The sequence below is a fragment of the Balaenoptera borealis genome, assembly GCF_965194805.1.
Source record: "Balaenoptera borealis genome assembly, chromosome: 1".
NCBI lineage: Eukaryota > Metazoa > Chordata > Mammalia > Artiodactyla > Balaenopteridae > Balaenoptera > Balaenoptera borealis.
In genome coordinates, this window is record NC_138860.1 from 128,454,841 (window position 1) to 128,683,107 (window position 228,267).

At 36.9% G+C, this 228,267-nt stretch overlaps 4 protein-coding genes and 2 long non-coding RNA genes across 11 annotated transcripts; 3 read left to right on the forward strand and 3 right to left on the reverse strand.

Annotated features, from left to right (window-relative positions):
* The first annotated feature begins 10,879 nt into the window (after positions 1–10,879).
* On the forward strand, positions 10,880–34,034 carry ASB17 (ankyrin repeat and SOCS box containing 17). Its single transcript, XM_082356081.1, has 3 exons — positions 10,880–13,748; positions 25,767–26,046; positions 29,989–34,034. Exons 1-3 carry the CDS (start codon positions 13,348–13,350, stop codon positions 30,193–30,195), a joined length of 888 nt encoding a protein of 295 aa, XP_082212207.1. The 5' UTR covers positions 10,880–13,347; the 3' UTR covers positions 30,196–34,034.
* On the reverse strand, positions 34,033–127,369 carry MSH4 (mutS homolog 4). Of its 2 annotated transcripts, XM_082355072.1 has the most exons (20): positions 127,075–127,369; positions 124,115–124,297; positions 118,263–118,423; positions 116,841–116,951; positions 113,640–113,755; positions 112,574–112,747; positions 107,539–107,711; positions 100,558–100,625; positions 83,180–83,254; positions 74,088–74,152; positions 72,791–72,960; positions 69,001–69,137; positions 67,891–67,994; positions 66,521–66,645; positions 65,077–65,277; positions 54,663–54,781; positions 53,249–53,377; positions 42,520–42,694; positions 41,074–41,162; positions 34,033–37,274 (listed from the first exon to the last, which is right to left on the reverse strand). In XM_082355072.1, exons 1-20 carry the CDS (start codon positions 127,331–127,333, stop codon positions 37,083–37,085), a joined length of 2,826 nt encoding a protein of 941 aa, XP_082211198.1. In that variant the 5' UTR covers positions 127,334–127,369; the 3' UTR covers positions 34,033–37,082. The 2 variants fall into 2 exon arrangements, with proteins under 2 accessions (XP_082211198.1, XP_082211197.1); XM_082355071.1 differs by lacking the exons at positions 53,249–53,377; positions 127,075–127,369 and having other exon boundaries at positions 124,115–126,963.
* Positions 127,370–128,519: 1,150 nt separating this feature from the next.
* On the reverse strand, positions 128,520–136,251 carry RABGGTB (Rab geranylgeranyltransferase subunit beta). Of its 4 annotated transcripts, none has more exons than XM_082344821.1 (8): positions 135,108–136,251; positions 134,267–134,464; positions 132,984–133,089; positions 132,089–132,141; positions 131,900–132,010; positions 131,209–131,334; positions 129,830–129,979; positions 128,520–129,420 (listed from the first exon to the last, which is right to left on the reverse strand). In XM_082344821.1, the coding sequence occupies exons 2-8, from the start codon at positions 134,453–134,455 to the stop codon at positions 129,310–129,312; spliced, it is 846 nt and encodes a 281-aa protein (XP_082200947.1). In that variant the 5' UTR covers positions 134,456–134,464; positions 135,108–136,251; the 3' UTR covers positions 128,520–129,309. The 4 variants fall into 4 exon arrangements, with proteins under 4 accessions (XP_082200947.1, XP_082200946.1, XP_082200945.1 ...); XM_082344820.1 differs by having other exon boundaries at positions 129,826–129,979; XM_082344819.1 differs by having other exon boundaries at positions 128,520–129,424; positions 135,108–136,249.
* Positions 136,252–149,899: 13,648 nt separating this feature from the next.
* ACADM (acyl-CoA dehydrogenase medium chain) lies at positions 149,900–201,299 on the reverse strand. The gene is made up of 12 exons (XM_082355723.1): positions 201,180–201,299; positions 191,641–191,728; positions 189,362–189,459; positions 189,176–189,245; positions 188,444–188,544; positions 187,379–187,459; positions 175,624–175,754; positions 173,384–173,492; positions 169,065–169,205; positions 168,415–168,510; positions 152,023–152,271; positions 149,900–150,719 (listed from the first exon to the last, which is right to left on the reverse strand). Exons 1-12 carry the CDS (start codon positions 201,207–201,209, stop codon positions 150,648–150,650), a joined length of 1,266 nt encoding a protein of 421 aa, XP_082211849.1. The 5' UTR covers positions 201,210–201,299; the 3' UTR covers positions 149,900–150,647.
* On the forward strand, positions 152,282–163,849 carry LOC309611568. The gene is made up of 2 exons (XR_014234595.1): positions 152,282–158,477; positions 158,802–163,849. It is a non-coding gene; the product is annotated as an uncharacterized lncRNA (long non-coding RNA).
* A 159-nt stretch (positions 201,300–201,458) lies between the features above and the next one.
* Positions 201,459–221,157, forward strand: LOC309611544. Of its 2 annotated transcripts, none has more exons than XR_014234584.1 (3): positions 201,459–201,963; positions 202,398–202,507; positions 219,131–221,157. It is a non-coding gene; the product is annotated as an uncharacterized lncRNA (long non-coding RNA). The 2 variants fall into 2 exon arrangements; XR_014234585.1 differs by having other exon boundaries at positions 220,892–221,157.
* Positions 221,158–228,267: the final 7,110 nt, after the last annotated feature.

The following is a 228,267-nucleotide window of genomic DNA, read 5'->3' on the forward strand; positions in this document are numbered from 1 at the left end:
CCAAGATGTGGAAACAATCTAATGGTCCATCTGCAGACACATGGATAAAGTGTGGTATGTACATACAATCGAATGTTATTCAGCCCTAAAAAGGAAAGAAATCCTGCCATGTGTGACAATATGGATGAACCTTGAGGACATTACGCTAAGAGAAATAAGCCAGTCCCAGAAGAAAAACACTGTATGATTCCACTTATATGAGATAGCTAAAGTAGTTAAACCCATAGAAGTGGAAAATAAAATGGTGGTTGTCAGGGTCAGTGAGAAGGGGGAAATGGGAGTTGGGGTGGTTGTCAGGGTCAGTGAGAAGGGGGAAATGGGAGTTGGTTGCTTCAATAGGCATAGAGTTTTAGTCATACAAGATGGAAAAGTTCTAGATATCTGTTGTACAACAATGTGCATATAATTAACAATACTGTACTGTATACTTAAAAGTTTGTTAAGAGGGCAAGTTTCATATTAAGTGTCTTTTTAATCACAATTTTAAAAAACAGAGCCCATAAATGAGACCTATCTTAGATGGGCAGTTACTCCAAGACAAAGGAGGCAAGAATATACAATGGGGAAAAAACAGCCCCTTCAATAAATTGTGTTGAGAAAATTAGACAGCTACATGCAAAAGAATCAAACTGGACTACTTTCTCACACCATGCACAAAAATAAATTCAGAATGGATTAAAGACTGAAATTTAAAACCTGAAACCATAAATTTCTAGAATAAGATATACGGAGTACACTCTTTGACATCGGTCTTAGTAATGTATTTTTGGTTATGTCTCCTCAGGCAAGGGAAATAAAAGCAAAAATAAACAAATGGGACTACATCAAACTAAAAAGCTTTTGAACAGCAAAGGAAACTATCAACAAAATGAAAAGGCTGCCTACTGGATGGGAGAAGATTTTGCAAGCAACATATCCAATAAGGGTTAATATCCAAAATGTGCAAAAATTCATATAACTCAACATCAATAAAACAAACAACCCGATTAAAAAATGGGCAGAGGATATGAATAGATATTTTTCCAAAGAAGATATACAGATGGCCAACAGGTACATGAAAAGATGCTCAATATCACAGAAATGCAAATCAAAACCACAATGAGATATCACCTCACACCTGTAAGAATGACTATTGTCAAAAAGACAACAAATAACAAGTGTTGGTAAGGATATGGAGAAAAGGGAAATCTTATACACTATTGGTAGGAATATAAATTGGTGCAGCTACTACAGAAAACAGTATGAAGCTTCCTCAAAAAACTAAAAATAAGACTACCATACAGTCTGGCAATTCCACTCCTGGTATTTGTCCAAAGAAAACAAATACACTAATTAGAAAAGATATATGTATCCCTATGTTCATTGCAGCATTATTTACAATAGCCAAGAAATGAAACGAATATAAGGGCTGATCAAAAGATGAATGAATAAGGAAGACGTGGTATATGTATATATTTATACACAATGGAATATTACTCAGCCATAAAGAAGAATGAAATCTTGCCATTTGCCACAGTGTGCATGAACCTAGAGGGAATTAAACTAAGTGAAATAAGTCAGACAGAGAAAGACAAATACTGTATGATTTCACTTACATGTGCAATCTAAAAAACAAATCAAATGATCAAACATAACAAAACAGAAAGAGTTATAGATACGGAACAAACAGGTGGTTACCAGAGGGGAGGGAGGTGGGGGAAAGAAAGAAATAGGAAAGGGAGATTAAGAGGTACAAAATTCCAGTTGCAAAATCAATGAGTCATGGGTACAAAATGTACAGCATGGGGAACATAGTCAATAACTATGTAACATCTTTCAATGGTGAGAGATCAAAACTAGACTTATTGTGGTGATCATTTTGAAATGTACTGAAATACTGAACCACTATGCTGTGTAACAGGAACTAGCATAGTGTTGTGGGTCAATTATACTTCAAAAACTAACTGACTCATAGAAAAAAAGATCAGATTTGTGGTTGCCAGAGGCAGCAGGTAAGAGAAGAAGGAATTGGAGGAAGGCAGTCAAAAAGTACAAACTTTCAGTTCTAAGATAAATATGTACTAGGAAAACAAACAAACAAACAGATAGAAAGACACAGAAGTGGCAGAGGCAACATTCCACTGCAGAAGGGGAAGTTAAGAACCTTACCTGCATTCTTAGGAATGAAAGGCCAGGTGACTGCCACACAGAAGAGTGAAGTCTGGATTTTAGGGTACTTTTGATTTTAATGTACTTCTGTTAGATATGTTCATCTGAAGGAGCCTTGCATAGCTGAACAGAAGAATGACAGATAAGAATCCCCTGGTAGCCCTCAGGTCCTAATAATTCCAGAACATCTATCACGGTGAAACTTTTAAGTATAAATTAGAGAGATTAGACATTAGACTTTGGTTTTTAAATGTCTAAAAATTTCATAGATGTGCTTACTATTCTTCTGTAAATAACTGTATTTCTAATATGCTTAATATAAATGACCTGTATGTTTATTTAAGATTTTTAATTGTAATACTAGATATTCTGTACTGCCTGCCTCGCCTATAGCCACACCTGACTAGCCTGAGTGGGAGACGTTGTCCCAGGACAACTCACATACAAACTGGCCAGGGATCTACAACTTAAAATAACTTAGTTTAAAACTGAGGTTAAAAATTGAGTTAAGGGACTTCCCTGGTGGCTCAGTGGTTAAGAATCTGCCTGCCAATGCAGGGGACACGGGTTCGAGCCCTGGTCTGGGAAGATCCCACATGCCCCGGAGCAACTAGGCCCGTGTGCCACAACTACTTAGACTGCGCTCTAGAGCCCGTGCTCCGCAGCAAGAGAAGCCACCGCAAGGAGAAGCCTGCGAACCACAGCAAAGAGTAGTCCCCGCTCACCACAACTAGCGAAAGCCTGCACGCAGCAACGAAGACCCAACACAGCCAAAAATAAATTAATTAATTAATTTTAAAAAACTGAGTCAAATTTTTGACTGGATGCCATGAGGTAGAGAGAAGTCTAACCAGCTGTAGCTCTGCGCAAGCCAAAGTTCTGAGGGAACCAGAATTATGAGTCTAAGTGTTTCTGGAGGGTTGCCTCAGTCATAAATAGAAGAATAAAAAATTCAGTTTGCCATATCTTTTAGGATATCCCCTAAAACTTACATAGAGCTATTGTATTCACACTTAAGGCATCATAAAATATATACACATACTTTTCATTCTGCTTTTGGAAATACATACAGTTCCTACCCATATTTAAAAGTCAGGAAAGCCCTCTTCTCTCAATTTTGCTTTTACTTTTAATTTTCTCTTAAATGTGTAAATCAGTATTAAAGATCAATGGTACTGAGAATGGTAAAGCCTGGCAAAAGGGCTACTATAAACTTTATAGAGTAGATAGAATTTTAACAAACAGTAATTTAACATAATTATGTAGAAACTGTACTTTTGAAACCATCAAAAAGGCCATTCTAATCTAATGACATCTGTTTGACTGTTTATTGAGATTATACAAACATGTCCCTCACCAGTGACTTACCTGTAGAATTTATCTCTGGTGAAACTGCTTATCAGGCCAAGTCTGTCCTTGGCACCTCCCCTTAGTCACCTCTCGGCCTGTCCAGTACTGCTGTGTTACATCCTTTGTACTTCCCCAATCCTTAAGCCATTGCTCTAGGATTTTTCTAGATAAGCTTCCTCCTTAACAAAATGTAGCTGCCCTGAGCCCAGCCAGATTACAGGTTTAGGCATCTAATAAAACTGAATTTACTTAAAAGATTTATGACTCATAATATCAGTAGTTTCAAGCGTAAGCCTTCCAGATAACACCTAGGCCTGAAATGCACAAACTTAAAGGAAAAACTGAGTGGGAATTTTAGGCAGCATTTGAGACCTATAAGCTTTTGGCCTACTCACAACACATAGAGGTCAACATGCAATCTATGTCTAGGGTACTATGAAGAGCAGTAAGATATTTATTTGAAACTCATACTTTTTCAATTAGTAGTGTATAATGTATAGAACATTTTTCTTTAAATTGGGACATTTATAAAAGCTGTTGAATATATTTTCAGTGCCATTAGACTTCAAATGATTTTACTGAGGGATTTTCCATGAACATGAGAATGTATAAGCTACACTCTGGCACAGATGTTATACTCAAGTCTGAAGGCAGCCGAGCACACAGACAAAGGATATGGACTGTGGACTCATCTTTGGTTCAAATCATTGCTACTCACTGACTATATGACCTCTGGCAAGTGGCTTAACCAATCTAAACCTCAGGTTCCTCAACCATAAAATAGAGATTAAATAATAGAGAATTTTGAGGATTAAATGATAAAATGCATGTAAAGCACTCATCTAGTATAGTCGAAATACATAAGAACTCAATATATATTAGTTATTATCATTAATCAGCAGATTGTGTACTGAATATGTTTTTGATGTTTACCATTCGTAGTGGCTATAATTTAAAAATATTTTTTTAAACTAATGCAGCACCAATTTTGACTTAATATATTCTGGTTATTATATTCAAAATGAAAATGACTTTACTAGTTTTTTCGATTAAAAAACACCTAATCAGACATTCGAATCACAAAGAAAATTATAAAGGAAAAAATCACTCAAATTTATACATGTAGAGATATACCTCGTTATTACTTTAATAATAACATTTTTTGCCAAAACAGGATTAATCTACCATCTGTTTCTGTTTTTGAGATATAATTGTAGAGCTCTTGTTTCTTGATTTCTCTTCATAAACTAGCCATGAAAACGGAAAGGTAGCCTCTCTTTTTGGAGAAGCAGGAGAGAGTAGAAGTGAAGCCTCTGGAACCATCCTGCCTGGGTTCAAATTCCAGCTTTACTACTTACTAGACATAGCATCGTGGTTAAGTCACTTAAGCATCTCAGCTTCCTTATCTGTGAAATGGAGTTATTGGAAGGATTAAAGGAGTTAATACAGAAAGTGCTTAAAATAGTGCCTGGTACATAGTAAGAAGTATGTAAGAGTTAACTATTATTATATATGGTCATACAAAGGTACCTATGATATATTGTTATACAAATAAAAATCAGCTCATAGAACAAGTTATATACAATATTTCCCATTTGTATAAAAAGAACAAAGTATATAATAATACATCTATTTATATACATAAGCATAAAAATATTTTAAAGTCTCTATATACAACTGCTAATGTGATTCTTTTTTTTTTTTTAGTTTTGTTTTATTTGACTATATCTTAAACTATTTCATTATATCTATTCAGGCACAATAATTATATAATTCTAAAACAAAAACAAAACAAGTACATTCTGAGAGATATAGTTTCCTCCTTTCTCCTCTATCCTCTTCCTTCTCCCCACCTCACAGTTGCCCACTTGTATAGTTTTAATTTTTCCATTATTAAGATATAAATGCATAAATATATAGAAGTGCATAAACTATATGAATTATATTCACTTTCTTGCCAAAATAAAGCTAACTGCACAAAGTATTCTGATAGTCACTGACAATTTAGGTGTGCATAGTTAAAAGAAGTTCCTCCTTATGTCACAGCTGCCCAGTGCTCTCTTAGGAGGGTGCACCTGATTTATTCAATCCATGTCCTATTGACTGATGTTTCAATCTTATCACCAAAAATGCTGCAAAAATAGGTTTGTGTTTATGAAAAAATCTGCGTTTAATCTTTATATAAAATTGGAATAATTGTTAGGAAAGCAAACAAATTTCCCAACCCTAATGACAGGTACTCAATATTTTATATTCTCCATAGTCCTCTGGTTGCAATAATATCAAACTCCAACATTCCCTCTAAATTTAAAAATAATGGTTTTTATTAATCAAAAATTTTTAAATAGATCTTTATTGGACTATAATTTCTTCACCATACTGTGCTAGTTTCTGTTGTACAACAAAGTGAATCAGCCATATGCATACATATATCCCCATATCCCCTCATTCCTGAGCCTCCCTCCCACCCTCCCTACCCCACATCTCTAGGTCATCGCAAAGCACCAAGCTGACCTCCCTGTGCTATGTTGCTGCTTCCCACTAGCTATTTTATATTTGTTAGTGTATATATGTCCATGCTACTCTCACTTCACCCCAGCTTCCCCCTCCACTCCCCGGATCCTCAAGTCCATTCTCCATGTCTACGTCTTTATTCCTGTCCTATCCCTAGGTTCTTCAGAACTTTTTTTTTTAGATTCCATATATATGCGTTAGCATACGGTATTTTTTTTCTCTTTCTGACTTACTTTGCTCTGTATGACAGATTCTAGGTCCAACCACCTCACTACAAATAACTCAATTTCATTTCTTTTTATGGCTGAGTAATGTTCCATTGTATATATGTGCCACATCTTCTTTATCCATTTATCTATTAATGGACACTTAGGTTGCTTCCATGTCTATGTCCTGGCTATTGTAAATAGTGCTGAAATGAACATTGTGGTACATGTCTCTTTTTGAATTATGGTTTTCTCAGGGTATATGCCCAGTAGTGGGATTGCTGGGTCATATGGTAGTTCTAATTTTAGTTTTTTAAGGAACCTCCATACTGTTCTCCATAGTGGTTGTACCAATTTACATTCCCACCAACAGTGCAGGAGGGTTCCCTTTTCACCACACCCTTTCCAGCATTTATTGTTTCCAGATTTTTTGATAATGGCCATTTTGACAAGTGTGAGGTGATATCTCATTGTAATTTTGATTTGCATTTCTCTAATAATTAGTGATGCTGAGCATCTTTTCATGTGCCTCTTGGCCAACTGTATGTCTTCTTTGGTGAAATGTCTGTTTAGGTCTCCTGCCCATTTTTTAATTGGATTGTTTGTTTTTTTGATATTGAGCTCCATGAGCTGTTTGCATATTTTAGATATTAATCCTTTGTCCCTTGTTTCATTTGCAAATATTTTTTCCCATTCTGAGGGTTGTCTTTTCGTCTTGTTTATGGTTTCCTTTGCTGTGCAAAAGCTTTTAAGTTTCATTAGGTCTCATTTGTTTATTTTTGCTTTTATTTTCATTACTCCAGGAGGTGGGTCAAAAAAGATCTTGCTGTGGTTTATGTCAGAGTGTTCTTCCTGTGTTTTCCTCTAAGAGTTTTATAGTGTCCAGTCTTACATTTAGGTCTTTAATCCATTTGGAGCTTATTTTTGTGTATGGTGTTAGGTAGTGTTCTAATTTCATTCTTTTACATGTAGCTGTCCAGTTTTCCCAGCACCACTTATTGAAGAGGCTGTCTTTCTCCATTGTATGTTCTCCCTCCTTTGTCATAAATTAGGTGACCATATATGCGTGGGTCTATCTCTGGACTTTCTATCCTGTACCATTGATCTATATTTCTGTTTTTGTGCCAGTACCATACTGTCTTGATTACTGTAGCTTTGTAGTATAGTTTGAAGTCTGAGAGCCTGTTCCTCCAGCTCCATTTTTCTTTCTCAAGATTACTTTGGCTATTCGGGGTCTTCTGTGTTTCCATATGAATTGTAAATTTCTTGTTCTAATTCTGTGAAGAATGCCATTGGTAGTTTGATAGGGATTGCACTGAGGCTGCAGATTGCTTTGGGTAGTATAGTCATTTTCACAATATTGATTCTTCCAAGAGCATGGTATATTTCCCCATCTGTTTATGCCTTCTTTGATTTCTTTCATCAGTGTTTTATAGTTTTCTGAGTACAAGTCTTTCACCTCCTTAGGTAGGTTTATTCCTAGGTATTTTATTCTTTTTGTTGCGATGGTAAATGGGATTGTTTCCTTAATTTCTCTTTCTGATTTTTTGTTCCTAGTGTATAGGAATGCCAGAGATTTCTGTGCATTGATTTTGTATCCTGCAACCTCACCAAATTCATTGATTAGTTCTAGTAGTTTTCTGGTGGCATCTTTAGGATTTTCTATGTATAGTATCATGTCATCTGCAAATAGTGACAGTTTTACTTCTTCTTTTCCAATTTGTATTCCTTTTCTTTCTTTTTCTTCTCTGATTGCCATGGCTAGGACTTCCAAAACTATGTTGAATAAGAGTGGCGAGAGTGGACATCCTTGTCTTTTTCCTGATCTTAGTGGAAATGCTTTCAGTTTTTCACCATTGAGTATGATGTTTGCTGTGGGTTTGTCATACATGGCCTTTATTATGTTGAGGTAGTTTCCCTCTATGCCCATTTTCTGGAGAGTTTTTATCATAAATCGGTGTTGAATTTTGTCAAAAGCTTTTTCTGCATCTATTGAGGTGATCATATGGGTTTTATTCCTTAATTTGTTGATATGGTGTATCACATTGACTGTGTACATTGAAGAATCCTTGCATCCCTGGAATAAATCCCACTTGATCATGGTGTATGATCCTTTTAATATGTTGTTGGATTCTGTTTGCTAGTATTTTGTTCAGGATTTTTGCACCTATGTTCATCAGTGATATTGGTCTATAATGTTCTTTTTTTGTGATACCTTTTTCTGGTTTTGGTATCAGGGTGACGGTGACTTCATATAAAGAATTTGGGAGTGTTCCTCCCTCTGCAATTTTTTTGAAGTTTGAGAAGGATCAGTGTTAGCTCTTCTCTAAATGTTTGATAGAATTCGCCTGTGAAGCCATCTGTTCCTGGACTTTTGTTTGTTGGAAGATTTTTAATTACAGTCTCAATTTCATTACTTGTGATAGGTCTGTTTATATTTTCTAATTCTTCCTGGTTCAGTCTTGGAAAATTGTAAACTTCCAAGAATTTGTCCATTTCTTCGTGGTTGCCCATTTTATTAGCATATAGTTGTTTTAGTAGTCTCTTATAATCCTTTGTATTTCTGTGGTGTTTTTTGTGATTTCTCCTTTTTCATTTCCAATTTTATTGATTTGCGTCCACTCCCTTCTTTTCTTGGTGAGTCTGGCTAAGGGTTTATCAATTTTATCTTCTCAAAGAACCAGTTTTAGTTTTATTGATCTTTGCTGTTGTTTTGTTTCTATTTCATTTATTTCTGTTCTGATCTTTATGATTACTTTCCTTCTACTGACTTTGGGTTTTCTTTGTTCTTTTTCTCTGGTTGCTTTAGGTGCAGGGTTAGATTGTTTATTTGAGATTTTCCTTGTTTCTTGAGGTGAGATTGAATTGCTATAAATTTCCCTCTTAGAACTGCTTTTGCTGCATCTCATAGGTTTTGGGGCATCATGTTTTCATTGTCATTTGTTTCTATGTTTTGTTATTTCTTCTTTGATTTCTTCAGTGATCGCTTGGTTACTTAGTAGAGCACCATTTAGCCTCCATGTACTTGTGTTTTTCTCAGTTTTTTTCCTGTAACTGATTTCCAATCTCATAGCGTTGTGGTCAGAAAAGATGCTTGATACGATTTCAATTTTCTTAAATTTCCTAGGCTTGATTTTGACCTAAGATGTGATCTATCCTGGAGAATATTCCATGTGCACTTGAGAAGAAAGTGTATTCTGCCACTTTCAGGTGGAATGTTCTATAAATATTAAATCTATCTGGCCTATGGTGTCATTTAAAGCTTGTGTTTCCTTATTTATTTTCTGTTTGGATGATCTGTCCATTGGTGTAAGTGGGGTGTTCAAGTCCCCTACTATTATTGTGTTACTGCCGATTTCCCCTTTCATGGTTGTTAATATTTGCCTTATGTATTGAGGTGCTCCTATGTTGGGTGGGTAAATATTTACAATTGTTATATCTTCTTCTTGGATTGATCCCTTGATCATTATGTTGTGTCCTTCCTTATCTCTTGTAACAGTCTTTATTTTAAAGTCTATTTTATCTGATACGAGTATTGCTACTCCAGCTTTCTTTTGATTTCCATTTGCATGGAATATCTTTTTCCACCCCTTCACTTTCAGTCTGTATGTGTCCCTAGGTCTGAAGTGGGTCTCTTGTAGACAGCATATATATGGGTCTTGTTTTTGTATCCAGTCAGCGAGGCTGTGTCTTTTGCTTGGGGGCATTTAATCCATTTATATTCAAGGTTATTATCGACATGTATGTTCCTATCACCACTTTCTTAATTGTTCTGGGTTTGTTTTTGTGGGTCTTTTTCGTCTCTTGTGTTTCCCACCTAGAATAAGTTTCTTTAGCATTTGTTGTAAAGCTGCTTTGGTGGTGCTGAATTCTCTTAGCTTTTGCTTGTCTGAAAAGCTTTTGATTTCTCAGATCAAATGAGATCCTTGCTGGGTACAGTAACCTTGGTTGTAGGTTTTTCTCTTTCATTACTTTAAGTATATCCTGCCACTCCCTTCTGGACTGCAGAGTTTCTGCTGAAAAATCAGCTGATAACATTATGGGGATTCCTTTGTATGTTATTTTTTGTTTTTCCCTTACTGCTTTTAATATTTTTTCTTTGAATTTAATTTTTGTTAGTTTGATTAATATGTGTCGTGGATGTTTCTCCTAGGGTTTATCCTGTATGGGACTCTTTGGGCTCCCTGGACTTGGGTGACTATTTCCTTTCCCATGTTGGGGAAGTTTTATACTATAGTCTCTTCAAATATTTTCTCAGACCATTTCTTTTTCTCTTCTTCTTCTGGGACCCTATACTTTGAATGTTGGTGTTTAATGTTGCCCAGAAGTCTCTGAGATTGCCTTCAATTCTTTTTTTTAATAAATTTATTTATTTATTTATTTATTTATTTTTGGTTGTGTTGGGTCTTCGTTTCTGTGCGAGGGCTTTCTCTAGTCGCAGCGAGCGGGGGCCACTCTTCATCGCGGTGCGCGGGCCTCTCACTATCGCAGCCTCTCCTGTTGCGGAGCACAGGCTCCAGACGCGCAGGCTCAGTAGTTGTGGCTCACGGGCCCAGTTGCTCTGTGGCATGTGGGATCTTCCCAGACCAGGGCTCGAACCCGTGTCCCCTGCATTGGCAGGCGGATTCTCAACCACTGCACCACCAGGGAAGCCCTGCCTTCAATTCTTTTCATTCTTTTTTCTTTATTCTGTTTCTTGGCAGTTATTTCCACCATTTCATCTTTTAGCTCACTTATTCATTCTTCTGCCTCAGTTATTCTCTTATTGATTCCTTCTAGTGTATTTTTCATTTCAGTTATTTTGTTCATCTCTGTTTGTTTGTTCTTTAGTTCTTCTAGATCTTTGTTAAACATTTCTTGTATTGTCTCAATCCGTGCCTCCATTCTATTTCTGAGACTTTGGATCATCTTTACTATCATCACTCTGAATTCTTTTTCATGTAGATTGCCTATTTCTTCTTCATTTATTTGGTCTTGTAGGATTTTACCTTGCTCCTTCATCTGTGACATATTTTTTTGTCACCCCCCCCCTTTTTTTTTATGAGTGGGACTGTGTTCCTCTCTTACTGGTTGTTTGGCCTGAGGCTTCCAACAGTGGAGCTTGTAGGCTATTGGGTAGAGCTGGGTCTTGGTGCTGAGATGAAGACCTCCAGGAGACTTCACTCCAATGAATATTCCCTGGGGTCTGAGGTTCTCTGTTAGTCCAGTGGTTTGGACTCGGAGCTCCCACCGCAGGAGCTTCGGCCGGACCCCCGGCCCGTGAATCTAGATTCTGCAAGCTGTGCAGGGCGGCAAAAAAAAAAAAAAAAAAAATAGGAGAATAACAAAGTAAAGAAATAAAATTAGACTAGGAAACTAACAGATATGTTAGAAAGAATGCACAAATAAAAATATAGATGAAACAACAACCAGAAGGTAAAACAGAACCACAGTAGTTAAACAGAGGAGGAGAAAAAAAAAAAAAAGGTGGAAAAGGCCTTGGCTGTGGAGGGCGGGGCCTAAGCAGGGGCGGGGTTTGGGAGGTGGGCACAGCCTATGCTTAGGACTAATGTGATTATCTTAATGAGGGATTTTCACTGGCTCTATTATGTTTCAGTTTTTTACAACCTTTATATTTGGTATTCTTAAGAAATCAACAAAAATAGTTCAATTAAAAATGTGTTTTTTGAATTAGGGAAAAGAAGAAAAAGAAAGTAGAGGAAAACAAAAGAATTCTTGGTTTTTAGAAAGATGACACTATTTATTAGGTCTTCATGCTAAAAGAGAGTTTGGATTTTATAAAATACAATATTAGTGGAAGTATATTACAGTAAACCTAAAGTTATAACTTCCCTTTACTAAAGAGACATCATTCATGTTATATAAAGAAAAAAATGCAAAAGGAAAAAGAAAATACTTAAATACCTTTAAAATTGCTAATAAATACATCCAAGATTGTTAAATTTAACAGAAAGTTGGCTGAAGCCTTAACTACAAAATAATGATAAAACAATCTTAACATATTGCTGCTTTATTTTACTGAGACAAGGATGCCATAATAAGCTTGAAGTACTTTTTAAAAAATTAATTAATTAATTAATTTTTGGCTACATTGGGTCTTCGTTGCTGTGTGCGGGTTTTCTCTAGCTGCAGTGAGCAGGGGCTACTCTTCGTTGCGGTGCATGGCCTTCTCATTGCGGTGGCTTCCCGTTGCAGAGCATGGGCTCTAGGCACGTGGGCTTCAGTAGTTGTGGCACACAGGCTCAGTAGTTGTGGCTTGCGGGCTCTAGAGAGCAGGCTCAGTAGTTGTGGTGCATGGGCTTAGTTGCTCCGTGGCATGTGGGATCTTCCCGGACCAGGGCTCAAACCCATGTCCCCTGCATTGGGAGGCAGATTCTTAACCACTGTGCCACCAGGGAAGCCCCAGCTTGAAGTACTTTTAATGTCCCCATTGTATATATTCTGCCTAATATATAGAGGAATAATCTCTACATAACTTACAATTCTAAAACAAAGTTTCCAAATTTCATTTAATATTGTATGACGTCTTTTCTCTCTCAGAATTAATACAGTGCCTATTAGCAGGTTTCTTAACCTATCTAAGCCTTAGTTTCCTCAACTACAACATAGGGAAAATATTCTATGAAGATTAAGTGAGAACGTGCAGTCCTCATGCAGAACATGAGAACAATAGTACGTGAACTTTTTCACTCTATCATTATCTCTTTGTTATATGATGGCCTAAAAAGAATAATCAGTCTGATTATTAATACTATTTTGTCTAATGTATAGACTGTGCTTTTAGCGCTTGATAAACATACATACTAGCTTGAGTTGAATTCTTAGAAAGTTAAAAATATTATATCTTAGCTCTCCCATGTGCCATTTCTGTCCAATATGTCTTTCTCAAAGGTCACCAGTTACATATAATATCCCAAGTTTCTGACCTATGCTGATGACAGATCTCCATCTATTGTGATGTCATCCAGTACTTGATGGTAATATTTCACATGATATTTTCTTCTGGCTACAGTTTAAAGAGCACTTCCTGTTTGTAGGGTCAAGCCTACCACATTATCAAAATATGTAACTCAAGGATTACAGTATGACTTCCTGTGATTTTATTTCTATATCGTTGCCTTAAGTAGCAATGAGTAAATCTTCTAAATTATGTCGAAAGACTTCTTGTCCACGAAGCAATATATTCTGCAATCTCATTGATAAAATTGTTAAAAGACCATCCTTGCAGTTTTTGGGTCAGTGGGGATATCACTGTTATGAACCCAGGATTTACAGAACACTGGCAACAATTCTGAGGTACAGCGACTTGGATGGGTTTGACATACTACTCACAGATTATATTGCATTTGTCGAAAAATCAGGATACTGTTTTGAACTAAATTTTAATCTTGAATTTAGTGAAATATGTGTGAATACAATTCTGTACTGGGTTTTTGCCAGAAAAGGTAATCCTGACTTTGTGGAATTGCTCCTCAAGAGGACAAAAGACTATATTCAAGACAGAAGTTGTAACCTGGCACTGATATGGAGGTAATAATCTCATATGTTTTCAACATAAAAGGAGAAAATTTCTCTTTAGGAGGTTATACTACTTCTTTTTTTCTAAAATGTATATGCATAGTGACTACATATGGATAAAGAATCCTGACTTGATTGCTCATTCATTTGTTCATTCCTTCATTATTTATTCAATAAAACTTTACCTTTATGTAAAGTATTATGTACCAATAAATTACTAGTGGTTTGCTCTATAAAGCTTATATGTAAGTGTTCAAGGTAATGCAATGTTACACAACCTAGATTTCTGTAACTAGTCAAAGACATTGTTTTTTTGTAATACTGTGATCTCTTCTTTTTGAGAATACTGAGAATGTTTACCTATAAACTGTCTAAATTGACTTTCAAAGTATAATTCAGGATATACACACATATTCACTTAATAATACTTGTTAAACATAATAATTCCCTATTTTTATGTTAAACATTATAAATTTGACTCCAAATTCTCCAGAATTGAACACAGCGAAAGCCAAATACCTGATTCAATCTGTTATAGAACCAAATTTTCACATTGTCTGAACATGTCAATCTAGCTAATGAATACTACTGAGGATCTTAGAATAAAATGTCCAATATGACCTCGTTGTAGTCTGTAATACAGATTTTAAAGTTACTTAGTTTGCACTAACTGCAATGTACTTTTTGGTTTTAGGTATTAGTTTGATTAGAACAGATGTGCATTTATTCATTCATTCAACAAAGTACTTATCACCTTACTATGCATGAGGCACTGTACTAGGCATGATGATAGAACCATGTATTCAGTGAAAAACGAGACAGATAAGATCAGTTTAAGATTAAACCAATTTAGATTCTGCCTGAAGCAGAGCTGTTTTCTTGATTGTGTATCACTGTGGTGAAGGAGAACCACTGGATTACTTTCCTTAATGATAACCCAAGTACAAAAACTGAGAGCTGAAGTCTTCAGTATCAAAAAATAAAACCCAAAATAGTACTTTTTGGTTGTTTTACGACCGTTATATTTGTAACTATAGCAGAGATCAGCAGCTTCTATCACTGAGTGTCACTAGCTGGGTTAAGTAGTGCCTATGTGTATCCCTGGCAGGCCCATGGGAAAGAAAAATGAAGTAAAACAAAGGAAGAGAGGATAAGTTAAAAAAAGATTAATGAGGGGCAAGAAGGGAAAACTGAAAGGAAAGAAAGGAAAATGAAAGAAAAACACACAGTGGGACATGATAGAGTGCCATTAACAACTGTCTTAATAAACTGTTATAAGATTAACAGATTTTGACTTAGATGCATCCACAAGGTAAAACACATTACAGGCCAATTCTACGTACCACAATATCTTTAGGATCTTTCAGATTCACAGAATTTTAGATTCAGATGGAACCTAAGAATTCATTAGCAAACCTCCCCTAACCCCTCTTCCTGGGTAGCAACTCCCAGAGTGCATCTCTGGTTGGTGCTCATCTGGTCTCTGCTTGAATAACTCTAGTAGTAGTGAGTTAACTATTTCCTGAGGTAAACCATTCCTTTGCCAGGGACCCTTCTCTTTCCTAGCCACTCATTTTCCCTCAAAGATTTTACCCAGTCCCATGACTTTAAATATTACGATATGCCAATGACTCCCAAATCTTTATCTCCAGCCATGACCTCTCCTCTGAGCTCCAGACTCCTCCTATATGAGGCTGTCTGCTCAACATCTCCACAGAGCATCTCAAATTTAACAGAATCAAAACAGAATACTGATCTTACTCACACTCTACCTGCCAACTTGCTCCTTCCCCTGAATTCTGCCCTTGATTAATGGCCTCTGTTGCTCAGGCCAAAAATCTAGGATTTATGCTTGCTTCTTCTCTTTCTTTCACAACACATCGGCAAATCTTTTTGATTTTATCTCTAAAATATGTAACAATTAGTTATACTTTTCATCTCCTCTGTTTCTAACCTAGGTGAAGCCACCATCACCTCTTGCTTAGACAACTCCAACAGACTCCTAAAAAGTCTTCCAGCTTCCACTCTTCCCTCTTACAATCCATTCTTGACTCAGAAGCCTGAGTGACCTTATAAAAATGTAAAATAGGTCATACCACCCATGCTTAAAATCAACCAAAGTTTTCCTACTACAGGTGAAATAAAATTCAAACCCAATACCCATTTTTTAAAACTCCCATATGATCTGTCCCCAAATCCAATCTCCTGAATTCTAATCTCATGTCATTCTCCCCCTTGAACACTATATTCCAACCACACATTGGTTGTCCACTGTCTACTCTTGCTAAAAGTGAGCTCCATGAAAGGAGGAACTTTGACTACTGCTTCAACATTGAATCCTCATGTCTAGAACTATGCAGATACATAGCAAGTGGTTAATGAAGATTGTGTTGGATGAAAAAGTGAATTTTTATACAGCTTTATTAGATTCTTCTTCCTCATAGTGCACTGAATTGTCTCCATTTCTCCAACTCTGCCCCCAGAGATATAGAGTACAAAGTCTACTCATTCTCTGTCCTGTATGAAAACCTCTCAAATATTTGAACATAGCTATTATGTTCCCATAATGAATACCTTACGTCTCCTATTATCTGTTGTTCTTTATTTCCATAGCAGCATCATTCTTTGGTCACCTCCCCCTGTATACACTCCAGTTTGATAATTTCCCTAATCCAATAATGAAGTGTCTAAATAGGTCCCTGGAGGAGAAGAAACAGAATTAATGAGAGAAAGGAACTTAAGTTTTTTCATTTTTGCAATAAACCTGCAAAAATAAATGCCACAGTATGGCAGACTGTAAGTGGATAAAGAGAGATGACATCATTCAGTTAAAATAACAATAATCATTTACTAAGCATTTTCTAAGTACCAGGCACTGTGTTATTTGCTGAGGATACAAAAACAAAGTAGACATATTTCCTGATTTTGGAGAGCTCACAGACTAGTACGTAAGCAATAAAAAATTATAATTATACTGTAAGTTCAAAAATAGAAGCATATAGAGGTAGAAAGTACGGAGGACATCTTCAACACTATTGGGGAGGAGCAGGTATCTGAGAAGGCACTTTAGAAGAGGTGATGTCTTAAATTTATTTTTAAAATGTAGAAAGGAGTTTTCCCTGTCCTTCCCTTGAAGAAATGTAATCTAGGCAGAGAGAGGCTGACTAAAGCCAAGAGAGATACAAACATGTTGTATCCAGTGACTACAGGCAATTCAGCAATTGCTAGAGAGTGAGATGGAAATCAGGTAATAGTGACAGATAAGGCCTAAAAGAGAACCCTTGAAGGACCTTTGTAGGCCATACTAAGGAATTTGAAATTTATACCACGGGTGATGCCCAATCAGTGAAGGTCTTTTCAGACTCGGAGTATGAAAATATTCATCAGCTCCCGTCTGAAGACTGGACTGTGGGAAGGGAGGGTGCAGCTAGAATTAGGGAGACTAGTTAGTAGACTGCTCAAACACTCCAGGTAAAATGGCAGCTCCAGAATTTCTGTAGAGGAAGGGTTGAGGGAAGCAATCTGATTGAAAAGAGGGAGGTGGTTAGAGGAGGTGCTTGAAACTGAATTTGCATAGCATGCCCAGTGTGCTAACTAAGATTACATGTGTACTTATAATAGTTTTGGGGGAAGAACTAATCTGCTCTACCACCATCTCCCCCAATCCCTAGGTAAATTATAATGAGGACTTAAACTAAAAACGATAGCAATAGGGAAAAGAAGAGATATTACTAAATAGAATAACCAGGCATTACAGTAGGTGATTAGAAGTAGAAAATGAAAGAGAAGAGTTAATCTTCAGATTTCTAAATTTTGAGACTTGTTGATGATTGTATTAGCTTCCTTTTGCTGCTGTAACAAAGCTGCCACAAACTTAGTGGCTTAAAATAATATAAATTTATTATTTTATAGTTCTGAAGGTCAGAAGTCCAAAATGAGGCTACAAGGGCTAAAATCAAGATGTCACAGGGTGGGTTCCTTCTGGAGGCTCTAAGGGAGAGCCTTAGAGGGCTCTAGCTAGATGCTCTAGCTGCCTTTGCCAGCTTCTAGAGCTGCCTACATTCCTTGGTTCATGGTCTCTTCCTCCATCTTCAAAGCCAACACTGTAGTCCTATCTCCTTCACTGGCTCTGCTTCTATCATTCTCTGACACCTCTTATAAGGACTCTTGTGATTATACTGGGCCCACCTGGATAATCTCGCACCTCAAGATCCTTATCCTAATTACATCTGCAAAATCCTTTTTGCCATATTGAGAGGCCATTTCAGTCTACCACAATGGTCATGCCACAAATCTATCAAAATTAATACAAGAGACTACAAAGTCAGTTTTGGACGCATGTGTTTGCATTGCCTAAGGGATATCCAGGTAAAGATGTGCAGTAGGTGGCTATTATGTAGTGTCATCCTTGATGTCTCTTTTATATTGCACATCTTAGTCTGTCAGGACATCTGTTGAGTCTACCTTTAAACAATATACAGAATTTGATCATCTCCACTGTTATCACCCAAGCTAAGTGATTTCTCTCCTTCTATCCCATAACAAATTCTCAATAAAGGTGAGATTGTGCTGCTATTTTTACTCAGAATCTCCAATGGTTCTTCCATTCCATTTAGGGTAAAAGATGAAGTTCTTAGAGTGATCTGCAAGGCTTTACACGATGTGACATCCCATTACCTCTGTCCTCATTTCCTACTATCCCTCACCCTTTTCACACTTTTAGCCACACAGGCTCCCTTACTCTTCCTTCACCACCCCAGGCACACTCTCCTGCCTTAGGGTTCTTAAATGTCCAAATGGCTAACTTCTTCATCTCCTTCTTCTTTATCCAATGTCACATTTCAGTAGAGCCCTCTCCTATCATCCTATTTAAAATTGGAAAATGCCAAAAGTTCAGGACCAGACACTTTCATGAATATCAAACATTCAAAGAAGCCTTAATCCTTCTCAAACCATCCAAAAAATTGAAAAGGAAGGAATGCTCCCAAACTCATTCTATGAGGCCAGCATTAGCCTGATACCAAAAGCAGATAAAGGCACTTTGAAAAAAATAATTAAATAAAATAAAATTACAGGCCAATATCCCTGATGAACATAGATGCAAACATCCTATACAAAAGAATAACAAACCGAATTCAACAATACATTAAAAGGATATACACCATGATCAAGTAGAATTTATTCCAGGGATGTAAGAATGGTTCGATATGTGTAAATCAATCAACCTGATACACCACATTAACAAAACAAAGAATAACACCATATAATCATCTCAATAGAGGCAGAAAAAACATTTGACAAAATTCAACATCCATTTATGATATAAACTCTCAACAAAGTGGGTATAGAGCGAACATACCTCAACATAATGAAAGCTATATATGATAAACTCATTGTTAACATATTATTCAATGGTGAAAACCTGAAAGCTTTTCCTCTAAGATCAGGAACAAGAAAAGGATGCCCACTATCACCATTTTTATTCAACATAGTATTGGAAGTCCTAGCTACAGCAAATCAAACAAGAAAAAGAGACAAAATTGGAAAAATTGGAAAGAAAAAGTAAAACCGTCACTACTTGCAGGTGACATGATACTATATAGAGAAAACCCTAAAGGGTCCACCAAAAATTTATTAGAACTAATAAACGAATTCAGTAAAGTTGCAGGATACAAAATCAATAAAGAAATCTATTGCATTTCTAAATGTTAGTAACTATCAGAAAGAGAAATTAAGAAAACAATCCCATTTATAATCGTATCAAAAGAATAAAACATCTCGCAATAAATTTAACCAAGGAGGTGAAAGACCTGTACTCTGAAAACTATAAGATATTGGGATTTCCCTGGTGGTGCAGTGGTTAAGAATCTGCCTGCCAATGCAGGGGACACGGGTTCGAGCCCTGGTTCGGGAAGATCCCACATGCTGCAGAGCAACTAAGCCTGTGCGCCACAACTACTGAGCCTGCGTTCTAGAGCCTGCAAGCCACAACTACTGAAGCCCGAGCACCTAGAGCCCATGCTCTGCAACAAGAGAAGCCACTGCAGTGAGAAGTCCACACACTGCAATGAAGAGTAGCCCCCTCTCGCTGCAACTAGAGAAAGCCTGTGTGCAGCAACAAAGACCAAATGCAGCCAAAATAAATAAATAAATAAATAAATAAATAAATAAATAAATAAATAAATAAATAAATAAATAAATAAACTTACCAAAAAAAAACCCTATAAGATATTGATGATAGAAATTGAAGATATTGATGAAAGAAATGGAAAGATATACCATGCTCATGGATTCAAAGAATTAACAGTTAAAATGTCCAAACTACCCAAAGCAATCTACAGATTCAATGCAATCCCTATCAGAATAACAATGGTATTTTTCATGAAACTGAAACCAATAATCCTAAAATTTGTATGGAATCTTGAAAGACCATGGACAGCCAAAGCAATCTTGATAAAGAAGAACAAAGCTGGAGGTATCATGCTCCCTGATTTCAAACTATACTACAAAGCTATAGCCATCAAAAATGTATAGTACTGGCATAAAAACAGGCACATAGATCAATGGAACAGAATAGAGAGTCCAAAAATAAACCCATGCTTATATGGTTAATCAATCTACAACAAAGGAGGCAAGAATATACAACGGGGAAAAGACAACGTCTTCAATAAATGGTGTTGGGAAAACTGGACAGCTACACACAAGAGAACCAACCTGGACCACTTTCTTACACCATATACAAAAATATACTCAAAATGGTTACAGACCTAAATATAAGACCTGAAACCATAAAACTTCTAGATGAAAACATAGGCAGTATGCAATTTTACATCAGTCAGTAATATTTTTTTGGGTATGTATCCTCAGGCAAGGGCAACAAAAGCAAAAATAAACGAATGGGACTACATCAAACTAAAAAGCTTTTGGATAGCAAAGGAAACCATCAACAAAATGAAAAGGCAACCTACTGAGTGGGGAGAGTTACGTGCAAACAATATATCCAACCAGTGGTTAATATCTAAAACATATAAAGAACTCATACAACTCAATATTATAAAAATCAAATTTAAAGAGGTTCAGGGGACCTGAATAGGTATTTTTTTCCCAAGGAAGACATACAGATGGGCTATAGATATGTGAAAAGATGCTCGACATCACTAATCATCAGAGAATTGCAAATTAAAACCATAATGAGGGCTTCCCTGGTGGCGCAGAGATTGAGAATCCGCCTGCCAATGCAAGGGACATGGGTTTGAGCCCTGGTCCAGGAAGATCCCACATGCCATGGAGCAACTAAGCCCCTGCGCCACAACTACTGAGCCTGCGCTCTAGAGTCCACAAGTCACAACTACTGAGCATGTGTGCCACAACTACTGAAGCCCACATGCCTAGAGCCTGCGCTCCACAACAAGAGAATCCACCGCAATGAGAAGCCTGCGCACCACAACCAAGAGCAGCCCCCGCTCACCACAACTAGAGAAAGCCCGTGTACAGCAACAAAGACCCAACTCAGCCATAAATAAATAGATAAATAAATAAATAAATAACTATATTTATAAAACCACAATGAGATATCACCTCCCCCCGTCAGAATGCCTATTACCAAAAAGACAACCAATAACTGTTAGTGAAGATGTAGAGAAAAGGGAACCCTTGTGCACTGTTGGTGGGAATGTAAATTGGTGCAGCCACTATGGAAAACAGTATGTAGTTTCCTCAAAAAAATTAAAAATAGAGTTACCATATGATCCAGCAATTCCACTTCTGGGTATTTATGTGAAGAAAATGAAAATACTAATTAAAAAAGATACATGCACCCCTACGTTCCTTGCAGCATTATTTACAATAGCCAAGATATGGAAGCAACCTAAGTGTCCATCAATAGATGAATGGATAAAGAAGTAGTGTCTGTGCATATATACATATATACATATATACATATATACAATGTATTATTACTCAGCCATACAAAAGAATAAAATCTTGCTATTTGTGACAACATGGACAGATTTAGAGGGCAGTATGCTAAGTGAAATAAGTCAGATAGAGAAAAACAAATACTGTATGATTTCACTTACATGTGGAATCTAAAAAACAAAACAAATGAACAAACAAAACAAAAAGGAAACCGACTCATAGATACAAACTGTTGGTTTCACGGCAGGGGTGGTATGGAATTGGGAAAAATAGGTGAAGGAGATTAAGAGGTACAAACTTCTAGTTATAAAATAAATAGGTAATGGGGATGTAATTTACAGCATAGGGAATATAGTCAATAATATTGTAATAACTTTGTACAGTGATAGATGATTAATTGTGGTGATCAATTCATATTGTGTATAAATATCAAACCACTATGTTATACACCTGAAACCAATATAATATTGCATGTCAACTGCATTTAAATTAAATAAATAAATAAAATAAAATTGAGAAATGCCCTCACTGCACCTTCCCAGAACTTCCACACTTCTTATCCTGCACTACTTTTTCTTTTTCCCATAATACTTATCAAACCTTCTAACATATTATAAAATTGGCTTGTTTGCTATGTTCATTCTGTTATGTATTGTCTGTTATCCCTCACTACTATATTAGCAAGAAAGTGGCATCTTTGTTTTGTTCACTCATATATCCCAAGTACCCAAAAGGGTGCCTGACATACAGTATGCATTCAGTAAGTATTTGTTGAATAAATTAATAGACAGTAGTTATCATGTTATGGTCATAGATGAAATTGCCTGAGAACAATTAATCAGATGAAAATTAGTCAAAAGGCCACATCTACTTTACTTAGATTTTGAGGGCAGAGGAAGAGGAATCAGTGAAAGAGGGTTGAGAATGAATAGTCAAAGAGGTAGATGCATAACTTGAAGAGAATGGTCCCACAGAGTCATGGGAAAACATCTCAAGAAAGTCAACTGTGTCAAATATCAAAGACAAAATGATTATGAAGAAAGGTCTATTAAATTGGCAGCTGGAAACCACAAGAGAAATGCTAGGAAAATTTTTAGAAATAATTATTATAGCTACAAAACGGAATCATTCCCTGCATGTCTATATGGAAATATTATGTCCCATTTCATAAGTGCATATATGACAGGTTTTCAGATACAGGGGGTTCAGTTCATTAACCTCACATTTAAAAATTGATTCTTGCTTTGCTTGCCTCATTCCATCCATATAAGTACTGTAATAATTAACTGTCAGGACAGATTAAGCAAATTTTGGTTTACAATAACATGGTCTTTAAACATGAGGATTAATTATATGTCATTTGGGTACAGACTAGACTTTTGAATCTCATTGTAAACCTATTTGAGTTTTAGTTATGTTTTCAACATTTTTGGTTCAAAATATCTTCTACAGTAATGTCAATCTTAATATCTTAAAATCAACTAATATCTCTACATCTTAACAAGGGCCACTTACAGTATTTTTTGTCCCCTAAGTCCCTTGAATTCCCATACTTATAAGTCTCTTAAGGTAAATATCTTCTTAAGAGTTAGCAAGATGAATAAATTAGATTGCTTTTGAAAATGTTAAATGATTGTGCTTCACTAAAATTCTGATTAGGCCCGAAAGCTACAGAGTAACTTTAAAATTAATAATATTTTTCAGGATAATGGTAAAAAAAAAAATCAATTAACATATATTTGAGTATGTACTATGGGCCAAGCATTGTTCTAGGCATTTAGGGATATAAAAGTGTATTAAACAGACAAAGAGTATTGCCCTGTAGAACTTAAAATTTTATAGTTTATCTTGCCCACCCATTGATTTTGAAGATAAGAAAATGAAAGATTAGAGACATTAAGCAAGTTGTCCAAAATGATAAGAGCTTAATGGAGCTAGGTACAAAGTGCCATAGAGTTTATTAGACAGGGTCTTATACGATGAGCAAGACTTGTTCCAGAATTGAAAATGGAAGGGAAGAACACACACAAATCAAAGAAATGTAAAAGAGTTGAATGCAGTGGTGGTTTGGGAAAGTGAATACCAACAATCAGGAGAGGGAATATAGAAGTAGTTTAGAAGTTCAATTTTGGATATGTGTTGGAAGTATTTGTGAAAAAGATGAGATGTTCAGGACAATATTGATCTGGAGATGACTCTAGGAGAGAGTGTATATATATTTTATACAGAATTAGAAGGATATATATAGTGCCACTGGTAGAGTGATGACAAAAATCCCACTTCTTAATTTCTAAAACACTATTCTGCACTGCACCACGCTATTTTTTTTTTTTTTAATCACAAAATCTTGGCATTTCAGAGCTCAGTGAAGCTTTGGAGATAAACTAGTTGGTCTAGTAATTTTCAAACTGTACTTTTTGGAGCTCCTGACAAGAGAATCACCATATGGGAGGTCTCTAGGACCCCAAATACACTTCAACCAGAGAACTTATCTAATACAAAAGATGTATTTTATATAGCTAGTTCTTGCATAACAATATTCCAGTGTTGGTTTATGTTTGTAAATGAAACATTCTTTCCAATCTTTTTATTGCCAAACACCTACTATGACCTTCAAGTCTTAGATCCAGAATAACCTACAGGCAATGACTAACCCAGGTAGAGTTAGGTGCCCCTCCTTGGTGCTTCTACAGTTCCCCAAGCATGTCTCTATTGTAGCAATTATCACCTTGTATTGTATTTATTGAATTACTTGTTTGTTTCCCTTACTAGACTATAATAAGCATCTTGAGATCAAGGACTACATCTTTCATCTTTGCATATCTAGTACTCAGTACACCCTGGACAAGCCAGTGTTAAATAAATTAGTTAATGAATGGATGAGCAAATGAATACATAAATGCATGAGGAAATGGAGACTCAAAGAAGCTGACTTACTAGTTAGGAGAACTAAAACCTAGAACCTAGAACCTTTAAATCTCTATTGTTTTTAGCACTATACCATGTTGCCTCCCATCTTATTTGAAATCTTAAAGTTCTTTTTGAATAATGCTTTTCTTGCTAGGCATAATTGTCCGAAACTAATATTTATAGTTTGTATGCTGTTCTGCAGAATATATTAGTATTTTATTAGACCAATCAAGAGAATTCCAGAGACAAGGACCATAAATAAAATTTCCCTTTCTTTAGTCCTAAAAGCCATGTCTACTTGGCCAAATCAAAGCTTGATAATTAACACAAAATTCCCTGTGGCTGATTCTACCATGTCCTATCTACATATAGTGATCAATTCAATAGCAAACTTAAATGTCTATTAAATGAAACAATTGCAAGAACTATACACAATTAGAAAAAAATAACATTTTCATTTCTGTCATAAGGGAGGAGAAATTTTCAAGTCCAGCCATCATATAGCACTCCAGGAAAAACAAGATTTCAGAGAACTCTCAAAACTCTACTGAAGAAGGCAAATTAAATTCTGTCCTTGAGGGACCTGATATGACCCTCATCATAATTTACATTTCTTCAACCTGAAAATATCAACTCTGATTTTATTAAAGTGAAAAAATAGAATTAAGGTAGTTGCACTTATTCCTTTTCAGTCTAATTTTCAAACTCAATTAAATCTCAAGCTTGATACATGATCAAGAACAACAAAAACAAAAGGGTCACAGAATTCTGTTCTATTAATAAAGCGAAATAAAAAAGTCTGTCCCTCTTTTCCATTTTAGATTTTCCAGAGCTATATCAGTTTTATAATATTAGTTCTAATCACTATGGATTTCTCAAATGAGAAACAGAATTGCTATTACTAAAACTAAACACTTTCCACACATTGTAAATCTTTTTGTTTGTTTGTTTTTACAAGTGTGAAGGGGATTTAAGTGTGTAGTACAGTTTTCTTATTTTTTGACCTTCAGGTTGGCCTAGATTCTGAGTGGAAAACTCTTTTTAAGACATACTATATATAAAGGAGAAGTTACATTAATGTTATTTAAGATATTTACTATTTAAGATAATACTATTATTTTCCCTTTACTGTTAAGACAAAGTTTTTACCACATTCCTTAATTCTATATTCAATGAGGTTTTTCTTGTTTGTCTGATTCACAGAACTTTCACACCAGTATACTGTCGAAGCCCATTAAGTGGCATCACACCTCTACTTTATGTAGCTCAGACGAGACAATCCAATATCTTAAAAATACTCCTGCAATATGGAATCGTAGAAAGAGAAAAAAACCCTATCAACATTGTGTTAACAATATTGCTCTACCCCTCAAGAGTGAGAATAATGGTTGATCATGAACTGGTAGACATCCAGGAAGATGCCAAAACATGTTTAGTGCTTTGTTCCAGAGTGTTTTCTGTCATTTCAACCAGGGAAATAGAGGTAAGCAAAATATTGTACTTTGGGTGTGGGTTCAAATGTTGATCAATTTTAAGATAAAATTGTGAGGCAAGAATAAAGTTAATTTTTAATCTATCAATCCAGTGAATCACTGAGTATATGCTTATAAATTAAAAATAGGCAAAATTCTAATTATCTTGAATATTAGCTCTTTTATTTCATAATTTTATGTCTTCTAAATAAGAAATAATTTTTTAAGTTAGTATAGCTTATTTTAGTAGTTATTAAGTAGATGTATATTATTATTACATTCTAATTACATAATAACCTGTTTATTAGGATTTCTATGTCTCTTAAAAACAGAACAGGGCTTCCCTGGTGGCTCAGTGGTTAAGAATCTGCCTGCCAATGCAGGGGACACAGGTTTGAGCCTGGGTCGGGGAAGATCCCATATGCCGCAGAGCAACTAAGCCTGTGCGCCACAACTACCGAGTCCGCGAGCCACAACTACTGAGCCCACAAGCCTAGAGCCTGTGCTCCACAACAAGAGAAGCCACCGCGATAAGAAGCCCATGCACTGCAACGAAGAGTAGCCCCCACTCACCACAACTAGAGAAAGCCCGCGCACAGCAACAAAGACCCAACGCAGCCAAAAATAAATAAATTTAAAAACAAAAAAAAACCCAGAACAAATTAAACTTTTAACAGACTTCTTTTCCAATAGAATATTGTAAAATGAAAGTTACATTTCTCCCCACTATAATCACATACCAAGAAACACATTTTCCTTTTCAAAATTCCTGAACAATTTTAAGCATGAAAATATAAAGGCTTTAAATATTTGCTCAATTGAAAATATCTATCCCTCAGAAATGTGAAGAGTTTCTCCTTGATAAGGTTTAAAAAAAAAATCAACCACATGAAGGGCATGTTTATCCTGTCAAAATGAACTGTAAGTTTCAGCATCAAATTGTATAGTGTCTATTAGTATCAAGAAATAAGTCTAAAATAGACAACTGATGGGAACATACTGTACAGCACAGGGAACTCTACTTTATACACTGTAGTGTCCTAAATGGAGGGGATATATGTATATGTATATGTATGACTGTTTCATTTTGCTGTGCAGTAGAAGCTAACACAACATTGTAAAGCAACTATACTCCAATAAAAATTAATTAAAAAAAAAGAAATAAGTCTGCATAATGTAAAGAAAGTTACCCCTATAAATTTAAACCAGTCAAAGTGCCAAGGAATCTAGCAGTTCCCCTTATCTTTAAAGGTGTGACTTCAGAAATAAACTCCTAAGAAATATAGTTCTGCTGGGTCTTCAATTTTTTTTTTTTTTTTTTTTTTTTTTTGGCTGTGTTGGGTCTTCGTTTCTGTGCGAGGGCTTTCTCTAGTTGCGGCAAGTGGGGGCCACTCTTCATCGCGGTGCGCGGGCCTCTCACTATCGCAGGCTCTCTTGTTGCGGAGCACAGGCTCCAGACACGCAGGCTCAGTAGTTGTGGCTCACGGGCCTAGTGGCTCCGCGGCATGTGGGATCTTCCCAGACCAGGGCTCGAACCCGTGTCCCCTGCATTGGCAGGCAGATTCTCAACCGCTGCGCCACCAGGGAAGCCCGGGTCTTCAATTTTTTAAGCCTTAACAATGCATATCAATCAACCATGCCTGGGCCAACTGTAAGGAGAGCAAATTCGTCAAATTATTTTGGCAACCAATTTTTTTATTTTTAAAGCATTTTTAAAAAAATTTTATTTTATTTATCTATTTTTGTCTGCATTGGGTCTTCGTTGCCGCGCATGGGCTTTCTCTAGTTATGGCGAGAGGGGGCTACTCTTGGTTGTGGTCCGTGGACTTCCCATTGCGGTGGCTTCTCTTGTTGCGGAGCATGGGCTCTAGGTGCTCGGGCTTCAGTAGTTGCGGCTCACAGGCTCAGTTGTTGTGACTCACAGGTTCTAGAGCGCAGGCTCAGTAGTTGTGGCACACGGGCTTAGTTGCTCTGCAGCAAGTGGGATCTTCCCGGACCAGGGCTCGAAACTGTGTCCCCTGCATTGGCAGGCAGATTCTTAACCACTGTGCCACAAGGGAAGCCCTGGCAACCAATTTTTGTTGCTGTTTTTTGTTGTTTTTGTTTTTATGGCTGCACCACACGGCATGTGGAATCTTAGTTTAGTTCGCTGACCAGGGATTGAACCCGCGCCACCTGTACTGGAAGTGTGGAGTCTTAACAACTGGACCGCCAGAGAAGTCCTTGGCAACTAATTTTTAAAACAAAAAAATAAAAAAAATTTTTTTGCTTCTCTATATATACAATGGAATACTACTCAGCCATAAAAAGAAAAGAAATTGAGTTATTTGTAGTGAGGTGGATGGACTTAGAGACTGTCATATAGAGTGAAGTAAGTCAGAAAGAGAAAAACAAATACCATATGTTAACACATATATATGGAATCTAAAAAAAAAAAAAAAAGGTTCTGAAGAACCTAGGGACAGGACAGGAATAAAGATGCAGACATAGAGAATGGACTTGAGGACACAAGGAGGGGGAAGGGTAAGCTGGGACGAAGTGAGAGAGTGGCATGGACATATATACACAACCAAATGTAAAATAGCTAGCTAGTGGGAAGCAGCTGCATAGCACAGGGAGATCAGCTTGGTGCTTTGTGTCCACCTAGAGGGGTGGGGATAGGGAGGGTGGGAGGGAGACACGAGAGGGAGGAGATAGGGGTATGTACGTATATGTATAGCTGATTCACTTTGTTATACAGCAGAAACAGACACACCATTGTAAAGCAATTATACTCCAATAAAAATGTTAAAATTTTTTTTGCTTCTTTAGTAATTTGCTTGTCCTTGTCCAGTGTTAGTCCTGCACAATTTTTATAGGACATATTGATTCTCAACCAGCTCCATGAATGCTATTGCTGAGGTACACTCATAATAGAAGAGTATTAGGACAGAATGAGTTGATCAAAATCACCTGAGTGGCAAAGAAGTTAAAGCTGGATTCCAATCAATTTCAGCTTAATAAGTGAAGTAGCATTGAGCAATAAGGTGAAAAATGGCATAAAAACCAGCTTAAAGAACTTTAAATAACCCTGCTTTTCATTTCCACATTTGCCAGTTTTATTGTAAATATACATTTAGATATCTTTACTTCTAGACCACAGTTCTGTGATTGCAGAGGCTATGTCTATTTTGCGTAGCCTAGCAATTATCCCAAGCACCAAGGTCAATGCTGAGTATATATGAGATATTCTTTAAATAATTGTTTACTGAACAATGAAAAATTATATATCATTTAAGTTAAAGTGTCATGTAGTCTGTAGAGGGTAGGTTCTTCTGGAGAAGTACCTCTATAATACAGCAATGTCTTTTACTTCTAAATCAGCCTAATAACATTTGGCTTCTAGAACCAAATCTTTAAAAGGGTAGCTTAACTAAAACATAAAAAGTTATCTTCATGTGTATGGGCCTCTTGTTAGGTCTTCTCATGATTCAGCAGTATATAGTTTTACTCTACAATGGTTGGAATCACCTGGTGGAACTTTCAGGATTTATGTTGTCTGTGCCCAACCCCCCATCAACTAAATCAGAAATTCTGGAGTAGAACCTCAGCATTAATATTTTCTAAAGTCTCCTAGATAATTCCAGTCAAACTGGTCAAATTGGCAACACTACTCTAGAAGAAGCTAATAAACCATAAGTGTATGATCTGTCTAAAATTAAAAACATACAGATTCACTGTTGTAAGAAATAATGTTTTGTGTCCTTAGACACATTAAACCTTATATATGATTGTGAGAATAAAATGGGAGTAAAAATTCTTGCCTCAAGTGAAAATGTTTTAGAAAAAACATTATAAGGGTTAAATAAATTTAAGATACATTTTGTGAATTCAAATAAAAAAATTAAAATGTTTATAATTTGAACTAATCCAATGATTAATATTACAAAATTAACTATTTCTCTTTTCTTTAGACGCAGCTAAGTTTAGGAAGACGTCCAATTATTTCAAATTGGCTGGACTACATTCCTTCAACAAGATACAAAGATCCATGTGAACTATTACATCTTTGCAGAATAACCATCAGGGCTCAACTATTGACCAACAATATGCTCCCAAATGGAATATTTTCACTTCTAATTCCTGTTCGTCTACAGAACTACCTGAATTTAGAAAGCTAATGCACGTCTTTCTGCATTCTTTAAGGACGCTCACTGTTGTATGGTTTAGAAGTTAATAAACTATTAACTTCACACAAATTTTTACTGCATTGAACATTACATTAGAAAATATATTTTCACATGACACCCTAAATGAATCACTTTTAAATTAACATGTGGCTCTACCCATTAACTTTCTATACAGTGTAACAAATTATATGCATTTTAAAAATATTTTAGATTTATGCTTTTATTCTGTTTTTAAAAGTTGTTTTTGGCCTTAGAGCATTCTTACTTGTGGAAAATCTGGTCATATTAATGTTCTGAACTCTGAAGCTCTTATTTTTAGTATGTCCTAAGTTAGGTAAATATTATTTTATATTTTATATCCATAATAACAAACGTTTACTGAGTTATTTTGAAAATAAAACACTGTGTTTGGTAGTAGGGAATAATTAATGAAATTAAGAGGTGATCCCTTCCTTGAGAGAAGAATTTATAATTCTGTAGCATCCATGGTCACAAATAATACAAGGTAAAGAATTAGTCAACTAAAGTGTTGGGAATAGGATGACAGAAATAGATTATATTTGGACATAATTAGCCTAAAGTTACAACTTGGAGCTTGGGTATTTTGGTATGTGATACCCCTAAATACTAGCCCAGCAGTATTTTTTTTTTCCAGCAGTATTTTTTTAATGAGATATAATTGTGTAAAACAAAATAAGTTTCAGGTATATAACAGAACGATTCAATAAATTTATATACTGTGAAATAATCACCACAATAAGTCTAGTTAACACCCATCATCACACATAGTTACAAGTTTTTTTTCTTGTGATGAGAACTCCAGATCTACTCTTACCGACTTTCAAATACATAATACAATTATTAACTATAGTCACCATGCTGTACATTACATGCTCAGGATTTATTTATAACTGAAAGTTTGTACCTTTTGATCACCTTCACCCATTTCATCTACCCCCAAATTATATGCATTTTAATACAAAAAAGAAACAATTTTGACCCAACATCACATCAAAATGAAACTATTATCAGTTAAATCTGCATATCCTTTGGTTACAAAGAAACTTGTTTTCTTAAAAAAATTAGAATGTATTCTACAACAATTTTTTAGCTCTTTGCTTTTTGAATATCTAGGGTATTAGACTGTTCTCTATATAACTATGTGGTCAAACTGTTGCAACACAAAGATGAGAACTGGAAGATAATTCTCCATGGGTTTCTCATGTTTCCACCTGTCTTATGAGCAGAGGAACTGTCTTACTCTTGACTATCTTTTTAAGGATGTTTGTATAGTGACCAGCCTTAGAAGACAGAGATAGTGACTCCCTCTGAGCAGAGGGCAGTTTTGCTCAATATCTAATATAATAAAGGCAATGTCTTCCTCTGGGGAAGTGTTCAAGGAGGTTTGCTTGAAGCTCATTTTAAAAGCCTGGAGTTTCCCAAGCTTGGGATTCTTCAGCTATAACACCAATCCACTGTGTGCACATCTACCTGGACAACTACACATCTTAGAGGATGGGGGTACGTGGAACCAACACAAACAAGAAGCTCATGCTGCATGCTGTGTCACTAGTAATAAAGTTCTTTGTTTCTGACCCAGTCTTTCGTCTTCTGACAGAAAACAGTATGGTAAGCTAAACTGCTAGTTTGCAAGTAAGGTAAAAATCTTAGACACTTCACAGTCCTTGACAATGAGAATCTGTTCCCCACCTCATCACTGCATTTAGATCCATTTCAGTAGATTATGGTAGACAGTATCCATCCTCACTATCTGCAATCTGGGGACTATCAAAATTTTGACAATTCATAAGAAAAGGGTATCTATAGTAAGACAAAACAATTGTGTGATTTAAGTTTCTAAAGAACAGAATGGAAATAGCCAAGTAACAATATAACTAGATCACTTGCTCTTCCTCTCCTTCCACGTTCGTTCCCTTAACTGCATTACAGGGTTGGATTATAGAAATGCTTCCTTATTACACTTAAACTACATTTAATTATGATTGAGCATATTTTAAGCCCATAACTAAGTATATAGGAAGTTCAAACAACACACAATGTATTAATATTTGAATATTTTACCAGTAGCATATGATAATTATTTTAGTTGGAAATATGTGTTAACATGAAGAAAGTTAAAAAAAAAACAAAAACCTTAATCTAGCTTATAAAGAAAAACTAGATTGCTGATCCAGATGAAGTGATTCTTCTGGGCAAATATTTTAGCAAATCTTTTTACATTTATTCCCTAATTTCCATCCACTCGAACAGAGCTGCATGAATTTTATCTAGTCATCACTTCTACTGAACATGGCTCATACCTATGCTAGAGAGTGGGCAACAAGCAGCACCTACATTTCTGGAACTTCTTTCTTCTTTTTTTTGGGGGGGGGGGGCGCCATGTCACACGGTTTGTGGGATTTTAGTTCCCGGACCAGGGATCAAACCCGGGAACCTGGCAGTGAGAATGCCGAGTCCTAACCACTGGACCGTCAGGGAATTCTTTGAAACTTCCTTCTACTGGAATTCTTATTATTTCCATATTTCTCAACATGGTTGATGGCATCACCACCTAGAGTCATATTTAACTCTTCCCTTCTGTATTAATTTGCTAGGGCTGCCATAACAAAGTACAAAAATTAGGTGGCTAAAACAACAGTAATTTATTGTCTCACAGTTCTGGATCCCAGAAGTCTAAAACTGAGGTGTTAGCAGAACCACACACCCTCTGAAAACTGTAGGGGAATCCTTCCTAATTTCTGGTGGTTTTCCAGCAATCTTTGGCATTCTTTGGCTTGTAGATGTATCACTCCAATCCTCTATCTTCACATGGCATTCTCCCTGAGTCTCTGTGTCTTCACATGGCAATCTTCTTATAAGGACACCAGTCATATTGGATCAGGGGCCCACCCTCCTCCAGTATGACCTCATCTTAACTAATTATCAATACATTTGAAATGATCCTATTTCCAAATAAGGTCACATACTGAAGTACAGGGGGTTAGGACTTAACGAATCTTTTTCAAGGTGACACAATTCAATCCATAACACCTTCCCCTCACTAAAAAATCGGATAAGTCATGAATCGCTAAATCTGGTTAATCAACACTAAATCTCCTTAATATCTTTCAAATCAATGTCTTCTCTCCTCCACCAGCCACTCCACCCTCTCCATTTTCCTCCTTTACACACACACACACAAACCTGTTCCATTCTCACTGTTTCTACCCTTAATCATCAATTCTCTTCTGCACTACCGAGTTTCTTAAACTATCTCATCTCCTTGGTTTCAACCACACATCCCAAAACCATTTATGCTACCACCCAGATGATCTTTCTAAAATGGAAATCTTATCATGCTATTCCTCTACTACCACCACCACCATCCTCTTCCACTCTCTAGCAACAGACCTTAAAACTCTACAGTCATCTAAAGGAGAAACTGATAATAAAGCACTTCATCTTTTTGCCACTCTCTCATATGCACTCTATCCCCCAGCTAAACCAAACTGCTTACTGTTTCACATCTCTTTGCTTTTACATATGCTGATCCTTATCTAAAATGTTCTTCCCTTCCTGAACACTTGACATATTTTACTACCTTTTAAACTCCCTTGACGCACAAAGAACTGTAAACAGTTTTTGTGCTACTACCCTTCTTATGTTCCTATATTATCGTACTTATCACATGGTGTTCCAACGCTACTACATGCGTTTTTTTCTTAACTACACCTGAAAAGTCTACCTCAAGGTCAGACATCTTTTGTGCGCCTAGCACCTAGTACGTTGTCTGTTCCATAATAAATATTATTGAATTATATTTTTGGTAGTTTTTTTACCAAACTCTGAAACTTTTGCTTGAAGGGAAAGATTTAAAAATGTGCTACCAGAGAGGTTAAACTAAAAAGCAGCTAAAAAATAATTTAGGAAAAAGAAAGATTTTTAAAAATCGCTGCTTGCTAAAGAATGATCAGAATAGCTTTAAAATATTTTAAATGCATTACTCACCACATATCTATTAGAATGGCTAAAAAAAAATTTTTTAACTGACAATACACCAAGTACTAAAGAACATGTGGGACAACTGGACCTCTCATACACGGCTGACAGGAATGTAAAATGGTATAAGCCCTCTGGAAAAGAGTCTGCAGGCTTCTCATGAAGTTAAATATACACTTACAATATGACAGGGCCATTCCACTCCTATTTAACCTAGATAAATTAAAACTTAACACTCACACAAAAATCTGTACACAAATGTTTGTAACAGCTTTATTCATAATCGCCAAAAACTAGAAACCTAAATGTCCTTCAGTGAGTGAATGGATAAACTGTGGTACATACAAACAATGGAATACCAGGCAGCAATAAAAAGGTACAACCAAATGGATAAATTCTAAAGTACATTATGCTCAGTAAAAGAAGCCAGTCTCAAAAGGTTACATGCTATATGACTGGTAAAAACAAAACTATAGGGAAGGAATGCTTAACCATACTCAGTGATTGCTGGGTTAAAGTTAGGAGTCAGGGAAGAATTTGTCTACAAAGGGACAGTACTAAGGGAATCATCTGGCGGTGACAGAACTGTTGTGCATCTTGAGTGTGGTAGTACCATGAATCCATAAATGTGCCAAAATTCATAAAATTGTAGACCAAAAAAGATTTAATTTTACTGTTATGCAAATTTAAAAATAAACAAATGTATTACTTCCTAGGCATGAGGATAAGCTGCTCTTTTCCTCTACTCCCCTATACCTTACCCTTAGACTTGAAGAAGATTACTTTACGTGAGGAGAAAGGTGGAACAGACTAAAAGAATGACTTTGAGGTGGAAATTCAAGGAGTTTCCTAAAACATTATGGACATTTATCTTAAAAGACTGAATTATAAGATAATGATCTATAATTTTAGAGAAAGGCAAAGGCGAAGAGGTACTGAAGAGTAGAGCAAATAGACCTGAAAATTAAAGAATGGATTGTCTTCCTAGCATTCACCTCCATCCTATAGTACCATGACTTTATAATTATATCTGCATTTGATTTGCTTTTTCATATGTTTCGGCAACACACAAAATGATTGAAGAAAAAGTATTTAATTTTAAGAAGATATAAACCCATTTTTATTTCAGTATTCCAAATCTAAAATAAAAGGATTAATCAGTTGGCTGCAGTTTTTGCATCAAAAGCTGCAGAATGATGATGAAGAATTTCTTAAAAGTCTGGTGGAATTTAATATTGGGGTTAAATGTAAAGGGAAATTAATACATTTGAGTAAATGATATTCAGCATATTTAATACTTCACCCCTGTCTCTGCTTGCCTGTTTTTCTTCCACAGCCTGCTCCCCTTCTCCCTGTTATTGCTTCCTCCCTTTTCTTCCCTGCCCTCCCAAACAATGTGCCATTCCCTTTTCCTCCTCAGTACCTTCTAGAAATTTGCCACAAACCTAAATTATCTGCTTTTAGGAATGACTGCATAAAATATAATTCATTTCAAAGGCTGTGAATTGAAATGTGACTAATGGTCAAATTCAAATACTGTGGTGCTCTATTTCTAAAACATGAGAATAGGAAATAGAAGTAGTCTAATAAGACATTTAGTATATATCTAACGTAATTAACACTAATTTACAATTATTTTTCAAAAAAATTATGTGTCATTCAAATTATAACTTTTTCAATATATCTGGCTACTAATGTGTACTTAGAATGCTGAATAAAGTCAAAAATATTAGTATTATATTTTATAAAATAAAATACGTATATATTAACAAAAAATAGGGCCCTAATCAGCCTGTGAACAATTTTTTGTAATAGTAATTCACAGTAATACAAGTAACTATGAATCTTGCAGCTTACTGAATGTATACCCTGAGTTCCAGATACTTAAGTTTCCAAGAGTAATTTCCCTGTCTTAGGCCTTTGGGCTGAGATTATGTGAATAAGTCTTCTACTGAGCTGGAACTATAGAAATAAGGTGTTTGAGAAGACAACAGCTCTTTGCAGTTACTGAACAACTGATGGTCTTCCATTTTCTTTTGTCCATTTATAAAACCAGAATAACCTTTGGGTTAACTCTAAAAGGTGGTGTGAGCCACATGCCTGTGGAAACACAATTTATAAAATGCTCCCTTGTGAACCAACAATTAAGGCAAACATATCAATATTACCTTTCTGCTGCCTTGTTTACTCACCTAAAAAAGATGGTCAAAAATGAAAATTTGGAAAAGGGAAAAGAGAAGAAGTTGGTGAGTAGAAAATGGAACACCTGGCTATTTGGTAACTACTCCTTGCAGAAACACTCTCTGCGTTACAAAATATCTATTTGCTGAATTTCACCCTTTAGAACTATACTGAATGCCAAAAAGAATACTTTAAAATTCTCAGTATCATTCTAACAAACTTCAGAAGCATCCAGTGTTGGAATTTGGGGGTATTAATTAAGAAATCATTGAGTCATAATAAGAATGTAAAAGAAATATTGCTTCTGAATAACAGTGTAAAAGAAAACCTCGCCTAAGTTTTCAGACCTGCAAAGAAAGATTTCTTTTAGCTAAACTATTTATGATAACATTTTAAACCATAACTTGTAAATATAAATAAACTTAACATGAAGTTTCATAAATGAGAAAAAAGTGTCACGTTAGACTTTTTTCTAACATAAAAATCAGTTCTTTAAATAGTTCTCATTTTTTAAGTTATATAACAAATATTTTCTTATATAGAACATATAGATGATAATTCTGAGGTTAATATAATGTAATTTTCAATTAAAATACAAAATTTAGCAAATATTACTTTCTTTTGCTCTTGGGAAAAATGAATTCTAGGTTCCTCATATTAAGACATATTATTTCATTAGTATAAGATGTGAGTTGTTATTATTCTTCACTGTTTCCTGAAACTTGTTCAGCCCTGGGAAAATCTGCTTCATACTTCTTTTTGAGATTACTTAAATATGTTCGTAAACTGTCTGGATCCAATTGAGAGTTTCGAGCAGTTTGAATGAGCCTAGTAGCTAGATGGTACACAGCTCTCTGTCTTTCCATCTCAGGGGTACTCCTTTGGCTTTGCTGTTATTGAAAAAATATAGATAAAAATTAAAATATGAATAGTATGATTTTTATTTTGGCAATATCCTATCTCCTTTCATAGAAATAAGAACTCAATGGTTAACCAATCCCTTCGGATAAGTCAGCCCCATCCAACTAGCAAATCATGTACCAGAAGAAATAAATATTATTTTGGAGAATAAAATTTCTCATGAGTATTTACTACTTTATGACAGATCCTTAATCCTTGAAAACCACTTCACAATGAAAAAAAAAAAATCTGCTAAACGGACAAATATCTCAACACAACACCAAAGAGTAATAGAAAATCCACAGAGTTATGTTCTACAAACACTTTCTCATCAAAAAGGTATGGGAAAATAGCACTCTGCTCATTGCTATGCAGTTTTCATAATTTTAAATGTCACTCAGAGTACTACTCTGTATCTCCTACTTTAATTCCCCAGCAGATAAACTAGTGGACAGAATGGGCCATCAGTAAACTGCTTGTCCCTCAGAACAGTTCATATACAGGATTGCTAGAGCCTAAAAGAAAATACTGCCTGAGGGGTAAATTCCATTTTTAAAATAAGCAACATTAATTGCTAGTTGAAATTATGTCTTAATTATACTTACAAACTATACTTAAGGATACCCAAGAAATAATGTTTAAAATGGGAATCTTCTAATACTTTGGAAGACCTTTAGATATTCAGTCCTTGAATACTTCCCTTCAGGGTTGGGAGTATAGCTAGAAAATTCTTCATTCATTTCTTTGCCTGAGCTAGATAGAGGAAGCAGCATTTTCAATCTTAACTATTTATGTAAAGACTTAGTTTCCATTCACTAAGGGAAATACAATCCCTTCAACTCCTCAATAGCCAAGAATTCCAGATATTTCTCTACTTTCACTATAGGAAAAATGAATACAACTCCGTGAGGTAGAATAAGATTATCATATATTGATCCATCCATCTATTTGATACACTGATTGATCAACTATCAGTTTATTATTTAAATGACAGTTATTGAATATCTATTATTATCTATATTCCAGACCCTATAACTTGCATTCATGACTACGGGGGCATACAAAAATGTCATCCTGACATGATAATGAAAGTCAAAAAGCTCAGTCTTACAGTGAAACAGACATGTTTACAAGCAACTGATTAATCATGAAAAGTCCCATAAGAGGGATATAAAATGTTCAGAGGACAGAAAGTTCACTTCCAGCTTGTGTCAAGAAAAGCTTAAATAGGATGGAGTATTTGAAATGAATCTTGATGGATAGAAGAGCCTAGAAGGGAGGGCATTCCAGATGGAAGAAACAGAGAGAGCAAACACATTAAAAAGTATGGTACACAATCAGGTCAAAATGATGAAATGACAAGTAATTCAATGTGGCAGAAATGTACGTTATAGTTAAATTGAGTAACGTTATATAACACTGAGGTAGTAAACAAAGGGAGATCATAAAGCAGTAGTTAACAAACTTTAGTTTGCTTAAAAATCATCTGAAGACTGGTTAAAAACGTAAATCCTTGAGCCACAGGAGACCCTTGAAAATCTGGGATGGTACCCAGTATCCCAGGTGATTCTAATGTAGGTAATCCTCAGATTACATTTTAAGAAATAATCATAGAAGACTTTCAACATTAGGCTAAGGAGTTCAACTTTTATTTGGTAAGAAACAACTGAAAATTTCTGAGCAGGAAACAACATAAGAACTATGCATTAGAAGAAAATCTGGTAGAAGTATGTAGGATGGGTTGGAAAAGAGAGAGAACCTACTGCTTAGTCCTAATGAGAGGTAATTAAGAAGAAGGATTCATAGCTCTGATGGGTCACTGGGAGATCTGAAAGTGAAGAGATGAGAAGATTTTTCAAAAGATGATAAATTTAATTTTGAACCTACTGAAGAGTGAAAGCATAAATTAAGATTTCAAGAAGAAATATGAATAAAAATATATAGATTCAGAGTCAAAAAGAAATGAAAATGGAGGCTGAGGAAAGGTGAGATCACCAAGAGTATAGAATTTTAAACAAAGAAACAATGGTAAAATCTTAGGAATACTTCTATTAGGTAGGTGGAATAATATAAAGCACTAGTGAAGAAAGGAAAGAAGTGATAATCAAAGAGGTAGGAGAATGAGAACATCCAGGAGAGGACAATTCCACAGTAGTCAAGACAGGGAAGAATTATGAAAAGGGAAAGAAGGGTAGTGCCAAACGCCATAGAGGGAACAGGGAAGATGAGAAGTGAAAAAAAGGCCATACGATTTTATGAATAGTTAGTATTTAAGAGGAAACTTTCTGTAGAGTGATGACAAGATCCAGTTTGCAAGTGGAAAATGGAAGAAGCAAGTATAGATTACTCTTGGGAAACTGGCAGTCAAAGGAAGAGAAATATAGTTTGAGAAGGTAAAAGAAAAAAAAGGATTTATTGCGAAAAACCTAACCATATTCATAGGAAAAAAAAAAAGCCACTGGAAAAAACACTAAGGATGCAAAGAGAAGAAAAGAAACTGATGAAGAAACTGATCTTAATCGAGATGGAAAGAAGGTAGAAAAGTTAACCTTAAAAAGGTTGAAAGGTAATCTCTTCCTCTGAGATAGGAAGGAAGAGAAATAGGTGAAAAACGAAATTCCAAAATAGAATTCTGAAGGAGGAAAAGGTTCAAGGACTCATCAGGATGACCTCAAGTCTCTCAAAAAGTATAGGAGGTAAATTTTTTTGTAGAGAGTAAGGTTATTGAGGGCTCAGGAAGAGTAGAAACATTTTGAAAGAGTTACTATAAGAAACCGCATAGATTAATGGGAGAGAAGAAAAAACTATTCAGTAAAATATTCAATCAAAGTTAGTATACACTAATTTGCAGTGGCTAAAATTAGCCTGAATATATTTTGAGCAGCATCAGGAAATCCAAAACCTAGAAGGCTACTGCAGAGGTTGCCCATAATTGGAATTTGGCAAGAGGAATTCTGAAGAACTAGGTAATGAGAGGTTCTTTAGAAGTGAAGCACTGCCAAAATTACTGGCGAAGGAATTCCAATGGAGTAGTTAGGCAAGTAAAGTCATAAAAGCAGTCTAGGAGGTCAAAAGACTGAGGAATGCAAAAGAAAAATTGAAGGCAGGTTAAGAAAGAGTGAAAGACACAGGAAACTGTTAATACTGAAGAAAATTTCATACTGCACATAGCTTAGTTTACTGAACACACTGGATTCTTAAAACAATATAAGGCAACCTGATGTAAAAAAATTAAAAAAGATTTCCAAATTTTCAGTTAACAGATGTGAATTCAGTGTTGGATCTACTGCTTCCTAGCAAATCACTTAAGCTCTATGAACCTCAGCTGTAAAAATGCACATAAAAATAATACCTTTATTATTTATCTTTTATTAGACCTAACTGCTTCATGAAGAGTTATGAGGCTTATATATGATAATGGATAGAAGAGCTCTGAAAACTATTTAAAAAGACATGAAAATGTTGTGCATAGTGATTTTTATTTTTAATGCTTACTTTATAGAGATTTCTTTTCTTATCATAAAGTCAGTGTAGCAACAAGTAGGAACTGAACTGTTTAACTTTTGTCTCCTATCTTATTAGTAGGTATGCTGCGAAAAGTTATAATAGATCAAACCAAAAAAGTTTTGAGAAGTAAAAAGGATTTTCTTTATCTAGGAATTAGGTTTTTGTTTTAAATATTTTAATTATTAATTATGTATATGTAGCCCCAAGGCCATAATAAAAATGTACACTAAAAGTATTTTCTTGAATTTGAAAAACAATTCTTATTGCTAAAGAGTTTCTTACCAAAATTTGTCTGGTTATTTGACTTGTGATTTCTTTGGCATCCAAGACAATTGATGATGGGAGTGATGACACCTCTGCAGCTTTTAATCCTAAAATTATCAAGAATGGGGCTTCAATATTATTATTGCTGGTTTTGTTAAGTTTGTTTTAATCAGTATTAATCTTTTCTTCACAGATTTAAATTTCTTTTCTTAGGTATTTATGAACTACTTAATTCTCAAAATTAAGTTTCCCTAAGTTCTGGATGACAACTTACCAATTATGAGATTTAATTACTTGCTAAGACATGTAAGACAAATTAGAATATCAATTACCTCTGAAGATACCTCTGAGATAGCAGAAAACATGATAGGGAAAGGAAAAGAGGTAATAAAAAAATCAAATAGTAGTAATAACATTGAAATTCCAACTACAAATTCAGTTGGTTTATAGGTCAAAGGACATACGGGTTTTTCAGTGTAGAAGAAAGTGTAGTCAGAGATAAGCTTACAGCTGAATATTCATCTATCTAGCAGATCAACAAGGGAGGAATTTCTCCGAAGACATAATGGTAGGTGACTACTCTTCATGCAAATTCAAATACCAACTAGTATTCTCATGTTCCCAGATTTTTATTGTGTAAATGCCTTATAGGCTTTCTACTATGTGCTAATAGTTTATTTATTGCTTTAGAGGCAACAGAAGCAACACTAACATTTATTTAGAAGTTACTAATTGCTAGGCACTATGCTAGGCAGTTTGTATTTGACAATTCATTTAATCTTCACAAATCCACATATATCACCATTTAATAGATGAAAATGAGGCTTATAAAGATTAAACATCTGATACAAATTAAGTTATCCATTTGATTTTCCCATTTCAAATAGCAAAACAAAGATGCTATTTTTACCCTCACAAAGGTCACATTCATAGCTAAAATAATTTTTGGAACTTTATATGTAAAATTCAACTGAAAATTCCCTCAATCTGTTCAACTTTACATGTCACAAAATGATTTAGATAGAAAATATCTAACCAAGTTTATGAACACACATAATTTAGTAATACATTCCATTTTAAGACTTAAGATTTAGTTATCAAGTTCCCTGAATCTGAAGAAAACAGAAGGATGATGCTACTGAAAGAGTGTCTAATAAATACATAATTTTCAATTCATTATATAACTTGCACATATAAACTAATTACATTTTTCTAAGGATAGAAACTACTTCTGGGACTTTCATGTATTGTAATTCTACATAGTTACTGTTAATATGTTTTAAAATAAGCTTAATATATATAAAATGTGAGTTTGACATAGAAAATACAGTCTTAGATCATATAAGCACTCAAAAGAATGAGAAGGAAAGTTGCTTAGACTGACAGTCAAGTAAAGAGAAGAAAGTTTGTCTTATGAGAATATGTAGTGTTTCAGTGTATATATATAATTTCTATATGCAATACCATAATTTTTTTCTTCTGTAAATCCCTTAGAAAGTTTGTAGGTATATAAGATTGCTTCTTTATTTCTTGAGGTGTTCTTTACATGTTGAACTTCAAAATGCACGTTTTCTACATTAGGATATAGAACATCTATATGGCATAGTTCCAGGAAATGTGTAGCAAACAGTGTAAATGCCTAGAATAAACAACAATGAATATCAGTATTTTTAAATGAACTAGAAAATTTTATTTTAACTATTTAAACATAAATTTTTAGTTTAACCTTCTAAGTAGCTTAGCAGAAATGCAGAAATGAAACTGATGAACTTTGAGGCTAACATGGTCAATTCATCTTAAAATATTTTGAAATTTTATATTCAATGAAGACAAAATATTTATTATGATTACACACACACGTATGTTACGTTATGGGAAAGAGAACAAATGCCAAAATCCTAAAAAAAAAAAAAACCCTGAAGATAGTGAAAGGATGAAGTTTACCAGAAATAAAGCTATTAACTGAGGTAATCACTTATTAGAGAAGTAATCCACAAATGATATCATAACATTTCCCTCAACTTTTAAAAACCTTTACTTTAAAACTAGCTTCCTTCCATATAAGTAGTTTTGGGAAAGTGAAATCAATGGATTGTCTTAGGTATTTGAAATTGCAAAGGTTTTTGCTTTTATATTTGCATTGTGTTTGGGATAGGTACTTAAGGGGAAAAAAGGTTGAGGACACCGCTTAGTACAATGATTCTTAAACTTTAGTAATCCCCTGGGGAGCTTGTTAAAGATGCAAATTCTTGGTGCTTATCCCCCTCACATTCTCACAATCAGCAGTGTAATTTAGGGCCCCAGGAAACTGCATTTTCCCTAAGTACTTTAGGTGATTTTGATGAAGGTGGTTCAAGTGACTTTTGACCAGCACAGTGGCTTCCTGCCCAGAGTTACTGAAGCAGAAGGAGATATGACTCTAACTCGTTATGTTTTAAGATACAAGTGAGAAACTAAATAGGTGATTAGTGGAACTTTTAAATATTAAGACATTAAAAAGAAAATATCTGACTGGCAAATGGCTATCAACTATGGAAAGGGGGTCAGAGGAAGGAATGGTTTTGTATATGACAGAAAAGTAATAAATCTCAAAAACTACTAAACAAATCAAAATGTGGTATAAAACAAACCAAATTTATAAAGCAACAGGAAAATAATTAGAAACCCAGTAAACTATCAGTATTTAGAAGCTAGAGACCATCCATGTTCATAATAACAATAATGTCCTCAAATTTTATATATCAAATCAATCTATTCTAGTAACTCTGTAAACTCTATTTCGGGTTAATTCGATTTAACAAATAATTATTCAGGACCTTTATATTGCAAGGATTGTGCTAGACACTAATGATACTAGGTTAGAAATTAGGCTCCTTAAAAGTAAGTAGCAATAATTATATTTTTACTATCAAGCCAGCTGCTTCAGGATGGTGGGGAACATGATAAGACAAGTGAATTCCATGAACAGGGGCCCACTGCTGCATTGCATTTGTTATGAAGTGAGTTCCTTAATCAGAAGCAATTCTGCAATTCTGTGTGGAATACTGTGATGGTGGATAAAGCATTCTGTTAAGTTCATGGGTGGTAGTTTTTGCAGAAGCCACATATGCAGGGAAGGCAACTCTGTATCCACAGTACGTATCTAGTCCAGTAAGAACAAGTTGCTGCCCTTTTCGTGATGGAAGTGGTCCAACATAATCAACCTGCCACCAGGCAGCTGGCTAATCATCTTGGGGAACGGTGCTGTATCAGAGGCTCAGTGTTGGTCACTGCTGCTGGCAGACTGGGCACTCAGGGATGGCTGTGGCCAGGTTGGCCATGGTGAGTGGAAATCTATGTTGCTGAGCCCATATATAACCTCCATCCATGCTACCATGGCCACTTTGTTCATGAGCCCCTTGGGTGACGGCAGGGGTGGCTGAGGAAAGAGGCCGACTGATATCCACAGAACAGGTCATCCTATCCACTTATTAAAATCCTCCTCTCCTGAGGCGACTCTTTGGTAAGTATTCACATGGGACACAAATATATTTACATTTTTTTTGCTTATTCAGAGAGATTTATCCACATCCCTCTTCCTCAAACATCCTTGTTACCAATTTTCCAAAAATGTTCCAAGTCTCAGCCAGACCACTGGCCACATCACACAACCGGCCATTTCTCCTCACAAGCAAAATAACAACCAGGTACAGTGCTTCAAGTTCTGCCCAATCAGACAATTTTCCTTCACCAATGTCCTTCAGGGACTAGAAAGGGACTACAGTGCTAGAGCTGTCCACTTTTGGGTGGCACCTGAATATCATACAAAACGATCTGTAAACAAGGTAAGTCTTCTCTTCCCGTCAACTCTCTACGAGGCCACAGGTACAAGGTGAAAGAAAGTAGTGTAGTAGGAGTGGGGACCATGAGTACTTGGGCCATGTCTTCATGTAACTTACTTGTGCCTTCAGGGACTTCTCAGGCCCAATCACGTATATACCCCTTCCATTTGATGATGGAGTGCTGCTGTGCGTGCCCAACGCTATGGCTGGTGGATCAGATAACACCCAGCTCATGATGGGCAGCTCAGGTAACATGGTAACTTGGTGGCCCATGGTTAATCATTGTGTCTCTACTAAGGCACAGTAGCAGGGTATGAGCTGTTTCTCAAAAGGACAGTAGTTATCTACAGAGGATGGCAGGGCTTTGGGCTTTGCTCCAAAATCCTAATGACCTGTGCTACAATTCACCTACAGAGGGCCTGCCAAAGGGGCCAAACAGCATCTCTTATCTGTCACTGATACTTCAAACTCTATTGGATCTGCTTGATCATATGGCTTAAGTAGCAGAGCAGCTTGCAAGGCTGAACCTGTTGCAGAGCCTTCTCCTGCTCTGAGCCCCATGCAAAACTAGCAGTATTCAGGTCACTTGGTAAATGGGCTGGAGTAACACATCCAAATGAGAAATAGGTTGCTTCTAAAATCCAAAGAGGCCAACAATGTATTTTGCCTCTTTTTAGCTGTAGGAGGGGCCAGGTGTAACAACTTATATTTCACCTTAGAAGGGATAACTCAACATGCCCCATGTCACTGGACTCCTGGAAATTTCACTGAGGTAGAAGGCCCCTATACTTTTTCCCTTTTTTACATTTTTAAAAAATTGAAGTTAGTTAATTTACAATAGTAAATAGTTAATTTACTATATTGTGTTAGTTTTAATTGTACAGCAAAGTGACTGAGTTATACACGTATGTATATTCTTTTCCAGATTGTTTTCTATTATAGGTTATTATAAGATATTGAGTATACTTCCCTGTGCTATGCAGGAGGTCCTTGTTGTTTACCTATTTTATATACAGTAGCATATATATGTTAATCCCAAACTCCTGATTTATGTCTCTCCCAACCCCTGCTATCCCTTTGGTAACCCTAAGTTTGTTTTCTGTCTGTGAGTCTATTTCTGTTTTGTAAATAAGTTCATTTGTATCATTTTTTTTTAGATTCCACATATAAGTGATATCATATGATACTTGTCTTTCTCTGACTTACTTCACTTAATATGATAATCTCTAGGTCCATCCATGTTGCTGCAAATGGCATTATTTCATTCTTTTTTATGGTTGAGTAGTCCACTGTGTGTGTATATATATATATACCACATCTTCTCTATCCATTCACCTGTCTATGGACATTTAGGTTACTGCCATGCCTTGGCTATTGTATATAGTGCTGCTATGAATACTGGGGTGCATGTATCTTTTCAAATTATAGTTTTCTCTGGATATATGCCCAGGAGTGGGATTTGGTGGATCATACAGTAGCTCTATTTTTAGTTTTTTAAGGAACCTCCATACTGTTCTCCAGAGTGGCCACACCAATTTATATTCCCACCAACAGTGTAGGAGAGTTCCTTTTTCTCCACACCCTCTCTAGCATTTATTATTTGTAGACTTTTTAATGATGGCCATTCTGACTAGTGAGAGGTAATATCTCATTGTAGTTTTGATTTGCATTTTTCTAATAATTGGCAATACTGAGCATCTTTTCATGTGCCTGTTGGCCATCTATACGTCTTCTTTGGGGAAGTGTCTATTTAGATCTTCTGCCCGTTTTTTGATTGCGTTGTTTGTTTTTTTGATATTAAGCTGTATGAGCTATTTGTATATTTTGGAAATTAAGCCCTTGTATGTAGCGTCATTTGCAAATATTTTCTCCCATTCTGCAGATTGTCTTTTTGTTTTGTTTATAGTTTCCTTTGCTGTGCAAAAGTTTTTAAATTTAATTAGGTCCCATTTGTTTATTTTTGGTTTTATTTCTATTACTCTAGGAGACAGATCCAAAAAGATATTGCTGCAATTTATGTCAGAGAGTATTCTGCCTATATTTTCCTCTAGGAGTTTTATAGCCTTACATTTATGTCTTTAACCCATTTTGAGTTTATTTTTGTGTATGATGTTAGAGAATGGTCCAATTTCATTCTTTTACATGTAGCTGTCCAATTTTCCCAGTACCACTTATTGAAGAGACTGTCTTTTCTCCATTATATATTCTTGTCTCCTTTGTCATAGATTACTTGACCATAGGTGCGTGGGTTTATTTCTGGGCTTTCTATCCTGTTCCACTGATTGGTTTTTGTGCCAGTACCATACTGTTTTAATTACTGTAGCTTTGTAGTATAGTCCAAAGTCAGGGAGGTTGATTCCTCCAGCTTCGTTCTCCTTTCTCAAGATTGCTTTGGCTATTTGGGATCTTTTGTGTTTCCATACAAATTAAAAAATTCTTTGTTCTAGTTATGTAAAAAATGCTATTGGTAATTTGATAGGGATTGCACTGAATCTGTAGATTGCCTTGGAGTACAGTCATTTTAACAATATTGATTCATCCAATCCAAGAACAGGGTATATCTTTCCATCTGTTTGTGTTGTCTTCAATTTCTTTCATCATCTTCTAACAGTTTTCAGAGTACAGGTATTTAGGCCCCTGTACTCTTGTTGGATTTATCTCCCCTTTCTGACACACAGATGTCTTACCAATAAGTCTAGAGTAGTTGCTACTTTGTTCTTACTAGGTCCAATCAGCATAATGTTATCAATGTAATGGACCAGTGTGATATCCTGTCAAAAGGAAAGTAATCAAGATCCTTACAAACTAGATTATGACGGAGTTGGAGAGCTGATATACCCCTGAAGTTGGACAGTGAAGGGGTACTGCTGACCTTGCCAGCTGAAAGCAAACTGCTTCTGGTGATCTTTATTGACAGGTATGGAGAAAAATGCATTGGCTAGATCAATTAGCCACATACCAGGTAACACGGGATATGTTAATATGCTCAAGCAATGAAACCTCATCTGGTACAAATAGCTGCAATTGCAGTCACCACCTGGTTAAGGTTACAATTATTCATTGTCATTCTCCAAGGTCCATCTGTCCTCTGCACAGGCAAAATAGATGAGTTAAATGGGAATGTGATGGGAATCACCACCCCTGCAACTTTCAAGTCCTTGATGGTGGCACTAATGTCTCCAATCTCTCTAGGAATGGGGTACTGCTTTGGGTTACTATTTTCCTACATAGAAACAGTTCTAGTGGCTTCCATTTGCTCTCTCCTACCATAATAGTCCTCACTCCACAGGTCAGGGAACCAATGTGGGGATTTTACCAGCTGCTGAATACACATATCCCAATTATACATTCCAGAACTGGGAAAATAATCACAAGATGGGTTGCATACCCATCGGGCTCACTGTAAGATAGATCTGAGCTATAACTCCATTAATCATCTGACTTCCATAAGCCCTACCCTGACTGGTAAACCACAGTGATGTTTTGGGTCTCTGTAATTAGAGTCAGTTCAGAGCCAGTGTCTAGTAGCCCTCAAAAAGCCTGATTATTTCCTCTTTCCCCAATGCACAGTTACACTGGTAAAAGGCTGTAGGTCCCTTTGGAGAAGGCTGGGAGAAAAATTAACAGAATACATTTTTGGAGTGTACCAGAGTCCCTCCTCCAGGGGACCTGGCTTCCCCTTCATTTAAGAACTTCTAGATCTGTAAACTGGCTCAGATCTAGAAATTGGCTGAGGGGCCCTGACTCTCTTTTTTATGGTTCAGGCTAGACTTTTGTTCACCTGACCTAAAACTTTTCCACTTATACAGATCACATAAGAATTTAATAAGCTTCCTTTCTATTTCACTTCTAGGGACACCACAATCAACTAGTCAATGCCATATGACTGCCCAAGTCAAGACTATTCTGATTGCTGCTTGGACTCTGCTGTCTGTTTTGGTAACCACGCCTGTCTTGCCTTTGGTAGTAGAGTACCATCCGTTGGTACATCCTGCCACGGCAAGATCCAATTACTCCCACTGTATTTAGGTTTCCCAATTCAGTGACTGCAGTTTCCACTGTAAGATCTGGCCTACAGAGAAGAGTGATCACAGAGCTCTTTAAGGATGTTGGGGCTCTCCTCACAAATTTACTTCTCACAACCACAGTGAAAGGTATGTCTTCTGGACCCTTGCAGGGTAGGTGAGTAGGTCTTAAATGACAAATCCATAAAATTCCAATCTCCCTAAGCCTCTGAATCTTTTCCTTTACATTAAACCAAGGCAGATACAGCATTTGCAAGTCGCTCACTATGGGCTACCTTTTGGTTCATGCTTCAACTAATGAACCAAACATCCTGAGCTGCAACATGAAATTCAAGACCTCTGCTTAATGAGTACATATCAATAAATTTGGCCTTATCCAACTTCATGTTCCTTCCATCATTATCCCACATCCTTAATATTCAGTTCCATACATGTTCCCCAGATTTCTATCTGTATTTATTAGAAAACTCAAGTAGTTCTTTTGAAGTGTAGTGTACCTCATCATGGGCCACACTTCATACCTCACCTTTACGGGCCTGCTGGGATCTGAATCTATTTATAGTTTAGAAGCAAAGAAGGATGGTAAGGGTGGATCCTGAGGAGAATTAGCATTGTCTTACATGGCAACTGCCTTAGGGGAAGTCATTACAGTTTCTTCAGACAAAGCAGACTTAACCCCCTCATATGGGCTGGAGATGCTACTCACACTGAGGGTAGAGAAGCCTCTTCCACTGGCAAAGAAGACGCATTAGAACTTAGAGGTTCAATGTCCCCAGCTTTATTAGAGTCTTCCCACATGTCTCCATTCCAACCTTCAGGATCCCATTCCTTCCCAATCAATGTTTTGACTTTAAAAATAGAATCGCTAGTAAGTGGCTGGGAGTTCAACTTGCATTGTAATTCAGCCAGTCAAAGAATGAGATTCTGGGTTTGATTCTCAGTAACCTCAGGCTATAGAAGATAAGAGTCTCCTTCAGGACACACATAGAAGCTTTCAGGTCATTTAGGCACGGATTTACTCAGGAATTTGAATTCCTGAACTCATCTTTTCTTTCCCCACTTTGTTCAGCAAATTAGAAGCAACCAGCCAATCTCATTATATTTGTTAGTTTGCCAAAAACGTTTGAAAGTATCATACACACGGTTACCCAGCTCCTTGCTTCTTATAAGTGGTTGATTAAAAATATCCAATGGTGTGCCTTTCCTGGTGACGCAGTAGTTAAGAATCCACCTGCCAATGCAGAGGACACGGGTTTGAGCCCTGGTCCAGGAAGATCCCACATGCCATGGAGCAACTAAGCCCGTGCACCACAACTACTGAGCTTGTGCTCTAGAGCCCGTGAGCCACAACTACCAAGCCTGTGTGCCACAACTACTGAAGCCCGCGCGCCTAGAGCCTGTGCTCCGCAACAAGAGAAGCCACCGCAATAAGAAGCCCGCACACCACAGTGAAGAGTAGCCCCCACTTGCCGCAACTAGAGAAAGCCTGTGTGCAGCAACAAAGACCCAACGCAGCCAAAAATAAATAAATTAATAAATTAATTACTAAAAAAATTTAAAAAGAAGAATATCCAATGGTGATATTTTGCATATTTCTATTGCTAGATCACACTATGGACTACCAGTGCTTTCTTTACGACTGGAAATAGAGTCATTAGTATCTTTAAATCTAATTAGCTTAGAAAATCGATTCCAGAACTAACTCAAAACATTCATCCTTAAAATTTTGTTCCCCTAGAACCACTCTTGATATTAAAATCTGTATTAGTCAGGGTTCTCCAGAGAAACCAAATTAACAGGATATATTTGTGTGTGTGTGTACGTGGGTGTGTGTCTGTGTCTCTGTCTGTCTGTAGAGAGAAAGAGAAAGATTTATTATAAGGAATTGGCTCACATGATTATGGAGACTGACAAGTCCCCAAATCTGCAATCATCAAGCTGCAGACCCAGGAAAGCTAATGATGTAGTTTCCACTCCAAGTCTAAAGGCCTGAGAACCAGGAGGGTCAACGGTGTAGTTCTAGTCTAAATGTTAGCATACTCAAGACCCAGAAAGAGCTGATGTTTCAGTTCCAGACTAAAGGCAGGAAAGAACCGATGTTCAAGACTGAAGGTAGTCAGGCAGGAGTTTCCTCCTACTCCAAGGGGTCAATCTTTTCGTTCTATTCAGGTCTTCAACTGGGCCCCACTCAAAAGTGACTGGCTAAGGCTCACCCACATTAGAAAGGGAAATCTGCTTTACTCATTCTACCAATTCAAATTCTAATCTCATTCAGAAACACCCTCACAGATACACCCAGAAAATGTTTGACCAAATGTCTGGGTACTCCATAGACTAGTCAAGCTGACATATAAAATTAAGCATCACTATTAATAATTAGCTTTTAATCCCATTAAGTAATATATGCATCTTATTTATATGAGAAATTCTTATCGACTGAAATAGATTCAGAATTACAAAGACTAATGTTACCTAGTAACATTAGTTCTGATTCATCACATACCCTTCTTTAAGTATAAAATAAGATTTTTCTTAAAAAAGAACAAAAAAAGAAAAAAACATGAAAAATAAAAATACAAAAAAAAAGAAAAAAGAAAAAAACAAAAAAAGATTTTTTCCCATTCTATATATAATAAATCACTATGGACTCTAAGGTATAGAACCTCATCTTAGGGATATTTTAAGGTACTTTAAATATAGAAAAATATTTTTATTTAAGTTTTTTCATACCAGTATATATTTTGAGTGATTATCTAAAAAGATATTTTACAAGTTACCTTAATAATAGAGCAAAAATCATAGTTTGTTTAACAGAGTTGATTTATGAAAAAACATTTCCTTTAAAGAAATGAAATCTCAGGTAAGCAAATTTTCCATAAAGTGATTTCAGATACATAGTTTACTTCATGTTGTGACATCACAGTCAATGTTATTACACATAGAGTCAATTATTGAAATGTTTTCATGTTTTGCTATTTAATTTGATTAAATTAAAGCCAAGTGACTAGTTTTGACATTATTTTTATTTCTTGATTTCCTCCTTTCCTTTTGTACATCATGACTATCATATTAACTGTTCTTGCTTCCATCAGAAATGAAGAAAATATAAATGCTATGGTATGTTTTTGTTAACTAAAATTGTTTAATGAGCTATTTTGTAGGTGCCTGTAAAATCCAATTGTGATGAATTTATAAAGGATACATCAAAAAAGGACTCAACACATTATTTACAATAGCCAAGGTATGGAAGCAACCTAAGTGTTCATCAACAGATATATGGAGGGCTTCCCTGGTGGCGCAGTGGTTAAGAATCCACCTGCCAATGCAGGAGACACGGGTTCAAGCCCTGGTCTGAGAAGATCCCACATGCCGTGGAGCAACTAAGCTCGTGCACCACAACTACTAAGCCTGCACGCTACAGCCTGGGGGCCACAACTACTGAAGCCCGTGCACCTAGGGCCTGTGCTCCCAACAAGAGAAGCCACCGCAATGAGAAGCCCATGCACCGCAACCAAGAGTAGCCCCCGCTCACTGCAAGCAGAGAAAAGCCCACGTGCAGCAACAAAGACCCAACGCAGCCAAAAACAAAATAAATAAATAAATTTATAAAAACAGATATATGGATAAAGAACATGTGGTATATATATATATATATACATATATATATATCACACACAGTGGAATACTACTCAGCCATTAATAAGAATGAAAATTTTTTTAATTGAAGTATAGTTGATTTACAATGTTTCAGATGTACAGCAAAAGAATATATATATATTCTTTTTCAGATTCTTTTCCATTATAGGTTATTGCAAGATATTAAATATAGTTCCCCACGCTACAGTAGGTCCTTGTTGTTTATCTATTTTGTATACAGTAGTATCTGTTAATCCCTAGTTTACCCCGCCCCACTTTTCCTTGGTAACCTTAAGTTTGTTTTCCATGTCTGAAAAAAGAATGAAATTTTGCTATGTGTAGCAACATGGATGGACTTGGAGGGCATTATGCTAAGTGAAATAAGTCAGACAGAGAAAGACAAATACTGTATGGTATCACTTATATGTAGAATCTAAAACTACAACACAAAGTGAATAAAACAAAAAGAAACAGACTCACAGATATAGAGACCAAACTAGTGGCTACCAGTGGGGAGAGGGAAGGAGGCAGAGGCAATATATGGGTAGGGGAAAAAAAAAAAAGGGTTATTATGGGATTATATGAAATTATCTGGGTGAAACTTTTGAAAATTGTAAGGTACTGTACAATTTTAAAAATCTTTCATTCAATAAAAGAAATTTTTAAAAAGAGCCCAAAATTAATGTACTTAAAATAAATAGAGAAGAATACCTTTAAGCTCAGCAGATATTCACAAACAGCGTAACAAATGCCAATACCTTCTTCTGTATTAGTACCTCTGCCAAGTTCATCAATTAATATGAGTGATTTGTCATTAGCATTATGTAGAATATATGCTATCTGAAAATATAATTTCAGTATTATTCATTGTGACCAAACAGCTGTCACTATTATAGGAAAAAATGAGGAAAAATCCAGTCTCATTATTAGTTCATTTGAAATACATTTTTACAGAGAAATCCTGCTGAGCAGAAACTAACACATTGCTTTTCTTTCTAAAAATCTCATTACTAGTAATTCCAATAGAATAAATGTATTAACGGAATACATTTTTGGAGTGTACGTAAACAGTCATATGCATATGTGTATGAGACAACAGGGTAAATAAACATTATCTAAAATATTGATGTTTCAGATACAGTGAAATAAACCAATGAATTAAATGTTTAAATAAAGCACAAAGATGGTCATTTTCTTCTCTACAAATGATTAATCAATTGTTGTCATAAAATGCTCGGAACTATCTCTCAAATTTATTTTAACATCTCTATAGCCAGTAAAAATGAAAAGAAAAATTTAGGGAAAAGCATCCAAGTCCATTGATTACCAATTAAAGAAACTTAAACCCATGCCCAATAAAGATGTATATCATGACACAATAGTAACCTTCATGGCCATTTTACCTTTCCATAGGACTAAGCTTCTTGAGAGCTAGGACCACTTAAAAATATACCTCAAGCACTTAGTCTATTGCTATATTCTCCCATAGATATTCAACACATACTAAATAATTAAATAAATGTCATATATTGTGGGCAAATAACTTTATTCTCCCACTATCTAAAGAAAAAAAGTTATCTGTATAGTGATCCAATAACTCCTACCTACTAAAGATAGCCCAAGAGCTATACTGAATTCTTTTAGCCCTTCAAGCTTACTTGACATTTGCTCAGATCAAAAATAGGTGATGATACGTACTTTGTTAGAGGAAGTGAAAATTCTACAAGAGCACAGAAGAGGATGATTTTTAAAAGCCTTTTAACACAGTGATCCTTTATTTTAAAATCAAGCCTATCAGGAACAATAGATACTATGCAAAATGTTCCTGAATAGGTCATTGTTTTCTGAAGTCTTTTATATATTCCACACAAAAACATGAATGTGCATTTTTATCATTCAATAATACTAGCTTTTTCTTTAAAGCTGTATTTTTCATTAAAACATTTGCTTCCATTTCCACATAAGACAGAAATTAGGAAGCTGTCTTTGACTGCCCTCTGGCTCTTGTAGAGGAGTATAAACACATCTGCATGCTTTAGTATAAGAATATTTTCTTATGTTATAATCGACCAGTAATAGGAGAATTCAATATGCTTTTAACAGAAGAAAAGTTGAGCTTGGGTACCTCTTTCATTTCCTTCATAAATGTTGATGAATTTGTTTCAATATCATCATCAGTACTTATTCTTGTAAAAATCTGTTCAGCAATTCTAAAGGAAGCATATTCTGCTGGAACATATGATCCTATAAAATATAAGGTCAAAGTAAACTGCGATGTTTTTATAAAACGTAAGTACTACTAATATTTTGCACTTTCCACCAACTCAGATTATTTACTAGCCTGTCTAAGAATTAATGTGGTGGAAAGATCACTTGGTATGGAACTAGAAGATGTGGCCCCAGCACTGTCATTTACTGTACAACCTTGGACAGCACTTAATTCTTCCAGCTTCATCTTCCTCACATAAAAAATGGAAATACTTACCCTACCTATTGTACAAAGTTATTTGGAAGTTGAAAATAGATAATATATATTCAAGTACATTAGAAAGATTTGTTATAAACTCGATAAAAATTTTAAATAATATATTTAGATGATAAAGAATACTCAAAATATGAAAATCTGAAGGAAATGGTTATGAAGCTCAAGTTGATAAAATTATAGAAAGATATATTAGGAAATATCTGTTATTAGAAGAGTACAGAAATACCCACAATTAGAATGAATGCAAAACATTTAATTTTTTTAATAAGGTAAATTTTCATCCACAAGACTGTTTCTGTCTGAGAAATTATCAGGCTAACTAATCTAAAATATTCATCTTTTGAAAACAAATCAATCTGATTAATGTACCTAACTCTATACAAAAGGCATTCTAAAACCATAGGAAGATAAAAATATACAAATAGTTGAATGGGAAAAGTATGAAGTATACAGAACTCTGTACAGACAAAATGGTGAAATAATGGGAGCGAAGAAACAAAGCCAGATTAGTCCAGGATTTAAAACAAAGGCAGGGCTTCCCTGGTGGCGCAGTGGTTGAGAATCTGCCTGCCAATGCAGGGGACGCGGGTTCGAGCCCTGGTCTGGGAAGATCCCACATGCCGCGGAGCAACTGGGCCCGTGAGCCACAATTACTGAGCCTGCGCGTCTGGAGCCTGTGCTCCGCAACAAGAGAAACTGCGATAATGAGAGGCCCGCGCACCGCGATGAAGAGTGGCCCCCACTTGCCACAACTAGAGAAAGCCCTCACACAGAAACGAGGACCCAACACAGCCAGAAATAAATAAATAAATAAATAATTTAAAAAATATTAAAACAAACAAACAAAAAAACAAAGGCAAAGGTGAAGAATAGGATCTACCTCTGAATAATAAGGACTAACAGGAAGAGAAAGCAAAAGTCAGGATAATACTAATAAAAATAAAAGTAATAATAATAACAGTAGCAATTATAATGATCGCACGTCAGAAAGCAGATATCTTAAATACAGCTTTCTCATAGGACTGCCAAAAGGATTAAATGGGAAAATAAATACGAAAGTACCAAGTATAGAATATAGCGTATATGGTATATGTTAATATTTTCCCTTCTCTCTTATCTCCACCAAAAAGGCTCTCAACTTATCATCATATCAAAGAAACCTACTGGCTGGTATTTTGCTTCTAATCTGGCTCTCCTCTAACCGTACATTAACCAGAGTGAGCTATCTAAAACTCAAATCCAATTATGCCATTCTCCTGCTTAAATTTCAATAGCTCCCTATAGATTTCTGGATAAAGTTCTATCTCCTCCATTAAGTACCTAAGGCCCTTCACAATCTGACTCCTGCCCATCTCTCCAGCTTTAAGCCTGCCATTTCTCACAGCCACTCTTTGTTCTACAAAGCAAAAGAACCACTAAGCCTCTGGATTCCTTGTGGTTCCTTGGGAACATCATACTGTTTTTTGCTTCTGTGCTTTGGAACATTCTCTTACCTCTATCTGGAAAGTCTCCTTCTTTCTCATACTCTCCCCTTAAGTCCATAACATCTTATATATATTATCTCGCTTAATCTTTACAACAGTTCTTAGACGTAGGTACTATTATAATTTTTATTTACAGATAGAAAAACTAAGGAGGTTAAATAATTTGCCTAAGATCATACAGCCAGTAACTAGACAAGCTAGGTCTAGCTCCAAAGCCTATATTCTTAACTTCGGTGCCTTTCAAGTCCTAGTGTTTCCTTTATGATCAGATCATATATTATATATACTTTTAGGTATTTCAGAGGCTGAAGATGGACAGTGACAAGAGAAGTAGAGTAATAGTAATTTTCTTCAAATATTTGAGAGGCTATTCTCAGGAGATACTAGATGATTCTGAAATGCACAGAAGATAAGAATTAGGACTAATGAGTAGAAGTTATAGGAAGTCAAATTTCAATTCAGTATAATGAATGTTTTAAAAATTACAGCTATCCAACAATTAGATAGCCTGTTTTTTTAAAGGACAGAACTCCTTATAACAATTCAAACAGAAGTAAGATTATCATGTAACATATGAATCAGTATTCTTATAAGGGGAGGAAAGTTATCTAAGATGGCCTTTTAAACTATAAACTCAATAAAATATTTACTCTTTATTCATTCATTCGTTCATCTCTAATTTTCTTTCCCAGTAGTAAGGGTAAATTTGCACTGTATGATCAATATTGCTATTGCTGTATTTCTCTTACAATCCATTACACTAGACCAAGGTTTTTCAACCACATCTTGGGCTGGATAAATCTTTCTTGTGTATGTGTGTGGACTGGGGTGGGGGTGTGGGGTGGATGAAATGGAGAAGGTGGCTGTCCTGTGAATTGCAGGATATTTAGCAGCATCTCTGGATTTTATACTCCCCTCAGTTGTTACAATTAAAAATGTCTCCAGACATTGCCAAATTCCAGGGGGTGAGGGGAACCAAAATCATCCCCGGTTGAGAACCACTTCATTAGGACCAATCATCTCATCTCTGATTCATATAGTCCTCAAGGAACCCAGTTTTCAGAGATAAGCGGTGAGTATGCCTCTATGACAAGAAATATGTAACAATGTTGGGCCAGTGACAGCCATTTACATGTGTGTGTATACACACATGTGTGTAATATATCAGTTGCTGTGGCCAAGTTATTGGTACCCCTTAAATTAAGTAAGGGAAATGTTTCTGTGCCTAATGTTATAATTTTGGGAAAATCTTACATGGGTTATTAGAAGCAGCAGTTTATTCTACTTATTTCACTTTTCCTCCCAACAAACTTTTTGAATCTCAGATAATTATATGATTCAGTTTAGCAGTAGTTGATACAACATTAATAGCTATTGTAAGGAAATTTTTCTTTTGTTATATCCCACAAAATTTTCAGTACAATGTAATCCAAATTAGATGGAGCTTAATAAATACCAAATAGTAAAACTTACGGTATATATATATATATATATATATATATATTAGACACTATTATACTTTTAGGTAAGAAAATCTACTCCAAACTATTCTTGGGTTAATCAAGCACCTAGATCTAAAATACTGGGCACAGGCGGAGTCAAGATGGTGGACTAGGAGGATGCAGAATTCGTGTCTCCGCACAACTAGGGCACCTACCAGGCACCAGTGGGGGACCACGGACACCTAACGGGATGGGAGGAACCCCCAGCGACCAGGTAGGACGTGGGGCGTGTAGGGAGTGAAGGGGGAGGAGAAGTGGAGGTGGGATGGGACTGGCGCCCCTGAGGGGCGGCTGGGGGAGGGGAAGGGATCCCACACCTGAAGCGGGAAATTGGGGGACCACTGGGAGGGCAGAGGATCAAAAGGGAGCGTGGCCAGGTTTCCCCTGCCCACTTGGGCCCCCAGGAACCTGCTGAGATCCAAGGCCTGATCCTCTGCCCACCTAGGCCCCCTCCAGCCTGGCGGGTCCTGAGGGAGTGGGAGGGAGGGAAGGGGGAGCAAAAGTAAAGGCCGGACCTCCAAGACTGGCACCCCTGAGGGGTGGCTGGGGGAGGAGAGGAATTCCTACACCCAGTGGGACCCACCCACGGTTAGGGGTCCAGCAGGGACAGGGGAAACTCTGGGGGAGATGGTGGGGGGGGCATGCAGTGGAGGAAGGGAAAGTGGCCAGTGCTTTCCCTGTCCACTTAGGCACCGGGGAGCCTGTTGGGCTCCCAGGCCTAATCCTCTGCCCTCGGAGGCTCCCTCCTGATGTGCAGAGCCCAAGCCCCGCCCCTACACTCCCACCCAGGGCCCTACCTCTACACTCGGAGACCCCCTCCAATGCACTGGGCCTAAACCCCACCCACACACCCTCACTCAAGGTCCTACCTCCAAAGGAACCCCACACTCCAGAGGCCTTCCCTTCCACCTGCTGCCTCTCCCCTTCTGCACAGGTCCTAAGCAGAGGCTCCGCCTCACGCTTGAATGTCACCCTACCTAGGCCCCACCGCCAAGGCCTTTTCTGGCTGCATGCGTCCTGAGCCTAGGCCCCGGCCCATGCTCAAACATCACCCTCCCACCCGCCTAGGTGCTGCCCTGCCCTAAACCCCGCCCCTTCCTAAGATCTACCCCCCCAAACTCCACCCACAAAGCCAAGACTTTTTTTTTTTCCCCTCTTTTAGACTGGGGTTCTGTTTTACCTTGTTGATTCATTGTTGTTGATTCATTTATATTTTTATTTTTCCTAATAAATATTTTATTTTTCTAATTTTCTTTTATTCTTTATACTTTGTTATTGTTCTTTCCTTTTGGCTTGTTCCCCACCGCGGCCCTCCGTTTTTTTTTTTTTTTTCTGCTGTCGTTTTATTTTACTTTGTTGCAGTTGTTTCAATTATATTTTTATTTTTCCTAATATATTTTTTATCTTTCTAACTTTATTTTGTTTATTATTCTTTGATATTGTACTGCTCCTTTTTTTTTTGTTTTTCTGCGCCATGCAGCTTGCGGAATCTTGGTTCCCAGGCTGGAGGTCAGGCCCGAGCTCCTGTGGTGGGAGCTCCAAGTCCAAATCACTGGACTAACAGAGAACCTCAGACCCCAGGGAATATCAATTGGAGTGAGGCCTCCTGTAGGTTCTCATCTCAGCACCAAGACCCAGCTCTATCCAACTGCCTGCAAAATCCAGTGCTGGATGCCTCAGGCCAAAAAACCAGTAAGACAGGAATACAGCACAACCCATCAAAAAAAAAAATAATGAAATGACAAAAAAGTGTGTTACAGACGAAGGAGCAAAGTAAAAACCTACAAGACCAAATAAATGAAGCCGAAATACGCAAACTACCTGAAAAAGAATCCAGAGTAATGATGGTAAAGATGATCCAAACTCTCGGAAACAGAATGGAGAAAATACAAGAACATTTAAAAAGGATCTGGAAGAACTAAAGAGCAAACAAACAGTGACGAAAAACACAATAACTGAAATTAAAAACACTCTAGAAGGAATCAATAGCAGAATAACTGAGGCAGAAGTACAGATAGGTGAGCTAGAAGATAAAACGGTGGAAATAATTGCCAGGGAGCAGAATAAAGAAAAAGAATGAGAAGAATTCAGGACAGGCTCAGAGGCCTCTGGGACAACATTAAACATGGGAACATTCAAATTACAGGGGTCCCAGAAGAAGAAGACAAAAAGAAAGGGTCTGAGAAAATATCTGAAGAGATTACAGTCGACAATTTCCTTAACATGGGAAAGGAAATAGTCAATCAAGTCCAGGAAGTGCAGAGAGTCCCATACAGGATAAACCCAAAGAGAAACACGCCAAGACACATATTAATCAAACTATCAAAAATTAAATATAAAGAAAAAAATATTAAAAGCAGCAAGGGAAAAGCAACAAATAATATACAAGGGATTCCCCATCAGGTTAACAGCTGATCTTTCAGCAGAAACTCTGCAAGCCAGAAGGGAATGGCAGGATGTATTTAAAGTGATGAAAGGGAAAAACCTACAACCAAGATTTCTCTACCCAGCAAGGATCTCATTCAGATTCAAAGGAGAAATTAAAACCTTTACAGACAAGGGATTTCCTTGGTGGTGCAGTGGCTAAGAATCCGCCTGCCAATGCAGGGGACATGGGTTTGAGCCCTGGTCTGGGAAGATCCCACATGTCGTGGATCAACTAAGCCAGTGTGCTACAACTACTGAGCCTGAACTCTAGAGCCCATGAGCCACAACCACTGAACCCACGTGCCACAACTACTGAAGCCCACGTGCCTAGAGCTTGTGCTTCAGAACAGGAGAAGCCGCCACAATAAGAAGCCACGCACCACAATGAAGAGTAGCCCCCGCTCACTATAACTAGAGAAAGCCTGCGTGCAGCAATGAAGATCCAACACAGCCAAAAAAAAAAAAAAATCTTTAAAAAAAAAACCTCTATAGACAAGCAAAAGATAAGAGAATTCAGCACCACCAAACCAGCTTTACAACAAATGCTAAAGGAACTTCTCTTGGCAGGAAACACAAGAGAAGGAAAAGACCTACAAAAACAAAGCCAAAACAATTAAGAAAATGGTAATAGGAACATACATATCAATAATTACCTTAAATGTAAATGGATTAAATGCTCCAACCAAAAGATACAGATTGGCTGAATGGATACAAAAACAAGACCTGTATATATGTTCTCTACAAGAGACCCACTTCAGATCTAGGGACACATACAGACTGAAAGTGAGGGGATGGGAAAAAGATATTCCATGCAAATGGAAAACAAAAGAAAGCTGGAGTAGCAATTCTCATATCAGAAAAATAGACTTTAAAATAAAGACTATTACAAGAGACAAAGAAAGACACTACATAACGATCAAGGGATCAATCCAAGAAGGATATATAACAACTGTAGATATTAACCCACCCAACATAGGAGCACCTCAATACATAAGGCAAATGCTAACAGCTATAAAAGGGGAAATCAACAGTAACACAATAATAGTAGGTGACTTTAACACCCCACTTACACCAATCAACAGATCATCCAAACAGAAAATAAATAAGGAAACACAAGCTTTAAATGACACATTAAACAAGATGGACTTAACTGATATTTATAGGACATTCCATCCGAAATCAATAGAATACACTTTCTTCTCAAGTGCTCATGGAACATTCTCCAGGATAGACCATATCTTGGGTCACAAATCAGCCTTGGTAAATTTAAGAAAATTGAAATCATATCAAGCATCTTTTCTGACCACAACACTATGAGACTAGATACCAATTATGGGGAAAAAATTTAAAAAAATACAAACACATGGAGGCTAAGCAATACGCTACTAAACAACCAAGAGATCACTGAAGAAATCAAAGAGGAAATCAAAAAATACCTGGAAACAAATGACAATGAAAACACAACGACCCAAAACCTATGGGATGCAGCAAAAGTGGTTCTAAGAGGGAAGTTTACAGCAATACAATCCTACCTCAAGAAACAAGAAAAATCTCAAATAAACAAGTTAAGCTTACACCTAAAGCAATTAGAGAAAGAAGAACAAAAAACCCCCAAAGTTAGCAGAAGGAAAGAAATCATAAAGATCAGATCAGAAATAAATGAAAAAGAAATGAAGGAAACAATAGCAAAGATCAATAAAACTAAAAGCTGGTTCTTTGAGAGGATAACAAAAATTGATAAAGCATTAGCCAGACTCATCAGGAAAAAAAGGGAGAAGGCAAATAAACAGAATTAGAAATGAAAAAGGAGAAGTAACAACTGAAACTGCAGAAATACAAAGGATCATGAGAGACTACTACAAGCAACTATATGTTAATAAATGGGACAACCTGGAAGAAATGGACAAATTCTTACAAAAGTACAACCTTTCAAGACTGAACCAGGAAGAAATAGAAAACATGAACAGACCAATCACAAGCACTGAAATTGAAACTGTGATTAAAAATCTTCCAACAAACAAAAGCCCAGGACCAGATGGCTTCACAGGAGAATTCTATCAAACATTTAGAGAAGAGCTAACACCTATCCTTCTCAAACTCTCCCAAAATATAGCAGAGGGAGGAACACTCCTAAACTCATTCTATGAGGCCACCATCACCCTGATGAAGATGTCACAAAGAGAGAAAACTACAGGCCAATATCACTGAGGAACACAGATGCAAAAATCCTCAACAAAATACTAGCAAACAGAATCCAACAGCACATTAAAAGGATCATACACCATGATCAAGTGGGGTTTATCCCAGGAATGCAAGGATTCTTCAATATATGCAAATCAATCAATGTGATACACCATATTAAGAAACTGAAGTATAAAAACCATATGATAATCTCAATAGATGCAGGAAAAGCTTTTGACAACATTCAGCACCCATTTACGATAAAAACTCTCCAGAAAGTGGGCATAGAGGGAACCTACCTCAACATAATAAAAGCCATATGACAAACCTACAGCCAACATCATTCTCAATGGTGAAAAACTGAAAGCATTTCCTCTAAGATCAGGAACAAGACAAGGTTGCCCACTCTCACCACTATTATTCAACATAGTTTTGGAAGTTTTAGCCATGGCAGTCAGAGAAGAAAAAAAAATGAAATGAATCCAAGTAGGAAAAGAAGAAGTAAAACTGTCACTGTTTACAGATGACATGATACTATACATAGAAAATCCTAAAGATGCCACAAGAAAACTACTAGAGCTAATCAATGAATTTGGGAAACTAGCAGGATACAAAATTAATGCACAGAAATCTCTTGCATTCCTATACACTAACAACAAAAAATCAGAAAGAGAAATCAAGGAAACACTCCCATTTACCATTGCAACAAAAACATAAAATACCTAGGAATAAACATACCTAAGGAGGCAAAAGACCTGTATGCAGAAAACTATAAGACACTGATGAAAGAAATCAAAGATGATACAAACAGATGGAAAGATATACCATGTTCTTGGATTGGAAGAATCAATATTGTGAAAGTGACTATATTACCCAAAGCAGCTACAGATTCAATGTAATCCCCATTAAATTACCAATGGTATTTTTCATAGAACTAGAACAAAAAATTTGACAATTTGTATGGAAACACAAAAGACCTCGAATAGCCAAAGCAATCTTGAGAAAGAAAAACGGAACTGGAGGAATCAGGCTCCCTGACTTCAGACTATACTACAAAGCTATAGTAATCAAGACAGTATGGTACTGGCACAAAAACAGAAATATAGATCAATGGAACAGGACAGAAAGCCCAGAGATAAACCCACGCACATATAGTCACCTTATCTTTGACAAAGGAGGCAAGAATATACAATGTAGAAAAGACAGCCTCTTCAATAAGTAGACCTGGGAAAAGTGGACAGCTACATGTAAAAGAATGAAATTAGAACACTCCTTAACACCATACACAAAAATAAACTTCAAATGGATTAAATATTTGCAAACGAAGCAACTGACAAAGGATTAATTTCCAGAATATACAAGCAGCTCATGCAGCTCAATATCAAAAAAATGAACAACCCAATCCAAAATGGGCAGAAGACCTAAACAGACATTTCTCCAAAGAAGATATACAGATTGCCAACAAACACATGAAAGGATGCTCAACATCACTAATCATTAGAGAAATGCAAATCAAAACTACAGTGAGGTATTACCTCACACCGGTCAGAATGGCCATCATCAAAAAATGTACAAACAATAAATGCTGGAGAGGGTGTGGAGAAAAGGGAACCCTCCTACACTGTTGGTGGGCATGTAAATTGATACAGCCACTATGGAGAACAGTAAGGAGCTTCCTTAAAAAACTTAAAATAGAACTACCAAATGACCCAGCAATCCCACTACTGGGCACATACCCTGAGAAAACCATAATTCAAAAAGAGTCATGTACCACAATGTTCATTGCAGCTCTATTTACAATAGCCAGGACATGGAAGCAACCTAAGTGTCCATCCACAGATGAATGGATAAAGAAGATGTGGCACATATATACAATGGAATATTACTCAGCCATAAAAAGAAACAAAATTGAGTTATTTGTAGTGAGGTGGATGGACCTAGAGTCTGTCATGCAGAGTGAAGTAATTCAGAAAGAGAAAAACAAATACCGTATGCTAACACACATATATGGAATCTAAAGAAAAAAAAATGGTTATGATGAACCTGGGGGCAGGACAGGAATAAAGATGCAGACGTAGAGAATGGACTTGAGGACACGGGGAGGGGGAAGGGTAAGCTGGGACAAAGTGAGAGAGTAGCACTGACATATACACACTAACAAATGTAAAATAGATTGCTAGTGGGAAGCAGCTGCATAGCACAGGGAGATCAGCTTGGTGCTTTGTGACCACCCAGAAGGGGGGATTGGGAGGGTGCGAGGGAGATGCAAGAGGGAGTGGATATGGAGATATACGTGTGCATATAGCTGATTCACTTTGTTATACAGCAGAAACTAACACAACATTGTAAAGCAATTATACTCCAATAAAGATGTTAAAAAAAATAAAAATAAAACACTGGGCAAGAAATGCTTTAAATGGGGAGCAGAATTGGTAACTATAAAGTAAATCCACAACTTACCAATCTGGGCCATAATCTGACAAAGAGCAATCTGTTTCAAATATGTGGATTTCCCACTCATATTTGGTCCAGTTATGATAAAAAAATTACTCCCTTCTGTAATATAGGTATTGTTGGCAACAGGTTTTTCCACAGATATTTTTTCAAGAATGGGGTGCCATCCATGTTTGATTGCTAAAGTATCAGTAAACTCTGGCCGAACTAAAGAGAAAAATGTTTTTGAAAGATTAATATATTTATACTTAAAGATTCTGTGGTATGTACATACTGTTTATATTTTAGTGATTTTACCTGGCTCAATTTGGAACAATATCATTAAGATATTATTTTATCTCTAATTCTTCTAAATTATAATTGACACAGTCTAATCACATCACAACTTTTATTCATTTCCAGAAAAATCTAAGACTTAGCTCCCTGTCATTGTGCTGGGCTCCAAAAGAGTTCATAACTTTTTCAGATTTGCATAATTAAAACGAATCAACCAGCCTCTGATAACACTTTTAAAATAACAATTAATTTACAAGTGCTCTAAAATTGCACATTTACTTAATCCTTGCCTTAAGCATTATTTCAAATTTGGTTTTACTCTATTTTCAGACCTCATTTGGAAAGCTAAGTATGTCAAATAAAAACATAATTCTATGTCCAAAGTTATAGAAATTTTGTCTAAAAAGAAATCTCAGAGGGTAGAGAAAACAGACACAAAAGATTTTGTTAATTTATAGCAAGAAACAATGATCAGGTCTGTATAGATAATTTCTGAGGTGGAGGGTGGGAGGACAAGTAAAAATTAAAATGCAACATGCTTCTAGATGAAACACATGGATAAACTTGAAAGCATTCATTATAAAAGTGAGGCTGATTAGAAAACAATTTTTTACTATTTTTAAATCATTTTTAACATCAAAAATTCACTATTTATAAGATTTGAGTTTCAGAATGGTCCCTCTCAAAATGGAGCAACATCAAATGTCTTAATAGTTAAGGAAACTATTAAAATAGCTGATCTCTAATGTAAGGTTTTAACCCCAAAAGAGACATAAAAGATTGAAAAGTTTTGGCCTATATAATACCAATTGAAAAATTTAACATTTCCATAAGAAATACAGAAATATCAAAGATGAAAAAAAAATCTTTGTAAAATACCTTTTCCCATCATACAGTCTTTCTTATTTGGGGAAACTTTAAAGTTTCTTGCAGTTTTTTTTTTTCTTTCTGATTTCTCAATTTCTCAGTAAATACTTTTCTGACTTTTAAACGAAAATTTAAGGATATTTTCACTTTCTCTATCTTGAGTCTTAGTCTAGGACCATAAGCAAGACACTGTATTTCAGGTAACAAAAAAAAAAAATGTAAACCATTCATAATTGTTATATAAAATTGCTTGAATGGAATACAAATTTCAGTACGCAACATATTTATCCCAAAGAAAATAACTTACCATAGTCAGAAAGAGTGCAGGCATGAGCAAATGACAGTAGCATATCCAGCATTGACACAGTGTCAGACAGTTTATGTAAGCAATGAATATGTTCATAAATCTCACTAAGCAGTTTGCACACTATCCTGAAAACACATGTTTGGTAAGACAAGTAGTGCCTTTTACAGAGGGACATACAATGCAATTGTAAAACAATATTAAATTCATTGTCTGAGGTAAAATAACATTCACATTTGAGTTGTACACTACAGGTAAAGTCTATTGTTCTATTGCCTCATTTTAGAGATGAGGAAATTGAAGCTTATACTCAAGGTCACAGTTACTGAGTAGCAAAGAATCCATCTTCTAGTGTGTTAACACCAAGTTTTTAAAATAACTGCTTTTATTAAATATTAATAAAATAAATTTTTATTAATAGAAATACTTTATATAGGTCAAAGCAAGCCCTCACTATACTTCAACAGATCCCATCTGCTAATAATTTTGTTCTTGCAATGTTAAATTCAACACAAAAGCTATTATGTATTTTCTCTCACCCATTCTCTCTCGCCCTCTCTCTCTCTTCTCACACACACACACACACACACACATCCTAACAACATAATTATTTAAGCTTTTATGTGGCAGTTATCATATTGTGACATAATATAAAAGTTTTTCCCTTACATGGAGAAATATGTTCCCCAGCTTACTATATCTTATAATCTTTTTGGTTTATGCTCTGAAATTGTTTTGAAAGCCCAACATTTATCTTTATCATCTCAGCTTACCAACATCCTAGTTCTTATTTCTAGACACATTGCTACCGTTTCATGAACAGCAAAAGACTGGCATTATTGTGATATTGTTATGTCAGTACTAAGGCATGAAAATTTGAGGGCTTACATACTAAAGAAAAAGAATAAACCTAATGAAACTTATCTGGGCCCAAGATAAGCCCAGATGTGCCAAGTTCTACATCATGGTGGAATATATACTACAAAAGTATCAGTGGTACTACAGGTATTTCAAGCTCATGTCATTATGACATTTCTTAAAACTTTATAAAAAGAATGAATGAAGTACTGCTGAAATGTAGAAATTTGGTTGGGTATCAAACTTTTTCTATAACACAGTATAATGCGTTTGTTTGGTCTGGTTTCGTTTGGTTTTGTAATTAAGATTTGCCCTGAATGTTCTGTGAGGCTCAGTGATCCCAGTCACAATGACAGACTTTAAAGTTTTAAATGGTTTTCCAGAAAATGGTCTTTCCTTGCTAACATTTGTAACTACAATTTTCCACAACCAGACAAAAAGTCAATTAATGAAACTTATAGTACCTCAAATTAAACCAATTTAATTCAGTATTCAAAAATTTCAAGTGCTCTTACATGTAAGTCATGTGATAGATTTCTCTCAAAGACTCCTGGCATCTTTCATTCATTTTAATTAAATCTGCTGATGTAAAGCTGTAAGAATTTTTCACTTTAGAAATCTGCTAGGAGATTAAAAAACAAAGGTCAAGATACATATATACTCTTATGAAATAAAACATACAGATTTAAAACAATATAAGTATAGGTACTTAGGTTAATCACTTTAATTTTTCAGGTAATAATCTCACAAAAAAAGTCCCAAATAATGTTTGTGAAAGAGAAAAGGAAAATCACTTCTAAAGTTAAAGCAGAATTTTTTAACCTGGTCCATCTGACATGACTATTTTTACAGGTCTTAAAGGAGCCATGTAGAAATGTTAAAACACTACATCTTATTACCAAGTAATAATATGCATGGTAGATAGTAATCCTCACTCCCTCTCTGATCCCTCCCTGTCTTAGCCCTTGACCCATATCCAAACCTCACTCAATCTCTAACCCATTACTAACTCTCAGCCCATTCTTTACTTCATCCATCCCTCATTACTTGGTAATACAATACGTATTTTAAAGACCCGAAAGTTGAATGGTTTGTTTTTGTCAAAAGGTACTCCCTGGGGGCAGAGAAAACAAAGATTAGAGTGGGTTAGACTTTCCCAAACTGGTATATTGTGGAGGAGTTAACATGTATATAGAAAAAAATATCACCCTGGCCCAAAGGTTTGGCAATACTGGATTTTAAAAAATCAAGCAAATTTCTCTACTTTAGGACTTTTATTAAACCTTTAATAGGCAGATGTGCATTGAGAAGAGATAGTACAGTACTTTCCAAACTTCTTTGATCAAAACTTCCTTTTGGACTTTCTTTCTTCATTTTCCTTTTTTTACCCATACCAAGCTCCCAGAACTGTGGGAAACACTGTGTTTGGTATTTCTCTAAAAAAAAATCTTCTCATTCGCTTTTCGATTAGTAAAGCTATTAGGTGGGTGGGTAGGAGTAAGAGAAGCAATACACAAAACATTCAGAAATTCGTCATGTAATACTCAAGAAGTGCCTGAAAATATGTAAATGCAATTCTGTAAAATCAGAAACAATAATTTCCTAACCAAAACTCTAGAATGAACCTTAATAAACTCTGAAGGAAGCTGATCATTGGGTAGGGTTGTACAATCTGTAGTCATCTGAATGAAAAATCCTCGAACGGAGCTAAAACTTGTCCTTAAAGGAAGACTATATTTTTCTGCAAGCTGCGATATCATTCCTAGTGACCAGAAACAAGAAAAACAAAAACAAAGAAATTTTAGTGAGAAAAATTACTCTTCGTGTTTAAAAAAATCATATAACTTTTTCTTGTTATTTTATATGTAAGTGGGAAGGTCTTGTTACCTTTTTTTTTTTTGAAGTATAGTTGTTTTACAACATTGCATTTGTTTCATGTGTGCAACATAGTGATCCAGTGGGATTTTTTTGCACATTATATTCCATTATAGGTTATTACAAGATATTGAATATAATTCCCTGTGTTATATAGTAAATCCTTATCACTTATCTATTTTATGTATAGTAGTTTGTATCTGTTAATTCCATACTCCTAATTTGTCCCTCCCTCCCTCTCCCCTGTGGTAACCATGAGTTTGTTTCCTATGTCAGTGAGTCTGTTCCCGTTTTGTATATAGATTCATTTGTATTATTTTTAATTTTTTTCAACTTTGAAGGCAGGAAAGATTTTTTTAATGACATTTAATACAAGAGACCCACTGTCTACTCCTGGATATCTCTGTGTCTCCTAAGAGAAGACACTTGTGAGTCCAATTAAAACTCAGCTTAAGCCACTAACTTGTGGTCACAACTGTGTCATTCATCTGTGTTTGCCCCACCACGGTGTCGAGCCCACTGCTCTGTTCAGTGCTGGTAGGTGTTCTATCAATGTTTGCCAATTTAATAAATGACTGAATAAATGAAAAAGTGAATGAGAAAAACTTAAGAGCCTTAGCCAGGTTCTCCTTCTGATCATTTAGATGGTGCTTACTTCCAAATTAACTGAGAAGGACCTGGTGCTAGAATAAAAATAAACAGCTTACTAAAAAGTAAAAAAGTTTAAACAAGTTAAAAAAGTAAGAAGTAAAAAAATAGTTTTTTTTTTTAAAAAGGCCAATAAAAACAAAACCAAAAAATCAAATAAATGATAGAAGGTTCCACTTTTAGCTAGGATATTAAAAAGTCACAAAAAACCATCAGTGCCACTGTAACCATGAGAAAACAATAAATTTAGAAATTTTCTGTCATAAAAGTTATTGAAAGAGATCTGGACACAAGTCTAAATGAACGGAATTCCAGAGAGAGACAAGCCCTAGATCACTGGGCATGAGTAAGTGGAAGGCAGCTGCTGTTGGTAAAGAAACTGCTGGGATGAGGAGGAATGAGCCACGCTTCAACCAGCCAGGCCTGGCTGCTTGGCAGATTGGAAAACAGAGAGAGAGCCAGCTCTCGCTGTAACCCATTCTCCCTCCCGATATTTTTTTAAATTAATTTTTATTGTAGTACAGTTGCTTTACAATGTTGTGTAAGTTTCTACCGTACAGCAAAATGAATCAGCTATACATATACATATATCCCCTTTTTTGGATTTCCTTCCCATTTAGGTCACCACAGTGCATTAAGTAGAGTTCCCTGTGCTACACAGTATGTTCTCATTAATTATCTATTTTACATATAGTATCAATAGTGTATATGTGTCAATCCCAATCTCCCAATCATCCCACCACCCCCACTTTCCCTCTTGGTATCCATACGTTTGTTCTCCACATCAGGGTCTCAATTTCTGCTTTGCAAATAAAATCATCTATACCATTTTTCTAGATTCTACGTATATGCGTTAATATACGATATTTGTTTCTCTCTTTCTGACTTACTCCACTCTAGGTCCATCCACGTCTCTACAAATGACCCAATTTTGTTCCTTTTTATGGTTGAGTAATATTCCATTGTATATATGTACCACACCTTCTTTATCCATTCCTCTGTTGATGGACATTTCTGTTGCTTCCATGTCCTTGCTATTGTAGTGCTGCAGTGAACACTGGGGTGCATGTGTCTTTTTGAATTATTGTTTTCTCTGGGTATATGCCCTGTAGTGGGATTGCTGGGTCATATGGTAGCTCTATTTTTAGTTTTTTAAGGAACAGCCATACTGTTTTCCATAGTGGCTGTATCAATTTACATTCCCACCAACAGTGCAAGAGGGTTCCCTTTTCTCCACATCCTCTCCAGCATTTATTGTATATAGATTTTTTTGGTGATGGCCATTCTGACCCATGTGAGGTGATCTCATTGTAGGTTTGATTCACATTTCTCTAATAATTAGTGACACTGAGCATCTTTTCATGTGCCTCTTGGCCATCTGTATGTCTTCCTGGAGAAATGTGTTTAGGTCTTCTGCCCATTTTTTGTTTGGGTTGTTTGTTTCTTTGATATTGAGCTGCATGAGCTGCTTGTATATTTTGGAGATTAATCCTTTGTCAGTTACTTCATTTGCAAATATTTTCTCCCATTCTGAGGGTTGTCTTTTCGTCTTGTTTATGGTTTCCTTTGCTATGCAAAGGCTTTTAAGTTTCATTAGGTCCCATTTGTTTATTTTTGTTTTTATTTTCATTACTCTAGGAAGTGAGTCAAAAAAGATCTTGCTGTGATTTACGTCAAAGAGTGTTCTGCCTATGTTTTCCTGTAAGAGTTTTATAGTGTCTGGACTTACATTTAGGTCTTTAATCCATTTTGAGTTCAATGATTAACTCTTATCAATTCTTCCTTCAACCTCTGCATCTCTCTCTTCTCATATACACCCTAAATAATGCTTTGTTAACTTGTAATAACTTATAATAGTTCCTCTTTCCATTGCTGCACTCAAATTCACTCAACATATCTCCTTGATCAATTTCATCCCATAGAGCAAAAACATCTCAGTGCCTCTTCATTCTCCTTGGGAAAAATCTCCAATCTGGCCTTCGAAAACTAAATTCTGATCCCCAGTCTACATTTCTGACCTTATCTCTTAGTAGTTCTGTAAGGAAATGCCCTATACCATCCTAACAAATTTCCTCACTCATCCCTTAAGGTTTCCTCAGGCCATTGTGCTTCAGTTTGTACCACTGCCAGAGGGCAGAATTCCTTTTTAGGCTATTCTACTAAAAATATTCCCATCCGTTATGCCTCCACACTCAGTCACACTCTGACCCCTCTAACCTACTATTTTTTTCTTCATGTATCTTAAATCCATGTGAAATTATGTACTATATATGATTGATATACTTTATATATCAATATGGATATATATATATATATATATACACACACACACGTATACACATACATATGTGTGTATGTTTCTTTATTATCTGTCTCTACTACTATTATAGCTCCATGAGGACAGGGACTTTGTTCTATTCACTATGTATTCCCAGTACCTAGGACAGTGTCTATATTAACTAGGAGATTAGTAAATTCACAAAATGAATTACTGTACTAGCTGAAATGCTACCTCTTCTAGACAAAAATGATATCTCTTCCTCCAATGAAACCCTTTAGCACTGATAGCCAGTATTTTTCATGCAATTTATACTCAACATTGTACAAAGGTAAACTACTCTCCTAGCCTTCATGTAACCCTATATTTAAATTTGAAGGAACTCTAAATTTAAGTTTGTAGAAAAGAAGGGACACATTATAACACTTTGAGATTTTTTTTTTAAAGGCTCCTTAAATGATAATATCTGTTAACATTATCTGTTATTTGTTTTAGTAACAAAAAATAAATTTAAAATATGCATCATTAATATAATCAGCAAAAAAGCACATGTCCTAAAAAAATTTGTTTTATTTCTAAAAAACAGAAAAAATATGTTCAAGTAATTAAATTACCTGCTATGTCATCTACAATCTCTGTATATGTTCTTCTGGCTATGTCAAGAAATTCATTTATGTTAGACCTCACTGCATAGCACTTCTGAGTCCTCATGTTCAGGCATCCTTTCATGTATCTTGCATCATCATTAATTACTGTTTTAATCTTGTCAAGTATGATTACAAACCTAAAAAAGAACATTATAGGCAATAAGTCAAACAGTTATGTTAATTGATAATTTGAATAACAGTTAATGATAGCAAATAACATATTTTCTTAAAATTACTGTTGAAAATTATTTTGCAAATAAATAAGCAATATATATAAAATTACATAAATTAGGACTGTGACTACATCAATTGTAAACTATTTCGTCAGTCATAACTACTCTCCTAAAATAACATGAGACCACCAAGAACAATTCTACAACTGCTAATAAACAGATCTCCCAAATTACACATACTAACTGTGTCTGTGAATATAAAATATATCCTTGAAGCACTTTATAAAAATTCTGGCTTCATGCTCACTGACTCAATAAACATTTACTTATACCATGTAGCAATCACTGTGTTAGGTGCAGGGATTCAAAGAAGGATTAACATATGGTCCTTGCCCTCAGCTGGTGCAAGGGAGATTAAGCATATTATGAGACAGTATAACAGGAACCTTTCAATTATCAGTGTCTAAGTGCAGTGATCATGCAGACCAGGAGTCTGGTAACACCTATTTTCCGAACCTTTTATTTTACAGTATTCTGTTCTGTATTTATCTGTAATAATTCGGTTTTATTAACCTCATTTTCTGACCTCACATAAGGTGTGAATCTTGAATCAATGAAATAACAGTTTTTAAGTATCACAAGTCTTTTTGTTCAAGAACCAAGGTGCCACTGCTAAAAGCAATACTAAAAGTAAACTGTAATTAGATCTTATTCAGTATTCATATAGACTATTTTTTGGTTACATTAAGTCCTTCATGATTTAACACAAAAGAATAATATATTTTTATATTTGCAAGTGTTTCCTTGGAGAATAGTTAAAAGAAAAAAAGAAATATTAAAATTTTGTATGATTTCAATTTTTAATGCTATTCTAATTGTCCATTAACACAAACCCTCAATGTGCTGTTACCCTATTTATTGGTATTTATAAAATGTAATATATAAATAAATTTTTAATGAACAGTTTAAAATTTCTGTTAACCAAAGCTCAAGTAATTGTTCTATAGAATACAATTAGAGTTCTTAAAATCAGTTATGATCAGGAAGAAAGAAATAATCTGCTGTTTTATTAACAGTTGAATGACAAAGACCTCTTATCTTTCAAGGAACCATAGTAAGCTCTTAATAAAGGTGTGTTACAGTTCTTCAGAGTAATCTATTAAAGAATAAAGAAAAAGATAGTTAAGGATAGTAAATTATGACATTATTCAAACAAAGCATTTTAGACTTGTTTAGTACTTTACATTTTACCAAGTATTTTCTTGCTTCATCTTCTCATTTATATACTCATAACAGAAATTTTAGGTATGTAGGTGAAGACAGGTTGTATCTGGCCCATTTTTCAGATAAAGAGCACATGGCTAAACAGTGGCATCCACTGCTTTACTATTATGACTTTTATTTTTCTTGCCGCCCAACTAATATTAACATTAAACTACTTATTAATGTAGTTTAACTAGTTTAATTAACTACTTATTAATGCAGTTAAACAGTTATCATTGTACATTCAGAGTACTCTACATATAACTCCAAAATTTGGTTTAAATGTATTAATACATTAAACTAAAAAAGTGTTTTGTATATTTGTAAATAGAGCAACTTCTCCATTCTTATATGGCAAAAGTAGGGATTTTATTTTGCTTAATGGAAACTATGAATGATCACTATTCGAATAAACAGAAAAGAGAGAAAACATAGGTAACCTGACTTTTACCTCCTATTTTAGTTTTGTTATGAGGCAATGGCAATAACTTTTTTGCTTATTAATAGAAAAATAATATTTACATGCCAATAAAAACTAGAAATGCATAAGAGCATAAAGAAAAACATTTAAATCACTCATTATTCTACCACCTTTCCAAAGATAAATATTATAAGTATTATGATATATTTCCTGTCCCTTTTTCAAATCAAAAAATTTATATCATTACATGCTCCTTTTCTCCCCCATCTATTTAAAAGTAGATAAGAAAAATCACCATTCTGTAACCATCAGAGTTACTTCAGGTAAGAGTCATTAATAAATAACAAAATCAATGGGTGAAAGTTTGACAAGAAACAGTATATTTACACAGTCTCACGGTATCTCTCCACAGATTACTTATAACTTTATAGTGAAGTAATTAATCAAAGTTATTATCACCAAGAAGGGAAAGAAAAATGACATCATGTGCCTCCTGATGTAATACACTGAGAAAGATACAACATTGCTCATAGAGTATTATTGCCAAATATGTGCAAGCAGTATTTAATCATGAGGAAACAATCACACAAACTGAGGAATATCTTATTAAACAACTGACCCGGTGCCTGTGGCCGCTGGTTTCCCTGCACATTTGGCACCGCCAGGGCTCTTGTGATCCAAGCAGTCATACCACCTCTGCACCTGGTCCTCACAGGGGAAGACCAAGAGCTCCAAGGCAGCCTCAGGACCAGACTCCTGTGGGTGGACCACATGCAGAGGTGGGGATAAAACCAAAGCTGAACCCCAGGGACAGGGTGACTAAGGAAGAAGATCGAAAATCTTTCCATCAGCTATACAAGCTGCAGATCAAATCCCCACTAGGAAGACCCTGTTTTTATAGAATATCTGAGTAGACAATGAGTGTTCCCACAAATGAAAACGGTCTAGCTCTGGCAGCTGTGGACTTTCGGGGCAAGCACATGCAGGAACTGGGCCAGATCAGAGTCTGAGTGGTCCCCACAGGGCACACAGCAGGTCCAGAGACCAGCCCAGAGGCAGAGGAGGGCCTCTTGGGGAGGCAGAGGTGAGCTGTGGCTCATGGCATGTAAGGACACTTACAGTGGAGACTCCAGGGAAACATAATTATTACTATTAATTTTATTACGTTTTGATTCATTCTGTTGTTGGCTCTAGCTTTATTTTCTTTCTGCTTGTTTGTTGTTTAGTTTTGTTTTTATTTAAATTCAGTCTTCTGGGATCTCCATGGTTTATAAAATATTTTTATTTTTATTTTTTTATAAATTTCTATTTTTACTTTGCTTTTATGTTGTTCTGTGTTCTTTTCCCTTATTTTTTTCCTTCCTCTTTTTCTTTAATATATTTTTCTCTTTTTCTTTTTTTTTATATTTCCATTTCTACTTTGCTTTTCTGTTGCCTGTGTTTTTTCCCTTTTTATTTTATTTTATTTTATTATTTTTAAATTATTTTTATCAGTTCTGTTTCCTTGCATTATTCGTTTGGCACACTGGTTTGGTTTGGTTTTTAGGTTATGTGTTTATGTTAGTTTTAATCCTAATTGTTTGATTTCATTTTTGAGTTCTTGTATTTCTCTGGTTGTTCTCTTGATTTTTGTTTTATTTGGCTCTGTTTTGCTTCTTACACGTGTCTGTGTGTTTCCTTGTTTCTGTTTTTGTTTTTACAATTTCTCCAGGGTTCTGTTTGCCTTCTTTTTCTTTCTTTAATATACTTTCTATTTTTAAAAATATATTTCTATTTCTACATTGTTTTTCTGTTGTTCTGTCTTTTTTCCCCTTTCTCTTTTTTTTTTTTATACCATTTTTGTCGGTTTGTTTTGTTTCTTTGCTTCATTCTTCAGTTAGAATTCTGTTTTGGTTTTGCTTTTTGGTTTTGGGTTTTTGTCAGCTTTCCTCTTAACTGATTTCATTCTTGGGTTCTTCTGTTTGTCTGGTTGTTCTCCTGCTATTTGATTTATTTGGTTCTGTTTTTGTTTCTTTTCTGTGTGTGTGGCATGTTTCCTTGCTTCTGTTTCCATTTGTTTGATTTTACTTTTTACCATTTGTCTGGGGTTTTGTTAGTCTTTTTTTTTTTTTAATCCCCTTTATTGCCAGGACAAGCGACTTGCGGGGTCTTGGTTCCTCGACCAGAAGATGGGCCTGAGGCTCTGGAATGGCAGCACCGAATCCAGGATGCTGGACTACCAGATAATTCCTGGTCCCAGGGAAGATTAACTGCCAAGAGCTCTCACTGAGGCCTCTATCTGAATCCAAGACCCAGGTCCACCCAACTGCCAGCAGCTCCCAGCACTGGACACGTCATACCAAACAACAAACAAGACAGGAACACAAACCCACCCATCAGCACACAGACTACCTAAAGTCATACTAAGCTAACAAACACCCCAAAACAAATCACCTGACACAGCCCTGCTCATCAGAGGGAAAAGACTCAGCTCCACCCACCAGAATGCAAGCACCAGTCCCTCCCATCAGGATACCTACACAAGACACTGGACCAACACCACCACCAGGGGCAGAGAACAGAAGTAAGAGGAACTGTGATCCTGCAGCCTAGGGAAAAGAGACCTCAAATACTGTATATTAGACAAAATAAGAAGACAGAGAAATATCTTACCGGCAAAGGAGCAAGATTAAAACACACAAGACCAAATAAATGAAGAGGAAATAGGCAAACTAACTGAAAAAGAATTCAGAGTAATGATAGTAAAGATGATCCAAAATCTTGGAAATACAACACAGAAAATACAAGAAACGTTTAACAAGGACCTGGAAGAACTAAAGAGCAAACAAACATTAATGAACAACACAATAACTGAAATAAAAAACACTCTAGAAGGAATCAATAGCAGAATAACTGAGGCAGAAGAACGGATTAGAGAGCTGGAAGATAAAATGGTGGAAGTAAATGTCGCAGAGCAGAGTAAAGAAAAAAGAATGAAAAGAATGGAGGACAGTCTCCGAAACCTCTGGGACAACATTAAGCACACCAACATTCAAATTATAGGCGTCCCAGAAGAAGAAGAAGAAGAAAAAAATGGAGCTGAAAATATTTGAAAAGATTATAGTTGAAAAATTCCCCAACATGGGAAAGGAAATAGCCACCCAAGTCCAGGAAGCACAGAGAGTCCCATACAGGATAAACCCAAGGAGAAACATGCCAAGACACATATTAATCGAGCTAACAAAAATTAAACACAAAGAAAAAATATTAAAAGCAACAAGGGAAAAGCAACAAAAAGCATACAAGGGAATACCCATAAGATTAACAGCTGATATTTCAGCAGAAACTGTACAGGCCAGAAGGGAGTGGGAAGATATATTTAAAGTGATGAAAGGGAAAAACCTACAACCAAGATTACTCTACCCAGCAAGGATCACATTCAGATTCGACAGAGAAATCAAAAGCTTTACAGACAAGCAAAAGCTAAGAGAATTCAGCACTACCCAACCAGCTTTACAACAAATGCTAAAGGAACTTCTCTAGGCAGGAAACACAAGAGGAGGAAACGACTTACAAAAACAAACCGAAAATAATTAAGATAATGTAATAGGAACATACATTTCAATAATTATCTTAAACGTAAATGGATTAAATGCCCAACCAAGGGACCCAGACTGGCTGAACGGATACAAAAACGAGACCCATATATATGCTGTCTACAAGAGACCACTTCAGAACAAGGGACACATACAGACTGAAAGTAAGGGGATGGAAAAAGATATTCCATGCAAATGGAAAACAAAAGAAAGCTGGAGTAGCAATAGTCATATCAGACAAAATAAAATTAAAATAAAGACTATTACAAGAGACAAGGAAGGACACTACATAATGATCAAGGGATCAATCCAAGAAGAAGATATAACAATTGTAAATATGTATGCACCCAACATAGGAGCACCTCGATACGTAAGGCAAACGCAAACAGCCATAAACGGGGAAATCAACAGTAACACAACAATAGTAGATGACTTTAACACCCCACTTACACCAAGCAACAGATCATCCAAACAGAAAATAAATAAGGAAACACAAGCTTTAATTGACACATTAAACAAGATGGACTTAATTGATATTTATAGGATATTCCATCCAAAAACAATAGAATACACTTTCTTCTCAAGTGCTCATGGAACATTCTCCAGGATAGACCATATCTTGGGTCACAAATCAAGCCTTGGTAAATTTAAGAAAACTGAAATCATATCAAGTATCTTTTCCAAGCACAACGCTATGAAACTAGATATCAATTACAGGAAAAAAAATCTGTAAAAAATATAAACACATGGAGGCTAAGCAATACGCTACTAAACAACCAAGAGATCACTGAAGAAATCAAAGAGGAAATAAAAAAATACCTGGAAACAAATGACAATGAAAACACCATGACCCAAAACCTATGGGATGCAGCAAAAGCTGTTCTAAGAGGGAATTTTATAGCAACACAATCCTACCTTAAGAAACAAGAAAAATCTCAAACAAACAACCTAACCTTACACCTAAAGCAATTAGAGAAAGAGGAACAAAACAACTCAAAGTTAGCAGATGGAAAGAAATCATAAAGACCAGATAAGATATAAATAAAAAGAAATGAAGGAAACAATAGCAAAGATCAATAAAAGTAAAAGCTGGTTCTTTGAGAAGATAAACAAAATTGATAAACCATTAGCCAGACTATCAGAAAAAAAAGGGAGAAGACTCAAATCAACAGAATTAGAAATGAAAAAGGACAAGCAACTACTGACACTGCAGAAATACAAAGGATCATGAGAGACTACTACAAGCAACTATATGCCAATAAAAGGGACAACCTGGAAGAAATGGACAAATTCTTACAAAAGTATGGTTATACTTTTTCAGGATTGAACCAGGAAGAAATAGAAAACATGAACAGACCAATCACAAGCACTGAAATTGAAACTGTGATTAACAATCTTCCAACAAGCAGAAGTCCAGGGCCAAATGGCTTCAAAGGTGAATTCTATCAAACATTTAGAGAAGAGATAACACCTATCCTTCTCAAACTCTCCCAAAATATAGCAGAGGGAGGAACACTCCTAAACTCATTCTATGAGGCCACCATCACCCTGATACGAAAACCAGACAAAGATATCACAAAGAGAGAAAACTACAGGCCAATATCACTGAGGAACACAGATGCAAAAATCCTCAACAAAATACTAGCAAACAGAATCCAACAGCACATTAAAAGGATCATACACCATGATCAAGTGGGGTTTATCCCAGGAATGCAAGGATTCTTCAATATATGCAAATCAATCAATGTGATACACCATATTAAGAAACTGAAGTATATAAACCATGATAATCTCAATAGATGCAGAAAAAGCTTCTGACAACATTCAACACCCATTTACAACAAAAACTCTCCAAAAAGTGGGCATAGAGGGAACCTACCTCAACATAATAAAAGCCATATGACAAACCTACAGCCAACATCATTCTCAATGGTGAAAAACTGAAAGCATTTCCTCTAAGATCAGGAACAAGACAAGGTTGCCCACTCTCACCACTATTATTCAACATAGTTTTGGAAGTTATAGCCACGGCAGTCAGAGAAGAAAAAGAAATGAAATGAATCCAAGTAGGAAAAGAAGAAGTGAAACTGTCACTGTTTACAGATGACATGATATACATAGAAAATCCTAAAGATGCCACCAGAAAACTACTAGAGCTAATCAATGAATTTGGGAAACTAGCAGGATACAAAATTAATGCACAGAAATCTCTTGCATTCCTATACACTAACAACAAAAAATCAGAAAGAGAAATCAAGGAAACACTCCCATTTACCATTGCAACAAAAACATAAAATACCGAGGAATAAACTTACCTAAGGAGGCCAAAGACTTGTATATAGAAAACTATAAGACACTGATGAAAGAAATCAAAGACAATACAGACAGATGGAAAGATATACCATGTTCTTGGATTGGAAGAATCAACATTGTGAAAGTGACTATATTACCCAAAGCATCTACAGATTCAGTGCAATCCTTATCAAATTACCAATGGTATTTTTCACAGAACTAGAACAAAAAATTTGACAATTTGTATGGAAACACAAAAGACCTCGAAAAGCAACCTTGAGAAATAAAAATGGAACTGGAGGAATCAGGCTCCCTGACTTCAGATATACTACAAAGCTATAGTAATCAAGATAGTATGGTACTGGCACAAAACAGAAATATAGATCAATGGAACAGGACAGAAAGCCCAGAGATAAACCCACGCACATATAGTCACCTTATCTTTGACAAAGGAGGCAAGAATATACAATGTAGAAAAGACAGCCTCTTCAATAAGTGGAGCTAGGAAAAGTGGACAGCTACATGTAAAAGAATGAAATTAGAACACTCCATAACACCATACACAAAAATAAACTCAAAATGGATTAAAGACCTAAATGTAAGGCCAGATACTATAAAACTCTGAGAGGAAAACATAGGCAGAACACTCTATGACATAAATCACAGCAAGATCTTTTTTGACCCACCTCCTGGAATAATGGAAATAAAATCAAAAGTAAACAAATGGGACCTAATTAAAGTTCAAGCTTTTGCACAGCAAAGGAAACCATAACAAGATAAAAAGACAACCATCAGAATGGGAGAAAATATTTGCAAATGAAGCAACTGACAAAGGATTAATCTCCAAAATACACAAGCAGCTCTGTAGCTCAATATCAAAAAAACAAACAACCTAATCCAAAAATGAGCAGAAGACTAAATAGAAATTTCTCCAAAGAAGACATACAGATTGCCAAGAAACACATGAAAAGATGCTCAACATCACTAATCATTAGAGAAATGCAAACAACCACAATGAGGTATCTCCTCACACTGGTCACAATGGTCATCATCAAAAAATGTACCAACAATAAATGCTGGAGAGGGTGTGGAGAAAAGGGTTTCCTCCTACACTGTTGGTGGGAATGTAAATTGATACATCCACTATGGAGGACAATATGGAGGTTCCTTAGAAAAGTAAAAATAGAATTACCATATGACCCAGCAATCTCACTACTGGGCATATACCCTGAGAAAACCATAATTCAAAAAGATACATGTACCACAATGTTCACTGCAGCATTGTTTACAATTGCCATGGAAATGGAAGCAAGCTAAATGTCCATCAACACATGAATGGATAAAGAAGATGTGGCACATACATACAACGGAGTATTACTCAGCCATAAAAAGGAGCGAAATTGAGTTATGTGTACTGAGGTGGATGGACCTAGAGTGTCATACAGAGTGAAGTAAGTTAGTAAGAAAAAAAGAAATATCGTATGCTAACACACATATATGGGATCTAAATAAACGGTACTGATGAAACTAGAGGCAGGGCAGGAATAAAGGTGCAGATGTAGAGAATGGACTTGAGGACAGAGAGGGGGAAGGGGAAGCTGGGACGAAGTGAGAGAGTAGCACTGACATATATTCATTACCAAATGTATAATGGATGGCTAGTGGGAAGCTGCTGCATAGCACAGGGAGATCAGCTTGATGCTTTGTGACCACCTCGAGGGGTGAGATAGGCAGGGTGGGAGGGAGGCGCAAGAGGGAGGGGATATGGGGAAATATGTATACTTGTAGCTGATACACTTTGTTGCACAACAGAAGCTAACACAACACTGGAAACCAATTATATTCCAATAAAGATATTAAAAAAAAAAACGGACCCTATACTCTTCAAGATGTCAGTATCACAAAAGGCAAAGAAAGGCTGAGAAACTTTTCACTTTAAAAAAGTGTAAAGAAACCATGACATTAAATACAATGCATGGTCCTTGACTGGATCATGTACCAGGAAAAAAAAAATACCATAAAAACAGTATTAGGACAACTGGAAAAATGTGAATATAGGCTATATATAATATACAGTTGATCCTTGAACAACACGGGTTTGAACTGTGAGGGTCCAGTTATGGGTGGATTTTTTTCAATAGTACAATAAATACCACAGTACTACATGATCTGCGGTTAGTTGAATCTGCAGATATGGAACTGCAGATACAGAGGAACTGCGGATGTGGAGGAACTGAATATTCAAAGGGCCAACAATAAGTTATATGCAGAATTTCCACTGCACGCAGGGTTGGTGTCCCTGACCCCCATGTTGTTCAAGGGTCAACTTAATAGTATTTTACCAATGTTAAATATCCTGAATTTTTAAATCATATTGTGGTTATGCAAGAGAACATCTTTGTTCTTAGGAGATATGCACTTTAGCATTTAGGTACTGCAACTTATTCTCAAATGGTTCAGTAAGGTAATAATAAGGACAATAATATGTGTGTGTGCTGTGTGTGGAAAGTGAGAGAATATGGGAATTCATTATACTATTCTCGCAACTTACCGTATGAAATTTTTTCAAAACAAAAAGTTTAAAAAAGCTGATGCTAAACATGTTTAAACAACATATACACATAAAAATTACCTTTAAAGGATCCACGAGTTCCAAGGTATGTTTTAGGTATATTAAATTTGTTATCTTTGATTCAGCTGCATTAACCTATTAAGATAAAAATCCAAATGTGGACACCATAAATATTTAACACATTAATGGGTTTTCCTCTTGAACATTCTACACTTACATTTCCCATACATTTTTATTTATCAACCTAGGCAGGATAACAGCCTAGACAATGGTTACAAATTACTGACCCATCATGATAAGCCTAATGCACTAGTCTCCTGTAAGTCTGACAGTGAGAAGAGTTCACCTCACTGTATCCAACTTTCATTTCTATATAAAACCCTTTGTGTCCAGCTTAACCTACAGTAGCAATAGGAGATACAATACTGACCAGCACTAAGAGACTAAGATTAATTTTAAATGGCAGAAAAGACACTGATAAATGGATGATACTTGAAAAACTGAATCCAAACCTCCCAGATAGTTATAGAACATGAATTTCCCTCATCGGTTCCTGTTTACGCAAGTAAAACAATTTTCATAATTCCAGCGGTCCAAATTATTTATAGTTTTTCAAAATAAAGCAACATCAACATTCTAAATTTTATAAATAAATTTTTAAAAAATCAAATCATACCATCTCCAAAGCCAAACAGTGGTACTAAACCTGGGGAAATGAGGAATGTTTGTGAATGGACTAATTTACCAATACTGACAAGGAGTTTTAGGATATTACAATTATGATATAATGTGCTTGATATAGAGCTGTTTTGTTATTTTTATTGAAATAGTTGATTTACAATGTTGTATTAGTGTCAAGTGTACAGCAAAGTGGTTCAGTTTTACATATATATAAATATATCAAGAATATATAAAGATTAAATAATATGTAATACATATTCTTTTTTTACATTCTCTTCCATTATAGGTTATTACAAGATATTGAGTACACTTCCGTGTGCTATATAGTAGGCCCTTGCTGGTTTTCTATTTTATATATAGTAATGTGTATATTTTAATCACAAACTCCTAATTTATCCCTCCCCCTCTCCCACTTAGTAACCACAAGTTTGTTTTCTATGTTTGTGAGTCCATTTCTGTTTTGTAAATAAGTTCGTTGTGTCATTCTTTGGATTCCACATAAGCGATATCATATGGTATTTTTCTTTCTCTGTCTCGCTTACTTCACTTATCTTGATAATCTCTAGGTCCATCCATGTTGTTGCAAACGGCGTAATTTCATTCTTTTTTATGGCTATTATTCCATTGTGTGTGTGTGTGTGTCTGTGTGGGTATACATGACATCTTCTTTATCCATTCATCTGTCAATGGACACTTAGGTTGCTTCCATGCCTTGGCTACTGTCTTTTTTTTTTCTTTAATAAATTTATTTATTTATTTTTGGCTGCACTGGGTCTTCGTTGCTGCACGTGGTCTCTCCCTAGCTGCAGCGAGTAGGGGTTACTCTTTGTTGCGGTGCATGGGCTTCTCATTGTGGTGGCTTATCTTGTTGCAAAGCACGGGCTCTAGGTGCGCGGGCTTCAGTAGTTGTGGCTTGCAGGCTCTAGAGCGCAGGCTCAGTAGTTGTGGTGCACGGGCTTAGTTGCTCTGTGGCATGTGGGATCTTCCCGGACCAGGGCTCAAACCCATGTCCTCTGCACTGGCAGGCGGATTCTTAACCACTGCACCACCAGGGAAGTCCCTTGGTGCATGTATCTTTTTGAATTGTTTTTCTCCAGATATATGCCTAGTAGTAGGATTGCAGGATCATATGGTAGCTCTATTTTTAGTTTTTTAAGGAACCACCATACTGTTCTCCATAGTGGCTGTACCAATTTACATTCCCACCAACTGTGTAGGAGGGTTCCCTTTCCTCCACACCCTCTCCAGCATTTATTATTTATAGACTTTTTAATCATGGCCATTCTGACTGGTGTGAGGTGATACCTCACTGAAGTTTTCATTTCCATTTCTCTAGTAATTAGCAATGTTCATGTGCTTTTTGGCCATCTGTATGTCTTCTTAGAGAAAATGCCTTTTTAGATCTTCTGCCCATTTTTTAAAAAAATATTTATTTAGCCTCTGTTGGGTGTTAGTTGCGGCATGCAGGATATTTCGTTGCAGCATGCAGGTTCTTCATCGCAGTGCGCAGGCTTCTCTCTAGTTGTGGCATGCGGGCTCCAGAGCATGTGGGCTCTGTAGTTGTGGCACATGGGCTCCAGAGAGCATGGGCTCTGTAGTTGCGGCACATGGGCTCTCTAGTTGTGGCGTGCAAGCTTAGTTGCCCTGCAGCATGTGGGACCTTAGTTCCCTGACCAGGGATCGAACAGGCATCCCCTGCATTGAAAGGTGAATTCTTAACCACTGGACCACCAGGGAAGTCTCATTCTGCCCATTTTTTGATTGGGCTGTTTGTTTTTTGATATTGAGCTGTATGAGCTGTTTGTATATTTTGGAGATTAATCCCTTGTCAGTCGCATCATTTGCAAATATTTTTCTCCCATTCTGTAAGTTGTCTTTTTTCTTTTTTTATGGTTCCCTTTACTGCACAAAAACTTTTAAATTTAATTAGGTCCCATTTATTTATTTTTGGTTTTACTTCCATTACTCTAGGAGATGGATCCAAAAAGATACTGCTGTGATTTATGTCAAAGTGTGTTCTGCCTATGTTTTCCTCTAAGAGTTTTATAGTACCTGGTCTTACATTTAGGTCTTTAATCCATTTTGAGTTTATTTTCTGTATGGTGTTAGAGAATGTTCTAATTTCATTCTTTTACATGTAGGTGTCCAGTTTTCCCAGCACCACTTATTGAAGAGACTGTCTTTTGTGCATTACATATTCCTGCCTCCTCTGTCATAGATTAATTGACCATAAGTGCGTGGGTTTATCTCTGGGCTTTCTGTCCTGTTCCATTGATCTATATATCTCTGTTTTTGTACCAGTACCACACTGTTTTGATTACTGTAGCTTTGTAGTACAGTCCGAAGTCAGGGGACCTGATTCCTCCACCTCCACTTTTCTTTCTCAAGATTGCTTTGGCTAGTCAGGGTCTTTTGTGTTTCCATACAAAATTTTAAAAATTTTGTTCTAGTTCTGTGAAAAATGCCATTGGTAATATGATAGGGATTGCACTGAATCTGTAGATTGCCTTGGGTAGTATAGTCATTTTGACAATACTGATTTTTCCAATCCAAGAACATGGATATCTTTCCATCTGTTTGTGTCATCTTCAGTTTCTTTCATCAGTGTCTCATAGTTTTTGGAGTATAGGTCCGTTGCCTCCTTAGAAAGGTTTATTCCTGGTATTTTATCCTTTCTGATGTGATGGTAAATAGGACTGTTTCCTTAATTTCTCTTTCTGAACTTTCATTGTTAGTGTATAGAAATGCAACAGATTTCTGTGTACTACTTCTGTGTCCTACAACTTTAACAAATTCATTGATGAGCTCTAGTATCTTCAGGATTTACTATGTCTGCTATCATGTCATCTGCAAACAGTGAGAGTTTTACTTCTTCTTTTCCAATTTGGATTCCTTTTTTTCTCTGATTGCCATGGATAGGACTTCCAAAATGATGTTGAATAGAAGTGGCGAGAGTTGACATCCTTGTCTTGTTCCTGATCTTAGAGGAAATGCTTTCAGCTTTTCACCAATGAGTATGATGTTAGCTGTGGATTTGTCATATATGGCCTTTATAATATGTTGAGGTAGGTTCTCTCTATGCCCACTTTCTGGAGAGTTTTTATCATAAATGGATGTTGAATTTTATCAAAAGCTTTTTCTGCATCTATTGAGATGATCACATGGTTTTTATTCTTCATTTTGTTAATGTGTGTCTCATACTGATTGATTTGTGGATATTGAAAAATCCTTGCATCCCTGGGATAAATCCCACTTGAATATGGTGTATGATCCTTTTAGTGTATTGTTGGATTTGGTTTGCTAGAAATTTGTTGAGGATTTTTGCATCTATGTTCATCAGTGATACTGGCCTGTAATTTTTTCTTTATGGTATCGTTGTCTGGTTTTGATATCAGGGTGATGGTGGCTTTATAGAATGAGTTTGGAAGTGTTCCTTCCTCTGAAATTTTTTGGAATAGTTTCAGAAGGACAGGTGTTAACTCTTCTCTAAATGTTTGACAGAATTCCCCTGTGAAGCCATCTGGTCCTGGACTTTTGTTTGAGGGGAGTTTTTTAACCTCAGATTCAATTTCAGTACTTGTAACTGGTTTGTTCATGTTTTCTACTTCTTGCTGGTACAGTCTTGGAAGATTGTATCTTTCTAAAAATGTGTCCATTTCTTCTAGGTTGTCCATTTTATTGGCATATAATTGCTTGTAGTAATCTCTTATGGCCCTTTTTATTTCTGTGGTGTCAGTTGTAACTTCTTTTTCATTTCTAATTTTATTGATTTGAGCCCTCTCGCTTTTTTTCTTGATGAGTCTGGCTAAAGATTTATCAATTTTGTTTATCTTTTCAAAGAACCGGCTTTTAGTTTTGTTGATCTTTTCTGTTTTTTTAGTCTCTATTTCATTTATTTCTGCTCTGATCTTTATGATTTCTTTCCTTCCATTAACTTTGGGTTTTGTTTGTTCTTCTTTCTCTAGTTGCTTTAGGTGTAACATTAGGTTGTTTATTTGAGATTTTTCTTGTTTCCTGAGGTAAGCTTGTATTGCTATGAGCAATTTCTCTTTGAAGCCTCCTAACCTATATCCCCATTGCACAATACCCGGACTTTTCCAAGACTATATGGATCAATTTAGAAGAAATACTCAAATGAATGTTGTTAGCCCCAAAACAAGTTATCTCATGCTCTCTTATAATGAATCACTGAAACTAAATGGAAGATTAAAAATAAATAAAATTCACCAAACATAAGACAATTATCATCACTATTACCAAAGAAGAACATCTTCCAAAAATAGCCAAGATACTCTTGAAGAAGAACAGCATGGAAAGACTAATGAATATCAACTTATAATAGAGTAATTAAGAAACTGTGGTATCAGCACAAGGGCAGACAGAGAGACCAATGGTATAGAATAGAGTCTAGAAAGAAAATCATATATGGGCACTTGATTTATGACAAAGGTTGACTGTGGAGCAGTAGGCAAAGGAAAGTCTTCTCCATAAATGGTACCAATACGATCATGAATCTGTACAACAAAAAATTAAATATGGCCCCTTCTTCACACCACATACAAATATCAATTCCAGGTGGACTGTAGATCTAAACATAAAACAATAAAGCATCTGGAATATAACAAAGAAGAATACTCTCATTACCTTGGATATTCTAACCAAACTTCTATAAGTTCCATAATTGATGATTTGGCACACATTAATCACAGGTTCAAACTAATGGCCAAGTTGTTTACATCTCCCCCATGGTCTGGTTTTTGTGGGCACACAAAAATCACATTACAAATACTCCAACCACAAATCCCACCATATGTGTTTTGCTTCTTACCAAATAGGGGACGTTTTCACCTAACAAGTTCCTACTACTGCAGTAATTTAGGGTTTTGCAATATTTTTCCCCCAGTCCTCCACCTCCTGAGTAATCCTGGTACCTCCCCATGTGATTCTGCATGACGTACTTCTTTCTCTCAGGAATTGCAAGTAATAAGAATATCCTTTGGACTTCCCTGGTGGTGCAGTGGTTAAGAACCCGCCTGCCAACACAGAGGACATGGGTTCAAGCCCTGGTCCAGGAAGATTCCACATGCCGCGGAGCAACTAAGTCCATGTGCCACAACTACTGAGCCTGTGCTCCACAACAAGAGAAGCCACCGCAATGAGAAGCCCACGCACCACAACAAAGAGTAGCCCCCGCTCACCGCAACTAGAGAAAGCCCGCGCACAGCAACAAAGAGGCAATGCAGCCAAAAATAAATAAATAAATAAATTTAGATTAAAAAAAAAATATATATATATAGCCTTTAAATGGCATTAGCTGGGCTTCCGTGGTGGCGCAGTGGTTGAGAATCTGCCTGCCAATGCAGGGGACACGGGTTCGAGCCCTGGTCTGGGAAGATCCCACATGCCGCGGAGCAACTAGGCCCGTGAGCCACAGCTACTGAGCCTGCGTGTCTGGAGCTTGTGCTCCGCAACAAGAGAGGCCACGATAGTGAGAGGCCCGTGCACCGCAATGAAGAGTGGCCTCCGCTTGCCGCGACTAGAGAAAGCCCTTGCACAGAAACAAAGACCCAACACAACCAAAAATAAATAAATAAATAAATAAATAATAAAAATAAAGGAATTCCTTTAAAAACAAAATGGCATTAGCCTCTCCATGTCATCACTCAGTGATCTCCATAAATTAAAATCCCATGGGTACAATCAAGACACTGGGGTAGGTAAAGACTTCTTAAGCAGGATACCACAAACACTAACTATAAAGGAAAGAAATAAACTAGACTACATTTAAATTAAAGACTTCTAATAAGTCAGACAGAGACAAATACCACATGATCTCACTTGTACATGGATCTAAAAACAAACAAAAACCAAACTCATAAATACAGGGAACAGATTGGTGGTTGCCAGAGTTAGGATGTGGGGGAGAGGCAAAATGGGAGAAGAAGGTCAAAAGGTACAAACTTCCAGCTATAAAATAAATAAGTCGTGGGGATGTAATATATGGCATGGTGACTATAGTTAATGACACTGTATTGCATATTTGAAAGTTACTAAGAGTGTAGGTCTTAAAGTCCTCATCATGAGAAAAAAATTTAGAACTATGCATGGGGATGGATGTTAACTAGACTTACTGTGGTGACTGTTTCATAATATATACAAAATAATGAATCATAAAAAAAGAATTTCTATTCATCAAAAGACACCACTGATGCAGGATAGGTTCTCCAAAAACCAATTTTTAGAAACCAAATAATTTATTTGAAAAGTAATTCCAGGAAGTATAGGCAAGAGAGTGGGGAAGTAAGAAGGCAAGGGAAGAACATCAATATAGGATGTAATGATGATCCGGTTACCAGTGTATGGTACCGTGGCTCAATCCTGCTGGAGACCTCTCAGAGATGGTGTAAAGTAAGCTTCAGAAACTACTTCCAGAGGTAAGGAAAATGGGGCATTTATTCACCAACTTCAGTTCAGTATTCGTCAAGACCTATCAGTGGGTCAGCAACTCCCTGATTACTCTCTAGTCTCTCCTGTGGCCAGAGAAAGTCCTCAGGCAGAAAGTTTCTGCTTGCTTGCAGTGAGAAGCCTTCCATACACGAAAGTGAATACCAAGGAGATGCGGGTGGCACACCAACAATGTCTACTCCACAATACTGAGCAAAAAAAGCCAATTACAAAGTGGGAGAAGATATTCGCAACACAGAAGCAATGAAGGGCTTATATAAACAGCTCTACAAATCAAAAAAGATGATAACTCAATAGAAAAATGGGCAAGACCTTCACAAAAGAAGATAGTCAAATGGTCAATATACATATGAAAGGGTGTTCAACCTCATTAACAGGAAAATGCAAATTAAAACCACAATGAAATACTACTATCTACCAACCACTATGGCTAGATTTTTAAACTGACAATATCAGGTTTTGGATAAGAGCAATGGGACTTCTCATACCCTCCTGATGGGACTGTAAATTAGTACAATCATTTTGAAAAACATTTTGGCAAACATCATGTTTGCCAAAAGTTCAACTAAAGTTGAAGATACACCTCAAGACTCAGAAGTTCTATTCCTATGTACCCAATAAAAATATGTTCAAAATTTTATTAAGAAGCAGGTATAAAATGATTAAGCAGTATTATTTCTAATTGCCAAAACCTGCCAACAACTCAGAAGTCCAACAACAGTGAACTGAATAATGGCATACTCATACAGTGGAATACTATATAGCAATGGAAATAAATAAGCTATAGCTACATGCAACATGACTAAATCTTACAAACACAATGTTGTATAGAAGAAGCCAGATATAAAAAATACATGCTGAATGATTCCTTATATTTAAAGTTTTTAAAAGAACAGGTAAAACTAAGTTATAAAGGAAAACAAAAAAGTAATTTATAATAAAAAGTGGTTTCTTTTTGGAGGGAGGTAGAGAATAATGAACAGGAAGGAACAGAAGGGGAGTTCTGAAGTACTGGCAATATCTGTTCCTTAACTGAGTGGTCATCACATGGGTGTTCACTGTTGTAATGCCTGAATACATTTCTGGCTGTAACAATTGGGTATAACAATTGGATTCTACTGGCATCTAGTGGGTAGAAGCTATGAATACTGCTAAACATTTTAGAACGCACAGAACAGTAAAAGAATTATCCATCCCAACATGTCAATAGTGCCAAGTTTGAGAAATCCTGCTGTGGAGGAGTTGTCTTACTATATTTACACAGGTACTCTCTTAACCTCTTATATCACTAGTGATTTCCTGTTTCTTCTTTCTCTGTCTCTCCTTCCAATCTCTTCCTACCTTAATGGCTTTGAAAAAGTAAACTGCAATGAATCTTACAGCTGCAAGGTACTAAGTGTTGCCCATACCACATGAGCAGAGAGGCAGACCCTTCCCTAGGTGAGTACTCCAGATGAGTATCCAGCCCTGAATGACACCTTAACTGCAGTTTGTAAGACCCTAAGCAGAGAACCAAGCTAAGATATGCATAGACTCCTAACTGACAGAAACTGTGAGATAATAAATATGTGTAGTTTTAAGCTGCTATAGTTGAGGTCATTTGTTATGCAGCAATAGAACACTAATACAGTCTCTTTACAGCTTGCTTCTTAAAGCCAAGAAGAGAAAGAGTTTCTTTGTGGAGAACTGGGAGACAATTCTCTACTGGCCTTTTGCATTTTTGCACATCTTATGAGCAAAGGCACTGACTGCCTTTGTTCTGGACAGACTTTTCCAGGATGTTTATATAGTGAATAGCCTTGAAAGATATAGTGTCTCCTTCTAGAGCAAAGGGCAGGTTTGCTTACAGTCTCAGAAGATAAAGATGGTGCCTCCCTGCATAATAGCAGGCAAATATGCTTACTGCCCATTATAAAAGATTCAGGTTCCCTAAGATCAGCAATTCTCTCTTGTAAAACTCTGTATGTGCAGGTATCACCTAGCCCTCTTCACATCGCCCTGTGGGAAATGGAGCTTAGGGAATCAGGGCAAGAAAATGTTGATACTCTGGATACTGCTATTGTGAGTATAAAGTCCTTTCTGATCTAGGAGTCTGTGTCTTCTGTCAGCATTTATGAAACTGTGGCAGGCTAACTTGTTAGCTTGCAAGTAGGGTAGAATATCAGATCCCTTACAGTTCCTGAAAATACTATGCTGTAATTGCTTTTTTTTAACCAAAATCTCAAAATGAATTATAAATTCCTTTGGATTAGAGATTTACTTCTTACTGTATCCCTAGCACTCATTACAATGCTTGGTAAAATAACTTGTTGAATTAATTAAAGAAGGAGCCATGTACTACATACTCTATATGGCAGTCTGAAATCAGTGGAAAAAAATTAAAAGTTATTCAAAACAAAGCAAAGAAACTTGGGTAAAAACTCGAAAAAAAATCTTTGATATCAAAGTTTTCAAATGTTGCAGGAAGTATTTTGGATGTTTATAATGGAAAATACAAACATTCTTAATGCAATACATTAAATTGTAAGGTTATAAATACTGCATAAAAAGAAAAGACATTTGGATTAATTAAAATAATAAATTTAAGTTTTATTCTCAATGAATACTTATGATCAGAAAATATGCATTTTCTAAAATCAATATTCTTAAAGAGAAAATATGAGAATTCATCTTAGGCAAACAATTCCATACTGGAAATTTTCAGAGAACGTTTAGTTCATTCAGAAGTTTAAGCCAATCATAAAATTCAGCCAAAAGAACATTTAGTTCATCCACAAGCTTAAGCAAATAATGCAATTTAACCAGCACAAGTCTGAACTAATTTAGTAAATATCATGTTTAATTAAGATATATATACATGCTTATATTAAACGAAGGAAAAGCCTCATTTAAAATATATCTCCAGATGGTTAAGGAAACAGCAACTGAGAAACAGTATAAGGAATACTGAAATTCATGAATTATGTATAAAGTCAATATATTGCTTAAGTTTCCTTAAAAGTTAGTATATCTCATCTGAAAAGTATTTTTTTTACTTTATTTTTTTCCTTTTTTTCCTTTTTTTAAAATGTTTTATTGGAGTATAGTTGATTTACAATGTTGTGTTAGTTTCAGGTGTGGAAAGTACTTTTTAAAAAGCCTCCACAAACGACAGATGTGCTGGTTAAGGAAAAAATGTACAACTATGACTGATTCCCCTAAAACTAAAAAGGGTGGGAAGTAACACTGGCCCATAAAAACCTTATGGAGCTAGTTACAGATTGCCTTTTCTAGACTGGAAAAAAGGATTCCAGATTCTCAGTTTACAGAATTACCTTACACTTAGCCCACTGGGCTTTTCTAAAATCTGACAGTCAAACTGATTACAGAAGCTGGTTATTTAATCACAGATATTTCCCAGAGAGTTAGTTGGCTAAATTGATATTCCTTTCTTAATATAACCAGAAACAGTCTAATGCAAAAACATGTACAGCTGACCCTTGAACAACACAGGTTTGAACTGCATGGGTCCACTTAAATGCAGATTTTTTTCAATAAATACACATATGTACTGGAGATGTATTTTCTCTTCCTTATGATTTTCTTAATAACGTTTTCTTTTCTCTAGCTTACTTTATTGTACGAATACAGTATAAAAACATATAACATACAAAATATGTATTAATCAGCTGTTTATGTTATCAGTAAGGACTCCAGTCAACAGTAGGCTATCAATAGTTAAGTTTGGGGGAGGCCAAAAATTATATGAGGATTTTCAATTTGCAGGGGGTCAGCACCCCTAAACCTCATGTTGTTCAAGGGTCAGTGGTATATTATTAATTCTTATAGCCAGCGAAACTAAACCATGAATATGTATGACTGTGTAATACTACACATTACACAAGGTGACAACAAAGAGACTGCTCTCGGGTATAATCTGATAATTAATTCTTTCCTATAATAAAATGTTACCTGAATCTAATGATGAGGAAACATCAGACAAACCCAAATTGAGAGAAAATACATACCCGTAATTTTCAAGTGTCAAGGTCATGATTGAAGACTAAATAGACACAAAAACTAAAGGCAATGCTTGATTCTTAACTGAATCCTTTTTCTACGAGGACATTATTGGCGAGACTTCCCTGGTGGTCTAGTGGTAAAGAATCCGCCTTACAATGCAGGGGACGCAGGTTCAATCCCTGGTCAGGGAACTAAGATCCCACATGCCGTGGGGCAACTAAGCCCGTGCGCGCCTCAACTAGAGAGCCTGCATGCTGCAAACTACAGAGCCCACACGCTCTGGAACCTGCGTGCCATAACTACAGAGCCCACGTGCCCTGGAGCCTGCACAACAAAACTAGAGAGAAGCCTGCATGCCGCAACAAAAGATCCCGCATGCCTCAACGAAGATCCCTCATGCCACAACTAAGACCCGATGCAGCCAAAAATAAATAAAATAAATACATCTTAAAAAAAAATAATAAAGGATATTATTGACAAAATTGGAAAAACCTGAATGGGGTGTGAGGATTTAATGTTATTAAATGGTATTATCATCGTTAATTTCCTTATTTTGAAGGTGTACTGTGGTTGAATAGGAGAATATCCTTGTTGTAAGAAATACTAACGTATTTGAGAGTGACAGAGCATCATGTCAGCAACTAACTCTTAAAATTTTCGGGAAAATAAGTTCTTTGTAATGTACTTGCAAATTTTCTGAAGATTTGAGATTTTATTTAATTTTTATTTTCACTTCCTAAAGATGCTGAAACCAAAAGGTCTTACATGCTTCCAGAGAATGGAGGGGGAACATATGTCAGTCATATCCAAAATTCAGGAGTCTCAATGGTTTCAACTTCTCAGTAGGAACATTATAAGCTACAAGACAGTGGGGAAATGCCTCCTAAATTCTGAAGGAAAATTACTTCCTGACGAATTCTATTTTCAGCAAAACTATCAATCAATCATGAGGAAATGATAAAACATTTCAGACATATAAAGTCTCACTCTTTCTCAAAAAGTTACTAAAAAATGTGCTCCATGAAAAGAAGAGAGTAAGTCAAAACAGAGGAAGACTTGGGATATAAATAACAAGAGATCCAGGACTTCCCTGATGGCCCAGTGGTTAAGAATCTGCCCTCCAATGCAGGGGACGTGAGTTGGATCCCTGGTCGGGGAACTAAGATCCCACATGCTGAGAGGCAACTAAGCCCACGCGCTGCAACTACTGACCATGTGGGCCACAACTAGAGAGAAGCCCATGTGCTGCAACAAGGAGCCTGCGCGCCACAGCGGAGGATCCTGCGTGCCACAACTAAGACCCAATGCAGCCAAAAATAAAATAAATAAACAAATATTAAAAAAAAAAGAGAGATCCAACACAGGAAAGACAAACAGTGATGTTGAAGAGAAATCTGGGGTCATAGCTGTATACTAGCGAAAGAGATGTAACCAATCCAGATTGGAAAAAGTTTGGAACCCGTGGGAGAGACATCTTCCAGAGGTTGAAACTGACTGAGTACCTGAAGTGAATGAATGAATACTGAGAGGATATTTAGAATACACTGAAAGGATATTTAGATAATTGGTGAAAACATCTATGCTTGAATTAGTGAAAGTACAAGGTAAACCACACAAAAAGTTATTAATTCTAGGGGAAAAATGTAAAAAGTTGTGCATGCTCAGTTCTGTGTAGCATGGATAGTCATAATCATTTTGATCTAACTAAAATTATGTTATAACCTTACTGGGTGAGGGGAAGTAGGGAAGTGTCCATGTTTATAGAAGGAAAAGGAAAGAAAGCTAAATAGTCTTCCTTCTGGAAGGGAATTAACATGTAATATCAAAGGATATATCAAGAAAATGAAAAGACAACCCAATAAATGGTAGAAAATATTTGTAAATCATATATACAATAAGGGACTTATATCCAGAATATATAAAGAACTCTTACAACTCAATAATAAAAATACAATCCAATCAAAAATTAGCAAAGGATATGAGTAAACATTTCTCCAAGGAAGATATACAAATGGCCAATAAGCACAAGAAAAGGTGCTCAACATCATTAGTCATATCAGCGAAATGCAAATAAAAACCACAAGAGACTACTTCATACCCACTAGGATGACTAGAATCAAAAAGTCAGATAATAACAAATGTTGACAAGGATGTGGAGAAATTGGGACCCTCATAGACTGCTGGTGGAAATGTAGAACGATAGTCACTTTGGAAAACAGTCTGGCAGTTCCTCAAACAATTAAACGTAGAGTTACCATATGACCCAGCAATTCCACTCTAGGTATAGATCCAAGATAAACAAAAACTTACATCCACACAAAAACTTGTATATAAATATTCATAGCAGCATTATTAATAATCAAAAGTGCAAACAACTCAAATGTTCATCAACTGATGAACAGATAAACAAAATGTGCTATATCTATACAATGGAATATTACTTATCAATAAAAAGAATCAAATATTGATGTATGCTACAATATGAATTAACCTGAAACATTATCCTAAGTGAAAAAAGCCAAACGTAAGAGACTACATATTGTGTGATTCTATTTATATGAAATGTCAAGAATAGGCAAATCTAAAGGAACAGATAGATTAGAAATGCCAAGAACTGGGGGGAAGAGGATTGGGAGGAATGGAAAGTGATTGCTAACGGGTACAGCGTTGCTTTTTGGGGTGATGAATACGTTCTAAAATTGACTGTAGTGTTTGTTGTACAACTATGAATATACAAAACATGGTTAAATTGTATACTTCAAATGGGTGAAGTGTATGCTTTGTGAATTCTACCTTGATAAAGCTGTTATGTTTTAAAAAATAAACTGTGATATATGTAGAAATAAAATATATGACAATAGCTCAGTGGGAGGAATGGGGGGAATGGCAGCATACTACCATAAGGTTTTCTTTTTCAGGTTTATTGAGGTATAACTGACATATAAAATTATAAGATATTTAAAGTGTACATTGTGTTGATTTGATGTACATATACATTGCAAAAGGATCCCCCCATCTAGTTAATTAACACATCCATCACCTCACATATTTATCTTTCTTTTTGTATGTGAGAACATTTAAGATTTACTCTCTTGGCAAATTTCAATTATACAATAGTGTTATCAACTATAGTCACCATGTTTTACATTTGATCTGCAGATCTTACTCATCTTATAGTTGAAAGTTTGTACCCTTTTACCCACCTCTTCCTATTTCCCTGATCTGCAAGCCCTGGCAACAACTTTTCTACTCTCTCTTTCTGTGAGTTTGCTTTTTTTTTTTTTTTTTTAGATTTCTCATACACGAAACCATGCAGTATTTATCTTTTTCTGTCTGGCTTATTTCACTTAGCATAATGCCCTCAATGCTACCCTTGTTGCCACAAACGGAAGTATTTCCTTCTTTCTCACGACTGCATAATATTCCAGTGTGTGTCTGTCTGTATCTTGGCTATTGTGAATAATGCTGCAATGAACATGGGAGTGCAGATATCTCTTCAGCATCCTGCTTCTATTTCATTTGGATATATACTTAGAAGTGGGATTGCTAGATCATATGGTAGTTCTATTTTTTTAATTTTTTGAGGAACTGCTATACTCTTTTCCATAAATTTAGCTGCACTAATTTACATTCCATCAATAATGCACAAGGGTTCCTTTTTCTCCACATCCTCACCAACACTTGCTATCTTATATCCTTTTGATGACAGGCATTCTAAAAAAGTGAGAGGTGATATCTCATTGTGGTTTTGATTTGCATTATCCTGATGATTAGTGATGCTGAACACCTTTTCACGCACCTGCTAGTCATTCATATGTCTTCTTTGGAAAAATATCTATTTGGTTCCTCTGACCATTTTTTAATCAGATTGTTTTTTTGCTAATGAGTTATATGAGTTCTTTATATATTTTGAATATTAACTCCTTATCAGATATATGATTTGCAAATATTTTCTCCAATTCTGGAGTTACATTTTCATTTTATTGGTTATTTCTTTTGCTGTGCAGAAGTTTTTTAGTTGGATGTACTCCCAACTTGTGTTATTTTTGCTTTTGTTGCCACTACTCTATGGTTCTTATACCATATGTGAAGTGATGTAATATTATTTGAAGGTAGACTGAATTCAGCTAAAGATGTATTCTATAAACCTGAAAGCAACCATTACAATAACAAAACAATGAGTTCTATCCAATAAATCAACAGAGGAGTAAAATGGGATCATAAAAAATATTCAGTTAATCCAAAGGAAGGGAGAAGAAAAGGAGAAGAAAGCAAATAGAAAAAAGGTACCATGATGGCAGATTTAAATCAAAACATATCAATAATCTCATTAAGTACAAATGAAATAAACACCCTAATTAAAAGTAAGGTATTCTGGGAATTCCCTGGTGGTTCAGTGGTTAGGCCTCTGCACTTTCACTGCTGAGGGTGTAGGTTCAAATCCCTGGTCAGGGAACTAAGATCCCACAAGCTGCGTGGTCAAAAAAAAAAAAAAAAAGAAGAAGAAGAAACAGGTAACCTGAATAGCATCATATCTATTAAATATTTAAGACGTTGAATTTAGAGTCAAAAACATTCCTACAAAGAAAATTCCAAGTTTTAATGGCTTCATTTGTGAATTCTACCAAACATTTAAGGAAGAAATAGTACCAGTTCTACACAAACACTATGAGAAAACTGAAGAGGAAGGAATGCTTCTAACCTCATTGTATGAAACCAACTAACTTTGTTCCAGACATCAGTTGGTCTAGGTTACCTCTCATTTGCATATATTGAATTTTAAGGTGTTTCAATTATTTAAGGAAACTTCCAATTATCTGCCTGCCCAACATCCAAAACTTTTCCATATAATGTTTTTATTGTAAATGAACCTTAAGAGTATTATCTCTACAATATGGAAAGGCTTCTTAAACATAGATAAGACTTCAATGGATTTGCAAAGTAATCAAATTTTAAATCAAATTTTACTGATGTACAAGACGTCTTTCCTTTTTAAGCACACGAGCAAAAATATACAGGTGACCCCTGAACAACATGGGTTTGAACGGTGCAGGTCCACTCATAGGTGGATTTTATTCAAAAAATACAGTATGACACAATCCAGTCACAGAACCCTTGTATGCAGAGGGCTGACTGTAAAGTTACACACCTGCGTGGGTTTTCAACTGTATGGGGGGCGGGGAGGGGGCACTTCAACCCCTGCATTGTTCAACAGTCAACTGTACATGTATTTCATTAAAGTAAATATTTTTCAATTCACCTTAAATGGAAGAATGAAAACCATCTATTACTTTCTTTATAGAATGTGCCTATAGGCACTAAGTATTTACTTATTAATTATTTTTTTAATAGATCTTTATTGGAATATAATTGCTTCACAATACTATTAGTTTCTGTTGTACAATAACGTGAATCAGCCATATACATACATATATCCCCATATCCCCTCCCTCTTGAGCCTCCCTCCCACCCTCCCTATCCCACCTCTCTAAGTCATGGCAAAGCACCAAGCTGATCTCCCTGTGCTATGCTGCTGCTTCCCACTAGCTAACTATTTTACATTTGGTAGTGTATATATGTCGATGCTTCTCTCACTTTGTCCCAGCTTACCCTTGCCCACCATGTTCTCAAGTCCATTCTCTATGTCTACATCTTAATTCCTACCCTGCCACTAGGTTCATCAGTACCACTTTTTTTTTTTAGATTCCACATATATGTGTTAGCATACAGTATTTGTTTCTCTCTTTCTGACTTACTTCACTCTGTATGACAGACTCCAGGTCCATCCACCTCACTACAAATAACTCAATTTTGTTTCTTTTTATGGCTGACTAATATTCCATTGTATATATGGCATTAAGTATTTAAATTTGTAAAATATCCAAAGACTTTGTTTCATTCTTAAAAGTTAAGCATATTTGAAAACTAATCAAACTTCACATAATGATCACCTTTTAAAGGACCTTTGGAACTAAAACAATTTTTCTCTAGTTTATTAAGCAAATTATTATAATCTAAGGTTTTTGAAAACTATATCCAAATTCTTTAAGTAAATATTTGATTAATGAAAATACACCAATTCCTCACCTAAGAAACTTTTAATTTTTAGTATATCATATATGATAATACATTGAGGAAAAAAGTTTCCTTTAAAAAGGCATAATACTCCAGATATTAATAATGAAGTACTTTTCCAAAAGATTTTCATATTTTCCAATTGTTACATCATATTAAGACAAGTTATATTACATAAGGTATAACAATATAACATAATTTATACATAAACATACCGTGTCTTGCTTTGGAATTTGGACTAAAACAGAAAGAAGCTGCTCTGTATCAAGAAATCTTGCTATAACTGAAACAAACAAACAGAAACTATGAGCAGTTAAACTTTATGTTACAGTTTTAAAATAGACACTATGTAAAATATTATCCTCAAGTAATAAAACAGAAGTTTTACCTGCAAATATTACTTGTTTGAATTATCTTCATCTATCTTACATTTACCAGGAGTAAAATAATAAATTCTAGTGGTCTTTTCCTAATTTTGATTACTCAGAACTTGTCTTCAAATTTTGCCATTGTTGATCACCCCTTCCTTCTTGAAACTCTACTTCTCTGACTTTTATATGTTGCTTATCATAATTTTCTTCCAACCTTTTTGACTTCTAAATTTTCTACATGATACTTAAAAGATCAGAGAAGATTAGTTTGAAAGCATAGTTCAACCACTAACCATATAACCTTTCAAAAGTTACATAACTTCTCTGAACTTTAGTTGTTCTCATATTTTAAATGTGGATAATAACATCTTCCTCCTAAGGTTGTAGTGAGGATTAAGTGCAATAATATGTGTAAAGTACCTTGCACATACCAGAGCTCAAAACTGTTATTTTATTCTTCTCAACTCATTTTCCAGCTTCAAGTACACTATAAAAGTATATGTATAGATAATTGGAATCTATCCCTTTTAAATGTCCCCAGGTGTTTTTTTCTTTACCTTAAACTATTGTAACTATTTCTTAATGACTCATGGTTATTATCATCATTGTTATGTGTGATCTCAAAAGTTTTTGTGTAAACTTATTGATACTTTCATGAAGTGGCCCCAAACTGTTATCCTTTAAAAAAAAGAACTAAATACAAAAATTTTATGTCACTTCTTTCTTGTTCAAACTTTTGATGTTCTTCAGTTTGCCTACCTCTAGAGCTGTGCTCCTTTCTAAATTACCACTTCTATGGTAATTATGTTAAAACTGTGGTTAAAAAATTAGAGTAAATAGGCTGAGTATACTATTATACTTGTTATACTATTATATTATACTACCGTGACATTTTACATGTGAGTCCACTAGTCAGACTCTCTTAAGCCCTCACATAGATGGGCCTTTCTCTTTTTCAGTCTCTTCTTTCTTCCTCTCCCCAAATCTACTGTAACAAACAAACAATGTTTCTAAAATAAGGATTTGACCATATATATTACTCTCTTGGTTTAGAATCATCACCGCCCTATTGATTTCAGGATAAAATCCAAATTTCTTAGCATTATATAAAGGCTCTTCATAAACCAGCCCCAATTCTCATTTCCTGCCATTCCCCAAGGCTTCAAGTCATAAATAACTACTGGCCATGCCTTAAATACAGCAAGTTCTTTTATAACAATGTAAGTATAACTGCAGAAGCTTATGTTAACTCTACCTTCCTCAACTTCCCAGAAAAACAAGTGTACCCTAGAAAGTAATGACTGCTCAAGATCACAGTCAGCAGCACCCATACCAGATCTTTATCCCAGCCACTGCATCCAAAAAACATTTTTGTTTACCGCTATGCACATCAACATACCTTGCCCAGGCATGTTCCCTTTGTCTTGAGTATCATTTCTAGAATTCTCCTGTTGTCAAAATCCTACTCATTCCCTTAAGACAGAGCTAAAATATTATCTCTGTGAATCCTGGATTCTATATTTATCCCAGCTCCTTCCTCTATGTTTCCACAAAATATTAAATTATTATTGTGTTTTTCACACTGTATCATATTTTTTTATTTAGAGTTCTGTGTCTCTAACATGAATGTAAGATCCCTGAGGATCTTATAACTTAATCTTCATGTTTTCATCCCTATTGTAGAATGCCTACAAGAAAGTACGTACTGTACTTTTTATGAGGTTCACATTCTCATATTTTAATAAACTATAAAAATTACCCTTGTTCTGTATTCCTGCTCCCCTACTTTATTACATGTTAAGATAAATTATAAACTGTCAAGATAAAGAAAACATAGAAATATTTAACATTTGTAGATGCCAATTTAAAACTTTCTGTAAAGTTTCAAATAAAATCCAAGTTTTTCATTAAAATCTCATCATATAGAACATTATAATCTTTGGAACAACAGAATACAATTTTCAACATGTTCAATAATAAATCAATAGCTTAACAAATATGAACACCCATTATGTCCTAGACTCATATGGGAATCATCCAACAAAACATTCACTTACAATACAGTAAGATAAGTGCCATAACAAGATACTATAGACAACATATAGAAAAGATACCTAATATAGACTTGGGGAGTCAGAGAGGCTTCTAGAAGAAGTGACATCTAAACTAGGATGGTAAATTATGAACTGAAGTTGGCTAAAGAGTAGTTTGGGAGAAGAGGTTGCAGAGAAGAAAGAGAAAAGATTCTAGACAAATATTACAGAGTGCAAAAGCCAGAACATGATATGCACAAAAAAAGACACACAGATCAATGGAACAGAAATAAACCCATGCACATATGATCAATTAATCTATGACAAAGGAGGCAAGAACACACAATGGGGATAAGACAGTCTCTTCAATAAATGGTGCTGGGAAAACTGGACAGCTACATGCAAAAGAATGAAATTAGAATATTTTCTCACACCATATACAAAAATAAACGCAAAATAGATTAAACACCTAAATGTAAGACCTGACACCATAGAACTCCTAGAATATAACACAGACAGAACACTCTTTGACATGAATGGTCAATATTTTTTTGGATCTGTTTCCTAAGGCAAAGGAAATAAAAACAAAAATAAACAAATAAGACCTAATGAAACTTAAAAGCTTTTGCACAGCAAAGGAAACCACTGACAAAATGAAAAGACAGTCTACTGAATGGGAGAAAATATTTGCAAATGATATACCCGATAAGGGGTTAATATCCAAAATATATAAACAGCTCAAATAACTCAATATCAAAAAAACAAATAATCCAATTAAAAAATAGGCAGAAGACCTGAATAGACATTTTTCCAAAGAAGACATACAGGTGGCCAACAGGCACACGAAAAGATGCTCAACACTGCTAATCATCAGAGAAACGCAAATCAAAACCATAATGAGATATCACATGACACCTGTCAGAATGGCTGTCATCCAAAAGACCACAAATAACAAATGTTGACAAGGTTGTCGAGAAGAGGGAACCTTCATACACTGATGGTGGGAATGTAAACTGGTGCAGTCACTGTGGAAAACAATATGGAGGTTTCTCAAAAAACTAAAAATAGAACTACCATATGACCCAGCAATTCTACTCCTTGGTACATATCTGAAAAAAACAAAAACACTAATTCGAAAAGATACATGCACCCCAATGTTCACAGCAGCATTACTGACAATTGCCAAGATATGGAAGCAACTTAAGTGTCCATCAACAGATGAGTAAATAAAGAAGATATGGTATATGTGTGTGTACATATATATGGAATACTACTCAGCCATAAAAAAAGGATGAAATTTTGCCATTTGCAAAAACATGGACGGGTCTTGGAGGGTATTATGCTTAGTGAAATAAGTCAGGCAGAGAAAGACAAACACTTATACATGGAATCTAAAAAATAAAACAAACAAAAGTATAGCAAAACAGAAACAGACTCACAGATACAGAGAACCAACTAGTGGTTAACAATGGGGAGAGGGTAGGGAGGAGGGGCAAGAGAGGGGTAGGGGATTAAGCGGTACAAATTACTATGTATAAAATAAGTAAGCTACAAGGATATATTATACAGCATAAGGAATATAGTCATTATTTTGTAATAACTTTAAATGGAGTATAATCTATACAAATTTTGAATCATTATGTTGTACAACTGACACTAATATTGTAAATCAACTATACACCAATGGAAATAAATTAAATTAAAAAAAATTTTAAAGCCAGAACATGAGACAGGATATGTTCAAGTAACTAAAAGAAGTTCAATTATACTAGAAGGCAGAATGAAAAGTGACGAGTAACAAGAGATGCTGTGGGAGTTGATAAAGAAATAGCCATCCAGAAGAGTTCGGATTTTATCCTAAAAGTAATGAGAAGAGAATGAAGGATTTTATGCAAGTGGATATGTGGTAGCCCCACAGAGATGTCCACATCTTAATCCCTGGAACCTTTGAACATGTTATCTGGTAAATGGGACTTTGAAGATGGGTTTAAGTTAAGCATCCTGAAATGGAGAGATTATTCTGGATTATTTGTTAGTCCCAAAGTAATCACAAGGGTCCTTATAAGAGGGAGGCAGGGGAATTCCCTGGCGGTCCAGTGGTTAGGGCTCTGTGCTCTCACAGTCTGGGGCCCAGGTTCTATCCCTGGTCAGGGAACTAAGATCCCACAGCCACGTGGCCAAAAAAGGAAAAAAAAAAAAAAAAAAGAGGGAGGTAGGAGGATCAGTCAAAGAGAGAAGATATAAGGACAAAAGCAGAGGTCAGAAAGTAGAGAAGAAACTATTCTGCTGGCTTTGAAGATGGAGGAAGGGCCATGAGCCAAGGAATGTAGATCGCCTCTAGAAACTGGAAAGGGCAAGGAAACAGTTTTGCCCCTAGAGCCTCCAGAAGAAACGGTGGACCTGCTAACACATTGATTTTAGCCCAGCAAAACTGATTTCTGACTTCCAGAACTGTAAGATAATAAATTCATGTTGGTTTAAGCCACTAAATTTGTGGTACTTTATTACATCAACAACAAGAAACTAATGAAGAGTAATATGCTCAGATTTATATTTTCAGAAGATCTCTCTGGCTCTCATATAGAGAAGAGACTGTAAAGAACAAGACTGGAGGAGGAAGCCAAACAGAAGGCTGCTGCAATAAATCAGACTATAGATAAATGGTACCCCAGGCTGGAGCGGCAGCACTGGGAATAGAAGCTAAACATGCAAGAGATACACAGAAAAGAGACTTTGCAGAATTTGATGATTAATTTCAAGGAAGGGAAGTGTCAAGAATGACTTCCAGGTATCTGGTTTGGTAAACAGCTTGGATGTAGAGCTATTCTCTGAAATCAGAAGGGATTGATTTAGAAGGGAAGATGGCACAGTTTGGACACATTAAATGTGAGGTGATTAAGGAACATCTAATAAGTGCTCAGTAGGCAATAAGATATATGGGGCTGAAGGTCTATAGAGATATCTGGGCATGAGATGTAAATTTGGAAGTTATGAATACGTGAATGATAATTATAAGACCAAGAAGGTGGGTAAATCATATAATAAGAATATACAGGGTAAAAAGACAACCTAGGACATACCTTTGAAGAGCCATAGCATTTAGGGAACGAGCAAAGGAAAACAAGCCTAAAAAGAAGACTCAGAAGTCATTCTCACTTCCATTTGAAAGAAAGGACTCTGGGGTTTTTACTCTGTTACCTGATCAATGACAGAGCTTTCTGAAGACATTCCAAGACAGTATACAGTCCTGTAGTCTATTTGGAAATAGTAAAGATAACAGTACAAGGGAGATACCACATTGGTTTTGACTGGATAGTCATAAACTCGTTAAAGAAATGAGTGACAGAGCTTAAAAAACAGGAAACTCCAAAGAAATAGGAAGAAAACAAGGAAACTGTACAATCACAGAAGCAAAGAAAGGCAGTAATTCAATAAGGAGAGATTTTTGGCAGCACCAAAGAAGTTGGATTTCAAATAGGAGAACTAGTATGTGTCCATTAAATTTAAAAACAATGAGACTATGGGTGAATGTTTTAGGCTGGGTGCTCCAGAAGCAGACGCTGAGATGAGGATTCATGTGCAAGTAATGTATTAAGAATTTGGTTCCACGAGAAACCAATAAAGAAGACAAGAAGGACAGGAAAGAGAAAAAAAGCCAAGCAAAAGTATAATTTCAGGCAAAGTCCTATGGAAGGTAACTTCAACCAATCCTGTAGAAGGCTTGTGGACTTTAAGTTACATTCATGGTTTTTGCCAAAACAGTGTGAGACAGCTGGGCTTTGATACTCCCACAACATTCAGTCATTTAAGGTCCGCAAGGCAGTTTTGGCACTCCGTGCCTGAGAGCAAAGCCCTCTAATAGCCTGAGGGCAGGCCTCTAAAGAGAGTCCAGGTACAGGCCATTAGAAGCAAAAGCACACACAGCAGGGAAAAGGGGCACACAGAAAGGTAAAAGAGACCCAAGAAGATCTGCACAGAGAACCAACAATATCTGCTATAGTGACCTTGACAAGAGCAGTCTCAGTGCAGGAGTGGGCACAGACACAAGACTGACTGATTAAGACGTAGTGATGAAGAGAAGACAGTGTGGGCAGAAAATTTGTTTTTCAACAAGATGTTTAATGGAAGAAGAGAGATAAGGTGTTGCTGTGAACAAGGCTGACCAGTTAAAAACTGGCCTTTTTGTACCTTTCCCAAAGCCTCACAAAATACACAGGAATATATAGAAAAAAATGAATATACAAAACAACATTGGAAATGCAGAGTCACAGTCAGTATAATGTCAGAATTTTGAAGAAATTATACTAATTAAAAGGTATTTAGAATTGGACTTAGGAAAACCTAAAGGCTGTAAATGCCTTCTAGATTTTCAGGTACCACTTCCGTTTAGACCTCCAGAGCAACAGGAGGGGAGGTTGGGGAAGTGAGGTTATGGAAGACAGATCAAGTTGCTAGAAACCAGGAATTGGACTCAGATCAGTGCATATAAACTGCCCCTCCACCTACAGATTTAAGAAGAAAATTGCACTGCCATGCTAGTGAACAGATGCCAAGGGCAATTCTCTTACCTCATGTTATGAGTTGGATTGTATCCCCCAAAAAGAAACCTTGAAATCCTAAACCCCAGTATCTGAATGTGATATTACTTGGAAATTGGATCTTTGCTGATGTCATCAAGTTAAGATAAGGTCATTAGGATGAGCCTTAATCCAACAGGACTGGTATTTTTTTAAGAAGACAATGTATTTTGTTAAAAAATTTGTATTTGTAAAAGTAGATGATATTCATTTACCTGACTGAAGTCCAAAAAAGAGCTCCTCATCTTGAAGCAGTTCTTGAACACAATCTAACCTCATGTTAATGGTTTCAACATCAATTAGAGGTTCTAATATATTAGAACGAAGTCTTCTACTTCCTCCAGGAGTCTTAGTGTAATTTAGAACACCAAAGAGTGTGTGATTGTTCCTTTAAAAACACAAGTTAGGAAAATTTCATCAAGTATACAAAGGAAAATCCAATAAAACTATAATTTAACTTTTAAAATAATCCTATAATCTACGGTAGTGATTCTCAAACTTTAATATGCATACAAATCACATGAGGATTCTGATTCAGTAGGTCTGGGATGACGCTTGAGAATCTACGTTTCAAATATACTCTCAGGTATGCTGTCAGTCAGTGAAGCACACTTTGATTAACAAGGATCGACAGAATCTTCTTGCATTTAGTTAATGGCTTTTTTCATAGATCAGTTACAATACTCAGACTAATATAAAATATTCTAGTCCATGGCATTCCATCAATAATAGCAAGATATCAACAACACATCCTTAAGGGGAGAGAGAACTTTTACACAGATAAAATGAGTATTTAATATAAGCACTCTGTTCTAACTTAAGAAGTTAGAGAATTATAAGTAAAAGAGAAAGAAAGAAAATAATAGCAGGTACAGAAACTGTTAAAAACAAACAAACAAACAAACAGGACTGTACAGAGAATGACCAGGAGGGTTGATTTAGTTAGGTTGGTTGAGAAAGACCTGTATGTATATTCGGCAGTTGAGTTAAGAAGGCATCCATGCCAAGATGATGATGAGATGGGAATAATGATGACAATTGATGGTGAGTATAGCTAACATATACTGAACACAAAGTATGTGCCAGGCCTTATTCTAAGCACTTTACATATATTAACTTATTTAATTCTAACAACCATGGTATGAGATAGATGCTATTATTAACATTTTATAAGGGAAGAAACTGAAACACAAAGAAATTAAGTAACTTGCCCAAGGTTTCCAAATAAGTGAACAAGAAAAGAGTTACCGTTTAAAAGGGCAAAACAGAACAGCAATTTAAGCCAAGGTAGTCTTTCTGGCTCCAGAACCAGAAAGAAGACCAAAGTTGGTGGACCACTGCAAGTGAGGGAGATGAATGAAGAAGTTGAAAGAGACCAGAACACAGAAGTCCTTGTAGGCCACGGTAAAGAGTCTGAATTATATTCTAAATATAATAGGAGCTCTGGAAGATTTTAAGCAGGAAAGTTCCAAGATCTAATTTCTGGTTTAAAAGGATCACACTCTGGCCATTAGGTTGAGAATAGACTAATTGTAGGAGGGGAAGAAAGCAGAAAGACAAGTTAGGGGCTATTACACTATACAGTAGTCCAGGCTAAAATGAGGGAGGTATGGGTTAGGGTTGTAGCACCGGAAATGCTAAGAAGTGATCCAGAATATGTATGTACTCTAAAGGTTGAGTCAGGAGGATTTACTGACATATTGAATCTGGGTTAAGAGAGGAAAGGAAATAAAAATGACTCAAGTCATCAGACTGCCAAATTTTTGGTATATCAATTTAAACAAATTTTTAGGGAACTATTCAAATCAAGTCCTGGCTGGGAGTGGGGGTCATCATAGGTAAGTCACAGGCACAATTCTGAGAATTTGTCTTCTGCAGGAACAAAGAAGTGGGGAGCATACCTAAATCTGCCATTTGCTATAGAAATCAATGGGTGAAACAGTATGCTGAACAAGTAACAAATCCATAGAAGCATTAGAGCTATTCAGACAGTTCAGTAGATAGCATGCCCATCTTTTAACCTAATATTCTTTGGTTCAAGTCTGTGAAAAGACCTCAATTTCTCCTTTCAACTATAATATGAACTCTTGGAGGTCAAATATCCTATCATTTAATATATAGCAGGAACTCAAGCAATGTTTGACAATGATAATGGTAAACAATGATTAACTATGAAATGTGACAAAGTAAAACTGAGTACGAAACCCTCTGTAATAATTACCAGCCTCGGTTATTGACTGTCTATGTTACCCCATGTCATTTTAATTTAGAAAGTCAATGACAGAGTACTTTATCCAGATATTATTTTATCCCTTTTTTCCTAGCAATAGAAAAAATATTATTTATTCACTAAGCTGAAAAGGAATAATTACAATTAATTATAAACTCCTTTAAAACGTTATAATTTTAGACCATCATTATTCAGTGGAACTACAAAGGTGTTGAGGTCACGACACTGACGATGACAAATAGTATACACAGTACTATTCTTACCTTTACTAAAAGTAGAACCAACAGTACCTAGATAGATCTAAACTGTTCTTGATGATTAAAGTAAATAATAAACAAGATTAGATATTATAGGTTTCTAAGTTTGTAACTGTAAATGATGTCTGGAGATTTCACATAATTAAAAGTGAAGCCAAGATAAGAGCACACAAAGTGACAGAAATACTTAAACACTATGGCTCTGAAATTGGCACTGAGCACCTTAAGGTTTCAATTGTATAAAGTACTCTTTATTCTATTCAGTACTCTTAATACTAAAATTTATGATTATTTTAAGTTTATCCCTTTCATTGATATCCGAAGTTACATTTAAGTACTGAAAGCTGAGATTTTACTCCAAGCTTACTTACTCCCAACTTGTACTTTACCAAAGTAAATAGCTTATGGTTTCTTTGCACATACCATATTGCTATATTGAAAATCATGCTTTCAAGACTTAGTTATTCACTGTCTTACTACCTTTTCTACTTCTTAATCTGGATAACTTCTTTTTAAAAAATTATTTATTTATTTATTTATTTATTTTTGGCTGCATTGGGTCTTCGTTGCTGCGCGTGGGCTTTTCTCTAGTTGCGGCGAGCGGGGGCTACTCTTCGTTGTGGTGCACGGGCTTCTCGTTGCAGTGGCTTCTCTTGTTGTGGAGCATGGGCTCTAGGAGCGTGGGCTTCAGTAGTTGTGGCTCATGGGCTCTAGAGCGCAGGCTCAGTAGTTGTGGCGCACGGGCTTAGTTGCTCCGCGGCACGTGGGATCTTCCCGGGCCAGCGCTCAAATCTGTGTCCCCTGCATTGGCAGGCAGATTCTTAACCACTGCGCCACCAGGGAAGCCCATGGATAATTTCTATTTATACTTCAAAATTCATATCAGGAAAAAAAAAAAACCCTCATGTCAGGTATTATCTTCTCTAGAAAGCCTTTTCTAATTACTCCCCTTTTACTCCTTAACTAAGCCCAGTTAACTTTCTTTCTCTGCTATGATCCCATCATTTTTTCATGCAAACTTTCATGTCACTATACAGTCGTCCCTCAGTACCTGTAGGGGATTGATTCTAAGACCTCTAGTGGATACCAAAATCCGAGGATGCTTAAGTCCCTTATATAAAGTGGCCTACTACAGTGGGCCCTCCATATCCACAGGTTCCATATCTGTGGATTCAACCAACTGTGGGTCCCTCGGCTACGGAGGGCCTGATGTACTTAGTACATGTTAATGATACTATGATACTATGCATCTCCTCCTTTAGACTGTAATTCCTCAAGGAGAAAAACCATTACTCACTAATTCTTTGTACCAAATTGAACCTATATTAAACTATATAGGTTTATGCCTACTATAAGCACCACCACAGGTTGATTACATTATCTTCTAATAACATTTTGATTCTAGTTTAGGTATCCCAACCACTATGAAATCTTATAAACACTGTGTGTTTGTGTGTGTGTGTGCACACACATGGGCAATCTCCCATTCTTGCTCTTATTCATGCTTACCATCAATATTCCTCTAACTAAAGCTAACAATAAACCAATAAAACCAGCAATCTAGTCATACACAAAGACCAAGTTGATTCAACTATTTTCACCTTCTCAAATGATTATGCAGCCCCTTGAATTTCCTGTATTTAATGCTTTTAAAACTTGTTATTTTAACTTTGTAGTATTCTGCACACAACTTTTTTTATTATGGTAAAACACAAAACACAAATTTTAGCATTTTAACCATATTAAGCACACAAGTCAATGTCATTAGGTACACTTGCAATATTGTGCAACTTACCATCATTCATTTCTCATCATCCCAAACAGAAACTCTGAATCCGTTAAACAATAACTCTACCATTCCCCACTTCCCCCAGCCCCTGGTAACCTGTCTACTTTCTGTCTCTATAAATTTGCCTATTCTAGGTACTTCATATAAATGTAACCATAAAATATTCTCCTTTTGTGTCTGGCATATTTCACTTAACATAATGTTTTCAAGGTTCATACAACTCGTGGCATGTATCAGAATTTCATTCCTTTTTAAGGCCGAATGATATTCCATTGTATGTATACACCTTATCTGTATACATCTTATTTTATCAGTCACTCATTGATGGACATCTGGTTTGTTTCCACATTTTGGCTACTGTGAATAATGCTGCTACGAATATTTGTGTGCAAGTATCTGTTTGAGTCCCCATTCTCAATTCTTTTAGGTATATACCAAGAAGTAGAATGTCTGGATCATATGGTAATGCTATGTTTAACTTTCTGAGGAACCACCATGTGGTTTTCCAAAGTGACTGCACCATTGTACATTCCCACCATAAATGGATTAGGATTCTAATTTCTCCATATCCTCACCAACAATTATTTTCCATTTACTTAATAATAACCATCCTAATGGGTGTGAAATGGTAATTCTGGTTTTGATTTGCATTTCCCTAATGACTAGTGACGTTGAGCAACTTAAGTGCTTATTGAACCTCTGTATATCTTCTTTGGAGAAATGTCTGTTCAAGTCTTCTACCTAGTTTTGAAATGGGTTGTTACTTTTTTTTTCTTGTTTAGTACAAATATATTTTTAAAACCTGATTTTGGTGAAACATCTGAGCAGTTCACCAACAATGGTATAAGGATTAAAAATATGTTTATTCAGTATTTCTCCATCGAACAATTTAAAGAAATGTAAAATAACTATTCATAGAAAAATATGACATAATATACTGATTCATTTTCTAAGAAAAAAATGGATGATCTTACCTAGAGTCTTGATTATTAATTAGTAATTCAAGGTTTTGGGTTGATGATGAATCTATCATAGCTGTCTGTTCACTACCCTGGAAACAAATCTTCAGTGATTTTGGTGCATAAACTGAATTTTGAATAAATTCAACATATTTTAATAAAGCTGCAACAGCTGCAAGGCAGTAATACCTGTAAAGTGACCAAAGATACATCACTATAAATCTCTGGAATAAAAAAAAGTATTGCTATAAAAGAAAACATTTATTTCACTTTAATATTAGCAAAATTACAAATATTTGCATAGCATTGTTTAAAATCAAAGGGAAAAAGCACACCAAGTGTTCCTGATTTTTGATAACTAGTTAAATTACCTCTAAAACATAAAAGTTGATAAAAAGAGACAATTTTCTAAAGTCTGAGACTTAAGGGATATTAGACTCCCAATAGGTCACATGTTAGAAGTCAACATTCAATGGTAATTTGTGTCAATTTTTGATGTACCATTCTAAGTACACATTCAAATAATGTTGAAAAAGTCTGAGAGTTGTAAAGGTACAGTCTGGAGGTCCCAATGTATAGGAAAGCATGTTTTGATCTCGGTGAGAGTAGTCGTCATGATTAACTGAGTGAACAAGTGGTCCAACCTGGCTCAAAGTAAGTATCTGTTCAGCATGTTATAAGAAATATCCATTCCAAAAAAATCATTCCCCATCTCATTCTGAAGGAGTAAAGGTATGAAGTAACAGGAACGCAGCTTTAACTGTGTTTCACTTCTGTACCGTCACATTTCTAGTTTGCTGTAGCTACTTGAGCTTTTCAATTCAAAGTAAAGTGAGCAGGAACCATTAAGGCAGTAGATTATGACTAATTTGGAGAAATTCCATAAAGTTTAGTTAGCAAGATATGCCTTGTATATAAATTTTAGTTAACTGTTTTACTATTTCCATAATTACTGAGTGTTTTATAAGCCAGGCACTTTTCTAGGTGGTAGGGAATATAGCAAAGAACAAAACACACAAAAGACCCTTCCGTCCTGGAATACACACCAGAGATTTACTACTTGCCCTAAATTTTAACTTACTTGGATTGAACCTCCATTAGGACAGTGTTGAATTCTGTTATGCATAATTGTTCAATGTACTCTAGTCCTTTTGTTTCATTGAAGTATTTCCTTTGGACAGTAGTGAAATTAACATTCTGAAAAGAATTTTTAATTTCAAAATAAATTTTAAGTTTCATGCACTTGCCCAAAACTGCTTTCTTAAATACATGCTCATACATGGGTAGATGACTTAAATATGGAATAAAGTTTATTTTTCATTATTTATTATTTTCTGGAGTTAAATAAGAAGTTTTCTTAGTTATTTACAAAAAGAATGATGGCCTGTCTTGCTAAGTGAATTATAGCAGTCTGTAGCTCTTATTAAGCCATATTTACATGAAATTTAAGTACAATAAAAAATAAACATGAGAGTCTCTGACTTCTACTAATTTTATTCTACAGCAACAACAGCAACAAAGGTTTTACATTCAGCCTCATATACACTATCGTAATTTAGAGAGGGTAAATCTTTGTAATACACTAGTTGAGGAAGCCAAAAATACCAGTTCCAGCTATCAAATCTATGAAATGCTATCTACATAAGGTGAATTTAATTTATAGAATAAAGAAAAGCAGATAATGGAACTTTTTTTAAAAGAGAAAAAAAAAAGCATGCAGCTGCAGAGTAAAAGGTCTGCCTGCTTTGAATAAAAGTAATAGGTAAGAAAGGTATTAATAATATAATAACAATGGATCGTGAAAGAGCTGCAAGGCTGAAAAAAAAAGTCATAAGCAGGTAGGGAATTTGTTATGTGCCAAGATTGTTTGAAGAGTTATCTCATTTAATCTTCCCAATAACCCTATGATGTAAGTCTTGTATCAATATTAAGTACAATTTTCCTCTAAGTCAAATTCTGAGAAGTCAAGTAACTTTTCTAATATACAATTGATATGTTCCAGAGCTGAGACTTGAATTTGGATTTCTTTGACTAAGAAGTCCATGTTCCTTACACTTCATATTGCTTCTTATTTAACTGAGGTCTTTTTATGGTAAGTGTGATGATAATGATAACAATAACATTGATTTTCCCCTCTGTTTATAATGCTTTTATACCAAATACTTCTATGGCTCTCTCTCTCACTCCTATCAGGACTTTGCCCAAATGTAACCTTATCAGTGAGACCATTTCTGATTACCTTATATAAAGTATCAATTCTCTAGGAGGTAGATACTATTATTGTCCCTATTTTACTGACGAATAAAAACTGAAGCTTAGAGAGGTTAACTTAACTTGCACACAGTCATTTAGAATCAGGATTTGAAACCACAACAGTCTAGCTCCTCTATTCTTTTTTTTTTTTTTTAATTTATTTATTTATGTATTTATTTATTTTGGGCTGCGTTGGGTCTTCGTTGCCGCCCATGGGCTTCCCCTAGTTGTGGCGAGCCGGGGCTACTCTTCGTTGTGGTGCGCCGGCTTCTCACTGCAGTGGCTTCTCTTATTGTGGAGCACGGGCAGTAGGCACGTGGGCTTCAGTAGTTGTGGCACGCGGGCTTCAGTAGTTGTGGCACGCGGGCTCAGCAGTTTCGGCGTGCAGGCTCTAGACCACAGGTTCAGTAGTTGTGGCGCACGGGCTTAGCTGCTCCATGGCATGTGGGATGTTCCCGGACCAGGGCTCGAACCTGTGTCTCCTGCATTGGCAGGCGGATTCTTAACCACTGCGCCACCAGGGAAGTCCCTGGCTCCTTTATTTTTAAGCACTATGCTATATTGCCTTACATCTCAAGCGTAGTAAATGTAGGTTGTTTTCGCCTTTGGAGGATTCATCTATCCCACATTCTATGTTGTTCTGTCCATGTGGGACTGTCAATTACAGTACTCTGTGCCCCACAGCAAAAAGCAAATGCCCTGGGATTAATCAATCATAGTGCTTTTACCCCCATAAACAGTGATTAATCTAACATGTGGGAACATGAACAAAGCAGGAACAGTCAGGGTCCTTCTCTCGAATTCATATGTGGACACTGGAAGAAAGAAGTTATTTTTTACTCTCAGTTGGCTAAGCTGAGTTGACATTAGCCTGGAGCCATGAGCAATCATTTTATTAAACCTCACAGAGAGATGGCAGTGGAGATGAGACTAAGGATAGGATCTATCCAACCATTTGGCTTCCCAGTTACATAAGCCAACAAATTTCCTTTTTCACTTAAGCTACTTTAAGTTGAATTTCTGTTATTCACAACCAAAGGACTTAGAATGCTTAATCAATACAAAATAATGAAGGTATATGGAAAGGTATACATAAACAAGGGTGATGAAAAGAAGTCTAAGTCATGAATGAAAGAGATAAAGAGTCCTGTCTAATAGAGACAATAGGTTTACAATAGGAACCATTTCTGGCAATGAGTCAAAGACAGCTGAGCTACATTGGATCTCTAAGAGCACAAGAAATGTTATATGACTGTAGATGCTGAATATATTAAGAACTATAAAGAACTCATTGGACCATAATCTCAACTTGGTTTCAAATGTGTTAAAGATAAGTCTACAGACACAACGAAATATAATATTCTGAATATAATTTGCACTCCTCAAGAACTATTCTAACTGCAATGCTCTCTACTTGGTTCAGAACCACAGCCTCCATTCCACAAAGCAGGGAGATGTGCTAAAGGGAAGAGATAAACCACATGGTAGAAAGGCCCTTACTGAGAGGGAGAGCATTGGCTGGATAAGGTTCCAGAGCACTTCCCTATCACAGTCCCACAGATGGTGAGACAGTACGTGTTGCTAGGGGAAGCTGTAACAATTCTATAGTATAAATCAAATTCTCCAAAAGAAAAAGTACTTGCTGATAGTTGCTATCCCCTAGAAGAATAAGAACTTCACTTTCAACTAGTCTGGCAGCGCAATAACTACTTTCCAGGAAGCTATACCTAAGGAAATCCATGCTTTCTCTAAGTGTCTGCTTCCTGTATACTCTGGGAAACATCCTTATTACCTAAAAGATTTTTCCTTTTTTTTCAAAGTATATCAAGGGTACCAAATCAAATAAGTGAATTCCTTGTCATTTTTATTGTATGTATTAATAGTCCCTAAGCTTAGGACTTGTACTTAGTGAGTACTTTAGGGTATATAAAGATACCCGAATTATTGTTCTTTAGGATGATATTATAAAATGGATTTTAAATAAGTAAGACAATCTTGAATGTTACTACTGAGAATAAAAATCACTTACCTTGAAATTTTCTGTGATGAGAGTAAACAACTTGGTTGAGTTCCCCACAACACAAGCAGTATTTGACATTATTATTTCCAAAGGTGATAAAATTTTGAGTTTAGTGATCACCTAAAATTGTTTGAATAAATAATTTCTTAAATGTAAGCTTGGGATTCTCTAAAACCAAAAAAGTTTCGTATTTTTCTGAGAGATAAAATTAAGTCAGAGACATACAAAGTCATAACTGTTCTAATTATATGTTTCAATTAAATATACTTCTAATGGTAATATGTCAAATATACATCCTATAAAATTATAAATACAAAATATTTTCATAAACATAGGCTATATTTTACTCACAATAGTTTGTATCAGCTCTAAGCCCCCAAATAATTTGAATGTATCAAATACGTATTCCTAAAAAAAATTTTTTTTTAATAAATTCATCTACTCGGTATTTTATTCATCTCCATGAAAAACATAAACATTCAATAGTGTAACTATGGTGATTCAATCAATATGGCCACACGGGTACAGCTTAGAAGTTGAAAAGTACAGAAACACAGATGAGAAACATCTGCTTTATGACTGATGCTTTTCACAGTCTAAGGTGCATTTCTTAGAACTATACTAGACACAGAAATACTTTATCAATATTCTGAACATTCCCGTTTTTTAAAAAAAACTTTTATCCTATTCTTTTTAAATTGCATTGAAATGTGAAATACCCAGATATGCAGTACTAATATCATTTAGGTTGTTAGGTATATTAAAAAATTACTTATTAGGTAGGGAAAGGAAGTCTACATACTGGGAACCATCAAGGGGAATTAGGGAAAGAAATTAAGAACAATAAAACATTAAAAATAACATAGTATTTAATATGTTTTAATAATAGTAATGGGGTCAAATAACTTTTTTGAATATAGATTAGGAGTAGACTACCTCTACCTGATAAGTCACACAAATTCCCATGACAACAGGCCAGTGGCCCAAGTTAATGATGAGTGATAGGAAGTGAAGGCAAGAAGTTGAGAGACTTAAATTATGACTGGTCTAAGACACCAGTTTCCCTTATCTCTGGAAAATAAAATTCAAATACAGTTCAGTGGAAACAACCCTTTGGAGATAGCATTATTACATATGCTATCTTTGGAATGAGTCCAAGATTTATTAATTTGAAGATATTAATTTCAGAAATTAATATTAATAGTAATTTGGAATATTTAAGTAACAGCAAAACATGTTATTTTAGAACAAAATAATATTAAAAAATTAAAATCAGATGTAAAACTTTATTTTAATTCAGAGTAACCTACATTGGTGCAATAATGAATAACCATTATTCTACCAAAAAGTAAGCCAATTAAGAAAGCACTGACTTGAAAATCTGCAAAGTGCCCTCTAGATGAACCATTTTCTAGGAGTATAAATATTTACCTTTGCATATGTTGTGTTGTCTGCAAACTGAGATAATATAATTTGTGGGCTTTTTAAATCAATACTTGCCATTCCTATTTCACCTCTGGCAAGTCCTCTCCCTTCTACAACAGCTACAATAACTGATGGAGAGTGTGCAGAAACTGCAGATGAGGATGTAGCTATTAAAAAAAAATTTTAAAGAAAATGTATAAACATTAACAATACTTTCTAGTTCTTTCTCATAAAATCTCAAAGCACCAAGTCTAGGACACAGCTATTACTATCCAAGAAAAAAAATCTCATTTTGCTCATCAAAATATATCTTTCCATATATCCAGACCAAATAAAAATGTTACTTCTCTATTTTGCCAAAACTTAACTTCACATTTAGAAATAATAAACTTATACATTGCCTTATTTTGCATTTTATTGGAATGAAGTCATAAAGAAACACTAAATTTGGGATCAGAAAACATATTATTTATCTTACCTTGTCATTTGAGAGCTATATGAAGTTGAGCAAATTATTTCATAATAAATAATCATATGTCACAAAATATAATGTTAATAGCTGCCCTACCTAACTCAAGAGGTAGCTGAAATGCTCAAATGGGATAATAATATATATCAATGTATTTTATAAAGTATAAAACATTATATGACTATAAACTCCACTTATGAGATATCTGTGTAATGTTGGATATTTTATTAATGTGCCAAGAATGTTCCAAGTTCTTTACTTGAATTAACTTTACTTCTCATGATTCTATCAACAGACATCATTATTTTCTCCATTTGCTTTTCAGGAGACTGAAGCATGAATGGAACTGGTAGAATTTGTATACCGGCAGCCTGGTTCCAGACCTGGTGCTCTTAACCACTACATATATTAGTGATTTTGAGATCTATGCCTGACAAACCATAAATATTCAGGTAAGTAGTTTAACCTTTCTAAATTTACCATTTCTTTATCTGTAAAGTGGAAATACCAAACCTTTTTAACAAAGTTGTTATATAAGAATTAAACATAATATAGAAGGGTTTTATAAAGTATATGAAATTATAAGGCATTATTCATGGATAAAAAAAGTCAGACTACTAAACATACCTAAAATTTTATTTTCAAAGTAAAATTGTCTTTTATCCCCTTTTCAACCTTTCAATATACCTTTTCTCCCCTCCTTACCCTCCCTAATCTAGAATCCTTTTTTCTTTTCTATTCTTCTGTTATAACACCTACAAAATTATTTTTACATTTATGCTTAGTCAGTAGTCAACTTAAGAGTTCATTTAAAAATCTATTGTGTCTAGATCTCAGAATCTTTTTCGCCATTAAAGCCTTGTTATACATGGTGATTGAGTTTATATTAGATCTATAGAAGTCAATTTAAGTTCTGCAATCGAATATGACCTTTCCATTCTTAACTGGAAACTTAATAACAAGTTTCAGTACCTGGAAATTCAGTACACACAGAAGACATCTCCCTTAAACTTTAAAAGAACATTTATGCTGTTATCTCTCTGTTATAATACTAAAATAAGCATCATAGTACATAAAGCTTTTTTCTGGGTCTCTTATTATTTCCCTAAATTGGCTCCTTATAAGTCAAATTACTGGAAGAAGGAAAACCATCACTTTTAAAGGATCTCACATATATTGCCACATTTCTTTTCAGGATTGTACCAACTTTTAATTCCATCAGCAGTATATGAGAAAAACCAATCTTACTGAATCCTTACCGTTACTAACTTCTGCAATGTATTATTATTGTTGTTGCTATTATTATTATTAGCTAGTTTAATGGACTGGTGCTTTAAATGTGTATTTTTAAAAATTACTATCAAAATTGAACATCACTTAATATATCCATTTGTTTTCTATATTTTGAGATGTTTACATCCTTTTTGCACAATTTTTACTAGGTCTTAATGTTTTTCAATCTGTTTTTATGAGAATTTTGTAAATCAATGACGACAACTTATAGTTGCTACCAATCTTGCTTTTTTTGATATCACAAAGATTTCTATTTTTGTATAGAAAGTCTTTTCCTTTATAATTTCTTCCATTACTTTTCTGCTACGGAACTCCTCCTTCACTGAGACATTTGATATTCATTACTATTTTCTTCTAACTTTTTGAGTTGTTTAGTTCATTTTGATCTCTCATTTGGGCAGAACTTTGAGCAGTACATTTGGTTCTCCACCTTGTCTGGCTTGTCTGGAATGAAAGATAACCAGAAGTACAGATTTAGACTCATTCATAAGCAGTTGCTAATGGTTTAGCTGGATGGTCAGGGACTGGGAAGGAACAGAACTGGAAGACAGTGACAAGGAAAGTTGGGGAAGAGGTATGTGGATGGATCTCTTAGAACGGGCATAGACTTTGAAAATATTTGTCTCATGTGAATGCTCACCAAAGGGCATCCACTGTAAAGGAGACTCTTGATAATAGTGGACAAAATGATACACCCTATGATGTCAATTAGCCTCTTTTCCCAGCCACCACAGTGTTTCCTTAATAGACCCATGAACAAGTCGGCCATGGTGGCAAGAATGGAAACTATGCATCGGCTCAACAATGTGAACTTCCTCTTACAAAGGCTGACTTGGTTAACCCTACTGCTGAGTGCCTAACTGGCCAACAGCAGAGATCAACATAAATGCCCCATACAGTACCATTCCCCAGAGGGACAACATACCACCTGATGGTAGGTTGATTACACTGGATTTCTTCCATCAAGGAGGGGGCAGATATTTGGCCCCACTGGAATAAACACATATTCTAGATACAGATTTGCCTTCCTTGCCCACAGTGCCTCTGCCAGCATCATGATCTATGAACTTACAGAGTGCCTTATCCACCATCATGGCATTTCACACAGTATTGCATCTGATCAAGGAACTCACTTCACAGCAAAAGAAAAAAATGCATCAATGGACTCTGGCCCATTGAAACAACTGGTTTTACCACATATCCCATCACACAGAAATGCCTGGCTTAGCTGAAAGGCAGAATGACTTACTGAAGACTTAATGCCAATTAGGAGACAATACCCTAAAAGAATGGGGTGCTGTCTTACAGGATGCAGTTTATACTTTGAATCATAGATGCTGTATTCCTCATAACCACAATACACAGGTCCAAGAATCAAGGGGAGGAAATAGGAGTGGCTACTCTCACTTCACTATTATCCCTATCAACCCACCCAAAGAATTTTTGCTTCCCATTCTGGCAACTTTGAGCTCTGCTGGTTTGGAGATCTTAGTCTCCACAAGGTTATTGGTTCCACCAAGTGACACAACAATGATTCCACTGAATTGGAAGATGAGATTGCCATCTGTCCATTTTAGGCTCCTTATTTATGCTACTGAACCAATAGGCAAAAAAAAGGGGGGGCTATCTATGGATGGGGTGGCTGCTCCTAACTGCCAAGGGGGTATCATGTCGCTATACACAATGGAGGCAAAGTGGACTATATATGGAGCCCAGGGTTTCTCTAAGGCAGCGGTCCCCAACCTCTTTTGGCACCAGGGACTGGTTTCGTGGAAGACAATTTTTCCATGGATGGGGGAGGGGGTAGGTTCAGGCAGTAATGCCAGCGATGGGGGGGACGGTTCAGGCGGTAGTGCAAGCAATGGGGAGTGATGCGGAGCGGCAGATGAAGCTTCGCTCGCTCACCTGCCGCTCACCTCCTGCTGTGCGGCCCGGTTCCTAACAGGGCATGGATGGGTACTGGTCCACGGCCCGGGAGATGGGAACCCCTGCTCTAAGGCACCCCTCAGTATTTCCAACAGTAAATGTTAATGGAAAACTACAGCAACCAAAAAGAGGCAATGACCAAGGACTCAGACCCTTCAGGAATGAAGGTCTGGGTCATTCCACCCTTATTGCTGCAGGTAAGGGAAATATGGAATGGGTAGTGGAAGAAGGAAGCCATAGATATCAACTATAACCTCATGACCAATTACAGAAATATAAACTGCAGTAGCTTTGGATATTTTCTCTATGCTTTGTTATATGCATGTTTATTTGTATAAACTAACCATTTTTCTCTCTCTTTTCACTTTTAAAAAATTTATGCACAAGTTATTGGAGGTTAACTTTACAACTTAGTCTTTAAGTAACACAATATTCAGTGGGACCACGACTGAATTTGAGATCATTAATATGCAATGACTGTTGGGACTATGAATCTTCTCATTTTGGGAAAGAGTGAGAATCCCCTCACTTGCAAGTACAGATGTATACATACTGTTAGGTAGAAACACAGAGTTGTTTTGTTGCTGTAAAGGAATCCAAAAGTGTGTAGAATGACATATATGGACATTGAATAGCCAAAGGAGTTATGCCAGTTATCAATTTAGTGTTACTCGGCTCCAAATTCACACTTCAATGTAAGCTCTGCGACAGTGGACAGAATTGCTGTATTTCTCCTTTAGTGTGCATAATGTATACTCCAATAAAGATGTTTAAAAAAAAAAAAGTGTGCATAATGTTAAGTTTTCTCAATTGAGGGCACTGGAGGGACCTTGCATGATGAAGGGCTCTCCTGCAGCTTCCACTGGGTCAGCAGTGTAGGTATGAGGACATCTGGTGGTGATGTGCCCAGCTACATACCCAGAATGTGCTGTCCTTTGGCAATCACACAGCCGCAACATGGCACGGTAACAATCATCTTACAGCCCTCTCAACAGAGATATCCTGCATTCCATGCCTCCTGCCCATACTAATTCCTTCGGCTCTTTCACTCTCTCCTCAGTCTGTCTCCCAAAGTCCTCTTGATGCCACCACCCTCCCAACAGGGAGACTGTGTGCTCCAGGCCTCCAACCCACACCAGAGCCCACTCCCATTGCACAGCCATGTTCTAGCCACCAGCTACAGTTCACCCACCCTGCCTGCTTCCTGTTTGCCTGGCCTGGCAAATCTGCAGTCACTACTGAAACTGCCATTCAGTATTCACCTTCTCCAAAGAGGTCAGTACCCCAGCGTTGGAAATGGGACCCAGAAGGGGGCCACTTCCAAGTAGGACCTCTTGGGAGTCCTATATCCTATAGTTACTCTTTTATGACAGTTTAATAATTCTTTATATTAAATCTTCCCTGTTTAAATTATTGTATGGTTCTACTTCAGATTGGATCTTCACTGCAACAGTCTCTCTCTTCATGGAGTTTATAGTCCAGCAAAGAAGATGGACAATTTAAAAAAGACAATCAACCTCATTTATAACCAGGAAAATGCAAATTCAGACTATAGTTAGGTAGTATTTTACAACTGCTAGACTGGTAAATATTAAGGAGTCTGACAGTACCAAATGCTGGATAGGATACAGATCAACAAGAACTGTCATATATTGCTAGTAAGAGTGTATGTTGGTAGAACCACTCAGAAAAACAATTTGTCATTATTTTGTAAATGTATACATTCATATATCTTTGAACCAAGAGATGCTTACACATGTAGACCTATTTCGCCCATTTTCCCCTCAAGAAAACCTACATTTAGATAAATTCTAAAATTTAAGTATTAAAAAATCATTCAACAGTATTGTCGGGATCAACTTTTAGATTTAAGCAAACGTACAGAAGGAAGGGCTTTCTCTTTCTTGTGCTTTTTTTGTCAAAATGATAAAATAATGTAGACCTGCATTTTTTAACAAACAATATCACAAACTATGTAGCCTTATTAACCCAGCCTCAAATTGTAGATATGGCTAAATTGATGTATTTATCGTTCAGTCTTCCATATTAGTTACAAATAACTTCATATTAACTTAACTACCCTAATATATAATTTAATATTAAGTTAATTTAAACTTTTAACTTTAAAAGTTTCTAAAGATCAATTCGACCAATATTCCACTCACTTTACCTGAATGTCCCATTTGCAGTGTCCAACTTTTATAACCTGGTCTCTGGGGATTTCCAGCAGATAATGGAGTTTTTAGTATTTGAGGATAATTACTATCTTGCGCAGAGGAAGAGCTTGTACCGGGAGTAAAATGTGATGCAAGTGTGTTTTCCGCATAAGATCTTTTGTTTGTAAAGTATGAACCTAAATTCAAAAAAAATTAAATATCAGTTCTTAAAGATTCCGAAATATGCAATGTTGTACTAATTCCTATAATCTCTATAAAACTTCATCTGATAATGATTTTTTAGTGTAACAAATTATGACAAGTTTAACAACATTACTGATAAATAATCTTGTACTAAAATATAATGAAAAGTGCTTGCTAATATGGCTTTTTCTTATACAAGTTGACTGAGACTTTTCTTGCTAAAATCACAAACTACCTTCTAATCTTCAAATACACCAGATATATTTACTTTGTATAGTAATTATAATACATCTTTTCCTTTGTTGACCTCTTCATTGAAACTCTCTCCTCCCAGGTAACTGGTGTAAAGAGAGTTTTAGGCTCACTTTGATTCAGTTCCTTGTTTAGTTAGTTACCTGTTGACATAAGACATTACCTATTTTATAGGGTTGTCATAAAATATGAAAGAATGTGCATAACAGCCTAGCATGTGTCTTGGCACATACGAGGTTTTTTTGTTTGTTTTTTAATTGAAGTATAGTTGATTTACAATGTTGCGGGCACATAGAAGTTCTTAAAAGTATATATTGGGTTTCTTTTCTCCTCTTCCCCTTGACTTCCATGACAACTCTCTATCTTGATTCTCCTTAAACCACTTCTTTTTAGTTTCCTTTGCCAGGTCCTTTTTCCCTCTGTCTGCCTCTTAACTGTTGGCTTCCCAAGGTTCCATATGTTTTCACTTTCTCTCACAAATCAAAATTATACATTTTCTCTGGGCATCTCATCTATTATTTTGGTTTCTATTAATATGTATTTCCGGGCAATTCTCAAACCTTCATATATAGCCCTAACTCTTCTCCAACACTATAAACCATGGGGTGGCAAACTCCCTGTGTAAAATTGGGACAAAAGAAAAATCTACCTTGCAGAATTATCGTTAGGATCAGAGATACAAAATGCCAAGTAAGAAGCTAGAACAGAGTAGTGCTCATTAATTAGTGGATATTATTACTGTTGAAAATAAATGGGTGAAAAAGCATCTCACGAAGGGGGGTTATATTGACAACGTAAACATGTATGTTGCCTTGGAGGAACTGCAAGTAGGTCAATTAGATTAGAAAGTAGGGTAATTATTAAGAAATGATAAGAGATAAGACTGCAAAGATTGAAAACAGATCCCAAATGGCCTTGGATGTCCTAATAAAGAGTATGATTTAAAAAAAAAAAAAAGAGTATGATTTTTTTAACTGCAAAAACAGAGTCACTGATTGAAGTGCCAAGGGACATAAGATTTTCATTTTCCGGGACCTCCCTGGTGGCTCAGTGGTTAAGGATCCGCCTGCCAAAGCAGGGGACACAGGTTCAAGCCCTGGTCTGGGAAGATCCCACATGCCACAGAGCAGTTAAGCCCGTGTGCCACAACTACTGAGCCTGCGCTCTAGAGCCCGTGAGCCGCAACTACTGAGCCCACATACTACAACTACTGAAGCTTGCGCGCCTAGAGCCCATGTTCCACAAGAGAAGCCACCGCAAGGAGAAGCCCGCACACCTCAACGAAGAGTAGCCCCTGCTCGCCACAACTAGAGAAAAGCCGGTGCGCAGCAACCAAGACCCAACGCAGCCAAAAATAAATAAATTAATTAATTAATTTTAAAAAAGAGAATTAAAAAAAGATTTTCATTTTCCATATAACTCTAGTGACACTGTAAGTAAGCTTGAAAGAAAGAATACTTAGGAGTATGAGGCAATAATTCAGACATAAAATCATAAAGGCCTGTAATGGCACAGAGATAGAAAAGGACAATTATTTAAAAGATAAAGTTAGATAGAATTGAACTATTTGGATGTTATGAGTGAGGGAATACTCGAATTATTGGTCTCCTAGGTTTAAGATTTAGAAAACCCAATGACTGCGATAAGAGAAACAGGTCGAGGAGCTGCAGAGAGATGAATTAAATTAATCATATAGTGAGTCTGAGGATTTCCACTGGTTCCTCACCAGAAGCTTCAGAAGACAGTCTGAAATAGGAATCTGGAGCATAGATGAGATCTGGGCTGTGGTGATAGTCACATCCAGACAGAAGTGGCCTAGGAAAAAACCTCTAAGGACAAACCAATAATTTGGGAACTAACAAAGGTAAGCACAGTTCTCTGGAAGGCAGGAGAAAAACAGGGGAGAGTGGAATCAACAAAAGCAAATTAAGACGGTTTCAGAGAAGACCGGTCAAGAGCATTAAACACAGTGGAAAGGTCACACAAGATGAACTGAAAAGTGACCACTGAATTTGGCATTTGTTACCTTATCATTGACTTGCAATGTTGTCTGGAAAAACGGTGATGGTTTTGCCATGGAGAGTGACTGAATATAGAATAAACGAGTTGAACTCTCCTTGAAAGACATTTTTCATACTAAACATATTATTCACCTCAATTAGATAAAATGTTAAATCTAGTCTGTTTTCACGGCATCCTAGAAGGACTTGGAGAGTTAAGTTCAGGAGCCAAGAGGTTCACCACTTCTATCACCAAACTCGTGCACAAATTCAGGCATCTGTCATCAGGGGCGGAGAGCTGGGACATCACACCGGATGTTAATGCAACCCGCCTCAGAACCGAGCCACCCGCCATCACAGCCTTGTAATAAAACCAATTTGAAGAAGAGTCCAGCCCTTTAGTCACTCAGAAACACTAAATTCCCGGAGCATCCCATTCTCATCTTCCAAACAAACCCCAACTGATACTTCTCTGTGGTAACCACCAACCACAGCTCCCTGAGCCTCCGGGAATTCACACAACCGCTCCTTGCCTTGAGCTGGCCGCGCGCTGGGCGGGTGCCGAGGGAGGCTGCTGCTGTCGCTCCGGTCGGCCGCCGCTCCAGACGTGCCTGGAGGGGAGGACGAAGAGGCGGCCTGGGCTGAAGGGCATCTCTGAGGAGTCTCCTGGAGTCCAAAATTGTAGCGGGGACCCTGGGACCGAGCCTCTACCGAGGAGGGGGAAACCGCAGGGACAGAAGTTGAGGCTGGTGGGATCTCAGGCCTCAGCATGCTCATAAACCCTCTCAGAACACCCCTCGGCAGGGCCCAAGGGCAGAAGCTACGCCGGGAAAAGTGCGAGCATGGTGCGCAGGCGCACGAAGCCGCATGGCGCGCAGGCGCACGAAGCCGCATGGCGCAGGCGCAGAGCCCCAGCGTGCCGCAACCGCCCACCTTCCCCCCCACCTCCACCCCATCCACACCGAGGGAATGTACTCCCAGGCTTTCCGGTCCCGTCACCTCCCACAGGTTTTGGTCGAGCTAAATGTAAGGTACAGACCTCCTCAGCTGAACGGAATTCAGGGCCCATCAATCCAACTTGGTAGACCCATTATTCGCACTGCACCCTATTTCCTTATCACAAGGTGTTCGGGGCTAAAATTCGCACATACCTCCAAATACACTGGTTTCTTTTTAATTACAGAAACTGTCTTATCACTGTGCACGCAGTGCCTGTGATAGTGGAAACAAATTTAATGCTCACACAGTAGTACAAACCATTTAACATTGGTTTCGTGGCTAAAGAGCCACTAACCCCTTACAGCTTAAATATTCACAGGGCTGTTATCACTGCAAGACTGCCCCTCACCCAGTAAGCATATGGCTGTGTGCACAGTATAGAAGGAACCAGGTTAAGAGGTATCTCTTGGACAGTTTCCTCTCTCAATTTCTAGTACTGGGTCTTCACACATAGGTATGAACTATTTAAAAGCAGACTACACAAACTCAAACTAGCTTTACAACAAATGACCTTTGGGAAATTTTGTGCCTGCTTACTTTTCTTGAATACACAGTAATAGCAACTTCGTAGAGATGCCAGGATTGAAAACAGAATACTCTGGATACTATTAGAAGAAATGCATTACTCAATTCATGCAATTGTTAAGTACATCAATAAATCAGGTATTCATAGAACAGTTCATCCACATGCAATGACTGCAGTCCTCAAAACTCCCAACTTCCAATGACAGCACTTAAATAAAATTATGTTCCATCCAATGACTTCCAAACCTTCAGAAACAAAATACTGGCAATGCAACTCAAACTCTTCAAATTAATAAACTGTCAAAAAACAATGCTAGATTTCAATCTCACATTGGTCAATGTGTTCAGAATCATCACTTTACACATGTAAGATGATTCTCTCTTACACAGGGTATTGCAAAGACGCTTGAGCAAATTTCAACTTCCATCAAGAAAAATGTTCATTAAAATACTTTATTTTCACCAAGAACATAAAACTCTTATAAGAGTTATAATCTCTTGTAAGAGATTAGCTGTGGTCTCATCTTTCTGAAAACACAGGTAACAAAAAAATACTGTGGCAACTATCAACTTGTGTTTCCTTACTCGGCAGGGAAAAAAGCCAACAATCCCCCTTGGCATTCCGACATAAAATATTAGAAAGTGAGAATATAGTCCAGATTGCAATCCTATTCCAAGGTGGTGAATTGTCATTTACTTAAATCACTTTGTAACCAGCTCAGTAACCACAAACATATGAAATATTCCCAAATTTCAGCCATTTATTTTTTTTCACCTTTTAATTCCTATGGGGTTCATCAATTCTTTATCAGTTAACATTCTCATTGACAAAGACCAATTTATATTAACTATAGTTATATATAACATATCAAGGGAGTACATGGGAAAATCATAACATAAGACTTCATCAGCTAAATAGAGTTCAACTCAGTTTGCTGTTATGGAGACAAACAAGATAAACACATTGAAGCATAAACAAAATATTACGCTCAGAATAACAGCATTCCAGAAGAAAACGGAAAGCTGAAGATACAATAAAGGTCTCTAATTTACAGTATGTATAATTATATAATTTATTAAAATCAACACAATTCATGTACAAAATATTAACATGGCAGCCATTACATTTGTTAAGCACTTCAAATACTGAAATGTTAAAACAGTAAAACTACACTAAGCAACTTCTGCATCAAGGGATCTAATCTAGCTCACTAGTTCAGGCTGAACATTCACTCTCCGAAGTATTTCTTCAGGCATGCAAAAAACAGGGCTAACAGGTTTAATCTGTTCTTCTCCCAAAAGTGACAATCCAGCAATTCCAAATAGAGTATGAAAAGGATCTACCTATTAAAAAAATAAGAATTTATAGAGTATTACAAAATGAAAACTTCTAAAACCCTGCTTCTGAACAATGATTATACTGGAGCCTATTGTATTCCCTTTATTTGAACATACGCTTAAAGTTTTCTGAAATAATGATGGTTTCAAATTGTATTTTTAAACACAGAACCTGGTCCACACACTCATTTCTTGGCAATAAGTGACCAGAAATTTCTGTAAACTTGTTTTAGATCTTTCATATATTCTTAAATGACAATTATTTAAAAAGCATCCCTTCAAAGCAACACTTGGAAATACCATCCTTTCCCCCCACCCCCCTATTCCTAATTCTGGAAACTTAGAACCCTTAGAACACAAAGCAACACTGAAAATTTTAACTGTTAAATAAACAGTCACAAATATACTTGCCATATCTCCTGGCCTGTCCGCAAATCCTCCCGTTTCTTCATCTTGACATGCTAAAATGAAACTGCGCAGTTTCTCTCTGTCAATCCAATGAAGCCTTCCAATTATCTTTAGGGAAGCCAACACCCACCAAGAATAGCACACATCTGGTAACTAGGAGGAAAAAGCCACAAGTTGCCTCAATTGTACTTTCTGGTCCAAATATTGGGGGTGGGAAGGGAATCAAGGGATATACGGACAATGCAGTGTTTGAAACACTGAAATCCATAAATACAATTGCTTAGAATTAAAGATAATCACTGGAAAAGAGAAGACCAAACACTCCATTCCATAGAAAACCATGCTGAATGTTTCAGCTTCAGTACTCAGTGATAACCATCCATCTACCTTATTTTCTATTTGCAGTGAATACCTAAATAAGCCCCTTAATCCAAGAATCTGGTGGTAAGGCTCCTGAGATCTATGGTACTGTATGTTCCACTGCCCTAGGTAGAGCACTTTCAGTAAGTGCTGTCCAAGCAGGTACACAACCTGCTTCCAAAAAAAAAAAAAAAAAAAAAAAATCACCCCGGCTCCTCAAATCATGGTAACTTAAGAAATGCAGAAGTTCCCACCTTAGACTGAATTTCAACAAGATCCCTAGGTGATTCACAGGCACATTAAAAGCTGTCCTACATTTTAAGTGCAATCCTCACCCCCAACGATCTTCTACTTATTGAAAAGCTGCCCAGGTTTTTCATTGGATCTTAACTAGAAACCACTTGTGGTTATTTCCCTACCTATTAACTTATTCAGAAATACTGAGCAAGCAAAATTAAACAAAAATACAATGACCCAGATAAAAGCATCACCATGCTCTATCATATTTTAGGTCAGGGGCTCAGCAGGCTACAGCCATTGAGTCAAATCTAGACCACAAGAATAGCTTTTAGTATGTGTAAATGATTTTTAAATATAATAGTTTTGCGACAGGAAAATTATGAAATTTGTATGTGTAACAAGACCATAGGTCAAAGCTAAAAATATTTACTACCTGGTCGTTACAGACCCAATTCAGAGTGTGTGAGAGCTAAACAAAATTGGCTTTTTCTTTAAAAATTAACAAAGATTTTAAATAAAAATGTTGTAATCCAATTTTTTAAAAAAATCTTTCATTTGGCAAATCCATTGTCCTTTCCCACCCATAAGTGGGCATGGAGATTTCTGTACAAGATGCATGTGTTAATAGAAGCCTTTGACTCCCAGATATACATAACGCAAAGTAGTTAAGGTGAAAAGCTCATTATCAATTTACAAGAGTAATACTGAGATATACAAGACAAAAAAAGTCCTCACTCAAGGTTATAAAACTTAAAAAGTTCATCTTATGAAACGACAGATACCTTCTCTGGCCTTCCATTGAGTCCACCTGATGGAAGCTGTCGTTCACAAAGCCACCAACCAAGTAAATCAGAATTTACTCGATGCAACTGACTAGTAATAGCCAGGAATCCTGTGCAACAATAGATCTAAAATTACAGACATAAAGTACATGTGTAGAATAGTTTTTCAACAATAACATGGTGATAAAAACTACTTAAATTATTAAAGCTCCATTTTCTATCTAAAAATTTGCTGACAGTAAGAATTTCAAACAAGAACACAATTATTTGAACAAAACCAACCACACTACTAGGATGCAACTGCAATGCAAGACTACTGTCACAATTTCTTCATGGCTAAAAGCAAGCTTTATTTGACAACCATTTACATATACAACATCCTCTGGCACAAGCAAACAGTTGTTGGGGATAGGTAGGGAATGTTTTCATCTGGTTAAAAACTAATTGAAAATCAAAATATATTTTTGGTAATTACAAAACTACTTATGTTTACCTGGGTCGGAGGATTTCACCAACAGGGGACTGTATACAAAGTAAACTACTGTAAAAATGCCTTCCTTAATCAGCAATTAATTCTTATGTAACATCCCACATTATATTACATTCAGTCAAATTAACTTGCTATTTTCCCAATTACACGGGTTATCCCTTCAAAACTGACCCTACGTTTTAATCTAGATTGATAAATTACCTGCCCAGCATGGGATTCAGAACCTGGCCTGCAACCAAATCCACCATCAAAGTTCATACATGATAAAACAAATTCGATTGCCTTTTCCACATTAATAGCATCCAGCTTCCCCTGTAAACAAAATATACGTATTAAATTCCAGAATAATCATGTAAGTTTAATCATTCCAATACAACATTTAAAACTTACCAATAGAGCCAAAGTTGCCACCGCACAAAAAGAGAATCTTGTATCGATTTCTCCTAAAAATAAAGGGATCAAACCAAAACATTACGTGTTATCAGAGGCTTCTGATCATATTATGTAGTAAAAGTTAATTAAAAACAACCTCTGCACAACTATCATGGTTAAATTTCCAAGAGTTCAGGCTTAACATGTACTTCTAGTCACCAGGAGGAAAGCTAAATCTTTAAAAAGTGATCCATAATCACTTACTTTATTTCGAAGGAAACTAAGAACTAGAAAACTGCTTTGTCAAAAATACAAGCAAATAAATTGCTTTCAAAGCCCCAGAAAGGTAACAGAAAGAAAAAGACTAGTCAATTTCTTAGAATGATAATAAACTTACCCTATTATATAAAAGTAGATTTTCACATCCCATGAAGCAGCTGGTCTCTCCTGCCTGCACTGTATTCAGCCCTAAAGCAGAGATTATCTACATTTATCAAGTCAAATACTACTCCCTCCCTCCACTCAAATATTCAGTAAGTTTGTAAAGTTTTTTGAATATTTTCCCCTTGCCAGAAAGTTCTAAAAAAACTTTACAAAGCCACCAAATATTGGGGAAAAAAGTTTCACCTACCTTATCTTTTAGACTGGCCCCCTCTGTTCCAGTACTCCTGTATGCTGATATAACTAGCACAGTGCATGCTGGAACTTCCAGCAGACCATTAACTCCAGTTAGACCAGCTGCTTAGTGGGACCTGAAAAGATGAAAAACTTAAAAATCTCCTGATAAGTTATTAGCAAAGCTCCCAATTCGTTGAACTTTAAAATTTGCAACGAAGCTTATTACTACAATAAACACCAAAGCAGAACATTTTTGGATTGGCATTTTGGGTGCCATGGATTAAAGGGACATTACCCCAAATATCTCCAGCAAAAGAACCATCTTCTTTCTGTAGACTCTGAACATATTCCACAACTTTATTTACATCAATAACATTAATACTATCATAGAGAGTAAGAATCTGTAACAAAAACAAACCATGGTAAGTAAATACCTCTTCAACACTGGTAAGTTTGTTCTAACAATGTTCTTCCTCAACTACCTTTTAAGTTGTCAAGCAAGCATGTCCTTTTCTTTATGTACATTGTGAACTTTTCTCAAATGTGCACTTCTACTATGCAGTCAAATTATAGATGTTACCAACAAACACAAACCTTTAACCACAAAGCATTATTTTTCCATTTATAAATTGTTAACTTAGCGCTCTAAGACTCACATATACTAACTTACATAGACTTTAAACCCTTATTTGTGGATCTTCACTAATATCAAAATCAAAGCTAACTCCAAGGAGGGAATTCCCTGACGGTCCAGTGGTTAGGACTTGGCGCTTTCACTGCCATGGGCCTGGGTTCAATCTCTGGTCAAGGAACTAGGATCCCGCAAGCCACAGTTCATCCAGAAATGTAAAAATAAGTAAAAATAAATAAATTTTAAACTCCACGGAAAACAGCAGAGTTGTGAAATGACAGAGTATAAACGGGGAACCACAGGCAGCTTGGTATTTCCAGATATTAGATGAACAGCAAGATGAGACTAGAAGGGAGGAAATGGCCAGGCCATGGAGAGAAGCAAATGCCATGCAGAAGTTTGATGAATACACGAAACAGATGAAGGAGGCTTCTACGCATGCGGTAAACAGGCTTCGAGCAGTTTACATAATCCATTATGCTATTTGTTGTTCTCTGAATAATGTTCCACGTGACAATCTTCAGAACATATTGTTTTCTATTATCAGACAAGACTTATGTAACGTAATCTATTGGGATAGGATAGGTCATGCTGTCTAATAAACAAAATAGATTTCAGTGGCTTAACTTCACAGGATTTTTCTTGCTCAAAACCAACCAACCAACCTAACTCCACTGAGTGATTTTCAAATATTTACATATACTTAAGATAAACATAATTACCATCCAAGGTCTCAGTGTAATTTTATAATTTACATCAACTTTGGATTCAGCTAATACATGCCACCACATCATTGACCTTGTAGAACATATACTTCATTTGAAAAGATGAGTAACTTTTTAACATAGATACTGATTTTGTCACGTTCCTGATACCTAGTTTCAATTTCCCCACTCTCACGGAAGAGAATACATCACCAAGACTGCTGAATTTTTATTAATATTTACCTGGACAGCACTAAGAGTGTACAAAAGATGAGGATCATGTCCAATACTAGCACTTATTCCACCACACTCGTGTTGACAAGACTTAATAAATGTCAGAATTTCTTCTCTATTCATGCGATGTAGCTGTCCCATGAGATCCATAACAGTCAGACCCCAATAGATGCCACTCATTCTCAAATATTCAGACATACAGTATTCCTAAAATACAGAATTACTTTAATGCGTCAGTTTGAATTGATGCCAGGTTAAAGATACTGAACACATGAAGCTAAATAGTCATGGTGTTACATGGCCCTAACTCCATAGCTACAAGGTTATGGGAATTCATCAATACTAGATTATTTCCCAACATGGTAAATTTCAGCTCTTTGTATCCCACAGGAGAAAATATTCACTTCCAATTAAGTTGTTCATTTAATTTTTTCTAAGATTTTCCCACAGAGGAAAACTGGGAACACCATTCTTCAAGGTTAAACTTATTCAAGGTCTCAGCGTAATTCTAGAGCTTAAGTGTTATCTCACATCACCGTAAACTCAGGTAATACATGCCAACACATCATTGACCTCGAAAGCATTACCTCAACTACAAAAGTAAATCTATTCCATGCCTCAAAATTCTTACAAATCGGGGCAGGAAGGGAAATCTACTTTGTCTGCCAAGGCCACTAAATAAGTGTTGGTAAGGACCGTGGTTAATTCCACTGCCCCTCAACCACAGATACCAGTGCTTGGCACACAGAAGTTGGATACGATTTTTAAGAAACATGGGCCATACTAACCTGCTTATTCAGAATGGCCAACACCTTTAAAAATAAACTTTTCAACATAAAAGTATACATACGTAATCATCTTTCTTTGAGCCATAGGATGCTATATAATCTGCATGCTTCTCCACTAATAGGGTGTCGGGTGCATCTGACTTGATAATAACATCCTTCTGCGGTGTGCCCTTTCACACAAAAAGTGATTTCATAACTTTTTATCTTTTCACGTTTGACCCCAGAGCATATATTCCATACACATTTGAATTCTGATTGCATCTTGCCATATAAAAACTTTCAATTTTAAAAGTATCTGACTAAAAAAGAACTAAACCCCTCATAAAGATGCAGGCATTTTTCAGGTCTCAGGGTAATTCTAGAGCTAAAGCAGAAATAATCAACTTTAGATTCAGAATACATGCCAGCTCATCATCGACCCAAAAAATTACCTCCATCTTCATCTCTCTTTGCTTATCTTTCACTTAAAGAGTTAAGTAAAATAAACATACACTATCAAACCTTACGAATTTAAGACAACATATGGCTTACATGTGGCAAAAAGTTGAAGCATTAAAATAAAAATCTTGCTAACCCATAATTTGCAGTTAAGTTCTTTAATGAGATTTTATTAATCCTAGAAACTCAGGTTTCAAAGCACCTTCCAGGTACCCCAAAAGTTATTTATCAAGCAAGCAGTCCCTTTAGCCTAATCTTCTCCAGCTTTAAGCCCCCAGGTGATGAGGATGCTGCTCTAGTTCTTATTTTTTAAGTAGGTCATGATCACTACCAATAAGAACAAAGCAATTAATTTCCTTCACATCCCATTCATATTTACTAGGTCAAGCCCATACTATTAATAATTATAAAGATTCTGAACCATATATTCGTGGCCAAATGGAAGGAAATATATATGTACATGTATATATATAGAAGGAAAAGAGAACTACCCGGCTTTTTTGAGAGATTAAGAAACCGGGTCGTTGACCCCTGAGGCCCGCCGGATAGGAGGAAGTCTGGCCGCATGTGCAGCCGCGAGATCTGCAGAAAACGCTAAGTAATACTTCACCCTGTCTCTGAGTCCTCAAAAAACCTTCCAAGGCCTATGTCTTAACTCAACCATTCTCTAATACTTAGAAAACAACCCACTGGGGCCTGAACTGCTTAAACATTAGCCTATCTAGTCTCCTCCCGACTCATCTACATAGCAACCCAATACACGTCCACACTCACCATGTCTGAGAGCGAAAAGAGAACTAGGCTCGTCGCTGGGCGGATTTAGGCAGCAAGCGCCTGCGCAGAGGCGTCCTTCAGGTCCCCCCCCACCCCACCCCGCGCCCGACATAGCTGTCCACACTCCCGCCTGAAGGAAGGAGCAGTTCTGTGGCTGCCCTAGGACCCCACCGACTGCTCATAGCTGTCCTCGCTGCCTGCGCCGAAAGTCTCTGGCGCCAATTTTCTCGTCTCGTAAGGTCCGCGGTTTTGTCTACAAGGGTTTTAAGTAATGTGTAAATACCTGAATAACTTTTAAGAAATCGTTTATTCTTGAGACTCTTTGATCTTTGAAGATCTGCAATGGCTGGTAATTAATAGAGTTGCACGTAGTTAAGTGTTCAATAAATGTTTTTGAGTGAATGTTAATGAAGTGTTCACATTCCCCTCCTGTTTGCCTTGGCCATTACGGCCGACTCCCTCACCTACTCCCCCCACTTCTTTAGGAAGTACTAATATCTGAAATATTTGGAACTGAATTTTCAACGAAGAAACATCCATGTGCCTTTTATGAGCTTTCCACAGAAATCGGATTTACTAGGTGTGTTAACACAGATGTTTTCAATTGTGCTTTCTTTAGGACTGTCATACTTCAGCATTTTTGAGCACCCATTAGAAAATAATGGCACCACACATCCTTGCATTCAGTAACGACTTGGAGAAGGGTTCCTGACACAGTGACATATGTGGGTTATCAGTAATTGAGAGAATGTTGGATCTACTGTGATGATAGATTTCATTATTTCGCCCTGTAGTTCTGTTGATATTCGTATTTCTAGCTTGAGGCCACTTTATTAAATGCATATAAGTTTAGACTTATCTATTTCTGCTGAGTTGAGCCTTTTATCATTACGTGATGATTATGTCTAGCCCTAATAATTTTTATTTTAAAAAGTCTGCCTTGTTAAATAGTGTCAAAGAAAAATTAATCCGTTGCTCCAAGAAAGAAATGGAAATTTTTTTCCGAGCCAAATTTGAGGATTATAACCTGGGAAGACCATCTCAGAAAGCTTCTGAGGACTGTGCCGCGGGTCACAAGTGAAGGTACAGTTAGTTATATGTTTTTTGAGGCAAAGGGCTGTACATCAAATGACATATTATTGACAGTTTACATAATCCAGATCTCAGTGTCATCGTGGTAGGTCGTATGACCCCTTACAAGATCAGGAAGGAATGTTATCTTTTAAGGAGCTGTCTTGTGGATGCTGGGAGAATGTTGCTCTTTATTGTTGAGCAGGTATTCCTGCTGATGGGGGAGGTTTGGTGATGCATAATGCAGATACACAGTGCACAGTGGAGGCAGAGCGGAGGCCAAAGGACAGAGAAGAATATCTTTATGTTTAAAATTTTCTTGTCTTGCCTTAAAATATGAATTTTATTTCGCAATAGTAATGTAATTTCCCCAGCTTTCTTTTGCCTCGAAATGAGATGGGAGAGGAGTGTTGTAGAGTGAGAAAAACCAAGGCAGAGAGGGAGAGGTCATGTCTCCTGGGAAAAGTAATACTCAAAATAAGAATAAGACAAGCATCCGATCCAAAATACAACATTCAGGTCGAGGCAATAACTGCTGAAGTAATGAAAAGTAAGCCTCTCTTCCTACTTTATGAATTCATTCATCAAATATGTATTGGATGCGTAGAATGTGCCAAATATTATTTCTTCTAGGTTTTGGGGGCACAATGGTGAGCAAAATGGAAATATGTATAGGGAGTATCTGTTCTAGCAATTCTTGGAATTACATTCAGCAATTCTATTTCTAGCTATTTATCCTACAAATATACTCCCTTGGCTATGAAGTGACATGTGCCAGAATATTCATAGCAGCAGTCTTTGTAATAGCAAAAAATAACAAATATTTTAACCATCAAAAGGTGAAATAAACTATGGTGTATTCATTAATGCAGCCATTAAAAAGAATGAGGAAACTCTGCAAACATTGTTGTGGAAAGATTTACAAAACATGTTAAGTGAAAACAAAAACAGAATGTACCAAACGATGTACTGATGTGCCATATGCTACTACTATCTGTGTGGGAAACAAAGGGAAAAAAATATACGGATATATTTGGGAATGCACAGAACCAAAGCAGTTACCTACTGGAGGAGAAATGGGTGGCTGTGGACAGGATTTAAGGAAAGCTTCTCACTGAGTACTCTGATACTTTTGAAACTTGGTATGTTTTACCTCTTCAAAAAATAAAAATATCTCCCCTCCAAAGAAAAGTAGCTACATATATATATATATATATATATATATATATATATATATATATAAAGACAAGTTCATCTCTGCCTCTAGACCTCCGCTGTCCAATATAGCCACATGGAGCACTTGAAATGTGACCACTCTGATTTGAGATGTGTTGTAAGTATAAAATACACACCCCATTTCAAAGACTTAGTAAGAAAAATAGAAATATCTCATTAATAATTTTAAAGTATTGATTGCCGAAATATTTTGGATATATTGGGTTAAATAAAGTATTTTCTTAAACTTAATTTCATCTGTTACTTTTTACTTTTTTAATGTGACTATTAGAAAATCTTAAATTACACGTGTAGGTCACCTTATGTTTCCATTGGACAATGCTGCTCTAGTCTATGAGCTTTATGAGAGCTGTAGTGTCTGTTTTGTTCACCATTTCATGTGTTACACATATCATTTTGTAAATAAAAGGATTCCTCTTTACCTACAATTTTGTTCAAAGACCATATTGTGACTGACTACAACTATGAACATAGTTTCATTAGCATTCAATATCTAAACTGTTTCTACTCTGGTTTAACATCTTTATGTCATGGAATAGCATTTCAAGGGGACAACAGTATCATATTTTACCTAAGATGCCACTGACTATAAGACACATCACAATTGCAAAGACATCAAAGGTAGAAAAAAATAGCCAATGGCTATTAACATAAAACTTACCCAGATTTCTGAGATGTTAAATAAGAAAAAATATGCATTTTGGAATCAATGAAGCATAGTAACTGAGGGATTTTTTTAAATGAAGTATATCTTATTTACAATGTTTCAAATGTACAGCAAAGTGTTTCAGTTTTATATATATATTATTTTTCAGATTCTTTTCAATTATAGGTGATTACAAGATACTGACTATAGTTCCCTATGCTATACAGTAGGTCCTTTTTGTTTACCTATTTCATATATAGTAGTGTGTATCTGTTAATGCTGAACTCCTAATTTATCTCCACCCGCCTCTGCCCGCTATCCCTTTGGTAACCATAAGTTTGTTTTCTATGTCTAGTTCTGTTTTATAAATAAGTTCATTTGTATCATCTTTTTAGATTCCACATATAAGTGATATCATATGATATTTGTCTTTGACTCACTTCACTCAATATGACAATCTCTAGGTCTGTCCATGTTGCTGCAAATGGCATTATTTCATTCTTTTTTATGGCTGAGTAATATTCCATTGTGTACACACACACACACACACACACACACACACACACACACACACATATACATTTTCTTGATCCATTCATCTGTCAATAGACATTTAGGTTGCTTCCATGTCTTCACTATGAGTCATTTATTTCTGAAATAGCAAATGTAGAAGCATAGTATTGCATGCTCCATGCTGCATATTACACTTGTAAAATTATATTACCTTCTATATATTTTATGGCATCCCTGATTTTTTTTTATTCCTCCATTTTTGGATTCACTTCAAGCAAATGAAATCTTGTCTAAAGTCTTAGAATTGCAGGCCTTCTTAACTAAGTAGTTCCAATAATAAAAGGAACTCTGATAAGAAAGATGCAGGTATATAAGGACTAGAATTCTGGAGCGATTTAAGAGAAACTTTTTAAACTAAGTTGTAGATGAAAAACATTTTAAAATGTAAAATCCTGTCCAAGGGACTTCTCTGGTGGTCCAGTGGCTAAAACTCCGTGCTCCCAGTGCAGGAGACCTGGGTTCGATCCCTGATCAGGGAACTAGATCCCGTATGCCACACCTAAAAGATCCCACATGCGGCAACAAAGATCCCGCGTGCCACGTCTAAGACCCCCTGCAGCCAAATAAATAAATAAAATGTAAAATCCTGTCCTTTAATTATGAACTATAAAAAAGAGCTTGATGCTTAAAAAAAGAAAAGATACATTGAGACATCTAGGTTTTAAGATTTAAATTGGTTGCTAGAAATTGGTTTTAATATATTATTGGTTCCCTCCTTTTTTAATGAGTTAAATAAAATTTTTGACATGTATTCACTTTATATTTATATGCGTCATGATTTTACCATTTTGAAAATTATACATTTCCTTAGATACACAAGTACGCTCAACAGATAGAGCTAAGTAATGGCACCTCAAGATCTACCCAAGCCAAGGCAGGTCTTTTCTTGCCTCTCACAGCCACTCCACAGCCTTAACTTTTTTGGCCTCTATTTATGTAGGTTTTGCCCTCCTTATTGATTTTTTTTTTCACACCTCCTTACCGATTTTATTTATTTATTTTTTTATTTATGGCTGTGTTGGGTCTTCGTTTCTGTGCGAGGGCTTTCTCTAGTTGCGGCAAGTGGGGGCCGCTCTTCGTCGCGGTGCGCGGGCCTCTCATTATCATGGCCTCTCATTGCGGAGCACGGGCTCCAGATGCGCAGGCTCAGCAATTGTGGTTCACGGGCCCAGTTGCTTCGCGGCATGTGGGATCTTCCCAGACCAGGGCTCGAACCCGTGTCCCCTGCATTGGCAGGCAGATTCTCAACCACTGCACCACCAGGGAAGCCCCCTCCTTACTGATTTTGTGTCTTGTTTTTGTTTCTGCTTCAGGCACAGTTCATAATTTAATCTCATTGGTGGCAATGATTGAGACTATGTTTTTATGACCCACTTGGTGATCTCTGTCTGCTATAGAAGTCTATTCTCTCATGGGTGAGAAATGACAGAGAATCTGGTTTATTCACTCTTGTCTATGTGTGAGAGCTCTAATCAGTTAAGAATTTAAAGCCCACTGGAAAGAAAAACAGCTTTGAGATCTGGACTGGTGAGTTTATTTTTGGCCTGTGACTGAAGTTGTTGTAGATCTGAAACTTTTAAGTTCTCAGTGTGTCTGTTTGTCTATAATTGAGGAAGGCTTTGACCTCTTATTGCACATCTATGAAACACTTTCCCACTTCTGAACAGTGTAAACTAATAAATCAGATTATGCCTCAGATTAAGGAACTCTGTTCTGATTAGTTTATAGAGATAAATAGGCACTTATATAAATGGGTTAGTCCCCAAATTAACAGAAAAATTGTAAAAATTAACTTCTAATACTTTGAATGAGCTAGACTTTAAAGGAAAACAATCATTCTGATAAAAACTACTAGCTCAAAAAACATTTTTAAAACTTCAAGTTCACATAGTAAGATGAATCTTTGGACAAATTAGAGAGGTTTGTAATTTGGGTTAAAGAAAAAAACAGCTATGTGTCTTTTTCTCTAATCAGTATAATATAAGTATAGTACTATATGTTTAAGTGCAGTTTATTTTTAAATGAAGAGACTAATTAGTCTGGATATCCTAAACTTTTTATAATGATTTATTGGTCAAATTAGCTAACTTAATACCTAAATGAAGTTTGAGATTTTTGAAAATGTAATTTTGGGTTCCACCATATTGAATCATAAGTCTAACAAAATTTGTTTATTCCAACAGTAATTATGTTTTGAATTATGTCAGATTATAGATAATTTCCATGATCTTTAGGAAATGTAAAACCTTCGACTGATATTGAATTAATTAATGAATAATCAAATATGCCTGGATTGTTTCTTGGATAGAATATTAAATCATTGATTATCGAACATAATTTTAAGCTTATATACTTTTGTTTCTTACTTTGATATGCTATGGAATAAGTTACATTTGGGTCAAGTTAATGAATATGTTTCTTTTTGCCACTTCAAGGTGTAAAGGGATATGCATAGCTGTATAAAGTTGTGTTAATGTTCATGAGGTTTGCTAAAATGTTCGTGTGTGAAAAACAGTTCTCAATGACCTGCTTCCCAGCTTTCTCTGAAGTAGAAGTTAGTTTCTACAATTAAGTCATAATAATAATGATTATTATATCACTAGAGTTGGACCAATAGTGATAGAGAAATACAACTATGTATGTGTTTTTATTTTTCAAGAGAAAATGAGTAGTTTCGTTCCAAGTATCAGCTTGTTCTAGAATATGAAAAAGCATTGTGAAGGACAAAACTTTAGGAAAGTGAATTTTATTTGCCTTGGTGTGTAATATCTGAATCTGAAAAAAACTGGAAGGTGCTAAAATTTTGGCAAAGTTCACTCAGTTTTATGGGGCTTGCTTACTTGGTTTACTGATTGACCCCTTCACCAAAGGTAAAAGGTTACTCTTTACTGTCTGCCTACATAGCAGAGATTTTGTCTTACAGAATAAATTTTCTGTGTTCTATGTGTTGAAATTTTAATACCCTTATTTTAAAAAAAAGGAACAAAGTTTCCTCATTTGAGAAACAAAGTTCCATATAATCATGTTATATTTTTCTGTTTATTTTTATTTATTGTCCCTTTAATTAAATAGGTAAACAAGTGTTCTTTCTCAGGTACCTATAATCCTATCTTAAGTGATCAGATCATCTCTGACATCTCTTGATTTTGCCTTCTCGAGGTTAAATCTTGAATTTAGAAAAATAAAAATTTCAGGATATATTTTACATCTAAATGTATCTTTGAAATTTCCTGGAGGAGAGGGATTGGGAGGCTGGAAAATAAAAAATCTATTCTTTCACCTCATAAAAAGAAAGATATTAGAAATAATTGTTTATTTCATGTGCCCCATATTTCTTATTTACCAACACTATACTATGGGAGCTTTATAGAAAAATTTGGTAAATATTTCAGATCGACAGCCTTCCATAGCTTAAATTTGTATAGGTAAAATGTTATTAATATAAATATGTCCAAAATTGTATACTTTATGAGAAGGCCCTGGAGATATGTCAATTCTCTTTGTTTCCCTCAGGGGAAATAATGGTTAAATTCTTATGAAATAATTATGCACTATGCTGTAATAGAGATTTGAACTCACTTCCATTCTGATATTATTGGGTATCTATACAACTTTCAGTCTTGGTCATTACAATGGACTGAATGTTTCTGTCCCAACACAAATTCATATGTTGAAATCCGAATCCCCAGTGTGATGGTATTAGTAAGTGGGGCCTTCAGGAGGTAATTAGGTCATAAGGGTACAGTCCTCATGAATGAGATTAGTGCCCTTATAAAAGGGACCCCAGAGAGCTCTCTCACCCTATTTCTGCCATGTTAGGATAAAAGAAGAAGTCTGCAACACAGAAGAGGGCAGGGATCTTGATCTTAGACTTCCTAGCCTCTAGAACCGTGAGAAATACATTGTTGTTTAAACCACTCAGTCTATGGTGTCAACTGAAAAAAAATGTACAACAGAAAAACTGCAAGTTGAGTTTATTCAGTATCTCACTGAGGACTATAGCCCAGGAGACAGACTCTCAAATAGCTCTGAGAAACTGTTCTGAAGAGGTGACGGTGGAGGTCAGTATACATGTGATTGTGGTGAAAGGGGTATGTGCAACCCAGCACACATCTCTGTAGAAGGTTACTGCTAGTCATGAAGAACAGATATCTTAGTTAATGGTTTTAGTGCTTTTCTAAGTATGGGAAGATGCAAGAATCCAGGTTCATAAAAAATTTCTCCTGAAAATACCTATTTTTCTGAAGGTCTGTTCTGTCAGTTTTCCCAGAGCATAGAATGCCTCATTCTGCCCTGAATTCCTTTCAGGCTGTGTTGAAGGTCAGTGACTGCAGGGGCTAATAGCTTAATTCTTAACAGAACTGGATGGCAAGTAACATTCTTTAGTTGGCAATGGTATTGTAGCAGCCTGAACTAAAACGGTTATCTACAGATAGTTTCTGTTTTACTCTGATGCTAGCTTGAGGGCTCTGCCTATAGGTCTACAGGCCAAAGTTTGTGCATTCAGGAAGGGACAGTCTCAGAGCCTCATGGGAAGAATCAGGTGCTTTGAACTGTCAATAGAGACATCAAAGAATGGTTTTGTGGGTACACATTTCCAAACTGACATAGCTTAGACAAATTTCACACCATACCAGTGGACTGAGTCAGGATTTCTAGAACTCTTTTGTCTAGAAGCAGACAGTTTTTTTTTTTTTTTTTTAATCAATTTTGGTTCATCTTTTTATTATTTTATTTATTTACTTTTAAAATTTATTTAAATTTATTTTCTTTTGGCTGCGTTGGGTCTTTGTTGCTGCGCGTGGGCTTTCTCTAGTTGCGGCCAGCGGGGGCTACTCTTCGTTGCAGTGCGCGGTCTTCTCACTGCGGTGGCTTCTCTTGTTGCGGAGCACAGGCTTTAGGCGCGCGGGCTTCAGTAGTTGTGGCACGTCGTTTCTAGAGCGCAGGCTCAGTAGTTGTGGTGCACAGGCTTAGTTGCTCCGTGGCATGTGGGATCTTCCCGGACCAGGGCTCGAACCTGTGTCCCCTGCATTGGCAGGCGGATTCTTAACCACTAGAAGCAGACAGCTTCTTGAAAGTAGTTTACTGATCCAAGATCTAACAGAGCAATTACAGAGAACTGAAAGGACCAATGAGGGAAATTTAATCATGGTTATGATTACTTTTTGGAATATTGTTTATGCAGTTGTTATGTTCTATTTTTATGGATATGTAAGGCAGCCCTTTTTAATTCTTAGGCTATCTCTAGTCTTCAATTTAGTAGATTCTGCTTTTGTAAACTGGAATTTTAAAATGGTATCTGATTCTCACTGTGTGCCCAGAATTTAGAAACATTTACTGTCTCCTTACATTTCATGGCAATATCAAAAGGAATCTTTACTCCTGTTTACCAGGATATAATTGAACAAATTGATTGTGTAACCAAAGCCATACCTGGAGTGTCATAATTGAGACCAATTCACATTTACTCATGTATGACAAACCCATTATTAAAAAACAAGTTGACTTTATATGTAGAGTCAATGTCTACAAAGCTGCCACAGTAAAACTGGAATGGTACCTGGCTTACGAGGTTCCAGTCTTACAGATGGTAAGGAAGGTCCCTTCTCTAGTAAATTTTAGCAATGCTGAGGAATTTACCTAAAGTGTTAGGTACTACTGGAGAAATCTGGTAGAGAGTTTCTTGAGCTTGGTTCCAGAGGCTTTTAGAAGTACAATTTCAGTGTCCTTATGAAAACTTTCATACAGAGGTTAATCCTGCAGCTTTAGTAATTGTTCAGTATTGTACATCTCTGGATTTGCAAAGTAAATCTGAGGAGGCCTACATAGTTAACAACCTTACTGTACAAAGGTAATCAGGCCAAACCTAATGAAACCTGTCTTTTTGTATCAAGAGTAATCTTGGCAGATTATTTATGCTCACATGAAAAGAGACTGTCAAAACACATTGTCAAAGACTTGGAAATGTATAAAAGAAATTATTGAGTGTCCTTTTAGTGGACTGCTAAGTATTATCTCATGGATCCTCTGAAGAGGTATATTACCTGTGATTGTCTATTGGCTGGCTAAACTGTTTTACAACTCTGTTAAAAGTTAAATTGTAGAAAATGGAGAGTAATGAAAATGAGCCATGAACTACAAGTGGTTTCTCCTGTATAGAAAAGATGACCCCCGGGACTTCCCAGGCTGTCCAGTGGTTAAGACTCTGTGCTCCCAATGCAGAGGGCACGGGTTCGGTCCCTGGTCAGGGAAATAAGATCCTGCATGCCACGCAGTGTGGCCTAAAAAAAAAAGAGAAGATGACCCCCTCTTTAGGTTTTTTGCCCTACCAGTTTTACACCTATTAGCAAATTCTTTTAAGCGTTTCTAACTGCCGATATGTCTGTTCTTCAAATTCTCCCTTCTACTAGTTTTAACATCTTGTTAGTTCTCTCATTCATTCATTAGTTAAATGAAACCTTTAAAAAAAAAAAACCTGTTGCCTATAGAGTTCAGTCTTTAATCTCCAAAGAACTTTTGTATTATCTGGTTACAGGGTATATATTCAAATCAATGGATGTCATTCTAGAAGCCAATGTAAACAGCCTTTTTTTTAATTCAGAGGAGTCTTGGAATAAACTCTTCTCCCTATATGCAAATTGATGACTCTGGTAGATTCCTTAAACATTCAATAAATTTGCCATAAACATACCAGATCTTTTATAAAATTATGTCTTTTCCAGGAACCATCAAGTCACAGATGTAGGCAACTAACAATCATGTTTGTAGTCTGACTCTACCTATCCTCCTGGCTGTAATGGCCCTTGCCAGTCAGCTTTTATAAGTGGCGGGAAATCTAATATATAAGTATTAGGTCTTATTCTATCGTGGGATCAAAGAAGCAGAGGAAGAAGCTAGGCTATAGAGCAAGAAAGAATGAAACATGACAGGGAAAGTAGAGTTGAGAGAGAAATGTACTATTTCATGGGTTCTTAAAGACTATTTGGGTTCTAGATCCTTCCTAAAACTGACTCCGTTCCAGCCTTCAGATCCATGAGGCACTTCAGTATACTTAAAATACATTTGTCCATATTTTGCTTAAGTAGCTTAAGTTCATTTGTGTTACTTGTGACTAAAAGCTCTTAATTAATAGTTATATAATTGCTTAATACTTATCAAGAGTACTTTAATATTCTCATTATGTGGCTTTGGAATACAGTTACATGTCTAGCAGCTTTATATTTACAATATGTAGGTGAATTTTTGAACTTGTGTAAATTCAAATTTGCACTTGGAATGTATATATTCCATTTAACTTGTAATTTCTATGTAATATCCAATTTATTTAGAAATCTCCTACCAATCTTGAGCTGTGCCATTAAAACACAGTTTCATAATTGAGCATGAAAAAGCCATTTAAACTTTCTTGGTAAAAGATTAGATTTTTATTTTCATAATTTAGTGAGGTGTAAGAGGAAATGGATTTGGTTTTTGTCCCCAGTCCCTGGGTGAGCCTGTAAGTGAAAGTGGGGTCTGGCTGCTCGCCGCTCAAAAGCTAATAAAGAGGCAAGGTTGGTGGAAAAGGAAGTTTGCTTTATTTTGGATGCTGGCAACGGGGGGCGGGGGCAGGGGAGGAAGGGCAGATGCCTGTCCAAAGGCTAACTCCCCCCAAGCCTGACAGTCAGGAGGCAAGACCTTTTATACAGAGGGAGGGGGCTACATGCAGAAATGGCATAGTCAGCTCTGACAGTCATCTTGAAATTGGTCATGTGGTGGTCTGACCAGTGTCATCTTGATTGTTTTAAGTACAGTTAATCTTCAGTTCCAGGGTCAGTTTGTTCCCATTTCCTTGAGGCCAGTTCTCAGAATTGTAGCAGCTTATGTCATGGCTATAGTTTGGTCATCATGTAGTTAACTTCTTCCACCTGGTGGGGTTCGCAGTCTCTATAAGACAGCTCACAGGATACGGCTCAGAATATTATCTGTAGCCCTTGAAGAGGAGCTAAAGGTCCTTGACTTTGCTTACTGACTAAACTATTATTTTGTCCTGTTTGACTTTTCTTTGCTTCTGTATTTTCTCACTTCTCTGATTAAACTTATTCTTTGGCTAAAGTTTTTCCACAGACAAAAGGCAGGTAAAGGACATGGGGTTGGGGGGCAAGGACCATAGATAGGGTCCTGCTCCGTTTCAAGCTCATCAAGTCCTTGGAATTTCCTGAGCAACAGGAGTATCTTTTATTATTTAAAAAAAAAAAATTTTAGGGACTTCCCTGGTGGCGCAGTGGTTAAGAATCCACCTGCCAATGCAGGGGACACAGGTTCAAGCCCTGGTCCGGGAAGATCCCACATGCCGTGGAGCAGCTAAGCCCGTGCGCCACAACTACTGAGCCTGCGCTCTAGAGCCTGCAAGCCACAACTACTGAGCCCACGTGCCACAACTGCTGAAGCCCACGCACCTAGAAGCCTGTGCTCCACAACAAGAGAAGACACTACAATAAGAAGCCGGAGCACCACAGCGAAGAGTAGCCCCCGCTTGCCACAACGAGAGAAAGCCCGCGTGCAGCAACAAAGACCCAATGCAGCCAAAAAATAAATGAATAAATAAATAATAAAATAAATTTTAAAAATTTTATTTACTTATTTGGCTGCACCAGGTCTTAGTTGCGGCACACAGGATCTTCATTGCAGCATGCGGGATCTTTAGTTGCAGCGTGTGGGATTTTTTTTTTGTGGCATGTGGGATCTAGTTCCTTGACCAGGAATCGAACCCAGGCCGGCACTGGGAGCGTGGAGTCTTAACTGCTGGACAACCAGGGAAGTCCCTCTTTTATTAATCATAATGAGCCCCTTTCAAAAGATCATAGTAGAGTTTGTGCTAATGAGGTGACTTAGGGTGGAGCCCCTAAAGAGGTTCAGGATGGGGCCAATCACCAGAAAGACCAACTAATTAGAGGGTAGTGTTGTGGTCTAAACTGCCCCCCCACCCCCGCCCCAAATTCATGTGTTGAAGCCCTAACCATTCCCATGTGACCATGTTTGAAGCTAGGGACTTAAGAGAAGTAACTGAATTAAATGATGTCATAAGGGTATGGCTCTAATCTAATAAAACTGGTGTCCTTGTAAGAAGAAGAGACACCAGAGCTCACTCTCTCCCTATGCATGTGCACAGACAAGAGGCCATGTGAGAACACAGTGAGAATGTAGCTGTCTACGAGCCAGGATGAGAGGCCTCACCAGAAACCAACCCAGATGGTACCTTGATCTTGGACTTCTAGCCTCCAGAACTATGAGAAAATAAGTTTCTGTTGTTTAAGCCACTCAGTTTGTGGCATTTTGTTATGGCAACCTTAGCTGACTAATGCAGGTGGGAACTTCAACCCCACCTTGACATCTGGGGAGGAGAGGGAGGCTGTAAATTCTCTACAGAAACTTGAACGATGAGATTCAGGAGTTTCCAAATTAGTGAACACACTGAGGTACTGGGAGGGTGGTACATTGGGAGAAGTTATGAAAGCTCAGTGTCTCTCCTTATACCTTGCCCTTTGCATCTCCTCCTTTGTAATAAACCGTAAATGTGTTTTACCTGAGTTCTGTGAGCCATTCTAGCAAATTATCAAACCCAAGGGCAAGGTCACGGGAATACCCGAATTTGTATCCAACGTGGTCAGAAGTGTGGGTAGCCTGGGGATCCAGGACTTATAGTGGTGTTTCTGAAGTGAGATACCACTTCAGACGGAGCGGGCGGAGCCCTTACACCTGTGGAGTGTGACGCTAACTATTCTGAGTTACTGTCAGAATAGAATTGAACTACGGATTCCCAATTGGTATCAGAAATGGAAAATCATAAGTGATGTCAGAAACACCATTTAGTATAATGTATTTTAGCAGTATTTGATGTTTAGAATTGCAAAGAAATAGTAAATTCACATTTGGTTCTTTCATTATTTCATACTGATATTTTCTGAAGTATCTAATAATGCAATCTAATGAACAAATGGACAGGTAACTATGCAGTTCTAAATCAATACATGAATATTTTTCCCATCACAGTAAATAAATCAAGTACACACTATTGCATGAAGTAGTAAGACGTCTTGAAAAGAATACAGATACACAAATTGAACAGATACACAACACTGAACAATTTTAGTTAAGTTTATTTTTAGAATGTATATGCACGGAATGAGACTGTACAGTAGACCAAAGGTTAACCAGAGACCAATAGAGTCATATAAAAATAATTTAAGGGAAATTTTATTGACTTATTTTAAATAAGGCAAGTGAAATGTGGGCTCGGAATTAAACAAGATTTTCAAGTAACTTCTGGTCATTGTATAAAGGGAGAATATGAACATCGAATTTTTGGTTATTACTGTACAAAATGGAAAACAAATGCTTTCCAAATTGCAGTAAAATTAACTCCTCTAATACAAATACCACTAAGTCTACAAAGTCACTGGCAAGTTATTTAAATCCTAGAATATTTTCTCAATGTAAATTTTGGAAAATTCTGAATACTTTTATAAACCCTCCTTCCTGTCATTGGAAAAACATTGAAATTCCAAGAAACTTCTGTTACTTTAATTACAAGAGGTCAAAACAACAAGCCAAATGTATCTTTCTAGGTTAATGTGATTCAGGTACAGTGGAACTAAAGGACAACACATAATTTTAATAAAACCAAATCTATTATAGAAAAGGCAAGTCATAAAGCTAAACAAAAATAGAAAACTACTATTAGAATCAGTTGCATAGGTTTAGTGTAAGAGTACTTATTTTAAAATTTTTACTGGAAAAAACCTTAAAGCCCGCCCCTTCTCTTTCCTGGAGTTTAAGTAGTAGATCATGTTCTAATTACTCAACAATTACTAACATGGTGATCTGGTTAATTTTTATACCTGCCAATGTGTTCACGGGCTATAATAATCCTTTGAATTTGTGCTGTACCTTCATAAATCTGCAAAAAAAAAAAAAAAAAATACATGTAGGTCAAATATCTTCCATATGTAAACACCCAGTATTTCGGACAGTACTCTAAGCTCCACTGCAATACCAAACTTAATCAAACCATATATAGGGTCTGTAGTCTACAGTGATTCTGAAACTTGATTTTCTGAAACCCATGAAAATACATAAATTATCTAAAGATTAGTTTAAATTATTATAAAAACTCATTTACCAAAATTTTGGAGGACAGTCTTAAAACATCAAAGAAAAGGATATTAACATTTCAAAAAGTGTTTGGGAAATCTAAAGTTTAATGTTGCTAAAATATTTAACCAACTCTTTTGAACTGTTTTTAGCCAGTTGTTGCCTTCAGTCATTTTCTGTTCTTACTCTTAAAACTGATTTTTATCTCTTGTTGCCTAAGGAACACAGTTGCTAAAGAAAAAGATGCTGGAAGGATTTGTTTTTGTTCATTTAGGTAGCCCTAGTAGCCAGCCCTCACTTCCAGTTTAAACTTCTAACCATTTATTAGTTCAGATGGCAAAGAACAGTTAAAACGTAATAATTACAAGCTCCAGGGAAGGAGAGTATTACCAGATAAACCCATAACTTTGGATAAGGCACAAATTCTGGTTCTCAGTTTTTTCAAGTCTAAATTGAGGGGCTGCACTGTCTAAATTTCTTTCTCTAACATTCTATGATTCTACCTCTGGATTTCAAATGACTGGATTTGTCAAATAATTTGCTGGGGGTTGAGGAAAGCAAGGGAAGAGATATTGAGAATCATGGCTTATAATTACTTAAACTACATGTGGACATGAGCATTTATATCTTATTCACTAAATTACTCCTGTCTCTAAGTTTTTCTAACCATCAATTTAATTTATAAGATGGAGTCATCTATATCACTTTCTCCTCATGTTGTTTTTTTATCTCCCAAATCTGACTTCAAGAGTTGTCAGGTAAGACTCAAAATAAAATAATTTAATTAATTTAAATGATACACATACTTTTAGGAGAGCAAAGAGTGGGTTACAATTAGCTACGATGTTAAGAATCAAAGAAGGCTGATCCAGACATCCTGTACATGTCTGCACCATTTACTTTGTTAGCCTGTTCTCTCTCAAGGAATACACTTCAATGTAACATTCTTCCTTGTGTTAATTAGTTCCAAAAATTTAGGCTCACAGCCATTTATTATAATGATTTATTATTACCTGTGACATAAAAATCTATGAACAATCAGAAATCTACTATGTCATTTATGAATATTATGTTCCTTAAAAATCAATAAAAATCATTTTAAATATTACCTGATAGATCTTGGCATCCCTCATTAGTTTTTCTACAGGATATTCTGTATTATATCCATTGCCTCCGAAAATCTGAACAGCATCAGTAGCTACCTGATTTGCAATATCTCCAGCCCATGCCTTTGCAATAGAGGCAAAATAGGTATTTCGGCGACCAGAATCAACCTCCCAAGCTGCTCTCTGGTAACTTAATCTAGCTAGTTCAACTTTCATTGCCATGTCAGCCAGCAAAAATGATATTCCTTGGTGCTAGAATTAAACAGAAAAAAGTTTAAGGATATTTATTGACTAAAAGTTTTTTCCCTGGAACTTTTTTTTTTAACTTTTAAAACTAATTTTAGACTTAAAAAGTTACACTCTGCTTCCTCCAGTGGTAACATATTACAAAACCATAGTATAATAAACATTGGTAAAATATTATCAGCTAAACTATATACTTTATTCAAATTTGGCCTAGTTTTCCTCCAATGTCTTTTTCTGTTGAAAGATTCCATCCAGGATTCCAACTGAATTAAATTGCTATTTCTTCCTAGTCTTTCCTTCTCTTTCATGACCATGGTGCACTTTTGAATAATACTGATTGGTTATTTTTTTGTAGAATGTCCCTCAATTTGGGTTTGCCTGATGTTTTCTCAGGAGTGGAATGAGGTTATAATTTTTGACAAAAATACCACAAAAATTATATGGATCCTTCAGAGTATCTCCTGGGACTTTTTAAAGAAAATTGCCATAGATAGTGAACAATAATGTAGCACTGTATCAGGTGCTGATGGGAAAGTGACAAAGACAAATAAAAGATGTTTGTTATACTCTATAGGTTCATAATTAAATAGGAGACTTAGACAAATACTTTCAAGAGGAGACAGTAAGTTTTCTATGAGTTATATGGCCAAGATATGTTATAAGACGGAAATATGTTCACCATACCTTGATATGTGAAAATTTCAAATATGTAGTATGCTTACAGCTTTGGAAAAATATATTCATGACCCCAAAAGAGCAGAACACACATTCTGTTAAAGAGCACATGGAACATTCTGCAGGATAGATAACATGTTAGGCCACAAAAAAAGTCTCATAAATGTAACAGGGTTGAAATCATGTCAAACATCTTTTTTGACCACAATGGTAGAGACTATAAATCAACTACAAAAACAAAAAAAATCCTGCAAAAAACACAAACATGTGGAATCTAAACAACATGCTACTAAAAAACCCAATGGTTCACTGAAGAAATCAAAGAGGAAATTAAAAAATACCTGGAGACAAATGAAAATGGAAACACAATGTTCTAAAATCTATGGGACATAACACAGGCAGTTCTAAGAAGTTTATAGCAATACAGGCCTTCCTCAAGAAACAAGAAAAATCTCAAATAGACAATTAACCTTACACATAAAGGAACTAGAAAAAGAAAAATAAGTCCAAAGTTAATAGAACAAAGGAAATAATACAGCTCAGAGTGGAAATAAATGAAATCAAGACAAAAAAATACAAAAGAGATCAACGAAACTAAGAGCTGATTCTTTGAAAAGAAACAAAATTGATAAATCTTTAGCCAGACTCATCAAAAACAGAGAGGACCCAAACAAATAAAATCAGAAACAAAAGAGGACAAGATGCATCCAACATCACAGACACACAAAATACCATGAGAGATTACTACAAAAATTACATGCCAACAAATTAGACAACCTAGAAGAAACGGGTAAATTCATTTAGACATATAACCTAAGAAGACTAAATAAGGAAGAAATAGAAATTTGAACAGACCAATTACTAGTAATGAAATTGAATCAGTAATGAAAAACTCCCAAGAAACGAAATTCCAGGACCAGACAGCTTCACAGGTGAATTCTACCAGACATTTAACAAAGACTTAACACCTATCCTTCTCAAAGTATTCCAAAAAATTGAGAAAGGAATGCTCCCAAACTCACTCTACAAAGACAGCATTACTCTGATACCAAAACCAAATCACTACCAAAAAAAAAAAAGTAAAAATTACAGGCCAATATCCCAGATGAATATAGATGCTAAAATCCTCAACAAATAATAGCAAACCAAATTCATTAATATCTTAAAAAGATCATACACCATGAGATCAAGAGGGATTTATCCCAGGGATGCAAGGATGGTTCAATATCCGCAACTCAGTCAACGTGATACACCACATTAACGAAATGAAGGATAAAAAAACTATAAACATTTCAATAGATGCAGAAAAAGCTTTTGACAAAATTCAACACCCATTTATGATAAAAACACTCAACCAAGTGTGTGTAGAGGGAACACACCTCAACATAATTAAGGACATAAATGACAAAAACCACAGCTAACATCATACTCAATGGCAAAAAGCTGAAAGTATTTCCTCTAAGATCAGGAACAAGACAAAGATGCCCATTCCCACCACTTTTATTCGACATAGAATTGGAAGTCCTAGCCACAACAATCAGACAAGAAAAACAGGTAAAAAGCATCCACACTAGAAAGGAAGAAGTAAAACTGTCACTGTTTGCAGATGATGATATAGAAAACCCTAAAGACTCCACAAAAAAACTATTAGAATGCTGTAGCATTTTTATTCACTAATAATGATCTGTCAGAAAGAGAAAAGAAAACGATTCCATTTACAATTGCATCAAAAAGAATACCTAGGAATAAAAGTAATCAAGGAGGTAAAAGACCTGTACTCTGAAAACTGTGAGACACTGATTAAAGAAATAGAAGATGATACAAATAGAGAGTCCATGCTAATGGATTGGAAGAATTAATATTGTTAAAATATCCATACTATCCAAAGCAATCTACAGATTCATAGCAATATGAATATCAAAATACCAACAGAATTTTTCACAGAACTAGAACAAATAATCCTATAATTTGTATGGAACCAAAAAGACCCTGAATAACCAAAGCAATCTTGAGAAAGAACAAAGCTGGAGTTATCATGCTTCCTGATTTCAAATTATACTACAAAGCTATAGAAATCAAAACAGGATGATACTGGCACAAAAACAGACACAGAGATCAATGGAACAGAATAGAAAGCCCAGAAATAAATGCACACTTACATGATCAATTAATCTTCAACAAAGAAGGTAAGAATATACAATGGGGAAAAGACAGCCAATTTAAAAAATGGTCAGCTACATGCAAAAACAAAACTGGACCATTTCTTTACACCATATACAAAAATAAACTCAAAACGGATTAAAGAATTAAAAGTAAGACCAGAAACCATAGAACTCCTAGAAGAAAACAGAGGCAGTATGCTTTTTTACATTGGTCTTATCAATATTTTTTGGATCTGTCTCCTCAGGCAAAGGCAACAAAAACAAAAATAAACAAATGGGAGTAGATAAAAGTAAAAACTAAAAAGCTTTTGCACAGTGAAGGAAATCATCAACAGAATGAAAAAGCAACCTACTGAATGGGAGAAGATATTTGCAAATGATATATTTGATAAGAGTTAATATCCAAATTACATTAAAAAATGCAACTTATCAAAAAAAGAAATCCAATAAAAAATGGGCAGAGGACCTGATTATTTTTCCAAAAACACAAAGATGGCCAATAAACACATGAAAAGATGCTCAAAGTCACTAATCATCAGGAAAATGCAAATCAAAACCACAATGAAATATTGCCTCACACCTGTCAGAAAGGCTGTTATCAAAAAGACAACCAATAACAAGTGTTGGTGACAATGTGGAGAAAATGAAACCCTCGTGTACTGCTGGTGGGAATGTAAATTGGTGCAGCCACTATGGAAAACAGTATATAGGTTCCTCAAAAAATTAAAAATAGTACTATCATATGATCCAGCAATTCCACTTCTGGGTTTACCTGAAGAAAACAAAAACACTAATTCAAAAAGATATATGCACTCCCATGTTATATAAATAAATAAGTCATAGGGATGTTATATACAGCATAAGGAATATAGTCAATACTACAGTAATTCAGTATGTTGAAAGATGGTTACTAGACTTATAGTGGTGATCATTTCTTAATGTGTTTGGCTGTCAAATCACTATGTTGTACACCTGAAACCAATATAATATTGTATGTCAACTATACATCAATTTAAAAAAAACACAAACACATGCACTATATATATATATATATATTTTTTTTTTTTTTTGGAAAAAGGGAATATAGAGCAAAATGAAAAAATTCACAGTAATTTTCTCTGGACAACGGGATTATGAATAAGTTTTTTTACTTATATTGTATCACATAAATTATTCTACAATGGACATGGAATGGAACATACACTTTAATATACATTAAAAGAAGTCCTAAAGGCATTCAGAAACAAGAATACTAAGATTATTAGAAAGGTGCTTCATGTAGTATGCAACACCAAAATGGGTTTTGAAGACCATTAGGTTATTAAAAAAAACCCCACACATTCTATGACTGTGTACAAACTAACAGGAACTAGAGGTCACAAAAAATAAAAAACTGAGGTGTTCAATTTCATATATTTACTCTATTTAGTACTTTAGAACGTGGCAAGTTGCTTGAGACAGGTGTGGTAATTAAGTCTTAGAGGAGGCAATATTAACCAATGTGAATAATTCCTATGTAGGATAAGGAAAGTAATATCTTCCCTTATTACTATCTTCCTGAATTGTGTCCATTCTTCTAAGTCAATGATTCTTTCAGTTTCTGTTTTTGGTTTCATTTTTGAATAGGTAATACAACCACCAGTTCAAAGTTCAAATTTTATTCTTACTTGTATCATCCCTGCCCTTCCCCACCCCATTTAATTCTCCCTCCTGGAGGTAATCAGGTTAAGTTTGTTTTTCATTCTCTCAGAGATATTATATACACATGTAAGCAAATACATCTATTGTCTATCCCTCATTTTTTTCCCAGCCCCCCCCATTGTCTCTCCCTTTTTTATACATATGGTAGCCTACCATGTTGATGGGTTTTCATTTTGCTTTTCTTACTTATCAATAAATCTAAGCACTCTATATATCAATACATAGAGAACTTCTTTATTCCTTTTTACAGCTGCAGGGTATTCCACTGTATGGATGATCAAAATTTTGGCTGTTTCTAGTATTACGCTGTTTCCACACAATGCTGAAATAAACAACCTATAAATATGTCATGTGGCACATAATGGGAGTATATCTGAAAGATAAATATTATATGAAATATAGCTGTAGGATAACCATTGCAATGTGGGCCCAAAGGTAGGTACTTTAGATATATATTGCCAAAATGTGGTTCATAAAAGTTACACCAATTTATATTCCCATTGGCATTATGCAGAATCACTCATTTCACTACAGCCTCGGCAACCTGGTATAACATGCCCATGCTTCTCTTGAAAGATTTTGATTTAAAAATCTAGTTAACCCAGTTAACTGGGTTCTAGTTAAACCCAGTTAATGTTTTTAATTAATACTCCCAGAGTCTCATTCAGTTGCATTTCAGCCCGTGCTTTCAGAAACTCTGTTCTAAATCCAGCTCAGATTCCCTGTAATGCATCTAGCCCAGACAGCCTCTCTCCTTTTGGTTCTGTAACCCTGTCTGTAGCATTCATTTTGGGACTTAATGTTATATTGCTCTATATTATTTCTTAATATTTGTTTTCTGATATGTATCTTATCTCCAAAGTCAAAGGCTCCTGAGAGCAGAGGCTATATCAAACTTCTTTTATATCTCTGGAAATAGCACATGTAGAGTGTGCAAAGAGGACAGACTCTTTAATAAGTGACTACTTGGGTTCAAACCTTTTTTTTCTTTTTTTCTTTTTTTCAACATCTTTACTGGAATATAATTGCCTCACAATGGTGTGTTAGTTTCTGCTTTATAAGAAAGAGAATTAGCTATACATATACATATGTCCCCATATCTCCTCATTCTTGTATCTCCCTCCTCCCTCACCACCCCTCTAGGTGGTCACAAAGCACCAAGCTGATCTCCCTGTGCTATGCAGCTGCTTCCCACGAGCTATCTATTTTACATTTGGTAGTATATATTAGTCCATGCCACTCTCTCACTTCCTCCCAGCTTACCCTTCCTCCCACCCCGTGTCCTCAAGTCCATTCTCTACACCTGCGTCTTTATTCCTGACCTGCCCCTAGGTTCTTCAGAACCTTTTTTTTTAAGATTCCATATATATGTGTTAGCATACAGTATTTGTTTTTCTCTTTCTGACTTACTTCACTCTGTATGACAGATTCTAGGTTCATCCACCTCACTACAAATAACTCAATTTCGTTTCTTTTTATGGCTGAGTAATATTCCATTGTATATATGTGCCACATCTTCTTTATCCATTCGTCTTGTCGATGGACACTTAGGTTGCTTCCATGTCCTGGCTATTGTACATAAAGCTGCAATGAACATTGTGGTACATGACTCTTTTTGAATTATGGTTTTCTCAGGGTATATGCCCAGTAGTGGCATTGCTGGGTTGTATGGTAGTTGTATTTTTAGTTTTTTTTTTTTTTAGTTTTTTTTTAAATTTATATATTTACTTATTTATTTTTGGCTGTGTTGGGTCTTCGTTTCTGTGTGAGGGCTATCTTTGGTTGTGGCGAGTGGGGGCCGCTCTTCATCGCGGTCACGGGCCTCTCACTGTCGCGGCCTCTCTTGTTGTGGAGCACAGGCTCCAGACGCGCAGGCTCAGTAGTTGTGGCTCACGGGCCCAGCTGCTCCGCGGCATGTGGGATCTTCCCAGACCAGGGCTCGAACCCGTGTCCCCTGCATGGGCAGGCAGATTCTCAACCACTGCGCCACCAGGGAAGCCCCTATTTTTAGTTTTTTAAGGAACCTCCATATTATTCTCCATAGTGGCTGTATCAATTTACATTCCCACCAACAGTGCAAGAGGGTTCCCTTTTCTCCAAACCCTCTCCAGCATTTATTGTTTGTAGATTTTTTGATGATGGCCATTCTGACCGGTGTGAGGTGATACCTCATTGTAGTTTTGATTTGCATTTCTCTAATGATTAGTGATGTTGAGCATCCTTTCATGTGTTTGTTGGCAATCTGTATATTTTCTTTGGAGAAATGTCTATTTAGGTCTTCTGCCCATTTATGGATTGGGTTGTTTACTTTTTTGATATTGAGCTGCATGAGCTGCTTGTATATTTTGGAGATTAATTCTTTGTCAGTTGCTTCATTTGCAAATATTTTCTCCCATTCTGAGGGTTGTCTTTTCATCTTGTTTATGGTTTCCTTTGCTGTGCAAACGCATTTAAGTTCCATTAGGTCCCATTTGTGTATTTTTGTTTTTATTTCCATTTCTCTAGGAGGTGGGTCTAAAAGGATCTTGCTGTGATTTATGTCACAGAGTGTTCTGCCTATGTTTTCCTCTAAGAGTTTTATAGTGTTTGGATTTACATTTAGATCTTTAATCCATTTTGAGTTTATTTTTGTGTATGGTGTTAGGGTGTGTTCTAATTTCATTCTTTTACATGTAGCTGTCCAGTTTTCGCAGCACCACGTATTGAAGAGGCTGTCTTTTCTCCATTGTATATTCTTGCCTCCTTGGTCAAAGATAATGTGACCATATGTGCGTGGGTTTATCTCTGGGCATTCTATCCTGTTCCACTGATCTATATTTCCATTTTTGTGCCAGTACCATAGTGTCTTGATTACTGTAGCTTTGTAGTAGAGTCTGAAGTCAGGGAGCCTGATTCGTCCAGCTTCGCTTTTCTTTCTCAAGATTGCGTTGGCTATTCGGGGTCTTTTGTGTTTCCATACAAATGGTGAAATTTTTTGTTCTAGTTCTGTGAAGAATGCCATTGGTAGTTTGATAGGGATTGCACTGAATCTGTAGATTGCTTTGGGTAGTAGAGTCATTTTCACAATGTTGATTCTTCCAATCCAAGAACATGGTATATCTCTCCATCTATTTGTATCATCTCAAATTTCTTTCATCAGTGTCTTATAGTTTTCTGTATACAGGTCTTTTGTCTCCTTAGGTAGGTTTATTCCTAGGTATGTTATTCTTTTTGTTGCAATGGTAAATGGGAGTGTTTCCTTAATTTCTCTTTCAGATTTTGCATCATTAGTGTATAGGAATTCAAGAGATTTCGTGCATTAATTTTGTATCCTGCTACTTTACCAAATTCATTGATTAGCTCTAGGAGTTTTCTGGTAGCATCTTCAGGATTCTCTATGTATAGTATCATGTCATCTGCAAACAGTGACAGCTTTACTTTTTCTTTTTGGATTTGGATTCCTTTCATTTCTTTTTCTTCTCTGATTGCTGTGGCTAAAACTTCCAAAACTATGTTGAATAATAGCAGTGAGAGTCGGCAACCTTGTCTTGTTCCTGATCTTAGTGGAAATGGTTTCAGTTTTTCACCATTGAGAACGATGTTGGCGGTGGGTTTGTCATATATAGCCTTTATTATGTTGAGGTAAGTTCCCTCTATGCCTACTTTCTGGAGGGTTTTTAACATAAATGGGTGTTGAATTTTGTCAAAAGCTTTTTCTGCATCTATTGAGAGGATCATATGGTTTTTATCCTTCAGTCAGTTAATATGGTATATCACATTGATTGATTTGCATATATTAAAGAATCCTTGCATTCCTGGGATAAACCACACTTGATCATGCTGTATGATCCTTTTAATTTGCTGTTGGATTCTGTTTGCTAGTATTTTGTTGAGGATTTTTGCACCTATGTTCATGGGTGATATTGGCCATTAGTTTTCTTTCTTTGTGACATCTTTGTCTGGTTTTGGTATCAGCGTGATGACGGCCTTGTAGAATGAGTTTGGGAGTGTTCCTCCCTCTGCTATATTTTGGAAGAGTTTGAGAAGGATAGGTGTTAGCTCTTCTCTAAATGTTTGACACAACTTGCCTGTGAATCCATCTGGCCCTGGGCTTTGGTTGTTGGAAGGTTTTTAATCACAGTTTCAATTTTAGTGCTTGTGACTGGTCTGTTTATATTTTCTATTTCTTCCTGGTTCAGTCTCGGAAGGTTGTGCTTTTCTAAGAATGTGTCCATTTCTTCCAGGTTGTCCATTTTATTGGCATACAGTTGCTTGTAGTAATCTCCCATGATCCTTTGTATTTCTGCAGTGTTGTTACTTCTCCTTTCTCATTTCTAATTCTACTGAGTCTTCCCCCTTATTTTCTTCATGAGTCTGGCTAATGGCTTATCAATTTTGTTTATCTTCTCCAAGAACCAGCTTTTAGTTTTATTGATCTTTGCTATTGTTTCCTTCATTTGTTTTTCATTTATTTCTGATCTGATCTTTATGATATCTTTCCTTCTGCTAACTTTGGGGGTTTTTTGTTCTTCTTTCTCTAATTGTTTTAGGTGTAAGGTTACGCTGTTTGAGATGTTTCTTGTTTCTTGAGGTAGGAGTGTATTGCTACAAAGTTCCCTCTTAGAACTGCTTTTGCTGCTTCCCATAGGTTTTGGTTCGTCATGTTTTCATTGTCATTTGTTTCTAGGTATTTTTTGATTTCCTCTTTGATTTCTTCAGTGATTTCTTGGTTATTAGGTAGTGTATTGTTTAGCCTCCATGTATTTGTATTTTTTACAATTTTCTCCCATGATTGATATCTAGTCTCATAGCGTTGTGGTAGGAAAAGATACCTGATATGATTTCAATTTTCTTAAATTTACCAAGGCTTGATTTGTCACCCAAGATATGATCTATCCTGGAGAATGTTCCATGAGCATGTGAGAAGAAAGTGTATACTGTTGTTTTTGGATGGAATGTCTTATAAATATCAATTAAGTCCATCTTGTTAAATGTATCATTTAAAGCTTGTGTTTTCTTATTTACTTTCATTTTGGATGATCTGTCCATTGGTGAAAGTGGCGTGTTCAAGTCCCCTACTATTACTGTGTTACTGTCAATTTCCCCTTTTATGGCTGTTAGCATTTGCCTTATGTACTGAGATGCTTCTATGTTGGGTGCATAAATATTTACAATTGTTATACCTTCTTCTTGGATTGATCCCTTGATCATTATGTAGTGTCTTTCTTTGTCTCTTGTAATAGTCTTCATTTTAAAGTCTATTTTGTCTGATATGAGAATTGCTACTCCAGCTTTCTTTTGATTTCCATTTGCATGGAATATCTTTTTCCATCCCCTCACTTTCAGTCCATATGTATCCCTAGGTCTGAAGTGGGTCTCTTGTAGACAGCATATATATGGGTCTTGTTTTTGTATCCATTCAGCCAGCCTGTGTCTTTTGGTGGGAGCATTTAATCCATTTACATTTAAGGTAATTATAGATATGTATGTTCCTTTTACCATATTCTTAATTGTGTTGGGTTTGTTATTGTAGGTCTTTTCCTTATATTGTGTCTCCTGCCTAGAGAAGTTCCTTTAGCATTTGTTGTAAAGCTGGTTTGGTGGTGCTGAATTTTCTTAGCTTTTGTTTGTGTATAAAGGTTTTAATTTCTTGTCAAATCTGAATGAGATCCTCGCTGGGTAGAGTAATCTTGGTTGTAGGGTTTTCCCTTTCATCACTTTAAATATGTCCTGCCACTCCCTTCTGGCTTGCAGAGTTTCTGCTGAAAGATCAGCTGTTAACCTTATGGGGATTCCCTTGTATTTTATTTGTTGCTTTTCCCTTGTTGCTTTTAATATTTTTTCTTTGTATTTGATTTTTTTTTTTTTGTATTTGATCGCTTGATTAATATGTGTCTTGGTGTGTTTCTCCTTGGATTTTCCTGTATGGGACTCTCTGCGCTTACTGGACTTGATTAACTATTTCCTTTCCCATATTAGGGAAGTTTTCAACTATAATCTCTTCAAATATTTTCTCAATCCCGTTCTTTTTCTCTTCTTCTTCTGGGACCCCTATAATTCGAATGCTGGTGCACTTAATGTTGTCCCAGAGGTCTCTGAGACTGTCCTCAATTCTTTTCATTCTTTTTTCTTTATTCTGCTCTGCAGTAGTTATTTCCACTATTTTATCTTCCAGGTCACTTATCTGTTCTTCTGCCTCAGTTATTGTGCTATTGATTCCTTCTAGAGAATTTTTAGTTTCATTTATTGTGTTGTTCATCATTTGTTTGCTCTTTAGTTCTTCTAGGTCCTTGTTAAACGTTTTATTTTCTCCATTCTATTTCCAAGATTTTGGATCATCTCTACTATCATTACTCTGAATTCTTTTGCAGGTAGACTGCCTATTTCCTCTTCATTTGTTTGGTCTGGTGGGTTTTTACCTTGCTCCTTCATCTGCTGTGTGTTTCTCTGTCTTCTCATTTTGCTTAATTTACTGTTTGGGGTCTCCTTTTCCCAGGCTGCAGGTTCATAGTTCCTGTTGTTTGTGGTGTCTGCCCCCAGTGGCTAAGTCTGGTTCAGTGGGTTGTGTAGGCTTCCTGGTGGAGGGGACTGGTGCCTGTGTTCTGGAAGATGAGGCTGGACCTTGTCTTTCTGGTGGGCAGGACCGCATCTGGTAGTGCGTTTTGGGGTGTCTGTGACCTTATGATTTTAGGCAGCCTCTTTGCTAATGGGTGGGGTTGTGTTCCTGTCTTGTTAGTTGTTTGGCATAGGGTGTCCAGCACTGCAGCTTGCTGGTCATTGAGTGGAGCTGGGTCTTAGCATTGAGACAGACATCTCTGTGAGAGCTTTCGCCATTTAATATTACATGGAGCTGAGAGGTCTCTGGTGGACCAATGTCCTGATCTCGGCTCTCCCACCTCAGAGGCACAGGCCTGACACCTGGCCAGAGCACCAAGACCCTGTCAGCCACATGGCTCAGAAGAAAAGGAGAAAAAAAGAAAGAAAGAAAAAATAAAATAAAATAAAACAAAATAAAGTTATTAAAATAAAAAACTAAAAAATTTATTAAAAATAAAATTAAAAAGTAATTTAAAAAAAAGAAAGAGAGCAACCAAACCAAAAAAACAAATCCACTAATGATAACAAGCGCTAAAAACTATACTTAAAAAAAAAAAAAAAAAATACGGAGCGACAGAACCCTAGGACAAATGGTAAAAGCAAAGCCATACAGACAAAATCACACACAGAAGCATACACATACACACTCACAAAAAGAGAAAAAGTAAAAAAATATATATCATTGCTCCCAAAGTCTACCGCCTCAATTTGGGATGATTCATTGTCTATTCAGGTATTCCACAGATGCAGGGTACATCAAGTTGATTGTTGAGGTTTAATCCGCTGCTCCAGAGGCTGCTGGGAGAGATTTCCCTTTCTCTTTTTTGTTCACACAGCTCCTGGGGTTCAGCTTTGGATTTGGCCCCGCCTCTGTGTGTAGGTCACCTGAGAGCATCTGTTCTTCGCTCAGACAGGAGGGGGTTAAAGTAGCAGCTGATTAGGGGGGCTCTGGCTCACTCAGGCTCGGGGGAGGGAGGGGTACGGAATGAGGGGCGAGCCTGCATCGGCAGAGGCCGGCATGACATTGCAACAGCATGAGGCGTGCCGTGTGTTCTCCCGGGGAAGTTGTCCCTGGATCACGAGACCCTGGCAGTGGCTGGCTGCACAGGCTCCCGGGAGGGGAGGTGTGGATAGTAACCTGTGCTTGCACACAGGGTTCTTGGTGGCTGCAGCAGCAGCCTTAGCGTTTCATGCCCATCTTGGTGTCTGCACTGATAGCCACGGCTCGCGCCCGTCTCTGGAGCTCGTTTAGGCAGTGCTCTGAATCCCCTTTCCTCGCGCACCCCGAAACAATGGTCTCTTGCCTCTTAGGCAGGTCCAGACTTTTTCCCAGACTCCCTCCCGGCTAGCTGTGGCGCACTAGCCCCCTTCAGGCTGTGTTCATGCTGCCAACCCCAGTCCTCTCCCTGGGATCTGACCTCCAAAGCCAGAGCCTCAGCTCCCAGCCCACACCCATCCCGGCGGGTGAGCAGACAAGCCTCTCAGGCTGGTGGGTGCTGGTTGGCACCGATCCTCTGTGTGGGAATCTCTCTGCTTTGTCCTCTGCACTCCTGTTGCTGTGCTCTCCTCCATGGCTCCAAAGCTTCCCCCACCACCACCCCCGTCTCCGCTAGTGATGGGGCTTCCTAGTGTATGGAAACCTTTCCTCCTTCACAGCTCCCTCCCAGAGGTGCAGGTCCCGTCCCTATTCTTTTGTCTCTGTTTTTTCTTTTTTCTTTTGCCCCACCCAGGTATGTGGGGGGTTTCTTGCCTTTTGGGAAGTCTGAGATCTTCTGCAAGCGTTCAGGAGGTGTTCTGTAGGAGTTGTTCCACATGTAGATGTATTTCTGATGTATTTGTGGGGAGGAAGGCAATCTCCACGTCTCACTCCTCCACCATCTTGAAGGTCCTCCCTGGATTCAAATCTTGATTTCATCATTTACTGATGTTCTTACATACAATAAATGAGACTACCGGTACTTACTCTATAGTATTGTGTGGATTAAATGAATTAATACATGTAGAGCACTTAGTATAGTGCCTAGAACAAAGAAAGCAGCTATTTATTAATATTTTAATATAGTAGTAGGTCAATTACTACTATTTGTTGAGAAGTTCACACTGCAAAACATATCATAAGTGCTAGAAGTATAAAGGTTTCCAAAACAGAAATTTACTACTTGTATGGATATTACATTCTAGTGAGGCAGTAAAGAAAGACAATAAACAAACACATACATGGTATAATGTTGGGCAGTGCTAAGAGCTACGAAGAAAAAAAGTGGGAATACTATATAGAATGTTGGAGGTGTTATTTTACACAGGGTAATCAAGGGTACATTCTTTAGTGAAATGAATGAGCAAGTGGATATCTAGGGGGAAGAGTAAAGTTAAAAACAACAACAAAAGGTCACTGTGGCTTACAGAAGACCATTTTAAGGACTCTGGATTTTAATCTGAGTGTGATGAGAAGATATGAAAGAATTTTGAGCATAAAATGGTTAAGTAACAGGGAGATATATTTCTTTCTGAGTATATCTTATTTCAGTCTTAAGTCCCAAATAACATTTCCCCTCAGCCATTTTCCCCTCAAGAAAAGTTATTGCTAACTAGCAATAATAATCAATAAAAATGGGAGTTATTCTCAACAGATTTTTTCATAGCATCCCAAACCACTCCAACTTCACCTGGATGGAGGGTTTTGACTAGACAAAGGAGGAGTAGGCAGTTATTGCCATTAAGAGATTCTACCATCCAGTAATTTGTTATCAATGTTCCTAGTTTTACTCATTAGTTTAAAAAAAGTACGATTATCTGTTTTTGGCAGCTTTCTTTAGCCACATCAAGTTAAGCACTGTGAGGATAAGTAGTGACATAGGGTTCTCTTAAAGAGAGAAGTGATAATAACAACAATAATAAACATGGTAATGAATAGGAGAGCTGTGATTAGAGTACTACACTCTATAATGTCTCTTAAAACAAAACCAAAAAAAATCTAGTGTTTCTTTTTGGAAATAACAGACCAAAGTTATATATAAATCAGCCCTTTAGTATTACCTTTGTTTAGCCTAGAAAAGTAGTAAGCAAAAACAAAGACTTTTCTACACTTAACAGTAAGAGCCATGAGGAAAAAATATCAACTTCAGAGTCTGTAAGAAGTGAAACATAAAAGATTCCATATTGAGTTGAAAATAGCCAGAAGAGTTATCATCAGATACTTGGTGGGGAGGACCTGGAAATTATGTTATCTGTTTACAATTAAACTAAACTAATATTTAGTAATAAATATACGTTCCACTAATCTGTATACATATAGTTCTGGCAACATAAATGAGCTAATGTAGAGTCTCTTTTTGGCCACAAACACAAAGAAATACTTGATTTAAAAACAGCTCTTAGAATGCTGAAACCTCTGGACTACCTGATAAAAGTACAAAAACCAATCCCCTGGATGCTTCCACAATTCACTGAAGGAAAATAATACCTGCTGCAGGTAAACTTACAAGCAAAATTTAAGAGAGGAAATAACTGGTCATGACAGAGAGAGCACATACAACAGACCAAAAAAACATCACCCTAATAACTTGAGATAACAGAAAAAAAATCAGAAAGTGACTATAACTTAAGTATTATATAATTAAGGAGATAAAAGGAGAATGAGAAACTATGTTAAAAAACCAGGCTACCATAAAAGGGTGGAGATGAAAAAGAACCAAACATAAATTCTAGAAATGAAAAAAGTCATTAAATGGATTAAGTAGCAGATTAGACAAAGGGTAAAAAAAACTGAAAAGCAAATCTGAGAAAATTATCTAGAATACAGCAAAGATAAATCACGAAATTGAGGTTAAGAGATACAGAGCAGTACTAATCCAAGTTTGATCTGTGGAGCACTGCCAGTCCACAGATTGTTACTGGACTAGTTTGTGATACAGAAAGTGAGAGTAAGCATTTGCAATAATTTGATATTACTGTGACATTCTTATATTTTACAAGAATAATGGTTCACAATTGATTGGAAATTAAAAACAATCTTTCAGCACAGATAGTTTGAGAACCACTGACAAACAGAGGTAGAAATAGGGAGTGTTCACTGTACAACCCATAGTTAACAGAAGGAGTTACAGGAGAGAATATAGACAATGGGGGAGCATCAACACTTGAAAAGATAACAGTAAAAATTTCCTGGGAATTCCCTGATGGTCCAGTGGTTAGGACTCTGAGCTTTCACTGCCCCAAGGGCCCAGGTTCAATCCCTGGTTGGGGAACTAAGATCCTGTAGGCCATGTGGTACAGCCAAAACAAAATAATAATAAAAAAATAATAAATAGTACTAAAATTATTTGATACTCAAGAAGACATGAGAAGTAATATGAATTAAGAGCATGAAATGGAATCCTGGACCTATGACTTCTAAATTGTGTGTCCATGGACAAATTATTTATTCTCTCTGAGTTGCAGTTTCCTGATCTTTAATGGAAATTATAGTACTACCAAAACAAGAGTGTAATGGGGGAAATACATAATATATTTAAAATGTGTAGCACAGTGTCAGGTACACCACAGGCACTCAAATATTAGCTGTTCTTTTTCTTCTTAATTAACAGAATCCCCAAAGTGGACAATAGCTAGTAGCAGAGTCTAAAGAAAATCTATTCTTAAAACCCACCCTGGGGACTTCCCTGGTAGCACAGTGGTTAAGACTCCACGCTCCCAATACAGGGGGCCTGGGTTGGATCCCTGGTCTGGGAACTAGATCCCACATGCATGCCACAACTAAGAGTCCGCATGCCACAACTAAGGAGCCCACCTGCTGCAACTAAGGAGCCCACCTGCCACAATGAAGACCCAGCACAACCAAATAAATAAATAAATAAATATTTTAAATAAATAAATAAATTAATTAATTAATTAAAACCCACCCTGACAGTTCACATTATCTTCTTGCTACCAAAGCAGAACTAAATTATTTTGTACTTAAAAGATAATTTTCAAATATTTAGATGAAAATGAATGTCTTTACATTTGAACAAAGCAAGTACAGTATTAAAATTACCTCTACAAGCAGCTTTCCAAAAGTTTTCCTCTCCAGGGCATACTTGGTAGCTTCATCCAAAGCTCTTTGTGCTAGTCCCACAGCACCAGCTGCTACCTAGTATTTTAACATTTTACAAAACAAAAGTGTCTTTAAAACACACGTATAATGGCTATTTGCCTAAAGTCTAAGTTAAGGATTATACAAAGAGAAGCTGACCTATACCTTAAGGCAATAAAGGGTGGGGGAGATAACAAGCATTTAAATTTATATTATTTATGAATTAAAGGTTAATGGAAGGCATTTGTAAGGCACAGGATCATAGCCTAGAGACAAGTCATTCTTTCTGTTTAACAAGGGAAAGCTTCTCAGGGGGAATACTCCTAATGAGTGAGGGAAGAGGAATAAGTACACATCAGCAGGAATGATTAAGTGTGAAATGCTTCTTTGTAAATCGAACAACTATACTAATTTTGTATTTACTAAAATAACTTCTGTAACAGCAAGAGTGTTGAAGAATTCTAAAACAAACAAAAAACAATATCCCTCCATCCTTATAAAAGAAGCAGATATTAAAAAAGAAATACAGACCAAGAATACAGTGTCAAAATAAAACTACTCAATGTAATAAATGAAAAATCCTATAAAGGTTATTAAGTCATATTACTTACTAGAGGTCTGGTTTTATCAAAAGCTCCCATTGCAATTTTGAAACCAGCTCCCTCACCAATTAAAACATTTTCCTTAGGTACTCTCACATCTTCAAAGACAATTCCTCTTGTATCTGAACATCGCTGGCCCATATTTAATTCCTAATAAGGAAAACAATACATATTAAGGAACATTTTTTGAGCTAGCATGTATTCTTGCCTTAACCACTGTTTTATGACTTTTCTGCAATTGTCTTAAACAGAGGTGGACAAACTATGGCCTGCAATGCCCGTTTTGTAAAGATAGCTTTATTGGACTACAGTTGTTACTGAGTCCAAGCTCGCTCTGCTCGCCGCATGACAGGCCAATGAATTGGAGACGAGGTGTTGGTGGGAATGTAAATTGGTGCAGCCACTACAGAAAACAGTATGGAGGTTCCTCAAAAAACAAAAAACAGGGTTACCATATGATCCAGCAATTCCACTCCTGGGCATATACCCAGACAAAACTATAATTCGAAAAGATACATGTACCCCTATGTAAATAGCAGCACTATTCACAATAGCCAAGACATGGAAACAACCTAAATGTCCATTGACAGATGAATGGATAAAGATGTGTGTGTGTGTGTGTGTGTGTATTTTATACACACACACACACACACGAATATTACTCAGCCATAAAAAAGAATGAAATAATGCCATTTTCAGTAACATGGATGGACCTAGAGATTATCATTCTAAGTGAAGTAAGTCAGAAACAGAAAGGCAAATACAATATGATATCACTTATATGTGGAATCTAAAATATATGACAAATGAACATATCTATGAAACAGAAACAGATTCACAGACATAGAGAACAAACTTGTGGTTGCCAAGGAGGGGGTGGAGGTGGGGGAGGGAAGGATTGGGAGTTTGGGATTACCAGATGCAAACTCATATATATGTATATGATGGATAAACAACAAGGTCCTACTGTATAGCACAGGGAACTATATTCAATATCCTGTGATAAAACATAATGGAAAAGAATATGAAAAAGAATATATATATGTATAACTGAATCACCTTTCTGTACAGCAGAAATTAACACATTATAAATCAACTACACTTCAATAAAATATATATATATGAAAAAAGAAATTGCCAAGGTAGCTATATCCCCTCAACATTTCATTTAAAAAATTTTCAAACCAACAGAAGAATTGCAAGAGTAGTAAAATGAATACCTCATCTTTACCTAGATTTGCCAATTTTGGCACATTTCCTTTATTTCTGTGTTTTGTGGGTGTGTATAACTATTAGCATTATTTGCTGAATTATTTGAGAGGAAGTTGCAGATATTGTGACCCATCTTAACAATTTAATCTCATTTTTAATAAGCAGTTTGAGAAGCAGGGGCAATGGGAACATAGAGCTGTAAACAAATTCTTTAATTTACTTGATTTAATATTAATAATCTGCTTCCAGGCTTGAAAAAATAGTGACAGTAATATATAGTTTGACTGAGAAAAAAACAACATCTCTTTGTCTTTATAAATTGATAAACTCTAATACGTTAGACCCTCACTCAGACATAATGAGAAAACACTGTTTACGAAAACAGTTTTACTGTATCCTGTTTCCCAGACTCATCCCAAACACCAGAACATTTAAAACCAAAACGCTTCCTGGACTCATCTCAAGCCATATAATTTCTAAAACACAAAACATTTTGAAAAACATCGGATTTCACAAATTTGTAAAATTCTGATAATTTCAAAAATGACTTAAGGAGATTTAAATATATACAATATAACTATCTATCTCTCTCACTAGAAAATTAGATCCTCAAGGGCAGGATCTAATTTTTTCTGTTTTGATCCATACAGCATCCTCAATACCTTGAATAATGCCTAGCATACAGTATGAACTCAATAATAAATATTTATTGAATTAGAGATTCGTTTGAAAGTGAGAAAATGGGAAAAAGGAAAGTGAGACTAGACATATCAAGATAAAATCAGAAGTCGGTTTACTATGTAATAAAATATAATCTGTCAGGACCTTTATGTTTTCTAGAGATGGCCATAAATTTGGCCCTGAGTTTTCTAGCAACCATCCCTAAAAAGGAAACATGAATAAAACATAAATAAAAACAAACCAATTGCTTGGAAGAAGCACAACCATTCTTAGTACTTCTATTTTGTTATACACAATAATCTCATTATAGTTTTATTTGTAAAGTGCAGTCTATCTTTAATATCTATCTTAAAAGAAAGTATAGAATAATACAGTGTAGGAAACTGCACTGGGCAAGTTTCTAGGACACGTTAGCACTGATCTCAACTCTGTCTCTTAAGTATGTAACCTTGAGTAAATCATTTCACTTGGATTTCAGATTCAGTGTTCAGCAAACAGACCATAAAAAATGTGCAGGGTATCTTCCACTTTTAACATTCTACAGCCTAAAAGGGAAAGTACTCCTCTTACATACATTAGCAACATGCTTCCATTTTAAAGAGGCTTTGGTTCAAAAGAGAGATTCTCATGGCTTTTAATAAAACATACAAATACATATGACTGGTTTAGAAGTTTGCATAACTTGGTCAACTCAAAGTAGCCTTTCCAGTTCAGGTTATGCCACCCTTAGTCTAATATCTGACAAGATAATCTGAATCTTTACCCATTTGGAAGAAAATTCATGTAACTCTTTTTTTTTTTTTTTTAATAAATTTATTTATTTTATTTATTTATTTTTGGCTGCGTTGGGTCTTTGTTGCTGTGCGCGGGCTTTCTCTAGTTGTGGCGAGCGGGGGCTACTCCGTTGCAGTGCGCGGGCTTCTCATTGCGGTGGCTTCTCTTGTTGCGGAGCACGGGCTCTAGGCACGTGTGCTTCAGTAGTTGTGGCACATGGGCTCAGTAGTTGTGGCTTACGGGCTCTAGAGCGCAGGCTCAGTAGTTGTGGCGCACGGGCTTAGTTGCTCCACGGCATGTGGGATCTTCCCGGACCAGGGCTCGAACCCGTGTCCCCTGCATTGGCAGGCAGATTCTTAACCACTGCGCCACCAGGGAAGCCCCATGTAACTCTTAATTAACTTCCATAATCCCTCCTTTGCCTTAGATATAGACATCATTTAGTCATTAATAGGTTTTCTTTTTTACAAATTCACTTTGAAAAAAAAGTTTTACATTTGTAAAACTGCATCTCCTCTTCCTTTTCTCAGAGTTATAATCTTAAATCATGCTTCCTAGCTCTCACTAGGACTACTTTAATGACTTCATTTCTTTCCTTCTTGATTTACTAAATTTTAAACTTTTCTCTTTAATCTACTTTAAATGCTACTGCTAAATTATATCCACGCATTCAGATTACCATGCTTTTGTTTCTTTTTTTTTTTAATATATTATTTTTTATTTTGGGCTGTGTTGGGTCTTCGTTGCTGCACGCAGACTTTCTCTAGTTGCAGCGAGCGGGGGCTACTCTTCATTGTGGTGCATAGGCTTCTCATTGCAGTGGCTTCTCTTGTTGCGCAGCATGGGCTCTAGGCGCACCGGCTTAAGTAGGTGCAGCACGTGGGCTCAGTAGTTGCGGCACGCGGGCCCTAGAGCACGTGGGCTCAGTAGTTCTGGCGCATGGGCTCTAGAGCGCAGGCTCAGTAGTTGTGGCACACGGGCTTAGTTGCTCCGCGGCACGTGGGATCTTCGTGGACCAGGGATTGAACCCATGTCTCCTGCATTGGCAGGTGGATTCTTAAGCACTGCATCACCAGGGAAGTCCCCCATATTACTATCGTTTTCAAATATGTTAAATTACCTTTTCCTGTTCAAATAAAATTTTTCTTGCCTTCCCACATTCAAGGCTCTTTGCCATTTCTACACTTTCTCAGGAACAGATTTTTCTCTTAGTGTTGTATGAACTTGGGTAATCAACTTATGTCACATTGTTTTAATCCATAAAATGGGCATAATGTCACTTATCCTACACGAAATGTTGCTGTGAGCAAAGAAAAAGAATGGGAAAGTGTTTTGAAATATCTAAAACTCTATTATTGGGCAGGCCATACAAATGATAGTTTGATTTCTGCTTCATTATCCCTCACAGCTGTTATTGGCATTCTCCATAGACTGGCACCAAGAATGGCTACTCTTTCAAATAATTACTTGACATGACTATTCTCAACTTAAAAATCTTTAGCAAGGACTATTTCATCCAATAATATCAAAAGCAGATTTACTTTTATTGCAACTTAATACAACCAAAATGTTTTCAATAAAGGAAACTGAAATTAGTAATTTTGAAATTTATAGTTAAAATAATATTGGAGGCCTTAATCACTGATAAATACACACTTTACCTTTCTTCCAACCTGTACTCCTGGGGTGTCTGCTTCCACAATAAATCCAGTAAAGGCTTTACTAGCAGGAGCCTTAGGATCCAGATCAGAACGAGCCAATAAAAAATACCTAATACACATACACATACATGATGATAGATAATGGTATCAGCAGATAACATATGGTGACTCCCATCTCAGTTAATCCTCCCCAAAATCCCAATTATTATTACCCCCATTTTATAGATGAAGAAATGAAGAATAAGAGAGGTTTAAAAGCTCACCCAGGTCACATACTTACAACATGGCAGAGCTAGTATTTCACCCCACATTTACTTCTTAACTAATATGGTATCTAACTTTTTATTTTGTAGTTTGATTGACAAGTAAAAATTCCTTGTATCAAGATAACGTAAAATAAAGTATGTGTGTGTTGGAACTGTCACTTTTCCTTTCCCAAAACTAGTTTAAGTATTTAAGGGACAAGTTATCTGGAAAAGATGGGTAAATGGGGCTGCCTGTGAAAAGAAATGAGATAGTGACCCCTATGTTCTGACTACTGTCCTCTTCATGCAGCAAAATCAGAGTTTCTGTTACAGCTGAATTATTATGAATATCTCCTGGGTTTTCTCTCCAGAAGAATTCTTCCCAGGAAGATTTAAAAATAAAACATGAGGAAAAAAGGCAAAACATCCAAATATCCATGTAACCTATGTTCTAAATAGCCTGGTAAAGGAGAATTTTTTTTTAATTTCTTAAACAACTATTTTATTTTCTATGCTTAAAACTAATAAACTATCATCTACTCTACAGTTTTACTTAATAGTTTAAAAAATAGTAAAAATTGTTTTCTAGTTTCATATATTACCTACTTTGTCTTACTACATGATGCGCTGTACTCTTAAAATTGTGAAAGCTTCTACTTGCATTGCTGGATTTCCCTCAACCTGTTACATTTTAACCATTTCTTCACTTTTTTATTACTTGCTGATATTATGATAACTTACTTAAAGATAATGATATAGCACTCCATAATACTGGACACTCATAAAGTGATTGATATATTTAAAATAAACAGTAAACTCACTCTCAGGAATAATGCTTTTCTTGCCAAAAAATAGCACCGAAGAGCACACATATATACTGAATCAGAATTTTTGCAGACAAGGAAAGATAGCCCATTTTTAGTTCATTATACCAATCACCAGAAGGTCCTTCTTCTGTAAGTTTCTATTTATATACTTGTAGTGATGAGTAAATACATTTTTCCCATGACCACTTAACACACACTAGATAGAACTGTTGTTGAAATTCTTGTCTTTATGTTGAGCTATACTCTACATTTTTCTCACTTTCACATTTATTCTAAACTGACTTTCTGAAGCAAACATACAAGCCTACTCTTCCATGTATGAGACATTATTTAAAAATTTTTTAAATTCTTCCTATACAACCAAATCTAATTCCTTTACTCTTCATAGGACATGTTTGCTGTGCTCACCCTAATGAAGGACATTTACTTGCTTCTGAATTTATTTCATTTTGTCAATGCATGTCTTAAAAAGTGTTGCCCAGAACTGTTACCATTTTTTTCCTGCTTGTTTGATGTTATACTTCTATTACTTCAGCAAGAAATTACATTCGCTTCTTAAAGGCAGATACATCACACTGTTGATTCCTATAGAACCTTTCTTCATCTTTTTTCCACGAATAATGCTATTAAATGTTTTCCTTCAACATTTTATAGTAATACAAGGGATTTTATGACCCTTTGTTGAACTTCATGTCATTACTTTTGGACCTATATATTTGGACCTGTTAGATTTTATTAAAGTAAAATTCTGTCCTCTCTAAACTTATTGCTCAGAAGCAGAGAAATGTGCTATACCAGTGGCTTTCCTTTTTCCTCAGAGTCTTAGGGGAATGGTTCCAAGGAGGTCCTGGTACGGGCTAGGGAGAGTGGGGATAGTAAGCCAAGTAGAGGGAACTCTAGCTTTCCTAATCAGATTCAACCAGAGCAGGTGTTATTGTTTTATTTTATTTTACAAATTAAACTTCTGATACAATTTGAAGAAATAGTTCAGGACTTAAGACTAGTTTGTGAAAATCACTGAACTATTTATAATCCTTTATGGACCCTCCAGTTCCATGAATAAAACTTGTCTTAATTGTGGTGGTTTAATAAAAAAGGAAGGAGAGAGGGGGAAATTCTGAATATAAAGCATTTAAGAATCAATATAGAGAGGTTTTAAATAACATACCAATTAGCTTTTCCTCCATTGGTTATCCACATCTTCTGACCATTAATAATATACTCATCTCCTTTTTTTTCTGCTTTGGTCTTTATAGCAGCTACATCAGAGCCTGCTCCAGGTTCTGTTACACAGTAGGCCTTGAATATACGGAAACAAGAGAAAATAATTACCTGTTAATTATTAAATTATGAACATTTAGAACCCGGAGGGTATTTTATTTTTTAAGTCAGTATATTAAATACTTTAAAATACTTAACAATAAAATGTTCTTACAGAATCAAACTGCTCAAATGTAAAAACATTTAATATGTAATTTAAAACTAGATGTAGGATACCAATAAACCATATCAAAAATTACAGTGTTAGGTATCTTCAACCAAGTTAAGTAAATTTCACACAAACTCATTCATCCAAACATTTATTTAGTAGTATCTACCATTTACCAGGTTATGAAGGAGGAGATGGAAAAGCCAGAGATGAAAGACATCCTATCTTCAAGATTTTTACAATGTAGCAGTGGAGATGAATATTATATTGTAATTATATATCTAAATATTAAAGTCACACACAATGGGCTTAAGATACTATCTTAGCTTTAGGGTGTCAGAAAGCTTCCCAGAGGTGATGCTTAAATTAAGTCTCAAAAAGGAAAAGGAATTCTTAGGGGGTAAGGAAAAGGGGGAATGTGTATTCCAGGAAGAAGTAATACATATGGAATGATACCAAGATAAGAAGCAGGGTTACCCAGTGTTTGTGATACAAAAGTACCGGATTCTGTAACATCTATACTCTGTGCATGTAAGGGAATGGTAGAAATTAGTCTGGAAAGAAAGGAAGGGAACAGATGACAAAGAACACTTTATATTACACTAAGAAGTTGAAATTTTATCTGGTGGAAAAAGGGGAGCCTCTTAAGGCTCTTCAACAGATGTGTGACAAGATGTAAGCAGAATGGATAAAGGGAGTGGTGGAAGGCAAGCAATGGGTAGCTGAAGTTCATTCAAGTTTACTGAGTGACAGGTACTGGGAATACAAGGCCTAGACACAAGTTCCTTACCCTTAAGGTACTTATAGTCCAAAGAGAGAAACCTTAACAGTTAATTTTAATTCCAAGTATTAAGGGTACATAGGGACATTAGAAATGACTACTTAGACCTGTAGGGGGTGGGAGGTGATGAGTGGTAAGGAAGATGAAGAATAATAAGTAATACTCGTTGAAGGAGGTAAGTCTTGAAGGACAAATAAGTGAAGCAAGCAGATCTAGGCATGGAAGAATGAAACAGCAGTTGTACAAGGCAAAGTACTAGCAGTTCAGTACTGGAATGTAAACTATGAAACTGAAAGCCATGAAAAGAGGCTAAAAAGGCAGGCAGGGACCTGGTCCTGGAGGCTGAGGTGTATGCCATGCTAAGGAGAGCAGACTTTCATGCATTCAACAAAAGTTTATCAAACACTTGCTATTGTGCCACAAAACCTGGGCTTCAGGGAAATCCAGAGCAGCCTAGTGTGCAAAAGTGAGGAATATATATGCATTTTTCTGAGGATGTCAGATTCTAAAACGGGTACACAAACTAAAAAAATATATATTAGATACCACTGCTATTGATGAAATGGAAACACAATGTTTTTGTAAATGCAGGAAAGTGATAGATTTACATTTTAGATAGTTTATTATTACAGAAGTATAAAGGACAGATTTAAGGGAAGATAATAACTTTTTACTATCTTCCAGGTGCTGTTCTAAGTACTTGACTCATTTAAACCTCACAATAATCCTTATGACACAGGTGCTAGGTATCTACATTTTATAAATAAGGAAACTGAGACAGTGAGGTTAAGTAATTTTCCCAAGTTCACAGATCTAGTAAGTGGCATAAATACCTACATAAGACTGGAGTTAGGGACACAAATTATGCAAGAAAGAAAGCTTAAACTAAGAAGCAAGATAAGGCAAGAAAATACGATGAAGTTTAGAATTGTGGTGTGAAATCCACAAGACACAATGACTAAACAGGATGTTGGGGAGCTAAAGAGGATGTTATGATGACTCAATTTTTTAGTTCAGGAAGCTTCCAATTAGGGATAATCTTGAAGAGAAGCAGTACTATAGAGTGGGAAGAAAATAATTTGGTTTGGGACACATTTTGCTTAAGATATTCGAGTCTAGCTAGGAAGAAATGTCTAATAGATAAGTTCATATAGGAGGGTAAAGGTCAGGGGAGAGATAAGGGCTGGAACTGGAGACTTAATAGACTACTCAGTGAATATACCAAAACTTAACACGAGATGGGGAGACTGATTTGACAATTTAAGTCAAGAGTAAGCTTTATGTAAATCAACAGTGCTAATGCTATAAGCTATATTTACAAAAGAATAGTATCTACCTCTTCCTATCTTTGTGTTCCTTACACAATTCTTGGATGACACCTTTGGTCCAGAAGACCTTAATTAAGAAGAAAATACAGATTTATGGGAAAGAGACCTGGAAAATCTCAAAGAGACGCATCTTTATTGCAACCCTCTGGATCTGTGAGAGAGAACAGGGCCCAGAAGGATCAGCTCTGGACTTGCTCCAACTCGAGGCTTTCAGCAACTCCCTTCTCTTCAAGCTCCCCACTGAGCCCAACATTTTAATCTTTCAGTCTTTCTCCCTCCTTCATCGTCCTCTGTTTATTCACCTTTTCCATTCCCTTGTCTCATTTTCTCATTCTTTCTGATTGCCCTGCTCTCTCACACTCACATCCCCTCGCAGATCACCTTTCTGTCGGAGACTATACCGATGGCCTATTTCCAAGAGCAGCAGGTTTGAATCAGCTCTAGTTTAAAATGAAGGTGGGGGGTGGGGGCAAGGCCAGGAGGGGATATTAAAAAAAAAAAAAGCATCTAAAATAAGAGTGATGGAACCATGCTCCTCTGTACTCATCAGACCATCCTAGAGTACTATATTTAGCTCTATAATAATATTTTTGAGTCAGTGATTACTAAGAAGGCGGTGGGACTTTACTGTGTTGTATGAAGAAAAGATGAAAAAATTGGGGCTAATTTGCTTAGAAAAGGTAAGATCCACATGACAGCCCTATTAAAATACCTGAAGGGCTATAGAGCCAAGGGAGAGAATTTGAATTGATAGGAGAAAACTAGTGTGAAATTATTCAAACTTATTGAACACCTATTATGGTATCAGGTGGTGAAATTATAAAAGGAAATGACACAATCCTTTCCCTCAGGAGCATGCAATCTAGAAGAGCTTTCTAACAGTCAGGGACACTCCCAAATGGAGCTGCTTCAGGAAGTTGAGACTCCTAGACATGAAAACATGAGCTAGATGGCCTTTTCACAGGTGTGCTATAGAGGAGATTCAGGTGTCATGTAGGTTAACTGCATTACTCTTCTACCTAGATGCTCAAAGATGTTTTCAGCATCACAACAAAAAAAGTATTATACAAATGAACTGTCCAGAAAAGATAACTCTTTACCAAAATTTTATTTTAAGTAACTTTGGGAATCCTTTTCCTCTGAAATATGCTATTAGACATTCCTCTGTTTTATAATAAGGCATAGTTTTTATTTTTTTAAACTTTTTCATAAATTTATTTTATTTTTACTTATTTTTGGCTGTGTTGGGTCTTTGTTGCTGCACGCGGGCTTTCTCTAGTTGCCGCGAGCGGGGGCTACTCTTCACTGCAGTGCGCGGGCTTCTCATTGCGGTGGCTTCTCTTGTTGCGGAGCACAGGCTCTAGGCACGAGGGCTTCAGTAGTTGTGGCTTGCAGGCTCAGTAGTTGTGGCACATGGGCTTAATTGTTCCACAGCATGTGGGATCTTCCCGGACCACGGCTCAAACTCCTGTCCCCTGCGTTGGCAGGTGGATTCTTAACCAATGTGCCACCAGTGAAGCCCAGGGCATAGTTTTTAGAACTTATGAAGTGTATGAGTTTGTGTGTTTCTATGCAAAATGGCTGGTTCTTCAGAGTTGTTCTTGTCTTATTTGTTTCCTAGTAAGTAAAATTAATTTTATAATGCTCTTTCAGCAGAAGCCACTTTTGTTTCCAGTGCAACTTGTTCTCTTAAGTCAAGCAAATTAGTAAAATTCTTTTATGCATAATTATTTATTTATGAAGAATTTATTATTTACTTAATTTGCAAAATTCTATGAATTCTATAATTCTATGAATAATACATTTTGGGTAAGGATCTAAGGGTCTACCAGATTGTTAACTTATGAGCAGGAACCCAGTTCTGGTGGGGTTTTTTTTGATTTATTTTTTTGGGGGGGCACGCTGCGTTGGGTCTTCATTGCTGTGCACGGGCTTCCTCCAGTTGCAGTGAGCGGGGGCTACTCTTTGTTGCGGCGTGCAGGCTTCTCATTGCGGTGGCTTCTCTTTCTTGCAGAGCACAGGCCCTAGGCACATGGGCTGCAGTAGCTGTGGCACGCGGGCTCAGTAGTTGTGGCACACAGGCTTAGCTGCTCTGCGGCATGCGGGATCTTCCCGGACCAGGGCTCAAACCCGTGTCCCCTGCATTGGCAGGCAGATTCTTAACCACCGTGCTACCAGGGAAGTCCCAGGAGCCCAGTTTTATTCACTGTTTTATTCCAAGTCCACCTGGTACACAGTATTCAAATATTTAAAAGAATGAGTAGAACATTATACTTTTCTTTATTAGTGATGATAACACCACCTTATCTTTGTATAGTTTACTAAACAATTTTGTATTCATTCTCTACTAATTTTTTCTTTTTTGCCTTACACTCTAAAGTGACTGGAGGTAGTTCATATAACGCATGTTTTTTAAAAAATCAGGAATGAAGTGAAAATAAAGATAAACCGGAAAGAATAATATACTACAACACATGCTTCGAGGTTCAAATAATTACTAATGGAGGACTATAAAATTGGCTCTGTGCTTCCTACTTACCAAAACAATAAAAATACTATACTGTAGTTACAAGTGTAAACTGCCCATAAGCTGAAGTCTGGCATATAGCAGGGAATTCAGATATTGAGTAGATGAATGGATGAATGAATGGCAGTTAAAGAAAAACAAAGTATCCCCTGGCCATTAGGTATGAAAGAAATTTCTCTACTATATTTTTGCAAAAGGGACACTATGTGAAGATATTCTTATAAAAACATAAGCATTTTGTCTTATCTTTACTATATCCTTTTTAGATGTTATACAACCAAAATAGGTGTGTATAACAATACAGAAGAAAATACAGGAGAGACTTTGAGGCTAAGTAACTATATAAGATCATATTGCTATTATATGGCTTGAAGCCAGGTCTTGGGACCCCAAGTTCAGTGTTCAGTTACATTTCAGCTACTTCTCAGTTCTACTGGAAATGCATGGTTTTATGACAAGAGTTTTCTTTACCATTGTTACGCTTTTTCGGACACTTCTGAGTTCTTAGACCATGTTTGGACAAGTAAGTTTACTGAATGTCTTGCCCATAACAAGCTTGTCCTAGTAGTCTAATACTTGTTTCTGGTTGTCTAATACTGCATATATTTTAGGTATATACTTTTTAAAAGATTTAATCCAATCTTTGAAAAAGAAATATGGTTTCTAACTTATAATTGATATTTTAATACTATATGTGTAATATATATGCAATAATACAATTAGTTTTGATTTTTAGAAAATGTTTTTGCACTAAGTGGTATTAAAAAATAATTATAGTATCACCCTGATTTATTTCTGTACTCACTTTCCTCAGCAAGAGTATAACTGATCACATGATCTGGTAACAGATTAAGTCTTACGAGCATGCATTAACACTGTAACTGTAAATTAAATCCAAAAACTTATCATCTTTTTCTGTATCAATTTTTACCATGACATTATTATTATTATTATTATTTATTTATTTATTTTTATTGGCTGTGTCAGGTCTTAGTTGTGGTATGTGGGTTCTTCGTTGAGGCATGCGGGATCTTTCATTGTGGCACACGGGCTTCTCTCTTGTGGCGTGAAGGTTTTCTCTTCTCTAGTTGTGGGGCACAGGCCCCAGGACGTCTGGGCTCTGTCGTTGAGGCACGTGGGTTCCAGAGCACACGGGCTCTGTAGTTTGCAGAATGCAGGCTCTCTAGTTGAGGCACACGAGCTCAGTAGTTATGTCGCACGGGCTCAGTTGCCCTGCGGCACGTGGGATCTTAGTTCCCTGACCAGGGATCGAACCCACGTCCCCTGCATTGTAAGGTGGATTCTTTACCACTGGACCACCAGGGAAGTCCCCTACCATGACATTATTTTTTTTTTTCATAAATTATTTTATCTATTTATTTATTTTTGGCTGCGTTGGGTCTTTGCTGCTACGTGCGGGCTTTTCTCTAGTTGCGTCAAGGAGGGGCTACTTTTCCTTGCGGTGCATGGGCTTCTCATCGTGGTGGCTTCTCTTGCTGTGGAGCACGGGCTCTAGGCACATGGGCTTCAGTAGTTGTGGTGCACGGGCCCAGTAGTTGGCTCGTGGGCTCTAGAGCGCAGGTTCAGTAGTTGTGGTGCACGGGCTTAGTTGTACCGCAGCATGTGGAATCTTCCCGGACCAGGGCTAGAACCCATGTCCCCTGCATTGGCAGGTGGATTCCTAACCACTGCGCCACCAGGGAAGTCCAACATTATTTTTAAAAGCAAAAATCTAAGGAATTTAAATATTCAACAATAGGGAATAGTGAAATAATTTATACTACATCAATTAAATAGCATATTATGTAGTCATAAATATCACAGTATTTAAAAAGAAGTAGAGCATAAGAAAATGCTCGTTATGTTAAAAAGGATGTAAAACTGCATATATAATATGACCTTAATAGTGAAAAATACATCTATATGTATTAAAAATCTAATAGAGTATACAGTAAGACAGTTATACCATTTAACTTCATATCTGAGGGATTACAGATGTTTTTGTTCTTCTTCATACCTTTCTAAATCTTCTATACTATTTTTACAATCCGAAAGTTTTTTAAATATTAATTCTAAAAAGTTTAAATAAAACACATTATATGTAGTATAATTTTATAAATATTATTGAGAGTTAACTGACTCTCAGTAGAAATTAATCAATATTTTTCATTAATATACCTATTGACTATTTTCATTTTCACCCTTGGCTTCATATTTTGAGTACATCAATTGCACTAGATACATATTTGAGTAATATTATGTACTAGAAGGGGGAAAATATACAGTAAACCTTTATTAATTCAGAAGTTAGAATAATTTAGGCACTAGAGTGAATGCATTTTTACATATACTTAAGATATTAATAACAAAACTGCCAAAGAAATGTTTAAAATACTTGAACTGGGGGTCTGGGCAAGATGGCGGAAGAGTAAGACCCGGAGATCACCTTCCTTCCCACAGATACATTAGAAATATATCTACACGTGGAACTGCTCCTACAGAACACCCACTGAACGCTGGCAAAAGACGTCAGACCTCCCAAAAGGTAAGAAACTCCCCACGTACTTGGGTAGGACAAAAGAAAAAAGAAATAACAGAGACAAAAGAATAGGGACGGGACCTGCACCAGTGGGAGTGAGCTGTGAAGGAGGAAAGGTTTCCACACACTAGGAAGCCTGTTCGCGGGCGGAGACTGCAGGTGGCAGAGGGGGGAAGCTTCGGAGCCACGGAGGAGAGCATAGCAACAGGGGTGCGGAGGGCAAAGCGGAGAGATTCCTGCACAGAGGATCAGTGCCGAGCAGCACTCACCAGCCCGAGAGGCTTGTCTGCTCACCCGCTGGGGTGGGCGGGGGCTGGGAGCTGAGGCTCGGGCTTCGGTCGGTCGGATCCCAGGGAGAGGACTGGGGTTGGGGGCGTGAACACAGCCTGAAGGGGTTAGCGCACCACAGCTAGCCGGGAGGGAGTCCGGGAAAAAGTCTGCAGCTGCCGAACAGGCAAGAGACTTTTTCTTGCCTCTTGTTTCGCGGTGTGCAAGGAGAGGGGATTCAGAGCGCCGCCTAAACAAGCTCCAGAAGCAGGCGCGAGCCGTGGCTATCAGCGCGGACCCCAGAGATGGGCATGAGATGCTAAGGCTGCTGCTGCCGCCACCAAGAAGCCTGTGTGCGAGCACAGGTCACTCTCCACACCGCCCCTCCCGGGAGCCTGAGCAGCCAGCCACTGCCAGGGTCACGTGATCCAGGGACAACTTCCCCGGGAGAACGCACGGCGTGCCTCAGGCTGGTGCAACGTCATGCTGGCCTCTGCCGCCGCAGGCTCGCCCCGCATCCGTACCCCTCCCTCCCCCCGGCCTGAGTGAGCCAGAGCCCCCAAGCAGCTGCTCCTTTAACCCCGTCCTGTCTGGGCGGGGAACAGACGCCCTCAGGCGACCTGCATGCAGAGGCAGGTCCAAATCCAAAGCTGAACCCCAGGAGCTGTGCGAACAAAGAAGAGAAAGGGAAATCTCTCCCAGCAGCCTCAGAAGCAGCGGAGTAAAACTCCACAAACAACTTGATGTACCTGCATCTGTTGAATACCTGAATAGACAACGAATCATCCCAAATTCAGGAGGTGGACTTTGGGAGCAGGATATATTAATTTCTCCCCTTTTCCTTTGTTTGTGAGTGTATATGTGTATGCTTCTGGGTGAGATTTTGTCTGTATAGCTTTGCTTTCACCATTTGTCCTAGGGTTCGGTCTGTCCGTTTCCTTTTTTTTTTTTTTTAACTAAAAAAATTTTTTTTTCTTGATAAATTTTTTCATAATAATTTTTTCCTTATTTTTTATTTTAAAAAATTAAAATAATTTTTTTCTTATTTTTTTATTGTAAAAAATTTAAAATTTTTTGTTCTTAATAAATTTTTTCTTAATTTTTTCTTACTTTTTATTATAAAAAATTAATAAATTTATTTTTAAAAATTAAAAAAAAATTTTTCTTAATAAATTTTTTCTTAATAATTTTTTTCTTATTTTTTATTATAATAGCTTTATTTTATTTTATTTTATCCTCTTTCTTTCTTTCTATTTTTTCTCCCTTTTAACCTGAGCCATGTGGATGAAAGGCTCTTGGTGCTCCAGCCAGGCATCAGGGCTGTGCCTCTGAGGTGGGAGAGCCAACTTCAGGACACTGGTCCACAAGAGACCTCCCAGCTCCACGTAATACCAAATGGCGAAAATCTCTCAGAGATCTCCATCTCAACATCAAGACCCAGCTTCACTCAACGACCAGCAAGCTACACTACAGTGCTGGACACCCTATGCCAAACAACTATCAAGACAGGAACACAGCCCCATCCATTAGCAGAGAGGCTGCCTAAAATCACAATAAGGCAACAGACACCCCAAATCACACCACCAGACGTGGATGTGCCCACCAGAAAGACAAGATCCAGCCTCATCCACCAGAACACAGGCACTAGTCCCCTCCACCAGGAAGCCTACACAACACACTGAAACAACCTTAGCCACTGGGGACAGATACCAAAAACAATGGGAACTACGAACCTGCAGCCTGTGAAAAGGAGACCCCAAACACAGTAAGATAAGCAAAATGAGAAGACAGAAAAACACACAGGAGATGAAGGAGCAGGGTCAAAACACACCAGACCTAACAAATGAAGGGGAAATAGGTAGTCTACCTGAAAAAGAATTCAGAGTAATGATAGTAAAGATGATCCAAAATCTTGGAAATAGAATAGACAAAATGCAAGAAACATTTAACAAGGACGTAGAAGAACTAAAGAGGAACCAAGCAACGATGAACAACACAATAAATGAAATTAAAAATACTCTAGATGGGATCAATAGCAGAATAACTGAGGCAGAACAATGGGTAAGTGACCTGGAAGATAAAATAGTGGAAATAACTACTGCAGAGCAGAATAAAGAAAAAAGAATGAAAAGAACTGAGGACAGTCTCAGAGACCTCTGGGACAACATTAAACGCACCAACATTCGAATTATAGAGGTCCCAGAAGAAGAAGAGAAAAAGAAAGGGACTGAGAAAATATTTGAAGAGATTATAGTTGAAAACTTCCCTAATATGGGAAAGGAAATAGTTAATCAAGTCCTGGAAGCACAGAGAGTCCCATACAGGATAAATCCAAGGAGAAACACACCAAGACACATATTAATCAACCCATCAAAAATTAAATATAAAGAAAACATATTAAAAGCAGCAAGGGAAAAACAACAAATAACACACAAGGGAATCCCCATAAGGTTAAGAGCTGATCTTTCAGCAGAAACTCTGCAAGCCAGAAGGGAGTGGCAGGATATACTTAAAGTGATGAAGGAGAAAAACCTACAACCAAGATTACTCTACCCAGCAAGGATCTCATTCAGATTCGATGGAGAAATTAAAACCTTTACAGACAAGCAAAAGCTGAGAGAGTTCAGCACCACCAAACCAGCTTTATAATAAATGCTAAAGGAACTTCTCTATGCAAGAAACACAAGAGAAGGAAAACACCTACAATAACAAACCCAAAACATTTAAGAAAATGGGAATAGGAACATACATATCGATAATTACCTTAAATGTAAATGGATTAAATGCTCCCACCAAAAGACACAGACTGGCTGAATGGATACAAAAACAAGACCCGTATATATGCTGTCTACAAGAGACCCACTTCAGACCTAGGGACACATACAGACTAAAATACTTGAACTACTTTTAAAGACTCTGATATTTTAGAAATACCTAGTTATAAACAGTAAGATAATTACAAATATTCATATCAGTGTATAAGTTAGGTTCTCCAAAGCATCTCTATGCTACAATTTTTTAGCCTATTTCTAATATTATATACATTATAAGAAAAGAATCTGGATGTTTCACACAATTCTTAGACAATATTGAGAATTAGCCTACTAAGTAACTCTCACCTGTTGAAACAAATTGACAACTAAGTAGGAAATACATATAAATGTCTTCATTAGTTTACCTGAAATTTAGGTACCTGAAATAAATAAACAACATTTATTTTCAAATACTACTTTGTACTCTTTCAGACCAATTCTCACAGTTAGCTCAAAATGATAACAACTTACTATATTTTGGTATCATAATCACACCTAGACTGAAATCTGTTTGACTAATAGCCAAAAGAAAGAAAAATCCTATGTAAAGTCGCTTTCAGAATAGAACTGCAGCATGCATGTGTGTAAAATGTATAAGAATATCTTTCATAAAAAAATCCAATTTAGGGACTTCCCTGGCAGTCCAGTGGTTAAGACTCTGCGCTTCCACTGCAAGGGGCACAGATTTGATCCCCAGTTGGGGAACTAAGATCCTGCATGCTGCACGGCATGGCCAAAATAAATTCCAATTTAAAAATCTGTTGAGTAGTTCTCAGAAAATTAAATAAAATCTATAAATATCCTCCTGAAGTCACTCAGTCATTCAACAAACAAACTTATCTTTTCAGTCATATTAATTTCTTATTAGTTCAAGAAACTACTAGTTCAAACACCTACTGTCATGTATTCCATCTGAACTTCCTGACACAACCGCTCAGTTCTAGAGCTCCGGAGTGCTCCATTAAGTAGCTATTATTCTCCTGGAAATAAGCTAGAGGATTGTTGTGGTACTTTTCTGGCATCCCAGAAACATTATAATTAGGTATCTTTCTTCTGGAAATAAGCAAGAGGATTATTTTATGACACTTTCTGGCATCCCAGAAACATCATTGTACCTAAATATGTTGCTTTTGCCTTAATGTGCTGTAGCCCAGTGTATACGTACAGACTGAAAAGGAAAAAGAGCACACTTATTCACTTCTTTAAATGTGAAATAAAGCAGCAGCTACACATACTCACACACATCATTGGCTCCTCAGTCAGTCTCCCCAAATATTTCTTTTGTTGTTGATCATTTCCAGCAATAATAACAGGCATTTGCTATCAACCAAAGAAAAGTGATATTAAAAAAGCAAGATATTTTAAAATTAGGTATGTAAATTGAAATACTTAATTCAAAACATGAGAACTATTTTCCCCCAAGGGTAAGTCCAAAGAATTGGCCTTTATTCTACCTCTAAGTTAGAGAGCTAAAACCACGAGGATATAAATCTATTAATCCAAGTATTTTCATAAAACAAAGTTATATAGGACTTGTTGGTAACATAATATATAAAAATCTACTGTAGTAAGATGCACAAGTAGAGAATTAAATTTACGGACTTCCCTGGTGGCACAGTGGTTAAGAATCCGCCTGCCAATGCAGGGGACACGGGTTCGAGCCCTGGTCCAGGAAGATCTGACATGCCGCGGAGCAACTAAGCCCGTGTGCCACAACTACTGACTCTGTGCTCTAGAGCCCGCGAGTCACAACTACTGAGCCCGTGCACCACAACTACTGACGCCCACGCGCCTAGAGCCCGTGCTCTGCAACAAGAGAAGCCACGCAATGAGAAGCCCACGCACTGCAACGAAGAGTAGCCCCCACTCGCCGCAACTAGAGAAAGCCTGCATGCAGCAACGAAGACCCAATGCAGCCAAAAATAAACAAACAAACAAAAAAGAATTAAATTTACAATAAATGACATGGTATATATGATCAGGTGTCCTAAGAATTACTCATTAAATTTCAGCATTGCCAGCAGTGGCAGCAAGCCATCCCATTCCTTCTCCTGAATGCCCTTACCTAAGAATTGCCACTGAAGCCACAGCCAAAGTGTACAGTTTCCCCACAGAGACAGCTAGGACTCCGAGTACTAAAGACAACAGCCAGAATGATCAACTCATGGAAAAGAACTCCAGGCTTCACTGCAGAACCTTGTGTTCCTTTTTAAAGAAAACTGTGTTCCACCAGCTAACCTAACTTAGCAGTACTATTTCATTAACAACAGCTCAGTTAAGCAATTCATTTTCTAGGTAACTTACCCCCAGAGAATTTCCTTCAATAGCAGTCTGAACCCCTGTACATCCATAAGCCATTTCTTCAGTAATTAGACAGCTATCAAAAGTTCCAAGTCCAAGACCTCCTACAGTATCAAAATGTTTTAAGAGCCCATTATAACATATAGCACACCTCAACAGAAATAAGGGTGAACTATTTAAATTACTTCCAATATAACCTAATTGATTTTAACAGCAAATTTACAAATACAGTATCTATAACACTAGAAACTAAAAGTTTTCTGGCTAGTACAGTAACAAAGTATACTTCTCTAAAATAAGTTTTAAAATTTCAAAAAATTCTCTTACTATTTGTAATCTGGACCTGTCTTCCTGTTTCAGCTTGATTTTGTAAAAACTTGATTCAACTCTGCTAAAATTTTAACCTTTTGACTGACGAAAGGAGTGAAAGGAAAGTCTCAATAAAATGTAAAATCAAAGGTAGAATTAAAATGCAACAAATCAACTAACTGTAGAGAGAGAAGTTACCAAGGATTAGGATCAAGTTAACATCGGAATCAGTTATAAAGAAGGAAGAATGCCTCTAAGTGTTGAGTACAAGGCTTCTAAAAGCTGACAAATACTGAAGTCTGAACAGGGGCACAAAGGTAGAAACCCATTTAATGGCAACAAATATCTGAAAGAATGACTGAATAGAATTTCAAAATTCTTCTTGTACATAGGCATTCTAGGATTAAAAATGTAAAGAAAGCTTACCACAACTTTCTGGAATGTGTGTATTCAATAAACCAAGTTCCCAGGCTCTTTTAATTAGTGGGACAGGATACTGAAAGAAAAAAATAATAATAAAGATAAAAGCCAGTTATATTTAAAATCTGTTTATATTTAAAATCTTGTAAAATATGTCAAAGATTTTTCTCTCCTTAAAATGCATAAACCTACCTCGCCAGTCTTATCATATTCCGCAGCAACTGGGATTATTTCCTCCCTGGCAAATTTACGAGCAGTAGCTTGAAATTCTTTCTGCTGTTCAGTGAACGCTAAGGGAAAGTTATTTAGAAAACATTAAAATAGGACAATGAGTTGAGGGAAATGAAGTAAGTATGTGGAAATTTATATTTATAATGGAGACTTTAAACCTTGATAACAAGAAAGTCAGACTACAGTGTGCCTTCAGACTAATCAAGATTTCACTGTGCTATATGAATAAATCTATATCAATACTCATGCCAAAAAGGTAGGTAAGATTTCTAGCTTTTACAAATGAGTAACAGATATAAACTTGAGTTTTCCTCTTCCAAGTGTTAAGATAAAAACAATTTTTCTTACTTATTATTAGTTCCAAAGCAGACTCATCAAACGTTGACTAACACTGAAATAAAACTAATACATATGACAATGCCCCGATCTCAAGAATCAATCTAATTAGGGAGGTAAGACATGACCAGTGACCATAAACCAATAAAACTTGTTCCAAAATATCATATAATACTAATATCATAATTTCAATTTTACTCCTCCTTTAGACTCAGATCATTTAAGTTTATAAATTAGCACAAAGCAACTGGCAAAAGTGGTGGGAAAGCTTCTCAAATTAATGAAGTGAATACGGTGACTGGACTGAGGACAGAAGGCAATTACCACCATACTTTTTAAAATCCATACTATCGAAGGATAGGTAAAATTTTTAAAAGATATAGGGTATTTCAGGCAAGAAGAATGAGAAAAAAGGCAGAAAGGCAAGAATGAGCAAGAATGTTTAGGAGTATAGTAATCATTTCTATAGGGATGTATGAAATAAAATGTAAAAGACATTAGAAATTCGGTGTTGAATCTCTCATTGTATAAATAAGGAAACAAAAGCCCAGACTAAGGAAACGATAGCCCCAGAGTCTTACAATGAATTAGCAATAAAACTATACTTAGCGTTTCAGTCTAGTGTTCTCTACATCACAACTTCACTTCTAAAATTGGGGCCAATTCGTATCAAAATTGTGAGTGGGTAAAGGGGAGGGAAGGCAAGGATCTATTACGTATTATTTGGGAACCTACTTTGATCCAGTTACTATGTGCTAGGACTTCACATATGTCATATAATTTAATCTTCAAATAAATCCTGTGTTGTAGATATTATCCCCAGTTTATAGCTAAACAACCAGGTGCAACTGGTCATAGGTGTTATCCTTATTCCTTTTCTTGAGCTCCACAATCTCCCTCCTAAACACTTATATCTATCTCATCTTCTGTCAGTCGGCAAACCACCATAGATTTCTCCTGCTAGTCTCTTATTATTGAGTATGAATCTGTACATGACAAACTGAAACTAAAGAGCAACCATACCAAACCTATGCTAACATCTCAATAAGAAAATAAGATCCAGTGTCCCAAACTGCTATCCTCATGCTGTTTCAAAATTTTCACTTAATTCTGTTAAAAAAAAAAAACTTTATAAAGATGCTAACAATCTTAAAAAATAAAATAAAAACCAAAAATGATAACCCTAGGGAGTTTTGAGTTTGTTATTTCTACCTGGGTGTGAGTTAATTATCTCAGCTGCCTTTTAACTATTTTCTGAGACCAAGTGAACTGAGAAAATGGGTTTTTAACTAGAGGAAAGGTAATAATTTTGAAGCAAGAAGCACTATAGGGGGCAAAGGATGCTGAAGAAAGGGATTATTTTTCAAATTTTTTGCCTGGGTGGGGTCTTCATTTTAGAGAGAAAGGGGAAGCAAAATCTTATTCCTTTTCCCTCCGACACCACATGGCTCCCTGATCCCAAAACTAAGAACCACATCTACTAGCACCAAACTGCACTTCAGATATATTATGGACAAAACAGGCTCAGCTTATTAGCAGGCACCTAGCACTTTGTATCTAATAAGTGTTTAAGAAGTATTTGTTGCATTCATTTCTAAGTTGAAGACTAGTCATATGTAGCAGTGAATTTGTTATTTATTTGGGGATATATACTTAAGAAAAATGGCAGAAATACATATGTATGCTGCTAATACAGATTTATGTATAGGGTATTATGCTGGAGAAGAAAACAAGATCAGGAAGAATGGGTATGACTAACTGTGAACAATCTGTGGATGGTGATTGGTTCTATTCACTGACAGACATTACTGAGTTTGTTTACAAACATATTCCAGATAAATACATATAAAAAGCTGCATACATACAACAAACAAAAGTTTAAAATAAAAACACAGAACATATACCAAAACTAAATCCTGATCCAGGTTCACGGTGTTGGACAGCTTTCGTATGTTGTGATCTCCAGTCAAAGCGAGAAAGACTTCTCAGTACCTGCAAAGACCAATTTTATTACAATAAATTTGATAAATTAAACATGAGTCAAATAGAATACTGACAACACAAGTGAGTAGAACAGCTTCTTTGACCATATTCAAGAACACAGTTTAAGTCATTACTTAAATGCCCTCAACCATAATTTGACTTCTGTATTAAGCCAATTATCAGATATTGAACACCTATCATAAAGGAAATTCTTTTTTAAAAAAATGCAATGTGGAGAGATTGGCTCAAGATGGTGGAGTAGAAGGATGTGCACTCACTCCCTCTTGCGAGAGCACCGGAATCACAACTAACTGCTGAACAATCATCAACAGAAAGACACTGGAACTCACCAAAAAAGATACCCCACTACCAAAGACAAAGGAGAAGCCGCAATAAGATGGGAGGAGGGGTGCAAGCACAATAAAATCAAATCCCATAACCACTGGGTGGGTGACTCACAAATTGGAGAACAATTATACCACAGAAGTCCACCCACTGGAGTGAAGGTTTTGAGCCCCAGGTCAGGCTTCTCAACCTGGGGGTCCAGCAACAAGCAGAGGAATTCCCAGAGAATCAGACTTTGAAGGCTAGCGGGATTTTATTGCAGGATTTCAATAGGACTGGGTGAAACAGAGACTCCACTCTTGGAGGGCACAAAGTAGTGTGCACATCAGGACCCAGGGAAGGAGCAGTGATCCCACAGGAGACTGAACCAGACCTACCTGCTAGTGTTGGAGGGTCTCCTGCAGACGTGGGGGGTGGCTGTGGCTCAGCACAGGGACAAGGACACTGGCAGCAGTTCTGGGAAGTACTCCTTGGTGTGAGCCGTCCTGGAGTTGCCATTAGCCCCACCAAAGAGCCAGGTAGGTGCCAGTGCTGAGTCGCCTCAGGCCAAACAACCAACAGGGAGGGAACTCAGCCACACCCATCAGCAGACAAGTGGAATAAAGTTTTACTGAGCTCTGCCCATCAGAGCAACAACCAGCTCTACCCACCACCAGTCCCTCCCATCAGAAAGCTGGCATAAGCCTCTTAGATAGCCTCATCCACCAGAGGGCAGACAGCAAAAGCAAGAAGAACTACAATTCTGTAGCCTGTGGAACGAAAACCACATTCACAGAAAGACAAAATGCAAAGGCATAAGACTATGTACCAGATGGAAGAACAAGACAAAACCCCAAAAAAACAACTAAATGAAGTGGAGATAGGCAACCTTCCAGAAAAAGAATTCAGAATAATGATAGTGAAAATGATCCAGGACCTCGGAAAAAGAATGGCGGCAAAGATCAAGAAGATGCAAGAAATATTTAACAAACACCTAGAAGAATTAAAGAACAAACACCTAGAAGAATTAAAGAACAAACAGAGATGAACAATACAATAACTGAAATGAAAAATACACTAGAAGGAATCAATAGCAGAATAACTGAGGCAGAAGAATGGATAAGTGACCTAGAAGACAGAATGGTGGAATTCACTGCAGCAGAAAGAATTTAAAAAAAGAATGAGAAGAAATGAAGACAGCCTAAGAGACCTCTGGGAAAACATTAAACGCAACAACATTCACATTATAGGGGTGCAAGAAGAAGAGAGAGAAAGGACCCGAGAAAATATTTGAAGAGATTATAGTCGAAAACTTCCCTAACATGGGACAGGAAATAGCCACCCAAGTCCAGGAAGCCACCCGAGTCCAGGAAATAGCCACCTAAGTCCAGGAAGCATCCAAGTCCCAGGCAGGATAAACCCAAGCAGAAACACGCCGAGACACACAGTAATCAAACTGACAAAAATTAAAGACAAAGAAAAATTATTGAAAGGAACAAGGGAAAAACGACAAACAATATACAAAGGAACTCCCATAAGCTTAACAGCTGATTTCTTAGCAGAAACTCTACAAGCCAAAAGGGAGTGGCACGATATATTTAAAGTGATGAAAGGGAAGCACCTATAACCAAGATTACTCTACCTAGCAAGGATCTCATTCAGATTCAACGGTGAAATCAAAAGCTTTACAGACAAGCAAAAGCTAAGAGAATTCAGCACCACCAAACCAGCTCTACAACAAATGCTAAAGGAACTTCTCTAAGTGGAAAACACAGAAAAGAAAAGGTCCTACAAAAACAAACACAAAACAATTAAGAAAATGGCAATAGGAACATACATTTCGATAATCACCTTAAATGTGAATGGATTTAATGCTCCAACCAAAAGACACAGGCTCGTTGAATGGATACAAAAACAAGGCCCATGTATATGCTGTCTGCAAGAGGCCCACTTCAGAACTAGGGACGCATACAGACTGAAAGTGAGGGGATGGAGAAAGATATTCCATGCAAATGGGAATCAAAAGAAAGCTGGAGTAGCAACACTCGTATCAGATAAAATGGACTTTAAAATAAAGAATGTTACAAGAGACAAGGAAGGACACTACATAATGATCAAGGGATCAATCCAAGAAGAAGATATAACAATTATAAATATATATGGACCCAACATAGGAGCACGTCAATACATAAAGCAAATGCTAACAGCTATAAAAGAGGAAATCGACAGTAACACAATAATAGTGGGGACTTCAACACCTAACTTACACCAATGGACAGATCATCCAGAAAATTAATAAGGAAACACAGACTTAAAAGACACAATAGACCAGATAAATTTAATTGATATTTATAGGACCATCTGAAAACAGCAGATTACACTTTCTTCTCAAGTGCACATGGAACACTCTCCAGGACAGATCACAACTTGGGTCACAAATTAAGCCCCGGTAAATTTAAGAAAACTGAAATCATATCAAGCATCTTTTCCGACCACAACGCTATGAGATTAGAAATAAATTACATGGGAAAAAAAAGTAAAAAACACAAACACATGGAGGCTAAACAATACATTACTAAATAACCAAGAGATCACTGAAGAAATCAAAGAGGAAATCAAAAAATACCTAGAGACAAATGACAATGAACACAGGACGAACCAAAACCTATGGGATGCAGCAAAAGCAGTTCTAAGAGGGAAGTTTATAGCAATGCAATCCTACCTCAAGAAACAAGAAAAATTTCAAATAAACAATCTAACTTTACACCTAAAGAAACTAGAGAAAGAAGAACAAACAAAACCCAAAGTTAGTAGAAGGAAAGAAATCATAAAGATCAGAGCAGAAACAAATGAAATAGAAACAAAGAAAACAATACCAAAGATCAATAAAACGAAAAGCTGGCTCTTTGAGAAGACAAACAAAATTGATAAACCTTTAGCCAGACTCATCAAGAAAAAGAGCGAGAGGACTCAAATCAATAAAATTAGAAATGAAAAAGGAGAAGTTACAACAGACACTGCAGTAATACAAAGCATCCTAAGAGACTACTGCAAGCAACTCTATGCCAATAAAATGGACAACCTGGAAGAAATGGACAAATTCTTAGAAAGGTATACCCTTCCAAGATTGAACCAGGAAGAAACAGAAAATATGAACAGATCAATCACAAGTAATGAAATTGAAACTGTGATTAAAAATCTTCCAACAAACAAACATCCAGGACCAGATGGTTTCACAGACGAATTCTAGCAAACATTTAGAGACGAGCTAACAACCATCCCTCTCAAACACTTCCAAAAAACTGCAGAGGAAGGAACACTCCCAAACTCATTCTACGAGGCCACCATCACCCTGATACCAAAACCAGACAAAGATACTACAGAAAAAGAAAATTGCAGACCAATATCACTGATGAATATAGATGCAAAAATCCTCAACAAAATACTAGCAAACAGAATCCAAGAACACATTAAAAGAGTCATACACCATGATCAAGTGGGATTTATCCCAGGGATGCAAAGATTCTTCAATATACACAAATCAATCAATGTGATACACCATATTAACAAACTGAAGAATAAAAACCATATGATCATCTCCATAGATGCAGAAAAAGCTTTTGACAAAATTCAACACCCATTTATGACAAAAACTCTCCAGAAAGTGGGCACAGAGGGAAACTACCTCAACATAATAAAGGCCATATATGACAAACCCACAGCAAACATCATTCTCAATGGTGAAAAACTGAAAGCATTTCCTCAAAGATCAGGAAAAAGACAAGGATATCCACTCTCTCCACTCTTATTCAACATAGTTTTGGAAGTCCTAGCCACAGCAAGCAGAGAAGAAAAAGAAATAAAAGGAATACAAATCAAAAAAGAAGAAGTAAAACTGTCACTGTTTGCAGATGACATGATACTATAAATAGATAATCCTTAAAATGCCACCAGAAAACTACTAGAGCTAATCAATGAATTCAGTAAATTTGCAGGATACAAAATTAATGCACAGAAATCTCTTGCATTCCTATATACTAACAACAAAAGATCAGAAAGAGAAATTAAGGAAAGAATCCCATTAACCACTGCAACAAAAAGAATAAAATACCTAAGAATAAACCTACCTCAGGAGGTAAAAGACCTGTACTCGGAAAACTATAAGACACTGATGAAAGAAATCAAAGATGATGCAAACAGATGGAGAGGTATACCGTGTTCTTAGACTGGAAGAATCAATATTGTGAAAATAACTCTACTACCCAAAGCAATCTACAGATTCAATGCAATCCCTATCAAATTACCAATGGCATTTTTTACAGAACTAGAACAAAAATCTTAAAATTTGTATGGAGACACAAAAGACCCCGAATAGCCTAAGTAATCTTGAGGGGAAAAAAACGGAGCTGGAGGAATCAGACTCCCTGACTTCAGACTATACTACAAAGCTCCAGTAATCAAGACAATATGGTACTGGCACAAAAACAGAAATATAGGTCAATGGAACAGGACAGAAAGCCCAGAGATAAACCCACACAAATATGGTCAACTAATCTATGACAAAGGAGGCAAGGATATACAATGGAGAAAAGACAGTCTCTTCAGTAAGTGGTGCTGGGAAAACTGGACAGCTACATGTAGAAGAATGAAATTAGAATGCTCCCTAACACCCTACAGAAAAATAAATTCAAAATGGATTAAAGACCTAAATGTAAGACTGGACACTATAAAACTCTTAGAGGAAAACACAGGAAGAACACTCTGACATAAATCACAGCAAGATCTTTTTTGACCCTCCTCCTAGAGTAATGGAAATAAAAACGAAAATAAACAAATGGGACCTAATGGAACTTAAAAGCTTTTGCACAGCAAAGGAAACTATAAACAAGATGAAAAGACAACCCTCAGAATGGGAGAAAATATTTGCAAATGAATCAACAGGCAAAGGATTAATCTGCAAAATATATAAACAGCTCATGCAGCTCAATATTAAAAAAACAAACAACCCAATCCAAAAATGGGCAGAAGACCTAAATAGACATTTCTCCAAAGAAGACATACACATGGCCAAGAGGCACATGAAAAGCTGCTCAACATCACTAATTATTAGAGAAATGCAAATCAAAACTACAATGAGGTATCACCTCACACCCGTTAGAATGGCACAGCCGTTAGAATGGGAATCATTAGAAAATCTACAAAAAACAAATGCTGGAGAGGGTGTGGAGAAAAGAGAACCCTCTTGCACTCCTGGGGGAATGCAAATTGATACAGCCACTATGGAGAGCAGTATGGAGGTTCCTTAAAAAAACTAAAAATAGAATTACCATATGACCCAGCAATCCCACTGCTGGGCACACAGCCAGAGAAAACAATAATTCAAAAAGATACATGCACCCCAATGTTCACTGCAGCACTATTTACAATAGCCAGGTCATGGAAGCAACCTAAATGCCCACTGACAGACGAATGGATAAAGATGTGGTACATATATACAATGGAATATTACTCGGCCATAAAAAGGAACGAAATTGGGTCATTTGTAGAGACATGGATGGACCTAGACACTGTCATACAGAGTGAAGTAAGTCAGAAAGAGAAAAACAAATATCGTATATTAACACATATATGTAGAACCTAGAAAAATGGTACAGATGAACCTGTTTGCAAGGCAGAAAGAGACACAGATGTAGAGAACAAACGTATGGACACCAAGGGGGGAACGTTGTGGGGGGTGGGTGGGATGAATTGGGAGATTGGGATTGACATGTATACACTAATATGTATGAAATAGATAACTAATAAGAACCTGCTGTATAAAAAATAAATAAATAAAATTAAATTAAAAAAAAATGCAATGCAACTAAAACTGATCAGTAGTATTTGCACTACTAACATGGAGTGTTTCCAAGACAAATACCAATCAGGAGTAGTGGTAGACTTAGAACCACTATTCGAGAAATCTCACCTACAAGTTCTAGAACATTTGTGATTGGGGAGTTGGAATGGGGGGGGGGTGGGACAACAATAGGATGGTACCATACATTAGGATGGTACCATACATTCAAGAGTTGCCTAGTCCATCAACTTTGATACCCTGTCTCTGGTGAGCCTCCGAGGAATGCCTCTGGGAATCTTCCCCTTGGAGGATCCCATTTTCTAAGATACCTCACTTTATTTAACAAAACAAATTAGCCTAAAACAATTTTCTATATTTTCTGCTGTTGTCTGTAAGTATTCTTAGAATATTCTAAGCCAAGGGTAAGCACACTATGGTACCCACCAGTTTTGTAAATAAAATTCTGTTGGAACACAGCCATACCATATTGTCTATTGCTGCTTTCACAGCAGAGTTGTGAAACCATATGGTCCACAAAGCCAAAAATATTTACTGTCTCTTTACAAAACAGTTTGTCAACCCTATTTTAAACCATTAATATACTACTTGTCTTAATACCTGAAATATATGCATATTTCTTCAAAAAGATATATAAAAAATATAAGCAGATATTATTCCTTTGCAATCCATTTTTATACTCACAACAGTTCAATGTACACAAAAAGTAACCACTTGCATTTATTAAAGTTATCAAACTGGAAATCATACTGGAACTCCTAAGTAAATGTTTAAGGACAGCCAAAATTACACAATTTACACTTCAAGAAATTTGATGGAACTAAATTCTAGTAAGCTAGACATTGAAAGAAAAGAGAAACTCAACAGTATACTAAAAGATCAAGAACTGAACTTGCTTATGTTTTTCAAAATCTGTGTAAAGAAAGTGTCCACTTTGTAGATGACAACTTAAACTTGTAAACAGAATTATCTACATTTAAAGTGACAATGAAGACTGTCAAATATCTTAATTTAAATAACCCTTTCAAAGTGATAACATACTTTATAGTACAATTTTGAAAAAATAGAGTACAAAAATTCACATCTCCTTTGCAATTTTCATTGATTTTTTTTTTTGGAAGTAAAACATGGTTTCTCTGATACTCATTGTCCAGTCATCATAGACCAAACCTATTCTTCTTTAGTCACATTCCACGTATGAATGCACTGAATCTTTCGGTCAACCCTAAGATTAAGGAACTATTTTTATTCTTATTTTGCATATGAAGAAACTGAGGCTCAGAAAGGTCAAGTAAAATTGGCCAAGGTCACTCTACTTACTATTAGGAACCAGGATTATTATTCTAACATTTACTATCATGAACTCATGCCATCAACCACCTTGCTATACTGCTCTTTCAATTTAAGTATCCTAATTGGTTATTAGATTCCATAAAGGAAAAAAAAAAAAAAAACCCCACAAAAATAAGACCAAAAACCTTGACTCTTCTAAATGTGTGTTTAGACAGCACTGCACAAAATTAGACCTCACAATACAGGTAAAATGGTCTGCTGAGAGGCTTTAAATAGGGAATTATTAGTATATCTAAAATAATTTACAAAAAGTTTACATATGATTTTTCAGGAAAACATGTTATGTAAAACAAAGTACAAAGGTAGCTACAGCCAGGGAACAATGCCCAAAGCCCTGTTAATTAACTTTTCAAACCTGGAAATAAGGCTAATCTTATTGGGTAATTGCTGAGATGATTAAAATAAGATAATATCTTGGAAGCCTAATGCTATATAAATATTGGTTACTACTTTGAGCTCTCTGCTCAGAACACTGGAATTCCAAACCTCCAAAAGGCAGCAACTTTAATCAAGCATTAACTCTGCAATAACAGCACAGATATAATAAAAGACTTTTGCATATTTCTTAGGAATTAGAGTCTTAGTTTTATGGGAGTGTCAAAGAAGAGATACAGGGGTAAAAGTTTTCTGGATCAGGTTTTTCTATTTCCTTTTTTGAGAGCTCGAGAAATAAATCCCTCTTTTTTTCTGGTGTCAGTTTAAAATCATTTTTTAAATCCCCCAATCTCTGCCTTCAGAGTCCATTAACCTGCATAACAATGACAAATATTGGGCAAAAATCCATTAGAATTACTCTAAATTCTAAATCTGCTACTATTTTGGTACAGGGCATAACGTTCTTAATTATAAATGACATTTAAATGGTAGTCTTGTGTGACTATATAAATAATAAAGTTAGCAAAATATATTTAGTGACTGAGACAATTTAAAATCTGTGAGACAACACTAGAATATACAAACAAGCTTCAAAGAAAATTCTGCCGTATGATTTACTTTCCTCTTTTTTTTAAGTACACAACGTGGAAGCGTCTCCCTCCATATTACGAAACCAAAAGCATATTAAACTTATTAAGTATCCTAATGAGCAGCTGCTCCATTTTCCTCTTCCCCGTGACTTCGCAGGCTGCACTTTGTAGTACAGGGGTCCCCAACCCCCGGGTCCGCAGGATACCGGGCCGCAGCCTGTTAGGAACCAGGACGCACAACAGGAGGTACGTGGTGGGCTAGCGAGCGAATCTTCACCTGGGCTCCGCATCGCTCGCATTACCGCCTGAACCATCCCCCCCCCCCATCACTCGCATTACTGCGTGAACCACCTCCCCACCCCCATGGAAAAAATTTGTCTTCCATGAAACCGGTCCCTTGTGCGAAAAAAGGTTGGGGACCGCTGTTGTAGTATACACCAATTGCAGAATGAAATTTATTTTATTACCTTCTTAGACTGGGGATAAAAAGCCAGTAGAGAGTTTTCCCCAAGACATACTAGTTTAGCAAAAACTAGTTAGTTAGTTCAGGGCTGTAATTCTGAGGCACCGGCCAATTCAGAGATGGGTTTACTTCGAGATAGGATGGGATTCCTCCGGAAAACCTTTGGAAGGTTCTCGGGCCAGAGAAAGAAAAGCGATATTCTGAAAAGTGGACGCCGCCTATATCGGGGGCAGTTGCCGAGGGGACAGAGGAAAGTGAAAACGCAGGAAGCATTCTGTCCCACAACGAGAGGAGGGGGTGGGCGTGAAAGTCAGGGTCCGGAATCCAGGCTATTGCCAGAGGTGGGGTAAGGAGGGCTAAGGCGCCCCGAAGCGGACTCCTTTCTTATCACCGCTTCCCACACACGCCCCCGCCACACCTATTTCCGGTCCAGGTCCCCCTCGCCAAACACCACAACCTCCATTTCCCACCCGCGCCGAGCCCTGCTCTTCCTCTCACCCCGCAGCTTCGCCTAAACAGCGCAGCCATGTTGACTCTCCGTCCGGCTACTCAGTCTCTAACCAACCAGCTTATGCCAAGACCACTGACGCGCAGGACGCTGGACCCGTCTTGCCCCGCCCATGTTCTGGCACCGACCACCCTCCAGGGTGTGGGCGGGGCCCAGGGGGCGGGGCCTCCAAAGTACGGCACTGGAAGTGAAATGAAAGGCGGAAGCGGGGCTCCTTGTGCGGTTGGCGGAATGCTCCCTCGCTAGGTGACCTCGCCTGCGCCTTCCGCGCCATCTTGGCGGCCTTGGTGCCTGAAGAGTCGCGAGGGGTGGTCCCTGAAAAGGCTTCGCTTCCCGCTGGTCCTTTGAGTTTAGACGATGCGCCCTCTTGCGGGGAAGCTGAGGCGGACAGCGGTGCAGAGAAGAAACCGGGAGGGCGGCAATGGCGTGGGAGGCGGGGACTGGGCGGGCTGCTGGGCCCAAGCGGGGAACTGGCGGGGCACCGGGCTGGCGGAGAATCTGGGTGAGAGGGCGCGGTGAGGGGCGTGGCGAAAAGACGTCGTCCTGGCTTTCGACCTTGATTTTAACCCGGAGAAACCTGTCAAACCCAAATCATTTCTGCCTTGACGATTCAAAGTATGCTTTACTCTCAAACGCTGGACGCAAAGCTAAACGATGTTCTGTGCTGAAGAAAGTTTAAACAAAGGGAATTTAATCTACGAAGTAAATTTGATCTACCGGCATATTCCCAAGGCTACTTATTACTGTACACGTGTGTAGAAATAAGGGTGCAAGGTGAGCCTATCTAAAGCTTCTGGCTCAGCGAATGAATGTTGGAAGTGAATGTCTGCCTGAAGAATTATATTTAAAGTCACCCTTCCCAGTTAGACCCTGAGTTCTGAGATAACTGTGGTGTTTCAAAGACGGGGGATTTGTAAAGCTGTCAAGGTTTGGTGGCTCTTTGTGAAAGCTAGTAAAAGCCCAGTGCAAGTCGGGAGTATAAATGTTTCCCGTAATTCCCAGGACTTTTCATTTTTATTGTACCATCCTAATTTAGGCCCTCAGCACTCACCCCTAAATCTTGTTACTAACTTAACTTTTCTTGCCTAGTAGAGGCTGACCATAATCTAATTCTAAGTCAATTGTTTACCTTCTATATCCTGTTATTGTACTCCCTTACAAGAACCTTCCACTTTGTCTTCTGGAAATTTATGATGTATTTATTGCAGACTGAGTACAAGACAGAACGTTAATTAAGAGCTAAATTAAAAGTACCAGGGAAATTCGGTAAAGGGAGAACGCAGTTTGTCCTGGAATCAGCAAGGAAGCTCTCGAAGAGGTAGGTAAAACACAAAATGGACTGTTAAAGATGGGTAGGATTTGACTTCTTTTTTCCAATTTCTTATTGTGAGCATTTTAAACACGGAAAAGATGAACAAAAAATACAAAATCACACATATGCCCATCACTAAATTTTAAAATTGTTATTATATGTCACGTTTTATTTATGTTTGTATGTACATATATGTGTGTGTGTGTGTTTGTGTTTGCTGTTTTTTTTTGTTTTTGTGAGAACCATAAGCTGTAGACATTAAGGCACTTCACCTCTGAATATTTTTGCTATATATCTCCTATGAGGACATTGCCCTACATAACCACAAAACCTTTATCACGTGGGAGAAAATTAATGGTTATTCTCTAAGTTAATATCCAGTTAATATTTAGATTTCCCTGGTTGTCTGCAAAATGACTTTTGTATGCTGTTTGTTTTTGAACTAAGATCATATCAGTGATTGCCTATTGCAGTTAGGTTTCAACTTTCTTTGATTTCTTTTAACCGAAAACTTGTAATCCAGTAATTTTGATTTTTTCCGTAAGAAAACAAGCCAGTTGTCTTGAAGAATGGCCTAATTCTGAGTTGTCTGCTTGTATTTATTTTTGCTTCTAGACCTTGTATTTCCTATAAACTGCTAGTTATGAGAGGCTCGAGTAGTTAAGATTAAACACATCTGGCAAGGATACTTCTTGTCATACTGTGTAATTCATGTTGTATCACATTAGGAGGTGTTTAATGTCAGGTTTGTCCCATTATTTGTGATGGTAAGTTTGATTGTTTGATTAAGGTGCCGACCAATTAAGGTCATCTCTTTCCATGGTAAAGGTATATTTTTCCCTTTGTAATTAAGAAGCAATCTATAGGGTGATGTTATTGAACCCAAGTTCATGTGCCCAAGACACAGTGAGGCCAAACAAACTAAAACATCATCATAGTTTGGAACAGAGAAAGGTTCATTGCAGGGCTGAGCAAGGAAAATGGGTGGCTCGTGCTCAAAAGGCCTGAACTCCCCAGTGGTTTTTGGGGAGGAGGTTTTATAGGCAAAGTTTGAGGGGAGGTCTGCACTATGTGTGATCTTCCTCTGATTGGTTGGTGGTGAGGTAACGGTGGTGTTCCAGGAATCTCAATCATCAGCCTTTTGGTTTCAGCCAGTCGGGGGTCCATGTGCTTGTGCTAAGCCTGAGATTACCATCTTCCACCTGGGCGAGGGCACTTAGTTCCCCTAGAAGAATTCAGAGTTTGTATCAGATTGCTAGGTATATCCCTTGAGCAGGAACCAGGACCCTGCTCCATCTCTGCAGTGTTTCTTGACTGCCTTTCTTTTGTTTCTGCATTCTCTCACTCTTCTAATTAATAACTGTTTGAATCTGCCCTTTGGAATTCAGGGAAGGGCTAGGAGCTGAAACCTTTTTCTTACAAAGAGGAAATGGGGGACATGGAAAGGCATGGAAAGAGTCCTGCTCAGTTTCAGTGATATGTGGCATTATGCTAAACAATCTTTCTACTAAATTTTGCCCCTTGGTAGACATGGAATTGAAACAGGAGGGAAGGGGCAGAGCACAAGCTTTAAAAGAATGACATAGCCCAAGGACATGACATAAACTGATTAGAACCAAATAGGTCCAAGATGGCAGACTAGTCAACTTCCACTAGACCTTGAGCCTCAGTATAACACATCAGCTCATTGTAACACATCAGCAAGCTAAATGACACACCCACAGGCACCATGAGAGTTCCAAGGCCAACTATAAAAGTCAAAAAGTGGGCAGTGGCCCAGTTCCTGGAAATCCCCACCCCTTCCCCAAAATAGCTGGAATACTCCTCCCACTCATTAGCCTATGAAACTACCCACCCCTATAAAAACAGACAACCCCATACCCTGAGGCCCACTCTCGCCTTCTGAGATGGCCCACACTCTGTCTGTGGAGTGTGGTTCTCTCTAGATAAATCCACTTCTTAGTTATTGCTTTGTCTGTCACTGAATTCCTCTCTGTGATGAGACATCAAGAACCTGAGCTTCATTAAGTCCTGAGACCAGGTGTGTGATCTCAATTAAAAGACTGTGGGTTCAAGTCCCAATCTGGGTTTTGGCTGGGTTTAAGTCCTGGCACGTGGGTTCAAGTTCCATTCTGGGTTTTGGCTGGGTTCGAGTCCCAGCACGTGGGTTCAAGTCCCAATCTGGGTTGCATGGTTCCAGAAACAGCTCTTAATAAATACCTTTATATTAATTGGGCACTGTTCCACAAACCTTTTACTACATTTTTAGGTACAACATTTCAAATATCTCTCCCCAATGTTCCTTTGTTCCCTGCCATCTCCCCCTAACTCATGGGAATATGACATAAATGACAAGCCACTCTTTAGGTTAGTGGTTCTTAACCTGGGGCCCTTGAATAAGCTGAAGGTAGACCAGAGATTCCTTTGGAGTTGAGGGGAAAATTTTTATATTCCTTCATACATTTCTGAGGAAAAGATACACAGTAAGAAAGTAAGAGTATATAAGTTCAGGTGCTGATAATTTGGTAGATGTGATGGAGGGAATAGTTGGAGATTTTCTGCTGATTGTTTCTATTTCCCAATGAAATGGGAAGTAAGATTATCAACAGAGAGTGAGGAAATATTGGAAATTTGAGGAAAGAATGAAAAATTATTTTGTAAGTATGTTACCCCAAAACTGGGTTCGCCTTTTGGTGGGTGTTGAGCCAAAAGACACAACCAAGCCAAAGCTCAGGAGAAGGAAGGATTTATTACCTGCAGCAAGTAGGGGAACACCAGGGATCTTTCCCAAAGCAGTGTCTCCCCAAACAGCAAAATTGGGGAATTTTTAAGCTAAGAGTACATGCATATACATGAAGGGGATTGGGTGGTCGACAGAGTCCAAGCTTTCGTTGGTTAAAGTCACAGGAGTGAGAAAAGGTCAACATCATCATCCCTTAGGTTCCAGTTGATCTGTTGTTGAGCTCTTCAGGCTAATCTTTACCACTGAAACAGAACTGGGAGTCTTTACAACTGATATATTGTCTTTGCTATGGTTACTTCTCTTGCCCAATAAGTCATTTGCTTCTGCATTCTTTTGTTCCCTTAAGATCATTAATTACTGAGATCTGTTCAAGGATAAGTATTGTAATCAGGCTTAGGTCACAAAATGGCTTAGGCCAAAAATGGCTTCTCTTATGTCAAGAAAGCCATGCCTGGTTCTCTTTCTCCAGGGATCCCCTACTCTATCTCTTACAAGTATAGACTATTTTCTTTCTTTCTTTCTTTTTTAATATTTGTTTATTTATTTGTCCTTAGTTGCGGCAGGCAGGCTCCTTAGTTGTGGCATGCGGACTCTTAGTTGTGACATGCATGTGGGATCTAGTTCCCTGACCAGGGATCAAACCTAGGCCCCCTGTGTTGGGAGCGTGGAGTCTTAACCACTGCGCCACCAGGGAAGTCCCTAGACTATTTTCTTTTTTCTCAAACTTCCTGGGAGTGAGATTGTGAAGGTATGAGGGACCCTGCAGAAGTACTAGTTCCAATGCATTGGCATATCTAGTGAGTTTGAAAAATTAATGGAACTAGAATATTGGAAAGAATGAGCCAAAAAGAAAGTAGTAGTCAGGTGGAAGAATGCAAGAAAATAAAGACAAGCTCTAGGGCATCATCATGGGAATAAGCAGTTGAAGCAGACTGGAGAACAATATTATTGTGGGGAAGGAAGTCAAAGACTGAGAGGCCAGGTTAATGGAAGGATCATTTCTGTGGATATTGACGTTACTAAGAATCATGACCATAGTTTGAGATAAAGTGACTTTGAGTCAAGTTCAAAACTCTTGATAGCATCCATATTTTTCTCTCAGTTAAATAGGGGGAAAAATGATGATAGAATTGTAATTATAAGCTGATAAGTTTGGTACAAAACAACAGCATTAACCTTTTTGGGACCTGATTTTTTTTCTTCCATTCCTTTTTCAAATAGTACTCTAGTTCTGTCTTCTCTAGCATTAGTAATAGAGCCAGGAATACTACATTACATTATTATGAAAAATGATTCATAGAAAATGAATTTATGAAACCTAAATTTACACCTCAAGGAGCTGGAAAAAGAACAAATGAAGCCCAAAATCAGTAGAAGGAAGGAAATAACAAAAATGAGTGGAAAAATAAGTGAAATGAAGACTAAAAAGACAACAGAAGAGGTCAGTAAAACTCAGAACTGGTTCTCTGAAAAGATAAACAAGATTGGCAAATCTTTAGCTAGACTTACCAAGAAAAAAACAGGACTCAACTAAATAAAATCATAAATGAAAGAACCATAAACAAGACGAAAAGACAGCCCTCAGAATGGGAGAAAATATTTGCAAATGAAGCAACTGACAACGTATTAATCTCCAAAATGTACAAGCAGCTCATGCAGCTCAAAATCAAAAAAAAAAACAACCCAATTCAAAAATGGGCAGAAGACCTAAATAGACATTTCTCCAAAGAAGATATACAGATTGCCAACAAACACATGAAAAGATGCTCAACATCACTAATCATTAGAGAAATGCAAATCAAGACTACAATGAGATATCAGCTCACACCAGTCAGAATGGCCATCATCAAAAAATCTACAAACAATAAATGCTGGAGAGGGTGTGGAGAAAAGGGAACCCTCCTACACTGTTGGTGGGCATGTAAATTGATACAGCCACTATGGAGAACAGTATGGGGGTTCCTTATAAAACTAAAAATAGAACTACTAAATGACCCAGGAATCCCACTACTGGGCATATACCCTGAGAAAACCCTAATTCTAAAAGAGTCATGCACCACAATGTTCATTGCAGCTCTATTTACAATAGCCAGGACATGGAAGCAACCTCGGTATCCATCAACAGATGAATGGATAAAGAAGATGTGGCACATATATACAATGGAATATTACTCAGCCATAAAGAGAAACGAAATTGAGTTATTTGTAGTGAGGTGGATGGACCTAGAGTCTGTCATACAGAGTGAAGTAAGTCAGAAAGAGAAAAGCAAATACCGTATGCTAACACATATATATGGAATCTAAAAAAAAAAAAGGTTCTGAAGAACCTAGGGGCAGGACAGGAATAAAGATGCAGACGTAGAGAATGGACTTGAGGACATGGGGAGGGGGAAGGGTAAGCTGAGACGAAGTGAGAGAGTGGCATTGACGTATATACACTACCAAATGTAAAATAGATAGCTAGTGGGAAGCAGCCACATAACACAGGGAGATCAGCTCCGTGCTTTGTGACCACCTAGAAGGGTAGATACAGAGGGTGGGAGGGAGACACAAGAGGGAGGGAATATGGGGATATATGTATACATATAGCTGATTCACTTTGTTATACATCGAAAGCTAACACAACACTGTAAAGCAATTATACTCCCATAAAGATGTTAAAAAAAATAAGACCACACTATATGCTGCCTAAAAGAGGCTCACTTCAGCTTTAAGGACACATGTACATTGAAAGTGAAGGGATGGAATAAGATATTCTATGCAAATGGAAACCAAAAGAAAGCAGGGATAGCCATACTTATATCAGACAAAATAATTTTAAACCAAAGACTGTAATGAGACAAATAAGGTCATTATATAATGATAAAGTGGTCAATTCATCAAGAGGATATATCATTTGTAAATATTTATGCGTACGACATAGGAGCACCCAAAAATATAAAGCAAATAAAACTTCTGAATCGAGAAATAGACAGCAATATAATAATAGCTGGATAATTCAATACTCCACTTTCAACAATGGATAGATCATCCAGGCAGAAAATCAATAAGAAAGCATTCAACTTAAACTACATGTTAGATCAGATGGAATTAACAGACTTAATAGACTTTTACAGAACGTCGTATACAACAGCAAGAATATACATTCTTCTCAGGTGCACATGGAACATTCTCCAGGGTTGATCACAAACTGGGCCACAAAAGTTTTGATAAATTTAAGAAGATTAAAATATCAAGCATCTTTTCCAACTATTACAATGGTATAAAACTAGAAATTAATCACAAGAAGAAAACTGGAAAATTCACAAATATGTGGATATTAAATAACATGCTACTGAACAACCAATGGGTCAAAGAAGAAATTAAAAGGGAAAAAAATACCTGGATATAAATGACAATGGAAACACAACATACCAAAACTTATGGAATGCAACATAAGCAGTTGTAAGAGGGAAGTTCAGAGCAATAAATACCTACATTAAGAAAAAATGAAGATCTCAAATAACCTGTCTTTACACCTCAAGGGAAAGAAAACGAAAAACCTAAGCCTGAAGTCAGAAAAGGGAAGAAAAAAACCAAGACCAGAGTGAAAATAAATGAAATATATACTAAAAAGACAATTTTAAAAACTGAGAGAGAGGACTCAAATAAAATTATAAATGAAAGAAGAGGAGACATTACAACTGATACCACAGAAATTCATGGGATCATAAGAAATAACTGTGAACAATTATATGCCAATAATTTGGACAACCTAGAAGACATGGATATATTTCTAGAAACATGCAACCTGCCAAGACTGAATCATGAAGACATAGAAAATCTGAACAGACCATTTACTTGTAAGGAGACTGCATCAGTATCAAAAGCCTCCTAACAAAATTCCAGGACCACATGGCTTCACTGGTGAATTCTAAACATTTAAAAGAGAATTAGTACCTATTTTTCTCAAACTCTCCCAAAAGATAAAGAGGAGGGGACACTTCCATGATCATTTTACAAATCCAGCATTACCTTGATACCAAAACCAGGCAAGGAGTCTACAAGAAGAGAAAATTACAGGCCAATATCCCTGATTAACATAGGTGCAAAAATCCTCAACAAAATATTAGCAAACTGAATTCAACAGTATGCTAAAAGGCTCATGCACTGTGATCAAGCAGGATTTATCCGTGATATGTATGAATGGTTCACCATCTGTAAATCAATCAATGTAATATGCCACATAGCAAAATGAAAGATAAAAATCATGTGATTATTTCAATAGGTGCAGAAAATGCATTTGACTAAATTCGACATCCTTTCATGATAAAATCTCTCAACAAACTGTGTATAAAGGGAATGTACCTCATCATAAAGGCCTTGTTTACCTTTCTAAAATGAAAATCTGATTATATCTCATTTTAACACATTCCCTGGCTTATTATTTATAGGATAAAGTTAAAACTTCATTGCATAATAGAAAAGAACTTTTACTTCCTTGCCCCGTGCAATTTCTCCACCTCATTTCCCTCATATTTCTCTGCTATGCTATGCTTTTTCTCATGAACTGATCCCTCGGTACATAATACTCTGCCTCTTGGATCTCCATCTGATTTTTATTTGTCCTATGAGAGGCAGCTCAAATGTCACCTTTGGTGAAATTCCTGAAGCTATCTGTCAAATCAAGTAATTTCTCTTGTGTGTTCTTTGTAAAAACCTCTTTTATAATATAACGTTAATAAAGGGTTAGGCCCTACATGGCCCAGTCTCTACAGAGTTGTATACACATAGCATAAAAATAAAAGTATTAAATAAAAAGAATTGTAATCTTTTACTGTCTCTCCAGGAAAACTATAGACATTCAATTTATAATCCATGGTTGTGGTCTATTAAATCCCTTTATCTTTGTTCTATTTTTTTAAATTATTTTATTTATTTATTTATTTATGGCTATGTTGGGTCTTTGTTTCTGTGCTAGGGCTTTCTCTAGTTGCGGCGAGCAGGGGCCACTCTTCATCGCGGTGCGCGGGCCTCTCACTGTCGCGGCCTCTCTTGTTGCGGAGCACAGGCTCCAGACGCGCAGGCTCAGTAATTGTGGCTCACGGGCCCAGTTGCTCCGCGGCATGTGGGATCTTCCCAGGCCAGGGCTCGAACCCGCGTCCCCTGCATTGGCAGGCGGACTCTCAACCACTGCGCCACCAGGGAAGCCCTATCTTTGTTCTATTGATTTATTATCTTCCATTCCAAAACCACAACCAAATCTCTCTCTATCCCTTCCTTTATTCTTCATTTCTTATTGAGGAGAAAACCCACAACAGCAGCTCTTGCTTTTCTCACTTTTTCATCTTCTTTCCTCTCCTCTTTTCGACACTACCTTCCTCTCTTCCATTCCCTTTCTTCCCCTACCCTTCTCTCTCTCTCTCTCTTTTTTTTTCTTTGTGGCTTCACTGAGATATAATTCGTACACGCTAAAATTCACTTTTAAAGTGCACAGTGTAATGGTTTTCTAGTATACTCACAGGATTATGTGACGGTCACAACCACCTAAGGTTAGAGCATTTCAACATCCCCGAAAGAAACCCCATGCCCATTAGCAGTCATTCCACATTCCCACCTTCTCCCATTTACTTTCTCATTCCAAAGATTTCCCTAATCTAGAGATTTCATATAAGTGGAATCAGGGGATATGTGGTCTTTTGTGACTGGTTTCTTTCACTTAGCATCATGTTTTCAAGGTTTATCCACGTTGCATGTGTCAGTACTTCATTGCTCTTTATGGCTGAATAATATTCCGTTGTGTGGATGTATATCACATTTTACTTATACATTCATCAGTTGATGGACATTTGGGTTGTTTCCACTCTTTTGGCTATTAGGAATAATGCTGCTATGAACATTTATGTACACATGTATGTACACATGTGGCTGTATGTGTTTATTTCTCTTGGGTGTATACCTAGGAGTGGAATTGTTGGATCATATGGTAACTCTATGTTTGGCATCTGATGAGCTGTCAAACTGTTGTCCAAAGAAGCTGCATCATTTTACATTCCCACCAACAACATATGAAGGTTCCAATTTCTTTATATCATCCTCAACATTTATTATCTGTCCTTTTGATTACAGCCATTCTAGGGGATGTGAAATGGTATTTCACTGTGGTTTTGATTTGCATCTCCCTGGTGACTAAGGTTATCCAGCACCTGTTCATGTGCTTACTGATCATTTGTATATCTTCTTTGGAGAAATGGCAACTCAAATCCTTTGCTCAGTTTAAAATTTGATTATCTTTTTATTATTGATTTGAAAGAATTTCTTTATATATAAGTCCAACGTTAGATATATTATTTACAAATATTTTCTCCCATTCTGTGGGCTATTTTTTCTCTTTTTTGATGGGTGTCTTTTGAATAAAAATGTTTTTAATTTTAGTGAAGTCCAACTTATCTGTTTGTCACTTGTGTTTTTGTTATATCTAAGAAGGTTTTGCCTAACCCAAGGTCATTAAAGTTTAATGTTTTCTTCTAAGAGTTTTATAGCTTCACTTCTTACATTTAGGTCTATGACCCATTTTGAGTTAATTTTTGTGTGCAGTGTGAAATAGGAGTCCAACTTCATTCTTTTGCATGTGGATTTCCAGTTGTAACTGTCTCATATTGCATATCTAATCTAAAGCCAAGGAAAAGTGTTTGCAATTTTTAAACATTTGAATCTATGGTATTTGATATTGTTTGAAAGGTCTTGCATTCTGGAAACAATTGTTTGATGGCTTAATTGAAGATCTTTTACTTTTTGTGAAATTTCATTTTCATTTTTAGTCTTTTTCTCAAAACTTTCTAATTTCCATGACTAACATAATTATTCTTTTATCATCTCTCCACATAAATTTTATTTGTGTATGAGCAAAAATCCAAGCTCATTTATGACCAGCCAAAGTTACAAGCTCAGATCCTGTTATAAATCGTTAAAACCATATTTGTTGGACAATTGATTCTGATTCTAAGTGGTTGATTTCATAGATTTTTTTTTTTGAGAGGAAATTTTTTTCCAAATTCTTTATGTAATTACTGAAATTATGCCCTAAAATGGTCTACTTTATTATTTATAGATTTTATTACACAAAGAACAGCTTTAAAATTTTTCTCTGCTGCAGCAAATTTCAATTGCCAGTTATGGTGATATTTGCAATATACCTTCTTCCAGTCTGTTTTTTCTTTATGATTCCAGTAATATTACTAGTTTCTTTATCTCTGTTTGATTCTACATTGTATTATGCCTTCATACAAAATTTAAAATGTGTCCATTCTTATGTTTTTAAATTATAAAGTAACTTAATTACAGTATAATTTTAAAATTGTAAGTATTTCAATTTATTTACCAATTATAATTTATTTAGGTATCACTATAACTTGTGCTGTCTGCATAATATAATCAGATAGACACATTATGATATTATGTTGGCACCTAGAAAAAACTTATTGAACCAAATCAATCCATTGATACTGACTAAATGGGTAGTCTATATATATTATATATATATTATATATATATATATATAATATATATATATATATATATATATATATATATATCATAAATATGGAGAGAAGGAGAGAGACTGATTCACTCTAAGGAATTGTATAAGGAATTGGCTCATTTGATTATGGAGGCTGTTAAGTACCAAGATCTGCAGTTTGCAAGCTGGAGACCCAGGAGAGCTGATGGTATAGTTCCAGTCTGAGTGGAAAGCCCTGAGAACTAGGTGAGTTGATGGTGTAAATTCCAGTCTAAGTCTGAGGCCAATGTCCCAGCTTAAACAGTCAGGTAGAAGGAATTTTATTCAACCTTTTTGATCTAGTCAGGTCTTTAGTGGGTTGGATAAAGCCCACATTCAGGAGGGCAATCTATTTTACTTAATTTACCAATTCAAATGTTAATCTCATCTAGAAACACCCTCACAGACACAACCAGAATAATGTTTCACCAAATGTTTGATCCATGGCCCAGTCAAGTTGATACATAAAATTAACCATCACAATTGGTGATATATTTATATATGAAACCGAGCAGAACCCTATGGGGTTCCTGGGCACAAGAACTTTTCTGTGTCCCCTTCCCTGAGTTCCAAAGGGCAGGTTCACACAGTTACTAGTCAGGTAAGGGAGGGGATGTGGAAACAAGGGAGGAACAGTCAAGAAGCAATAGTGTGGCCTTGGGGCAGGGTCCTGGTTCCTCCTCAAGAATTATACATAATATCTTTGAGCTCTTCTGCAGAACTAAAACCCCCACCAAATGGAAGGTGATCCAGAAAGGTCACAGTTCAATAACCTCAAGAACCACAGATCATGGGACCACCTGACACCAGAAGATCTCTAGATTGAAGGAATGCAGGCCCTGCACACACACTGATCCTTATCAGCAACCCACCCCTGGACTATAAGACTCCTCACAGGGTTCCCTGGGTTAGGACATACAGTTTTGAGGGCATTAGCCCTCTGTGGCCCCCTTTGCCTGGCAAAGCAATAAAGCTGTTCTTCTATACTTCACCCAAAACTCTGTCTTTGAGATTTAATTCAGTGTTGGGGTACAGAAGCCAGATTCGGCATCATGTATAATACTAGAAATTATACATGTGCTTGGTCCACACACTATCATACAACAATAACATCGTACACAATGTAGCAAAAACTGGATTTTGGATTTTGCAGAATCCAAACCCCCTTGAGCACTCAACCACCAGACTAACTAGTGCCTAAAAAAAGATGATGCTGACCTTGGCTCACCCTCATGACTTCAGTTAACTAGAGCCTGCCAACATTTGCCCCAATTCGATGCTGAATTCTCCTTTGCTTAAGCCCCTTTACATGCCCCCTTAGCTTAAAACTTCCCCAATTTTGCTGTTCCTGGAGACACGGCTTTGGGAAATATCCCTGATGTTCTCCTTACTTGTTGCAAGTGATGCTGACAACTCGGGCAGTGTGCACCAGTGCCGAATTGAATCTCAGAGGCAGAGTTTTGGGTGAAGTAGAAAAAGAATAGCTTTATTGCTTTGCCAGGCAAAGCGGGACACAGCAGGCTCATGCCTCTCAAAACTGTGTGTCCCAACCAGGGAGGATTTGGTGAGGGGTTTTATAGCAATGGTTCAAGGGCAGAGTTCCTGATAAGGATCAGGGTGTGTGCAGGGCCTGCACTCCTTTAATCTGGCCTCTTTGGTGGAATCCGTCTTGGCTGAGAGATACATGCACACACACGGGAGGATCCTGAGATATACCAAATATGGACTCTGAACCAGTCAAATCAAAATGATTGGCCAAAGGAAACCTGGAAGAAATGCCACATATAAGTGATTTAAACTACTATGAGGGCGCGACTCTCCGAGTTCACCTGTGTGTCTAGCCACACATAGTCTACTCTTTTTCCAGCCACACATACTCTACTCTTTTTCCTCCTAATAAACACTTTACTTGTTTCACTACTTTCCATCTTTGTGGGAATTCTTTTCTGCAAAGCCAAAGGGCCAGAGCCTTGTCACTGACCACTGGTCTAGTGGCTAGGATTTGGTGCTCTCACTGCCATGACCCAACCTCAATCTCTAGCTGGGAACCAAAATCCTGCTTCAAGCCACTGCAGGCCAAGGCCACCCTAGATCAGAACCAACACCCTGCCCCAAGGCTGCACTATTGTTTCTTTTTTTCTTCTTAATTTTTAAAAAATTAATTTATTTGTTTTTTTATTTTTGGCTACGTTGGGTCTTCGTTGCTGCGCGCAGGCTTTCTCTAGTTGTGGCGAGCAGTGACTTCTCTTGTTGCGGAGCACAAGCTCTAGGCTCGCATGCTCAGTAGTTGTGGCACGCAGGCTCAGTAGCTGTGGCTTATGGGCTCTAGAGTGCAGGCTCAATAGTTGTGGCGCATGGGCTTAGTTGCTCCACGGCACGTGGGATCTTCCCAGACCAGGGCTCAAACCCGTGTCCCCTGCATTGGCAGGTGGATTCTTAACCACTGTGCCACCAGGGAAGCCTGCACTATTGTTTCTTGACTGCTCCTCCCTTGTCTTTGTATCCCCTTCCTTCCCCAATTAGCAACTGTTCGAATCTGCCCTTTGGAACTCAAGGAAGGTCATGGAGGCTGGGGTCTATTCCCTACAAACAAGAAATGGGGGACACACAGAAAGACTTCTGTGCCCAGGGGCCCCACAGGGTCCTGCTAGGTTTCACAAGTAATAAATCCTTCTCCTGATCTTTGGCTTGGTTGTGTCTTTGGCTCAACACCCACCAAGAGGCAAACCCAGTTTTCCCGTGACACGACCAATTGTGCCTCTCTCTACTGCTTAAATAAGCCTTGTGTTTACTGCTCTTGTGCTTTTGTTCACCTTTTCTTGTGTGGTAATTCTTTTTGCCTGGAGTATCCACCTATTTCCTATTTTTGCCTTATGGAAATTTTATTTTCTTAGGGAGGAAGAAATTTTCCTCTATGCTTTTAGGTTCTTCTGACTAGTCTAAGAACCAAATTCACATGAGGCAGATTAACAGGAGAAAATCAAACGAAGCTTAATAACATGTATACATGAGGACTTCCCTGGTGGCACAGTGGTTAAGAATCCGCCTGCCAATGCAGGGAACACAGGTTTGAGCCCTGGTCTGGGAAGATCCCACATGCCACAGAGCAACTAAGCCTGTGCACCACAACTACTGAGCCTGTGCTCTAGAGCCCATGTGCCACAACTCCTGAGCCCATGTGCCACAACTACTGAAGCCCGCATGCCTAGAGCCCGTGCTCCACAACAAGAGAAGCCACCGCAATGAGAAGCTCGTGCACTGCAGCGAAGAGTAGCCCCCTCTCGCTGCAACTATAGAAAGCCCGCGTGCAGCAATGAAGACCCAACTCAGCCAAAAATAAATTAATTAAAAAAAAAAAAGTATACATGAGAGAGACCCAGAAAACTAATGCACTCTCCAAAATGGCTGATGTCCTCACCTTAAATACCATCCTCAGCACAAGACAAAAGAGGATGCTGAGTGAGGGGAGAGTAAGTTATGGGAGATTACCAGGGAAAGCACAGTAAACAAGGATGATTGTGATGCAGAGTTACAGCCTTGCCTTCTCCATTGATACAAGTTTCTAGAGATTTGGTCATCCTCCTCTTACAGGTACTGAGAGGGAGATACCCTTACAAATGGAGATTTCCTTTACAAATGTAAGCGTTTCTTACAAAAAGGCAACTCCTACTTGGTTTTCAGGTTCCTTCCCCTGTCTGCTGTTACTCAGAAAATAACCAGCTTAAAACAATTAATATGCCAAAGAGACATGTTTTAGGGTGGCAAATTCTGCTCCCCTACAGTCTCTTTCAGGAAATATTATTGCTGTAGCCCACATTGATCTCTTCTACTCATAAATCATCAAAGCATTTGTTACCAAACCAAACTTCGGTCTGCTCGCCTGCCAATCAGAAAAACCAACTTACTGACACTGGGTTGTGGTGAAGGAAAGTATGGCGTTTATTGAAGGGCCCAGCAAGGAGTACAATACAACTCATGCTCAGAAGTCTTGAACTCCCAGATGGTTGGTTGGTGATGAGATAACAAGGTGGTCTTCCAGGAATCTTGTGCTCAGCCTGAAGTTACCAACTTCCACCTGTGTGGGGCCTTAGTTCCTATAGAAGAACTCAAAGATACATTGTTGTGTATCTCCCTTGAGGAGTAACTAGGACTCTGCTTTCCTGCTGCACTATCATTTCTTGGCTGCTTTTTCTTTGTTTCTGCATCCCCTCCCTTCCCTGATTGGTAATTATTTGAATCTGCCTTTTGGAATTCAGGAAAGGTCTAGGAGGTTGAAGACTTTTTCTACAAATAAGAAACAGGGGACAAGGAAGGGCTTTTGTACCCAGGAAGGCTCTGGAGGGCCCTGCTTGCTTTCACATTTGTTAACTTTTAATTTCTACTACATTTACTTTGCATATAGTTATTTATATATACATATTTCTTACTTTCTTATCTAGATTTTAAATTCCTTAGTGTCAAAGATATTAATAATAGAAACAAGAACTATATCAGCAAAGTAAAGCAAGCCATTTATTATATGATTACAATGCCTCAGGCACAGTGTAAGTCATTTTACCCACTCCATTTCATTTAATACTTACAACCAACCTAGGAAAGGAGGTAATATCTGAATTCTAGATCAGGACATAGGGCTTAGAAGCTAAGTAATGTGTTCAAGACCATATTTCTAATGAATCAGAATTCAAACCCAGGTCTGTCAAATGCTCTTACGTGTCTGCTTATATTACTTTATGAACAAAACTGTCGACTGAAAAAAAAAAGCACAACCTAACATTGAGAATTATGTTTTATTCAGGGCATTACTGAGGATTATAGCCTGGAAACAGCCTCACAGCTCTGAGGAACTGTTTCGAAGAGGTAAAGAAAGAGCCAGGATATACAGGAGTTTTTGCACAAAAACAAAAAACAAAAAAAAAACAACAACAGGTAGTTGAATATCAAAAGATTACTGCTAATTACAGAAAAAAACAAAACAAAACCCAGACATCTCAAGTTAATGACTTTTGTGCTTTTCTATGTATGGGAAGATGAAAGAGTCTGGGCTTATTGAAATTATTCCTTTGATATGCACGTTAACTTTCTAGGACCAATATGGTGTTTTTCCATCCTGAATCTCCTCAGGGCACACCAGGAGAGCTGCAGTGCCTGACAGCTTTATGACTGCAACATTCTTTGGTTACTGAAATGGCAGGTGACATTCTTTGTGCACATTACTTTGGGAAACCTTTACAAATAGTATTATCTAACATTTATGGATTATTTACAGTGTGTCAGAGCTTAACGTGTTTTCCATGAATACAATATTTAATTCTTGCAACAGTCTTATGAAGAAGGAGCTGTAATCACCATCATTTTGTGTATGTGTACAGAAAGTTAAGTCTCAACTGGCAGAGCTAGAATTTGAACTCAAGTAGTCTGAGTCCAAATGATCTCGAGTGGCCTTGGCCTGCAGCAGCTTGAAGCAGGATTTCGGTTCCTGGCCAGAGATTGAGGTTGGGTCATGGCAGTGAGAGCACCAAATCCTAGCCACCAGACCAGTGGTCAGTGACAAGGCCCTGGCCCTTCGGCTTTGCAGAAAAGAATTCCCACAAAGACGGAAAGTAGTGAAACAAGTGAAGTGTTTATTAGGAGAAAAAAAAAGAGTAGAGTATGTGTGGCTAGACACACAGGGGAACTCAGAGAGAGAGTCGTGCCCGCATGGTAGTTTAAATCACTTATATGTGGCATTTCTTCCAGGTTTCCTTTGGCCAATCATTTTGATTTGCCTGGTTCAGAGTCTGTGTTTGGTATATCTCAGGATCCTCCCGTGTGTGCACGTGCATCTCTCAGCCAAGATGGATTCCACTGAAGAGGGCTAAGGGTAGTTGGCATCACTTACTATGGGGTGGCGCCCCCTCCCTTTTTGACCTCCAAGGAGCTGTTAGTCGGGAAGGTCTCCTTGACTTTGAGAATGACAAATATGTGGTCTCTTATCTTCTATCTGGGCAGGACCCAGCCTCCTCTCTCAATTGTCCTGCTATTCTTGTCTTGGACTATTGGTCCACAGGGAATGAGTCTCCAGTTGCTTACTCTGAGGGGGGGCTCATCTACCTCCTGCCTCACAAAGCCTGTATTCTTAATAATCATACTATTTATACATTGCATTTAACAAACATTTGCTGAGTGATTACTATGTGCCAAGCACAGTGCTAGGGATTTAAAGATAGAGAAGTGTGTGTGTCTTTTTTAGGAACTTAGTGTACTAGAATAAACAAATAAGAAACTTTTGTCTTTGGCACGAAAGTTATTAAACACAACTACCGCCACTACAAAACAATAAGAATAATGAGAACTTGTTTTTTTCCAGGTATTGTTCTAAGTATTTTGCTGGCATTAATTCACTTAGCCTCACAGCAATCTTGCAAGGTCATTCTTCTTCTTCTTATTTATTTATTTATTTATTTAATTTTTGGCTGCATTGAGTCTTCATTGCTGCGTGTGGGCTTTCTCTAGTTGTGGTGAGCGGGGGCTACTCCTTGTTGCGGTGCACAGGCTTCTCATTGCAGTGGCTTCTCTTGTTGTGGAGCACGGGCTCTAGGCACGAGGGCTTCAGTAGTTGTGGCTCGTGGGCTCTAGAGCTCACGCTCAGTAGTTGTGGCGCACTGGCTTAGTTGCTCCATGACATGTGGGATCTTCCTGGACCAGGAGTCGAACCCCTGTCCCCTGCACTGGCAGGTGGATTCTTAACCACTGTGCCACCAGGGATGTTCTCTTCTCATTTTTTTAGATCAGGAAACTGGGACCAGAGATGTTAGGATGTTAAATCCAAGCAATGAAGTGGAAGAACTGACTTATGAACACAGGCAATCTGGCTCCAGAACCGAAGTGACTAAATGAATATACCCTATGAGTGATAGAATTTCAATTTTTCTGGAGTATAAACAAGTGGTATTATATATAGTAGAATTAAAAACTGGCTTTAGACAATTTCAGGAACTTAGAGAAATGACGGTCAGTCTGAAATGAGATTCAAGAAGGTGCAGTTACTAGAATGGTCAGCAGAGGGTGAAGGGAGGCAGCTTCTGTAATGTACTGTTACATTACAACAGGGTACACTGTGCAGAACTGGGACTCTCTGAAGTCCCTCTTGCTCTAACATTCTCTGATGATACTTGTCTGAATTTCATTAGATCAGTGCAATGTAAAACACAAGCAAAAAAAGGAGTGGTCTCTTCTCAAATATATGTAGGGAAGATGATATTTATCTGATTTAACATGGTATTTATTTGAATATTTGTTAAATGTTAGTTAAGACCTTCTCTAAAGAAATAAGTGTCAGATGATCCATATCCTTGAGGAGCTCAGGGTCTCACTGAAGAAGTAAGATAAACAAAAATTTGAATGGTGATATCAAACGTCATATTAACAAAGTTTTAGAGGAGTTCAGAGACAAGGAGAAATTAATGGGACTGAAATGGAACTGAACTATTTCATGGAAAAAGTAGTCTTGTTCCTGTACTGAAAGGTGATTAGTATGTGCATAGGTAGAAAGGAGGAAGGGGGAAATTTTTAAATTCCTTAAAATTAAATTCAATCTCTCAAGCATTTATGAGCTGTCTTCAGTGAGCAAGACACCGTTCCTAGGCACTGCAGAGAAAGTAAGAATGGGTGATACAGTCTCTGCCTGAAGGAAATCACGAATACCCCATCAGTAATAACGTAAGTCAGGATAATGTAGACAAATAACAGGCTGTGGTAGACAAATAACAAGATGCTCTATTGGAGGCCCCTAAAGTTGACAACAAAATGATATATGCCTCTCATTTTAAAGATAGGTACCAGACCATTCATGTAGAACATTCTAAGTGTATGGTCCTAAACTAGTTCTGCCAGTTTTAGCTGTTTACTCACCTCCAGCCTACGTACAAAGCTGAGGTTGTATAACAGGGAAGAACAAAATCTGACTCCATGTTGGATCTGTTACTTTTACTTTAAACTTTGCTCTCTGTTGCTTTTTGTTACTATAATCACTAAAGCAATGTTGTCTATAGCTATTGGCATACATAATGGCCTCCCTGGGGAACCCTGCCCCTCTGCCTAAATGTTATACTAAAGTGCCTTTGTTCAGCTCACAGGGAAACATTCTGACCCTGCACACCTGTGAATGGCTGCAAGAAAGAAGAAATTAACACATCCCCTCCCTGAGGCTGGCCAAACCAGGAGATGTTTTGCAAGACTTATGGCCTTTGTACTTTACCTCCTCACCTCCTCCCCCTCTCTGCCCTATAAAAGAAACTAGCATCCAGACCCCTATAAGATGGTACTCTAGGATGCTAGTCTGACATCTTCTTGGATACCTGGCTTCCCCAATAAAGTCACTATTCCTTGCCTCAACACCTCGTCTCCTGATTTATTGGCCTGTTGTGGCGCAAGCAGAGAGAGCTTGGACTCGGTAACAGTTGAAGAGAAAGAGATTTCTTTGGAGAGGAGGTGACAGAGTACTTTGCATTTCACTCACCTTACTACTCTCTTCTGAAGGGGAAGGAGAAGAATGTGTTCCTCTAAGGTAGAAATCCCCTAAATAGACACAAATGGAAACTTCTAGGCACTGCAGAGCTTGCTCAGAGAAGAGGAGTTTGCCCAGCACTGGTACAGCAAGAATTTCAGAGCCTGGAGAATATGGCTGTCTGCACAGCAGAGTATTGCCTTCTGTTGGTGTTCTAAGTTGTTTCTGGGTGTTAATGGTGCTGGTATGAAGTCCATATCCTTCGCTGACCTGGAAAATTGGCAGGCTGCCACTTCCGATGAACTTTGGATGGGCTTCTGTGGAATGTACTTAAAGCATGGCGAGCTGTATCCACTGACCTCTTCTTATTTTATTTTTATCAACGGCAGTGTATTTACTGCTTTGGGAGTAAACAGAAGTAAAAGAAACCTTTAATAACAAAAAAGAAAGAAACCTTGAATAGAGGTCAAGCTGTCTTTTCACCTGTCCTTGAACTTGGACCTGACAAACTGCCCAGTATGATTGCTGCTGCTGCTGCTGCCACTACTACTACTATTAAAAGGTACAGAATATGATAGTACCTCCTCTTCTCAAGTCAAGGAGAGGTTTCTCTTGGGCGCTACTTGGAGAGCTTTATGCATGTCTCTAGGAACATGAGGGTCTTACCAATGACTATTCTAAAAGTGAGATGCTGTGGCTGGAACTGCCCCATCTGGTTGCTGAACACACATGTGGCTACTTTGAGACTGGGCTGTCCTTCCTCCCATGCCAGGGTAAAGGTGGAAATAATCTTAACCAGGCGTGCTGCCTGAGGAGCAGATACAGAGGGCGGATCCCAGAAATCCAGGAGCCAGACAGAAAAAAGGCAGACCAGCCAACCATGGTATTCATGAGGAACCCACAGAGGTACCCCATAGAGTCAGCAATTGAGTACTGCCGCCTAGAGGGCCCTGCCGGTGGATTACAACTGTACCTGCCACAAAAACTGTACCCCACTTGCCCAATACCTACCCTCCTACGCTCCAGATGTTAGAAACAGTGACTAGCAAATTGGGGAGATGGAGCCAGGAAAGAAGATAAGCTAATTTTGGCCCCCTACTCCACATAGGTTAGAGGATAGAAGGAATTTAAATTAGAATGGGTTTGGAGTTTGAAATTACATTCAATAGAGCTATTTCTGTGCTCTCTAATTTTTTCGTTCTAAAATAGTGTTGTATGGTTCTCAGAATGAAAAAGAGAGAAGAAAGCCTGCGTAATCTATGGGACATCACTAAATGTACAAATATTAGAATAATTGAAGTTCCAGTTGGAGAAGAGGGGAGAAAGGGGCAGAAAGTCTATTTAAAGAAAAAAATAGCTGACAATTTCCCAAGCCTGGGGAGAGACTTAGACATACAAGTTCACAAAGCGAATAGATTACTCCATTATCTCAATGCAAAAAGACCTTCTCCAAGGCATGTTATGAAACTGTCAAAAATCAAAGACAAGTAGAATCCTAAAAGCAGCAAGAGAAAAAATTATTGTAACCTCCAAAGGAACCCCCATTAGGCTATCAGTGAATTTCTCAGCAGAAACCCTATAGGCCAGGAGAAAGTGGAGTGATATATTCAAAGTTTTAAAAGAAAAAAAATGGCAGCCAAGAATACTTTATCCAGCAAAGATATCCTTCAGACATGAAAGAGAAAAATAACTTTTCTTTTTTTTTTTTAAGTCAAGTTTTTTTTTTTTTTTTTTTTGTTAAATTTATTTATTTATGGCTGTGTTGGGTGTTTGTTTCTGTGCGAGGGCTTTCTCTAGTGTGGCAAGCGGGGGCCACTCTTCATCGCGGTGTGCGGGCCTCTCACTATTGCGGCCTTTCTTGTTGCAGAGCACAGGCTCCAGACACGCAGGCTCAGTAGTTGTGGCTCACGGGCTTAGTTGCTCCACGGCATGTGGGATCTTCCCAGACCAGGGCTCGAACCCGTGTCCCCTGCATTGGCAGGCAGATTCTCAACCACTGCGCCACCAGGGAAGCCCGAAAAATAACTTTTCCAGACAAAAAAATGCTGAGAGAATTTATTATCGTTAGACCTGCCTTGCAAGAAATGCTTAAAGGAGTTCTTCATCAGAAATGAAAAGATTTTAATTAGTAACATGAAAACATACAAAATACATAGCATACTGGTGGATAAGTATATAGTCAGATTTAGAAGACTAATTCTGTAATATGAGGGTGTGTTAACCATTTAACTATGGTATAAATGTTAAACAAAAGTATTAAAAATAACTATAACCACTGTAGCTTAACAAATACACAATATAAAAAGAGGTAAATTGTGACATCAAAATCATAAAAGGGGGGAAGTAAAAGAGTGGAGTTTCTCTATGCAATCAAAGTTAAGTTGCTATCAGGTTAAAATGGGCTGTTTTATCTATAGGATGTTTTGGGTAAGCCTCATGGTAAACAAAAGGGAAAAACCTATAGTAAATTCACACAAGATAGAGAGAGGAGAATTAGACATACTGCCATGGAAAATCACCAATTCACAAAGGTAGGGAGAAAAAAAAAAAAGAGGAAATACAGAATAGTCAGAAAGCGGCCTCTCGCCTTCTGAGATGGCCCACACTCTGTCTGTGGAGTGTGTTTCTCCCAGGGCTGCTCTCACTTTCTGAGATGGACCTCATTCTGTCTATGGAATGTGTATCTCTGAATAAACCCGCTTTCACTTTACTGGGGCTCGCTCTTGAATTCTTTCCTGCGTGCAGCCAAGAACCCACACTCGGTGGCCTTCCCAGGGACTCGCCTGAGACCTGGGATGTGAACATCCTCTCACACCCCGCTCTTTCCTGCAACAGTTCCATCTGTTTTTCTGTTTGTTTGTTTGTTTGTTTGTAGCTTCCTTTCTTAGCTCTGGACCCTTTAACTTAAAGATTTATGTTTGGTCCAGCTGAAGCTGGGGGTTAACAGGTTTTGAGCAAAGACCTGGAGCAGCACTGGCAACACATGCTTTGTCCTTAGCATCTCACCTCCCTGGTACAAAACTATGTTCGTGGGGTTGTGAATGAAAAATGTTGCTGCTTTATCAGTAAACAGGGGATGCTGTGGCCATCCAGCCACTGCAGCCACCCAGAAGGTAAGGCCTGAGGGGACTCAGGATGGAGACAAATGGGCTGCAGCCACCCCCAACAGTGCACCCAGAGGGGACTCAGGATGAGAAAATACAGGATACTGGCCCCAGATAGCTGAGGTGCATATCAAAGGAATGATTTCAGTGAGTTCAGACTCTTGCATCGTCCCATACATAGAAAAGCGCTAAATTCCTTAACTTGAGATGTCTGGTTTTCTTTAACTGACAGTAATCTTTTGACGTTCCTACTGCCTGGTTTTTGTTGCAAAAACTCCTATATATCCTGGCTCCTCCCTTACCTCTTAGGAGCAGTCTCTCAGAGCTATCTGAGAGGCTGTGTCCTGGGCTTGAGTCCTTAGCAAGTCTGCCCTGTAAAACATAATTATCAGCCCACTTATCTCCATCCTGAGTTCCCTCAGGGCTCACTGTAGGGGCATAGGGGTGGCTTTAGTGGTTGGATGGCTGTAACATCCTTTGAGAAAAAACAAAAAACAAAAACCAAGAAACAAAATAGTGAGAAAGCAATTAATAAGACAGCATGATTGAGTCCTTAAATATCAATAATTACTCTAAAAGTAAATGGATTGAACTCACCAATCAAAAAGCACAGAGCAGGGACTTCCCTCGTGGTCCAGTGGCTAAGACTCCACGCTCCCGATGCAGGGGGCCCAGGTTCGATCCCTGGTCGGGGAGCTGGATCCCACATGCCACAACTAAGAGTTTGCATGCCGCAACTAAAGATTCCTCATGCTGCAACAAAGGTCCCATGTGCCGCAATGAAGACCTAGTGCAGCTAAATAAATAAATAAATATATTTTTTTTAAAAAAGCACAGAGTGGCTGGATGCTAAAAAACCCCCAAGACCCGAATATATGCTGCCTACAAGAGGCTCACTTAAGCTTTAAGGACAGACATGGGCTCAAAGTAGAGGGATGGAAAAAGATACTCCAGGCAAGTGGCAACCAAAAAAAGGTGAGAGTAGCTATACTTATATCAGACAAAATAGACTTTAAGCCAAAAATGGTAATAAGAGACAAAGAAGATCATTGTATAATGATAAAGGGGTCAATTCATCAAGAAGATGTAACAATCATAAATATATACACATCTAACCTATTTGCAGGACAGGAATAGAGATGCAGATGTAGAGAACAGATGTGTGGACATGGGGGGGGTGAACTGGGAGATTGGGATTGACATATATACACTACCATGTGTAAAACAGATAGCTAGTGGGAACCTGCTGTACAGCGCAGGGAGTTCAGTGCTCTGTGGTGACCTAGATGGATGGGATGGGGGGGTGGGAGGCAGGTCCAAGGGGGAGGGGATATATGTATACATATCACTGATTAACTTTGTTGTACAGTAGAAATTAACACAACATTTTAAAGCAACTATACCCCAATAAAAATATATATACATACACATCTTACATTGGTGCACATATATTGCTAGATATATTAAGCAAATACTGACACATCTGAAGGGAGAAATAGATAACAATACAACAATAATAGGGGACTTCAATATGGATAGATCATCCAGTAAGAAAATAAACAATGAAATGTTGGACTTGAACCATACCTTAACAAATGGACCTAATGGACATATACTGGACATTCTATTGAACAGCAGCAGAATACACATTCTTCTCAAGTGCACATAGAATATTCTCCAGGGTAGATCATATGAGAGGCCACAAAATAAGTCTCATCAAATTTAAGAAGATTGAAGTCATATCAAGTATCTTTTCCAATCACAATTGGTATGAAACTAAAAACAAGAGGAAAGCTGGAAAATCTACAATCACGCAGAAACTACACACACTCCCAAAAAACCAGTGGGTCAAAAAAGAAATCAAAAGGGAAATAAAAAACCTTGATATATAAAAATGGAAACAACACATCAAAACCTATGAGACATTGCAAAAGTAGTTGTGAGAAAGAAGTTCATAGTAATAATTGAGTACATTAACAAAATATATCTCAAATAAACAACATAATTTTACACCTCAAGGAACTAGAACAAAACAATCTAAACCTAAAGTTAACAGAAGGAAGGAAACAACAAAGATCAGAGTGGAAATAAATGAAATAGAGATGATAAAAAAAATAGAAAAGATCAAGAAGAGTAAGAACTGGGTTTTTTTTTTGAAAAGATAAAGAAAACTGACAAATCATTGGCTAAACTAAGAAAAAAACTGAAGAATCAAAATCAGAAATGAAAGAGGAGACATTACAACTGATACCACACAGGTACACAGGATCATAAGAGACTACTATAAAATTATAAGCCAACAAATTAGATAACCTAGAATAAATGGATAAATTCCTAGAAACATACAACCTACTAAGACTGAATCATGAAGAAACAGAAAATCCGAACAGAACAATTAGTAGTAAGGAGATTGAATCAATAATCAAAAACTCCCAATACAGAATACCCAGGACCAGATGGCTTCACTGGTGAATTCTACCAAACATAAAAACAAGGCTTAATACCAACTCTTCTCAAACTCTTCCAAAATACTGAATAGATGGGAACACTCCCAAACTCATTTTATGATGCCAGCATTACCCTGATACCAAAGCCAGATAAGGACACTACAAGAAAAGAAAACTATAGACCAATATCCCTGATGAAATTCTCAACAAAGTATTACCAATCCAAATTCAGCAACACATTAAAAGCATCATACAACATGATCAAGTGGGACTTATCCCTGGGCTGCAGAGATGGTTCAACATGTGCAAATCAGTGAATCACATTAATAAAATGAAAGATAAAAATCATATAATCTCCTCAATAGATGGAGGAGATTAAAAAACCACTTGACAAAGTACAACATTGTTTCATGATAAAAACCCTCAACAAATTTGGTATAGAAGGAACATACCTCAACATAATAAAGGCCATATGTGACAAACCCACAGTTAACATCATACTCAATGGTCAAAGGCTGAAAGCTTTTCCTCTAAGATCAGGAACAAGACAAGGTTGCTCACTCTCACCACTCTTATTCAACATAGTAGACACTCAAGAAAAATTGAATAAATGAATGATATTCTAAAGAATAAAGGAAAACTTTCCTTTTCTGTGCAAATGGGAAAACCTGTTAGAATCTGTCAAATGAAAAGGAAGATATGTGGGTTATTAACAATCCTTCACTTAAAAAGCATTTATTAAATGTCTATTATATACTAATATCCTTTCCTCTTCATAAGTGTCTTCAGGGTCTCCCTATTCTAGTCCCAAAGTACCCTATCTTTCAGTCCTATCCTTTACTGCTCTAGCCAAGGAGTTACTTATCAATAAACTAGGAGCTAAGCTCCCATTACAACAGCTAAGACAAAAGTCTCCACCCTAATGGACCATCCAGTTTAATGGGGAGACAGACATCCACACAGTTTACCAAGATATAAGGAAAATGAAATAAATATTAATGATAAGGCACAAAAAACATGCTATGTAATGCACAAAAGGAACAGTTACTTCTCAGCAGGAGATTGGACTGAATACCATACATGCTAGGCCTTAAGGGATAAATAGGACTTTAAAAGGTGAAAACGGAAAGTAAAGAAGAGTATTCAATGTAGAAGAAACAGTGTGAGCAAAAATATGAACATACATGACATATTTAAGGAATTGTGAAAAGGGCAGTTCAACTACAACATAAAGTGTTGAGGGCAAAGAGTAGAAGAGAGGGGGCTGGAAAGGTAAGCTGAGGCCAGATACTAGAGAATTTTGCATGACCTAGGGAGCTTGTACTTTATTATATAAGCTTTTGGGGTAGAAGAATAATATGTTTTGCTCTGTGTAAGAGGAAGATAACCAAGGCATTTGTGAATGTGCAGATGAATTAAAGAGATGAGAGAATGGAGGCAGAGAGAC

Bases quoted from the DNA above. Each gene is read 5' to 3' on its own strand.
- MSH4 (XM_082355072.1), bottom strand. From the start codon at position 127,333: ATGAGCATGCTGAGGCCTGAGATCCCACCAGCCTCAACTTCTGTCCCT. The intron at 124,298-127,074 runs GTGAATTCCCGG...TTTTGAATTTAG, and splicing joins TCAAGGCAAGGAGCGGTTGT to GTTCATACTTTACAAACAAA. The intron at 74,153-83,179 runs GTAATTTTTATG...ATTCTTTAATAG, and splicing joins AACTCGTGGATCCTTTAAAG to ATTACTCTGAAGAACTGTAA.
- ACADM (XM_082355723.1), bottom strand. From the start codon at position 201,209: ATGGCTGCGCTGTTTAGGCGAAGCTGCGGG. The intron at 173,493-175,623 runs GTATGTTATTTA...TATGTGTATTAG, and splicing joins AATGGAGGAAAAGCTAATTG to GTATTTTTTATTGGCTCGTT. The intron at 169,206-173,383 runs GTAAAGTGTGTA...TTTCCTTATTAG, and splicing joins GAGTACAGGTTGGAAGAAAG to GAATTAAATATGGGCCAGCG.
- ASB17 (XM_082356081.1), top strand. From the start codon at position 13,348: ATGAGTAAATCTTCTAAATTATGTCGAAAGACTTCTTGTCCACGAAGC. The intron at 13,749-25,766 runs GTAATAATCTCA...TCTGATTCACAG, and splicing joins AACCTGGCACTGATATGGAG to AACTTTCACACCAGTATACT. The intron at 26,047-29,988 runs GTAAGCAAAATA...TCTTTTCTTTAG, and splicing joins TTTCAACCAGGGAAATAGAG to ACGCAGCTAAGTTTAGGAAG.
- RABGGTB (XM_082344820.1), bottom strand. From the start codon at position 134,455: ATGTCTGAATATTTGAGAATGAGTGGCATCTATTGGGGTCTGACTGTT. The intron at 133,090-134,266 runs GTAAATATTAAT...TTTTTGTTACAG, and splicing joins ACACTCTTAGTGCTGTCCAG to ATTCTTACTCTCTATGATAG. The intron at 132,011-132,088 runs GTAAGTTTTAAA...TTTTGTTTACAG, and splicing joins TGGCAACTTTGGCTCTATTG to GGGAAGCTGGATGCTATTAA.